Here is a 243,793-nt window from a genome sequence, read left to right as displayed (position 1 = left end):
TTGCTTAACATCCAAAATGAATATATCCAACTGACAGCAGACTTTCCTCAACGTGATGCTTCAGAGACCCATGCTCCTTCCTTCTTGTGCTTTTTTTTTTGAGACGGAGTCTCACTTTGTCCCCCAGACTGGAGTGCAGTGGTGCAATCTCGGCTCACTTCAAGCTCCACCTTCCGGGTTCACACCATTCTCCTCCCTCAGCCTCCCAAGTAGCTGGGACTACAGGCTTCTGCCACCACGCCCGGCTAATTTTTTGTATTTTTAGTAGACAAGGTTTCACCATGTTAGCCAGGATGGTCTCAATCTCCTGACCTGGTGATCCACCACCTCAGCCTCCTAAAGTGCTGGGATTACAGGCGTGAGCCACCGGGCCCGGCTCATATCTGCTTCTTAACCACCTTGTTTTTGGAAGTGACACACACAGCTTCTACTCTTAGGTCTGGCAATAACTAGTCACCTGGTCATTCCTAGATGCAAGGCAGCTGGGAAACAGCTCCTGCTAGCGCAGCTGCCTTCCAGTAACTGTTCTGTGTCTGCACTGTCCAACAGGGTAGCTATTATGTGGCTACTGGGCACTTGGAATTTGGCTCGTCCAAACTGAGGTGCACTGTAAGTGTAAAACGCACACCAGAATTTAGTGACTTAGTATAAAAATAAGACTGTAAACATCTCAATAATTTTTATATTGATTACATATTGAAACAGCAATATTATATATATATATGGGGTTAAATATATTATTAAAATTGATTTCACTTGTTTTAAAAATATTCTTAATGTAGCTATTACAAAATTTTAAATTACACATGTGGCTTGCATTCTATTTCTATTGGATACTGTTATAGAAATTAGGTTTCTCTGTTACACAGATTATCTATCTTATAGAATCAGGATAGAACATACATCTGGGCCACTCACAGAACTACAAGGAGGAACTGGAAAGATCTCTGAAATCAAAATGTGTACTCTCTTTTTCCTTTTTCCTCCCTCTCTCACTGATCTTTGTCTGACTACCTGCTGGCTTTGCCCTTTTTTCCTCTCTCTGCCTCTATGTGTGTCTCCCTCTCTTCCTCTGTCTCTTTCATCTCTGTTCCAATCCACTGTGTCCAGGAGGATGGGGTCATGTGGCTTGCTGCCCATTCACCAAAAGTAATGGGAACAGGTTCTCAGGAAGAAGGCACAGCTAGGTCAGACAAACTGACTGACATGTTTGCTTAGCATATAAAATGTGTAAACACGATGTGGGCTTGGCAGCTGTCAACATTCCCCAGTTTTTACACTTAACAAACTATATTTGCTTTGAGGCCTTTTGTAAGTATTCTGTGTTGAATAGGTGACAAATTTAATCTGAGAGTATATTATTCAATTCGTGTCATCACTAAAGAAAACATGTAACTAATCTTTCTTTGTGGGGCTTGTACCAGTGCCCAGAAATAGTCAGCATCACTGACAAGCCTCAAATTTCCAACAGTGTACCTTGAACTCAATGCCTATTCATATAATAACAGATTTCACGCATAAGACCAGGCTCACCATATGCATCAATTATATGAAGCTATAAAGTTAATAAATGGATGACATACTCCCAAATAGAACTTTCTTATAGGTCTGGAGCTTTTAAATTTAGTTCCTGAGGGTCTTTTGGGCAGTCTCAATAAATGGATGACCTTCCATAAATGAGCTGATGAAGAGCAAAGAGATATAATTCAATCAATTATTATTGAATTATTTTATAACCACATCATCTTCTGTAGTTTAAGAAATGTCTCCAAGTGGTCCCTGTTAGAACATATATATGTGACCTAGAGATATTATTAGATTACCAGATGCTTTTATATCTTCAGCAAGTATTTCTGTGCCAGACACTATCCTAAATCCATTCTCATCATTAACAATTTATCAGGCATAGATTTTTTTTGGATATTATCTTTCCCAAGGAAAAAAATGGGGCCCATAAAAAATGGAATAAAGAGTAGTAACTTTTGCTGAAAGATAGGATTTGGTTCACTTTAGAATATGCCCATGAAAAATGAGCTTTAGTGGGATGCGGCAGAGGAACCCCAAATAGCTCGGATGTGGACTAGGACCCTGGGCATTTGGGAGGGAAGGGAGGTAGGAGATAATGCAGAAAGAGGAGGCAGTGGTGCCCACCAAAACACTTTTTGCCTACTTTGTCATTCTGATGGAACTTGAGCTTTGACAATGATTCTCTTCTTTGCTGCTCCATTTCACAGCCCTGCTTTGGGGCTATGGTCTTCAAAGTCGGCAGGAGTCTTCTAAGTTCCTGAGGGTCTTTTGGGCTGGTCTCAATAAATGGATGACCTTCCATAAATGAGCTGATGAAGAGCAAAGAGATATAATTCAATCAATTATTATTGGATTATTTTATAACCACATATATGCACTAAAAGACTATTTAAAACATTTGAAAACATTAAAACACCTCTTAACATCCATAAATCTGTAGTATGATTTGAACTTATTTTTAAAACTTGGGTTTAGCATTTAGCTGAATTTCACTAATTTCTCCTCCCTGATAGCCTGAATATTCTGCTTAAGATAACAATATTTGGTTCATATTATCTCTAGCAATATATGTTTCTTTCATATATATTAATATATTTTATTAAGCTGGTATTGAGCAGGAAGGAAAATGGCTAGGAAAATTCAAGAAATAAAAATAGCATCACAGTGTATATGGATTAAATTTATAGGAAACTTTATTATACCTTTTACTTAGAAAAAATTTTTAGGTCAATAAGACATCAAAAGTTTTTTAAAAGTTGACTAATAGATTAAAAGAAAGCTTATAGGTTTTTACAGCTCTTTGTGGTTCATAATAAAAATTAAACACCATTTAATAGAGTTTGAATTTAAGATGTTTAAAGTGGAAAAAATACAGTAACTTTTTTTTAGAAAAAAAGCATTTTACTAAAATTTTCATTGCAAAAAATTATGACTAATGCAGAGAATTAATTAATGCAGAAAATTATGACTAATTTTATTTTGGCCTAAACACTGATAAAATATTTATAGAAAAATTATAATTTTCTTAACTTTTAAAATATTCACATATATATTGTGTTAAGATATCCTTAGACAAAAAAATAATACCTATATGAGCAACTGCAAAAATGAAAGAAGGGTTTGGGGAAATTTCTTTAGCCAATTTCCTTAATATAAGGACTTGGATAATATGTAAAAGTGACTGGGATCTTTAAATAAGAGGTCAAGAGTTAAGACAGGGTAAGCTGGCCAGGCATGGTGGCTCACGCCTGTAATCCCAGCACTTTGGGAGGCCAAGGCGGGTAGATCACAAGGTCAGGAGATCGAGACCATCCTGGCTACCACGGTGAAACCCCGTCTCTACTAAAAATACAAAAAATTAGCTGGTCGTGGTGGCACATGCCTGTAATCCCAGCTACTTGGGAGGCTGAGGAAGGAGAATCCCTTGAATCTGGGAGGTGGAGATTGCAGTGAGTAGAGATAGAGCCACTGCACTCCAGCCTGGGCAACAGAGCAAGACTCCATCTCAAAAAAGGAAAGAAAAGACAGAGTAAGCCAAGCGGACTGTTGGCTTACTAAAACAAAAGGGAGACTAAAAAGGAATGTTACTAAGGTAGGAAATAGGCAAATCTATAGACCTCTGAGGAGCTGGTTTCCATAAATATGGGCCTCTTTCCCAGTAAACTGTCATTTCCTATATGCGCTGTTTAGCTTAATAGTAGAATTTTACTGTAATCAAAAGTTAAGTAGGCTTACTAAAATTCTTGAGTGTTTTGTTTTGGCGAATTCCATAGTTACTATGATGCCAATTCGCAGGAGTCTGACATAAATGATACATAATACTAAAAAATTGAGTTTAAAATACACTTCTATTTTATATTCTATTCCCATAATAGAGGAACAGAAAATTGAGTCTAATGCTGCTGTGATACTGACACTTCAAAAAAGATTTAATTAGTTTCTCTGACAAAGCAGTAAATCTTTAAATTAAAGAGTTCAGGAGTGCTGAGCCCCATAAATTCTCTAAGGAAATTTAAATAGGAATAAGTTTTAAACACATCCTTCTGGTGCCTCCCGTGAGGCAGCCAGTGTTGCCCCTTGACAAATGTCAAACATAAATATACCTCGAATTTAGAAGACTCAATCACAGGCATGTAGTATTAATAAAATAAAATTTCATGATGTTAAGGAAATAAAAGTCAATCCCAAAATGCTGGAGAATGAGACAGAAAAAATGTCAATAAATACAAAAGGTCACGTTCTTCTATAACAATAAACAACATTTCATAAGTGCTGATGAAATAGTATGGCTTATTTTAAGTGTTTTACATGGACTGAATTTTTAATCTTCATCAACCCTATGTGGTTGATGCTATTATTCCCATTGTACAGATGAGGAAACGGGGGCATAAACAGATTGAGTAACTTCATAGACTATACTGCTGGAGGGTATCTATAGCAAAAGCTATGGCTGTGCCAACTACATTCCCTTGGGCCTTATTAATGTAAAGCACACCCGAATCTCACATCTACCTGCCAGGGCCTGTGGCAGTCTATTTTGTATTGTGCAAGGCAGACCAAAAAATCCAGAACTAGAATCAGAACCCACCCTCTTCCAGGGTCCCTCAACCAAGGACTTATGTGATTTAGTGTATAATATCCTGCTCCCTCACCCCTCAAGCAGGAAAGTCGGAGGCACATATTCTGTATTGGCTACCAAGAGTTCCCAAATAAGATTAAATTCTAGCAGTCATAACTCACTTGAAAATTCATCATTTATTGTCTGCCTTCCCTCTCCTTTCCGACTTCCTCCGTTCCTATCAGTGATTCCTAAGATCACCTTCCAAATAAACTAGTTTCACTCATATCCGTGTCTCAGGGTCTGTTTCTGGGAACCCAAACTAAAAGGGACCACTATTCAGGATTAGAACCCAAAGAGTCTGGCTGCAGAATCTCTAAGATTAATCATTACAATATACCGCCCACTCTCAAGAAGTTGACACATATTTTGTAAAAATTGTCTCAAGCCATGATAGAAGGAAAAATCATTCCCCATTTTACATCCCAACTTCCTGTCAAGAATTGTGAAGGGCCTGAGATTTTGTTTTTTGCCAGCTAACAAGTTAGCCTGCCACAGAGTATGATAAAGATCGTTAGAAGACACGAGACTCCTGGGGCAGACACAAGAGGCTTTATTACTCATAGCAAGAGAAGTAGACAGAGTATTGAGAGGTGACAACGTGCTGGCAGTCCTCACAGCCCTCACTCACTCTTGGCGCCTCCTCTGCCTGGGCTCCCACTTTGGCGGCACTTGAGGAGCCCTTCAGCCCACCGCTGCACCCTGGGAGCCCCTTTCTGGGCTGGCCAAGGTCGGAGCCGGCTCCCTCAGCTTGCAGGGAGGTGTGGAGGGAGATGCGCGAGCGGGAACTGGGGCTGCGCGCCGCGCTTGCGGGCCAGCTGGAGTTCCGGGTGGGTGTGGGCTTGGCGGTCCCTGTACTCGGAGCAGCCGGCGGGCCCTGCCGGCCCCAGGCAATGAGGGACTTAGCACCCGGGCCAACGGCTGCGGAGGGTGTACTGGGTCCCCCAGCAGTGCCGGCCGACCGGCGCTGCGCTCGATTTCTCACCGGGCCTTACCTGCCTTCCCGCGTGGCAGGGCTCGGGTCCTGCAGCCCGCCATGCCTGAGCCTCCCACCCCCTCCGTGGGCTCCTGTGTGGCCGGAGCCTCCTCGACGAGCGCCACCCCCTGCTCCAGGGCGCCCAGTCCCATGGACCACCCATGGGCTGAGGAGTGCGGGCGCACAGCGCGGGACTGGCAGGCAGCTCCATCTGCAGCCCCGGTGCGGAATTCACTGGGTGAAGCCAGCTGGGCTCCTGAATCTGGTGGGGACGTGGAGAACCTTTATGTCTAGTTCAGGGATTGTAAATACACCAATCAGCACCCTGTTTCTAACTCAGGGTTTGTGAATGCACCAATGGACACTCTGTATCTAGCTACTCTGGTGGGGCCTTGGAGAACGTTTATGTCTAGCTCAGGGATTGTAGATACACCAATCGGCACTCTGTATCTGGCTCAAGGTTTGTAAACACACCAATCAGCACCCTGTGTCTAGCTCAGGCTTTGTGAATGCACCAATCGACACTCTGTATCTAGCTACTCTGGTGGGGCTTTGGAGAACCTTTGTGTGGACACTGTATCTAGCTAATCTGGTGGGGACCTGGAGAACCTTTGTGTATAGCTCAGGGATTATAAATGCACCAATCAGCGCCCTGTCAAAACAGACCACTCTGGCTCTACCAATCAGCAGGATGTGGGTGGGGCCAGATAAGAGAATACAAGTAGGCTGCCCAAGCTGGCAGTGGCAACCCGCTGGGCTCCCCTTCCCCACTGTGGAAGCTTTGTTTTTTCGTTCTTTGCAATAAATCTTGCTACTGCTCACTCTTTGGGTCCACACTGCTTTTATGAGCTATAACACTCACTGCGAAGGTCTGCAGCTTCACTGCTGAAGCCGGCGAGACCACGAGCCCACCAGGAGGAAGGAACAACTCCAGACGCGCTGCCTTAATAGCTGTAATACTCACCGCTAAGGTCTGCAGCTTCACTCCTGAGCCAGCGAGACCACAAACCCACCAGAAGGAAGAAACTCCGAACACATCTGAACATCAGAAGGAACAAACTCTGGACACGCCGCCTTTAAGAACTGTAACACTCACTGCGAGGGTCCGCGGCTTCATTCTTGAAGTCAGTGAGATCAAGAACTCACCAATTCCGGACACAGTATCAGCCTTTTCACCAGTACCCCAAGGCCCAATTCCCACAGGGCAACAGGGACAAGCCCAGATAGACAGCTACACATAAAATTGATTGTGTAATAGTAGAGAAACCCTAAAGTTAGGGAACCCTAATCTTTTATACTGAATAGTAAGCATGCCTGCTGTTTGCTCCACAAAGAGACATTATCTCTTTCAAGGCTGTTCTATAAAAAATCCTTGAAAAAATAGTCTGTAATAAAGGAAATCAGTGCCTCACTTGCAAGATGTGCAGATATGCAAGAGATCAATGGAAAATTGTCTTCCAGCACTTCCATATTCTGAAATCAAGAAAGATGTTTATAGTTTCATCATACACTAAAAACATATAATTATGCCTGATAGAAAATGGCAAAAACAAAGGGTAAATTTTTAAAAATGTTGATCACATTGTTCTTTTCTGTCTTTGCTTTTTTGTTTTCAAAGCATAAATACATTTTGATTTGATACCCATAATAATCCTGTCAGGTTAGTATTTTATAGCTGATGGAAAACTGACTCAGAAGATAAGGTGTTTCACTGACACTCATCTAGTGAGTGATGGGGCTGAAACTTAAACCCAATACTTCTAACTCCAAAGCTGCCAGACACTTGACTAATTGTACTAGAATCAATGGTCAATTGCCTAGAACTTAAAACCTAAGATGAGATTGAGTGGCTCTCTTCGTTTCTTCAATGCTGCCACACATCCACATCAGGATTTCAAAAATAATACTGAAGGCAAATCGGGGGAAAAAGGGATAGGTTGTAAGTGGAGGAAAGGACATAAATGTCTTTTTTATTTTTTAATGTTCAACTCTCCTTTCCTCTGTTCCTGTTTTTTTAAGGTGGTTTGCACCATGGAAATCAGAAAAAAAAAAAAAGCCCAGAAAAGCTGTGGGTTTAGAATTGAGCTGTGAAACTATTTCCAGAATTATCAGAATTACAGCATTTTCACCCAAATGGCTGCAATATATATGTATTAAATATTTCAGAATTTCATGCCTTTTTCCCATCAGGGAAATCTGCACAATTTCAGTTCATTCAAAAGCTCAAGCTAAATGTTACACTTTTGGACATACTGTTTGTAGCATTAGGGTGCCCCTGTTTATGACATATATGATGCCTGAAAAAAAGTATATAGATCAAATTCTACTATATCAAATTAGAATTAAAGTGCATTATGGAAATTTTTTACTTAAAGGAATCCTATAGTGAATCCATTTTGTCAAAAACAGCTGTACTTAGTGTGACACACGGTGACTAGTGGGAAAGCCTTAACCAGAGTCGAAACTCTGAGATTCTAGTGCTGCTGAACATTTGTGTCATTTGTGACAAGGGGTAGGGACATTGAATTAGATAATCTCTAAAGGTTTCCAGTTCAGTTTTCCCTTTCCTGGAGTGCAGTGGCTAATAGCATTGGCTATAGACCCAGACAGATACAGTTTCTGTATCTGCTGCTTATTGGATGTGTACTCTCTGAATGTTATATAACCTTCTTACGCTTGTTTCCTAACTTGTAAAATAAGGAAAATTCCCCATACTTCAAAAGACATTTGTATTAAATTAGATAACATTTATTTATTTATTTTATTTTTTTGAGACGGAGTCTCACTGTGTTGCCCAGGCTGGAGTGCAGTGGCATGATCTTGGCTCACTGTAACCTCCGCCTTCTAGGTTCATGCCATTCTCCTGCCTCAGCCTCCCGAGTAGCTGGGACTACAGGCACCCGCCACCACGCCTGGATAATTTTTTGTATTTTTAGTAGAGATGGGGTTTCACCGTGTTAGCCAGGATGGTCTCCATCTCCTGACCTCGTGATCCGCCCACCTTGGCCTCCTAAAGTGCTGGGATTACAGGCATGAGCCATGGCACCTGGCCTAAATTAGATCACATTTATTAAGTGCTTTGTGCAGTTCTTGGCACTTACTGGGCACTGATAAATTGCAACCAAAGTCATTATTAATTCTATGTTTTCATAATCAAGTTCACTTAATGTGAGATTTTCTATCATACAAGCATTTTCTGGACTCTTTTAAATAATGTCTGACTACTAGTAATTTAATCCATGCATTCATGTTTTTCTCAACATTTTATTGAAAATTTCCAAACATATTGTAAGGTTGAAGGAACTGTGCAGTGGTATTATCATCTATTTTTCTACCCATCCCTATATCCATCCAAAATCCTTATTATTTTGATGCGCTTCAAATCAAGTTGAAAACATCAGTATACATCATTCCCAAACATGTCAGCCTGCATATTGTTAAACAGAGTTTAGAATAAAGAGTTGCCTGTGGTTCTTTTTCTTCCTTTTGAGCTAAAATTTCACATATAATAAAAGTATGTATTTATTTTTATATTTTAAGGTGATTCAGATATTCAGAATTGAATCACCAGTTATGTTTGCTGTAACACAATGCATCAGAATGGCTTTAAAATTTGGTGTTAAAGGAAAACCTCACCTTACAGGCCAGCTGAAACACACCAAGTTTCTCTTTAGTTGGTTGATCTATTTGGGTACATGCAACTTGACGCACAGTATACCCATATCCAAAAAACAATAAACTGCAATAAAAGAAGTTGTACTGCGGTTACTTAAAAAAAATTCTCTTAACCATAGCTGGGACATTTAGATAAATATAAATTTTCTGGTGAACTGAGAAAATTTTTTCGCTTCAAAACTTGTTGAAACTTTAGCTCCTTTCTCTAACATAGAGAGAACACTTAGCAAAACGAAATCTTTTCTCGAAGACGGTGGTCATGAGTAAAGATCATAGTAACAGACAGAAATAGAGAAGTTGCAGATGGCATGGAAATTGACTGACTTTGTGGGACCCCATACCCACCGCAAACCAAGCACGACGGTGTTTGTTTTATTGGCTACTTTATTTGTTGGTTTTGCATATTGTGTTTTTTTGATTTTATGTGTTTATTTTGATGGCATTTATTTCACCAGAGCAGAGACAACAAAGCCTGATTCTTAGGTCCTGGTTACTTAAGGTTTTTCTATATACTGTAGAAAATTCACTCTGAACACACTGGGAGCTTTTTCAAAGCAAGGGGACAATTCAGCAGGGCAGTCAGGAACATGGGTCAGGAATGCAGCCACGCACACTTCCCCCTGGAGTTCTGCCACCTGCTAGCTTTACAACCTCAGGCAAACCTCTTCACCTTGCTAAGGTATGAGTTTTTTGGGTTTTTTTTTTTTTTTGAGACAGAGTCTCGCTCTGTTGCCAGGCTGGAGTACAGTGGCCTGATCTTGGCTCACTGCAACCTCCACCTCCCGGGTTCAACTGATTCTCCTGCCTCAGCCTCCCGAGTAGCTGGGATTACACGCACATCCCACCACACCCAGCTTAGTTTTGTATTTTTAGTAGAGATGGGGTTTCACCATGTTGGCTAAGATGGTCTCGATCTCTTGACCTCGTGATCCACCCACCTCGGCCTCCCAAAGTGCTGGGATTGCCGGCATGAGCCACCGCGCCCTGCCAGTATGAGTTATTATTACATTTTCAGTCTATTACTGAAAACTGCAACATGGTAGTTTATCAAGGTCTTAAGCATAGATTCCCCATTTTTCAGTCATGCAGCAACATCTGCTTAATGCCTCCTAAGTGCAGAACACTCAGGATGACAACAAAAAAATATTTATTTTAACGTTCCAACTTTTAGGAGCTTCATCCCATTATCTTGCATAATTGGAATAAAGTGTTTGAAATAGACTATTCAACAGAAAGATGACATAGTTGTGAAACATCTGACTCTAGAATTGGACAAACCTGAAATTAGACAAAAGGGTTTGAATTCCTCTCTCATGACTAACTTATGTTGTGACCTTAAGCAAGTGACTTAACCTGTCTCTGATATGACAAGTTACTTAATCTCTTGAAGATATGACTTTCTTACCTGTAAAATGAGGAAAACAACAAAACACAAGCAGATATTTACTAAGTGCTTATTATTTGCAAGGTGCTGAGTGAAGCACACTCAACATTCCCTAGCTCATTTAATTCTCACGACCATTTCGTGAGGTAGGTACTGTTACTGTCCCCTCCTTTATGTTTTTAAAAAGGAGCACCCAAGGGCATTTGGCTAGTTAGTTGACCCCAGTGCTCTTTGTCACAATACTATTATAATAATAGTCACACAGGACTGTGTGAGCATGAAACAAGCAATGCAGTCATGACACAGGCACACAGGTGGTGTTTTATCAGTGGTAGCCCTCCATTCCGTTGTGAAAGTATGAACATACCCCCGTGAAAATACCAGAAATTGTACCTTAGATATTTCCTTACTTTAGGAAGTTAGGCCAGGCGTGGTGGTTCATGCGTGTAATCCCAGCACTTTGGGAGGCCTAGGCAGGCAGATCATGAGGTCAGGAGATCGAGACCATCTTGGCTAACACAGTGAAACCCTGTCTCTACTAAAAATACAAAAAATTAGCCAGGTGTGGTGGCACACACCTGTAATCCCAGCTACTTGGGAGGCTGAGGCAGGAGAATCACTTGAACCCGGGAGGCAGAGGTTGCAGTGAGCCGAGAATGTGCCACTGCACTCCAGCCTGGGTGACAGAGTGCAACTCCATCTCAAAAAAAAAAAAAAAGGAGGTTAGTAAATGTTCCCCCCAAAAGAAGCAATAAATTATGAATAGATCTGACGTAAAATACTAACTTCTATTCCCAAAGGAAAGTTTCCTTGTTATGCCAGCTGTTCACATCTTAGGGAGACACATGCACTTTTGCTACCAAATAGTAAAGACAGGGTCAAGCGCTTGAGGGGTTCCACAATGACTGATAAAACATTTTTGCATCAGTCAAGTATAAACATTTCTGCACTAAACATCCCAATACCAAATTCTCACATACCCCCTCACTCTTCTTAGGAGGGTCCAAAATGAACCCAAGATCACACTTTATTCTTTGGCGATGTCTTGATTAATTTGTAATGTAAGGTGCCAGTTTCTTATCAACAAGCAGGAAATGAAGAACCAAATCCCAGCGTCCTTCTCAGGAGCCAGACTACAAGAAGAGGAGCGCCCAGAGGGCCACATGGGCCCCTCTCCTGAGAGTCCTATATTTATGGTTTCTTCCCCATATATTGGCTCAAGTAGGACACATACTTGAATCTCTTTGTCACATTATTTTCTCATGTGTTTTATATAGATGTGTCTGTCTTACTAGAAATTTTGGCAAAATGATAAAGCGGTTTCTTTTTCTTTTCTTGAGATAGGGTCTCACTCTGTCGTCCAGGCTGATGTGCAGTGGTGCTATCATAGCTCACTGCAGCCTTGACCTCCTGGGCTCAGGTGATCCTCCCACCTCAGCTTCCTGAGTAGCTGGGACTATAAGCACACGCCACCACATCTGGCTAACTTGAAAAAAAAATTTTTTTTGTAGGCTGGGTGCAGTGGCTCACACCTGTAATCCAAGCACTTTGGGAGGCCGAGGCCGGAGGATCACCCGAGGTCAGGAGTTCGAGACCAGCCTGGCCAACATGGTGAAACCCCGTCTCTACTAAAAATACCCTGACTCTACTTGGGAGGCTGAGGCGAGAGAATGGCTCGAACCTGGGAGGTGGAGGTTGTAGTGAGCCAAGATGGCACCACTGCACTACAGCCTGAGCAACAGAGCAAGACACCATCTAAAAAAAAAATAACAATTTCTTTTCCTTTGGTAGAGATGAGGCTTCACCATGTAGCCCAGGCTGGTCCCATAGTTATCTATTGAGTCTACCTGAGCATGAAGCTAATTTGGTTTCTGTGATTTTGTGCATTTGGTTTGCTTTATTTTTGGAGGAGAGAGTTTTGGAGGGTAAAGGGCCTCTTACTCCCCAAGTTGCACTGTGTGGGCAACCACCTCGTTCTCATTTGCCTGTGGCTAGTTTATAGATCACATAAAAGCAGGTAACAGTGAATAAGGTTTCTCTAAGAGCTTCTGAAAGAGCAGCCCAGAACCCCTGACAGGAGAGTGCAGGTGTCTGTGAAAATGTGCACGCCCATGGTAACTTTTGCAACAAGCCTCACCTTTCCGTAGGGCCCTGCCTATGATGTACTTTTCTTTGCTCTCATCATCTGAGAACGTTGTGGATGAGAACTATTCTTCAGTGCAGTTTGAGGCCTGAGATCGTGCACCTTCATTAGCCATACACTATTATACACACACACACACTCACACCTCCTGGACATTTCCCTTCAAACTCATTAATCTCCATGTAAATCTCTTCAGAAAGAGATAAACAAACAGGCTCTGTACTAATAAGTGGTAGTGGTTGACTCCCAAGATCTATTCCACCTCTATGACTAGTATTAACTATGCCCATCCCCCTTGGCACTGAATGGATTAAAACAGGAATGTAACCTAGTCTTGGCTAATGAGCCATGAGAGAGAGTCTCCTGCCTCTGGGAACAGTTTCCTACCCATAGTACAGACCCATAAGAAGGAGACAGTCTCTCTTCTTCCTCTGGTCTGGACTTTGTTGTATCTGTGATACCTATAATGACTGTAGCCACTTTGCCACAAGTCAAGTAGGAGGCCAGGGCCAAGAAAACTGTCACAACGTTGGGCTGGAGCCCTGCGATGTAGCATGCCTGGAATCCATCCTGCCTCTGGACTTTGTGCTATATGACATAATATATTTGATTATGCCAATTGGAGTTAGGTTTTCTGTTACTTGCAGTGGAAAGCAATTTAGCTGATTCAGATGCTGTCTGTTTTGTTGCTATAACAGAATACCTGAGAGTGGGCAATTTATAAAGAAACAAGGTTTATTTAGCTCACAGTTCTGCAGGCTGGAAAGTACAAGAAGCATGGTGTTAGCATCTGCTTGGCCATGAGCTAGGTCAAAACATGATGAGGGTCAAACGGGAAGTGAACATGTGTGCAAAGAGATCAAAGAGGAGGAGGAACCTCACTTTATAGCAACCTCCTTTCAGAGGAATTTTTTTTTTTTTTTGAGACAGCGTCTCACTCTGTCACCCAAGCTGGAGTGCAGTGGCAGGATCACGGCTCACTGCAGCTTGACTTCTCAGACTCAGGTGATTCTCCCACCTCAGACTCTCAAGTAGCTGAGACTACAAGCACATATCACCATACCCAGGTAATTGTGTGTGTGCGTGTGTGTGTGTGTATTTTTAGCAAAGGCGGGTATTCGCCATGTTGCCCAGGCTGGTCTCAAACTCCTGAGCTCAAGAGACCCGCCTGCCTTGGTCTCCCAAATTGCTGGGATTACAGGCATGAGCCACTGCACTTAGCCAGGGAATCTATTCCTGGAGCAGTCCAGTCTTGTGAGAGGGAGAACTCACTACAGCAAGAATGGCACCAAGTCATTCGTGGGGATCTGCCCCCATGATTCAAACACCTCCTACGAGGCCCCACCTCCAACACTGCCACATTGGGGATCAAATTTCAACATGAGTTTTGATGGAAACGAAAAAACCATATCCAAACCATAGCAGATGCACTATAATTTCCATGGGCAAACTTAATTGTTAGCAGTCATCTAATGTCATATATTTCTCCAATTACTCATCTACTCTACTGCTTTGAGTAAATAATTATAATTACTAATATTCTGTGGGTTCAAAGGTATTAGTTGTTGATATGGAGGAGAGTCTGCTGACTTGTTTTAAAAAGCAGTATTTCATGCCTGTAATCCCAGCACTTTGGGAGGTCGAGGTGGGCAGATCACCTGAGGTCAGGAGTTCGAGACTAGCCTGGTGAAACCTTGTCTCTACTAAAAATACAAAAATTAGCCAGGCATGGTGGCGGGCGCCTGTAATCCCAGTTTACTTGGGAGGCTGAGGCAGGAGAATCACTTGAACCACAGAGGCAGAGGTTGCAGTGAGCCGAGATCACACCACTGCACTCCAGCCTGGGCAATAGAGTGAGACTGTCTCAAAAAACAAAAAAAAATAAAAAAAATAAAAAGCAATATTGCTTGTATTCAACTAATTTGTAATCCTTCCCTATCCCTCCCACAGTCACTCATTAGCGTGTAGCACTGGTTAGCGTAACATTGGAAGTAGCCATGAAAATTCATCAAAAACCAATGATGAATGAGTTGATCAAACTACAGCCACATGGACCATTCCAATTACCTCTAGAAGCCTGGACATAATTATGGGAAGAACTGCCTTCTTATCAATAGACATAAAAAGTACTTCAGCCTGTAATCCTAGCACTTTGGGAGGCCTAGGTGGGAGGGTAGTTTGAGCCTAGGAGTTCGAGACCAGCCTGGGCAACAAGCAAGACCTCATTTATACAAAAAATTAAAAAAGCCAGGCTTGGTGGCATGTACCTGTGGTCCCAGCTACTCTGGAGGCTGAGGTGGAAGGATTGCTTGAGCCCAGGAGTTCAAAGCTGCAGTGAGCTGTGATTGCACCACTGCATCCAGCCTGGGAGACAGAGTGAGACTCCATTTCAAATAAAAAAAAAAAAGGACTTTGGAAAATATAGTATCATAGTTTTGATCAAATTATTAAGGGTGATTTAATTTGCCATGTAGTTATGATTAACATGAGTCCCTTAACTTTTCTGTTTTTGTAATGAGTGAGGTAAGGTCCAGCATTGTTGCCCTTTTGGACATGATAAATGTGTCATCTCAGTGGGGAAAGGAATGCAGGCGAACAAATGATGATGAATTGGACCACATGTATGTAGTTAACAAATCCAAAGTTTATGATGCTTATGTTTTAGAAAGAACATAGTATAAGAAAGCTCATGAGAAGTGATAGTATACATTACTTTGTGCGTTTATTTTTAGCCCATTGTTACATCTTAAAGTCATTATAATAGATTTAAAGTTTTCATCCTAGATGTGTAGTGAACCAAATCTTAATCTAAATACTGAGAGGGTGTCAATAATTTAAAGCCTGTTGAAGATTTTGAACTGGTTTAAAATTCAAAGCTGAGTTCCCGTCGCTGTTTCTTCTTTTCCATTGTTTCTGGGAACCTTGCTGCTCTTGACTATCCCTGGAAGGACAGATAACCTGGGAATTTCCTTCATAGATAAGAGACAGCTAGTGGAAAGGTCTAGTGAAATGAACATTGCAGGGAAGATGAATGCTGATTGGAAAGTGATATGCTTGAGACAGGATGAAAGCATAGGTACAAGATATAAATGAAAGAGAGGTCACTGTGTAAGAAATAATGGAAGTGGGCATCAGGGAAGAGACAGAGACACAGGATGTGGTAGTAGTTGCATAAATGCAGAAACCAGGCCAGGCACAGTGGCTCATGCCTGTTATCCTAGCACTTTGGGAGGCCAAGCAGGCGGGTAAATTGCCTGAGCTCAGGAGTATGAGACCAGCCTAGGCAACATGGCAAAACCCCATCTTTGGTCGGGGGTGGTGGCTCACGCCTGTAATCCCAGCACTTTGGGAGGCCGAGGCAGGCGGATCACGAGGTCAGGAGAGCTAGACCATCCTGGCTAACACGGTGAAACCCCATCTCTACTAAAAATACAAAAAATTAGCTAGGCGTGGTGGCGGGCGCCTGTAGTCCCAGCTACTTGGGAGGCCAAGGCAGGAGAACGGCATGAACCCGGGAGGCGGAACTTGCAGTGAGCTGAGATCGCGCCACTGCACTCCAGCCTGGGCGACAGAGCGAGACTCCATCTCAAAAACAAACAAACAAAAAACAAACAAAAAAACCATCTTTATTAAAAATACAAAAAATTTGCTGTGCATGGTGGCCTGCGCCTGTAGTCCCAACTATTCAGGAGGCTGAGGCATGAGAATTGCTTGGATCCAGAAGGCGGAGGTTAGAGTGAGCTGAGATCACACCGCTGCACTCCAGCCTGGGAGACAGAGCAAGACTGTGTCCAAAAAAAAAAAGGCAGAAACTAGTAAACACGCTTGTGACGCTTGTGTCATTTACCAAACCTAGACTGAAAAAACAAAGATGAGATTAGAAATTAACCATAAAATAACTTCTAATATTGAGTTCAAAGTATGTGCGGGGTGTTGTGCTGAATACTTTATCTACATTATTTCACTTAATTCTCAAACTAGTCTTAGAGGTTGGTACTATTATTAGCCTAATTTTACTAATGAGAATAATTGGGGCTCATTTAATACACCGCAGAATGCGGATTAGAACCCAGATAGTCTGACTCCAGAACTGGCACTTTTAACTATGATGCTCTATTGTTTTACACTTTAATATATGAGTTAACATGGCAATGCACAGAGCCACTGCTAATCTACGTGGTGGCTTTGTGCAAATCAGAAAAAAACAAAAGGCCCTGCCCACCTCCAGAACAAATGCAGCTCCACAGCTCCAAAGCTTAGAGTGGAGGTGGCATCTCTGACCAAGCAAACAGGTGCTCCGTCCTCCAGGTGATAACGGCCCTTGCAGGGCACAGGCCTTGGATACTAGTCTCCATTTGCCTCCTTAGCTAGACACCTCCCTACAGTGCACAGACTCTATAACTCTATGAGGGGCTTTACCATAATTTATATTAATATATGTTTTTTACCGTTACTGCTCTAAGGGCTTGTTTACAAGCTCTCTACACGAACATCCCTTGTTAGCCTCTCCAGATCTAATGTTCACCTTCCTCCACCCTGGACAGTTGTACCCTTGTGACTTTTATGGACTCCATCAATGGCTCCCATCAATGGCTCCCTTGAGCTCTGGCTTTCAGTTAGGTTCATACAATGGGAGGCACCAGTCAGAAATCCCACGGAAGGAGGAAAGTGAGGCGGGTATTTTGTCTGTTGGCAGCCTTCTCACTGTGCCAGAAAGCATCAGTAGCTTTGGTTTCCCCCTAATGCCTCAGTTTGTCAGGCAGCTCTCTCCCACAGTAATAGCAAGAATCTCTGGTGGCCACTTCTTCCCTTTTGTCCTTCAAGCCTGGAAGCAGTGCAAGGCCCCCTGCTGTTGCTAGTCCTAAGCTGCTTCATCACCCCTTGATCACCCTCTATCTCTACCCATACCATGTGAAAGTCCTGTAGTTAAACTCTTCTCAATTTCCCTGTTGGAGTGAGCCATCTGTTTCCTGCCAGGACGCTGAGTGACACATGGGGGAAACAAACTTTGACTATTTTAAGCAAAAATGGAATCTGGGGAAGGCATGTTTGGAGTCACAGAAAACTAGGGGAGGTAGGAGGACCAGGGTTGGACAACAAGCAGGAACCAGAGGACAGCTGGAAAGTCGAGGAGCAGGAATTGCAACTAAAGTCATTCTGTGGGAAGAGCCCAGGCCACCCACTGCCACTGCTTGAGTACCCAACAACCATCCTGTGTCCTTCAGTCACCTACTCAACAGTCAGAGCTTCTAGGAGAGGGTCTGATTGCCTGTGTCTCCCACTCAAGAGTCAGAGCTTCTAGGAGAGGGTCTGATTGCCTGTGTCTCCCTGTACCTCCACTCCCAGGCCGAACTGGGCAGAGGACAGGGAAGATCAGACCCCTCCGACTACCATGGTAGGAAGTGGAAGCCACTATCCACCAAGACCACACCCAGTGGGTGATTCTGTTAAAACAAGAGACCAGGGTACTAATAGGAAATACCTCCTCCCCTCCCCAAGAAAGGACAAACATCACTATACTAATTAACGGAAGAATATGAAACTGCCTTTACAACAGGCATCTAAAGTAGTTTTTTTCCTCAAAAAAAAAAAACAAAAAAACCCCAAAGGTTCATGTAGAGATAGCCACTTCTCAATGAGAATTTCAGTAACAGAGAAGTTCCATACTATTTTTAACCAATTTCTCATAAATGAAAATTCTTTAAAAGGTTTTTAACTAGGTTTGATGTTAAGTTGCTGGTTTTATCCTAACAAGGTGTCCACTTGTCACACTATTTCAGAATTGCCCATTAAAGGGTTTTTTTTTTGCCCAATATCTAGCCATGCAAAAATTAGAGGACTCAGAGACCAATAACTTAAAAATCAACTTACTCTAGGAATTCATTTGTCAATTTCAGGCTAGAAATAGGCCCCAACAATTTGTTTTTGTTTTTGTTTTTGAGATGGAGTTTTGCTCTTGGCGTCCAGGCTGGAGTGCAGTGGCACGATCTTGGCTCACTGCAACCTCTGCCTCTCGAATTTCAAGTAATTCTCCTGCCTCAGCCTCCAGAGTAGCTGGGATTACAGGTGCCTGCCACCATACCCGTCTAATTTTTTTTGTATTTTTAGTAGAGACAGGGTTTCACCACATTGGCCAGGCTGGTCTTGAACTCCTGACCTCAGGTATCCTCCCACGTTGGCCTCCCAAAGTGCTGGGTCTACAGGCGTGAGCTACCACGCCTGGCCTGGCCCCAAGAATTTTTACATCTTTTAGTCTCTTAAAGGTTCTTTTCTTTACGAGGGCTCCTTCTCTCAGATTCTGATTTCTACCAGTTCTAGATATAAGAGTTAAGAATATAGTTTTATTACGAACTGAAGACAAAGAGCTTATTAAAGAAGTTTAAAGATAATGCCATTGCCGGGTGCGGTGACTCACATCTGTAATCCCAGCATTTTGGGAGGCCGAGGTGGGTGGATCACGAAGTCAGGAGTTCGAGACCAGCCTGGCCAGCATGGTGAAACCACATCTCTACTAAAAATACAAAAAAAGGAGCCAGACATGGTGGTGGGCGCCTGTAATCCCAGCTACTTGGGAGGCTGAGGCAGGAGAATTGTTTGAACCCAGCAGGCAGAGGTTGCAGTGAGCTGAGGTCCCACCACTGCACTCCAGCCTGGGCAAAAGAGCGAGACTCCGTTTCAAAAAACAAAAAAAAGATAATGCCATTTTATTACATTTGTCCACTGTAGTATTTATAATTCATACAATTACTAAATCTAACATAAAATTTAGACCATTATTTTTATAGCTCTTTTGGCACAATGCTTTATCTCAACTCCAAAATTAACTTACTTCACAAAGACAGAGCTGATGAGTTACAAACTTCAACATATATTTTACTTGTCATGCATGAAAGCAATACATACTCATAACTGTCCCCTAGAGGTTTCTTGATACATTTACTGTTACAATGGTATTAATAAGAAGAAATTCTTTTTCTTTGAAATAAAATTACATAGAAGCCATGCCTATATTTTTAAATTGAGAATCTATATTATGTTAAATTGGGTTAGTTGGTTGTATAGATATTTTTATTTACAAAATGTTAATTTATTGGGTACATGTGGAATAAACAGACTGTCCAAGCCAACCAGAACATTTCCAGAGCTGCCAGGGAGATGATTTTCTTTTGTATGACCATATGATGAAATACTGAGATGGATTTTTATGATATAATCAGACATTTAACATTTTTTAGTTTAAGATGTAACGTCTCATATGCTTATGTGTCTCATATGCTTCTTGTCTCAATGATATAAGAAAAATTTTAGGGACACAGTAGAAAAGTTGCATGGAGAAGGCCTACAGTTTTCACATATTTAACCATCTGTGGTTATGTTCTCAATGGGGTATTTGCCGACAATGTCATCTTATAATGCACATACACATGCTACTACCCTAAATATATACAACTCCATATCTAATGGCCTATAATACTTATTAGTTGCCTGGTAGAGACAAGAAAGTAGAAGATCTAGCCCTTCCATTCCAAGAGCTGATAATATCTATACATCTTTGCCTTCCAACTTAAAAACATTTTCTCTCTCTTAACATAGTCTTGGTCTACTCAAAACCATTGAACGGGTCTTTCAAATTGAAATTGTAGGCTTTGAGCTGTTTTAACAACCAATATCTGTACAATAAAATCAGCAGATCTGAAACATTGATTAAAGTGACTTGGTATCCCGAGTACCTAGAAACTGATGGTCAAGAAGAGGCTATTACTTCCTTTTACCAGCTCCTCACATCTTATATTGCTCTTTCACAGACTGGGATGTAGAAAAGGGGCTGGCCCACCCAACTGCCTGATCTCTCTGAATGCACGTGCTCCATATGCATAAATGGAAAGAATAAATGGAAATGAGGCCACTGTTTTCCTGTGTCAGGACACTGTCAGCATGAGTAGGAATACCAATCGCCAGGCATGCAAGATCTAGTGAGTTCCTATTCCAGTGCTGCTTTCTCTGCTAGATCAGGTGGCAGTTTGCAGAAAAGCAACATCCTGAAAGTTTATTTGCTATTTGCAAGTCAGGGAATATGACTGGGCACAGAAAAATAATCTACTGCTGCTTCAGAAAGTATTTCATAGACATTCTGAGGATGTTGCTTCCACAGGAAGGAAAATATCTGATTTCTGGACTGAAGTATATACAAAGTTGGGGCCAAATCCAATATGGGTCTGTGATTTACAAACTGTGAGATGTGAAAAAGGATGTGATGGCAGGTCCCACCTGTCTCATTCACCCTAGTTCCTGACATACAGTAGCCATTCAATAATAAGTATTGAATAAATGAATAACTGAACAAATAAATGAGCAGACTTCTTAATGACAAAATCATTTTGAAGCATTTTTCTGATCCTTGGTGGTTAAAAGCTTAAGGGAAGACACAGTTCACAGTGATGCTTTTAGACGCAGCTAAATTTTGGTTAAGCAACACCAATATACGAAAATCTGGGTTCACAAAACAAATACATTAGAGTTACTATACTCACTATATGCTTTACAATTAAGTAGAAACATACCTTAACGTAGTGGGTTTAGGTTCACAGTGAAATAAGAAAAATTAGTGTGACGTATTGTTCATTACGAGGCTGTTCAATTCAAGGAACTGTCCTTTATTCAAAAATGGATCTTCCCTCATTTCTGAGGTTAAAATACTTTTTAATAAATGATGGGAATAATCTATGCTAGTTGCTCCTTTTTAATACCCTTGCCAATATAAAGTTGCCAAACCTATAATGACTCCCTAGCTTATCAGAAAATATTTTATTAGTCTGAGAGATCCAAATGTCGGGGACTGGCTTAGTTTCAAAATATGACTCATTTTATAAAAGCATACAAGTGTTTTTTGTTGTTGTTGTTTAGAAACCTACCTATTGAATAAAGGAAGTAGTATAACCTTGGCTTTAATGCCCATGTTAATAACAGCCAACAGGTGGTAAGTTGCTGCTCCATGCCCAGTTCTCAGGGCTCTTTAAAACGTATTCATCTGTTTAAATTTCACAGTAGCCCAAGGAGGAAGTATTGTTATTGTCTCCGTTTTACAGATGAGGAATTCTGGGGATTGTCAACTCCATGCCCCAAAAGACGCAAAACACAGCTAGTAAAGTGGCAGAATTGAGATTCAAACAATGGCTCCAAGAACACATATTCTTTTTTAAAATATTTTTTTTATTTCTTTTTTTGGTTCCTCAGAGATCCCTATTCTGAACATATATTCTTACATTACAAAGAAACTGGGCCATATGAGAGTACAACCAAGAGAAAAACATTGTTTGTTATTATATTATAATGTTATGGAAATGGAGGTTCAATTAGCATAGAGATTATAAACTCCTATTCAAGGCTGACATTATCTTACATTGAAGTCAGAGCCTCTCCCAATCTTAGTTTATCAACTCAGTTCTTGATAACCTATTTTTAGCTTCAGTATTTACAGATATTGTCTTAAGCAACATTCTTGTTTCTTAAGCTCCTGCTTTAATTAGCCAATACCAAAAAACTCCCACAAAAAAAAAAAAACAAGAAAATATGGTATTTGCAATGGGGCGTTTTAAGCAAGAAGGGGCTTTAAGCACAACACTCATAAGCTTAGTCATCAGGATTAAGTTAATTTAGGGCAAATTCAACCTTACAGTCAACAAATAAGTGTATTTCACTTTATATTAAGTTTGCTATTTAAAAGTATTAAAATTCCAGCTTCTAAATGTAGATATCCATCCCCCAAACATATGCTTCTTTAAAATAGGAAGAACACAAACTTTAATAAGAACTCACGTATTCCCTTGCAGAGTCAGAAACCCAAACATAACAGCAATTGGGCAAGTAGGTAAATGAGGAAGTACAATTCATAATAAATGGACAGCAAAACCGATAAGTCAAATTAGACATTTTGACTATAAAGCAACCAAACGCCTCTCCTCCAAAACCAAAAGCCAAAACCTATTCAAATATACAGCAACTAAGTCAGACAGTAATTTTGGCTTTAAAAATCTACAATACTCTTGGTAAAGGTAGAAATGATTTATCCGGTAGGTTAAAGATAGGTTTCTATCATTCCACTTAACATTATTTACCAAATGCTGCATTTCATTAATGGAGCTGTCAGTTTATTCTGATGGTAATGAAAAACAGGTTTTAACATGAATAAGCCCTGGGTCCACCAGAAAATATCAGTGAATCAAGAGGTCCCGAAGCTTATGCAGTTTAAAGGAACTTTGTAGATTAAATTTCCACCTTCCAGTCCTGAGAGCTGTGGTGTGCACACCCAGTCCGAATACCTTGTTGAGCATACAGGACACTAATTTCCGACACTGCAGCTAACTCCTGCACAAACTCTTCAAGTTGCTGGCTTCTACTCAAGTACCCATCCCTAGTCCACATGCCCTAGAAAAACACAGGAACCAGTTCGGGACGTAGTTACACATCTAGCACCCCACGCTCCTCCTCAAGACTACCCTCCTGCTGTCCCAGCCCAGTGAGGCCCAGCCCACTACCATCCCGCTCCCGCTCTCCGAACTTCCCCCTCCCACTCCCCACCATGTGACCAGGACCCTCCCAACTGCCGCTCCGAGCTTCACCAATCAGCAACCACCTCCACCCAGAACCCGGGACCTGGCGCTCCACTTTCAAAAAGGCAGCTTAATCCTCCCGCCCTCAGCCACGCCCCCTTTCCGCTTCCCCGCCCCGCCGGCCCCTCCCACTTCCTTCAGTTCCCTGTTCCCCTCCTCCCCTCCGGTGGCGCCCACCCTCTCCCGGGCTTCGCCCCGCCCACCAGGGGGCAGCGCGCTCGCCCTCTTCTCGCGAGATCTGAGCGTCCCCCGCGGCGGCCGCCCGGCTCCCCCTCCCGTCCTCCCACCTCCCTCCCCCGGCATCTCTCACTCTCCGGCTCTCCTCCCTCCCTCCTCCCCCCTCCACCCTTTGGGCCGGATCTCGTCTCGCTCAGGCGGAGGAGGAGAAGGAGGAGGAGGAGGACGACGTTCGGCCTGCGCAGTGAGATGTTTGTCCGTCGCCGCCGCCGCCGCCATCGCGGAGGAGCGCGATAAAGGGAGCCGAGCCGGACGTGAGGGGGACCCCGCGGAGCCGCCGCGCCAGCGCAGCCCTCCAGCCGCATCGGAGTCGCCGGAGTCCAAGCCGCCGCCGCCGCCGCCCCCGCCGCCGCCGCGGCTGCCCAGGGGCCGGCCAGCTCCCCAGCCCTGCCCGGGGGCCGCGCCGCCGCCGCCCGCAGCGTCGCCCCTAGCCTGCCTGCCCGCCTTAAATGTGACACCGGCGTCGCGGAGCGCGACCTGAAGCCGCCGCCGGGGAGGGGACGAGCACCATGTCGAATCTGAGCAAAGGCACGGGCAGCCGGAAGGACACCAAGATGCGGATCCGGGCCTTTCCGGTGAGTCTCTCCACGGCGTCCGGGACCCCGGGGCCGGGGGCCGGCCCGAGAGCCGCACGCGAGGCCCGGGCTGAAGTCCCCCAACAGGCCGCAGGCCCGGCCTCCCCTCCCCCACGCCCGCCGGCCGCGGGACGCGAGCCTTCCCGGCAACCGGGCGGCGCGGGGCCCCGGCGCGGCCGCCCTCCCGGGCCGTTCCCCGCGCCGGGAGCCCGGGCCTGGCGCCGCGCCCCCGTCCGGGAGCTGCTCCTTCAGCCGCTCCGCCGGCGTCGGCTGCGGCCGGGGCCCCTCGGCCGCCCCACGCCTCCCCACGTTGCCGGGGTTGTAGGCCCAGTCTCCGGCGCTGCTAGCAGCCGCGGAGTCCTCCCTGTGTGGGGCGTGTGTGGAACTTTTCACGTGGGGTTTCGTTACACTTTGAAAAATTACCCAGCCTAGCTTTTAGGGTGATGAAGGGGCTGCCCTCTCTCTCTGCCCCCCTCCCCAGGAAGGGCTATGCCATCAACCTGCCCCCGACGCAGTGACAGTGGTTCCACGGAATGCTCCGTGGTCATAAACTAGTAACATTGGGTGTATTTATAGCGTCTTTCATCCTACAAGCTTCCTAAGCACTTTACAAACTCTTGTGCAGGATTGCCTCGCCACTCGGAGGAAGGCCGGGTGGAGGGGAAGCAACAGAGCAAACCGGACAATTGGTTCTCCATTTCTCAGCCTTGGGAGCCCAAAGAATGAGTGTAGTCGCCTTGCGGAGTTGCTTTCTTTCATCGCTTTCAGTGACAGCAAACGTGTTCTGCTCGGAAACTTTTTCTTTTTTGGCATTACGTTGAGTCGTACCCTTGCGATGTTTTGTATATAGGATATAAGTTTGGGTGTCAAATCTGGTTTAGCTACCCCATGGCAAGCAATTAAAATGTACTGTTAACGAACTGGACATACTTGCCTATGTCGCTACAATAAAAGGCATACGTCAAGACAGACGAACTAGCAATCGGACAGAAGATTTTAAAAAGTAAAATTAGAGAAAGATCTTGGTCTTCCCTTCTTAGATTCATAAATATTTCATATGATGTACCAGCGAAAGAGGGGGATTTGTTGTCACTTTTTAAAGCATGCTTTTCCTGAAGCGCAGTTGCAGTGAGGAAGACTTACCTTGATGTTTTTGCCCCAGTTGAGTCAAGTGATTTAGTTTCAGAGAACCTGAGGACCTCTCTGAATTCCTAAAATTTAAAAGGATACACCTCATGCAGAATTCTGAAATTGTAAGAACATAAATACTAAAGTCAGTGTGCGAAAACCTCTGCTTTGTGTAAATAGGTACGATGTATTTAGGAGAATTAAGTGTTTTGGTAACAATTAAAGATTTTTTGAATGTTTCAAACTTTTTTCTAAGTAAACGTGAGAAATGTTGACAAGCGAGTACTAACGAAGCTTACTAGTATGTTTTCCCTTATAATTGGGCAGAGAGCTGGGTTATGCATTTGTGAGTAATATTAATTTTCCTACTAAATTGTGACCACTTTAGAGTTTAGAATTACTTAGAATTTTATGAAGTTAATAGTTTTATACAACAGATTTTCTTTTTTTTTGAGACAGAGTTTCGCTCCTGTTGCCCAGGCTGGAGTACAATGGCGTGATCTCAGCTCACCACAACCTCCGCCTCCTGGGTTAAAAGCCTCCTGAGTAGCTGGGATTACAGGCATGCGCCACCACAGCGGGCTAATTTCGTATTTTTAGTAGAGACGAAGTTTCTCCATGTTGGTCAGGCTGGTCTCGAACTCCCGACCTCAGGTGATCACCCACCTCGGCCTCCCAAAGTGCTGGGATTAGAGGAGTGAGCCACCACGCCAGGCCTATATACAACAGATTTTCTAGCAGTGTGTGCAGCCTTACACTACTCAATTCTTGAAGTCTCACGTTCTAAATAAGATTTTTTGCTAAAATGTGGAGTAACTCAAATTTGACATCAACTCACTCAAGTTAATGGCCTTGTGATTGACCAGTTGTACATTCATGTATGTGTAATTAAACTCTTTGACCTCTTCAGGTTTCCCTGCTCTTACCTGTTTTGCCATCATTTAATTTGTTCAACAAATACTGAATATTACGTGCCAGGCACTGTTCTGGGGGTCTGTCAGTATAGCTAGAAAGACCAAGATCCCTGCCTTTTGGAGCTAATATTGTTGGGGAGAAGAGGTGGGAGAGAATTTCATTATTCCTTTAGCTGACCAGTATAATAATGTTGTGTGATACGTTACCACATAGTACTGGAACTGAATTTTTTTTTTGTTAGCTTCGTTATGATTATGAGCTAATTTGGATCCATTCTGTCTATAACTTTTGCAGGTTTTTCTGAAAACCTTACATGAAGTAAGTGACTAGTTTTGATATTCAGTAGTTAATAGCTGCTGATTTCTAAAAGAATTTTTCATTACTGTTTAATAAGTATTAATAACATTCCTAAGTGATTCCCATTGGAAAGAACTATTACAGTTTATGGCCCTTTGTTACAGATAGATGTATATCTCAGTGTTAGGGTATTTCATAGATTTATCTTACTAACCGTGTGCTTATAGACCTTCAAAGTTCCTGTCTTCCAGATTGGCAGTCTTGTACATAACTACAGACTGCGTGAGTTGCTAGTCAAAAATAGTTAATACCTAGTGTTCCGTAAAGAAAAAATATGGCCGGGCGCAGTGGCTCACGCCTGTGATCCCAGCACTTTGGGAGGCCGAGGCAGGTGGATCACCTGAGGTCAGGAGCTTTGAGACCAGCCGGGCCAACATGGTGAAATCCCATCTCTACTTAAAATACAAAAAATTAGCGGGGAGTGGTGGCGGATGCCTGTAATCCTAGCTACTTGGGAAGCTGAGGCTGGAAAATCGCTTGAACCTGTAAGGCCGAGGTTGCAGTGAGCTGATATCGCGCCATTGCACTCCAGCCTGGGCAACAAAAGCGAAACTCTGTCTCAAAAAAAAAAAAATTGTTTATGGTTATACATATGTACATCCTTAATTGTTTATGGTTCCACATATGTACATATTTAAAAATTATTGTATTTTACATCCGTTGTTTGGATATATACTTACTGTAATTTCAGGGAAACTATAGTTTCACCAAAAGTGTCAAGCACTCGGCCGGGCAAGGTGATTCACACCTTCACACCTGTAATCCTAGCACTTCGGGAGAGGCAAGGCAGGCGGATCACCTGAGGTCCTGAGGTTAAGAGTTGGAGACCAGCCTGGCCAACATGCAAACCCCTGTCTCTACTAAAAATACAAAAATTTGCCAGGTGTGGTGATACACGCCTATAATTCCAGCTGCTCGGGAGGCTAAGGCACGAGAATCACTTGAACCTGGGAGGCAGAGGTTGCAGTGAGCCAAGATCGTGCCACTGCACTCCAGCCTGGGCAACAGAGTGAGACTCTGTCTCAAAAAAAAAAAAAGAAAAGAAAAATTATATATGTTTAAGATGGACAACATGATGTTTTGATATATGTATACATTCTGACATGATTACTACCATCAAGCTAACACATATTCACCTCATCTTTTTTTTTTTTTTTGAGATGGAAACTCGCTCTGTCGCCCAGGCTGAAGTGCAGTGGCACGGTTTCAGCTCACTGCAACCTCCGCCTCCTGGGTTCGAGCGATTCTTCTGCCTCAGCCTCCCAAGTAGCTGGGATTACAGGCGTGTGCCACCACGCCTGGCTAGTTTTTGTCTTTTTAGTAGAGATGGGGTTTCACCATGTTGGTCAGGCTGGTCTTGAACTCCTGACGTCGTGATCCGCCTGCCTTGGCCTCTCAAAGTGCTGGGATTACAGGTGTGAGCCGCCGCGCCTGGCCAATAGTTCTGTTTTTTATGTCTGTGTGATGAGAACAAGTAAGATCTACTGCCATAGCAAATGTAAAATATGTAATATAGTATTATTAACTGTTCTTAACTGTGCTGCACATTTGATCTCCACAATGTATTCATCTTAAAACTTGTATCTTTGACCAAAATCCACGCCCCCATTTCTTTCATTCCCCAGCCTAGGCCTTAGAGCAAGACTCTTGTCTTAAAAAAAAAAAAAAAAATCTCAAGCACTCATCTCAGATTGTTTTACAAAATTAACTTGTAAAAAAATATAGAATTGTGTTTTGAGATTGTTTTCATTGCAAAATAGAGTGGTAATTGAACTTACCGGATATTTTATAGATACTACTCCAGATAAATTCCCATCAGTAATATCAGATTCTTTTTAGTGTTTTGAGTGCATTTTTTTTTCTTTTTTGAGACAGAGTCTTGCTCTGTCGCCCAGGCTAGAGTGCAGTGGCACGATCTTGGCTCGCTGCAGCCTCCACCTCCTGGGTTCAACCGATTCTTGTGTCTCAGTCTCCCAAGTAACTGGGACTACAGGTTTGCGCCACCACGTCTGGCTAATTTGTGTATTTTAAGTAGTGATGGGGTTTCGCCATGTTGGCCAGGCTGGTCTTGAACTACTGATCTTAGGTGATCAGCCCACCGCTGTTACGCAAAGTGCTGGGATTACAGCTGTGAGCCACCGGGTTTCAGCCTTAGTGCATATTTTAAGTATACCTTCATCATTGTCTGTAGAAGTTATAATACACAACAGTTTAATGCACAATTTGCATTTTTAAATAGACCTTTTCCTAGAAGTTCTTTTTAAGATGGAAGACAATAAGGACGTTTCTGTATTTGTAAGCTGTTGACAAAGGAAAAGTTTATTCCAGTTTATAAGCTTTCCCGCCTTGCACAAAATGTCTCATTTCACATCTTTTTGATAATGTTTAAATATTAATTTGTATGCAAAGGAACAAGGACCACAAAACTTTTTAAAGAAAGCAGGCTGTAATTGTGAAACTTCTGGAAATAATGTGGGTCTGGATCAAATAATTCTGCCCCAGGGAGTCTCTTCCTTACTCCTGGGCTTTGTTCCACTATGTAGGATTAGTTGCTTTCAGGTGAACCTTTTATTATCTTTATCTTTGAAAAATCATTTCTTACCATTTTTACTGTCTGGGGTTTTGCCCACATGGGTTTGATGAGCTTGATTAGAATTGGAGAGGATACGTTTGAATGAAAATGCTGTCCTTTCCTGTATCAAACGGTAATGAAGCCTTTCTTGGCCTAGCCTTCAGAGTTTGGGAAACCTGTTATGAAGGTGACTGTCTCCAGAATGTAGTCAGGCTCTTAAGATCTCTACCCTGGGGTCCTGGAAGTAGCTTCAGTTAGTTTATAAAAGCTTGCTAACTCATCATGAGAAAGAGTCTTATGATAAAATGCCCACTCCCTAATGCTAGAGGAACTCCACTTGTGTAGCATGGACAGCAACTGTTTGGAAGTGATTGTTAGCTGGAACATACAGGGCGACTCACATTAGTGAAAGAGTTTTATGTTCATTTGTGATATACTTAAGAACAGGAAGAGTCTTAAGGACAGATGGGTACAGTTAATCTTTTTTTTTTTTTTTTCTTTTCTTCGAGCTACAGAAATGTTTGCCAGATTTGAGGGAACAGCTTTCATCTTCATAGTAGGTTTCTCTTTCTTAGGGAAGGTAGTTGTTGGCATAGTACTACCTGAACTGGTACATAGAGGAAAGCTGGATGGTAGTCTTGCAGATCACACTGAGCAGGGAATTAATTATAAATTTGCTTTTCATTTTTCATGTTATGAAACAAAATGAAACAGATTCATTAAAGTGTTACTTACACTTAAACTAATACTGTTTATAGTTTTGGGACAGCCAGTATTGTCATAGCTGTTAGTACTACTCTGACTTTAGAAGTTAGAAAAATAAAAGCATACGGTTGTTACTAACAAAGTATTTATTTTGTCTTGTCTTTCTAGATAGCAGTTCAGAGGAACCTGGAAAATTATTAGTACCAATATTGAATTAGAAACTATTTAAGTAATATGAAATATAATGTAAAAGTTTGGCTTTTTAAGTAATACATAAATCACAAACTTGATTCAAACAAATTAGAGAATGCTTCATTTGTTTGTACATCATTCGTTAAATGAAGTTAAGGGATGAAAGCATTTGTCCAGTTCAGGAAGATTATGTGATTAAGGCTAGAAAAAGTGGTATGCCTTTTTTTTATATTATACATTGGGGGACTTTAAAGGGAATTTTTTGTTATTTTCATTCCAGAGTACATGGATGGTCTTTAGTAGTCTTGTTAGGTTTATATAAAAGTTACTAGACAATTTGTAGTTTTAAATAATGCAACTTTTTTTTAAAAGTAGTTCTTGTTAGCCCATTGTAAGGTCAACAGAATGTAAAGGTATTACTAGTAAGAACAAATCACTGAGTTAACACATGAATTACAATTAGTTATTAGTCTATCAGTGTCTTGTGAAAACTATTCAACCATAGTCTGTTAAAGCAATGAATTTATTTTAGTAGCTTTTCTAATTATAACAATGATGTATATTCCTGGTAGAAAAATTGATAATTATCTAAATGTACAAGTAGGGAAATAAAAAAAATCACCTGTAATCCTACCACTTGGAAACAAACAACATTAACATTTTCATGTGTTTTTGGAATCTTAATTTCATATTGTTGGCTGAACAGACAGTAAAATTAAGGTAAGATAATCGCTGCTGTTAAAAAATTTCTTACTGTAAATTTTTGAAAACATAGTTTTTAATGACTATCATACTTCAGTTTGCTTAACCATTTCCCTATTGCCAAATATTTTGGTTGATTCCAGGGAGTCCATATTTTTTCTGTTAAAAAAGATTGCAACTATGACTATTTAGACACATAAATATTTGAGTCCATCTATGATTATGGAATTATTGGGCTGCACATAACTGAAATATATTACCTAATTGACCTCCATAAAGGTAATAATAATAGCTAACACTTTCTAAATGCTTATCATGTACTCTGCATATCTAAACTTAATCATTTGAGCAAACTCTATTGAATACTACTATTATCTGTTCTACAAATGAGGCTTTGAGAGGCTAAATAATTTGCTTAAGGTATTCTTCCAAGTGGCAGAACTAGGATTCTGACCCAAGCAATCTGGCTCTAAAGTGAGCACTCTTAAGAATTAATTATATTTCTCAAGGTTGTATCCGTTTAACTTCTGTGTAGCAGTATCTTACCCAGCATAATGTATGTTTAATTTTATAGGTGAAAAAATAGTACTTTAATGCTTTAATTTGCATTTCTTTGACTACTTAGGAGAATAAAACTATGAATAGTCTGTAGAGAATTTTCATTTACTTTTGCACTGGAGTATTCAACATATGAATATAGGGATGTGACTAAAAAGTAAAGAGACTGAAAGCATAGTAGTTAAGAGTGTGGGCTTGAATACCAGCTCCATGTCTTTCTAGCTGCATCACCTTTTTTTTTTTTTTGAGACAGAGTCTCGCTCTGTCACCCAGGCTGGAGTGCAGTGGCATGATCTCAGCTCAGTGCAAGCTCCACCTCCCGGGTTCACGCCATTCTCCTGCCTCAGCCTCCCTGGTAGCTGGGACTACAGGTGCCTGCCACCACGCCTGGCTAATTTTTTTGTATTTTTAGTAGAGACGGGGTTTCACCGTGTTAGCCGGGATGATCTCGATCTCCTGACCTCGTGATCCGTCTGCCTCATCCTCCTACAGTGCTGGGATTACAGGCGTGAGCCACCACGCCCGGCCTCTAGCTGCATAACCTTTAACAAGTTACTTCTTGTAGCCTCAGTTTTCCCCTGTGTAAAATGAGACTGCTAATGAGACCCACCTTACAGGTTTGTTGTGTGATAAATAAAATAAAGCTTTAAAATAGAACTTAGCAGATAGTTAACTATTATTATACCAATATTTAGCTATGATTAGGCCAATATTAAAATTGGATGTTGTTTTTGCAAGCAGTTACATTGAATGCCATACACTTATTTTAGCGATCCTGTCATTTTATTGTACAACTTCTAGAACTTAAGTTTTGAAAAGCCTGCAGAGCCAGTTTGTGAATCGTTCTAAGAAAGCATTCTCAAAGGATATGGGTTTAGTACCACTGGGATACTTAAAGAATCCTGTTGGCTCTTGAGGGGTGGCTTCAAAAACAGAAGTTCATATATGATTCACATGTAATCCTTGGAGTAAGTGTGTAACCTCTTATAACTTTATTGAAGGAATAAACACTCATTTGGTTTGCATGTTCTATAATATGTACGTTAAATGTGCATCTAAAAACACATCTAGTTTTTCTTTTTTCCTTCCCTTCCTCCCTTTCTCCTCCTTCTCCTCCCCCCCCGCCCCCTTTTTTTTCACTCCTGAACTAGCTTAGGTTGTGGTCCCTGTCCAAAGCTTATGCCAGACATCCTTTTGAACCATGCAGCATTTAGCATAGTGTGAGTGGTTAGTGAATGATTGATTACATGAGACACTAGTCCTCTAAGCCAAACCATAGTAATTAATAAATTCAGTAAGTCAGCACAAATGATGCTCTGAAATGTTTGAAGTTTTTGTAACTCTAAGTGAAGTCTTAAGATGTAGTAGAGGGTCGTTAAAGATCATGTGGCACTTCTGTATGTAGCAGGGTAGTCAGCCTAGTCTCCTGGAAAAATGAGTTGAAATTGTCAGTGACCCTGAATTGGGAGTTAGAAGACTTAGTCTGCGGTCCAGTCTTTCTGTTTACTAGCTGTGGTCTACATTTCACTTCCTCCACCATGACTGTTCTTCGCATCTCATCCCTTCCTGTCACACTGTTAAATTGTACACTCTGGTCCCCTATTTCTCAGGCTTATCTTTTTGAATTGAGGTTTCTATTACAGTCCTTGAATTATTGGGCCCAGATGTGGTTTATTGCCACGTCCATCATCATCTTTTTTGGCTTGAGAATTACTCTCCTGCTCTCTCCCTATGACCATCTGACTTCCTGAACTCATGCTCCCTCAGTCATTGAGGAGTTTAATACCTTCCTCACAGATACTATGTTAATACATTCCTCACAGATATTATGTCTAGCCTCTATTTTAATTTTGTTCATTGCATGTGGAAGTCATTCATTTATTCAATTTAAAATACATTTATTGTGTGTTGCTGCTATGGGTCAGGTCCTGGATCTACAGTGGCGATCAGATAGGCTTGTATTGCAGGGATCTTCACGCTTAGAGCTTGTCATCCTACTAGTTTAAAAATCTTCAAACTTCCATTTTGCATTCTATCCTAGCTCCTCTGTTTGTTAGATGTAGGACTTTGAGCAAATCACTTAGTGTCTTGTCTGTTCCCTCTTTTGCAAAAAGGAAAAAATGATGATACCTACCTCATAAAATTGTTTTAAAGATGGAGTTAATACATATAAAGCTTCTTAGAATAGTGCTTGGCACATAATAAGCATTATACATAAATGCAAGGTGTTATTATTTAATTATTCTATCTTGTTGCTTGGTTCCTTCTCACGTCAATGTGCCCTTTGATCTCAGGAAGACCCGTTTATTCTCCCAAGCCATGGTGCTGTCACTTCCACCTATGTTACCAGTTGCCCCTTTCTTACTACCTCCCCAGAACAAGGCCAGAAATAGCAGCAGAAAGCATCTTGGATCGTTCTACCTATTTGCCCCCACTGAACATATTTTCTAGCTACTCCTGGAGAAAATTGCAAGACAGTGGTCTCTAATTTAGCTGGACTCTCAGTGCCTCTGAGCAGTTTCTTTTATGTCCCTGGTCAGCTTCCTCTCCCCTTTCTTGCCTCAGCTATTCCAGACTTTAATCATTGTCCTTAAGCTATCTATTGAGAATTCTCTTATTGCTCTTACTTCAAGAAACCTAACTACTACATCAGTGTGAAAAGGAATGTAATTAGGTGAAAGTTCGAAGTTCATTCAGCATTCTTCCCTTTCAATTATATTATTTAATCTGCATCTTTATTCATTCTCGACTCCTTCCCTCTGGTCTCAGAGAAGGAAAATGTCTTTTTCCTGTCTTCTGCATTATAGTAACTACCTCCTTTCACAGCCAAGATTCTTGAGAGAGGAGTCTCTATTTCCTTTTTTAGAGCATAATTTTCTTGAGGAGGCCTCAGTCTTTTTTATGACTTTGATCAGTACAGCAGTATGCACCCAGCATATAGTACACAATGTTGAATAAAGGAACTAACAGACTCTTTAAGTTTGTTTCCTCCTCTTTAAGATGAGAACTACAGCAGTCTTTCACAAATTGTGAGGATTAAATGAAATCATATCAGAAAATGCTAATAGTGGTATCACTATGACATTTAAAAGAATTTCCCAATCATAAAATCAAAATTTTCAACTATAATTCTGTTTCATGTAGGGCAGTTATTTTCAAACGTTTACAGGGAGCCTGGAGGGTGTCTAGGACCCAGGAGGCCTAGGAAGTGTTAAGTAGAAATCTTTGAAATCTCCCTCTGTGGTCCTTGAGAGCAGCTCCTGTGTTACCATTTGTATATGGGGTTCTGTAAAAGATTTCATTTTAAGAAATTCTGTTAACCATTGCTTTAAAATCACTAGTAATAATTATTAATGAATCTTTTTTAAAGGTGAGGAGAATACTACTTGCTCAACTTCATAACGGTTAATAGGAAATTGAGAACTGATCCTGTAGTTGCCTTAACTCCTAATCCAAATCTGTTGCTACTAGACAGCATTCTTTTTTTTAAATTCAGTTTTAAAGTTGAAAATGTAACTAAGCAAAACTTCCTAATTTGACCTCCATTTAGTACTTGTAATCATTGAGAAAGGAGTGGACCCAAATTTACTCTTTAAATGAGAAATGTTACTGCTGAGCAGATGAATAAAATGACTTCAAAGGGAATTTTTACCTACTTTAAGAAAATATAAGATTCCTTAGAGATACTTTCTTATAAAAGCAAGCCATCATTGCTAAGAGGAATTCCTTCACATATGTGTTTGTAAGTCATTCTTACCTAAAACAGCTCTTAACTGAGCAACACTTAGCCTCTTCTGTTTGCCCTGTCCTCTCCAAAGTAATGGTGAAAAATTCCTTTTTCTTTTTCATCTCCAATTCCTTTCCATTTCCACTAGAGGTTGCCTTATAAGATTAGTAACAACTTGTTGAATGTCTGACTTGTGGTAGGCTGTTTTAGATACTTTGAACTAATTATCTGAAATCCTGAAAACAATTTTAAGTATAATGTGGTTACTCCTGTTTTAAATCTATTTGGGTCTCAGAGAGGACTAGTAAAATATTTATGATATTACATATACGCCTAGAGAAGGGCAGAGTTGGGATTCAGATTCTAGGTATGTCTGACTGAAAAGTTCATGTTGTTTTCATTATACAGAAAATTAATTCTAAGGTTACCTTTTAAATTATTAGCCAGGGGCAGATCTGGGGACGCTGAAGCTTATACAATGCACTACTCTCTTTACAAAAAGAATCTACCTTCAGGTTCCAGGAGTTGGAAGAAGCCTTCGTAAGCTTCCTTCATAAGCTTAAGTTTTACTGGCTTTAAGTAAATGGACCATTTATAAAAGTTATGAAAAACTTGGGAAATGTGTATTGTTCAGTAACATTTGAATATATAACTTGTTTAAGGGGACCTTAGTGTGTATTGCCTTGAATAAAGCAGTCAAAAGCATAACCTGTAAGAAAGGCTTATTATTACTAGTTGACCTATTTATGAGTTAACACTTTGCTGCTTTAAATTATAAGGCCAACGACACACATTAAAAAAATTTGGTTAATAGAAATTTAAGTATATACTTAGCAAAAAGTGATTCCTTGAAGTTAATATGTCTAAAATACTTTGATTTTAAGAATATACTAAAGAGATAGGTTAAACAGTAAAATGTATTAGAAATACAAAGATTAAATTCTCTAGTAATAATTTACTACTTTTGGTGTATGCAAATGCAACATGAAAGAAATAATGCTTTTTTGATGAATGCTATCACTAGCCAAATAATAATTTGTGTGCTCTTATTTGTGTTAGTATTTTAATTTTTGAGGGCTAAAAGTGACTCTTGAAATCTTTTTGTGGTGCTATAACAAAATCCTGCAGACTGAGTAATTTATAAAGAACAGAAATGCATTTTCTCACATTTGTGGAGGCTGGGAAGTTCAAGATCAAGGTGCTGCAGGTTCTGCTGTCTGGAGAGGGCTGCTGTCTGCTTCCAACACGATGTCTTGATGCATTGTCCTCTCGGAATCCTTTGGTGGGGACGAATCCTGTATCTGCACATGGCAGAGACAGAAGGGCAAAAAAATAAACTCTCTGTCAGCCTCCTTTATAAGGCCACCTAATCCCATTCACAAGGGTTCTACCCTTATGAGTTAATCACTTCCTGAAGACCCCACCTTTTTTTTTTTCTCACTCTCACCCAGGCTGGATTGCAGTGGCTTGATCTTGGCTAACTGTAGCCATGCCCTCCAGGGCTTAATGGATTCTTTCACCGCAGCCTCCTGGGTAGCTGGGACGACAGGTGCAGGTCAGCAGCAATTTTTTTTTTTTTTTTTTTTTTTTTTTAAGAGACAGGGTTTCACTGTGTTGCCCAGGCTGGTCTCGAACTACTGGGCTGAAATGATCCACACACTTTGGCTTTCAAAAGTGCAAGGATTACAGGCGTGAGCTACTGCACCTGCATTGCCGTACCTTTTAATACTGTTAAATTGATGATTAAATTTCAATATGAATTTTGGAGGAGACACAGGCATTCAAACCGTGGCAGAGACTTTTGAGAGAATCTGTTCTTTCTCAACAGATGAGGAAACAGAGGTCTAGAGAAAGTGGTTTACCAAGGGATACACTCCTGACTTGAATTTATGGAAGGACCATGACCAGAAGCTTGATTTCTGGTTAAAAGCTCTTTTCTCTTTAGCAGACTGAAACAAACATGTAGCCATAGTAACTCAATGTTAACACTGGCCTATTTAATTATAAAATGATTTCTCAGTATTGAGCACTCTGATTATTTGAGTTGACATGGTACCCTGGAAGGACACTCAGCTTAGGACACTTGGACTCCTTCATTGCTCTGTGTGATCTTGGATAAGCTTCCTTAGCCTTAGTTTCTTCTTTGTGAAATGAAGAGGTTTTAACTTGGGGTTACCTTAGGCTTATTCTAGCTCCAAAATTTTCAGTAAAAGACAATTGTGTTTATACATAAATCTAGGCACCGACTACTAGTGTCTTTTCCTGTGGCCTTTGTCTGAAATATTTTGTGTGATGTTGCAAAAATTACTTACTTTTTTAGTCTTAGATTTTTCTTTATGAATGGTATGGTTCAGTGATGATGGTTAAGTTCTAATGTGAAGCAGTGGGAAAGTTTGCTGTGTTCTTGTGTACATTTTTTTAGTGAGTTGACAGTTGTAGGAAAGTTTTAAACAGACTTATAGCAGATTTTTGTAACAATTTTGTGTCATAGACCTTTTGCTGTCATATCTTATTTGATTACAGTTAGAATCATTCAAAGACAGAGCAAACTATGGCAGTTCGGTATTTTGTATGTTTTTTTCCTTTCCCTTTGGGTTATGTGTAATTGATTTAGGTACAATCAATTTGTCATTGTCTTACAGTTTATAGAGTTTTTATACATTATCATAGATGAATGTGTAAAAAGTAATTTTATATACATGTGACCCATGTATAAATAAATAGTAGTGTTAAATAGTATAAATAGTAGTGTTTTGGATTTCATAGTATATTGGGAAATACAACAAATTTTATTTTAAAGTGTTGATTTTAGATATAATCACTAATTTTCTTAATACAGAGGGTCTGTAAGTACAATGTTTGAATTCTAGTTATGATGACTACTGTGTTTTTTGGATAAAATGTGTTTAAGGGAGTCCTGTAACATCTCTATTTTTATGGGTGGAAATAGCACCAATAGTAGGACAGTGACAAGCTTTTTACCTCAGTGAGAGTACTTACATTATTGTATCTTATTTGTTGTGGTCATTATCACATTTTGAAATGTTATACATACCTTTTTTTTCCATATATGCAAAAGTCATTCACAGAGATATAGTCGAAAGAGTTGTTAGTACTTTTAGCTCAATTGCTCTGTGACTTAAATGGACTTAAATAGGCTAATCTGGAAGCTTGACCTTGTGCCTTTGAAAAAATTGTTTCACATTTCCCACATTCTCAAATTGAGTTTTGGATAGCCTACTCATATTGAGGACTGAAATGCAAATCATAATTGAACCTTCTATTGATGATTTAACTTTCTCATTATGAATGTTACTGTTCTGTAATGTAATGATACTAGAGCCCAATTGAATGTCGATCAGGTTGTGATTTCATGGAATTGTCCCATGCTGCTGTGCTTTTCTAATTGATAATCTTTTTTTTTTTTTTTTCCTTGACATCAGCTCTTTTTTTGGCAGCACTCCCCCACTCCCATCTGTTCTCCACTGTAACCAGAGAAACCAGTTAACCAAACATCAGTAGTTTTTACATTCAGTTTTAAGTCACTAATCAAGGCTATATGTCTCTTCTGCATAGGCAAGGAAGAAACAAACATATTTATTGAGCAAGTGCTGTGTGCCAGATGCTTTCACAGACTTTCTTAATTACTCCACAGTCCACCGTCTCACGTTTCTCTGGCCACAAGCAAATGAGGAAAGTGAGCTTTGAAAGGTTAATTTGTTCAAAATCTGTTTGAATGTGTCCCACTGGGCTGTTTTTCTCAAAGCTTGGATCTTTGGCTACATTTTTGATGGTTGATGTTGCTTAAGGAATAATTGATGGATAAATGGTATTATTGCAGATGTCATAAGTAATTGTATACTGTTTGGTCATCAAATAAGACTCCTTATCATTAACTGCAAATGGACTGTATTCAGATCATTTTTTTTAATATTATCTATACATTGTGCCACGCATTGTAAGGGGTACAATAACATAAAGACCTTATCTACTATGAGGTGCTTATAGTTTGGGAGGGAGCTTCCTTATGTAATTAATAGCTTAGTTGTATCAGATTTAAAAAATACTGCCATTCCTCAGATGCTTGTACCAAAGCTTTTTTTTTTTTTTTTTTTTTTTTTTTTGGAGGCTGGAGCTTGAAATTAAGATCAAGTATTTTCCCTTGTTTATTTTTTTTCTAGCTGTGTCATTCTGAATTGCCTGGAATTTCAAATTCTCACCCTTTCCCCCACCCACCCTGTTCTAAATTTTTTCTTGTAGAAAATTATTCACAGAGGACTAAAGACTTCTTGTCCTTTGTATGTAGTAGATGTTAAGAATTCACTTCTTTTCATTTAGTTTTAATTTGTCTCATGATGTAGTTCTCTCAGTAATCACAGAACCTTCAAGATGTGTAAGTATATAATAGACTGACATCCTTTCAAATTCAGGCATTTTGAAGGTTATATTTTTTATATCATCTGAAGTAATGTAAATGAAAAGATTCTGCTTTAAAGAAAACAAAGACCATTATAGATTTATTTTTGTTATTGATACTTTTCTGATGGGAAAATTGTAATCCTGGATTGGAGGGAGGTAAGGAGGCAAAGATCACTTTCAAAAATTAAATTCTTGACTTGGTTTTTGAAAGTCTCACTAAACTATAAACATTTAACAATCCTTAATTATATTTTTCCTTTAAAAAAGCTTTTGTTTCTTTTTCTGCTGAATGAATTTAATTTGCTTGCTGATCATTTTGTAACTTGGCCTTCTTGGGGAAGGGTCCTGTATACATCTGATAATTAGATAGCAAATATTACATGTTTGTGTATATAGATGATAAATGTGTGTGCAGTTTATTTTATTGTTTTGCTGACGCATTAGTTGCTAGATCCCTTAGTGTATTTGCAGTTATTGCAACTTAATCAGTTTATCAATGGGATTAAAGCCCTGCTCAAGTAATTTAGAATGTTACTTTAAAAGAATGTTACTTCTCTTTTAAAAAATATATTAATACATAAAGTTAGAGCCTTTAAATTTTATTGCTCCTGGAATGAAGTATAGCTTAAGGTTTTTATTGTTAACATATTGATGAGGTGAGAGTTGAACATTTAGGCATTTAAAAAATTTTTCAGTAGCAGTTAATGTTGCTTCTGTGTCAGGGATGGGCAAGTGGAAAGATTAAAGCTCATTAGTAACATCATTATTTTGCCAAGGATGTTGACGTGCATTTGATGCCAAGACCCCATCATGTGTATGTATTAATCTGCACTTGAAGCCCATTTCATTTGATATGTAGTTTTTGGACTTGTTTGATTTAGGGAAAGATTGTAGCTTATTGATCTGCTTCTGAAGGGCCTATTTCGTCTACCCTTTTTTTCCCAGTTAATATTTATTAGTAAAATTAATGATTAAGCAGCCTTCTGGGTGAGGCCTTTAGGTGAATGGGAAAAATCTGAAAATATTGCTTGATGTAAAATTTAAAAGTGTGTTACTTGTACACTACTTCTGTTAGAAAAAGATTTGATTATTTAAAAATTAGATTAATTGCTGAGCGTAAACACATTCAACCGTTTTCCTGTATCATTGTGCCTTATAAGTAAAAAGTTTGTGTTGTCAAAATTACATTGGTATAACATGGATAAAGTAGTATTCATTCAACAGACATTTGTTTACAACCTTCTGTGTGGCATTGAAGAAAAATGCATAATCTCTTAAGCTCATAGTCTAGTGGAGGAAGATGCATGAACAGATAATTCAGCTACATGGGAGTGTAGTGATGGTTACAAACTGTCACTAGTAGTTATAGACTATCACCACATTCCCATATAAACGAAAATACACTACAGTTTATTTAGTGTATAGTTAAGTAAATATAGTTTACACTATAAAATATCATGGAAGAACTGAGAAGGAGTTGTTAACTTTGCTTGAGTAGTTCAGTGAAGGATTCCTAGAGGTTATGACACCTGAGCTGTGTTCAGAAGATACGTGTAAAGAATCAGATAAAGAAAAGGCAAAGCAAAGGAGGACCAAAAGCAGGGGGGAAAAAAGACATGGGAACTGAAATAAGTGGGGAGGGGCTGTGACAGTGATGGAAATAGAGTGAGAAACAGCACGTTGTATATTGAAGAATTCCCATTGGTTTAATGTTGTTAGGAAATACGTGTCAGACAGGTGTGGATAAGTGAGCATAAACTAGGTCTGTGCCTACTATGCTACCATAGAAAGGTTTTGAACAGGGTCATGGTGTGCCTATGTTTATTTTGATTGTGATTTTGAGGGAGGTAGATTCCATGAGGTTGGAGTTCATAGTGTTTGGAAGGCTCTTGCAGTGAACTAGGTGAAAGGTTTTTTTTTTTTTTTTGAGACAGAGTCTCACTCTGTTGCCCAGGCTGGAGTGCAGTGGCGCGATCTCGGCTCACTGCAACCTCCGCCTCCTGGGTTCACGCCATTCTCCTGCCTCAGCCTCCCGAGTAGCTGGGACGACAGGCGCCCACCACCACACCCGGCTAATTTTTTTGTATTTTTAGTAGGGATGGGGTTTCACCGTGTTAGCTAGGATGGTCTGGATCTCCTGACTTGGTGATCCGCCCACCTCGTCCTCCCAAGGTGCTGGGATTACAGGCGTGAGCCACCGTGCCCGGCCGAAGCCTAGGAGTTTTAACACCACCCTGGGCAACAAAGCAAGACCCCCATCTCTACAAAAAAAATTAAAAATATTAGCCACGCATGGTGGCACACACCGGTAGTCCCAGCTGCTCAGGAGGCTGAGACGGAAGGATCCCTTGAACCTGGGAGTTTGAGGCGGCAGTGAGCTATGATTGCACCTCTGCACTCCAGCCTTGGTGACAGAACAAGACCCTGTCTAAAACAAAAACGAAAACAAACAGAAAAACACCTTGTGACTAATCATCTTCGTGTGAGCAGTTTCTCTCTGTAGTGTAGTAAAAGTTTTCTTTTGCGGTTTTCACATGTTTTTCATTATGTTTAGTGGAAAACTGTAAACCTGGAATAACACGATGGAACCCATTCGACGTGCCCCCAGTGAACCTGGAAGTACTCCCAAAAAGCAGAGAAAAGTCATGACGTTACAAGAAATTGTTGAATTGCTTGATATGTACTAGATTAAGTTCTGCAGCTGTGGTTACCTGCCATTTCAAGGTAAATGAAGCCAGGACCATTGTTAAAAGGAAGTTTGTGAAGCCATCACTACACCTGTGCCAGCTGGTGCAAAAACCTTGTGCTTTTTGCAAAATACTTTTTTATCTCATATTGAATATGCAGCTTGTATGTGGGTGCAGGATTGCTGTAAGAAAAGTATACCTACTGATTCTAATATGATTTAAGAAAAGCAAAGTCATTATATGACAAAGTCAAAGGAAGGTGAAGGATCTAAAGCTGGAGAATATAATGCCAGCAAAGGATGGTTTGATACTTGTAGAAAGAAGTTTGGCTTAAAAAATGTCAAGGTAGTAGGAGAAGCAGCTTCTGCCATTGAAGAGGCAGCAGACAAGTTCCCAGACACCATCAAGAAAATCATTGGAGACAAAGGATCTGTCTAAACAGGTTTTTGATGTAGACAAAAGTGCCCTATTCTGGAAAAAAGTGCCACAAAGGATATTGACTAGTAAAGGAGAGAAGCACATACTAGGGTGTACAAGGCAGGAAGGGATAAGCTAACTCTGCTGTTCCGTGCAAGTGCAGTCAGGTTTTTGATCATGGCTGACTTTATCTATAAATCTACTAACCCCTCAGCCTTGAAGAGAAAAGATAAACACTAGCTGCCAGTCTTTTGGTTGTACAAAAAGGCCTGGCCTGGACAGTGAGAACTCTTTTTTCCGGATTGGTTCCATCAGTGCTTTGTCCCTGACGTCAGGAAGTACCTTGTCAGTAAGGGATTGCCTTTTAGCATTTTTTCTACTGGACAATGCACCTAGCCACCCAGAATCTCATGAGTTCTTCAACACTGAAGGTGTTGAAGTGGTATCCTTGACCTTAAAGTGTTTTTAATTCAGCCTGTAGATGGGGAAGGTGGGGGGTTAATAAGGACCTTTAAGGCTCTTTAAACGCAGTAGTAGTAATCTATGGAAAAGATTGTCATTGCTATGGAAGAGAACCTCAATAGAGGGAACATGATGAAAGTCTGGAAGGGTTACACCATTGAAGATGCCATCATTGTTAAAAAGCCATAAAAGCCTTCTAGCCTGAAATGATACATTATTGCTGTAGAAAACTGTGTCCAGATGTTGTACATGACTTCCCAAGATTTACAACAGAGCCAGTCAGAATCACGAAAGACTGTGGTAAAGTGGGGAGTGAAGGGTTTCAGGATATGGATCTTGAAGAAATTCAAGAGCTAATGGACATCACACCGGAAGATGACTTGATGGAGATGAGCGCTTCTGAACCAGTGACAGATGATGAGGAAGATGTAGAAGAAGCAGTGCCAAAAACCAAGTTGACATTAGAGAATCTGGCAGGAGGTTTCTGATACTCAAGAATGCTTTGACTTTTACGACATGGACTGTTTTATGATGTGGGCACTGAAACTTAAAACAAACAGTGGCAAAAGATTTGGGAACAGATAGAAACATTTTTAGAGGAATGAAAAAGCAGAAAAGTCAGGCAAATTACAATGTGTTTTTGTGAAGTTACAGAGTATGGCTCCCTCTCCTGCCTCCCTTTCTACCTCTCCCTCCTCCATCTCTTGTGCCTGTGCCACCCCTAAGACACCAACTACTTCTCTTCCTCCTACACCTCAGCCTACTGAATGTGAAGACCAGAAGGATGGGGACCTTTATGACAATCCACTTCCACTTATTGAATACCAAATACATTTTCTTTTTCTTACAATGTTCTTAATATTTTTTTCTCTTTATTCTAAGAATACGGTGTGTAATACATGTAACATACAAAACAGGTATTAATAGACTGTTTATGTTATTGGTAAAGCTTTGGGTCGACAGTAAGCTATTAGTAGTTGGGGGACTTAAAAGTTATACACAGTATTTTGACTGCTCAGGAGGTCAGTTTTTCCTAACCCTCACATGGTTCAGTGGTCAGCTGTATTCGGGATGAAAAAATGGGAACATATTTGAGAAATACCTTGGGGTTAATGTCAGTAGTACTTGATGATTGGATAAGAAGGAGATGAGAGATAAGAAAAAATATAAGGCTTATGCTTCTAGCTTGTATAATTAGGTAGTTTGTATTGCCACAACTGAATTGGAGATTACAGGAAGAAGGTTTGGGCAGGTTTGGATGGTGAGTTGTCAGGGATTTTTGACATAAGTTTGATCTGTGTCTGGAGCATTTGATTGGAGATGTGTAGCAGGTGGTTGAAACAAGAGTTTTAGACTTTGGGGGGAAGATCTGGGCAGGCAGTATAGATTTGGGAGCCACTAATGTAAATGCCAGTACAGAAGTCCCCACCCCATCCACAGGGAATCTGTTTATTCCAAGACCCCCAGTGGATACTTGAAACCATATAGCCCTGAGCCCTATATGTACTGTTTTTTCCTATGACGTTTAATTTACAATTTAGAAACAATAAGAGATTAGCAACAACAATAATAAAGTAAAACAATTATAACTATATTGTAATAAAAGAACATGAATGTGGTCTCTCAAAATATCTTGTACTGTACTTAACCCTTGTGATGGTATGAGATGATACACTGCCTATGTGATGAGATGAAGTAAGGTGAATGATAGTGGCCATATTTCTGTAGTTTTGAGTTGCAACAGCAAAACTAGTGCAGATTCTTTTTCCTTCTCCACAGTTTCGTGGATAGAAGAAGATGTGTTCTTTTCTTTTCTGAGACAGAGTCTTGCTCTGTTGCCCAGGCTGGAGTACAGTGCCACAATGTCAGCTCTGTGCAGCCTCCACCTGGGTTCAAGTGATTCTTGTGCCCTAACCTCCCAAGTAGCTGAGATTACAGGTGTGTGCCACTGCACTCATCTAATTTTTATATTTTTAGTAGAGATGGAGTTTCATCATGTTGGCCAGGCTGGTCTTGAACTTGTGGCCTCAAGTGAACTGTCCACCTGGGCCTCCCAAAGTGCTGGGATTACAGGTGTGAGCCACCACCCTGGCGAGAAGATTTATTCTTAACATAGATCTTAGCAATCTCAGCATACCTTTTTTTTTCCTTATTAAGTAGAGAACTTTCACCTTTTAACTTAAAGGAAGCACTTTATTGCTTCTCTTTGGCATTTCTGAATTGTCAGCATCACTACTTTTGTGGTTTGGGGACAGTATTAAGTAAGATAAACATTGCCTGGACATAAGCATTGTGATTTTGATCTGATAAACCAGATGGCTGTTAAGTTACCAAGTTTTTAACGGGTGTGGGGTGTGTAACATAGTGTGGAAATGCTGGACAAAGATGTAATTCAGGATTCACATCCTGAGTGGGATGGCATGAGATTTCATCGTACTACATAAAATGGCATGCAATTTAAAGTTTATGAATTGATATTTCTGGAATTTGTCATTTAATATTTTCAGGCAGTGGTTGGTTGCTAGTAACTTAAACCAAGGAAGGTGAAACTGTAGATAGGAGGACTGTTGTAGTTTATCTTCTTTAAGATATGGACAAACTTAGGAAATCTGATAGAAATTAGGGACCTACTCTCCAGAAAAGAAGTGCACACACAGTATACTTGGAAAGTTTTGTTTGTTGTTTTAGGAACCTCTGGAATCCCTCTTAAGTTTTAGAACCCTGCATGTACGGATAATAGATGTAACCATGACAATGAATGAAAATACATAGGGACCCAGTAGAGAGTGACAAGAGCCAAGGACAGAGTTCTCAGGATGAAAATGATTTAAATGGCTCTGGAAAAGTAGTATACAAGAGATGTAGGGGAATAATGTTTTCTAAAAGAAAGCTACGTTATACTGAGGTGCATTTATCATAGTGTTATTCTTAAGGTGCCTTTGTTTTAGCTCATATCTGTATATTTGCTAAGCTTGAAAAAGCTATATTTCTTTCTGACATTTATTTGATGACTGTTGATGAGCGTTCAAGAGATTCTATCATTGGGCACTTTCCTTAGTTGATGCATGAGGAATTATACTGTGCTCTGGGCTGCGTTAAATCTACTGACGTTCTTATTTAATCTTCATGACAGCCCTTTGAGATAGATGCTGTTATTGAACCCAGGACTTAATTTTCTCAAGGTCACATGGCTTGTGAGTAACAAAGCTGTGGCACAAACCTAAGGCTGTCTGACAGCAAAACCTATGTTCTCTACCAGTATACTAACTATGTTTACCAAGATAATCAGTGACTGTGATGTTACTTTACCATATTAGCACAATGGAATGTGACATTAGTCCACTGATTTGGACTAGGTTTTGGGATATATAAGTTCTAATCCCAGCTCTGTGATTTTGGGTAAGTCATTTAATCTCTCTGGGTCTATTTTCATTGTCGTCTTCTTTTTTTTTTTTTTGAGACAAAGTCTTGCTCTGTTGCCTAGGCTGGAGTGGGCTGGCGCGATCTCGGCTTACTTCAGCCTCTACCTCCCGGGTTCAAGCGATTTTCCTGCCTTAGCTTCCCCTGTAGCTGGGATTACAGGCACGCACCACCACATCCGGCTATTTTTTGTATTTTTAGTAGGGATGGGGTTTCACCATGTTGGCTAGGCTGGTCTCGAACTCCCAACCTCAAGTGATCTGTCCACCTTGGCTTCCCAAAGTGGTGGGATTACAGGCGGGAGCCACTGTGCCTGGCTCTTCTTCTCATTTGTTAGAAAAATTTTTAACCTTAGCTATCACCAGAAGGAACATTTTTTCCTGCAGCCCCATCTTTTATCTATCAATAAGGCATGAATTTAAAAAGAAAAAAAAAACACACTACATACAACTTTGTGTCGTAAAACAGCTCTTGATGTATATATGTGAAAATGGTTATGTTATAATAATGTGAGAGTACTTTTACAATGTTTGAAGCCTCTTGGTTTTATAGTTTTAAAATTCTTCAGCTTCTAGTAGAAAAATTTAGTAATTTACTCTGGGTAGAGACATTTTAATACTTTTTCTGGCTTTCAGGGGATCTTAGGTTATAGAGCCTGTAAAGATGATTTGATGTTTTGCTCAGCTATTAGCAGTATAGGTATCTTTGAGGCTTATAGTTGACATTAACTTTTCTCTTTTTTGAAATTGTTCTGAGTATTTTGCTTTATCTATTTGTTACTCAATGTCAAGAGATAGTGTCTTAGTTTATTAGAACCTCAGCATATGCAATCAACAAACTAAAACCACATTGCACGTACATAGCTATGGTATTTGACGCCATCATTATTACATGGCCTTGAATCTTCTGTTTGTGAAAAGTTAGCCGCATCAGTACATTTTATATGGATGACATCCTGTCTATCAGGATATCTGATTAAAAAGAGGTAGCAGTATAGGTGTAGGGGTAAATTCTTTTACAGTCATTTAATAAAAGTCTCTGACAGACTTAGGTCTTGGATAGGATTTCGGTAAAAGAAAAGAAATTGTTCTGTTAAAGTTCCTTCTCAAGCTCTTCAGAAAAGATTAGAATAACAAGATTCAGTTTGAGTCATTTGCTTAAGGATCGTCTTGATTGAGAGTTGAGCTGGTATTTTACTGCCAGGGTGACTAAAATAACTATTTTGCCTACTCCTTCCTCTTTTCACATTCATACACATCAGACATGACTTGGAGAGGATTCCACTAACTCAGTAATTTTTATCCAGTTCAGATCAGAAGTTTGTGTGAAGCTGATCAATGTTGCTTAGGTTGTAAATGCAGAACTTGGAGATTTTATGTGGCATTTACAAAGGGGTCATTAGTCATATATTAGCAGAAAATCAGTCACCGAAGTATGAATCCTTGTTATGTGCCATATACTGTTAGAGGCTGAGGAATTTGGCAGTGAAAAAAAGATCCCTGCCTTCATGAAGCTGACATTTGGTTGTAGAGAGGGAGACCAGGAAAATAATGAAGAATATGGGTTGGAGTTGGGGATCAGTAGTGAGGTGAGGCTGTTACTGTAAATAAGGTGGGCATTTAAAACTTCACTGTAAGATGACAGTTGAGTAGAGGTTTGAGCCATGCAGGAAACTGAGGGAAGAACATTTCAGACAGAAAGAATAGCAAATACGAAGACACTGAAATCAGCTCGTTTGATGTATGCCAGGGAGTGCATGGAGCAGAGCGAACAAAAGGAAAAAATGGATGAAGTTGAGAGATTATCAGATCGAATAAAGCTTATAGAACATTGTAAGGACTTTGACTTCAACTCCAGGGGAAATGAGAAATCATTTGAGAGTTGTGAGCAAATGAGTGACATGATTTGATTTATGCTTTTACATGGTCACCCTGGTTGCCTGATGATAGCAGGCCAGGAGTGGAGATGGAGACCAGTTGGAGGTGGTGGTGGTTTTACCAGGATAGTAGCAGTGGAAGTGGTGAGAAAGAGTTGAATTCTGGGGATACATTTTGAAGTTAGAGACAACAGCATTTTCTGTTGGAGTAGTAGTGGGGTCAGAGAGTAGTTAATTATGATCACAAGCTTTTTGGCCGGAGCAGCTGGAAGGATGGAGTAGACATTTGTTCAGTTGGAAAAGACTTCAGGGGAAACCAACTGAGGGAAAAGATGAGGAGTTCTGTTTCAGGCTTGGTAAGTTTGAGATGCCTACTACGCATTCAAGTGGAAACATTGAGTAGGTAGCTGGATATATGACTCTGCCATGTACAGAGGGGGCCAAACAGAGAATGTATCAATCTTAAGATTGATTTAAAACCATGAGAATAGATCAACTCCACCTAGAAAATGAGTGTGACTAAAAAAAAAACAAAAACAAAAACTGAGTGTGGCTAGATAAGAAATCGAGAACTTGAGCTTTAGGATTGGAGGTTTAGGTGATAATTAAGAGCCAGTAAAACAGATGAATAGGAGACAGAAGTAGAAGAAAAACAAGAGATTGTAGTGCTTGGAAGTTAAGTGAGGAATTTGTTTCTTTTTTTTCTTCTTCTTCTTTTTTGAGACAGGATCTTGCTCTGTCATCCAGGCTGGTGTGTAGTGGCGCAGTCTCCACTCACTGCAGCCTTGACCTCCCGGGCTCAAGCGATCCTCCCGCCTCAGCCCCACTAAGGAGCTGGGACTACAGGTGCATGCCACCATGCCCGACTAATTTTTGTATTTTTAGTAGAGATGGGTTTTTGCCATATTGCCCAACCTGGTCTTGAAACCCTGGACTCAAGTGATCCTCCTGCTTTGACTTTCCAAAGTGCTGGGATTATGGGTGTGAGGCACCATGCCTTGCCAAATTTGTTTCAAGGAGTAGGAGTGATCAGCTCTTTCAAATGCTGCTGGATAGGTAAGTAAGAGGAGAACTGAGACTTTGCCCATTAGATTTTGGCAATATAGAAGTCACTGGTGGCCTTCTCAAGAGTAGTTTCAGTGAAATGGTAGAGATGAAAGCCCTACTGGAGTAGATTCAAGATATAATGGAAAGATGGAACTTGGAGACAGTGTATGTACAATCTCCTCTTCTTGCCTGTGATTTTGCCATAAATGGAAAGAGAGATTAGATGGTGCTGAAGGAATATATGGGTTTGTGAGGATTTGTTTTTGACATAGGAAACTGACATTTTTTTTTTTGAGACACGATCTTGCTCTGTCACCTAGGCTGGAGTGCAGTGTTGTGATCTTGGATCCCTGCAAACTCTGCCTCCGGGCTCAAGTGATTCTCCTCCCTCAGCCTCCCGGGTAGCTGGGACTATAGGCATGCGCCACCACGCTCAGCTAATTCTTAAAAAAATTTTTTGTAGAGACAGGGTCTCACTATATTGCCCAGGCTGGTCTCAAACTCCTAAGCTCCAGTGATCCTTCCGCCTCAGTCTCCCAAAATGCTAGGATTACAGGCATGAGCCAGTCCATGTGGTGAAACTGACAGTTTTCAGTATGAATGGAAATTATCTACCAGAGGAAAAATTTTGATGATGCTTAGATGTGTGATTACTAAGGGGAGGAGTTTTCTTTCTTTTTTTTTTTGAGACAGAGTCTTGCTCTGTTGCCCAGGCTGGAGTGCAGTGGTGGGATCTTGGCTCACTGCAAGCTCCGCCTCCCGGGAGCTCACACCATTCTCCTGCCTCAGCCTCCCAAGTAGCTGGGACTACAGGCGCCCACCACCACGCCTGGCTAATCTTTTTTTTGTATATTTAGTAGAGACGGGGTTTCACCGTATTAGCCAGGATGGTCTCGATCTCCTGACCTCATGATCCGCCCGCCTCGGCCTCCCATAGTGCTGGGATTCCAGACGTGAGCCACTGCGCCCAGCCAAGGGAGGCCTTTTCAATAGGTGGTTTGGCATAGAACTAGAGATTTACTTGTCAAATTTCATTCTGTATAATATTACCTTGGGTTCTTGTTAAAATGTCGATTCTGTTTCTGTAGGTCTGGAGTAGGGCCCGAAATTCTGCACTTCTAACAAGTTCCTAGGTGTTGCTTATGTGTCTGGTCCTTATGCTATACTTCGAGTACAATAACTTGGCACTTTGAGCACAAGAACCTAGCAGGTTTTATTGGCATAAAATCAGGTTGGTTAGTGTGTGAATATGATGGGAATTTGTATAGTGTCTCATCGGGTTGTTTTTATTTTCTCAGTGGAATAGGAAGCAGTCATAATCATTGAGTGAGGATGGAGGAGGTGGTATAAAATCATCTAGAAGAGTAGAGTGAGTAGACTGACTAGTGGAATTGTGGGGTTGCATGAAGGCTGCACTTAACGTTAGTGGTTATGAATTTAAACTCAGATGGACCAAAAATATGGGCATATGTTATTCTTTGTTTTCTTTCAGCTATACGGATATATGTCAGGAGTATGTGGGCTGTTGGGATTTAACTTGGCAAGTATTTTGGTGGGAGAGAGATAAGGGGTAAGTGACTTACGAGTATATAAATCATTATGATTTTATTTAAAGTGAAGAGTTCTGCTTCAGGTAAGATTGGAGGGAGGTCTTAAAAGATTAGAAAGTGCTTCTAACAGATCTAGAACCTATTTTTAAATGTATCCTTTTTTTCCCCCTGTTAAAATAGGTTGTTAATGTTCTTATGTGTCATAGATTTATAATCATATCTATATAATACAATATTTACTATATATGGACAAATATAGAAAGACTTTCAACCACTGGTTTTTTTTTTTTTTTTTTTTTGTCTCTTTTCTCTCTTGGATATTACAGATGACCATGGATGAAAAATATGTAAACAGCATTTGGGACCTTCTGAAAAATGCAATTCAAGAAATCCAGCGTAAGAATAACAGTGGTCTTAGTTTTGAGGAGCTCTATAGAAATGCATATACAATGGTTTTGCATAAACATGGAGAAAAGCTCTACACTGGACTAAGAGAAGTTGTTACCGAACATCTCATAAATAAGGTATCAAACTTTAAAGGACTGTTGCTAATACTATATTGAATGTAGAAAATCCTTTATACCATATTGCAGTTTGACCGGAAGTGTTCTTTTTAAAGGTGCCGGAAGCCTATAGAAATTACTAATTTGTGACTGTTATAAGCACTCATGAAAAATTTATAATCAGCTAAATCGAAAATTTGGATATTTGAGAGATGAAGTTTGTGAGCTATAATAAATGCTTTCTTTAAATCATAATGAAGCAAACTCAGTAATTCACAAATGCTTATTAATATGTTAATTACAAGGAATTTTTTTCCTTAAATGATTTAATCAGCCCATTTTTACTTTCTAATTTTTCTGTATATTTGAAAACAATAAAACTACGTTGTTTAAAATATATTTCTAAGATGGATCACTAACTAAAATTGACTTTATTTTAACTGAGTTCTGTGGTACATTTGAATTTTTTTTAAAGATAAATTATTGTTGGGCTGTTACATTATTAAAAATGGTTCTCTGATTTCAGAAAGATGTATTTTTTTTAGAACAAATGTTTTTATAGAGCGAACTCTTCCAATGCATGTAAAATGTAATTTCATTTAGAAAATAAATTTTATTACAATGCCTTGCTTTAAGATTGTCAAATAAAATGTGAAATACCACACAGACTGATAAAAACTTTTCATAGTCTTTATGTGGTATTGGGGTATTTATTTTTTAAGTTTTATTTTGAAAAAAAAAGTTTCATGAATAGCACGATGTGAACTCTTGTGTACCCTTCACCTAGATTCACCAGTTGTTTACATTTTGCTACATTTTTTTTGCCAGTTTTTCTATTGATATGTGTTATAATTACTGTTACCAATATTATTATTGCTGAACCATTAGAGAGTAAGTTTTAGATTTCATCTACCCTAAAAGACTTTGCAACATTTCTTTTAAGAATAAAGAAATCTTAACCAAAGAACAATGATCAAAATCAGGCAGTTTAACAATATAATACTGTTGCCTAATACATTCCTTATTCAGATTTCACCAACTGTCCTGTTTAGTGGTGATTTCCTTTATAGCAATTTGTTTTCTGATCCAGGATCCAGTCCAGGATCTCATGTTCAGTTCCTCAGCCTTTCTTTGTCTTTCAGCACATTGACATGTTTGAAGAGTATAGGTCAGTTGTTTTGTAGATTATCCCTCAGTTTTTGGTGTGTCTGATTGTTTCCTCATGACTAGTTTCAGGTTATGCATTTTTGGCAGGAATAATACATAAGTGATGTTGTGTCCTCAGTGCATCACATCAGGAGGCACTTGATGTCAGTTTATCCCATTATTGGTGATGTTAACTTTGATCATTGGTGTCCGCCAGATTTCTCCACTGTAAAGGTACCTTTTTTCCCTTTGTAATTCATAAGTAATCTGTTCAGATATATTTTGACACTGTATGAATATCCTGTTCCCTAGAAACTTTCATGTGATGGTTTTAGCATCCATTGATGATTCTTGCATGAATCATTATTACTATGGTGGTTCCAAAACAGTAATTTTCTATTTCTGCTCTTTCTTCTGTAATTTCTTTCTCTTAAAGGGAATTACATGAGCCACGCAGTTAGTATCTTATGAAGCAAGGTGATTGTGTTTTTCACACAATCAGCAGTTTTTTATTAAGTGCCTATTATGCACAGCTTTCAGTCATAATGTAGTGGATGCAAAGAGATAAGATACTATCCTTTCCTGGGGTTTTTATTGTGATGTGAGAGATGGATGATACACACATTTAGATAACCGTGTGAGGCATTATATAATTAAGTGGCAAGTGAGTTGCATAGGCAATAAATGGCTTAAGAATTCAAACGAAGGAAAGGTTGCCTTGGGATGTAAGATTTTATGGGAAAGAATGAAATTGAATTGAGCCTTGAAAAATATTTGGGATATATATGAACAGTGTGGTGGAAGGCATTCCATGATGGCAGATGTTGTGAAATTATATAGAGATGAACTGGTTGGTTAAACTTAGGTGGTAAGTAGAGTTTGACTGAGGCATATAATAATTACAGGGATTAGTGGATTGTAGTGTTACAAAGATGGTTTGGTAACAGATTGTAGAAAAATTTGGGTGCCAGGCTAAGTAATTTGGACTAAACTGTAGACAGTTATTGGAGGTTTTTAAGTGGGTGAAAATGTGACAGAATATTTGAAGATGTGATTTTAAGTGGGTGATTATGTGGCAGCATATTATGAGGATGCTATAAATGTAAAATTGAGAGGAGGTTTATAAAATCAGGAGAAGACCTGGAAAGATCTGGGTAAAGTGATAGGCTAGAAATGAATGGATGATGTCAGAAATTCTAAACTTAAGTCTAGACAAAGATTGCTTACTGGGAGAATTATAGTGCCACCAATTGCAAATACTGTGAAGTAATAGTGGGAAACTGATTTGAAATGGGTAGAGAGTATGATAAGTTTTGTTTAGATTATATTGAAAATGTTTATCCTTGGAAGATACCTTAGAAATCATTTTGCATGTGAGGAAAATTGAGTGTGAGATCATAGTAAGATGCCCAAGTAGAGATATCGTATGTTTGGAGACACATAGATTTAGAGCTTGGGCAGGAACTCAAAATTAGATGTGGAGATTTGGCATTTGGTAACATATACTGAGGAACAAGTGTTGGAGTTCAGAAAATGAAGAGCCCAGAGCCAAGGGATGAATCTTAGGAGCAAACTATAGTAAGTAGGTGTGGGAAATGGAAAAGACCAATTTAAGAAATTTGGCATCAAAAGAAGGACAAGTGGAAGAGTTTTGTTTAAAGCTGCTGAAGGAGAGAAGATTGGAACAGCTGAGTTATTGGATATAGAGAGTATGGGATTAAGAACAATGGAAAAGAAGTAAACTTAGAAGAGGGGCATGTTCTCATTTGCCAGAGGTTCTATAGGGAATGATAATTAACACAATTAACTTTTATTTAGCATTTACTGTGTGCTAGGCCCAGTTCTAGTGCTTTTACATGTTTTAACTTAGCTAACAGTCACAGCCCAATGTTGCAGATACTACTATTATGTCTGTTTTACAAATGAAGAAACCAAGGCACAGATAATTGGTCATTTGTCCAGGTCCATATAGCTGTTAAGTGGCCTAGCCGGAACTGAATTCAGGCAATGTGGCTTTAGTCTGAGCCCTTGAATTCTCTGTAGATCTGCTCCTAAGGTAGAATGATCAAGTTGGAGTCTGCTGAAATTCAGTGTAAGGGGCTTCAAGTTAATGGACTTACTGTCTGTAAACCTCCAGTCCTTTAAATTCTAGGAATCCTTTAAATTTACTTAATAATGGAGTTGGAAATAATATCCCTGAGATTCTTTATTTCTAAAATCATTATGAATCTAATAAACCATCCATCTTCTGGAAACGAGACGAAGAGACTTGGAGTAGCCTTTGTGAGGGATATACTAAGGAATTGGCAAGTGCAGAAGAAGATAGCTTCGTAAGAGTTGGCCTGAATGTGTGCTATGTCAGTTTTTTTAAACCTTGGGCACAGGTGCAGAAAAAAACATCAGTAGTTGTGTGTTAGGGTTGAGAAGTGGCTCATCCAAAGAGTGAGGAGAAGAGAGAAGGCCAGAGTGTGAGATCAGTGTTTCGGTGACCAAGTTTTGGGCTCCAGTATGGTCAATTGGATGTTGAAGATATGGTCCAGTAGATATTGAAGTTATGTGAGCAGTCACTCCATGAGAACTCTGAGTTTCAGTATATTATAAGTTGCTTAAAGTGGTCCCATATTTAAGGTTAACTGTTGTCTTCCTCATCTTAAGCTACTGTAACAAATCCCATAAACCAGGTGGCTTAAACAAATATTTCTCACCATTCTGGCAAGTGAGAAGTCCAAGATCAAGGTGCTTGCAGGTTCATTTTTCTGCTGAGAGTCCCCTTCCTGGTCTATAGACAACCACCTCCTTGCTGTGTCTTCACAGGGCAGGGAGGGAGAGAGGTCATGTCTCTCATGTATCTTATAATGGTTCCATCCTGTTAATGAGGGTACCATTCTCAAGATTTAATTGCCTCCTAAAGGCCCCACCTCTAAATACTATCACATTTGGGATTAGGGTTTCATAATATGAATTTGGATAACACAAACATTCAGTCCATAACAATTATCATTTCAGAATATAGGCAGTTTTTATAATATATTCCCCCAAAACATGCATTCAAGTTGATTGTACTAAATAAATTTTAAAATATACAGTATATGCTAAATTCTTAAATTTACTTTCCTTATACATAGTCATTAATGATCATTGCCAGCATCTGAAAATGTTCTTTTATTTATTCTTTTCTTTCACACTCATTTGACCAGTCAATTTTTGACTAGGAAATGTACCAATTTCAGCATGTCTGTTCATTGATTATTTACAGTGAATTAGGTTTTGAAGCCTCTGCTAGTTTCTGTGCTTTTGTTTTCATGTTTACTCCTATTTTATAAAACAATTTTAATAATCATATAAACACAGTACTACTGTATTGAAGGGGACACTATCGAAAGAACTATTAACTGATAGGTAGGACCATCTGACATGTTTGTTTCCTAAGGTAGGACCTCTGACATGTTTGTTTCCTAAGGTAGTAAGTCTCAGTTTGTTCTACTAAATGAGACTTAGAGATGTTACTGATATAACGTGCAAAAGCATAGTTTGCATGAAAATCAGTACTGCCTGTCTCTGCATTGCATCTTTTGACTAGAAGGTGAGATATTCTTTCAGGGTTCTGTGGTATCAGAATACCTATCTTTAATCTCACAGAATATACCTTTTTTTGTTGTTCTGAAAGCATTACTGTTTGGTCTGCTCATCAGTTTTTAATTCACAGTGCTTTTGGCAGTTAGCTGAACTGCCTGACGAACCATATATTTATTTATTTTAAAGCAAAGTGCTTTTAGTGCTATGGTATACATAGCCAAGACCCATCTTTTCACATTGAAGAATTCCAAGGAAATGCAATTTTTACATGGACTGAGGGCTGGTTTGTTATATAGTTTGTTGGTACTTTGATTTCAAGGTGAGGATAGTGCACAAAGTCAAACATTTTGGTAAAGTAGCGCAACACAGACTACCAGACAGCAGATGACGGGAGGCTTCAGAGAGGACATCTCTTTGGGATTGTGGTAGCTGATTGTTGGCTTTCAAAATAAGTTCACAAAATTGAAGCAGGCATAGAAAATATAAGTACTGTTTCTCTAATAAAAGCACTTCTGGTAGGATATTATTTTTCTTGTCTCTGGAAGAATGTTTCTTTTGAGGAAACTGACACCCATAGGAATTTAGTTCATTTCTCAAGACCACAAGGCAAAATTTAGGGTGTAATGTGGCCTTTGTACCTCACCATAAGAAAAATCTTGATTTAGAAAATGAAAACATTTCAACTTACACAGGAATTTGTTTTTTAACTTTTTTTCTAAATAAAGTAAAAAAGCATAGTAATGGAGGAAAAAAGTTCTGCTTTTCAGATTTAAAGACGTTTAGAATATATATTATTTTGTCAAAGTGTCAAAGGTATCCTGTAAGACTTTTCCCATCACAGAATTCAGCATTCAAAACTGTTTGCCAGGCTCTGTGCTAGGTGTAAGGAATATATTGGTAAATAGAACACATCTGATTCCTGCACTTATGAAACAGATAGTAAACAGGTAAACAAGTATTTAGTTATAAAATATAATCAAGAAAGGACACAGTGATAGAGGAAAAAATGATAAAAACAACCACATAGGTCAAGAAAGGGCTGTTTGAGGAAGTGATAGTGTTTAAACTGGGATTAGAAGAATAAGCGCTCACAAGAAAAGTGGGTCGAAGAGTATTCTAGGCAAAGTGAATGGCTGTACAATATTTTTTTCTGTAAAGGACCAGATAGTCAGTATTTTTGTTTTTCTGAGCCATACATTCTCAGGCACAGCTCCTCAGAGTCTGTTTTTGTAGCACAAAAGCAGCAACAGACCAAATGTAAATGAATGAACATGGCAGTATTCCAATAAAACTTTACTTTAAAAAGGCAGCAGGCTGAGTGCAGTGGCTCACGCCTATAATCCTAGCACTTTGGGAGGCTGAGGTGGGAGGAACACCTGAGGCCAGCAGTTTTGAGACCAGCCTGAGCAACATAGTGAGACCTTGTCTCTACAAAAAAAAAAAAAAAAATTGACCAGGCGTGGTGGCTCACACCTGTAATCCCAGCACTTTGGGAGGCCCAGGTGGGCAGATCACGAGGTCAGGAGATCGAGACCATCCTGGCTAACACGGTGAAACCACGTCTCCTAAAAATACAAAAAATGAGCCGGACGTGGTGGCGGGCACCTGTAGTCCCAGCTGCTCAGGAGGCTGAGGCAGGAGAATGGTGTGAACCCAGGAGGCAGAGCTTGCAGTGAGCCGTGATCGCGCCACTGCACTCCAGCCTGGGCGACAGAGCGAGACTCCGTCTCAAAAAAAAAAAAAAAAATTGCCGGGCTTGGTGGCACACACCTGTAGTCACCGTCGCTCAGGAGGCTGAGGCCCAAGAATTTGAGGCTGCAGTGAGCTGTTACTGAACTACTGCACTGCAGCCTGGGCAACAGAGCGATTAAAAAAAAAAAAAAAAAAAAGCTGGAGGCTATTCTTTGCCACTTCCTAAACACATTGAATAAAATCCCATCATAAGTAGGGAGCTAAGAGTTGGTAATGGAGAGGAATGGGACAAGGTGGGGTTGCAGAGAGAAGCAGAAGCCAGATCATGCCAGACCTTGAAGCCATGGCAGAAGGCTTTGTAATTAATTATATGTACGTTAGGAAGCCATTTAAGGATTTTAAGCAAGATAAATAAGTTAGAGAGCATAAGAGTTGAAATAAGGGGACCAGGAAGGAGTAATCCAGAAATTCAGGTGAATAACAGTGATGATTTACACTAGTGTAGTGACAGTTAAGATTGAGAAAAGTTTTAAAATACAAGATACATTTTGGATGTAGAAAGAACGTTACCTGCTAGCAGATTGATTGTAGGGAATAAGAAACAGGGACAGATCTAAGATCAGTTTTAAGTTTTTGGCTCTTGGCTAGGCTAGGTGATTTAATTTTCTGATACGGTGGGGCAGACAAAGGAGCTCCATTTTGAACAGGTTAGTTTTAAGATACCTGTAAAATTTGATATGCAAATCAAATTATCCGAGAAGTTTGAACTGGAGATGTGTATTTGGGAATTGTGAACATATAGATGGTACAGGTTGAACATCCCTAATCCAAAAATTCAGAATGCTCCAAAATCCACAACTTTTTGAGCGCCAACATGATGCCACAGTGGAAAATTCCACAGCTTATCTCATGTGATGGAGTCACAGTCGCAGCACAGCCAAAACTTTATTTCACAGACAAAATTACTAAAATATAACATTACCCTCAGGCTATGTGTATAAGGTGTATATGAAACAAATAAATTTCATGTTTACACTTGGATTCCATCCCCAAGATCTCTCATTATGTATATGCAAATACTCAAATCTGAAAATTGAAACACTTCGGGTCCCCATGCATTTAGGGTGAGGAGTACCCAACCTGTATTTAAAGCCCTGGAAGTAAATGAAGTCACAGAGACAAGAGAAAAGAGGGCCCAGGATTGCACCCTGAGGAATTTAAACACTTCGTGTTCAGATACATTGAGGATTGCAGTGGAGACTGAAAAGTTGCCAGTTAGTGGTACTTAAGACTTAGCTCTAATCTTACATTATAAGATAATAATATTTGACAGGTATTTAGCAGAGTTACAGTTTTTCGCAGCCATTTTGCGTGTGTGCGTGTGTGTGTGTGTGTGCACGCATATATGTGTATATGTAAGTCAGATACTAAAGCACGGTTTTAAATTTAGAAATAGTAATAATTAGTTTTGCTACTTTTGGGCATGTTAAGGGTAGAGCCATCTTCTTTCATTCTCCTTTCATAAGGTTCCTATTTGGGATTCAAACTTGACAGTCTTTAAGCTTGTTGTAGAGTAACGAAGGACTTGCCTTTTCTTCTTCTAACTCCTGTTGAGCACTTTAATAGTAAGAAATAACCTAGATGCAGCTGCAGTGGGAAAAGTAATAGGTAGAAAATAGAACTGAGCATTGGGACTTAATTCTCTCACTAATAATCTTGAACAAATTACTAAACCTTTCTGGAATTTAAAGTATTAATCTATAAAATGAGTTTGGAGTTGGTCGTTTTAGCCCAAAGAACTTTAAAAATTATGATTATGTGTCTTGATAAGTTTAGGTTATTAAGACTTAGGAAGATAATAGTCTCTAAGACTGTTTATTCCTGTGCCATGTGTTTTTAATAAAAACGTTTCAATTTTTTTTTTTTTTTTTTGAATTTATTTTCCGAGACAAGGTCTTGCTGTCGCCCAGGCTGGAGTGCAGTGGCGCCATCTTGGCTCACTGCAATCTCCACCTTGTAGTTTCAAGCAAATCTTGTGCCTCAGCCTTCAGAGTAGCTGGGATTACAGGCGTGTGCCACCATGCTTGGCCAATCTTTGTATTTTTAGTAAATATGGTGTTTTGCCATGTTGTCCGTGCTGGTTTTGAACTCCTAGTAGCATCAATGATCCACCCGCCTTGGCCTCCCAAAGTGTTGCGATTACAGGCGTGAGCCACAGCGTCCAGCTTTTTTGTTGTTGTTGTTGTTGTTGTTTTTTGGAGACCAGGCCTTATTGTGTTTCCCAGGCTGGAGTACGTTGGCACAATCTCGGTTCACTGCATTCTCCGCCTCCCAGGCTGTGGTGATTCTCTCACTTCAGCCTCCTACATAGCTGGGCTAGCGGCACGTGCCACCATGCCTGGCTAAATTTTTGTATATTTTTTTGTAGAAACAAGGTTTCCACCATGTTGCCCAGGCTGGTCTCGAACTCCAGGGCTCAAGTGATCCATCCGCCTCCCAAAGTGCTGGGACTACAGGCGTGAGCCATTGTGCCTGGCCTCAATTTTTAATTTTCTTGAAGTCAGGGGAGAAACTTTAGTTTTAATATGGGAAGAGCTTTATTATCTCAATTTTGTAATGCTTAGCAGTTTTCTTAGATTTACCTTATGCTTAATTTCTTCATCTGTAATACTCCATAGTAATAATCAAATAACATGGTAACCTCATAAATGAACCTATAAAAATTATTGAACTTTGAAAGTTGGTTTCTTAGAAAAATAGCTGAACAAAAAAAAGTTAACATTTAAAATTAACTTATCTTTTTAGTTATTATTGGAAAGAACATTTATTCTAGTGGTTTTCAAAGTTTTTCTATCCGTATGTCCTATTCTTCAAATAATATCTTACTTCGATTGAATGGGAGGAAGCCAGAATAAGAGGAGCTTCATCTTGCTCACCTTTCCTTTATTCAGAAAACCGCCTGTTGAGCAAGGCACTGGTGTGAGCATTTGTACTATATCAAGGAAAGATTCCTGCCTTTGTGGAAGTTACGTTTTAGACTTACATACTTGGATCTACGCTTTGTAGTCATAATCTGTTCTAAGCACTTTTGTTTTACCAGTAGGGAAACTGCAGCCTTGAAGGGGACATAGTTTCAAGTTTCAAGTGACTTTCTTTTTTGAATTTCTTTGTAAACTGCAATGTCTTTTTGTAGAACAAATAATTCCTCACCATTTATCTTTTGTACCTAGGGTCTTATTTGCTGAAAATGCTGTCTCTGTGTGAACTACTTTTTCAATATATTTTTCTCCCTATTTCTAGATGGGGAAGAAGAACCAGTTTTAAATTTTATATTTGTTTGTAAGTAAGTTAAGATATTTATGTGAACATGAAGTTGGTAACTTTAAGGTAAACTGTGGACTCTTCTTTATGTCAATTACTTAAACAGACTTCCTTTTATAATAAAGCTTTTGGAGTGCTTTTCCCTTTCTAGGCAAATATTAATTAATTTAATGGAAAACATTAAAATTAATGTTTTTAATGGCATATATATATACAATATATAATGACTGCAGTGAGTTAAGAATATTGATAGAAACACTTGGGAATAAGATTTTCCTTAGCAAATTCAGATTCATTTCAGAGGCCCACAGAGATTGAGTTTCTCCTATGTTTCAGCCACCCAAAAATAAATAAGACATGATTCTTGCCAGCAAGAATCCCATAATTTTAGTGAGGTAATCAGATTTGAGGGGGAGTTATTTTGCCTGAGGAATTCAGGGCAAAGTAGAAAGAGGAGGTCACTTTTGATTATACTTAAAGCATTACTCAAGATTCATCATGTGAGCAAAGCCAAAATATTGTCCCGGTAGATAACAAGGAGAGAAAGTTGAATGAGAAAAATGGCAGGTAGGTATGAGCGTAGTGAGATAGATCAGTATAGATGGAAGGTGAACATGTTGTTGTTCATAAGGATGAACAAAAGCATCTTCGAATGTTTTTGTAGGAAATGAGGATAGTAAAGTGGGTTGGGCTAGATTTTGAAAACCATTGTAGGGGATTTGAGTGTTATTCTGTTGGTGGTGGGAGCCATTGCTTTTTAATCCTTAGAAAGGCTGACTGCAGTGGAGAAGATGTAGTCAGGCATTTAGGATGAGTGCCATTTTCAGTTCCTTGTTGCTGCTTGCTCATCTTTAGTTTTCATGCTATCTTGTCTTGATGTTTAACTTAAAAGTTGCTGGAAGGTACTCAGCCCATTATGCTTTTTGGGATGGTGGTGACAGGAGTGAGAAGAGACTGTGACCTAGGTGTGAAAACTGTTAATGGGTATGATATGGGGATAGTGACCTAAATATAAATAGCATAATCCCAAAAGAGACAGAGACTTGTCGGGGATAGTGTGTGGAAAAGGGATTATTAGAGAGTCAGGAAAACAGCAACCGTGGGATATGAAGGACATTGGAAATTGAATGGTTTCTACATTGAAAGGGATGGAAGAGAAATGATGTTGGGGGAGAGGAGGCTTAAAAGTGTTGTTTTAACAAGTTTGCCCATGTTAAGTATCAGCTATTCTGCTTAAGTTGTTAGGTAGACTGTACTTTGAGGGCAAGTACCCCCCCCGTCCTATTTCTGTTGTATTTTTTAGTGATATTCTTCTATTACTAAGTGAATAAATGAAGGAGGACCTGTTCATTTATCTTTGTGTCTCCTCTTTGCATGTGGTTGGCACTCAGTTGTCTGTTGAAATGAATCTTTGAGAATACTACCAGCAGTCAAAATGGAAACCACCTTGGTTCATAGCCACAAATAGCTGAGATCCATTTTTTTTTTCTCTGTGTGGGGTAATACCTCTCCCTACTCGAGTTAATTACTAAATCTAACAACCATTTAAAAACACAGGTGATTATCGGGCTATATGCCTCTGTTTTTTTGAGATTGAAGTCTGTCAGTCGGCTTAGAACCAGATCATGTTATCTTGAGAAACCATGGTTGTTTTTTCCATCGTACTCGAGAACAAAAATACTGGTAGCTATGTTGTCATGCTTTGTGTATGTTTTCCTGATTAATTCTGTCAGTGTGCCTGTTACTAAGTTTAACCATGATACTAATGCTATAATAATAGCTTTTAATGTATATCTTAACCATTGGGAATAGGATACTTTACAAACGATAAGTCATAGTGGTGTTTTTCTGTGGTGTACTGTCATTTTTCTTTCTGCATTCCTTTCCAACCAGTAAGTAAAAAGCTATCATTTTTCATAGTAGTATTTTGTACTGATTGAGAAATCCTGATTTTTCTAAGTCATACTATTTTAAGACCAGTTTAAAAGCATATTTGTACTAAGAATGCCTTTTTTAAAAATGTCAAATTTTATGTGATTGTTAAAATAGTATTTGCTTCAACACGTAGCAAATTATCTTTATGTATGAAATTGTGAAAGTGTATTGTCCTAACACCTGTTCTGTGTTCCTTCTTTGAACTTTTAACTTTTCTGTAGTGCTATTTATTGTATTCTACTTTGTATTGAGGTCATTTGAATGCTAATATTAGGCTCCCCCTTCTCCCCTCTCCCTCAGAGATTATAAAGTGGCTGAAAGTGTCTTGTATCCCCCATAGTGCCAAGCACCCTGTTTTGCCTGCTGGAAGCAAACATAAATACATGAATTGTCAGTCTGGGGAAATACTTTGTATACTTTTGAATGAGTGGTTGATATCTGATAATAGGACCTGATTTCTTTAAGAGCTTCATTTTGGACACTTAAAGCAAAGAGTAAGAATGGGGAGTATGTTCCACTGAGAATGAATTTGATTTTGAAATTGAGAGTAGTGTGCTTTTTGTGAAATGCTGTTAAGTTACATTACTATGTACGTTAGAAAATTACTTAATGAGGAATCTTCTGGCAGCAATGGAGAAAATTTTTTCCCTACAGTGGCTATCTTACTGTTTTTTTAAGGATACTGGTATAATTTTTCTGATCACTATTGCCATCTTAATTATTAAAGTTAATTAAAAATAATGAGAATAACACAGTCTACTGTATGAAAAGGATAGTGAATTTTATATTATTCAGGAATCTCATCATTAGTTAATTCTTGGAAAGTTTAAAATACCTACAAAACTTAAAATTAATTATCTTGGCCTTAGTAGAAGCTTGTTTGAGATACAGAAATCTTAAGATTGCTATATGTATTATAACAGCAACATCTGTTAACCAAATTTATATTAGTTGTACAAATAATTGGAGTTTGACTGCATTAAGAATTCCTCAAAATATGAGGTAAGAGTTCCTTCCAGTCATTCAGAAATTTCTATCCTTTAGAGGAAAGGAAAGCAAGTGTCCTTATTCCTGACCTGCCCCTATTTTTGTATATGACTTCTGTAAAAATAGCAGAACATTGCAGTGTTTCTTTTTAACCTTTTAGATCAGGAATTCTCAGGGTGAGGAAAAGCGCCGTGAAGCTTTTTTCTCAAACAGTTCTGTCAGCTGTCCTCTATACCTTCTGGCTTGTCTCCCATTGGGATTCACTTTATCTAGTAAGCCACTTTTATTGATAGGTTTGTGTCATACCACTGTGGTATGATAAGGTGGAAAAATTTTGAAATCTTTAAGAATTATTTAATGGCATTCCTTGGAAGACTAAAATTCATGTAACTGGCAAAATTTATAAAGTGACAAACCCCTAGACCACATGTGATTAATGCAGGACTGAAAAAAGTATGTTTTAAGTGGAAATTTAAATGCTATTTTTATTTTTATTTTTTAACTTTTTTTGTATGTGTAAGAATGTTTTTGTAACATTACTTATAATGGTAAAAAACTAAAAGCAACTTATCCATCGTTAATAAAGTGATTGAAGAAATTATGGCATTAAGTGCTATTTTTGTAGGTCATAGTAAATGTTGCATGCTTTTGTATTATGCTGTCTTTAACAGATGAAACAGGCAACATGTTTTGGAATTTAGAGCCAGAAAGATAGCAGGCATCCAGTGGCTGTCAATTATTTTAAAATAGAAGCCCCAATTTAAAAAATCATACAAAACTATTATAAATCATATTTAATAAGGGGAAATGAAGTCTTTTCTGCAGTGGTGCTAAGTAAGGCATTTCAGTGGAACATGATGTCATTGATCTAATCAACCATAGTCACATCACAGTTAAAGAGGTGCTACAGACTAGATAGGTTAGGTGACTTGGTCAGAGCCCTTAGTTAGTGACTCCCCTGGGCAGTTGTCTGCAAAGAGGTTGAGTATCCCTAATCCAAAAATCCAAAATCTGAAACTTTTTTTTTTTTTTTTGAGATGGGAGGGGTCTCACTCTGTCACCCTAGCTGGAGTGTAGTGGCATGATCTCGGCTCACTGCAGCTTCCACCTCCTGGGCTTAAGTGATCCTCCCACCTCAGCCTCCTGAATAGCTGGGACTACAGGCACACACCACCCCCCCCAGCTAATTGTTTATATTTTTGGTGGAGACGAGGTTTTGCCATGTTGTCCAGGCTGGTCTTGAATTCCTGAGCTCAAGCCATTGTGCCCACGTCAACCTCACAGAGTGCTGGGATTATAGGCATTGAGCCGCCACACCTGGCCAAAATCCGAAACTTTTTGAGTGCTGAGATGATGCTTTAAGGAAATGCTCATTGGAGCATCTCAGATTTTGGATTTTCGGATTAAGGATGCTTACCTGGTAAGTATTATATTCCAAAATCTGAAAAAACCGAAAATCTGAAAAAATCAAAAATCTGAAACACGAGTGGCCTCCAAGTGTTTTGGATAAGTGATATTCAACCTTAGCAGATTTTTATTATCTTAGCTTCTGGGTGAATGTTAAAATACTATAGATTTATAGAACGACATACCTTTGAGTTATTGTACCTCTGTGATACTTTTTAATGTCCTGGTATAATTAGGATGTGCTCCATGTTATTATGTCTCATTTTATGTTTTTAATACATGATTAGTATTTTTTTGATGGACAGTAATGCCAAGTATAAATTTCTGTACTTTGGGGATTTGTCTATATTTGGACCTAATGTTGTCCTGAATTTGGAGACTTGTTTACCAAGGAAGTCCTCAATTTTCAGTATTCCATATCATCATTGATTATGTGACTCTGTTTTAGTTTCAATGAACTTTAGAATTAAAGTTTTTAATTTGTTTTAGCTGATGATTTCTTTGTTTTACCTAGACATTTAATTAGGATTGGCTGGCTGGGATTTTGCCCCAGGCATTGAAATGTAGAGTGTGAAAACATTTTAATTAATGATTAAAAACAATTATGTGTGTTGTGGGGTATGGGAGAACTGTGCACATTATGTCCTTCAGCTCTCCAGCTAGCCCAAGAGCTGCTGGCCCAGTATTGCTTCCTTGTCAATCCATGGAGATATTTGGGAATGAAAACTCAAGGGCAAAGTTTGGAAGCCTGTAGCTCCTGGTCATTCCTGCTGTTGTCTTCTGTCATCCTCCTTTCCAGCTCCTTGTTTCTCTTTACCAGTAATTTGACTGACTTGAGGATGTGTATATTGCAGCTTGGACATTAATTTATCATTAAGCAGGTTTTATTATACAGTTGAAAAATAGGCCAGACACGGTGACTCATGCGTATAATCCCAACACTTTGGGAGGCCAATGTGGAAGGATCACTTTGAGGCCAGGACTTCGAGACCAGCTTGGGCAAAACAGTAAGACCCCTTACCTACACACACATGCGCGCGCGCACACACGCACACAGCCAGAGGTGCTGGCACACACACACACATACACACACACACAAAAAGCCAGAAGTGCTGGCGCGTGCTGCTGAAGTCCTAGCTACTTGGGAGGCTCAGGTGGGAGCATCACTTGTGCCCAGGAGCTTGAGGCTGCAGTGAGCTATAATTGTGTCACTGTACTCCAGCCTGGGTGAAAGAGTGACACCCTGTTTCCTAAAAAAAGAAAAAGGTTTCCTTTTGACAGTAATTCCACTTTAATCTTTGCTAAGGATTTAACTTTTAAAAATGCAAGAAAAGCTATATCCACAGAAACAAAGAATAGTGGTCAAGTTTGAATTGTTGCAGAGTGGTTCATAAGGTTGATATACTCAAATTGTTTAACAATTCTTTCATTGTTTGGAATTAAAATTGCTTTTATGAATAAAGCTTGTGGCATCATAGCTTATGTTTATGATAAAATAATAAGGAAACAGGGCCCAATTTTCAAATAATAATTCAAATTTTTAAAAATTAGTGTATAATAAAATTGGCCTTTATTTTCGTATATCTCTGAATTTCAGCACACATAAAGATTCATGTAACCACTGTCACACTTGATATAGAACAGTTGCTTGACCCCAGTAAACTCCCTCTGTTATCCCTTTATAGTTCTCTTAACCCCTAGTTCCTGACAACCACTGATCTGCTATCTTTATAGTTTTGGATTTTTTTTTTTCAAGAATGTCATATAATTGGAATTATAGTTTGTAATCTTTTGAGTCTGGTTTCTTTCATTCAGCATAATTATTTTGAGATTGATCCAAACTAATCTATCAATAATTTGTTCCCTTTTATGGCTGATACTCTATTGTATGAATGTACCACAGTTTGCTTATTCATTTACCTGTATACTTGTTGAAAGACATTTTGTGGTTGTGAGTAGAGCTGCTGTGGACATTTGTGTGTGATTTTTGTGTGAATATAAGTTTTCATTTCTCTATTAAATACATAGAAGTAGGGTTGCTGGGTCACGTGATGTTATTTAACTTCCTAAGAACTGCCAAACTGTTTTCTGGTAAGGCTGTACCATTTTGTTTATGGTAGTTCTAGTTGTTGCAAATCTTTGTCAGCAGTCGATACTGTCAGCATCTTTTGTTTTAGCCATTCTGATGGGTGTGTAGGGGTTTCTCATGGTTTTAATTAGCTTTTCCCTAATGACTTACATTGTTGAACATCTGTTCATGTACAAAATTGCCATCTGTATATCCTCTTTGGTGAAGTGTCTGTCCAAGTCTTTTGCCCATTTTAAAATTATTTGCTGTCATTGCTAAGTTCTAAGAGTTTTTTTTTTTTAATATGTTCTGGATACAGTCATTTGGTTTTTCTCCTATTCTGTAGCTTCTCTCTGTTACTGTCTCAGTGGTGTCTACAGAACAAAAGTTTTTAATTTCAGTAGAGTCCAGTTTAGCATTTTTTCTTTTATAAATTATGCTTTTGGTATCATTTGCTTAAAATTATCAGATGACATTTTCTTCTTACACTTTATTGTAATCTAACCTTTTTCTTTGGATTACTATGGTGCATTGGACATGATATGATACAGCTAGGTATTTTTCTCCTAAACCAAAGGTTAATATTAAATGTTAATCAATGGCATTAAAAAAGCAGGGCTCTTCTCACTCATAAGTGGGAGCTGAACATTGTGAGAACACGTGGACACAGAAGAGAACAACACACACCAGGGCCTGTTGGAGGATGGGAGGTGAGGGGAGGGAACTTAGAGGATGAGTCAATAGGTGCAGCAAACCACCATGGCACACATATACCTATGTAACAAACCTGCACGTTCTGCACATGGATCCTGTGTGGTTTTTTTTGTTTGTTTTTTAGAAGAAAAAAGCAGGACTCAGAATTGCATAAATACTATTATTACAATAATATAAAAACATACTCATGTTGAAGAAGTTCTGCAAAGGGAAGAGACAGAAATGGCTAGTGTGGGAGCCAGTGGTTTCCTAGTCCTGGATGTTATATCAGAATCACCTGGGTAGATACTTTAAAATTAGGGTTGTCTTTTGATCTTGGGTGGCCCCCAAATATTTCTTCTTCTTTCTTCTTTCTTTCTTCTTCCTCCTTCCTCTTCCTTCTTCCCTCCCTCCCTTTTTTTTTTTTAAATATAAAGTTTGGTTTTTAGAGCCGTTTTCAGATTAACACCAAAATTCAGTGGAGAGGCTGGACACAGTGTAATCCCAGCACCTTGGGAGGCCAAGGCGGGTGGATCACTTGAGGTCAGGAGTTCAGGACCAGCCTGGCTAACAAGGTGAAACCGTTGTCTCTACTAAAAATACAAAAATTAGCCAGGTGTGGTGGCGCACACCTGTAATCCCATCTACTTGTGAGGCTGAGCCAGAATAATGGCTTGAACCTGGGAGACAGAGGTTGCAGTGAGCCAAGATTGCGCCACTGGACCCCAGCCTGGGCAACAGAGCGATACTCCATCTAAAAAAAAAAAAAAGATGGAGGATGGAAGGTACTAAGATTTCCCATATACACCCCTGCCCCAACATATGCACAGCCTCCCCCCTGTATGCACATCCACACCAGAGTGGTACATTTATTACAATTGATGAACCTACATTGACACGTCATCACTCCAAGTCCATAGTTTACATGAGGGCTCACTTTTGGAATGAACTCAGTCTATGGTTTTGGACATATATTCACTAGTATAGTATTGTACAGAATAGTTTCACTGCCCTGTGAATCCTGTGCTCTGCCTACTTACATACCTATTATTTTTTTGCTCTTTCTTTAGTTTTGCCTTTTCCAGAATGTCATATAGTTGGATCATACAGTATATACCCTTTTCAGATTAGCTTCTTTCACTTTGTAATATGCATTTAAGTTATCTCTATATCTCTTCATGGCTTAATAGCTCATTTCTTTTTAGTGCTGAGTAATATTCCATTTTGTAAATGTAGTACAATTTATTAATCCACTAATCTGCAGAAGAACGTCTTGGTTTCTTCCAAGTTGTGGCAATTATGAATGAAGTTGCTTTAAACACTTGTGTGTGGGGTTTTGTGTGGACGTAAGTTTTCAGCTCATTTAAGAAAAAACTCAGGAGTGTGATTGCCAGATTATATGGTAAGAGTATGTGTGGTTTCGTTAGAAACTGCCAAACTGCCTTCCAAAGTGACTGTACCATGTTGCATTCCCACTGGCAGTGTATGAGATACTCTTTTGCTCTGCGTCCTTGCTAGCATTTGGTATTGTCAATGTTTTGGCCATTCTCAAAGGTATGTAATGGTATCAGATTGGTGTTTTAATCTGCAGTGTCCTAATGACCTATGATCTCCACAAATGCTTACTTGCCATCTGTATATCTTCTTTGGTTAGGTGTCTGTCAAGATCTTTTGCCTTTTTAAAAATTGAGTTACTTTCTAAGTTTTAAGAATTCTTTATATATTTTGGATAATAGTTCTTTATTAGCTTTGTCTTTTGCAAATACTTTCTCCCAATCTGTGGCTTGTTTTCTCATTCTCTTCACTGAAGTCTTATTTATTTTTAGAGATAGGATCTTGCTGTGTTGCCCAGGCTTGCCTCAAACTCCTGGGATCAAACAATCCTACCCCCTCAGCCTCGTGAGTAGCTGAGACCACGGACACACTACTGCATCGTACTTAAAATCTGTTTGTAAAAGCTCTTCGGGTGACTCTAATTTTCTGCCTGATTTGTGATCCACTGTGTTGAGCTTTCTCTTTCTTCCTTTGCAAAGCTAGTGCCAGGCACAGCCATCAGTTCTCCATTACTTACACTTCCATCTTTTTTGTCACAGCTGGTCCCATCCTGCTCTCAATTTCTCTGGTGTTGCTACTTGTTCTTCCATGTCTCTCCCCTCAAATTCCAACTCTTTATCTGTGTAATTTTAGTATAGGTTTTCTTTAATTATCTGTTCATACTTAATCCATAGGCTGTTTTGGTTCTGGTACTACCTGTACAGCAGGGTTCCCTCCCATTTGCCTTGCTGGTGCAGAAAGTAGGTGATTGTGTTAGGCCATGAGATTAACAATGTTATCCCTCCCACCATATTTCCCATGCTTGCTTTTTCAATTTTTTTATAAGATGTTAATAATTTGTAAAATAAAGATCCTTTTTTCACTTAATGTGTAGTTTATGTGCCAACTTAACCATCTTTTTAAAAGCCTATTTTAATCTTCATAATCTTCATCTCATTCCTACCATTTTATTGTGTATGTTTGAATAAATAATCTGTTCACTTTCAACTAATTTTCTACAGAAATGTTGGAGGAAAAATTTTTTGTTCATAGAGTAATCTGAATAAGAAGACATTGCAGCAGTGTATCTAAGGCATTCATTTTACTTCTTTCAGTCATGAGTTTGTGTGTGTGTGTATGCATAATTGAAAAATAAACATAAAATTAGCTCTTAATTGTAGCTATTTTCTGCTAGTAAAATTCACCGTTATTGGTCAGGATAATTTTTTGAGGTATGATGCAAACAAGGCAATTATGACACATTGTACTAGGAGATCACGTTTTATTTTGCTGAAAGGCAGGTATAAATATGATGACAAATATGTAAATACTTGATATATTTTATTATAAAATGTACAAATCAGTGATTTGAAAGAACATGCCTTATTTTATAACATTAACTTTTTATTTAATTGGTCAATTTTTTATTCATTCAACAAATATGCAGGCACATTTATGTGTTCCAAATTCAGGGTGATTTTAATGTAGTTAACATTTAACTTAATTTTATAATATAGCGGTATGTAGAAGTTCATATAAGTCCTTAAGAATAATTAATGGGCTTGATATTCTGATGTTTGAAATACGTATTTTTTTATATGTAGCGTAGATTGCTCTTGCATTGTCATGATTTTAATTTAATTGCTACTCTTCAGTAAAGGAATATGAAGCTTGGTGTAAAATTTTGAAAATAAGCACGTTTTCAGCTTGCTGGGTTTTTGTTGGGATTTGTATCTGACAAGTGCTAGATTTAATGAGTTGAAACAAATAATACATTATTCATTTTGTATTTCTGTTAACTAACTTGATATAGTTAACATTTTTGGAGGAATTTCTGGATGATGTAACTTGAAGTCATGGAGCTTAGTCTTGTGAACAAAAGATTAAATATATGATAAAATTCTAAATTTTGTGGTACAGGCCTAGTGATTTTTATACTATACATTTAGTAGACTAGATATATTGTCTCATCATTAAATCTAATAACCTTGTTTTCCCCAATATGTAGGAAAAGATTCTGTTTTCTTAGTTTGAATTTATTCTTCCACAGTGTGTTGTGTGTATTTTCTTTGGCACTTTTAGCCACTTGTTCATATTAGATCTGATACAGAATGGCATTTTATTTATGTGTATTTATAATTGTTTTAGAGGTGTCTATATATCTCAACATACATTAAATAGTTGATGTTTCTCAGAAAGCACCATGACTTCAGCTTTTTCCCAATCTGAAAAAGCATAACCACTATTAGAAATTCTCTATGGTAAAGGATATTTGGAGATAAAAAAGTTTTGTTTAGTGTAGAGTTATTGAGAGTTTAGCTGGATTATGGAAGGTTGGTTGGATTTGAATAACTGTAGAAGTTGGCAGTATAGTCCCAAAGTGTTACAGGAACTTGGAGACAAACACACGACGACTTTGTGAGAAAACAAGAACCAGAGTCTAGATTCTGTTTCTGAGTGAAATGGTCTTTCTTTTGGGCAGATAGCATAGCAGGAAAGAGTAGTGGTCAATAACATTTTATCAGAGAGGATGGTACTAAGCTTGTGGACTGTGGAAAGGAATTTTTGAAGTCTTGAATAGTCTTTTATTAGGGTTGGATTGGAAAGACATTTCAGGCTCAAGGGAACTTTATGTGCAAAAGCAGGTAATCCTGAAAGTGCTTATGTTGGAGGTGAATCATGGCATTGGAGGGCAGGGATATGAAATAAATGGTGTTATATATACCAAGCACTATTCTAGGTGTGGGATATACACATGGAAAAGACAGAAATCCTGCCACCATGGAGACATTTACATTTTAGTGGAAGAAACAATAAACAAATAAACTAATATAGTAGGTAATGATGAATGCTATGACAAAAAACAAATTGTATGGTGAAGAAGTAGAGCTAGGCTTTCTTTGAAGTAATTGGTTGGGAAAGACCTCTCCAGAGATGAAATTTGAGCAAAATAAAGTGAGTGGGACGAGCCATGTGAATTGAGGCAGAAGGAGTGGCAGAGCACAGTTGCTGTATTTAGTAAAGAGGCCATTGTAGCTGAAGTGTACTGAGTAGTTTATTATAGAGTGTTTACGGAGTACTAAGCACTGTTTTAAGTGTATTACTAGCGTTAATTCAGTTCTTAAAACAATCCTACAAGAAGAATGCTATTTCACATATAAGGAAACTGAGGCACAGAGGTTAAATATTTATCCCAGGTCACCCAGTTTGTTAGGGAGCTGGGATTGGAGCCCAGGTAATTGACTGCAAAATCAGTATTCTCAACCATTATTCAAAGTTGGGGAAGGGAAGGTGTAGTAGGAAATTCAGCAGTAGCATGAAGCCAGTCTTACAGGCCCTTGTAACTTACTATAAGAATATAGGATTTTACTCTGACAATGATGTCAAGTCACTGGAGGGTTGGGAAATACCTAGGAAGTTGATTTATGTTCTGGAGATCAGAAGAGGAGTCTGTACTATACATATACATTTGATACTCTTCTGTGTATAGGTTATAGCTTAAAATATTTCTACTAGCCTATAACATTTCTTTGATTTAAATTAAAGATTCCACTTCATTATTTTATTAAACAGATATGTGCATGCCTGTATATACGAGTGTGTGGATGTGTGTGTGCAAACTAATGAACTCTTCTGTTACTAGGTGCGAGAAGATGTACTAAATTCATTGAATAACAACTTTCTTCAAACGCTAAATCAAGCTTGGAATGATCATCAAACAGCTATGGTGATGATTAGAGACATACTAATGTACATGGTAAGTAGAGCTTTTTAAATGTTTTCTTCCTTTAAGCAGTTAAGCATTTGAAGGCTGGGCACGGTGTCTCATGCCTGTAATCCCAGCACTTTGGGAGGCCAAGGTGGGCATATCATTTAAGGTCAGGAGATTGAGACCAGCCTGGCCAGCGTGGCAAAACCCTGTCTCTACTAAAAATACAAAAATTAGGTGCAGTGGTGGGCACCTGTAATCCCAGCTACTTGGGAGGCTGAGGCAGGAGAATCGCTTGAACCGGGGGGTGAGCCAAGATCGTGCCACTGCACTCTCACTTGGGCAACAGAGTGAAACTCCGTCTCAAAAAGAAATTAAACATTTCAAAACACAATGACTTTCTGTCTAACTTAGTTATAGTACGTCTCAGTGTGGAAGGTGGTTTTTGTTTTTTAAATGAACAGTACTTTCTTTGTAAGGGCCAACCGAAGCCTATGTGAATAAAAATCTTTTTTTATTCATTTATTTATTTATTTATTTTGAGACGGGGTCTCGCTCTGTTCCCCAGGCTGGAGTGCAGTGGCACGATCTCGGCTCACTGCAAGCTGCGCCTCCCGGGTTCACGCCATTCTCCTGCCTCAGCCTCCTGATGAGCTGGGACTACAGGCGCCCGTCCCCACGCCCGGCTATTTTTATTTTTATTTTTATTTTATTTTTCTTTTTAGTAGAGACGGGGTTTCACCACGTTAGCCAGGATGGTCTCTATCTCCTGACCTCATGATCTGCCCGCTTCGGCCTCCCAAAGTGCTGGGATTACAGGCGTGAGCCACTGTGCCCGGCCATGAATAAAAATCTTAATTGTTCACATACTTAGTGAATGCTTAGAATGAGAAACTGAAAGGGAATGACTTAATTTTTTTCTTAGTATTTAGCACTTGTCCTTTAAAATGGAAAATATGGAAAAAACCATATTAACATCTCCTTAAGAGTTGTTAAATGACAATGAGAAACAAAAGCTGAATATTCTCTTACAAGTTTTTAAATCCTTAATTCTTACATCTTCAGTGAGAGAGGATGTCATATTAATACAGTTATTTTTTCTGATAATCATACACTCATAGCTGCCATCTATTTTTCTTAATAGTATATTATTGCAGTGCAATATTGCAGCTAGTCTTGTTTAAGGATATTAGCTTCTTCACATCTATATTCCATTTTTCACCGGCTATTGCTGTATTTTGTTTTCATCAGTCAAGAAAAAAATCCTGTTCAGCAAGATCATTTGGAAAACACTGACTTTGATCTCAGCTGTTTAATAACTTTCAGAGAGATTAAATTCCAGTTAAAAAAAATTTGGTGCTATAGAGTGACGCTAGATTCATTAAGTTTAATTACTGTATCACTCCAAAATTAATAAGTTAATGACTTGTTTTACATCAGTGTTTATGTTTGTGTGTTGGATATAATTATTTTTCCCAAAGTTTTACCTTTTTATATTTTTGTTTCTAGTTTTTTTAGTTTTAATGTAGTGATGAGAGCTTGTCCTAGTTTCTTTTACTTGGTAGAATAAAGCAATGTTTGGAAAGAATTTCCAATGAGAACAAACAGCTGTAAAGTTTTTTGTTCTGCTCTGTGAATTCAGTCAGGCCTATTACCCCTGGTTTTGTAAGGGCTTAGTGGCAAGGGGGTCAGGGAGAGGCCACTTCACTTTTAAGGGATTTGATAAAAGGTATAACAAATTATTTAGCTTTTCTGAGCATTATTTTTCTCATCCGGTTATAAATTAACCTTGTGTTATCATTTTGAAGTTAAATGAGATGGTATGTGACAACATATATTATCTGGCATATAAATTTGAAATAAGTTAGCTTGTTGTTTTCGAAGTTCTAGATATGGTGAGTCTTTAAATCGCATCCTAACTATCTAACATTAAGATAGAAAACCACTTGTAATCTTACGGTTTATTCTTTTGACAAAAGAAGAACTTTAAAATTTTATACACACGCATACTCTGATGTTATTTTTAAAGTGTGTTTTGTTTCAGTCCTCCTCCTCCCTTTTTTTCTTTCTTTTTTCTTTTTTTTTGCAACGAAATCTCAAACCTTGAATTCTGACTCTACACATGGTCAAGAAGTTAATTAGTTCACCCCTCAGGTTCCTCATCTATAAAATGAAAATAATATTGGGTAGAGTAGTCATGAGGCTTCAGTGGAACAATTCATGTAAACCACTTGTAGGGCTTGGCGCCCATAGTAACATGCTCATTAGAGATTAACTGGTATTATTTCTTGTCCCTTCATCTTTTCATCAGACCCATTCGGTAGTACCACAGTGCTGCATGAACTGAAAATTCATACAGGGTAGATTGATGCTACTGTTTCACTGTTTGTCGCATCACAGACCTGTGGTCAACCCTTCACACTGCCCAGCAGTTTCACTCTTTTTCTTTAGTCAGCTTGCTCCAGCAGTTATTTCTCTTCAGACCTCCATCTCTCCCTTGGGTTTCCTCCCTTGTAGTAAATGATCTTACTTTCTATTTCTCAGAGAAAAGAGAAAGCATCAGGTAGGAACTATGCTCATTTTTTGCCGCTAAATCTAGAACTTTACTTGTATTTTCTCCCCTTTTATGTTTTTCTTTTTCCCTTCTCTTTTAGTGGAGGGTGGTGTCCTCTTCTGTCAGGCCACATCTCAACCTGTGCTATGGGTCAATCCCTTTCTACCTTGTCATGAACCTTAAGTATTTTAGGGTTCTACCTTTCATATTGGATCTTACTCAACCAGCATTAAACATGTTCAAGCCACTCACTCAATCCTCAGAATACAATTCTGTTAAATTCTCTGGTGAACCCCTGCGCTGTCTCCCAGGATCTGTCGTGTGTCATTCATAGCTAAATGTGTTGTAAGAAATGTTGACATTTGCCATCTTCCTTTTCTCATCTTTCATACACTTTGAATACATTATAGTTAAGCTTCTACCTCAACTATTAAGTTTTGCCCTTACTAGTATCACCATGGTGTCTTTTCATCTCAGAATAGAGAGACTGCTAATCCCCATTCTCCTTGTTTTTTTTTTTTTTTTAAGCAGCGTTTGCCACAGTTGGTCATTCCTTCGTTCTTCTAACATGTTTCCTTGATTTCTGTAACAAAGAACTCTCTTTGTATGCCTCCTACCTACCTTCTTACTGTTTCTTAGCCTCTCCTCCTCCTTCAATGACTACTAACTGCCCCCACCATCCCCCCTTAAATAGAGGCATTCTTGGGGTTTAGTCCTAGTTGTTCTTCTCATGGTACACTCTCTTCACCTTATGTAGCTTCATGTGCCTCTGTGCAGATGATTCCCAAATTGTGTCTCTAGCTTCATTTCCTGAGATTCAGACTCATATATGCATTTGTCTAGTTAATGGAGCCTTCATTCTCTGAAGTACTTCAAACTTGGCATGTCCAAATGAGCTCATAATCACTATCATTCAGTTGATAATCACTATCATACTGAAACCTGAGAATTATTCTTAAAAGTTCTTTTTTTCTCCCTACATCATCTGTTGCTAGACTCTCCAGTTTTCTCTTTATTGTCTGTTACTCAACATCAAACCACCTTCATTTCTCTCTTGAAGTATTCAGTGTTGCTAGTCTTAACAGTGTTCACTGGGCTCTTCTCTGTTTTCCATATTGCTCCCAGGATTACTATTTTAAATCCAAATCTGATCACGTCACTGCCCTGTTGAAATCCTTATCTCTCATCTTGGAATTCTTTTACATATCTTCTGTCTGGAAATGTTTCTAGAATTTTTTTTTTCTTTAATGTCACTTGCTCTACTTATTCTTTATGTCTTACCTTATATTTCTGGTAAGCTTTCCCTGACCCACGTACTCCCCACTGGCTGCAGTTGCTCTCATTGTACCTAGTACTATTCCTTTGCAACATTTATCACAGTCATTAACCAACTATTCAGTGTGTAGTTTGCCCACTGGAGTGTATGAGGATGGAAACAGTGTTTGTGTACTATTATGTCTTTAATACCTACCACAGCTCCTTGTACAAACTAGGCACTTACATATATCTTTAATGAGTTGGTGCAGAGTTATATAGTATGTTTTTTTTTAAATAAACTACACTTTTTAAAAATGCTTATTAAAAATATGCTATTTTAGGCCAGGCACAGTGGCTCACACCTGTAATTCCAGTACTTGGGGAGGCCTAGGTGGGTGGATTACTTGAGGCCAGGAATTTGAGACCAGCCTGGCCAGTGTGGTGAAACCCCATCTCTACTAAAAACACAAAAAATTTGCTAGGTGTGGTGGTGCGTGCCTATGATGCCAGCTACTCGGAGGCTGAGGCAGGAGAATTGCTTGAACTTGGGAGGCAGAGGTTGCAGGAAGCCAAGATCATGCCACTGCGCTCTAGCCTGGGTGACAGAGTAAGACTCTCATCTCAAAAAAAAAAGGCTATTTTAGGTTCAAAAAGAAAGTGTTGATACCTTCATGTTCTACAAGATAAATTTTTAAAATTTTCATATCCTTCATTTACTTACATTGCCTTTTTATGTGTAGTGTTCTAGGCTTAATTAAAATGTACTTAAAAGTACATTTTTATGGGGTTTTTTTTGTTTGTTTGGTTTTGTTTTTTGAGACAGGGTCTTGCTCTGTCGCCCAGGCTGGAGTCCAGTGGTGCTGTCTTTGCTCACTGCAGCCTCCACCTCCTGGGTTGAAGCGATCCTCCTGCCTCACCCTCCTGAGTAGTTAGGACTACAGGTGCATGCCACCACACCTGGCTAATTTTTGTATTTTTGGTAGAGATGGGGTTTCGCCATGTTGGCCAGGCTGGTCTCGAACTCCTGGGCTCAAGTGATCTACCCGCCTCAGCCTCCCAAAGTGTTGGGCTTACAGGCATGAGCCACTGTGCCCAACCAAAAGTGCATTTTAAAATTAAGGTAAAATTTCATGTATGTTGAAATGAACTAAAGTGTACAAAATGATTTTTGACAAACATATGCACCTCTCTAACCGATACCTCATTTAAGATAAAATATGCTTTTAATTTTTCAGAAATCAAAAAAGTTTTTCTCTGTGGACATCTCCACTTTTTTTTTTTTTGTAAGACTTTTACCCTCAACCTAGGCTCTTAGGTTATATTACCAACTATGCAGGTTTCTTGTGGTTACTGGCTCTAATTATTGGGATTTCAGATCTTAGGCCCAGAGCAGGAGGAGAGAAGAAACTTCACTGTCTGCCCACCTACTACCTAATCAGCTAGCTGACTTTTGTTTTTGTTTTTGTTTTGTTTTGTTTTGTTTTTTTTGAGACGGAGTCTCACTCTGTTGCCCAGGCTGGAGTGCAGTGGCGCGATCTCGGCTCACTGCAAGCTCTGCCTTCCGGGTTCACGCCATTCTCCTGCCTCAGCCTCCTGAGTAGTTGGGACTACAGGCGCCTGCCACCACGCCCGGCTAATTTTTTTGTATTTTTACTGGAGACGGGGTTTCACTGTGTTAGCCATCATGGTCTCGATCTCCTGACCTTGTGATCTGCCCGCCTTGGCCTCCCAAAGTGCTAGAATTACAGGCGTGAGCCACAGGCCCGGCCTAGCTGACTTTTACTCTTAACAAGGAGGTGTCTGTGTCTAAAATGTTATGCATTATACTATGGGACACACTGCCTCTTGAAAATGTAAATAAAGTCACAGGTTACATGGAGGTAACGATTGTTCAAAATTTGTCCCACATAACTTTGTTGTTTGGCAGGTTCGGTGTTGCAAAAATCAACTCTACATCTCTCTTGATGGAACATGTGGCCTCTAGTTTCTGCCACTCCACCCCTTCCTAATGCTTGAGACTTGCATTACCTGTTTGGCTCCTGAAAGCATTAAGAGTTTGTAATCCCTGCTTTACTTACATACGTTAATTTGATTCATTCTTTTTTTTTTCTTTTTGAGAGGGAGTCTCGGGGTGCAGTGGCACGATCTCAGCTCACTGCAAGCTCCGCCTCCCGGGTTCATGCCATTCTCCTGCCTCAGCCTCCCAAGTAGCTGGGACTACAGGCGCCCACCACCACACCCGGCTAATTTTTTTTTTTTTTTTTTTTTTTTTGTATTTTTAGTAGAGATGGGGTTTCACCGTGTTAGCCAGGATGGTCTCAATCTCCTGACCTCGTGATCTGCCCACCTCGGCCTCCCAAAGTACTGGGATTACAGGCGTGAGCCACCACACCCAGCCGATTCATTCTTTTATTAAAGAAATAACTCCATGTTTAGCTTATAAGATAGTTTGGTACTGGTTAATATGTTTCACTTTCAGTTTTAATTATTCAAATGATTAATGATTGGGAAAAGATTTGACATTACAGAAAATTTGTTATATACGTTATATTACAGCCTGAATTATTGATACAATCCATAAGTATTTATTAATATTTGGTTCATTTTTCTCTTTCAAGCTATGAAAATGAATATAATGTTAAGGGAAAATTATAGATAGTATTCCATAGGCTACTCAAGCAATTACAGTTAATGTCAAAGGGAACAAAATGATTTCCTATCTTGATCTTCTGTTAAGAAGGCTAATAGAAGAATTGCTGTGCAAAACTTTATGGAGAATTTCAAAGGTATTTTTGTGTTTCTTCTTGAATTTGTCTGTATTTCCAGTCATTTTCACAAACAGCAAAGGTATTCTGAAAGGTATTCTGCAAATTATTCTGAAAGGAGATTAGAGGGAATAAATTCAAAGGAATGGGGAGAGAGTAACCCAAGAAAGGAGGGTCACTGCTTCTTTGAGCTATTTGGAAAGTCATCAAGGATGGGTAAAGAGATGAAGTGGTGTGTAAAAATAACTTTATGAAGAGGAGAGAAGCTGAGAAACTCTCTTTTGGTATTCTAGTCTCCTTAGTAAGGTAGAAGGTAGGACCATCAGTTTAGGGTGACAGAAGCATGTGAGTTGTTGAGCCCTTAAGGAGTGTGGTAGGCTACTCCCCAGCCCCCAATCCCAAAATATGTCCATGACTAATCATTGAAACCTGGGAATATTGCCTTTATATGGCAAAAGGGACTTTGCAGATGTGATTATGTTATGGATTTTTAGATGAGATTATCCCGGGCTGTTCCCCTGGACCTGATGTAATCATACTGGTTCTTACCACAGAGATGAAAGAGTCAGTCAGAGAAAAAAGGCGATATGATTGTAGAAACAGACTGGAGTGATGGACTTTGAAAATGGAGGAGGGGGCACTAGTCAAAGAAGACAGATGGCCCCTAGAAAAGCAAGGAAATGGGTGCTCCTGAGAGCCTCCATAAGGAGCCAGCCCTGCCAACATCTTTGCTTTAGCCCGCTGAAACTGATTTCAGTTTTCTGAATTCTAGAATATAAGAGAATAGATAAACCACAAATTTGTGGTAATTTTTACAGCAGCAATAAGAAACTAATACAAGGAAAAAAAATGGAATGCTCACTGTGCTGTGATCAACTAGGTGTAAATAAATGAATTATCTATAGTTGTGAGGGGATAATTTAGGTGAGTTGGCACAAATTTTGTATAGTGGAGCCAGTTAGAGTTTGACCTTTTTCCAGGGTACTTAGCCTCAGAGAAGAGTGTTCAAAATAAGGAAAACCCACTGATAGAATTTTCCCTCTTGGGTGTGGGGGAGAATTCTAAGATAGTAGCGTTTTTGAAATGGTTGCTGTGGGTCTGTGCTGTTAAAGGAAGCAAGTGAATCTCATACGGTCCATGAAATAGAAGTATTACGTATTTGGGCTCAGCAGACCTAGAGATCTAGTGAGAATGAGAAACGGGATCGTTCAAGTGTAACAAAGTAGGAGAGGTGGGAAGAAAAGATGATCTTCAATGCCAGAGTTATTTGATGTCTTCTAATGATGAGGTTCAAGGTTTTCTTATATCAATGTGCGGCTGGAGGGAATCTTGATAAAATGCAAGATTAAAATTTAGGCATCTTTAAGGAGCGTGTCAGATTGCTCATTAGTGTGAACGTTGTAGTGCAAATGTTGCTCATGTTGCCAACCAAAGGTAATAGGTGGCAAGGAGCAGAGTTTAGATGAATACTATACGCTATTTGCTAAAGCTACCGTGGAGAATTTGTGTGCCTTTTTGGAGGCCAGAAGATAGGATAAGAACATAGAGATGATGGAGTCTGTGGGTCTGTGTTTTCTCATGTACATTTTGATGATTTTAGCTCTCTAAAAAGTTTGTTCACAATATTCTAGGTTGCACATTTAGAGAATTTTGAAAATAACTATATTCTGGAAAAGCACAGATAGATTAAGAATTTTCCTGGCACCTTCTCTGCTTTCAGAATGATGTACTAGAAGAAACAGGATGCAGTGACTTTTGGGCTATACCTCTTCAACATTTTGACTGACTTTGCTTTTGTAAGAAAGGTCTTTTTAAGACAGGCTTTCCCCATTTGTGCTCTAATTTTTATAGCTATGACTGACCAGTATCCAGTACCCCGGCATCTTTTTATAGTTAGAAGTCACATACTAGGCCTTATGTCAAGGAAACCAGGGCATCATGAAATACTGTAAAGGTTAAGAATGTGCCTGATAATAAGGGTTTCTTCCTTCCTTAAATTCCTGCTGCTTTTTAATTTTATTTTTCTTGCTACTTAAAAATGTTATTTAATATTTTTCAGCCCCTATCTGAAACAGATTAATAGAACAGTAAACTTTTTTTTTTTTTGGAGACTTAGTCTTGCTCTGTCGCCCAGGTTGGAGAATGATAAACTTGATCGCTGTGCCTTGTGAACTGTTTTCTGGGTATATGCAGTGATGATTTTAGTAGTCTATGACATTAAGTTTAGGAAGGCAAGTATTCAGTGTTTACACTGCCTAACATGAAGTAGACCCTGTGGTCAGAAATAGAGCACATTATTTGTTTTTCTTTTCTTTTCTTTTCTTTTCTTTTTTTTTTTTTTTGAAACGGAGTCTCCCTCTGTCGCCCAGGCTGGAGTGCAGTGGCGCAATCTCAGCTCACTGCAGCCTTCGCCTCCCGGGTTCAAGCGATTCTTCTGCCTCAGCCTCCCGAGTAGCTGGGATTACAGGCGCCCACCACCACGTCCAGCTAATTTTTTGTATTTTTCTTAAAGACGGGGTTCACCACGTTGGCCAGACTGGTCTTGAACTTTCGACCTCAGGTGATCCACCTGCCTTGGCCTTCCAAAGTGCTGGAATTACAGGCATGAGCCACAGCGCCCAGCCCGGAAATACATCACATCTTGATAGAGTAAAGGGAATGAACTTGTATACATAAAGTGGACTCTGACAATGTATATGGGAAGTTTGGAGTAGTGAGAAGAATGTTTAATGTGAATTAAGAAACTAGTTCCTGCTTTGTCATTAATTTGCTCAAGTTATTTACCCTCTCAAGACTCTTGTTTTCTTATCTGTAAAATTATTGGACAAGAGATCTGATTCTTATCTTTTGGGAGTCATAGATCCTTTGGGAAATGGTCATATTTCACGAACTCTCTCCTGGAAGAGGCAGGCATGTGTGCATGCACATACCATAGAACACATACTTTGTGCAGTTTCAAGGGGTTTATGGGTGCCTGAAACCTATCTATGGAATCTGTAAGGATATGTTGATTAGATTATTTTAAATGTTAGAGCCCTTTTAGCTCTTAAGTTTTATACCATCTTAAAACTGAAAGTGAACAGCTAGATGTAGTGTCTGAGGAATTATGATAATGAAGGAAGAAAACAGAGTAGATTAAGTTGATCACAGTTTCTTTAGGAACTCTTCAAGTAGGTTAATATAAGCCTTCCTTGGCTGAGTCTCCCCAACACTGCTACTCAAAAGAGCAAATAATACTTTTACCTTTGGTGCGTGCCAGGCACTGTTTAAGCACTTTATGTATGTTTATTTAATCCTAACAATATTATTATCTTATCATTATTTTTGTTATTTTTAAGCAATACTTTAGGAGATCAATAAAACAAAAAAATTTATTGTGTTTCTTTGAAGGTAAATGTTTTTCCAAATACATAACAACAGATATCATTTATTACATACCTGTATCACTGTGCCACATGTTTTAAATACTTGACCTTAAAGTTGAATGTTATCTCCATTTTTGTGAATGAAAAACTGAGGTTAGAAAGATTAAGAATGAGGTTAGAGAGATTAACCTGCCAAAATCATACATTTACTGAATAACTGGAGTAGAACATTGGATTTAAGCCTTTGAATTTGCAGTGTTTGATTTTTGATTCAAATTTGAATTTAGAAGTTGATTCTAAAGCTCATGGTCTTCACCACTGTGCTCTATCAATCACCTCAGTGCAAAAGAATTACATTAATTGACTGTTTAATAGAGCTTATGATAAACCCAGAATTTTAAGGTGTATCACTTGTTCCATATATTGAAGCATTTAGTTTGTTTACATTTAAAATAATTACTGATACATTTGGGTTTAAATTTACTGTCCTATTTTTTTCTGTCTCATCTGTTCTTTATTACTTTCCTCAGCTTTTTTTTTTTTTGCTTTCTTTAGATTAATAAGTGTATTTTATCACTCCCACCCCCCATTAGCTTATTATTTACATGTTATTATTATTTTAGTAGTTACCTTAGAGATTATATGCATTAGATTAGTTTTTTGTTTTGTTTCTTACCACTTTCTGGGTAGGGCAAAGGTCTTAGAACATTTTGACTTCTTGGGGTTTTTCCCCTTTGGTTTTTATACTTTTGATCCTGGGTTGTTTTTGTTTTGTTTTGTGGGGGAAACGGGCAAGCATGGTGTTTTAAAATTTGAATTCCAGTATTGTTTGTGAAAAATTGTGGAGGCCCTGCATGATACCTTCCTCCAAAGTAAATTTAATTTTGTTCCGGCAGGCAGGTAAAGTACAGTCAGATCACCGTGATCTAGTTGAGGCTAGCTTTTAGTTAGTGTTGGTCTGTTAACAGTTTGCCTTTATTTCCAGGACATACCTATTCTCAGAGCATAGTTCCTCTGGGGTCTGAACTGAAAGAAAGCCGGAGGTGTTTGCCAGGTTGCCTTCTGAATTAATGTTCCTAGAATTCTAACAGTTGTCTCTTCAGCACAGATCTTCAGCCTCCCTTTGATACTTTCTGTTTGGATTCTTGGTGTCATCACCCCTTGCTTAGGGTGCTGTATCAGTAAACATCTCAGTGAAAAATTTCTTGCAGAAATTGCGGCTCTTTGTGTTTCTCTCCTCTTCAGAGCCTTGACGTCTTAAGTCCTAGCTGCTTGGTAACCAACTCCACTTTTGTCTTTCTGGTTGGGCTCTTATTTCCAGTCCTCCAAAGACAGCAAGTGACTGAAGGGAACCAGTGAAGGCTGGTATGGGGCTCCTCTCAGTATGTTTGCCTTTTCTCCGGAATCTTGGCCCTACAAGTCTGGGTTGCCTTTGTTACTCTTGATGCTTTTAAACACTGGGGGTTTTTGGTTTGTTTTTTTAATTGTGGTCAAATACATATAAAATTTACCATCTTACCCTTAAGTGTGCAGTTCAGAGCTATTAAGTGTACGTTCACATTGTTGTACAGAGCTGTCACCACCATCCTCTCCAGAATTCTTTTCATCTTGCAAAACTGAAATTCTGTACCCACTAAACAGTAACTTTCCATTTTCCCCTCCACCAAGCCTCTGCCAGCTACCATTCTACCTTCTCTGTTTATGATTTGATCACTCATTACCTCATGTAAGTGGAATCATAAGGTGTTTGTCCCTTTGTCACTGGCATATTTCACTTAGCATGTCCTTAAGGTTCATCGTATTACGGCATATGTGAGAGTTTACTTCCTTTCTAAGGCTGCATAATACCGCATTGTATGTGTAGACCACATTTTGTTTATCTGTTCATCTGTTGATGGACACTTGAGTTGTTTTCACCTTTTGGCTACTGTGAATAATGTTGCTGTGAACACGAATGTACAAATACCTCTTCAAGATGTGCTTTCATTTCTTTTGGGTGTATACCCAGAAGTGGAATTAGTGGATCCTATGTTAATTGTTTTTGTGATTTTTGAGGAACTGCTATATTGCTTTCCACAGCAGCTATACCATCTTAGGTTTCCACCAACAGTGCACGAGAGCTCTCATTTTTCCACATTCTTGTCAAAACTTGTTATTTTGTGTTTTGTGTGTGGTTTTTTTTTATAGTAACTCTTCTAATGGGTATGAGGTGGTAGTTTTTTATTTTCATCCAGCTTTTTTAGTTGTTCTTCCAGGGGAGTTGGTCTTTCAAAAGCTTTTCTTTCAGTACTAAAGGTGGAATAACATTTTGAGGTAGATGTTATTTTACAGATGAGGCAACTGAGACAGATACTAAGGTCACACCTAGTAAATGGCAGACAAGACTGAAACAGAGGCTATTTGGTTCTTGAATCAGTGCTCTTAACCACTGAATTGTATTGCTTCTCTAATACAGGTCTTCTTTCCTGAAAGATAGTCTTATAAATTCATTGCTCTAAGACCTCAAAGTGTGATTAACTGTTTTTTTTTCCTCTGACTTCTAGATTATTAAATTTGAAGTAGAGAACAGTGTTTTTATTTTATGATTTATTGCAGTTTACACAACTTTAGAGAAACATGGGTTTGATTTGTCCAATATCTTGGTAGACAATTCTTAAATGGAAATTATTTTTAAATAAAAATTTTTCACAACTGTGTTTTTCTTGTTAAAATTTTTCAGACCCCTGAGAAGGATTTTTTTTTTTTTTTTTGAGACGGTGTCTCACCCTGTCACCCAGGCTGGAGTGCAGTGGCAGGATCTTGACTCACTGCAAGCTCCGCCTCCCGGGTTCATACCATTCTCCTGCCTCAGCCTCCCAAGTAGCTGGGCTACAGGCTCCCGCCACCACGCCTGGCTAATTTTTTTGTATTTTTTAGTAGAGATGGGGTTTCACTGTGTTAGCCAGGATGGTCTCGATCTCCTGACCTCATGATCCGCCCGCCTCGGCCTCCCAAGAAAGATTTTAAGAAAATTTTTACTGTGGTGGAAACTCTGAGCTTTTTAGTAGTGGCTAAGTCCACCAGGTTTTTTGACACCATATCATATGGTTCTCTACCAAATTTATCAGTAATATTTTTATATCTAGAAATGTTTATCTGTACAATTTACTAATTCATATGTTACTGGTGCTGTTTTAGAAGTGTAGTCAGTTACTGGTATCATGGAAAGTATTGAAAAAGTTCTTTAAACTTCGATCTAATTATAATTAGACTTTTTTTTCCCCCACTATGATTCTGCAGTAGAAACTTTTTACTACTTTTCTGCTCATTTAAAATTTTTCTATTTCTGTCTTCATTGTGTTAAACCTTTTTAAATCTGTATTTATTTCATGATTTGAAAGTGATCTCTGAAAATATTTTATTACTTGTTAATAGAGGATTACCTTAGTGATTAAATTTGGTAAGGCAGGTTCTAACATGTTCTGACAGACTTGCCATAGAGTTATTTGCCTCTTTTTTTTTTTTTTAATTTTAAATGTGAGTTTTAACTTTTCAGGGTTTGTCTCTAGCTTACTAGCAGAATAAGTATTTAATATTTATAAAGATTTTTTTAACCCTGTTTACATTTGTCTTTTCATATTCTCTTTTACAGTAGTAGACAAAAACAGTTACAGATGTTCTTAGTATGAGGATAAGAAACTGAAAGAAGAACTATTTAAGAGTTTGATTAACCAGCTTGACAGTTAGCTTAAAAGACCAACTTTCACAGCAATTCACACGTTGTTAAACCTTTTTTTTCCCCTAAATAAATAGCTACTGCTGGCCATATGTGGGACCAGGCAGAGGATAGATGAATAAGTACTAATAAATAACTATCCTTGGTCTATTAGGAGTAGTAGTAAAAGTACTGAACTACTTTGAGAGGCCGAGGCGGGTCAGGAGTTAGAGACCAGCCTGGCCCAACATGGTGAAACCCCAACTCTACTGAAAATACAAAAATTAGCCGGGCATGGTGGCACATACCTGTAATCCCAGCTACTAGCGGGGCTGAGGCAGGAAGATCACTTGAACCTGGGAGGCGGAAGTTGCAGTGAACCGAGATCGTGCCACTGCACTCCAGCCTGGGCAACAGAGCGAGACTCTGTCTCAAAAAAAAAAAAAAAGAAGTATGAAGCTACTGGACTTTAAAGCAAACATGTTATTAAAAGCTCCCTTAAACTTTGTAATAGAACCAGAGGACTTTTGTATTTATATTTATACTAAGCTTTCAGAGTTGAATGTGACCCAAAGGTTAGTTTTAGAATTTGTTCTCAAACACCTGTTTACTCATAGTTACAAATGAAACATTAGATAGGAATGATAAAATAACAATTTTTAAGTTGTTTCTTTCCTTGGGTGCACCATTGATTTTGCTTAGAACCCATTTATCCTAGCTTGCTTTTCTGTAACATAATGACTATTAAAAATATTTACTAAACTTTTTCTTGCAGGTAAATTAAGTAGTAAGAGTTAAGTTGTTTTTTGGACTTAATTTTCACATTTGTTTCTATTTTAACTTTTTATTTGATTTGTTTGTAATGCCACTCCCTGAGTAATGAAACTATTTAGCGCACTTTAAGAGACACCCCTTGACTTTGCATAGGTTTAGCTTCAATAGGAACTGTATTTTTGCATTGTGTGTCTTGACACCTTTGAGCATACTTTTATGTGCTGAATTTGATTTCTTATACATCATTTAACTATTTAGATATGTTGGTAGGGTGAAGAGGAAAAGGCACATCTTTGCCAAGATGGTGGAAGTAGTAATATCTGTGGTCTTGTAGGGCCAAGCATTTTGTTTGTTGGTGTCCTCGTGTCTTCTGGGCATGCAAAGAGCCCTAGGTCTTGAGTAAGCATTTGCAGGAGTTTTCCATGGAGGTCACCTGGTTGAGCTTTCCTTTTCTTGTGGCTTAGAAAGACTCCATCTCTCTCCAGTCCAACTCCTGGAGACCTGCCTGTCCTAGTTGATGTTTTAAAACTGGTGGTGCTTTTGTATTTTTTTATCCAGCCTTTATAGTTGTTGGCAGGGAAGTTGGTCTTGAAAGCTATTTATTTTCAGGACTAGAAGTGGAAATGAGTGGAATAGCATTGTGAGATAGATGTTATGTTACAAATGAAGTGCTTATGTTACAAATGAAGTTGGCTTATCAAGCTTACTGTATGGATGAAGTCAGATGCAGAACCAGCTGTAAAAAGGGGGCCATGAGATGCTCCTGTCTCTCACCACAGGTCCACCTAGCTTGTGAAAGTTTTTGCTCATTGCAGGCCTGCTTGGCCAAGGAATAGCAACCCTTGAGAGAGAACTGTAAATAGAGATTTAAAATGTGGTTTATCTCTGTGGTGATGAAACTCACATCCCTTTATGTAAATATAATGCTTGACTCACATTAGGCTTTCGAACATGTTTTTCAGAACATTTTATATTTAAAATGCCTGTTTTTGGCTTTAAAAAGGCAAGTAGAAAAAGCCACCAACTTTCTATCTCTGCTAAGCTCTCTTTAGTAGATAAGTGACTAATGTCAAACTCATACTACATTTTGGTCACTACATTTTGGTCAAAGCCTGGGATTAAGACATTTTAAAATCAGTCTTTAATTTTTTTTTTTTCTCTTTTGGAATGATTTTTAAAATCTTGTTCATACTTTGAGTTTGCTAGTTAGAGGTAACCGGAGCTGGGACTTTTAAAAAATCTTAAAAAATAGACACATAAAAATTAAAACCTCACAAGAATTTAAATGATATTAGAATCATATCATGTGCATATCACAAGTTTACTGTGAATATATGTATGCATTTCTGTTTAACATATGCACACAAATACTCAAGGGTTACGCATCTGTACCCTTAATTGTACTTGATGGTAATTAATCATACATGTCAGACATTTAATATAAATGATTATTTAGTATTACTATTAATAGTTTTATAGAGCCACACTTAAGTTTCTGTGTTTCTTCTCCATTTGTTAGCTCTTTTTTATCTATAATGAAATTTTAGTGTTATCAAGTTTTTCTTAATATTATATGTCATTTAATTATAATCACACATCTTGACAGTCTCAAGTTGAAAGACAAAGGCTTAGCTCTTATACCACAGTAACCCATGGCTTTAAACATTCTGTGTTCTGCCTACACCTTCCAGCTTCAGGTTGATTTTGTCTCTTATCCGAAATGCTTGTGACCATAAGTGTTTTCAGATTTTGCATTTTGGGGGGATTTTGGAATATTTGCATATACATAATGAGAGATTGTGGGGATGGAACCCATGTGCTAAACATAAAATTCATTTATGTTTTATATACACCTTATATACATAGCCCAAAGGTAATTTTGTACAATATTTTAAGTAATTTGTACATGAAATAAAGTTTTGGCTGCAACCCGATGCATGAGGTCAGTTGTGGAATTTACTTGTGGCATCATGTTGATGCTCAGAGTTTCAGAGTTTGGAGAATTTTAGATGTCAGATTTTTGGATTGGGGTGCTCCAAACTGTATGTATTCTGATCACATGCCTTGGCTTCCTTTACTGAAGCATCATTTTCCTCTATACACAGCATTCCTGAAGAATTCATCAGTTCTGACTGATGTCTTTCTGCCTTTTTGCCAGAGGGCTTAAGATAGCAGACATTGTAGGCCATAAGGTAATAGATTTACCTCCTTTAGTAGCGATACCATCACTGTGCTTAAAGTTGGGACAGGGGAAATCCAAGCCATGGGAGACCGATAACAAATAGAAGGGGAAGAAGTAGTGAAGTGTACATTTATTTGATCCTGCATGTATATTATTTTTTGGTGAGAGGATTAAGTTTCATAGGAAATGATATTAATGTTTTAGAGATTATCTTTACCAGCCATTTGTTTTACTGAGGGCCACAATGAATAAGTGACTTAAGGTCACATAGCCAGTTAACAGTAGAGCCAGGATCATATAAAGAATTCCTAACTTTACATCAAATATTATTCTTACTATAAGAGGTTTTGTATTAAAAAATTTACCATAAGCGATAGATCCCCCTTAGAAAAGTTTGATAATTTCCATACAGCCCAGTAATTCCTCTCTTAGAATCCACCCAAGAAAAATGAAAGCATATGTCCACAAAAATATTGTACCCAAATGTTTATTAGCCACCTTATTCGTAATAGACAAAAAATGGAAACAACCCAAAGTATCCATCAGCTTATAGATAAGCAGAATGTGGTGTATCCATGCAATGGAGTGCTGTTTAGCCCTAAACAGAAGGAAATACTGTTGTATGTTACGACATTAATAAACCTTACAAACTTTATGCTTAATGAAGGAAATCAGACACCAAAGATTACATATTACAGGATAATTATATGAAATGACCACAAAAGGAAATTTACAGAGACTGAAAGCAGAAGTGAACAAAGGACTTGTCAGAATTGCCAGTACTTTCTATTCTAGCTGCAAATCCCGATAAAAGGTTCTCTCACTACTGTTAGGCTACTTTTCCAGTATAATCTTCCATATTCTTCACTTACCAGTTGAACTTTGTGCTTATTGAAGTTCTGTTGTATTTTTCAAACCTGTGTATTCAAATTGTACTTATTATTAATATATAATTAATATTGTGTAAATTGATAAAATCTTGTGAAAAAAATAAAATTTTTTATTTGGCAAGCTAGATTGGATGCTTTGGAAAGACTTCATAAAAGCAAATGGCTACATACTGGTTTGAATTAAGTGTAGGTAATTTAAGACATTGGAGTGAAAATAGTAAAAAAAATCTAGAAGGATTTTACATTCAGATTACTTCACAAATGCCTCTAGTTCATGCTTCACCTTAATGAAACTGAGCTAGGAATGCTAGACAATTTATTATGTATGAGTGTTTATAAGTACACTATTTGTTTTCTTTTTGAAATGGGGTCTTGCTGTGTCATCCAGGCTGGAGTACAGGGGCTGGCTCATTGCAGCCTCTGTCTACTGGGTTGAACTGATTGTCCTGCCTCAGCCTCCCGAGTAGCTGGGACTACAGGCGCGCACCAACATGCCCGGCCAATTTTTGTATTTTTAGTAGAGACAGGATTTCACCATATTGGCCAGGCTGGTCTCAAACTCCTGACCTCAAGTGATCCGACTGCTTCGGCCTCCCAAAGTGCTGGGATTACAGGCGTGAGCCACCGCACCTGGCCTATATGTATACAATCTTGAGCTTCAGTCACAGGACTCATTTTCAAAGAAAGTCCTGATGTCTGAATGAACGTTTATATTTTTAAATTAAAATGTTTAGGATGCAAATGTGTGTATATGTTTAATAGTTTCCCTGTTTTACTACCTGTCTTTAGCCATTCAGATAGTGTTTTTGATCACATTGGTTAAAAGGTATTCTCCTGTCTCTGGTGCTTTTCTGTACAATATATACTTATATGTAGAACTTAGAAAAATCAAATTTGTAAAATAGTTTAAGCAATAATAGTGATTATTTTTATAATAAAAGGGATTCTTGTTGGTTTTTGAATTACTAAATTTATGCTAGTTTTTATTATGTACATATTTTTCTGTGCTGAGAAGTAAAACACGATTAGTTATGACAGTAGGAAAAGGTTGGGCCTGGAGGTCATGTGAGATGAAAGAGGAGGTTTACAGGCGGTGGCTCACACCTGTAATCCCAGCACTTTGGGAGGCCGAGGTGGGTGGATCACGAGGTTAGGAGATGGAGACCATCCTGGCCCACATGGTGAAACCCCGTCTCTACTAAAAATACAAAAATTAGCCAGGCATGGTGGCGGGTGCCTGTAATCCCAGCTACTTGGGCGGCTGAGGCAGGAGAATCACTTGAACCTGGGAGGTAGAGATTGCAGTGAGCCGAGATCGCACCACTGCACTCCAGCCTGGTGATAGAGCGAGACTTCCTCTCAAAAAAAACAAAAAACAAAAAACAGTGTTAGCCATCAAAAGAAAGGAGGGAGGCTGGGCTCGGAGGCTCGCGCCTGTAATCCCAGCATTTTGGGAGGCCAAGGCGGGCAGATCACAAGGTCAAGAGATCGAGACCATCCTGGCCAACATGGTGAAACCCTGTCTCTACTAAACATACAAAAATTAGCTGGGTGTGGTGGCAGGCGCCTGTAGTCCCAGGTACTCAGGAGGCTGAGGCAGGAGAATCGCTTAAACCCGGGAGGCAGAGTTCCCAGTGAGCCAAGGTCACGCCACTGCACTCCAGCCTGGTGACAGAGCGACACCCCATATCAAAAAAAAAAAAAAGCAAACAAAAAAGGAGGGACGTGGTCAGAGGGAAACTTGGAATTTAAGATCTTGAGGATGGAAGTGTGAAGTCCAAGAAGTTCAAAGTCATCAATAAGCATTTTGAACTCATCAAAATTGATGTTAAGATTTCAAAAATGTGATGTGAGCTTGTGCTGAGATTATATAGAATGTAGAAATGTGAGCACTGAAGAAGATAATATAAAAAATAGCTTTCCTTGTTATTAGGTGTTAAACCATCATACAAGATGAATGAAAGGAGAAGGTTGGAGGAATGATGTCATATGAAGCAAGAACTGCACGTGGAGAATTTAATTAAAATTGTTTGGGGCCGGGCATGGTGGCTCACGCCTGTAATCCCAGCACTTTGGGAGGCCAAGGTGGGCAGATCACTTGAGGTCAGGACTTTCGAGACCAGGCCAACTGATGAAACCCCGTCTCCACAAAAAAATAAAAAGATTAGCCAGGCATGATGGTGTATGCCTGTAATGTCAACTACTCAGAAGGCTGAGGCAGGAGAATTGCTGGAACCCAGGAGGAAGAGGTTGCAGTGAGCCGAGATGGCACCACTGTACTCCAGCCCAGACAACAGAGTGAATGAGACTCCATCTCAAAAAAAAAAAAAAGTTTGGAAAGTTGATTAGTATTATTCTGGTTACATTGTTAATATGGTAGAGCTCTGTTCATGTTCACCTTATCGTTAGCTATAACCTGTAGATTCATGTTCAAGAATCTGGTGAAAGATATGGGCTTTCTTTCCAAAGTACTTAAGCGTGAACAAACATATAACTTAATAATTTTAGAAGGCTCACAGACCCACCAAAGCCCAGAGAGATTCTTGCTGAGACGAGAAAGGAATTACATTACTAATCCTTCTGTGCATTACAAAAAACAGTAGTTTTATTTCAGTGTATTTTGCTATCAATATGGATTTTCAAGGAATGCACAGCACTTCTGGATTATCTGTGCTCTATAAACTGAGATATCTGTAATCATGTTGGTAAGAACTTGAAAGTAATAATCTGTTTGAAGTGACAGTAAGTAGAGGTGTTTTAATTATGTAATACTTAATGCTGCTCTATTTTATGCATTAAAGCCTTTTAAATATTTATCAGTAACAATCAATCTAAGTTGTATAAATCCGTACTTTATTCAACTCTCAGTTTTACTTCAAAGAATATGATCTTCAAGTACAGTATTTAAGAACGAACCATGTTTGAGTATGCTGTATCTTTGGGGAGAAAGTGTGCTACCTTACTATTTACCTTTTTTTACTCTGTTTTTTTCTTCCTGGCTATGATGCTTACTTTTTACCCTTTTTCTTTAGGTAAATGGGCCACCATTTATAGCCATTGTCAATTGTAAAAACTTAACTTTATATAACTTGAGAGGTGCTTGAAAGTTGCACATTGCTTAAGATCGTTTGTTCTCACCTGAAAAATAATTGCTTTTGGAATTTTATTTCCTTTATTTGTTATTGTAGCACACAATAATTATTGTGTTCACAAGAACTGTACTCATATTTATATGACTTTAACTGTAGGACCGTGTGTATGTACAACAAAATAATGTGGAGAATGTCTACAATTTGGGATTAATTATTTTTCGAGATCAAGTTGTACGTTATGGGTGTATTAGGGATCATCTGCGGCAAACTCTATTGGATATGATTGCAAGAGAGCGGAAAGGAGAAGTCGTAGACAGGTAAAATTTCTCTCTTTACTCTTGTGGTTTTGGTTTTAGTGATTATATCTTGAGAACGATTCACTGTCTTAGTTTTATTAAAATAAATAAAAGTTTGAATGTTCAGCACATTGGGAAAATCCTCAGAAACGTAGTATCAGAGTTAACAGTTACCCAGAATTTAATTTGAAAGCACACATCTTTTATATTTTTAGGAGAGACTATCCTAAGCTTTTATTTAATATGCTTTCCAGCTAGCCGTCACTTTTGGCTTTTCATTTATTTTTCATGCCAGCATTTTTTTTCTTTTTTTCTGTGTAATAACATTTGTATTTTTTTTTCTTTAAGGGCTTTTGTCTGTCCTTCATTCCTAACATTTTTGAAGAAAACTATTGAACATAGTCTAAAACGACTAAGAACTCCTGTGCCCCTTTTAAGTCAGATTTCATCCCCCTTCATAACAATGATTGCAGTGTCATTTTGGTGATGCTGCAGCTAAAGTGGCTTGAAATGCAAGATTTTTTTTCTCTCCTTATCTGTTTTCAGAACAGCTGTTGGATGAAAACGTGTAAAGTTCTTTTTATTTCGTCTTTGGTGCTTGATCAGCATTGTCCAAAATCCATGTAGTGCAAAAAGTTATATTGCCCAGGAGTAGCTGTATATTGGACCCATGTCTGGCAGTACAGCTTAATCTGCCTATCTCCCTCTCTCCCTTCTTCCAGATAAACAGCCTCTCTGTGTTTTCAAATACATAGAAATATTTAGACATTTTAGAGTTAGAACACCTTGAGAGAAATAGCTGTGCAGTCAAGATATGCTTTCCAACTTAAAATTAGGCTAAATCCTTTTGTTTTACATGAGTGGCCTATTGGAGATTGGTCACTTCAGTAAGAGTTAAATGTCCTGAAGATATTTTTACCTACTCCTTTTTGTAATTTTTATGTGAATTTTTAAATGTAATTTAATTATCAAGTGATAATAACTTTTTTTGACAGAGGCGCAATAAGAAATGCTTGCCAGATGTTAATGATTTTAGGTCTCGAAGGAAGATCAGTGTATGAAGAAGATTTTGAGGCTCCTTTCTTGGAAATGTCTGCAGAATTTTTTCAGGTAATCCATGAAAATGTAAATAAATAATCTTTTAAGATGTTCTTAATGTTATTTAATATAGTTACTAATTTAACTATTTTGACCTTTTTTAACTGAGACCCATTAAGGGAGGGGAGTATGCGAAAAATGCCCATCAGCACACCTACCTCACATTCTGACCATTCCAGTTAAGCAACTCATCGATAACAAATTGAAGAGCTTGAACTTACACACATGGTTTTTAAAATAACAGAGATGACCCTTGAACAGTGTGGGGCATAGGGACGCTGACGCCCCTGTGTAGTCAAAAGTCCACATAAAACTTTTGACTCCCCAAAAACTTAACTAATAGTGTGCTATTGACTGAAAACCTTACAGATAACATAAACAGTTGATTAGCATATATTTTGTATATGTATTGCATATTGTACTCTTACAATAAAGTAAGCTAGAGAAAAGAAAGTGTTATTAACACCATTACATGGAAGATAAACTGTAATTTACTGTTCACTAAGTGGAAGTGGATCATCAGGGTCTTCATCCTCGCCTTCATATTGAGTAGGCTGAGGAGGAGTAAGAAGAAGGAGGGCTTGATCTTGCTGTCTAAGGTGGTAGGGGAGGAAGAAAATCCACTTCATGGACCTGTGCAGTTCAAACTTGTGTTGTTCAAGGGTCAACTGTATGTTATAAAACTGTAAACTTAGAAATATCCTTAACTTTTTACTATATCTAATATTATAAATTATTTAAGTACTATAAATTCACAGCAGTACATCACCAACGAAGTCTCATCTGCAGGCTTTTAGTCACTTAAATTACTAGTAAAACACACATAAGGATTTGGATGATTCTGTAGTGCATATTTGCCTAAAGGTTGTTGATTAAAATATTACAGGCCAATGGTACTATTGATAGAAATTGGCAACAGTGGTCCAAACCAACTAAATTGCTAAAAGTAAAGCTAAACTGGTACTAATCTGTAATGAAATGATGATAACAATAATTGAGTACTAGTAAACATAAGGTAGTATTTATAAGGTAACTGAAACAAGGCATTTTTCCTGAAAACCGTAACTACCTGAGCAGTTAACAGTAGGAATTTTGTAGTGTTGCCAAAACAGATGTATTAGTAGGAAGCTAAAGTGTTGGCCGGGCACAGTGGCTCACCCCTGTAATCCCAGCACTTTGGGAGGCTGAGACGAGTGGATCACTATATCAGGAGATTGAGACCATCCTGGCTAACACGGTGAAACCCCATTTCTACTAAAAATACAAAAAAATTAGCCGGGCGTGGTGGCGGGCGCCTGTAGTCCCAGCTACTCGGGAGGCTGAGGCAGGAGAATGGCGTGGACCCGGGAGGTGGAGCTTGCAGTGAGCTGAGATCGCGCCACTGCACTCTAGCCTGGGTGACAGAGCGAGACTCTGTCTCAAAAAAAAAAAGAAAAAAAAAGATGAATAGTTATTTAAAAGCTCTTATTCTCAAACTTTAGTGTACATGTTTACTCTTTGAGACTGGGAGTGGGATGGCACTGGAAGACTTAATTAACCAGCAGTATGCCAGCAAAGCTTATGATAAACATGATGAATCTTTCTGGTTATAATTTTACATTAAAACAAATCAAAAAAGAATGTCCCACTGTATCTTGGAGTCAGATGCTTCTAAGCTTTTGACCCTCACTGGCGTGTATATACTTTTTCTGCTATTTTTTGGAGTACATTGGCACAGTTTGAAAAACATTGCTTACAGATAATGTTTTAATTTAGTATTATGTAAATACCAAAGGCTTTAAAGGATATAATTCAGACTATATCAATCTTTCGTGTAATGAGAAATTACACAAAATGCTAATAGTACTTATTTTATTTAGGCTGATTTATTATAAACACTGTAGAAACCCAGCTAAAAGCAAAACACTCTTTTCTTCTATGTTTAAAAAATATATATATTTTTAAATGGCAGATGGAAAGCCAGAAATTTTTAGCAGAAAATAGTGCTTCAGTATATATAAAGAAAGTAGAAGCTAGAATTAATGAAGAAATAGAACGAGTGATGCACTGCCTTGACAAATCAACGGAAGAACCAATTGTAAAGGTGGTTGAAAGGGAACTCATTTCCAAGCACATGAAGACTATAGTAGAAATGGAGAATTCTGGGCTAGTACATATGTTGAAAAATGGAAAGACAGAAGGTAAGTGTTACCGATTGAAAAATAATTAAATCCTTATTCTGCCTTATCGATATTTTAAAAATTTTCCTACAATTAAAGCAGATAATATCAGCTTTCAAGAAGTTTTGGTGTGTATTGTTAATTTGTCTCCATTGTTAACTTTAATGGGATTTCCAAGCTTGATTCTGTCTTACTAAGGAAGATTTTAGATATTTCTAATGAATTGAGCATTTCCTGTCTTTAAGTCTCATTTTACATTTAATCCAGAAGATAAAAGGTGTAATAGTATTGGTGAGCCCAATGAGCTCCTCATTCATTCCTGTACTTCCTGTATACCAAAGGGTGTGGGCTCTCTTTAGTCCTACATACTCTCTTGGGGTTTTGTGATTCTCTTAAAACCTTAAGTTTCCACCTTAAGATTTTTGTAGACTTTCCTTTGGGATTTAGTTGTGACAGGGTGCTGCAAATGCAAAAATATTTGTGTCTTCCATATTGACATACTTAGATAAATTAGATTGGTTTGGGGAACACTGAAGTTACAGAATGGAAAAGGAGGAAGGAGGAGTGCATAAAAGTAAAGAACATTTTTGAGATAACTAACATTTGTTTTTTATAGCTATTTATTTTCCTGGGGTAAAAAAAAAATTGTGACAAGTATCCTAGAAGAAATTACAAGTTAAAAGAACAATAACCATATCCTCTATTCTTAGTTTCTGATGCTTTGTTTTAAAACTTTGCCTTTACCACTTATATGGTATTAGGAAATAAAAAACATGGTACTTTGTTCTCCTGCTTCCTAGACGAAATCTAAGCAATATTTTATCCACTTCTTTTTAGTAAAAGAAATACGTATTGCCTGTTGGGGTCATGAGCTATGTAGGGAATGAAAAAAATTTTTAAAGGAGAATTATAAAGAGAAGGAGGATACAAGAGAAAGGAAAACGAAAGCTGGTGGGAAGTTGAGCCATGTTTATCTCTAGTGGAATCCTTACCTTGTGTTTTAAAATTGTTAAATGTTTGTATATATGAGAAATCCCTGAAAAGTTATATGTAATTTAAAAAAACAAAAAAAACTAGAGAGGCTTCCTTTTTAAAAGACTCTTCAGTTAAACCTTTTTTGTAAAAGCCAAAAAAAAAAAAAAAAACAAAAAAACAGAAGTCATCTAGTATATTTGCTGTGTTTTCTAAAATTGAGGTCCAAGTCAGGGGTTGGCAAGCTTTTTTGTTGTTGAATAAAATGGCTTGTGAGCCACGCAGTCATAGTGAGAAAATAGTCCTAGACAATAACAAATGAATAATTCTGTGTTTCTATAAGACTTTATTTATGGGCCCTGAAACTTGAATTTCATATAATTTTTATGTGTCACTAAATAGCATTCTTTTCGTTTTTCCTCAGCCATTAAAAATGTGAAAACCATCCTTAGTTCATGAGCTGTACATAAATAGATGGCAGGCTGTATTTGCCCCACGGGTTCTAATTCGATGACCCTTCTCTAAATGGTCTCTGGTAGACTGGGACTTTATGCAAAGCATTTGCCCTGCTTAAACAAAATGAGTATTGATAAATTATGTAATGTACTGTTTAGGTATTGAATGAATGCTTTCTTACCTACCTTAGGGGATAGGAAATGTTTGATGGAGAGGTTGTTGGGCATACCTGAATTACAGCATCTCTGTAACCTGTGTGGAGATGTATGTAAAAGGTGTCAGGTATGCCTATCATGGCGAGCACTTATGTGAATGAAGGAATACCATAATAGTACTCACCAGAGTTCTCCTTTATTTAGTACCTTAGGTTTCCAACAACACAGTAGCTATCTGTGATTCTAAATTAAATTTTAAAATCCTGTTTTTGTCCGGGCAGGGTGGCAAACGCCTGTAATCTCAGTACTTTTGGGAGGCTGAAGCAGGTGGATCGCTCGAGCTCAGGAGTTTAAGACCAACCTGGGCAAATTGGTGAAACCCTGTCTCTATGAAAAATACAAAAATTAGCTGGGCATGATGGCACATGCCTAGTCCCAGCCACTTGGGAGGTTGAGGTGAGAGGATCATTTGAATCTGGCTGGGGAGGTCAAGGCTGCAGTGAGCCAAGATGATGCCACTGCACTCCAGCCTGGGCTACAGAGGGAGATCCTGTCTTAAGAAAAAAAAGGTTGGGGGGGTAATTTTTCTGAGCTTCCGCTAGAAACCTAGTGGCAAAATGTCCTAATTGTGGTAGGCCCTGCTCTTGGAAAAAATGTTGCTCTTGTTGAGAATATAGCAGAGCCAACTTCACCATTATGAAGCCAAATTCTCATAAAACAGAAAATGAAAAACAGTTTTCTCACTGTGAATGGAGGATAAATTGGATTGGTTATTAGATGCAGATAGCACTATGAAATGAAGTTCAGAGGTATCTTTTTTTTTTTTTTTGAGATGAAGTCTCGCTCTGTCGCTCAGGCTGGAGTGCAGTGGTGGGATCTCGGCTCACTGCAAGCTCTGCCTCCCAGGTTCATGCCATTCTCCTGCCTCAGCCTCATGAGTAACTGGGACTACAGGCGCCCGCCACCACGCCCAGCTAATTTTTTGTATTTTTAGTAAAGACGGGGTTTCACCGTGTTAGCCAGGGTGGTCTCGATATCCTGACCTTGTGATCCGCCCGTCTCAGCCTCCCAAAGTGTTGGGATTACAGGCGTGAGCCACCGTGTCTTGCCAGTATCTTATTATTTTATTAAGTGTATGTACAAATAATGATATTTAATTTTTGCATGCCAAATTATTTTCATTTACTTTTACATTCCCTTTACCCCAACATTTAAATACAATGAAATTGTAGTAATTTATGTACAACTAAATACACAACATGTAATATCTAAGCAAAACTTACAACAACATAGGATTGAAATAGACAAGTTGTGAACCATTTTGTTAGAAGTATTTGGTGTGCCACATTTACTGTAGTATGTGTCCATAGATTGTTGTTGCATTTGTAATACCTGTTCTAAATATGGGAAACTTGGTTGTAATTTATGCTAAGTATGTGAGAAGCTATAAAATTGCCATGTGTAGGTTACTATGGGCATATATTATTAATGGAAACTAACTAAAATTTGCTGCTGAAAGTCACTGAAATAAAGTTTAGTAAAACTTTGTAAATCTTGCTTTGAAATATTTTAAAAATATATACAACTTTAAGCTCTAAACTACTCTTAGAACTGTAGACCAAGGTAGGCAAATTAGGGCCTGTCTGGTGCACTACCAGTTTTGTTAAAAAAAAAAAAAAAATCAAGCGTATTTACACATGAAAATTTATATAAATTTTCAGTGTCCATGAAGTTTTATTTGAAACATAGTCACACTGAATAATTTATGTATTATCTGTGGCTACTTTCTTGCTACAGCGTCAGAGTAGTTGAGTCAGAGCTCTATGGCTCACATTTTAAAATATTTATTATCTGATACTTTACAGAAAAAACATTGGTCAGCCTCTGATCTAGAAACTCTTAATGCCATTTTAAAAAGTTATTGATTGTAAAACTTTTAAAATTATCATTGTAAAGTTCTGACACTGTGTTCTCCCAGTAAGTTGTTATTGCAAAGAAGCACTAGACATATGGGAAAACTGTATTTTAAAATCTGTATTTTAGTCTTGTGAAAAATGATATTAAAAAATGGATAGGATCCAGAGTTTTCATTCTAAATTTAAAAAGTGTAGTGAGATAGACCAAATTTTGAAGTACAGATATTGGCTTAGGATGCTACCTGGGAAACATTAGGGATTGCTCTCAGGAAAATATTAAAGAAGTGGTATTTATATTATACATTTCATAAAAACTTTACCTGAGGTGTAATGAAGTAAATCCTAGTATAGTTCATTTGATTTGTTTTCATGATTATCAGTTAAACCTTTGGAAATACCCATAAGACTTAAACTGGCTTTAAAATTTCTTCCTCATTACAGGGACTACCAATTACCTCTTAATTAGTGACCCTTTTTGTAGACGTTTTGTAGTGTCATTAGGTCTGTATTAGAGTTATGTAGGATAAAGTATTTATGAACTCAAAACTGCAGTTGCCATGTTTTTGTGACATTACTTGTTTATTATGGTTTTTGACATCTCTTCCATGTAAATTTAAATTTGCTAGGACATTTAATTGATGGTTTCAAAGCATCTCATCTAAAAGTTGTGTTTTATAAATTACAATAATAACCATTAACTAGCCTACTTTTTCGTGTTTTCATATCAATATATGTTTTTTTTTAATAGTCATGTGGTCAGCAAATGGGGGTAATGGAGAAATAAGCTTCTCTAAGTATTATAGCGTGAACAGAGATTTCGTGTTTTTTTCTTTAATCTTTAATGTAGCCAATTTGTGTTTTCTGATTTGTAGACCTTGGTTGCATGTACAAGTTATTTAGTCGTGTGCCAAATGGTTTGAAAACAATGTGTGAGTGTATGAGTTCCTATTTGAGGGAGCAAGGTAAAGCTCTTGTTTCTGAAGAAGGAGAAGGAAAGAATCCTGTTGACTATATCCAGGTAAGTAAACCCAGAAGATTCTCTGCGTTTATGATAAAGGCATTTTGACAAGTGCTAAAAAGGCCACTTTTACCATGCTGTGTATTGTGTACTTTGAACTTAATTGTCCCAGTAGTAAATTAATATTTGTAATTATCCTACATATTTTAGGATTTTGCAAGGTGTGCGTATTTATATCAGGGAGCTAAAATTCAGCTGCTACTTTTCATTTAACTTCCTTGATGAAGACCTTGTTTAGATAGCCTCAGTAGTGAATGTGAGGTTCTTTGGTATGCCTTAATGTTTGTATACTGTAGTATATTGGAAAAAACAACTGGTTTAAGTATTTTTTGTTTGAAAATGTTTTGTTTTCAAGGAGTACTATGAATAAATTATGTGCCATGTTTTGTGTTTTAACATAATCAGCTTTTTTTGGTACATTTTTTAAGCAAATTTTTTTCACTGGCTAACCCATTCCATCAAGACAGGAGAATGAGAAACAGTGAGGAGGTTCTTTGGTTCATTTGCATTGTATTAATACATATATGGAAGTTATAATACTTCTCTCATTGACATTTTTAATAGAGGCTTAGATATAGGCTTGAAAATAATATCAAAACTATAAGTTTAAAAATGAATATACATGTTTATTACCAGCAAAGTTAAGATAAACATACATGGTCATAAGTGTATTATTTATGGAAAAATTATTATAATGTGTCCTAAATTTTGTTTTTATTTCTAAGGGCTTATTGGATCTGAAGAGTAGGTTCGATCGCTTCCTCCTGGAATCATTCAACAATGACCGTCTCTTTAAACAAACTATTGCGGGTGACTTTGAGTATTTTCTCAACCTCAACTCCAGGTCTCCTGAATACCTCTCATTATTTATTGATGATAAGCTGAAAAAGGGAGTCAAAGGGGTAAGTAGTAATGCATTTGAAAATAACATTTAATTTTATTTAAAGATATAAAATTATATGTAAAATTAGGACATTTCACAGATAAAAATTAAGCATGACCCATTGCTGTGCTTGAATGTGTGCCATGGTCTATTAAAAAATATTGTTTGAAATACTTGACATGCCCAAACGTAGTTAGACATTTCACTTAATGTGTAATTGGCTTCAAAAACAAGCAACTGGATGGGCTTGGTGGCTCATGCCTATAATCCCAGCATTTGAGGAGGCCAAGACAGGAGGCTCTCTTGAGGCCAGGAGTTTGAAATTAGCCTTGTTAACTTAGTGAGACTCCATCTCTACAAAAAAAAAGAAAAAAGAAAAAAATTAGTGGCACACAGTGGTATACACCTGTTGTCCCAGAAGCTGAGGCAGAGGATCACTTGAGCTCAGGAGTTCAAGGCTGCAGTGAGCTATGATCGCGTGACTGCACTCTATGCTGGGCGACAGAGCAAGACCTTGTCTCAAAAAAACTGAACAACTGTCCAGGTGTGGTGGCTCATGCCTGTAATCTCAGCACTTTGGGAGGCCGAGGTGGGCAGATCACCTGAGGTTGGGAGTTTGAGACCAGCCTGACCAACTTGGTGAAACCCCATCTCTACTAAAAATACAAAATTAGCTGGGCATGGTGGTGGATGCCTGTAATCCCAGCTACTCAGGAGGCTGAGGCAGGAGAATCACTTGAACCCAGGAGGCGGAGGTTGCAGTGAGCCAAGATGGCGCCACTGCACTCCAGCTGGGGCAACAATAGCGAAACTCCGTCTCAAAAAAAAAAAAAAAACTGAACAACTACACAGCTATAGTTGGTAAACAGTCATTTTTATGACTGAGTTAGGCATGCTGAAGATAAAGAACTAGAAAACTTTCTAGTAGAGAGTGTTGTTTGCTCTCATCTGGTTCTGAAGGTTATATGTCAAACAATAATTGGATGCCAAGAATATTAAGGCATAGATAGAGTAGATCTCAGAAAATGGTTGGTGTAGCTCAATTCCAAGCCTTTGTGATATATGATATCTCTGGAACCTGAGGAGCTCACGACAGCATAGAAAATCAACTGAAGCATAAAACATGCTCACATCTGAATTGGTCTCTTTTGACTTCATTTTGGAATTTGTGACACCAAAGGGAAAAGCAACATGTCGTCACAGGTTTTACAGGCAGTAGCTGCAATAAGGAAACAAAATCACTAAGGATGCACAGAATAGAAAAGTCTATTAATTTATGCATTCATTTGGTCTTCCGTTTTTCAAATATATTAATACAACCTGCCACAGAATCCTTTTGCCCTTATTTAAAAGTAAGGGCAGCTGGGCACGGTGGCTCACGCTTGTAATCCCAGCACTTTGGGAGGCAAAGGCGGCGGATCACCTGAGGTCGGGAGTTCAAGACCAGCCTGACCAATATGGAGAAACCCCATCTCTACTAAAAATACAAAATTAGCCGGGTGTGGTGGTGCATGTCTGTAATCCCAGCTACTCGGGAGGCTGAGGCAGGAGAATTGCTTGAACCCGGGAAGCAGAGGTTGCGGTGAGCTGAGATGGCACCATTGCGCTCCAGCCTGGGCAACGAGTGAAACTCCGTCTCGAAAGAAAAAAAAAAATAGAAATAAAAAAATAAAGTAAGGGCAATGGCCTTTTTACTGTTTGGATTATAACAAATTATTGCCTTTTGTTTGCACAGTTGAGGCTTTCAGTGAGCTTAAATGAAAAATTCCGTCTTTTGGCTGTGTAAGTTTTTGCCTGCATATGCAAAGGCTTCATAAAATAATCTCTGTGACTAAAATTTCATTTCATCTGTTCTCAGTCATCCCTTAACCCAGCGCTATATTACCTTATGCCTCCAATTCAGTGGTAGCCCTCTACGGAATAGAATTCCACTCCAACCCCTCATTCATGATGCAGTAAATGAGAATGTAAGAATGATGCTACTGTGTGAAGTAGGAGACACTTTCTCAAACAGTATCCCTTTTTTTGATGTCTGTCAACCAGATATCTATGTTTTCAAACAGTAGTGTTTTTAAGCTGTAAATGAACCGTAGTACTGCTTTTGTAGAACTAAAATTGTATAATTGTTACATCATCTTAATTTTGCAGCTGACAGAACAAGAAGTAGAAACAATATTGGATAAAGCAATGGTCCTTTTTAGGTTTATGCAAGAAAAAGATGTATTTGAACGTTATTATAAACAACACTTGGCAAGGAGACTTCTCACAAATAAAAGTGTTTCTGATGACTCTGAAAAAAACATGATATCTAAGTTAAAGGTAAGGTGTGTTTTAGATGAAATAGAGTGCACCTAACTGAGGTTTATCATGATTGTGTACTGACAACGTGATTGGAAATTAATTTGGTAGATTATTAAGTGTTTATTTCTAGAAATAAAGGTAGATTGTTTTGGAGAAGAACACAGACTACACTAACATTTGTTCAAGTTCAGGGACATTCAGAGTTTGCTGGAATTTCTGTTGGTGTGTCAGGATACATTCATGGAGGCCTGGAAGGGAGGATTAGTAAAAGGGAAACAATAAAGAGGCTATGCTGTGTAGTTCTTTTTCACAAAGTGTGGTCCATAGAATACTTGCACGTGAATCACCTGAGATGCTAGTTAAAAACAGAGTTCTGGGCCCTGCCTTTCATGGGGGTATATTGGAATCTCTGAAAGAATCTGGGAATTTGCATTTTAAAATCCTAAAGTTTGATAACCACAGGCACAGAGCAACTGTTGGAAAAATTTACAGGAAGATTATCAGGGATAGCAATATCATGAAATAATTTATTTCTTTCTGTACTTTCTCATAGAAACATCTACCATTTATTTGTGTATATTTGTGTTTTTCCTCCACAGACTGAATGTGGATGTCAGTTCACGTCAAAACTGGAAGGAATGTTTAGGGATATGAGCATCTCAAACACAACGATGGATGAATTCAGGCAACATCTACAGGCAACTGGTGTAAGATTCTGCATTAATTTCTACTTAGATATTCATGTAAAGTCTTTTGTAATGGGTATTTTCATCCACTTAGCAGATGACAGTTGTTTCTTTAAATGTCATTAGTGACAACATGTGTTTTATCTGTGAGTACTTAATTTTCCTTCACATTGCCTCTTATTCTGTGTTTATGTTAAAACTTTTTATTCTTTTAAAATTTAGTTGTTTCTTCCCACTTGAAGGAATACACTGACAATTTAATAAAGAGAATTATTCTGTTGTTAATAAAGATAATACAAATCTATTATAAATTGTGGAGAGAGTACTGGGCTTAACACAAGTTTACTGAGTTTCAGTACTCTTCTTTTCACTTTACCCCAAGATTGTGTCATCTTGGGATAGTCACCTGACCTTCCTATACCTCACTACTATTATTCTCCTCTGTAAGTTTAGCTTAAATGGGACTTACATCCTAAGGGTGCGTAGCAGGTGAAGTGAGACTATAAAAACACAGAAATTAATGTATTATAAATGTGTTTGGTATAACTCCCCAAAGGTGGTGAGCTGGAACTTCTTTAGCTTTGGAGTCTGATGGGAGTTTTGTGAGCATTTAATGAAATTCAGAATTTAGTTTCATTTTTTACTCTGATTTTCAACTTAACCTTAAGTTTAGAGAATTGTACAGTTTTTAAATTTTTAAAATCACCGTGTACCACTCTATGGTTAAAATGTGTCACAACCATTTAGCAGATTTGTGAGTCTTTTCCTTTGATATCTAAATATGAGATCATCACTTCTACTGGCCTCATAGTCTCGCAAACCAGATACGTGAAAATACGTAATTCTGTAGAATAACCATTCATTTCTATGAAAACATTCTGACTCTAATGTAAATAGTTGTATGATTTGCTTTATAAATAACAGTGTTTACAGTGGAGAAGAGCTGAGAGGAGGAAAGATGCAAGTCCATGACAGAAATTTCGGGTGGACAGGAAATAGTAGTGTAATTATCCTGGATTTTTATTTTTAGATTGTTTAGGAATTTATAGTTAAATCTAATATATTGATATATTTTCTTGTATTTTTTTGTTTGCTCTAGTAAGTTTTAAAATTTTTTTCTTCCACTAATCTTACACATTGAAAGCTATAGGGAAGATTGGGCTAGATCCCATGCATATTGATATGGGATGGATGGACTGTCCACTTTGTGACCCTCCCTTTCCCTAACCAACTTGCGAATGTATAAACAGTTCTCCACCTCCCCCAGTACACCATCTAAGAGTCTCCTCTATGATCCTCTCTTCTGTGCATCATCCAAGTTTATTTTCAGTTTCCTTAAAGTTAAGTAATCATTTAGTGGATACTTGTGAAGAAATCTGAGTGTAGAATGCTTCTTGATATTCATAAACTGATTCCTCCCCTTAAAAATTTACATTACTAAATCATTGAGGTAAGATAAAAATGGAATGATGGTTTATAACACATCCTGAATATCAATAATAGAAATAATATTTAATCTTTAAGAGTTTTTGTTGTGCCTTATTGTTGTTTACTTAAAAATTTAATTTGTTTAAAGGAAGAAAATAATTGTGACAGTTGATACTAGCATAGAAGTAGTTATTCATTGTACAGATATTTGTAGAGCACCTGCTCTGTAGCACTGGATCTATAGTGTTATAGCACTGGATCTGTATGCAGAGGTTGTTAGAATGTGAGCTACATGCTAAAACGTAAAAGTTTTAATTAACTGTAGTTGAAATAGGTGCTGGAATATTAGAAATATGTGTTAAGATAGTAAAAATATTTTAAAACTGAGACGAAGGATATTATGCTAGAATTTTCTCTAAAATGATATAATTGACCCCCTTGACCTTTTATTTAAAAAGGCCCAAACTTTTCAGTTCTCAGTGATAACAGTAAGACTTGATTTATGTGCCAAAAACTATTCTTTGGTCAGTGTTTTTAAATTAACATAATAAGCAATAATTAAGCTATTTGCCATGTAGTTAAAATTTGGGAAACACTGGGTGGGTCTAACCTTTAAGGAAATCTGTTTTTTTGCCGGGTGCGATGTCTCACGCCTATAGTCCCAGCACTTTGGGAGGCTGAGACGGGCAGATCATCTGAGGTCAGGAGTTCGAGACCAGCCTGACCAACATGGAGAAACCCCGTCTCTACTAAAAATACAAAATCAGCCAGGCGTGGTGGGCATGCCTGTAATCCCAGCTGCTCGGGAAGCTGAGGCAGGAGAATCGTTTGAACCTGGGAGGCGGAGGTTGCAGTGAGCCGAGATCGTGCCATTGCATTCCGGCCTGGGCAACGAGCGAAACTCTGTCTCAAAAAAAAGAAAAGAAAATCTGCTTTTTTTTAAATTAGATATTAGACATGGAGCTAACTGCTTTGGTAAATCTAACACAATGTCTAAACAGAACAGAAAGCAAATCCTAGTTAATTTTGAGGGGAATATCTCTTTCTGTTTTACATAGGTATCTTTAGGTGGTGTTGATCTTACAGTCCGGGTGCTCACGACAGGATATTGGCCCACTCAGTCAGCCACACCAAAGTGCAACATCCCACCAGCACCAAGACATGCTTTTGAGATATTCAGAAGGTAAATCAAAATCAGACTTTGTATCACTGTGTACAAATAAGTGTTCAAAATTAAAAATGAATTTGAACATTAGTGTCCGTAATTGAGGATGAATGTATTCCATTTATTACCTCGTGTTCAAAAGGAGCATTTATCCTGGCATGCAGCAATTTCCCCCTCTATAGGATCTTGATGAGTAAAGTAAAGCAGGCATAATTTATCTCTAGAAAGATTGTTTATATGCTGGCATTTGAAATGCCTTTTATTTAGAGCAGCAGTAAAAATGGAAAAAGAGAAAGTAAATGATGATGGAAAACTAGACCCAGAGAATTCCTTGGACTTTTCTGAACACTTCAGCTAACTCGAATTGTTGGAAATATGTGGATACCTTATTCCCACTAGTACTCAGAGTCTCTGAGATGGCAGTTTTGATGAGGAAGAGGAGCAAGATGACAAAAAAACAAGAGTGATATGCAAGAAAAAAACAGAGAAAGATCCAAGCAAATATCTTTTTTGGGCTGCTGAAAATAATTGGCTTATCCAGTGTGGAGACTGCTTTGTGAAAAGACCACTCGTGTGAACACTAGGGATGAAGATGAGTATATCACCCCCTTCATCGAGCAGCCTAAGGTGGACACTTAGACATTGTCTGTGAGCTGATTGCACAAGGGGCAGATGTTTTTGCAGTGACCGTAGATAGCTGGACACCCCTGCAGGGTGCTTATAAGTGGAATAATACCAGAGTGTCTTCTTTATTTCTTCAGCATGGTGTAGATTAGTTATCAGTGACCAAAAAAAGGTCTCTTGACCCACTTGCATCTTGCTGCTGGGTTCAGAGACAGCAGAGCTACTCTAGAACATCTACTGGTGAACTGTTAACCTCAAACCAGATCTGAAAAAACAACTGGGAAGAAACTGTATTTGATATTGCCAGGAGGAGGACAAGTGTCTGTCACGACCTCTTTGAAATTGTGGAAGGCACTGTACAAATTCTTCACCTTAGTCTTAATGATTCTAGTAATTGTCTTAAGTGTCCAAGTACCAGTGCCTTCTTTGTGTGAGATGTAAAATATTGCCATAATAAAAGGTTGACATCAAACATCTTACTACAAAAAATTCATTGGTACTTGTTAAGATGTTCTTCCAGGTGAATTGCCTGACCTTGATGTCAAAATGTATTTGAAAGTTGTTTGAATATATCTTGAATGATTTCTGTGGAGTTTGTGATTTTTATCAGAAATAATTTCGACTTGCCTACACTTAAAAACTTGACGTGGGTTGTACAGAAACTAAAGATATTTTTGGTGCTGATCCAGGAGATATGTATTTTTAAATAGCCCATATCCTGGATCTTTGTTGAGTATTCAGCATATTGACATGTATCTTTGTAAGGCGAAGTAACTAAGAATTTAACTTAAAAAGCCTCAAACATTCTGGTGCTATTCCTGCTGTCTTCTCTACATTACCATAGCCAGTTGCTTTCATTTTGAACCAGAAGCACTAGCATATTATTGACTTGTAGCTTCATAAATTAAAAAAATAAAAACTAGATTTTGTCTTTTAGAACATAGGCCATTTTCCAGGAAAGCAGCTAGGTGTTTAATCCATTAATCTTGTATTGTATACTGTCTCCACCACCACAATTCACATATCCTGTAGACAGTCCTGCTTCACCCTGGTCAACTGCATGATCCTTATTGTAATAGTGAATCAGTATAACACTTTAGACATGCACACAGATAACATGCTTTTGCAAGAGTTCATGATATGTGTGCTGTCCAACTAGTTTTATTTGCCTGATCCTACTGGTTTAGGCACTGCCTATAGTCTCTTGAGTTCACAGAAATGTTGGGTTTTTTCCCTCCCCAAAGTCCTCATTTTTTATAAACTGTAGAAAGGCAAAATGACAAGGGAAAAGGAATTCTAAGAGTGAAGGGATGATTGTTATATTGGGGCAAGAACCACAGAGTGGCTCAGGCTTTGGAAAAAATATGGTGTGGATAGTGACAAAAAACATAAATATAAAAATTCAAGAAAAACTACCAGCTTTGAACAACAAAAACAAAGGGAGAGTTTATCCTTTATAATTTTAATATGTAAGAAAAAATTACATAAACTTTTCCCAGAGGAATATTTTATAAATGTGCATTGAGTATTTTTCGTACTGTGGTATAGGAGTATATTTTGTACTGTTGATGTCTGCTACTGACTTAGAACAAATTGATTATTGGGTTACTATGGAGAAAGGTGGTCTTAAGAACAGCAAGGGCTGAGCAGCAGTAGGTTGGGGCAGAGTGTACAGTAGAAATTATTTAGTGTGGGGCCTTTGTCATTTAATATCTAGCTGAGTTACTTAGGACTCTCTCAAGGTCTTGTCTATAGAAAGTTGAAACTGAACTTGATTCCTAAAGTTTCCTTTAAGTTTTAAAGTCCATACACACACACACACACACACACACACACACACACACACACACAAATGTTTAAGGGATGTTATCCTGTAGTTTGTCATTTCAAATGTGTAAGTTTGTTTGATTTTCTAAAACCTGGTTTGATTTACTGAAGGTTCTACTTAGCCAAACACAGTGGTCGACAGCTCACACTCCAGCATCATATGGGTTCTGCAGATCTCAATGCCACATTTTATGGACCAGTTAAAAAGGTAAATATTGATAGTTTGAACGTATTAAGTAACTTAAAGTTAGTCTATTAGAGCTGATGTGTGATTTATGTTGACCTGGGTAAATTACTTACCTCTGTTTCTCTGCCTGTCTCACATGTTAGAAAGGTTAAAAATCCTAGCTTTGATTTATTACTTCTGTTCTCTCAGTTGCTAACTGCAACTTTGAAAATATGAAGACTCTACCAGTATAGTCTTCCCTAAGGACTAAACATTAGGATAATTACATATTTTATTCATAAAATTAGGTTTGAGAAAATATTGCATAAAATAGTAAAATGTAAGTTGATTTCAGTGCATACAAAGCCATGAGCCCCTTTTCAAAATTCTGTCACCTATAATCTTTATTTCTAATAAATCAAGATTGGGAAAATTAACATTTGTGATTTGTTAGCTATATAAATGTTATTAAAGTAATTTAAAAAATTAGTATTAGACCAGTGATTTGCCTTCATTTTTAAAAAGCAATCGCATTTTTATATCTAGATTGTGAGGTTTAGAGTAATAATTTATTTTCATTACTTGATATGAATCAGGATTTTTTGCCTTCAGAAAATATTAAGTCTTCTAGAAAAACTGTAGAAATATACCTAAATTGTCATCTAGGAGGCAAATAAGCTTTAGATTTTAATGAGAATTTTACTAGTTTGGTATGATGAATCACTGTTAACATCAGATTAAGTATTGCTGAAAATGCCCATAAAAATATTCTAATTTTGATATTTAATTGAAATGGGAAATAGTGCTTTATAATTTCGTTAAATAATATTCGACACATATTTAAGTGTAAGTGGGAAGGACAAGGAAACTAAAGAACTCAGCTTTTAATTACTGCCTGCTTTTGTTTTAAAAGAGGGTTTTTTTTCCCTAAATAATCATGTTCTTTTGAAGTTTATTAAGCAGATCAGTAGATTTTTAAAACATATGCATATGTTAATTATTGAAGAATTAGAAAGTTCCACTTTGTATCCCTTAAATCGTAAAGCAGGAATAGGCTTTGAGAATGGCAGTTCCCCCCTCCTCCCCCAGCCCCCATGCTATGCTATGCTATTTTTTGATCTCTTACTGTGATCACATCACACAGAAAGAAACCTAATCCTGTTACTTTTGGTGGTAGTATAACAGTAGTGGTGTTTTGTAAGTCTATTATTATTATCATCCCATAGTGTACTGTTAAAATAATTTTAGCATTAAATACAGGGAATTGATTAGTTACTTGTTCAGATAACATTAAAATGTTCACAATGGGGGGACAAGGGACAGTCCTAAATACTGTTTGTGTGTGTGTGCACACATTTTAAAAAATAGATTTCCTTTATATAAATAAGTTATGTAGTTTTGTTGGGGGAGGATGGAGATTATGGGACCTATTTCTGAAACATACCATTAAAGTTACCAGAAAATTGGTCAGGCGTGGTGGCTCACGCCCATAATCTCAGCATTTTGTGAGCCTATGCGGGCAAATCACTGGAGCCCATTAGTTTGAGACCAGCATGGGTAACATGGCAAAACCCCGTTTCTACAAAAAATACAAAAAGTTAGCTGAGCATGATGGTGCACACACATGGTCCTAGTTACTTGGGAGGCTAAGGTAGGAGGATTGCTTGAGCCCAGGAGGTTGAGGCTGCAGTGAGCCGTGTTTGCGCCACTGCACTGTAGCCTGGATGACAAAGTGAGACCCTGTAACATACATATGTACGTACATACATACATTAATGTTACCAGGAAATGATTGTGTCTTTGTTTATATTTTTTTAAAAATGAAACAGGAAGATGGATCTGAAGTTGGTGTTGGAGGTGCACAAGTAACTGGCTCTAATACGCGGAAGCACATATTGCAAGTTTCCACTTTCCAGATGACCATATTAATGCTCTTTAATAATAGAGAAAAATACACGTTTGAGGTATGGATTGTGGTTATATACATTTTAACTGTGTTGTTTCTAACTCTCACTTGTTACTTGAGTCTTTCTTATTTGAGTAACCTTTAGAGAGTCTCTTTGGGTACTTTTAGAGAAAACTGTATAAAATGGATCATGGAACTGTATGAACATCATACATGTATTGAGTTATGTCTTATTATTTTTAAATTAACTTTATAGAAGTACTTTTATATAAAACATACCTTATATAAGTAGACAATTTGATGAGTTTTAAATGAGTGCATCTTTGTAACTACCATCACAAGAATATTGCCCGAAAATACAGAGCATTACCTCCAAAATTGCGTTGTACCCCTTGCCAGTCTATTCCCTCCTACCACCTCCAGCCCCAGGCAGCCAGTGACCTGCTTTATATCACTATAAATTAGTTTTGTTTTTTTTAGACTTTCATGTAAATGGAATCATACATGTTGTCTGTATGCTTTAATCTTTTGTCAGTTCACCTGTTGATGGGCATTTGGGTTGATACCGGATTTAGGCTAAGTAGAGCTATATGTTTAACATTTTAAGAAACTGCCGAACTGTATCCCAAAGCAACTATACCATTTTCCATATTTGTCAGCAGTGCAAGACGGTCCAGTTGCTCTACATCATCTGCAGTCTTTAGATTTTGAGCTGCTTTAGTTGGTGTGTAATAGTGTCTCATTTTGGATTTAATTTTCTTTTTTTTTTGATGATGATGTTGAGCATCTTTTATGTGTTAATATGCCACTGATATATCTTGTTTGGTGAAGTGTTTGTGTCTTTTTTGAGTTGTTTTCTTACTACATTGTAAAAGTTCTTTATAAATTCTGGATACAAGTCCTTCGTCAGATATATGTGCTCTGAGTATTTTTTTCAGTCTGTTGCTTGCCTTTTCATTTTCTTAATGGTGTCTTTTGAAGAGCAGAGTTTTAAAATACTGAAAAAGTCCAGTTAATCACTTTGCTTTTTGTAGTTTGTGCTTTAAGTCCTAAGAAATTATTGCCTACCCTGAACTTGTAACGATTTACTTTTATTTTTTCAATGGTTCATAATTTTAGCTTTTACATGTATGTCTACGATGAATTTTAGGTTAATTTTTTTATATAGTATAAGGTAAGGATTAAGATACATTTCCCCTCACGCTGTCAGTTGTTTGTTCCAGCATCATTTGTTGAAGGCACTATTTTTTCCCCACCGAATTACCTTGTCGTCATTATTTAAAAATCAATTGATCATATATGGGTGGGTCTATTTTTATGCTGTCTGATCTGTTTCATTGATCTCTATGTCTGTCTTTATGCCAGTTTTATGCTGTCTTGATAGTGCAGTCATTTTTCTCTTTGCACCCATCTTTTTTCATTAGAGTAACTAATTTTATAATATGCTTTTTTTTCTTTTCCTTTTCTCCCAATTAAAATATGATGTGATTACATTAAATCCAATTAGTCTTTTCCTGTACATTTAAAGGGTGTTTTGGGGTTAAAATGAAGGTCATGTGATTCATATTAAGTTTAAATTTAAGGTAATGAATGAATATTTTGAAAGACTCTTAAAATTAATTCCATATTTGTACTTAATTGAAAACCAATTTTCATATACAGGTGAGCACAAGAAAAAAAATAGTGTGTTTGAAATTAAGAGCAAGTTCTAGGCCTATTTAATATTCATGTCCATACTCCCATTTATGTATCCCATTTATATGGGAGTATGGAAGTTAGTATAATTAAGAGAGCATCATTTTTATGTGATATATTTAAAGGGAATGCTTGAAATCTAGGTATTTTAGTAGCTCAGTGGCTAAATTGAGAAGTTTTTCTTATGGATTTCCATGTGGGTCTTACCTAGGGAGTAACCTTGAATTTTTTTTACTTTTATTTTTATTTTATTATAACCTTGATTTTCAAGCATGAGTTATATTTGGTTGAGTCCCAAGAATACTGATTAAGCAAGCGTTGACTACCTTACTCAAACCTAGGCTTTTCAAACAGAGGTGGAATTAAATTATCTCTAACAGCTGTTTTTGTGTAGTCATTTTTTAATCTGCGGCTCGTAATGGATAAAATATTTTAAACAAAATCAGCTACTTGGTAAATGCTAGAGTTGGTTTTCAGAGTCCTGGCTTATAAAGACCTGGTAAAAAATAATGGGATAATAAAAAATACGAATTCATTTTTTAAAGCTGTTACTGGAATTGCTGGAAAATTTAGTGGTTCAAGCTTTTCCCTTTCCCATCTGACTTGGAATCATTGGTGCTAATAAGCAGTTATTAGATGGAAGGTTAAAATTAAGTAGAGAATATCTGTAAGTTTTCCAACTTTAGCTAAGTCACAAAGCAGAAACTGATTGTAGTGTATATAGAATGCCATGCCTATGGCTCCAAAGCCTTCTGGCTGCTGACACCTCAAATCTGGGGCATTGTGAGAAGGCACAAGAAATGTATCTTTACTCACACCACGTGTTTCTCTACAGTCTGTTGCTAATGTTTTATTAGCTAGCCTTTTTAAAGAAATCACCTCCACAAATTAGTGGAGATAGTTAAAAGTATTTAATTATAATAATTTAAAGGAAGGTGAACTTTTATTTTTGAATATTCTGTATGAGTTCAGTAAGATGGTGTATTGTTTAATGCCACATGACAAATTTCAAAAGTTAGTGATTTAAAACAACCACTAACAATTTATTATCTCTCGTTTCTGTAGGTTAGGGATTGAGAAGATACTCAGTTGGGTAGTTCTGGCTTGGGATTCATGAGGTTGCATTTAGATGTTGTCTGGGGTTCTGGTCATCTGACGGTTTGACTGGAGCTGGAGAATACACTTCCAGGGTGGTTCACATGGCTGGCAAATTTGTTCTGGATGTTGTTAAGTGGCCTTAGTTTCTCTCCACATGGGCCTTTTCATGTGGCTCTTTGTCCTCAAATCTTGGTGGCTGGTTTTCCCAAGAGCGAACAATCCAGAAGACCCAGGCAGAACCTGCAGTGCCTTTTTGATCTTTCCCTGGAAGACACGTAGTGTCACTTCTCATTTTCTTGGTTGCCCAAGTCAGCCCTGATAGTGAGAGGACCACACAAGATTAACATATACCAGGGTTATTACATGCTGTCATAGAAGCTGGCTACAACAGGTGGCATTAATTTGTAGTGTCATATTTAATCTGTAGTAGTCAGGCTGCTGCTGAGGTTTTTTCTTTTCATGTTTTTTGAATGACTAAAGGTAAGTTTACTGTGATTTAGAACAGCTAAAAATAGGAAATACATACAGTGGTAGTCTGTACCTTGGACTTTAGTAATTAGCAGTGGGTTTTTGAAAGAGGTATGGGTAATAACTATTAATACATATTTTTGTTAATGTTCTTTATTTTTTATAATTTTATGAGAATGAGTCTGAAATTTAAAAACTACAGACAATAGCACTATTAATGTCAATTTAAATAGAAAACTTAACAGTAGTATTTGATATTCATCAATAATTTATAGCAATCATTAGGGACATAACTTCACAATATAGAAAGGAAAATGAAAGTACAAGGGAAAGTAGACAACTTGAGAATCATGGAAATTCCTTACAAATTTATTGACTAACCAGAGTTGAAAAGGGGGATATAGGAAATTTGAATAACACAATTAGCAAGTTAAAATTGAAGGCTGTTTAGCGAACTTTGAACTCAGAAAGCAAAATAGACATACTGCTCTCAGGAAATATCTGAGGCTAGCATAATTTTTTTGCTAAAACTGAGCAAGGAAAATACAAAAGAGAAAGAAAGCTGAAGGTTATTCATCATTCCGCCTTGCTCCTTAGATTCTAATACACTGAAAGCATAAATCTCAATATTAGCAAGTCATATTCAGTAGTGTATTGAAAGAATAATGCACTGTGTTCAAAAAGGATTTATCCCTAGAATACAAAGAAAGGTCAGCATAGGAAAACTTTTTGAAAAGATCGTTATTAAGATATTGTAATAATTGTAAAAATAAGCAGTTGCCTAATTGCCAGGCACCATTTTAAGGAGAAAACCATTTGATCTCTATAGATGAACAAAAAGTATTTGATAAAAGTCAGTCCTCATTCCTTATAAAAGTGGGGGACTCATCGCCACCTTAGAATGGATTGCCCTTAATGCCATAAGGTTGTATCTGATGACAAACTAAATCATTGTAGTAGTTAGTAGGAAAATACTAGACACCTTTCTATTAGACTGAGGAACAAGATGAAGATGCCTATCTTTACTACTACTATTATGCCTTGCTCTGCAGGTCCTAATATACTAAGAAAAAGAAAGGAATGAAATTCATAAGTATCAGGAAGAAATTGAAAAAATTGTCAAAATCTGTAGATAATATGATTATCAATTTGGCCATACATGATAATCAGTGAGAAAACATTTCTTTAGAAGAGTTTTGTTGGAAAGAAAATACCTTTTCAGTAAACCAGCATTAATAATCAGTAAATGACGTGAAGAAAAGAATGTTTTATTAAGAATCATAGCCTTCCCAGGAATCATCTTAACAAGAACTGTGTTGACAGGGTACTTATACCAAGAAGACAGTAAAAGCTAAAGAATATGAAAGGGTAAATGTACCCAAATGGGAGAATTACAAGTTATAAGTGTGCTGTTTTTAAAAGTCACCTATAAATTCAAGGAAATCTGAAATGAAATGTCCAATATATATATATTTTTAAATAAAACTCGACAAGCTGATTCCATAATTCATCTGGACAAGAAAATGCACAAGATTAGGCAAAACTACTTTTGAAAAGGGATGGGTCTTAGGTAGGAAAGCTCAGTGAAAGGGGAAGGAATTTGTCCTAATAACAAAACATACCATATCACGTTTTTTTAATTTATAATTTTTATGGGTACATAGTATATGTATATATTTATGGGATACGTGAGATATCTTGATACAAGCATATAGTGTGTAATAATCACATCAGGGTAAATGGGGTATCCATCTTAGCATTATTTGTGTTATGAAAATTCCAGTTGTATTCTGTTATTAAAAAGTATACAAGTTAACATTATTTAAAATGCATAGACAGACAGCTCATTTGAACAAAAGGGAGTCCAGAAGCAAACTAATATATTTGTAGGTGTCTGGGATGTGATAAATGTCTTTTTTTTTTTTTTTTTTAAAGTTCTGGGATGTATGTGCAGAACGTGTAAGTTTGTTACATAGGTATACATGTGCCATGGTGGTCTGCTGGCACCCATCACCCTGTAGGGTCCAGCCCCACAGGGTCGGTGGTTTTTCTCCCCCTGTGCTGAGACGAGAGATTGTAGAAATAAAGACACAAGACAAAGAGATAAAAGACAGCTGGGCCCGGGGGACCACTACCACCAAGATGCGGAAACCGGTAGGGCCCCGAATGCCTGGCTGCGCTGTTATTGGATACAAGGCAAAAGGGGCAGGGTAAGGAGTGTGAGTCATCTCCAATGATTGATAAGGTCACGTGAGTCACCTGTCCACCAGCCAGGGGGCCCTTCCCTGTTTGGCAGCCGAGGCAGAGAGAGAGGGGGTTAGAGAGAGAGGACAGCTTATGCCGTTATTTCTGCATATCAGAGACTTTTAGTACTTTCACTAAGTTTGCTACTGCTATCTAAAAGGCAGAGCCAGGTGTACAGGATGGAACATGAAAGGGGACTAGGAGCGTGACCACTGAAGCACAGCATCACATGGCATGAGATGGTATCTCATTGTGGTTTTGATTTGCATTTCTGTAATGACCTGGGATGATGAGCTTTTGTTCATGTTTGTTAGCCACACAAATGTCTTCTTTTGAGAAGTGTCTGTTCATATCCTTTGTCCACTTTTTGATGGGGTTCTTTTTTTCTTGTAAATTTGTTTAAGTTCCTTGTAGATTCTGGATATTAGACCTTTGTCAGATGGATAGATCACAAAAATTTTTTCACATTCTGTAGGTTGCCTGTTCACTCTGATGATAGTTTCCTTGCTGTGCAGAAGCTCTTTAGTTTAATTAGATCCCGTTTGTCAATTCTGGCTTTTGTTGCAGTTGCTTTTGGTGTTTTAGTCATGAAGTCTTTGCCCATGCCTATGTCCTGAATGGTATTGCCTACGTTTTCTTCTAGGGTTTTTATGGTTTTAGGTCTTATGAGTAGTTTTTTCTCTTTCTGTGAAGAAAGTCAATGGTAGCTTGATGGGAATAGCATTGAATCTGTAAATTACTTTGGGCAGTATGGCCATTTTCACAATATTGATTCTTCCTATCCATGAGCATAGAATATTTTTCCATTTGTTTGGTTTGTAGTTCTCCTTGAAGAGATCCTTCACGTCCTTTTTAAGTTGTATTCCTAGGTATTTTATTCTCTTTGTAGTAATTGTGAACGGGAGTTCACTCGTGATTTGGCTGTTTGTCTGTTATTGGTGTATAGGAATGCTTGTGATTTCTGCACATTGATTTTGTGTCCTGAGACTTTGCTCAAGTTGCTTATCAGCTTAAAGAGTTTTTGGGCTGAGACGATGGGGTTTTCCAAATACACAATTATGTAATCTGCAAACAGAGACAATTTGACTTCTTCTCTTCCTGTTTGAATACTTTATTTCTTTCTGTTGCCTGATTGCCCTGGCCAGAACTTGCAATCCTATGTTGAATAGCAGTGGTGAGAGAGGGCATCCTTGTCTTGTGCCGGTTTTCAAAGGGAATGCTTCCAGCTTTTGTTCATTCAGTATGATATTGGCTATGGGTTTGTCATAGATAGCTCTTATTATTTTGAGATATGTTCAATACCTAGTTTATTCAGTGTTCTTAGCAGCAAGGGGTGTTGAATTTTACCAAAGGTCTTTTCTGCATCTATTGAGATAATCATGTGGTTTTTCTCATTGGTTTTGTTTATGTGGTGGATTACGTTTATTGATTTGCATATGTTGAACCAGCCTTGCATCCCAGGGATGAAGCCAACTTGATTATGGTGGATAAGCTTTTTGATGTGCTGCTGGATTCGGTTTGCCAGTATTTTATTGAGAATTTTCACATCGATGTTCCTCAGGGATATTGGCCTGAAATTTTCTTTTTTTGTTGTGTCTCTGCCAGGTTTTGGTATCAGGATGATGCTGGCCTCATAAAATGAGTTAAGGTGAAGTCCCTCTTTTTATATTGTTTGGAATAGTTTCAGCAGGAATGGTACCAGCTCCTCTTTGTACTTCTGGTAGAATTCGACTGTGAATCCATCTGATCCTGGGCTTTTTTGGGTTGGTAGGCTATTACTGCCTCAGTTTCAGAACTTGTTATTGGTCCATTCAGGGATTCGACTTCTTCCTGGCTTAGTCTTGGGAGGGTGTATGTGTCCAGGAATTTATGCATTTCTTCCAGATTTTCTAGTTTATTTGCATAAAAGTGTTTATAGTATTCCCTGATGGTAGTTTGTATTTCTGTGGGATCGGTAGTGATATCCGCTTTATCGTTTTTTATTGTGTCTATTTGATTCTTCTCTCTCCTTTATTAGTCTGGTTAGCAGTCTTATCTATTTTCTAATCTTTTCAAAAAACCAGTTCCTGGATTCATTGATTTTTTTTTTTTTTTTGAAGAGTTTTCTGTTTCTCTTATCTCCTTCAGTTCTGTTTTCTCTTATCTCCTTCAGTTCTGTTCTGATGTTAGTTATTTGTCTTCTGCTAGCTTTTGAATTTGTTTGCTCTTGCTTGTCTAGTTCTTTTAATTGTGATGTTAGGGTGTCAATTTTAGATCTTTCCTGCTTTCTCCTGTGGGCAATTAGTGCTATAAATTTCCCTCTACACACTGCTTTAGCCGTGTCCCAGAGATTCTGGTATGCCGTGTCCCAGAGATTCTGGTATGTCGTGTCTTAGTTCTCATTAGTTTCAAATAACGTATTTATTTCTGCCTTCATTGTGTTATTTACCCACTAGTCATTCAGGAACAGGTTGTTCAGTTTCCATGTAGTTGTACAGTTTTGAATGAGTTTCTTAATCCTGAGTTCTAATTTGATTCCACTGTGGTCTGAGAGACTGTTTGTTACGATTTCCATTCTTTTGCATTTGCTGAGGAGTGTTTTACTTCCCATTATGTGGTCAATATTAGAATAAGTGTGATATGGTGCTGAGAAGAATATATATTCTGTTGATGTGGGATGGAGAGTTCTATAGATGTCTGTTGGTCCAGAGCTGAGTTCAGGTCCCTGAATATCCTTGTTAATTTTCTGTCTCATTGATCTGTCTAATATTGACAGTGGGGTATTAAAGTCTCCCCCTATTATTGTGTGGGAGTCTGAGTCTCTTTGTAGAGACTTTATGAATTTGCTTTATGAATCTGGGTGCTCCTGTGTTGGGTGCATATATATTTAGGATAGTTAGCTCTTCTTGTTGCATTGATCCCTTTACCATTATGTAATGCCCTTCTTTGTCTTTTTTTATCAGAGACTAGGATTGCAACCCCTGCTTTTTTTTTTTTTTTTTTTTTTTTTGTGGGGGGCTTGGTAAATATTCCTCCATCCCTTTATTTTGAGCCTGTGTGTGCCTTTGCATGTGAGATGGGTCTCCTGAATACAGCACACTGATAGGCCTTGACTCTTTATCCAGTTTGCCAGTCTGTGTCTTTTAATTGGGGCATTTAGCCCCTTTACGTTTAAGGTAATATTGTTATGTGTGAATTCGATCCTGTCATTATGATGTTAGCTAGTTATTTTGCCCATTAGTTGTTGCAGTTTCTTCATAGTGTCGATAGTCTTTACATTTTGGTATGTTTTTGCAGTGGCTGGTACCGATTTTTCTTTTCCATATTTAGTGCTTCCTTCAGAAGCCCTTGTAAGGCAGACCTGGTGGTGACAGAATCCCTCAGCATTTGCTTGTCTGTAAAGGATTTTATTTCTTCTTTGCTTATGAAGCTTAGTTTGGCTGGATATGATATTCTGGGTTGAACATTCTTCTCTTTAAGATTGTTGAATATTGGCCACCCCCCTACTCTCTTCTGGCTTGTAGGGTTTCTGCAGAGGGATCTGCTGTTAGTCTGATGGGCTTCCCTTTTTGGGTAACCTGACCTTTCTGGCTGCCCTTAACATTTTTTCCTTCATTTCAACCTTGGTGAATCTGATGATTATGTGTCTTGGGGTTGCTCTTCTGGAGGAATATCTTTGTGGTGTTCTCTGTATTCCCTGAATTTGAATGTTGGCCTGTCTTGCTAGGTTGGGGAAGTTCTCCTGGTTAATATCCTGAAGTGTGTTTTCCAAGTTGGTTCCATTCTCCCCATCACTTTCAGGTACACCAGTCAAATGTAGGTTTGGTCTTTTCACATAGTCCCATATTTCTTAGAGGCTTTGTTTGTTCCTTTTCATTCTTTTTTCCCTAATCTTGTCTTCACGCTTTATTTCATTAAGTTGATCTTCTGTCTTTGATATCCTTTCTTCTGCTTGATCGATTTGGCTGTTGATACTTGTGTGTGCTTCACGAAGTTCTTGTGCTGTGTTTTTCAGCTCCATCAGGTCATTTATGGTCTTCTCTAAACTGGTTATTCTAGTTAGCAGTTCCTGTAACCTTTTATCCAGGTTCTTAGCTTCTTTGCATTGGGTTAGAACATGCTCCTTTAGCTCAGAGGAGTTTGTTGTTACCCACCTTCTGAAGCCTACTTCTGTCAGTTTGTCAAACTCATTCTCCATCCAGTTTTGTGCCCTTGCTGGCGAGGAGTTCTGATCCTTTGGAGGAGAAGAGGCATTCTAGTTTTTGGAATTTTCATCTTTTTTGCACTGGGTTTTCCTCATCTTCATGGATTTATCTACCTTTGATCTTTGATGCTGATGACCTCTGGATGGGGTTTTTGCATGGGCATTCTTTTTATTGATGTCGAATGTTATTGCTTTCTGTTTGTTAGTTTTCCTTCTAACAATCAGGCCCCTCTTCTGCAGGTCTGCTGCAGTTTGCTGGAGGTCCACTCCAGACCCTGTTCGCCTATGTATCACCAGTGGAGGCTGCAGAACAGCAAAGATTGCTGCCTGCTCCTTCCTCTGGAAGCTTTGTCCCAGAGGGGCACCTGCCAGATGCCAGCCGGAGCTCTCCTGTATGAGGTGTCTGTTGACCCCTGCTGGGAGGTGTCTCCTGTCAGGGAGGCATGGGGGTCACGGACCCACTTGAGGAGGCAGTCTGTCCCTTCGCAGAGCTGGAGTGCTGTGCTGTGAGATCCACTGCTCTCTTCAGAGCCAGCAGGCAGAAACATTTAATTCTGCTGAAGCTGGGCCCATAGCTGCCTTCTTCCCAGGTGCTCTGTCCCAGGGAGATGGGAGTTTTATTTACAAGCCCGTGACTCAGGCTGCTGCCTTTCTTTCCGAGATGCCCTGCCCAGTCAAGAGGAATCTAGAGAGGCAGTTTGGCCACAGCAGCTTTGCCACCCGCCCAGTTCAAACTTCCTGGAGGCCTTGTTTACACTGTGAGGGGAAAACCGCCTACTCAAGCCTCAGTAATGGTGGACGCCCCTCCCCCGACCAAGCTTGAGTGTCCCAGGTTGACTTCAGACTGCTGTGCTGGCAGCGAGAATTTCAACCCAGTGGATCTTAGCTTGCTTGCTGGGCTCTGTCGGGGTGGGACCCACTGAGTAAGACCACTTGGCTCCCTGGCTTCAGCCCCCTTTCCAGGGGAGTGGACGGTTCTCTCTCGCTGGGGTTCCGGCTGCCACTCGGATATGAAAAAAAACTCCTACAGCTAAGTTGGTATCTGCCCAAACAGCCGACCAGTTTTGTGCTAGAAACCCAGGGTCCTGGTGGTGTAGGCACACAAGGGAATCTCCTGGTCTGCGGGTTGCAAAAACTGTGGGCATAGCGTAGTATTTGGGCCAGATAGCACAGTCCCTCAGGGCTTCCCTTGGCCAGGGGAGGGAGTTCCCTGACCCCTTGTGCTTCCCAGGTGAGGTGACGCCCCACCCTGCTTCTGCTCACCCTCTGTGGGCTGCACCCACTGTCTAACCAGTCCCATTGAGATGAACCAGGTACCTCAGTTGGAAATGCAGAAATCACCCACCTTCTGCATTAGTCTCGCTGGGAGCTGCAGATCGGAGCTGTTCCTATTTGGCCATCTTGCCAGATCTCAAATTTGTCATTTCTAAAAACTGAATTTAATTGTTTTTTATTTGTGGGAGTGAGAAGAGGGTAGTATTAAGACCTCAATTCCATGGATCACATCAAATATAAAATTCCAGATAAATGTGAAAATCTAAAAATCTATATAAATAATGGAAGAAAATTTTGAATATTTTGGTAACCTTAATGTGAGAAATGTCTTTTTAAAAATTTATTACAAAAATAATAAAGGAAAAGGTTAACAGATTTAACCACATAAGTGATAACACATCTATATGATGAGATATATTAAGTTAAAAATGGACTAGGAGAAATTACTTATAACATAAAAATTGAAAACCATAATCTATAAAGAGCATCAGTAAATCAGTATGAAGGCAAACAATTGAGTATAAAAACATGAAGGAATATAGATAGAGAAAGCATAGAAGATTACAGATATCCTGTAAATATAAAAATATTTTTTCCCGTAGTGGTCATGAGAAGTACAAATTAAAATAATGAGATTTCATTTTTAGCCAAACATGAGCAAAAGAAAATCTGGTGTTGAAAAGGGTGTGAGGGAGTGGATATTCATATACTATTTTTGTGGGGGGTTAAATTGTTAAGCAACTTGAAAGCAGTTCATTAGTATTTATCAAATACTAAAAAAAAAAAATTTTGAGACAGGGTCTCATTCTTGCCCAGACTGGAGTGCAGTGGTATTATCATGTCTCACTATAACCTCGACCTCCCAGGTTCAAGCCATCCTCCCACCTTAGCCTCATGAGTAGCTGGGACTACAGGCTATTTTTTAAATGTTTGGTAGAGAGCAGATCTTGCTATGTTGACCAGGCTGATTTTGAATTCTTGGGCTCAAGTGATTTTCCTACCTTGGTCTCCCAAAGTGCTGGGATTACAGGCGTGAGCAACCGTGCTTGGCGCAAATATAAAATATTTATAACTTTGAGGAAGCAAGTGCATTTCTAGAAATTTGCTTCTGAAAAACAGGCTTTCGTGCTCAAAGTCAGAAATGGATGTACCAACAGAACATTGGATCCAGTCTAAATCTCCACTTGTGTCATGATAGAACAGTACTATGGAATTCCTTGTAGCTTTAATCTCTTTTTGCTAGCTGAAAAATCTGAAGAAATTAATAGAAAAATTCATGTTATGGTCTCATTTAACACTAATACTGGTGTATAGGTGGATGTGTTCGTGTACGTTCATGTATATGCATATACTTGTATTCATGTGTATATATAGATGAATAGGAAAACATTGCTTTTAAAAAGTAATGTTAAATATACAATTGATTACCAGAGTGCAGGTAAAATAGTAATAGTAAAGATAGGCATCCTTATCTTGTTCCTAACTCTAATAGAAAGATGTCTAGTATACTAACTACTGTTATGCTTAACTCTCTCATTATATATACAACCTTATGACTTTAGGGGCATTTCATTCTGTTCTTAGGCAGCTAAGAATTCCCCACTATAAGGTTTTAGCACTGACTTTTATAAAATACTTTTGGTAATAGTTACCTCTTGGGATGATCTGTAATCTTAAAATACCACCTAAGGTATTTCTGGTTCATTGAATATGATTAAGCAATAACTAAAGTATGTAAATAAATCACTTTTAGCATGTATGTAATAATAAACATCTTCATTCTAGTAATAGCACCTATTTTCTGGGATTAGCATTTATACTATTTGAAATGTCTAAAGTAGGTAGATATAACCAGAGATTATTTGAAGAAAATGAATATGTGTAATCACTGAAAATCACATTTCTCTGAATCCTTGCCTACCTGACAGTTTTTTAGGGGAACAGAACTGTTGCTCAAAGACTTGTCTAGAGAGAATGACTGACTCTCCAGATAAGTTACTCATATAATCTGAATATCACCATCTTCATGCCCACTCTTCATAAGCTGCTTTTGAGAAAGAGACAGCTGTATACAGTGCATCAAAGCAATAAATCCTAGTGTCAAGACTTTTACTCAATCACATATCACTATAGACATGTAGAGACTAAATCATATAACTGTACAGTTTCCTTGCTGTCCCACTGACAGAATAGTGAATTTAAAATTACACAGCATTCTTTCCTGAGCTGCTTTTTCTCCCCTAGTATTACACTTTATTCATACCATTCACATCATTATTCATAATACGCAGTAAAGATTATTACCTGAACTTCAAAACAGACTGCTTGTTGATATTTATGTTTAATGTAATTCCAGGTTTTTTTTTTTTCTTCATTTGGTCATAGAAGCATACATATGGTCAGTTTGGATGGTAAATTTTGATTGTATGGTAGAAGGCCTGAGCTCAGGCTTACCTTCCTTTTTTCTATGAAAGAAATTACTAAGCAAAAGAGTAGTCTGGATAAACTTGGATGGAAGATTGTAAAATATTTATAAAATTAGCAATTATATGTTGGTTAACACTTTATTTTTACCCAAATGTTGAAGCAGGTTCCTGATAATCTCTGCTGGATAACATTTTTAGATTAGCCATTGTATCTCCTGAAACAAAAAAGTACATGTCTTTTTAATATTTTATAACTTGAATCACCCTTTCCTCTCGTTTGTTCAAATAATGAGATTTTAATGATGTGTCATAGTACTCAAGAGAATTCTTTTTTGTGCATTATTTATTTAATGGAATTACCTCTTTTTAACTACTGCTTGGTCAGTTTACTTGCTAATTAACTAACTTAAATCTTTCAAAAAGTCTAATTATGTTAATCTGATGAAATTTCAGGAAATTCAGCAAGAGACAGATATCCCTGAAAGAGAGCTTGTTAGAGCCCTACAGTCCCTCGCCTGTGGTAAACCAACACAGCGGGTTCTTACAAAAGAACCCAAATCAAAGGAAATAGAAAATGGTCATATATTTACAGTTAATGATCAATTCACATCCAAACTACACAGAGTCAAGATTCAAACAGGTATCTGGAATTATATTTTTCCTCTCAAAAAATTATATATTTTTCTCTTCAGAAAAAAAATCTTATCTATTGGATTTCTTTTAAAAATACTCCTTTTCTGGTGCTGCATGATACTTAGGCTTAAGAAAGAAAGCAGCTTTTATTGATAAGTATTTGTATCAAAATGCATTTGAATCCAAGTATAGTAAGCATTTTAAAAAGTAATTTATAGTGTGAACAAAGTATTTCTTTCCATGTTTTTCAATAAATAGAATACAGTTTATGAACATATTATTAGTACTTAAAATTGTTTTTAAGTTGTTAACTAATAGTCAGTGGAAGTCTAATTTTAAAGCTGCTTTAGAGGTTTTTCAGAATTGGGAGACCTATATAAAAGTTTGATGTTTGGATGTTGCTATTTATATTTTGATAAATATTTTTTGTTTCAAAATCTTAAAACCCATATCCTCTTTAATTTAAAAACATAGAAATGATACTGATGTGAATGATTTTTAATAGAGCCATATAAGTCGATAATGAAAATTCTATTCATTAAACATTTAACATAATGTAAGATGCTTGTTTTCTGTGTATTTAAAGGGGAAAAAAGACACTCCACCCTTGCTGATTGATGTTTAAAACTAATTGTTTGCTACTTGGCTTAAAAACTAGTATTAGATAGGCTTCCTAGTACTAATATATTCATTACAGCCAAATATGTGTGCAATAAAACAGTGTCCTAAGATAAATAAGATCTTTTAAATGACTGTCATTTGTTGATTTTAAAAAAATGTTATTTATATTGTATATTATGATAGTCTTTTTAAAAGTAATGTTAAATATACAGTTGATTACCAGAGTACATGGATTCTAGAGCTTTATATGCACACTTAAATTTTTGTTTTTCATTTTGATCTTTTTGTTTCGTATGTATACTTTGTAGAACAGAGTAGTGTCTCTGGCAAGGCTTTGCCCCCTTTGTCTTGTAGTTGTAAACTGTATCATAGTAATCTGCATTAGCCAAGATTGGCCCATGTCTTGACATAAATATGTATTAAGAATAAAACAAAACTGTGCTAGCCAGTGTCATGGAATAAAATTTATTTTTCTTCCAATGCAAGACATAACTACTTTATACATTTGGGCAGATGCAGGTTTTGGATTTTAGGGCTCATTTGTATCCTAGAATTAGAGGAAAATATGTGGGAATATTTATCTGGATTGCCTTACCCTCACCCTACTGTACCCTAAATAAGTAACAGTCTTTGTTATCCCAGATTGTATCATGTCCAGCAATAATAATATCAGATATTAGTATTATGTTTAAAAAAGTCTTCATAGATTTTTAGATTTTCGTGTTAAGTGTGCACACTTACGTGTGTATCTGGAGTATGTGTATGTAGTGTTTTAGGTATGTTCAAAACAGAAATATATATATGATGAATTTCACTAGAGCTTAAAAGTTCTTTTCAGCAATAAAATTCTACAAAGCAATGTTTTTTTCTTGGGAATGGTTTTTAAATGATCTTGGCTCTTACTCATAGTTTAAGTCAAAATTTTCTCTTTGGTGGTAAATATTGTGACCACATTGGTTTTACTGTCAAAGGCTCAGTAACATAATCAAATATTCGAAGACTCAGACCCTACCTATTTATGCTGCTTTAACTGTAGCCAGTAGTAAAAGTTCATGCAAAGCAGTTAAAGGAATTACTAAAATAACACAGCCTTTGAAAAGAATTAGATTAATTGTAATCTGGGGGGGCAGTTTCCAGAGTTGACAGTCTTCACCACCACCACCACCACCACCTGCCTTTCTCAAATTCCATCCCCCAGCGTGCATATAGGTCATATATAGGCACTTGCACAACAACCCCTTCTGCTGCACTCAAGTGAGGAGTATTGTGTTAGGCTCCAGAGTGAGCCCCTCCCCTCACATTTAAAAAGAATACTCATTTTGACTCATCAGCACGATCTGCACATCTATGTTTTTCTGCAGGTATTTAAGAAGACATTTAGGTGACCACATCCAGATGAGCCAAAGGGATTGTTTAAACAACTACTTTTTTCCCTGCAACTTTGTATTTTTTGTTTTCAAATCCACAAAGAAAGTGAAAAGCACTATAATGAATATCAATATGGGTGTGACCTACGTTTACCAGTCATTAGAATTTTGTCTTCCTCCCTGCCTTCCTCTGTGTGTGTGTATGTGTTTGCTACAGCATTTGAAGTTAATTTACAAATATCTCAGCAGTTTCCCCCTAAAAAACTTTAGCACACGTCTCCTATATCATATCCAAGAAAATTAATTTCATGTCATCTGTTTACCACCCATATTGCCTCAGTTGTCTCAAAAATTTCTTTTATATCTCACTTTTTGGATCCATGATTCCATCAAGATTTCCACATTACATTTAATTTTTATGTCTTTTTAGTTTCATTTAAACCAGTACCTCTATCTTTTTATTTTTTCATGACATCAACTTCTGAGGAAAAGCATCATAAGCATCATTCTTAGTAGATTATTTTCATCGAATTTTTTTTTTTTACTAAGATATTGATTATCTTACACTTGGGAAATGACACCGAAAGCAGTATTTTTATCCAAAAGATTCTAATTAGAAACAGTTGAATGGATACGCACACCAGAATGATCTTCTAAATTGTACAATCTGCTGTCTCGTGGCTATCTATGCCCGTGCCTCAGTCAGCAATGCCCCATGTGCTGCTTTGCAATTTTACAGTTTCTACCTCCAGAAACTTCACATCTATCTCCTTTTGGTGAACGAATAAAACACCAGTTTTCTTTTTCTGCTATTTCATTCAGAGCAGAGTTGCAGGAGAAGACGACTTCTGTATTTCCCTTAACAGTTGCTTTGAAGACTATAGGGAAGACTAGAGTAAGACTCCTAAAGATTGGAATCTGGTATGAATTTGTGATGAGGTTGTGACATAAAAAGCATAATAAAATATATGACAAGAAATGGTTAGATAACAGAACTCTAGGGAGATTTTTGGCAAGGAGATTTTAGGAACTGACATCCTAGCGGTACTTTTAAATTATTTATTTCACTGAATAAATCTTGGCAGTACATACTCTTGTCTCCTCGTAAAGCGTTAGAGATTACAGCTACATTTTGAGTTAGTAAGACAACAGATACCTATCTGAGATACTTTTGGTGAGTTTTAACTTGGAGCCATGGTAATAAAATAATCAATTGACCTCTGATAGTCATAAGCAATGAAAATTATTTACTGGTAATTTTACTACTGAATATTTTCAGCTACTGTTTTTCTTCCAGGTAAGAAATTATATTCTGCATAAAAACAAAATCAACTTTATTATCTCAAAGTTAAATTCCTCATTTTTGAAAAGGATAATTTAGTATTCAAGTAAACATTAAATAAGACAGTTTTTGAATGCGTACTTGAATTAATAAGTGTGTATATTCAGAGGCTGAAATTGGTTTTTATCTGTGGATTACATTGAATTATAATAAGCTTGCTTATAAACCAAATTTTAAAATTAGATTTATGATAAATGTCTTTATTTCTATTTTAGTTGCTGCCAAACAAGGTGAATCCGACCCAGAGAGGAAAGAAACAAGGCAGAAAGTAGACGACGACAGAAAACATGAGATAGAAGCTGCTATAGTGCGGATAATGAAATCTAGAAAGAAGATGCAGCACAATGTTCTAGTAGCGGAGGTGAGGACTCTTCACTACTGGGCTAATATAGAAAAAACAGTAACATTATTAACAAAATTATTGTATTCAACTAATTTTAAAAACAATTTTACAATTAAGAAATCCTAGTGATGTAACACTTATGAAATGTATGGCACTCACGTGGTAACTAAACATGGTGATACATCCAAATATGTGCACACTCTCGGAACCAATGTGTTTATAACTAAAATGATAGTAGAATATTGTCACATGAAGTATTACGAAAAGATTTTCACTGCTATTAATACCTTTGTGTAAACAAACTCCCTTTACTTCTAAAAATTAATAATGGTTACCATTCATTAAATGCTTTCATTTTACAAATTGGGAAACTAAGGAGGGGAAGACCCCTTAGGAAGCCATTAAGATAGGTGGGAGAGGATTAGGACCTGGGTAAAGTATTGGTAGAGGGTAGAAAACTGAATCAAGATAATTGGGAAGTAGAATTGACAGACTTTACTGATGGATAATGGGAAGTGAGAGGGAGAAGTTGAAGACGCCGTTTAGGTTTCTGGCTTGAATGAGTAGATAGAGGTTTGTTTCTTTAACCGAAAAGAGAAGGGTAATGTAATGTGCCGCTGTGGTCCAGATGTCACTTAATATTGTTTTGTACAAGTTGACTTTATTGTGTATTGGCACATCCAGGGGCAGGTAGAAGACAATAGACATGAGGGCTAGAAGTTGCATTGGGAATTAGCTATATGAGAATGCAGTTAAAACTACAGGTGTTGATTAAATTGCTCAGTGTTAGCATGGAGAGCAAGAAAGAACTATGGGATAGACCCCTCCCTTATTTTAGGAACGGTGAGTGTAACAACAGAAACTCTTTAGAGCACTGGTTTTCACAGTGTGGTTCTTGGAACAGCTACCTTAGCATCACCTGGGAACTCATGAGAAACACAGATCCTTAGGTTCCACCAGAGCCTGAGAATTGAATCAGAAACTCTGAGGATAGGGCCCAAGAGTCTGGTTTTTTAACACGAGCTGTAGGTGATTCTGATGTTTTTTCAAATTTGAGAACACTGCTTTAGAAGGAAAAGAAAACAAAATGACAGTGTCCTATGACAAGGGAAGAGAATTACAAGGAGTGAGTGGTCAGTAATATAAAAAATCATGGAAAAACCAAGTTGAATAAACACTTACTTTGGCAATTACGTGACAGGTTAACTTTCTCAGACATTTTCATTGGACTCGTGAAAGTGGATATCCAATGGTAGTGCCTTGAGAAGGAAATGGAGGTGGAAACCACCAAGAGTGGCTTATTCTTTGAGGTATTGGGTCAAGGGAAAGGGTAGAGAGAGCAGTATTAGAGGATTCAGTGTAGAGTTGAAGGGTTTGGGCTTTTTTCCCCCCAAAATGGGAGGATACTGAGCATGTTTATATCCTACGAATAAAGAATGGATCCTTAAATTGAAAAAAATGAGACGAAGGGATAAATACCACATTCTAGAAAAGGAAAGGTGAGGATTGTATAGAGAGTATGATGATGGTAGTGTACTGACACAGATGTTACTGATCATGCCTCTTCCTGAGAACCTAGGGCAGGGTGCAGGGGTATGTGCTAAGCAAGATTTGGTGTAAGTATGGATAAATGTACATGTGTAGGGTGGGAATTTAAAGAACTTCAAATTGAAATGGCTTCTTTTCTCTATGTGAAACCCGATATGAGCTTGGTGCAGGACTGGGTTGAGGAGTTTAAGGGGATTGTCAGAAATTTGAAATAATACTTGTCGAAGAATGGTGCTCAGGAACTTGCTGAACTTTTGAATACTATAAATTTGTGTTAGTCTACACCAGAGATTGGCAGATGTTTTTGTAAATGGCCAATTGTAGCATGAAAGCAGCTATAGATAATACATAAATGCATGTGACTCACAGTGGCTCAACGCCTGTAATCCCAGCACCTTGGGAGGCCGAGGTGGGTGGATCACCTGTGGTCAGGAATTCAAGACCAGCCTGACAAACACAGCGAAACCCCGTCCTACTAAAAATACAAAAATTAGCAGGTGGTGGGTGCCTGTAATCCCAACTACTCGGGAGGCTGAGGCAGGAGAATTGCTTTAAGCCGGGAGGCGAAGGTTGCAGTGAGCCGAGATCATGCCATTGTACTCTACCCTGGGCGACAGAGCGAGACTCCATCTCAAAAAAAACTAATAAAAAATAAATAAATACATGTGACTGTGTTTCAGTAAAATTTTACAGAAACAGGTAGTGGGGTGTATTTGGCCTGTGAATGCAGTTTGCTGACTCCTGGTGTACACATACGGTGTTAACAACTACATCTTTACTCAGCAAAGACCTCTGTGGTAGGTTGATAATGATGTAGTACATATAGAATATAGGTTTAATCAAATAGTGTTTATGGGATAGGACCAAAAGAATCAGGAGTAGAAGGTCCTGTTGAGAGTGCAGCTTTCAAGAGAAGTGATCTTGAATGCAGTTCAGGCTCCGTTAAACAGGGGAGAGAGCAAGTCGATAGGAGCTGTTAATAGGCTGGAAGAAAAGGGCAAAGGGTGGGAGATCTCAGGTGATGGGTTGAGAGCAAGTTTGTCGATACAGGAGTGGTAATCCTGGAAGGGCGATAAATTGTAGTTGCAGAATGAAGTGCTGAATTTTCAGATTCCAAAGAATTATCAATCCATTGTGGCTTTGGGAAATGAACTGATCAACAAGAGTAAAAGCAAAGCTGGCTCATGGATGCATTAGAGCAAAGAACATGGACTTTGAGGTCAGAAAGGTTTAGATTCATCTCTGTTGGCTCTGTTATTTACTACTTGTTGATGTCAGTTTTCTTCTCTGGCTTTATTTTCCTCGTTTGTAAAATGAGACAACTTATTTTGCAGGGTTAAGAACATTAAATAGGCCGGGCACGGTGGCTCACGCCTGTAATCCCAGCACTTTGGGAGGCCGAGGCAGGCAGATCACAAGGTCAGGAGATCGAGACCATCCTGGCTAACACGATGAAACCCCGTCTCTACTAAAAGTACAAAAAATTAGCCGGGTGTGGTGGTGGGTGCCTGTAGTCCCAGCTACTCAGGAGGCTGAGGCAGGAGAATGGTGGGAACCCGGGAGGCGGAGCTTGCAGTGAGTGGAGATTGCGCCGCTGCACTCCAGCCTGGGCAACAGAGCAAGACTCGATCTCAAAAAAGAAAAAATAAATAAACTCATACATGCAAAATGACGGATGAATAGTGCATAGACAGACTATGACTGCTGCTTTAGTTATTATTTTATTATTATGTATAGGACAGTACTTAGAATCCTGATAGTACTTGGAAAAAACCAACAGAAGCACTTACTGTGATTGGGCAGCATTATTCTTTATTCTAAGGCATTACATCTGTTAACACATTTAGTGTACACACCAGTGGGCCAAGGTCCCAGAGCGAGTAGTGGTAGAGCTGAGTTTATCCAGGTACTCTGAGTCCAGAGTTTGTGTTCTTTAATACATAGGCTACCCAAGTTCTGTGAGTTTTGAGTATAACTCAGAATTCAGTAGATAACGGCATCAAAACGGTTAAACTATAGGTGGCATATGCTCACACTACTGTAATTCCAACTAATTCAACTATTCAACTGCTATCCACTTTAGCATTCACATTCTGATTTGTGGAAGTGTGTTGTAACCATAATATTACATTTTCAAACAGAACCTTTTTAAAGTTTCTGTGCTTTTATCTTTGGTAATCCAGTTAGTAAAGTTCAGTCTCTGAGTGTTAAAATGACATATCAGTTCTGTTCAAAGATATGAATTTTTATGTGTTTATATAAAAATACTATCTACTTTCTTTTTTAGGTAACTCAGCAGTTGAAGGCGCGATTCTTACCAAGTCCAGTTGTTATTAAGAAACGTATTGAAGGACTTATTGAGAGAGAATATTTGGCACGAACACCTGAGGATCGCAAAGTATACACATATGTAGCATAAAATGCGTTCAGAAATTTGATTTATTCTTGGACTGTACTCTTCGCATGGACTGGGAAGTTCTTTTAAATCATTAAATATTAAGACGACCATCTCTTCTATTAAATTACAGTACATGTTCTAGACCATTGAGATCAAGCCTTTACTCCCTTTGAGAGTTTTCAACATCAGTTGATTGAGCTTCAGGCTTTACAACGTTTATCCCTGTAGAGATCATCTTTACAGTTCCTCGGGAAAATGTGAATGTGCTGCGTTTTGTTTTCTTTACTGTATGAAAACAGGAAAATAAAAGAGAAATTTAGAAAATACAGCTCATTACAATAAAATTGTTGGATTTCATTTCCCCAGGTCTTCAGTGTTGATGTAAATGTGTTTTGTAGTGTTGCTTAGCACTTTGCGCATTGTGTAAGTTGGGTAACAAAAATGGCAAAAGAAATGCAGATTTCCCAGTTATCTTGCTCTGAAGACATTTCTTTAGCTAGTCTTATTTAATTTTAAAGGTTTGATAAATATACAAAGACCCAAGCATACAATTTGAGCATGCTGTATTCTACCACTTGCACTTACTCATCTTCTAGCCTTATGACCAGGAACCTTTGTTTTGGGCTCAAGTACACATCCTGATTTGGTTTCTCCCTGTTGTAATTTGAGATTTCCCAAATTAAGTCTTATAATGATTAGGTTTTGTTCTGAGTTATTTCTAGAGAAAGAAAATATTTTAGTATGTGTAAATTGTACAATAATTTTTTTGCTGTTGTACTCACTGCTAATAGTGGATTGTATAGGGTGGTGTTTTTATTTCATTTATTGTAGACAAAAATAATGAATTTAGTATACACATACCCACTAATTCAAGTATGTCAGAGCACAAAGTTGGCAGCTGGTTATATTTAATTCAGCCCCTCTGAAAAGCACATACAGTCTATACTTTGTTTATAAATATCCTAGGTCCTCCCTGCCCCTAAATATATATTTTGGTGAAGCTGTGGTGCACTATTAATTTTCTGTTTCAAAATGCAATCTAAAGATGCAATAAATATGATGACCTTGATAGTTTTAATGAAATCTTCAATTCTTGCAGCTGTGTTTTGGAAAGTGATTAAGCAATATTTCTCAAACCTGATGATTCTTGGATATTTAGCTGTTGTCCTCCAAAGAGTCATCGTTTCACGTTTTCAAACATGTGCTTTGTGCTGAAGATTCTTGTCAGATATCCTGTGCTTCCAGAGTATTTTTATCTTCAATTTTATTTAATTTTGTTTCATTTTGTTTTCATAAGACAATGTTTCAGATATGTAATGGGGCAAACCACTATAGATTTCTGTTGGATAGAAAAATGAAATGTTACTAATAAGTTTAAATTGACCCTTCGTTGACTATCAGTACTGTTGATACATTTATTAGAATGTATGTCTCAGAAGATGGTTTCTGTTTAAATTTATGGTCAAGTTACAACAACTGAATTCTAATATGGATTAAAAACTCCACATAAATATTTTTCCCCATGCGTCTTGGGTTATAATTTTCCTTTTAGACTTGCAAATATGCTTTTATTGCAATTTTGTCTCCATCTGTACTGTAGAATTACAAGCCTTGTGCTCTTTATCTCTACATTTTCCACTTCTACGTGATGCAATTAAGATGCCAATGAAAAGTATTGTGAACATTATTCTCCGGACACTTTTACCATACTTGAGTAGTACTAAGTCAGGTGTAACATGGAAAGCTAAGGGTTTCACCTTCTGATTTTGACATAATTGGGAATTTTCTATAATGGTAAGATGTTTATAGGAAAGTAATGGTAGTTCATGTTTGAGAATTTTTTTATTGCTTTCATTTCCCAGTTAAATGATATTTAACACCTGGGAAAACAGGACAGCTCAGATTGTCGAGTTAGTAAACATGAGCGATGTAAAAACTTTATTTGAAATCTCTTAAGTGAGACGTTAAACATTTTAGTACTAGTTTAAGCCATTAAAAGTAAAGTTTAAGTTTACGTCATTGTCTCAAGTGTGGCTGTAAAAATCAGATCTAGAGTTTAGAGGCATACTTGTTAATTTTGGAGCACAGGTTTGATATTTATGCTTCTAAATACATTAAAACATTTCTGAATTGCAGTTGAGTTGAATGGTTGGAGATTGCTGGCGATGTGATGCTGCACCGAAAAAACTGGTCACACAAAATGTTTACATGTTTGACCGCATAAGTATTATTTTAGGTCATAAAGTTTATAACAAAATACATTTAACATTGCTTTCTTTTTAGCAAGAGGTCACAAATGCTATTTTTTCTCAGTTTTTAATGCTTTAATTTGAAAGAAAAATGCATCCTAACCATTCCATCCTGTTGGTACAGAGAAATTTTGGTGATTTATTAGAAGACTTTTAAGGAGGGTGGATACATAGTTTTTCAACTGCAAAAATGATGTCATCTGTTCAGTAACTGTTAAAGTATAATTCTCTGCCTTCATTATCAAGTCCAGGACAGTGTTTATTTTGAATCGTTAACATTAAAGACTGAAAATTCATTGCAATTAGGGAACGCACAGCCTCACAAAAAGTGGTTGTGATTGCAAGGATTCTTTATGTCAGTGAACTTAAAAAGGGAATGGGGGAAGAGATGCATGCCTTTCTAAAGGTATGCTAGAGTCACCTGTGTAGCACTGTAATTATGTACTATCAAACCCCCAAGATGCTGATGATAGGCCTTCTCGGTAAGAATCCTTCTCATAGTGAAGCACTGTTGATGTTTTGTTCACCGGATGTGTTGGGTAGCAGAAAAGGCCTAGAACCAGTTTTAAGATTATGCCTACATCTCTAGAAGACTAGTACACTGGCATCATCTTAGGTTTCTAAATATTATTTAATTCCTTAATTTGGAAAGCAGTTTTAATGTTTACAGTTTAAGATACTCATTTTCAGTAACTAGTGTTAAAGATTTTTATCTTTGCCTGTCTACTGTAACTTAAGACTTTTGTAGAATAATTTTTTATAGAGTATATGGTATATTGTGTCAATCTTGGAAAGCTGTTGCATATCAGTTGTAGGTCATGTATTTTACTATATGTTGCATAGTATTTTGCATTCTGTAAATACGAATGTTAAAACATTTCAGGTCAGCAAAATTAGAAGTCATTTCTAGTCCTCAAAGCAGAAATAATTAGAAATGTTAACATTTAAGTGCTTATCATATGCCAGATACTATTCTGAATATTTTATGTATATTCATTCATTTAGTTGTCATATTGGCTTTATGTGACATAACTGTCATTATACCAGTGTTGTCCAAGGTTGCTAGCAGGAAATGGCAGAGCCAGGAGTTGGACCTAGGTTTAATCCTATCCATATTCCATGTTACAAATTGACACGATTTTCCATATTAAAAAATTTTCGTTTATTTTGTACCTCATTCACATGAATAGTAATGTGACAAACTAAAGTTAATACATGAAGCATTGCAATATGGAATTTTGCACATTTTTGTTAGCTTTACATTATTTGCTGATACCAACTTTTGGTAGGAAGGAAAACAGGGAAGGTGATTGCTGCTATTCTGGAATGTGTCCATTGAAAAGAAAATAGGCGCTTTGTCTCCTACAATCTTAGAGAAAGTTTTACATACTTAAGTGGGTACCACAGATAGGTATGTACCTTAAATTCAAATCTACAGTTTTACAAAATGTTTTCCTTTGTGTGCCTTTCCTATGTCAAATTAGCCAGAAGGAAGAAGAGACGTAAGAATGGCAGATAAATTTAACAGGTAATGATACAGAGATTGGCCATTACGCTAGCTCTCAGGAGAAAAACAAGTAGGATGTCTTGAAACCCGTGCATTTAATTTTAGAAATGGCAAATTTGTAAGCGTGTCATTTAAGTAATTTGATGCTCAGTTTTAGGGTCTAAGTTGACCTCGAGTGAGCCATGCAAAAATAGCTTTAAAATTATACATGAGCAGCTCAAAGTAAACGTGTATTTTTTAGTAACAATGAAATTGTCAAATTTCAAGATTTTAATAACAGGACAGTTCAACTAATAAACTTTATTGCATACAAGATTTATTGCAATGTGGGAAAATTAAAATTCTCAGTCTCAGAATTCTTTCTGCAGTTGTGATTCTTGAATAAATGCCTCAGCACGATGTCTGGTATGTAGTGGGTGTAGGCACTCAGTAAATCTTCAGATGAATGTGCTAAATGATCACTCAGTGTCTTGAAAGAAAATCTTTAAAAGAATTGAACTTCACAAATTAAAATTTGTACTGCACTATTGGGGCTATGACATAGTATAAGGATATTTTTATAAGTAGAAGTTACTGATACTTTAAGTAAAAAGTGGAAAATACAGACCAGCTCTTATGTGGTTGCAGATGGGTGTGTGTGTGTGTGTGTGTGTGTGTGTGTGTGTGTGTGTGTATGTGTGTGTACAGCATCTTGCTCTGTCATCCAGGCTGGAGTACACTGGCATAATTGCGGCTCACTACACCCTCAACCTCAATCTCCTGGCCTCAAGCGATCCTCCCACTTCAGCCTCTCAAGTAGCTGGGAGCACAAGTGCACGCCACCATGCAAGCTTTTTTTTTTTTTTTTTTTTTTTTTTTTGCTTTAAGTAGAGACAGGGTCTTGCTGTGTTGCCTAGGCTGTCATCAAACCGCTAGGCTCAAGCAATCCTCCTGCCTCGCCCTGCCAAAGCGCTAGGATAACCGGCATGAGCTACTGTTCCCAGCCGGCATGTTGTGTTAAATGCTGACTTCTAAGCCCTCTTGCATAGCATCTCTGTGATAAGAACTTGACCGGTATTAGATCATTTGGTCCTATGGAGATCCTGTGAAAAAACTCAGGCTTAGTGACATAAAAATTTTTACGAAATCCCACTAATAGTTAATGGGGTGCAGGAATTTGGACCCAAGTCTCTTAATTCCAAAACCTGTGCTTTGAAAAGCGTGTGTCCCCAATTACTGGCTGTTTTGGCAGACTGCACAGAACCTTGAAAATTGAATTTGAATCTGAAGGTAGATTTTCTTGGCACATATTTTGGTGAAAGTTTGCATTGTTTTATTAGAAAATGTTTTTGGAGAACTTGATCTTGTAAAACTTTATAGATCCTTCACAAAAAATTGGCAATATCAGCTATGCATGTTGATATATGGTATAAAGTATTTTCTTTCTCATAAGTTTATACAACTGATGTCAGATATTAATACCTACAGAATGAACCTTTTTATTTTCTATGTAATACTATCTTCTGTATTAAAAAAAGATTTTTCTAATGGAATGGAATTGTAGACTGAAAGAGACTGAGGAAACTTACCTCAAGTGTGAAATCAAGTGAGGAAAAGGACAGAATTTGCATTTGTTCCAGTGCAACTCTAGCAATAGGCAACCAGTGTATGTGTGTGACTATAAAATAGACGGTCACAAACCTATTTCAACATCTACATCTGATGGGGGAGAGGGTGCTGAGGAGGGTACCCCTCAGGGCAAGAAAGTCTGTATGCATACTGTGTTCATCGCATTTTAAAGATTCTCCTCTTAAGCTTGCCTACAGACTCATGCAAGACTCCTTAGAGTCCTTTTTTTTTTTTTTTTTTTTTACCAAAATTAGTATTATCCAAGTTTGTAATAAGGCATCCATATTCTCCAGTCTTCCCTTGAGCTAATTAAAAATTAATGCAAGCCACCAGGCCCGGTGGCTCACACCTGTAATCCCAGCACTTTGGGAGGCCGAGGTGGGCGGATCACCTGAGGTCGGGAGTTTGAGACCAGCCTGACCAACATGGAGAAACTCCGTCTGTACTAAAAATACAAAATTAGTCGGGCGTAGTGGCGCATGCCTGTAATCTCAGCTACTCAGGAGGCTGAGGCAGGAGAATCACTTGAACCCGGGAGGCGGGGGTTGTGGTGAGCCGAGACCGCTCCATTGCACTCCAGCCTGGGCAACAAGAGTGAAACTCAAAAAAAAAAAAAAAAGCCATTTTCATAGAAATGAAAGTTTGTAATCATTAAGGCTATACAAGAGTGCTATAGATTTTTAAAAGCAATTCCAAAAGAAGTGTGGCAAGTGCTTTGGTGTTTTTCAATCTAGCTTCACACCAGATTTTCCTAGAAAAGCTTTACAAAGAAACAAAAAAGTAATGTCCCTTGTGGAGATTATTATTTAATAAGCCTGAGGTGATTCTTGTGGGCAGCTAAGTTTGAGAACCATTGCTTTTGATTGTACATGGTACAATAAAACATAAACTTCCAATTTCACTGATCAGATGAGAATGTTGATGTGATTTGCAAGTTGTGGGGTTTTCTTTAACATAATTTATCTGCAGTTACAATGCCTCATCTGGTTAAGACAACATGTTGATCAAATGAGGTTTGATTACAAAGTGGACCAGTTAATTTCAAGCTACTCCTGGTCACAGATGACAGTATTAATCACAGCTAACCAACTCTCCGTGGATCCTAATGGGTAGGGGGAGGAAGAGGGAGAATTGGTAATAGTGTCTTCCTAGGCAAAGGGCAACCTGTGATCTTACCATTTTAATTAGGTATTCCCACTGGGAGAAGTTGAATTTAGAAACCAAGTGTTCAAAGCTCAGTGACCTCTATCCCATTTCTAAGAGTTTAGATAGCAACACTAAAAGAGTGATTCTAAGTCTAAGAAAAAAGCGAGTGCCTACTGAACAGATTTGGATTTTTTTTTCCCCATAGCAACCATTGGTTGTGAAGCAATTTAGTGAGATCTGGGTGACAAAAATTGAGATGTTTGTACCACCAACTTTGTAAGATCATAAACATAAGTATAAAGCGTAATCTTGGCTATTTTTATTGCAACCTAGATGGTGCAGTGTTTCTACTGAGATTTAGTCTTTGATGATTGTCAATTTAATCTGACAGGAGGTGACTCCCTTAAGAACCATGGTACTCCCAACTCCCTAATACTCAAATGTAACTTTTGGGTTTTTTTTTTTTTTTTTCGAGACAAAGTCTTGCTCTGTTGCTCAGGCTGGAGTGCAGTGGCATGATCTTGTCTCACTGTAACCTCTGCCTCCCAGGTTCAAGTGATTCTCCTGCCTCAGACTCCCAAGTAGCTATGATTACAGGCGTGCAGCCACCACACCCAGCCAATTTTTGTATTTTTAGTAGAGACAAGGTTTCACCATGTTGGCCAGGCTGGTCTGGAACTCCTGACCTCAGGTGATCAACCCGCCTCAGCTTCCCAGAGTGCTGGGATTAGAGGTGTGAGCCACCATGCTCGGCCCCAAACATAACTTTTGGATTATTTCTCACTAGTGAGCTTTCATAGAATGATCCATATTCTCTTGAGCCACAAATTAAGAAAAATACATGTTTGTAAAACTTTTATGTCTTGTAAACAAAATGAGACTCATAAAACTAATTTCATCAAATTAGTACACAGATTAAGGTCTTAAATATGTAAGAAAACCTATGAACTCTTTGGCAAAATCAAACTCCAATTCTCGAGATTGGTTAAGCAGGAAGGGCCCCTTTCCAGCCTGTACTTTGGCCCCTAAAGATGCACCTTCCCTTTGGAGACTCACTAATTATTGCTGTTCTCATGACCCTGGCCACAGTAATTGCTCCTTCGGCCTGCATGTGGATACACAGCCTATTAATGTTTACTTCTCCATATAAATTTCCTTTTCCATAGGACTTAACAATACATCCAGTGGCAGTACTGAGTGATGCATGGCTTTGTCACTACTGTGGGAGACTTTCCCTTCTACAACCTCTCTTAGAAGATTGAAGCTTAAATTCCCAAAGGAGCAGCTGGTGGCATGCTGTCACTGTAACAGCTCTTAGCAGGGTATCTGTCACTTAGTGAGTTCTCAATAAATGCTAACTTCATTCTGACCCATTAATGACAACAGCATTCATTTATGAGACAATGGGAAGGGTACCCCTACTTTTGTAGAGTTAATGGTCTTGCATATGAACCCGAGCTGTCTCATTAGCTTGATTACATCATGCTGTAATCAACTGAGCTTATTGTGTAGAAACTGATTTATAAACAAAGCCAGATCATAGTATTCTCCCCTCTCTTTTGCTAATGTAACTTCCTGAAATATACAAATTATCTACTAAGAACTTCCTGTAGTCCTTAAAAATTCCATTTTCCTCACTTTTTGCAATCAATATGACCCAAAAAGAACTAAAACAGCTGTGAAAAGTCACACTACTGAAATCTATTTTTGCGTACATGTTTTTTGCACTTGTATGCATGTATGCATATATGTGTACATTAGTGTGCACATTTGTATATGCATGATGAGTGACATCAAATCTTAAAAGTAGACAGCCAAAGGGCAGATTGGTAATTTTTTCTTTTTTTTATATTGATAATATCTGTTATAAAGGACTAGATACACAGTTCACCAAATGGCAAACCACATAGTAATAAAATGAGGCTAAACCCTGATTTTATTTCACTACCTTTTACCTTTGTTAAGAAACAGCATATTATTAAATAAAATTCTATATTAGACAAGAAAAGTATATACATGAACAAGGTCATATAGATGGAACTTTTTAGGAAATGTGTTTACTAAGAAATAGAATGTTTTTAAGTTAATTTCCCATTGCTAAGTGCATCATTATCAGGTGACATGCTGTGAATACCTCCCTTCCTTGGTAAAAATACTAGAAATATATAAAATATATAAAGAAGTCTACATATATACAAAAGTGTTGTTTATCTAGCACAGCCAAAGATTTATATGATTTATGCAATGGCTGTGAGTTGCCCCCCTTTTCACTGTGCTAGACTCTCAAAGCCTCCTTGCTTCTCTCGTGCTAGAGACTGGGAAGCAAAATCACTAACGTGGCAAAATGGCTACGCAGGAGTCAATGAGGATGAAACAGAAGGAAGGGAGCAAGGAAGGGCTTGGTGTTGTGAGAGTTTGTTTAGATGTGGCAAGACAATTTGGGTTTAGATTCTGAAGTGCAGAGAAAATCTAACCTCCAGAATTATGATGTGTAACTGTATAATTTAAAATTGCTGGCCGGGCGAGGTGGCTCATGTCTGTAATCCCAGCACTCTGGGAGGCCGAGGTGGGCAGATCACTTGAGGTCAGGAATTTGAGGCCAGCCTGGCCAACATGGTAAAACCCCATCTCTACTAAAAATTCAAAAAGTAGCTGGGTGTGGTGGTGCGCACCTGTAATCTCAGCTACTTAGGAGGCTGAGGCAGAAGAATCGCTTGAATCTGGGAGGTGGAGGTTGCAGTGAGCCAAGATTATGCCACTGCACTCCAGCCTGGGTGACCAAGTGAGACTCCAGGTTTGTGGTATTTGTGTTAGAGCAGCCTGAACAGACTAAGACACATTCTCACCATAGAGAAAAGAGCTTGGGACTTGACCACAGTCTAAATGGTACAACTGCCAGATGTAGTCTTCTGGTTGCCAGTCGAGGACACTTGACTCCTTAATTGCATTGAATTCATCCACTATGTAGCATTTTCTTTTGAAAATTCTGATCTACCAATAGTGACAAACATTTGTATTTTTCTTGAATTTAATGGAAGTCCAACCATGGTAAGTCAGACACTTCCTGTGGTTAGGTATGAGTTGTTTCCTGATGTAGAACCCAAATGATATAGTTTAGATTTGTGTCCCCACCCAAATCTACTGGCAAATTATGATTGGATCATGGGGGCAGATTCCCCTCTTGCTGTTCTCATGGTAGTGAGTGATTTCTCATGAGATTTAGTTGTTTAAAAGCATGTAGCAACTCCCCCTTCTCTCTCTTTCTCCTGCTCCTGCCACGTAAGATGTGCCAGCTTCCCCTTCACCTTCTGCCATGATTGTAAGTTTCCTGAGGCCTCCCCAGCCATGCTTCCTATACAGGCTGTGGAACTGTGAACCAATTAAACAGTTTTTCTTTATATATTTCCCAGTTTCAGGTAGTTCTTTATAGCAATGCAAGAATGGACTAATACACCAAGACACGTATATATCTACTAGTCCTTCCCAAACAGGCTTTCAATTTCCCAGAGTCCCTGGAGTGATTGGATGTATTTTCATACACCCCTACCCCCCAAAACTTTTTTTTGTTATTGTTTATTATTTCCTTAATTTTGAATCCGTGTCAGAATGAAAGCTACTATGAAATGGGTTATTTTTGCGTGAGTATATACATTTCCTGTTGTTGCTATAACAAATTATCACAGACATAGTGGGTTAAATTTATTCTTTTACAATTTGGAAAGTTAGATGTTCAAGATAAGTCTCACTAGTCTAAAGTCAAGGTGTCATTTGGGTTGGTGCCTCTTGGAGGCACAAGGGGAGAATCCATTTCTTTGCCTCCAACTGCTTCCAGGGGCTGCCTACATTCCTTGCTTATGGGCTCTTCCTCCATCTTCTAAGCTAGCAGTGTAGCATCTTTAAATCTGTGTCCTCTTGCACTTTTTTTTTTTTTGAGATGGAGTCTCGCTCTGTTGCCCAGGCTGGTGTGCAGTGGTGCCATCTTGGCTGACCTCAACCTCCGCCTCCTGGGTTCAAGCCGTTCTCCTGCCTCAGCCTCCCAAGTAGCTGGGACTACAGGTGCCACCACACCCAGCTAATTTTTGTATTTTTAGTACAGATGGGGTTTCACTATATTGGCCAAGCTGGTCTCAAATTCCTGACCTCGTGATATGCCCGCCTTGGCCTCCCAAAGTGCTGGGATTACAGGTGTAAGCCACTGCGCCTGGCCTCCTCTTGTACTTTTTTCTGCTGTCACATCACTTTCTCTTTGACTCTCTCTCCTCCTAAGAACCCTGTGATTACATTAGGCCCACAGCTAACCCAGGCTAATCATGCCTCTCGAGATTTTTAACATCATTATATCTGCTAAGTCCCATTTGTCATATAAAATAACATACAGGTTCTGGGGATTAAGATATAGACATCTTGGGGGGCCATTAAATAGCCTACCACACCAAGTAAACAAATTATTTTATCTTTTCTGCAATGTCACATTTATAATTAGTTTAATGAACCATATGTCAAGGTTTATTTTCTTTATAGATAGAAGCCTGAAAAGTTTAATAACTTCCACACAGTAATGTGATCAGAGTTTATTAAAGTAAGATCAAGACATATCAATGTGAGATCAGCATGTAAATTCTATTTTGTTTTTCTCGTATTGACATTTCTTCTGTTACTCTACAACATAAAATATTATTTCTGAATTTTTTAAAGGCCACCCTTTTACATGATTGTACAATTCATTTGAGGAAGGCCATGTAAAGGTGTTTTTGCCAGTAAAAACTCATGTAAAATTAAGTCCAACAGTATAATTTTATATCTTAATTCTTTTCATGCTGATGGCAATATATTTGATAATTTATCATCCTTGGGTTTGGAATATTAAAAGTAACTTGAAGAATTGATGTAGAATTGGCTGGTTGATTTAGCTGGTAGCTATCAATAATCCACAACATGCAAAGCACCCAACCGTCATAATCTGTTTTGTGTTGCTATAAAAGAATACCCAACACTGGGTAATTTATAAAGAAAATAGGTTTATTTAGCTCATGGTTCTGCAGGCTGGGAAGTTCAAGATTGGGCAGCTGCCTCTCGTGACTTCTGGTGAGGGCCTCATGCTGTGTAAAAACATGGCAGAGAAATGGAAGGGGAACCAGGCAAGTGCAAAAGGGGAAAAATATGAGGAGCAACCTTGCTTTATAACGAGACTTTCTCAGGAACTGATCTATTCCCACAAGAACGAATCTATCCCATTAGAATTAACTCAGTCTCAAGAGAAAGACATTAATTCATCTTAATGACCCAATGACTACTTACAGGCACCACTTCCCAACACTGCCACATTAGGGATGAAGCCTCAATATGAGTTTTGGTGGGGACAAACCATATTCAAACCATAGCATTAACCAACCACTTTAGAGAATGTACCATTGAATGGGAGAAGTGAGACAAATGACATGAATTTATAGCAATATGGGAAGTTCAAGCACTACTTAGGAAAGAGGCAATAAATCCAGAAAGACTTTGTATTGTTCCTTGCTCCTTCAATATTTCATTTTCACATACCTACAATTGGGAAAAATTAAAAAATAAAGAGTGGTTAGGAAGATACTGTTTTTTAAAAAAAATTAATAGACTTTGTTTTTTAAGAGCAATTTTAGATTTACAGGAAATCTAGCAGAAAGTACAGAGTTCCCAAGTTCCCATATACCCCTTCTCTCTCCTGCTATGGGTTTTGACAAGTGCATAATTATTATGTATCTCCCATTACAGTATCATACAGAGTAGTCTTGCTGCACTAAAAATGCCCCATGCTCATCTTTTCATTCCTTTTCTCCTCCTCTCAAACATCTACTAATTTTTTTTAGTCTCTATAGTTTTGCCTTTTTCAAGACATCATATAGTTGGAATCATACAGCATGTAGCCTTTCAGACTGGCTTTGTTCACTTAGCAATACACATTTAAAGTTCCTCCATGTCTTTTTATGGCTTGATAGCACATTTCTTTTTTATCATGGAATAGTGTTCCATTGTATGGATGTACCATAGTTTCTTTACCCATTCACTTATTAAAAGACATCTTGGTTGCTTCCAGATTTTTTTGTAATTATGGATAAATCTGCTATAAATGTCAGTGTGCAGGTTTTGTGTGGGTGTAAGTTTTCAACTCACTTGGGTAAATACCAAGGAGCAGGATTCCTGGATGATAGCTTTATAAGCTATCTTTAGCTTTATAAGGAACTGCCAAACTGTCTTCCAAACTGGCTGTACAATTTTGCATTCCCCATCAGCAATGAATGAGAGTTCTTGTTGCTTCGTATACTTACTGGCATTTGTTATCATCAGTTTGGGGATTTTATCCATTATAATAGGCATGTCATGATATCTCATCGTTATTTTTAATTTTCAGTTCCCTAATGACATATGATGTTGAGCATCTTTTCATATATTTTTTGCCATCAGTAGATCTTCTTGATGAGTTATCTGTTCAGATATTTTGCCCACTTTAAAATTGGGTTGTTTTCTTACTGTAGAGTTTTAAGAATTCTTTGTACATTTTGTATGTAAGTCCTTTATAAGATACATGTTTTGCAAATATTTCCTCCCAATTTGTGGCTTGTCTTCCATTCTTTTAACAGTGTGGTTTACAGGGAAGTCTGACATTTTAGTAAAGTCCAGCTTTCATTTGTTTCTCTTATAGATCATGCTTTTGATGTTGAATCTAAAAACTCATTGTCAAACCCCAGCTCACATAAATTTTCTTCCAAGTAATTTTCTGAAAGTTTTAGAGTTTTGCATTTCATATTAAATATACTGTTGACCCTTGCACAACATGGGTTTGAATTTTGAGGCTCCACTTATACGTAGATTTTTTTTCAACCAAATGTGGATGGAAAATCTAAAATGCAGTATTTGTGAGATGTGAAACCCATGTGTATGGAGGTGTGACTTTTTGTATACACAGGTTCCACAGGGCCAAAGGCAGATGAGCATGCATGGATTTGGGTATACATGGGGTGGGGGTGGGGAGATCCTGGACCCAATCTCCAGTGTTTACTGAGGGACAATTGTATAATTCATCTGAGTTAATTTTTGTGAAATGTGCAAGGTCTGTGTCTAGGTTCTTTTTTTTTTTTTTTTTGCATGTGGATGTCCAGTACCATTTATTGCAGGAATTCTCTTTTTCCATTGAATTACCCTTGTTCCTTTGTCAAAAATCAGTTGAGTATGTATTTCTGTGTTCTCTATTTTGTTCCATTGATCTATTGGTCGATTTATTGGCCCATACCATGCTGTCTTAATTATTATAGCTCTATAATAATTATTGAAGTCAGGTAGTGTCAGGCCTCTAACTAGAATGTTTAGTTTTTGATATGGCTCTTACATGTTTCCATGAAAAATGACTGTTTAGAAGTTCTTTCTTGAAAAATTTATTTTTTTTCTATATAGTGAACACTACCATGTTACATTTTATTACACCTCCAAATTCTAGAAAATTTTCTTTCTAACCTCATTTACCTGCAGAACAATTTGACTGGTATCAATCCTTTCTGAATGGGAAAGGACTATTACCTAGTAAGGGAAAAAAGGTAGTCCTCTTTCTAAACTCTGATTGTTTGCATAAAATGGATTGTTACATTGAATGTAGTATGCCTAAGCGGCTGTCACTCCACAATTCTTATTATCAGGGAAATGTGAGCATAGTGCAGACTAAGAACATGCCATCTTGATCTCTATCCTTCTCCAAGTTCTTCACCCACGTGTCTCACTGATGTGGAAAGAAAATGCTCTCTCACCACTGAAAACTAGAGATGGGTACCATCTTCAACCCTGGTGCCACAGATGTCAACTGAGATGATACAAATGAGACTGACATATTTGCCATCAGTTATCTTGCAGGGGAAAGCTCACTTACCAAGCAGTTTCCTCAGGCCAATGTAAGAAAATAATAACTCCCATGAGCTTCCAAATCTCAGGGCAGATCACCTCTAAATTACAGGAGATAAAATTGCCCCGACATACTCATCGGCCCAAGGTAAAAACTAAGCTGGGGCCTCCTGCAGTCAGACCACCGTGGAGACTGACAGCCCATGTCCCCAGTAATACGATACAATTAGGCTCTACGATCGCAGGTGAGGATGGGGCCAGCAGCAACCATGCATGGGTCCTGAATAGCATCAGCCACTGGAAGACAGGATGCCAAACTGAAGAGTTGATAAATGGCCCCAGTAAGACAGAATTAATGCAGAAAGCAAAAGATAATTTAACAATATTTAAATGTATGTCTTCAAGGATATTGCAACAATAAATCTTTATGGTCAGGAAAAAGCACCAACCAAAAAATAAAAATAAAAAATAAGAAAGACTTCTTAGAAATTAAAAAAAACATAATTGTCAAAAAATTCCTTAACACATTAGAAGCACTGAATGGGATGAACATTCCCAACAATGAAAATATTTTGAAGGGTAAAGAACTCTTCCAGAGTGCAGAGCTAAACAATCAAGAAAGAGAATTTAGAAAAGAAAAGGTGAGACATAAAGAATAGACCAAAGAGGCCCCATATTTGTGAAATAGGAGTGTCAGGAAACAAGCAAATGGATGATAAGCCATAAATAAACACAAAGACCAGCCTGAGCAACATAGGGAGACCCTGTCTCTTTAAAAAATTTTAAAATTAGCTGGGCACAGTGGCATGCATCTGTGGTCCCAGCTACTAGGGAGGCTGAGATGGGAGGATTGCTTGAGGCCAGGAATTTGAGGCTGCAGTGAGCCATGATTGCACCACTGCACTCCAGCCTGGGTGACCAAGTGAGACTCTGTCTCAAATAAACCAAACAAAAAAAGCAACAACAACAAACCCTCCAAAACAAACAGAAAGAAAATTTCCTGGCTGGGCACAGTGGCTCATGTCTGTAATCCCAGTGCTTTGGGAGGCCAAGGAAGGAGAATGGCTTGAACCCAGGAGTTTAAGACCAGCCTGGGCAAAACAGCCAGAACCCATCTCTAAAACAATGAAATAAAAACACTAACCAGGCATGGTGGTGTGCGCCTGTAGGGCTATGTACTGGGAGTCTGAGGTGGGAAGATCATTTGAGCCCAGGAGTTAAAGGCTGCAGTGATCTAAGATCAATGTCACTGCAGTCCAATGTGGGTGACAAAGCATGACTCTGTCTCAAAACAAAAAAAAAAACAAAAAAAAAACAAACTCCCCAAGTTTAAGAATGGCATGAACTCTAACTCAAAATGCCTCACAAATGTTCAGCACGAATATTTTAAAAGTTGAAACAAATTGAAAAACATACATTTGATTTCTCAGGATAAAATGTGTTTTCCAAACTGACAAACACAATAAACCATTTGCCTACAAGGGAAAAAGAAGCGGACTGACATCGGAATTCTTGTCTCCAATACCAAATTCCAAATGCAGTGTGGAGCAAAGTTGGCAATTTCTGAGGAAAACACATTTGCTGAGAGTTCTATACCAGACAAACAATGGGGCATCTCTGAGGGCAAAAGAAAGCTGCTTATGAACCAGTCACAAAACTTTCTAAACAGAGTATTTTTGGAATTCTCCAGCCAAAAGTAAATTTGTATCCAAATTCAAATTTGCAAAACTGTGAGCCAGTGAACATGTAACAAACAATGATGAGCAAAAAAACTCACTCTCCGACCTAGACCTACTGTATCAAAACCTTCCATTTAATCAGATTCCCAGGAGAGAAGCTCTGCTTAAAGCAATTCTGAATTCCCTTCCAACTGCCATCTGCTGAATGGTAGGACAAATTTTAAATTTTAGTCCAATTTAGTTTTATGCCAATTTGGCTTAAAACAACAATTGATGTACTCTCTAAGCTTAACTTGGTTTACGGGGGCATGACTGTGCAGATTTTGGTTTCATTGCACCTTCCCTGATCTTTTCTAGCTTGATATCTGGAACATGGAGTGGAGCTGAGAGAGTCTTGTGTTGTTTTCGGGTGAAAAAAGGCTTCTGATCTTGAGTTGGTCCTTGGGTGTTGATATGGTTTGGCTGTGTCCCCACCCATATGGGGACCCAGTGGGAGATAATTGAATTAGGGGGGCAGTTTCCCCCATACTGCTCTCATAGTAGTGAATAAGTCTCACGAGATCTGATGGTTTTATCACGAGTTTTGGCTTTTGCTTCTTCTTCTCTCTCTTTGCCTGCTGCCATCCATGTAAGACATGACTTGCTCCTCCTTGCCTTCTGCCATGATTGTGAGGCCCCTCCCCGGCCACGTGGAACTGTGAGTCCATTAAACCTCTTCCTTTTGTAAATTGCCCAGTCTCGGGTATGTCTTTATCAGCAGCGTGAAAACGGACTAATACAGGTCTGCACTGGCTGGAATCTGCCAAGAGGTGGATGGTCCCATCCAACTCCCAGTATCCCCTACCTGCATCTGGCTTCTGGAAGGGGTGAACTCATGGTTTATTCATTCTAGGCTCCAGGAGGTTCACTTGCCCCTCCCTACTGCCTCATAGGCCTCCTCTCAATTCTCAGTGAAGTTGCAGCCCCTCACCCACATTCTCCATCCCCACTTTAGCCCATGCGCCCCCACCACAGACTTTGCCCTACCTGCTGCTTGTTAATTCAGTGTCCCCATCTCTGAAGATGTGAACAAGGGTGGGGGCCTCACACTTAGGTCCCCACTCCTGGCTGCATAACTACACCGCCTATCTTCTTATGTTTCCTGGGGCTTCCCTTGTTTGAACTGGGCCGTCCTGGCCTTCAGGTTCCTTCCACATCCCAGCTGGGAATAGAGGCCTCATAGTCATTTTAACACAGGTTTTCCTCACCAAGCCAAGGCTCCAAGAAGAGGACTTTGGGACACACGTGTGACTTCCTCCCCCTGTGCCTCAGTCTCCTTTTGCCTCTTTGTCTTGCCCTTCCAACTACCTTCTCAGCACCAGAAGGGACAAACCCCCCATTTATTTCTTCTGTTAGTTATCCTCCACCTGTCTGATTGTAGCCTCCTGGTTAAACCCCCATGGCAGACAAGATGATTTTCTATGAACTCTGGGAAAAATTCCACATCTTTCTGATCTACGCCTAGCATTTGATATATTAAGTGATAGCAAAGGAGTTTAGGCATTTCTTTGTTTTCCACTGACTTTCAAGCTTATTCGCCTATTGTCTTACTGCAAAATGCCATTTAAATGTCAGAAACTGAGCACTCTTTGTTCATCATTACATTTCTTCTCTATGGAAGAATCTTAATAATTTTCACTTTAAAACATCTCTTGATGGTGAGTGAACACCTTAGATTCAAATATGTGGCAAATAGAAAAGCATATAAAAGTTTTAAAAAACATTGCCTGCACTATGCTACTTAAACTATGATTAAGTCTAAATTATTTTCATAGGGGAATTATGAAGTTTTACAGGCTGTAAAAAAGAATTTTAAAAATAACAGTGGCATAATATAAAAAAGTAAAAAAGAATTCAGTAAAATTCTTACAGACCTACTTTCTCTCGATGGGCAATGAAGCAAGGTTAGACATTAATACATAAAAAGATGACAAAATTATCCCATTTGGAAACTTAAGACTACTCTTCTAAAACACTCCTAACAGGTTGAGTGTGGTGGCTCATGTCTGTAATCCCAGCACGCTGGGAGGCCAAAGTGGAAGGGTCACTTTAGCCCAGGAACTTGAGGCTGCAGTGAGCTATGATCGCACTACTGCACTCCAGCCTAGGTGACAGAGTGAGAACCTATCTCTAAAAAATAAAAATAAAATAAAATAATAATAATAAAATTAAATTAAAATTAAAACACTCCTGTCAGAAAGGAAATAAAAATTGAAATTATGATCTCTTTACAACTGAATGACAATGAGAATATTAGATGTCAATAACTACAGAATTTGGCCATAGCCATACACTGAAGAAAATTCAGGGTAAAATGCTTTTATTATTTTATTATTATTATTTTTGAAATGGAGTGTCACTCTGTCACCCAGGCTGGAGTGCAATGATGAGATCTCAGGTCACTGCAATCTCCACCTCCTGGGTTCAAGCGATTCTCCTGCCTCAGCCTCCCGGGTAGCTGGGACTACAGGCATGTGCCACCATGCCCAGCTAATTTTTGCATTTTTTGTAGAGACGGGGATTCGCTATGTTGGCCAGGTTGGTCTCAAACTCCTGACCTCAGATGATCTGCCCGCCTCAGCCTCCCAAAGTGCTGGGATTGCAGGCATGAGCCACAGTGCCCGGCCAATGCTTTTATTATTAAATAAGAAAGAGACTAAGCATTCAATTCAAGCATGTAATGAAACAACCACAAAACAAGTCAGAAGAAAAGAAAATGATATAATAAAATTAAAACTAGAAACAAATGGGTGAGCAAACGAAAATAGAAGTGATGGATAAAACCAAGAGTTTTGCCTTAGGTGGGAGTGAGTAGGTCGGTGACAGAAACAAATTGGTTCTCAAGTTCGTCTGAAAGTAAATGGAGACTGTTGGTTAAAGAGGTCAGATTGGACACATGCATTTAATCTCCACTCCCTATTGACATTCTACAAAAATGAGGGTAAAGGAGTCTTTAGTTGTTTATTTGTTTGCTTTTTGCATAATCCTCAAGGACAAAGAGGGCAAGAGAAAGCAGTAAGGAAAGTTAGGATCTGCAGAGACGTTCCTAGAAAGCTGACTCATCAATGGACAGTGGAGAAAATCAAGCAGCAATTGATTGACTCTACAGAGCCTTCCAAACTCTCAGGATTGGACCTATCAAGAAGCCATGAAAGTGGATGAAAAGACCAGAGAGGATTATTTGCTAGTCTGTTTAAGAAGTTAGACCTTCAGTATCTTTTCTAGCTCTCCACAGAGCCTTTAACTGGCTCTCTTCCACTTTCAAATTTGGACTGAAGTTGTTGCTTTTCCTGGAGAGAATAAAACAGAGGGCACCAGAACAAGTTGAGGGTGAAGATATCTTTCTGAAAATGGAGAGGTAAATGAAAGCTGATGTATTAAACCTGAGACTTGAAGCCCACTTCCCCAGCAGAGCTCTCAGAATGCTGGTAGCCAGGCAGATGAATCCTCTAGGCAGATGGACTGGGTTTCCCCCAAGACAAGAGACACAGAGCTGTTTACATCAGGGGTGCCCTAAAGAAATGGCCCAGCCAGAGCTTTGCAAAGTGAAGATGGTGGTCGACAAACCTCACACTCAGAGCTTCCAATCTGCCTTTGGATGCCTATTCTAACAGCTAATGACAAAAGCATAAAATATGAGTGACCAAGACAGAGAAACTTACTTAGAAGCACAGAGAGACTCTTCACGGAGAAGGAAAATGTGCAAGAACTATCTTCAGAGGGCTAACAGAAGATATGGTATCAGTGAAGCAAGAACAGGATGCTCTAAAAATAAAAGATATTTAGAGAGTTAAGAGCTCTTAGAAATTAAAAATATCATCATAGAAATGAAAGACTCAATAGAAGAATTGGGAAATCAAGTTGAGGAAATTTACTGGAAAGCAGGGAGGAAATGCGAGAAAAAAGATTGAGAACTGGCTCAGGATGTTAGATATCTAAATGGAATTCCAGAAAGAGAGAATAGAAAAAAAAAAAAAAAAAAAAGAAGAAGAAGAAAGGCAAAGAAACAGTTTTGTCCTAAGGCTAAATGAGTTTTTCCCATGGAACGGGCCTACCAAGTGCTCAAAGTAGACACAATCCAAAGTCTATCATTATGACACAAAATTTCATAACACTAGGAACAGAGAAAAGAGCTTACAAATTTTCTGACAGAGAGTGAAAGGCTTCGTACAAATATCAAGTATCAGAATGAATGATATTCTTGACAGTAACATTGGAAGGTAAAACACAATAAGGAAGTGCATTCCAAATTCACAGGAGAATGACAGTTTCCCAACAAACATGAAAAAAGCTGCTCGATATCAGTAATAAAGAGGACAATTGGCCGGGCACGGTGGCTCACGCCTGTAATCCCAGCACTTTGGGAGGCTGAGGTGGGTGGATTACTTGAGGTCAGGAGCTCAAGACCAGCCTGGCCAACATGGTGAAACCCCGTCTCTACCAAAAATACAAAAAAAATTAGCCAGGCATGGTGGCACACCCCTGTAATCCCAGCTACTCGGGAGGCTGAGGCAGGAGAATTGCTTGAGCCCAGAAGGCAGAGGTTGCAGTGAGCCAAGATCGTGCCACTGCACTCCAGCCTGGCCGACAGAGTGAGACTCTGTCTCAAAAAATAAATAAACAAATAAATAAATAATTAAATAAATATAAAAAATATTAATGCTGCTCAGTGTTGGCAAAGATACAGGAAAACAGACACAGCTTTCAGTTGTTTGAAACAACTAAAATATACCAGGGTCCACATTACCTGCAGGAGATACCAAAGGTCATTCTGGTGTCAAATTGTTTTGTTCTGGGTTTGACATTGGACTTGAGAGTTAGAAAATCCAGGAGCTATTTCAATTCATTCACAATTAATCCAAGAAACCTGATTTATCAATTTAATGCTTATTATGTTCTGGAAGTCATGCATAGGCTTGTAATGATAATTAAGATTCAATCTCACTCTCAATGAGATCTTGGGATTCCTGCAAGTTTGGGCTTCACTTATGCAATCTGTAAAATGAAGGCATTGGGCTTAGATGACTTAGATGGTTTATTCAGTGTCTTACAGGCTTACATGTTATATTTTTGAATTGCTATAAAGCATGTTTTGCAAATTCTGACACCAAACAATGTTTTGCATTCCTATAGCACAGATAAACCATGTTTATAGTAGCCTTACTCATTCTCCATTGGGCCTTAGGTGGTACAGTGATGTCCAAGTGACTCGTGACCTCTCACTTCTTCCACTTTTCCAGGTAGAAGATCAGCCTTGCTCAGCCTCCTGGATTAGGAGATGTTTTAAGGAAAGGAGAATTTGCATCAAAGTTCTGACATTAATTGTTTGAGGAAAAGAGGTAGATTTCCTAAAAATTCCCCTGAAGCCCATAGGATATATTCTCTTCAAAATAATGAGTGGGCCGGGTGCAGTGGCTCACACCTGTTATCCCAGCACATTGGAAGGCCATGGTGGGCAGATCACTTGAGGTCAGGAGTTTGAGACCAGCCTGGCCAGCATGGTGAAACCCTGTCTCTACTAAAAATACAAAAATTAGCCGGATGTGGTGGTGCATGCCTGAGGTTGCAGACAGCCGAGATGGTGCCACTGCACTCCAGCCTGGGCAACAGAGCGAGACCCTGTCTCAGAAAAAAAAAAAAAAGTTATATCCAGTCAAAATCCTACAATCAGGTCAATGACTGTTTTTGATTACCTATTCTAACTCTAATGGAGATATGCCAAGGAAAGTGAATAACGTAGTAAACTTTAAAAAGTAAGTTCAGACATGTTCCTTACTGGCATATTTTAAAAAGGGATTCTAACATGCAGCCTCAAATATTTCTGAGAATTAAGTAAACATGTTAAATGAAGGAAAAAAATCTCTTATTCTCATAAATGACAAAACTTTACCATAAATGAAAACCAATTTAAGAGAATTAAAATTGACTTTTAAAATAAACTAAAACTTCAAACATTATGTTAAAAAAATTTTAAAAAGGTGAGACTGAAGATTTTGAAATTAACATGTTCTATTTCACAATTTTACTTACAGAATAATCTCATCATTCATAAATATAGAAACAGAAAAGGGGCTGCTTTATTTGGGGAAAAAATATTTCTCATGGTAGTGTTTCTCGAAGTGTCATTCATGAGCTACTTTTCTCAAAATTATCTGTGATGCTTGCTAAAAACACCCTGATGTCTGGACTTCTTCCCACACCACTGAATCAGAATCTCTGAATGGTGGGCCTGGGAATATTTAAATTTAACAATATCCACAAAGTATTCTATTGCACACTAAAATTTGAAAACACTGCCTTAGACAGCTATTAAAATTTGTATGTAAATGTCACGGATGGGCAGCATTTATACACGTTAGAGTTTGTATGTATATGTGATTTTTTAAAATGGTGTTATTTTTTAGTTATTGTCCCATATAATTATTTAGTTAGTTAGTTAGTTAGTTAGTTATGTTTTTTGAGATGGAGTCTCTCTCTGTCGCCCAGGCTGGAGTGCAGTGGCGCGATCTTGGCTCACTGCAACCTCTGCCTTCCGGGTTCAAGTGATTCTCCTGCCTCAGCCTCCCAAGTAGCTGGGACTACAGGCACGTGCCACCACCCCTGGCTAATTTTTGTATTTTTGGTAGAGAGGAGGTTTCACCATGTTGGCCAGGCTCGTCTCCAACTCCTGACCTCAAGTGATCTGCCTGCCTTGGCCTCCTAAAGTGCTGGGATTACAGGCGTGACCCACTGTGCTCAGCCAAGGATTTGTGTATTAATATTTTATTTTAAATTTTATGATTGCTTTTAGACAATTATTTCAAGTCATTAAATATATATGCAAATATGTATATATATTTGTATTTGTGTGTATACGTATGTGTATATATATATGCACACACACACACACACACACACACACACATATTCCTCAAGTTTCTTATGCTATCATAAAGTTTTGTCAGGAGCTTGAGTGGCTGTAAGAGGAACCAGGTAAGAGAGAACAATAGTGTATTAAGGGAAGAGAGTGTGAAGGAGAGATGAGAACCAAGAAATCCATCTATGATGACTTTGAAAATGGAATTGGAGATCTGCCTGGGGATGCCACACTCCACTTCTTCACATTCATGTGAGACGTGGGGAAGGCCAAGGGTTGAGAACAGGACGCCCTTCCCATGAGAAGAGCAGTCTGATTGTCTTGAGTGGCACAGTTAAGACCCAAAAATACAGTGGTTAAAAGAAATGGGCTGGGCGTGGTGGCTCACACCTGTAATCCCAGCACTTTGGGAGGCCGAGACGGGTGGATCATGAGGTCAAGAGATTGAGGCAATCCTGGTCAACATGGTGAAACCCCGTCTCTACTAAAAATACAAAAATTAGCTGGATATGGTGGTACGCACCTGTAGTCCCAGCTACTCGTGAGGCTGAGGAAGGAGAATCGTTTGAACCCAGGAGGCAGAGGTTGCAGTGAGCTGAGATCCTGCCACTGCACCCCAGCCTGGTGACAGAGTGAGACTCCGTCTCAAAAAAAAAAAAAAAAAAAAAAGAAAAAAGAAAGAAAGAAAGAAATGGAATGTTGGAGGGGACTGGCAGGTGGAAAATTTCAGACTTAACATGATAAGTAATAGGAAGCCACTGTAGCTTCCAAGTGAGGTATCTATCAGACAGGTCCTGGAAAAACAACTAGATAAGTAAGTTTAAATCAACCGGGGGAAAAAAGATTAAATGCCTTTTAACAATCATAATTAAAATTAATTAAAATATCCAAAGTAGAAATATAATTTGGATTTTTCCCAACCTCAACAAAATAAAATATTTGATTGTGGATAACCACTGGTACTTGCTACTTTCAGATAATTCATTCTCCCCAGTTAAAAATATAGCATATCAGGATTTGAATCTGATTTTAAGTTCTTAAACTTTAAGTTGACTGTATAAAAGCTAGAGAAAAAATATTTAATTAGTATAACATTTAATGTTTTATAGGAGAAAATTTTGCTCTACAAGTTCCCAAATAATACATACCACCAAAGTTTTTATTCAAAACACAGACAATAATACATGAATTCACTTGAAGAATAATATTCTCTCCCATTGGGTCTTGTCAGCAAATGTCTAATAGTAGTTTATAAAAAGAGCCCACTGTAGCATTGATTAGTTTTTACTATTTTTTTGGAAATTAAGAGTGGATCATGGAAAGAACATTAGTTATTAATTTACAAACTGAGCTTGGGGTGAGACCTCAGGGCAGGGGCACAACCTTTCTGTGTGTAACTTAAGGTAGTTTGGGCCAAACTGATTGGTCCAATCAAGCTCTCCAATCAAATGTTCATATGTGTGTGTGTTTTGCCAACATTTTTTTTACCATTGGTTTTATGTGACTTGGCACATAAAACACTTGGTGCCATGTGTATGGTCATATACAGGGCATATTTGTCACTACACTGGCACCATGATCTATGGTCATATGGGGTCACCTGACACATTTATATAACCTGCCTAGCCTCTTACGGCATTTGAATCAGGCTACTGGAATAAGACCTACTTCACCTTCAAAAATTGTCATAAACTGGCACTCACTGAATCCACCAGGGGTCAGCACACCAAGCATTATCACCCCAATATTGATAGGAATTGAACAAAGAACAAAAATTTAGAAAGCTTAGAAAAGCCAAATATCCTTTGAAATGTGCATTTGCCCATAATTTTTTTTTTCCATTCAGGTCAGGCAAGTTGCCATATTTATGTTTGTTTTCAGCTGCTTCTGTCCTTCCCTCTGAGGACCAGGAACTCAGCAGTCATTAACCCTGATTTCAACTGAAGATGACTCCACAGGTTAACCTTTCAACTCATTTCCCTTGCACAAAACCCGTGGCAAATAAAGATATCCCATAAAAAGGGAAAACTGTTATGAGAGAGTCTGGATGAAGAACAAAATAAATTATTTCATGGACCAGAAATTGATCGGAAATGCAATGCTATACAACAGCCAAAGCCACACGAAAACCCTCACTAAAATAATTATTGCAGAATATACTTCAGTAGGAAGGAAAATAAAAAACGTAGAGGAAAGATATGGAACGCAAAATAAGGAGGGGAATCACAGAAATTGATAAAGTATAAATGAATGTTTATAAACCATTGACTATAAAAATATTCTCAATTTTTATTTGTTGTGCTCTAAGAAGTACAAAACTAAAACTCTCTAGATAATAATAAATTGAAGAGGAAATGTAAATGTGAAGTTAATATGTGCTAAGGACTTTTTGCTGTTGTTCAGGACAAAAAAGTAAAATTACTAAGCATTTTGTATTATTTAGAAAAATATATGGTGAATATGTATGTTGACAACTAAAGGTAGTCAAAAAATGAAAACACTATAAGTAACTTCCAAAACAAAAGGGGGTAATATAGCAAGCTTCACTAATTCAATAAACTATTAAAAAAAGGAAAGAAAAGAAAGACAAATGAAAGTGAACAGAAAATCAAAACTAGGAGGGTAGAAATCATTTTAAATCAATCAATAATACAAAATTAGAAAATGGAGTAAGCTTGCTATAAAAAAGTAAGAGACTGTATGATTAAGTTTTTAAAAACTCTAGGCATAGTGCCTTGGTCTGTTCCAGCTGCTGTAACAAAGTACCATCAACTCTGTGTAAACAGCAGAAATTTATTTCTCATAGTTCTGGAAGCTGGGAAGTCCATCATCAAGGCAACAGCAGACAGGTTTTCTAGTGACGGCTCACTTTGTGGTTCATAGATGGAGCCTTCTAGACATGTTCTCACATGGTAGGACAAGGCAGATCCCTGGAGCCTCTTTTATAAAGACATTGATTTCACTCTCATGACCTAATCACTGCTGAAAGGGCCTACCTCCTAATACCATCACATTGGTAATTAAATTTCAATATACAAATTGTGGGGGTATAACATTCAGACTATAGCATATAGTATTCTTTTTTTTTTTAATTTTTTTTTTTTGAGACAGAGTCTTGCTCTGTTGCTCAGGCTGGAGTGCAGTGGGAAGATCTCAGCTCACTGCAACCTCCGCCTCCTGGGTTCAAGCAGTTCTCCTGCCTCAGCTTCCCGAGTTGCTGGGATTACAGGCATGTGTCACCACCAGCTAATTTTTGTATTTTTAGTAGAGACGGGGTTTTACCACGTTGGCCAGGCTGGTCTCGAACTCCTGACCTCAGGTGATCTGCTCGCCTCGGCCTCCCAAAGTGCTGGGATTACAGGCGTGAGCCGCTGCGCCTGGCCAGCATATAGCATTCTTATAGAAAATACACACAAAATGAAATCAATGAGATAAATTGAAACTAAAGGGATGGAGAAACTTGTCTCATGCAAACAGTAATCAGATAATAAACCTAAAAAGCTGGAATAGCAATATCGATTTTAGACAAAATATAATTTATATTATACTATGTATAAATACATTAATTTTTACATAAAATATTATATAAATAAAAAAGGAAAGAACTTAAAAGTAAGAGAAACATATAGTACCCTTGAACTTATAGGCACCTGAAAGATGGACCATACTCATTTTCTGGTCACACTGAAACTAAATAATAAAAAAAGAAGGCCGGGCGCGGTGGCTTACACCTATAATCCCAGTACTTTGGGAGGCCAAGGCGAGCGGATCACCTGAGGTCAGGAGTTCGAGACCAGCCTGCCCAACATGGCGAAACCCCGTCTCTACTAAAAATACAAAAAAAAAAAATTAGCCAGGCGTGGTGGTGGGTGCCTGTAATCCCAGCTCCTTGGGAGGCTGAGGCAGGAGAACTGCTTGAACCCAGGAGGCGGAGGTTGCAGTGAGCTGAGATCTTCCCACTGCACTCCAGCCTGGGTGACAAGAGCAAAACTCCTCCTCAAAAAAAGAAAAAAGAAAAAAAAAGAAACTAAATAAGAATTCAACAATAAAAAATACCAAAATGAGTAAATAAAAGTACTAATAAAATAAGTAATATACACACACATTTGGAAACTCTAAAATGTAATCCTGAATAATTTGTGGATTAATTTTAAAAAGATGGCACCATGGAAATGACAGCATATGTAAGACGAGAATACTAATAAATGTGTTACATACCAACATTTGTGGAATTCAGAATTAGAATCAAAATGAATTAGAATTTCATTTTGTGGGAATAAATCCCAGTACTTTGGGAGGCCAAGGCAGGAGGATCACTTGAGGTCAAGAGTTCGAAACCAGCATGGCCAACATGGTGAAACCCTGTCTCTACTAAAAATACAAAAATTAGCCTGGTGTGGTGGCGCGTGCCTATAGTCCCAGTTATTTGGGAGTCTGAGGCAGGAGAATTGCCTGAACCCAGATGCAGAGGTTGGAGTGAGCCGAGGTGATTTCACTGCACTCTAGTCTGGGCAACAGAGAGAGATTCCATCTCAGAAAAAAAAAAAAAAAAAAAGAACAGGAGCAGAAAGTAACAAAGTATTAAAAAAAAGGAATGAGAATCAACAAAATCAAAAGCCATTTTTTTATCTATAATAAGAAATAAGAAGAGGCAATATCTATTGATTTAGTAAGCATTTTTTAAACTACACATGAACATTTAAAACTTTGATAAAATATTTACTTTTCTTAAAAAATATATGAACTGCCGAAACTAATCCAAAACGACAAAGAAATTCTGAATAAACCCATAGCCATGACAGAAATTAAAGTAGCCCTCAAAAGGTTCTCCTAGCATTCTCTCTACCCCTTGAAAAAAGATTGTGTCTTCTAGACATGTTTAGAAACCAGGCCAGATGATTTTTACAGGGAAGGTCTTACCAAACTTTCGAGGATCATTTGTCCTATCGTTTTTTTCTTTTACTTTTTTTTTTAACTTTTTTTTTTTTTTTTTGAGATGGAGTCTTGCTCTGTCACCCAGGCTGAAATGCAGAGGCGCGATCTCGCCTTACTGCAATCTCCCCCTCCTGGGTTCAAGAGATTCTCCTGCCTCAGCCTCCTGAGTAGCTGGGACTACAGGTGCGTACCACCACGCCCGGCTAATGTTTTGTATTCTTAATAGAGACGGGGTTTCACTATATTAGCCAGGATGGTCTCGATCTCTTGACCTCGTGATCCACCCGCCTTGGCCTCCCAAAGTGCTGGGATTACAGACATGAGCCACCGCGCCCAGGCCATTTGTCTTATCTTAAACCGTTTCAGAGAAAAAAAGAGAGGGGAAGTTATCGAGCTAATTTTATGAAACTTATATAACCTTGATACCCAGATAGGACAAGGACAGCAGAAGACAAAGTCACAGGCAAATGCAAATAGAATTCAGCTTTATATATATCTAAGAGGCCAAAGCGGAACTTTTAAGGGATATTTTGACCTAGCCTCAGAACACCCCGATGTCTTCTCTTGGTCATGCACACCAGCTCTGACTCAGTACAGCAGTTGCCCACACCAGCATAACCGGGGGGCACATAGAGACTGGTACCCTTTTAAAAATTAAAAATCAGGCTGGGCGCGGTGGTTCATGCCTGTAATCCTAACACTTGGGGAGGCCAAGGCGGTGGATCACTTGAGCTCAGGAATTCGAGACCAGCCTGGCCAACATGGTGAAACCCCGTCTCGACTAAAAATACAAAAGTTAGCTGGGCATGGTGGTATGCACCTGTAATCCCAGCTTCTTGGGAGGCTGAGGCACGAGAATTGCTTGCAGCAGGGAGGTGGAGGCTGCAGTGAGTCAAGATTGTGCCCCTGCACTCCAGTCTGGGTGACAGAGCGAGACTCCGTCTCAAAAAAAAAAAAATTAAAAATCTACATAGGTTATTAACTTCTCTAAGAAGTGCTACTGTAAACTGTTTGATTTTTTAAGTTAAACTTTCTATTTTGTGATAATTATAGATTCATATAAAAAACATAGTATGTATATAAACGTATAGGTATAATAAGGTAAACAATATAAGATATAATCATGTGCTGGGTGCCATGGCTTTGGCCCGTAAACCCATCGCTTTGAGAGGCTGAGGCAGGAGGATCACCTAAGAACAAGAGTTCAAGAGTAACCTGGGGATCCCCGTCTCTACAAAGTAAAGATAAAATGTTAGCCAGGCATGGTGGCACACACCTGTAGTTCTAGCTACTCGGAAGGCTGAGATGGGAGGATTGCTTGAGCCCAGGAGTTTTAGGCTTCACTGAGATGTGATTGCGCCTCTGCACTCCAGCCTGGGCAACAGAGTGAGATCCTATCTCAAAAATAAATAAATAAATAAATAAAAGAGAGATCCTGTTTACCCTTCATCCAGTTCCTCCAATGGTAACATCATGCAAGACTATAGTGGATTATCAAAACCAGATATTAACCTTGATACAGCCAAGATACACAATCGCTCTTAACACTGCAAGCAACCCTCATGTTACCTTGTTTACTTTTTTTTAAGTCCCATATTTGTTTAATCCGCATGTGTTTGACCATGGAATCCTTTTATTCACCCAAAACCTACTGAATCCTACAGAGCGCACTTGGGAAAATGCTGTTTTCAGTCTTTAGTTGATGGGACTATTAAGCCACCCAGTGTTCGTGGCATGTTAGGATCAGGCAACCCTTTGTAAAAACATCTTTTGAACTTTTTGAGTGTTCCATCTGTAAGGGAACATCTGATTTGTTTCTTGAGGTGCAACAGAGGAAGCCCGATCACAACTGGTCTGGCTTCCCTCTCTTCAGGTGTGGGTGGCTCATCTCTTTTGCAGGCAAGGTTGGACAGTACCCTCCAGCCCCCAGGTCTAGGCACAGGTCTTAAGGGAGCGCTGGGGGAAGCCTTACTAGGGGCTTCTGGAACTGGGTGGGAGGGAGTCAGAAATTCTTAGTCCCTTTCGACTCCTAAGATTCCATGATTCTGGCTTTGGTTCGTGCCTTGGGGTTCTCTCACTTCCCACATCTTGCATCTTTCAACATATCACAGCACTTTGAAAGCCAGGCTGGGTGGTCCTGTCTTTACCACATGATGTCACTCTAAGAAAATTAGTAACCCCCACTGAGCATGGCTGTGGCTTTTATATGCTGAAGATATCTGAGACTTGGCCTATAAAACAAGCAACTTATCAAGTTAACTGTCTTCAATTCGGTGCACATTTAACTTAAGACCATCTCATAGGCATGACAGCTACCAGGCTCTGGCTGAGATCCCACCCCTCCTGGGGAAAGACTTTTGGGACGGGGAGGAGAACAACCCAAGGACTAGAGGGCATCTCTGGATCAAACCTTCAGGAGAGCAAATGGAAGGAAGGAAGGGCTAGAAACTGGAACTTCCACGATTGACTTTTTACAGCAAGTTTTATTACTTTTTCTTAAATACTTTTCAGGAGTAATGTTCCTTTTGGAAAACCCTGGCTGGCCTCAACTGCTAAGGGAAAACTGACATCTGTTCTCCCATCTCCTGGGTGGGTGGGAAAAGTGGCAGGAGTCTGGCATGGTGGTATCTGCTGAACAGATCCCAGAGGGAGGAGGATGGGGGTAGGAAACAGAAGAGACCTGCCTGTCAGGAACACGTGACAGCTCGTGGAGTGCAGAGCTGTGGCCGAGAGGCGAATCTCTCACTTGGGGCTGGAGTGTGAGCCGTGTGCATTTATGTGAGGGTGCAAGCAGCAAAACCGTTGCAACTTCCTGATGCTCAGGGAGGAAGGGAAGAATGAAAAAATTAAAAAATGAAGCCTGGAGGGGCCGGGCGCGGTGGCTCACGTCTGTAATCCCAGCACTCTGGGAGGCCGAGGCAGGCGGATCACAAGGTCAGGAGATCGAGACCATCCTGGCTAACACGGTGAAACCCCGTCTCTACTAAAAATACAAAAAATTAGCCGGCAGCGGTGGCGGGCACCTGTAGTCCCAGCTACTCGGGAGGCTGCGGCAGGAGAATGGCGTGAACCCGGGAGGCAGAGCTTGCAGTGAGCCGAGATCGCGCCACTGCACTCCAGCCTGGGCGACAGAGCCAGACTCCGTCTCAAAAAAAAAAAAAAAAAAAAAAAAAAAATGAAGCCTGGAGCTCTTCAGTGTTCATTTGTTTTTAATTTTTAGAGGCGGGAGAGAGGCTGTGAACTGCAAAACAGTTCAGGGAAGTGGGTTTGCGGCGAGAGGGGTAACGGGCGCCAGGTAGGCCGGCCACTTCTCTGAGGGTCTCTTCATGGCACTTGCTAGTTGCTGAACCCACCTGGGCGCAGTTCTCCAAGCAGGTGGAAGGAGTGCGAAAGACAAGCCTCAAAGGCAGGAACCCGTGCGGGAGCCGACAGCTTTGGACGTCATTGTGCCGGCTATGAGGAGCCACAGTTGTTAGAGGAGGGGAGAGTCAGCCACAGCCGGGTCGCTTAATGAGATGGTGGAGGGCGTGAGAGAATAATCACTATGAAAAGGAGAAAGGCCGGCCAACTTTAAACACTAAGCTCCGCCTAGAGGGAGGCCCAGTTTCGTCTTTCGCGCTCCCCTCCTCCAGGAAGCTTTCCGGGATAGTGCCTTTTCCCTGCGGACCCCATCAGAACCGGATGGACAAGGTCCCCAGGCAGCCTCGGCTCGGCGCGTCCTCGGTCTTGGCCCTCGGGGCCCCGCGAAGGCCCGGGGGACGTGGTGCCCGCAGCCGGGCGGGGATCCTGGCAGTGTCAGGGGGTGACTCCGGCGGGGCGCGAGAGCTAGGGCGCGGCAGAGGTGTCGTGGGTTCGAGTCCTGCGGGGACCGGGCAGGAGCAGCTCGTGGAGCGCAGAGCTGTGGCCGAGAGGCGAATCCAGCCAGCCCTGTTTTTCCCTGGGATTCCCCCGCGGTGTCACACGTGGCACCGGCCGGCGGGGAGGTGGAGGGGCGCCGTGGGGCGGGGGTTCGGGTCCCGGGACGAGTGGGGAAGCAGCCGGACTCGGCCGCGCCGCCGGCCCGGGGTCCGGGCGATGGGACGCGCGGTTCCCCTCCTGCAGGCGCCCGGAGAGGTGGGGCTGGACACCGGCTCTGGGGGGGTCTGCGACCTCCCGGGTTGGCGGGGGGCGGCGCGGGACGCTACGCTTCGGCGTCCTTCCTCTCCCTCGCTGGCTCTGGGCCTGAGTTCTCCGGTTTTGTTTCATTGCCCTCTGTTAGTCTGGTTCCTGAATCCTGAGTTAGGCTTCACATTTTGAATTCCTCCCAAATCCATGTCCCTTGAGCTCAAAGACGTTTGTCCCATCTTTCACAGCACACAGCAGTCACTTTGCATCCTACACAAACAAAAAGTCATGGAAACTATATTTTTTCTTTTTCTTTTCTTTTTTTTTTTTTTTCTCTCTCTCTCTTTCTTTCCTTTTTACGAGTATCGCCCTGTCGCCCAGGCTGGGGTGCAGTGGTGCGATCTCGGCTCACTGCAACCTCAGCCTCCTGGGCTTAAGCGATTCTCCTGCCTCAGCCTCCCGAGTATCTGGGATCACAGGCACGCACCACTAGGCCTGGCTAATTTTTTGTACTTTTTTTAGTAGGGACGGGGGTTTCACCATGTTGGTCAGGCTGGTCTTGAACTCCTGACCTCAGTTGATCCACCCGCCCAAGCCTCCCAAAGTGCTGGGATTATAGGCGTGAGCCACCGCACCTGACCGAAACTGTCTTCTTTTACTCCCTAGTACCCCAGTCCTTACCCCTCCCCTATGTCCATCATGAAAAGATCCAGTGATGGGTGAGACAGCGGGTTCTCTAAGTGGGTTCTCAAACTGCAACAGTCGGTCCCACAGTCTCCTGAGGCCCCCTGACCCATCTCCTTTGGATGAGGTTTATGGCAATCCACTCTTCTTCATTCCTACTTTTCCCCTTGTGGTTATGACTGTGTGCTGTCCTGGATACTGAAAAGCTTGTTCCTTCTTTCCTCTTTGCACTAAAATGTGCCAGCACTATTGTTAGAGGAAGAGTCAAAGAGGCGAGGGTGTGTAGCTGGGATGAAGCCACGGATATCTGAATGGCAAGCCCGCAAGCCTGCAGAGGCAGGGAGCACTGACTACCTGGGCCAGAATAGAACCTGGAAGTTCCGGTAATGCGTTATCAAGGATGAAGCTTCTCTCTTCCCCCATCTCACTTGGGTGAATCAGGTTTTGCTTCATAAAGGCCACATTGTCACAGGTTGCTTATGTAATGCTCACCCAATGAAAAGAAACATTCAAAGGGTGACTTTACCATTTGCTTGCCAAATTAATGCCTTAGAGAAAAATGGGTAGAGTTAGAAGGGACCTACCCCCAATAACTCAATAACTGGGGAGTAGAAAGTAAACTGTAGGAATGAGAAATAGCTTGCCCCTTTGAATCTTCACACTGATCAACAGGGATTCCAGTTCAAGTGAGTGGGTTAAGTAGCTAGAAAACAAATAGAGCAGGTCCCCAGCAATGCAGAACAGCCATTACTTCACAGCTTTCAGCTGGAGAGTGTTGGGCGAAAAAAAAAAAAAAAAAAAAGAAAAGAAAGAAAGAGAAAGAAAAAGAAAAATAGGGAGAAATACTTTAAAGCATCGCATTGAGCTAAGAGGTAAAGGAAGGCAATTATGAGTAAACTCAATTCAAGAAATGTAATTTTAATGGATTAGATGGTTGCTTGCAAGCTGAAGATGGGAAATGTGGCTTTAATGATGAACCGTACAAAGTATTTTGTAGACTGAGGATATTTCATTCCATTACTCTCTTCTTTGGATTATGACTTTGTAGGAGAATATGGAAGTTGTGATCAAAAGAAATCAATTCAAATCTGAATTTGGGCCTTTCTAAGATGCATGATCCAGCGGGGTGTAGGGGTGGAGGATAGGATGTAGGGAGGGAAAGTTACTGACTTCTCAGAGACTCTGCTTCTTCATCTGCTAAGTAGGATTTTTGTGAGAATTAAGTGATATTAAGTACCTGTGTACTCCTGGTAGCTGCTATTAACAAATATAATTGTCATTACTAACATTGGTATTCATAATACTAAACTATTTTTGTAGAAGTCATGCCACAGCTTTAATAGGCACTCAATAGATATTTTAAAAAAATAAATGACCCGAATTCATTAGTTATACTGTCTATGTCTTATACATAGTCACATACTTCCTGTTTTATCTGAAAAGCAGCACAGTTGTCCCCGAGTATCCGTGGGAGATTGGTTCCAGGATATAAAAACCAAGGATACTCAAGTCCCTTATATAAAATGGTGTAGTATTTGCATATAACCTATGCACATCCTCTTTAAATTATCTCTCTAGATTACTTATAATACCTAATACAATGTAGTGCTGTGTAAATAGTTATTTTGTTTAAGTGATAATAAGGAAAAAAGTCTGTACATGTTTAATACAGATGCAAGCATTCATTCTTTTTTTCAGAATATTTTTGATCCAAAGTTTGTTGAATCTATGGATGCAGAACCCACGGATAAGGAGCGCTGACTATATTACACAAACTAATCTAAATGTTGGCATTTTCTTAGTTATAATCGGTTCTATTTAAGAATAATAGATAAGTTTACATACTGTGGCACAAAGGAGCTGGTAACAGCTCTGTAATCAAATTTACGCTCAATTAAAACAAAAAATGGGAAAGGAGACCATAGTCAGGACTACATAGAGGGACAATTTGTCTTTCAAAATCCATTTTGACTTCAGGAAATACCCAGTTTTTCTTGTCATTCCCAAGGCTAGCCTTCCCAGGGTGCAAAGGAGCTTTGGATGTCAGAAAAAGCGGAAGCTATTCTTCCTGCCTCTGGAATTTTTACATTCCAGCGGTGATAGAGAAAAGGGAGAATAATTAAATAGTAAGTAAATTAATAATGCTCTCATTCTGCTTTCAGGGCCATACTATGGGATTTACATGGCAAAGTTTGAGTTTATATTATAAATAAATCCTTTAGGCATTTTATGACTAAATCTCTTAAGCAAAGGCCTGTGAAGACTTGCCTTGCCTCACTGAAATGTTATTTATAAAGTATCCCAATTCTATGTGATGAATTATGTTTGGAGTAAATAAAGGATTTGGTAGGTGGGAGGGTGTGGTGGTGGTGGGGAAAAGGCACAGCTGGGTGGGATGTATAAACAAAACCTTGACATAGGGGCTGTGAAAGTGGAGAGGAGAGTTATGTGGTCAAGAGTAGAGTGACTTCTATATTGACATGACCATCCTCATGATGGTGTAAGGTTGGGAGGTGGAAGAACTTGCACTGGGAATAGGAATTAGCTCACAAATCCAGAGGCCAGAGCATTTAGCCATGCTGGACAGGGCAGGAGGGTAAAGGAATGGTGGCTATGAATAAGCTTAAAGCCCTGGACAGGAATTTTTGTGTGATGCCAGGGGCAAATGTGAAAAAAATGACAAGGTTCAAAAGAAAGGCAGAATGTCTTCTGTGGCCATGCTAGAATTTCCAGTGTAGCAAGTAATTTGGGGCAGCCACCTCCTTAGGAATGCCTAAGATTATTTCTCTGGAACTCATCTGCAAAGCAAACATACTGATTTTACTTAGATTGCATATTTATTTGGAGTGGGTGGCTGTAGATTAAGGAGATAGCAGTGGCTAATACACTGCTTTCCCCAACTGCCTCTTGTGTTATTTAGATCTTTTAAATTGTAAGAAGAAGTGGGAGGAGGAACAGGAGGAAGGGGAAAAGGAGGAGGAGGAGAAGAAAAGGTAACTGCATTAGTCAGGATTCTCCAGAAAATCAGAACCAACAGTATATATAAATAATAAATAGAATGATATTTATTATAAGGAAATGGCTCATGTGATTATGGAGACTGCGAAGTCCCATGACCTTCCATCTGTGAGCTGGAAACCCAAGAAAGCTAATGGTATAAATTCCAGTCCAAGTGTGAAGGCCTGAAATCCAGGAGCACCAATGGTATAAATCTCAATTCAAGGGCAGGACCAATGTCTCAGCTCAAGCAGTCAGGCACAGAGAGACAGAGAGAGGGGTCAACATTTGTCCACCTTTTTGTTGTATTCAGGTTAGGTGATATCGACTCACATTGAGGAGGGCCATCTGCTTTATTCAGTCCATAGATTCAAATGCTAATCTCTTCTGGAAACATCCTCACAGACACCCCCAGAATAATGTTTCACCAGATATCTGGGCATCTCATGGCTCAGTCAAGTTGACAGATAAATTAACCATACAGTAACTGCAAAAAGTGGAGTTTTATTATAAAGATATTAGGGCAATTATGTCTCTAGTTACTTCCCATAGAGACCCAGCAGCCCTCACACACACTGTAAAAGAATCATGGTTGGTGGTGCAGAATGCAGGAACCAGGAACCAGGTTACTACAGGCATCCTTAATTATCCTCTTTCGTGATTCACAGTCTTTGTCATCATTGTTGCTGCTCCCCAAGGCACCAAGTCCTCTGACATTCATCTTCCTTCTGGGATCTCTTTGATATCAACTGCCTGTGTCTGTGTTGCCCATTAACATCGCTCTATAAAGAATACCCAACTGGTCCAATTTAGTCACCATGATGCCAGGATAGGTGTCCTACCCTTCATAGGTAGCAGGAGAGGGAGGTCACTCCCGAAGTCTGTGATTTCAGAACTGTCTTGCCTCAGCAGGAGCCTGTAGGAGAGACCTCCGTAGAAGGGGCTGAGGCTTCCCCAGGAAATGTACTGTTTTCTACTCTGAAAGTGAGCTCAGATCAGGAGCATAAAGGACTGGGAAACATGCTCAAGTTCCCCTGCCTCAGCACCTAGTGAATATGTGGAGAGGAAGAGGGACTTCAGTGGGTATGAGAAACATTCTCCATCTGAAACAACAACCCCCTGTCTTAGTCTGTTTTCTCTTGCTTATAACAGAATCCCTGAAACTGGGTAGTTTATAAAGGGAAGGGATTTATTTCTTGCAGTTATAGAGGCTGGGAGATCCAAGGTTGAAGAGTTGCATCTGGTGAGAGCCTTCTTGCTGGTGGGGATTCTCTGCAGCATCCGGAGTTGGCACAGGGCATCGCATGGCAATGGGGCTGAGTTTGCTATCATGCTAACTCTGGTCTCTCTTCCTCTTCTTATAAAGCTATCGGTACCACTTCCACGATAACCCATTAATCCATTAACCCATCAATGGATCAATCCATTTGAGGGCAGAGGCTTCATGATATAGTCACTGCTTTTTAAAGCCCCACTTCTCAATAACTGCCACATTGAGGATTAAGTTTCAATGTGAGTTTTGGAGAAGACATTTAAACCATAGCACTCCTTTTACAACATTACTGGCAGGTTACTCAGGCTCTCTTTGAAAATGACAATAGTAAATAATAACTCACTTTTATGGAGTGTTCATTGCCTGGCAGGTATAGGCACAGTGCTAAGCCTATACCTGCCTATGTGATTCTCTGCTCACAGAATCACACATATTCACTGCTTCTTATCAATGTGATGAAGTAAGCACTCTTGATATAACTGGCCACATTTTGGATGAATCATCTATTCCTGTGTAACAAACCACCCCATAACTTAGTGGATTTCAAAGGCCTCCTCTTTTATTTGTTCAGATCCTGTGAGTCAGGGCTTCAGGTAGGGCTCAGCAGGTCATTAATGATGGTAGGTCCTCAGCTGAGCTGGCTGGGATGGCTGGGTCGCTCTGCCATGATATTGGCTGGAGTGGGGCTGGAGGGTGCAAGATGGCCCCACTTACAGGTCTGGGCCTTGGTGCCGGCTGTGGGCCGAGGGGCTTGGGTTCTCCTGGGTGGTCTCTCTTTGTCTCCCTGGTCTCTCATCCTTCAGTAGTTTAGCCTAATCTTCTTGACATGGTGGCTGTCTTCTAAGAGGGCAGATGTGGAAGCTGCAGGGTCTCTTAAGAAGGAGCCCTGCAAGTCACATGTTGCTGCTCTGAAACATCCTACTGGGTCAACCAAGTCACGGGGACAGCCCAGATCCAAGGGGAGTGGAGACAGACGCCCCCTCTGGATGGGAGGAACAGTTGGTGGCCATCTCTGCAGACCACCCACCCCAAGGATGCACACTCACCGAAGATGGCAGGTCTACCTCTTTCCTCGAGCCTGACCCTCAAGTCCTTGCTTGAAATTGCCTCAAATTTCCAGTAACAGCCAAGTCAAAATTGGACATTTGTATTTGTTAGAATTTTTTTCCGTTTAGTTGAAATCTAATTCCCGTTCCAGGGTGGTGATATGAATTTAGGCAGGCTCTTTAAACCTTCCTATAGTTATGACATGAACTATTTTCCTTGTCAAGGATTAGCTCATGATGGTTGTGGCAGAAGACCCCAGTGTTAAAGAAGATATAAATACACACACACACCCTTTTCTGCTGTAAAGTGGTTCTGCCCTGGGGGTGTGGGGGCGGGGGGGGGGTGTCACAGAACAAGAAAATGTCGCAAAGAAAGCCCTTAGAATACTTTGTCTTTATAGCCTTATCTCACATAAAATGGCGATGCTCATAGCTCCGAACGCTTATTTTCCTCTTATCTCCTACCCTTTTGAATATGCCTCTTTTCAACTATTTTCTTTTTTCTTTTTGGCCTGGATTCAGCTGATGAACTGTCAGAGAAAGAAACTGGATAGCATTCCACGTTTCTCATTTTTGCAGAGCATAGTACACTGAGAAACACTCTAGGAAAGCCGGAGCCATCAGAATGTTCAGCAATGGCCTCCCAGAGCTTAGATTTTTATGGTAAACTGAATATTTAGCTCTTAGCATTTCAGCTCCTGTTGGAAAAATTTTAGAAAATGTACTTATTTCTTGCCTTTGTAACCATAGTATATGAACATATTTGAATTTTTATTCACAAGCAAATGTCTCTCAGTCCAGTGTAAGTGTGGTGGCTCACGTCTATTATCCCAGCACTTTAGGAGGCCAAGGCAGGTGGATCACTTGAGGTCAGGAGTTCGAGACCAGCCTGGCCAACATGGTGAAACCCCATCTCTACTAAAAATACAAAAATTAGCTGAGCATGGTGCCACATCCCTGTAGTCCCAGCTACTTAGGAGGCTGAGGCAGGAGAATCGCTTGAACCTGGGAAGTGGAGATTGCAGTGAGCAGAGATCACGCCACTGCACTCCAGCCTGGGCAACAGAGTGAGACTCCGTCAAAAAAACAAAACAAAACAAAACACCGCATCATTTTCTGAGGGAGTTGTACTGGGACTGTTACGGGTGGAGGGTGTCCAGGACAAAATGAACAAACAAAACAAGCAAAGAATGAAGCAACAAAAGCAGAGATGTATTGAAAATGAAAGTGCATTTCACAGGGTGGGAGCAGCCCGAGCATAGGGGCTCAAGAGCCTGGTTACAGAATTTTCTGGGGTTTAAATACTCTTTAGAGGTTTCCATTGGTTACTTGGTGTACAACCTATATAAATGAAGAGGATGAAGTAAAGTTACAAAGTCATTGACTTGGTGTACGCTCTATGTAAATAGAGAGGATATTTCCTGTCATAGCTGGAGTGTTTCCATTTGAGTTAATTCTAGGAAATCAGCGGAATTGGCCTTATGTTCCCTGCCTCCAGACCCTATTCTCCTGCCTCAGGACCCAGTGCCTGGCCTGAAGATGAAGCCCTCAGGAAGTGGCTTTGTTGACAAAGCTGAATAGTTTAGTATAACTTTCCTTGTTCTGATAAAAATTAAAGGCAGACACTCTTTTCTGAAAATGCTATCTACCTGGAGATTTTACTGTAAACTTAAATTCTTTCTACCAAATGAAGGGAAACGATTTTACATCATCATTATAATCTTGGAGAATTTTACTCTTGTTGTATCTGACTCTTAAAGAGGAAAGAAGTGATTAATATGGGATTGGGCTATATCAACACGGAATCCCAGTTCTCCCTAAAAGGAAGGCTCTGAGCAATAGGGGATGTGAAGTTTTATTGGGCTATTATAGTAAATTGGCATGTCTGTCTAAACACATTCTTTTATAACTTCCATTTCAGTTGAAACTTTTATCTCTCACACGTTTCCCCACTAGACTTTTGATACCCTCTGAAAGATAAGATTTGTATACATAACTATGCTTTAGGGCTGGGCGCTGTTTGTATTTGACTGGATAAAGTTAACTTTGAACAAGAGTTATTTGGTGATTTTTATTTTAAAAAGGAAACCCTCCCAATATAGTTACATTATTTGTCTAATCAAGTATGGTTTACGGAATAAAAATACACATGCATGTTCCAACCTACATGTATAACCAAGAAATGTGATAACTAAAGAGGTTCTGGAGTTACAAAAGTTAGAATCATTTCTGTAGTTAATAAAACCCAATTAATATGGGTATTATACATCAAATCAGTCTCCACAGCTGTCCCCTTGTGTTTGCCCTTCATGAGTTCCTTTATTTGTTTCTTCATTTATTTATTCATCAAGCTTTCAAAAACCTAGTATGTGTCAGGCACTGGGAATCTAAAGACAAATAGAACTGCAGCCCTTCCCCTTTGGAGAAAGATATTCAAGGGTAGTGTTGCAGTGTGCTAAGTTCCGTAACATGGATATGAATGTGGTGAGGCCTACAGGCGTCAGAGAAGGCTTTTGGAGGGAGCAATGCTTATGCCGAATTTCTAAGAAGGAGCAGGAATTCACCAGGTGCCAAGCGGCGATGAGGTTTAGGCACAGACATTTAAGAGGCAATTTACATGTGAAAAGGCAGAAGAATACAGCTTGTTGGGGAAGCTGCAAGCAATTGGATGCAGCTGGAGATCTGTTCTCTTTGGGAGGTATGCCTGCCTGCCAGCCATGGAAGGCCTGTCGGGCGTGGGGCTCTCGAAGCCGTTGGTGTCAGGCCCAGGAGCTGCGCTTTATTCTGCAGGGCAGACAGTGGGAATCCTGAACGGTTTTAAGGCTCTGTAAGTAAAAGTGGTGGTGGTTGTGACAGGTGGAGAAGAGGAAGGTCAAGGTGGGAGAGGGGTGAAGAAGAAACACAGAGGTAAATAACGCTATGGGCGGAGGCTATCCATTGGCTCACCTTAACAAATAGGGATGATAGGCCAGGCGGAGTGGCTCACGGCTGTAATCCCAGGGCTTTGGGAGGCCGAGGCGGGCGGATCACGAGGTCGGGAAATCGAGACCAACCTGGCTAACACGGTGAAACCCCATCTCTACTAAAAATTAGCCGGGTGTGGTGGCGGGCGCCTGTAGTCCCAGCTACTTGGGAGGCTGAGGTAGGAGAATGGCGTGAACCCGGGAGGCGGAGCTTGCAGTAAGCAGAGATCGCGCCACTGCACTCCAGCCTGGGCGACAGAGCAAGACTCCATCTCAAAAAAAAAAAAAAAAAAAAAAAGTAGAGATGATAGGTCGGGCGGAGTGGTTCACGGCTGTAATCCCAGGGCTTTGGGAGGCTGAGGCGGGCAGATCATTTGAGGTCAGGAGTTTGAGACCAGCCTGGCCGACGTGGTAAAACCCGTCTCTACTAAAAATACAAAAAAATTAGCTGGGCATGGTGGTGCATGCCTGTAATCTAAGCTACTCGGGAGGCTGGGGCAGGAGCATTGGTTGAATCTGGGAGGCAGAGGTTGCAGTGAGCCAAGATTTTGCCACTGCATTCCAGCTTGGGCAACAGAAGGAGATTCCATCTCAAAAAAAAAAAAAAAAAAAAAAAGGACGATAAGAATATGGCCTGTCTTATAAAATTGTTGAGATGTTTCAATGATTTAATACATGCAAGGCATGATAAAACAGCATCTAGCCCATCACTGTAAACAGTAGCTGTTGTTAATAGAAGCCTGCAATGCGATAGAGTATGAACTCAGAAAGCTTGCTCTGGTGGTCCAGCAGAGAAAGGTTTAGGGGAAAAGGGCCAAGGAGAAGGTGTTTGAAGTTCACCAGAAGAGAAACCATTGAACCAGAAAATTGATTCAAAAGATATTTAAAAGATAACTTCTTCAGGATTTGGCAGCTGACAGGATGTGAAGAGTGAGAGTGATGAATCATGGGTGACACCCCAAGTTGCTGGCTTGGCAGTCTGGGGGAGTGAGGTGTTAATAACAAGGAAAGGAAAAGAGGAGGAAGGGAGGGTTTGGAGCAGGCTGGGGAGGAATGAGCTCAGTTTTTGACATGTTGTATTTGAGGTGTCTGTGGGACACCAAAGTGGAGATGCTGGCCTGGATCTGTGGATCAGGCGTAGGAATTTGGATTTGAGACTCATCACGACATGGGTGGTAGGGAAGCCATGGGCGTGGTTGAGCTGGTACAATGCAGATGGGGCACAAAGCATGAGCGGCATCTCCATGGAGGTCTGGATCAGGAGAACACTGGACCCTTTCCTTCTGGGGTGATGATGATGTTAGAATGAGTCCAAAGTTGTTCTACTTGTGTGGGAATGATCCATCAGGAAGCCAGCCCATCCACGGGGGAATGGCTGCTGGAGACAAGAGAGGAAGAAAGAAAGAATCTCCAAGTGACTGGAAATGGTGACTGGGGATTATAAGGGAGGAAAATATCTTTTCATCCTAATTTCATGGCCTAAGGCTCCTAAAACAAATGACTGATTAACAAGAGAAAAGCATGCAAATGTATTTAATATAAGTTTTACATAAGGAAGTGAAGACCTGAAGAAACAGTTAAGCCAGTGTTTGTTTGTTTGTTTGAGACAGGGTCTCACTGTGTTGCTCAGGCTGGAGTACAGTTGCACAGTCATGACAAAATCATGGCTCTCTGCAGCCTCCATCTCCCCTGGCTCAGGGCTCAGGTGATCCACCTCAGCCTCCCAAGTAGCTGGGACTACAAGCATGCATCACCATACCCGGCTAATTTTTCTATTTTTTGTGGAGACGGGGATTTGCCATGTTGCTCAGGCTGGTCTCAAAATCTTGGGCTCAAGCGATCTTGACCTTGACCTCAAGTGATCTGCCTTGACCTCCCAAAGTGCCAGAGTGTTTTCTATAGTAGGTTTCATAAGGAGTGGATAGTCATGGAGAAATAAGACAAGGCAAAGAGTGTGATCTAATGGTAATTAACTGGGGGAAACTAAGTAAGGCCCACCTGTCCAGATGCTTCTCTGTGCCCCTTCATCTTCTGAGATAAGGATGTTCCTTTCCTCTGGTATAGGAAAGGCACCCCTCACATGAGGTTTGTATGACTTGCTTCAGGGGTGAAGGGCAGGGGAAGATCAGAAGACCTTCCTTCTTCTGCATTTTCTCATATTCCTTCATTTAAAATATTCTGGAGTAGTGTGTCCTGAATCTCATCACTTGAGGAGCTAGCAGAGTCCCTGTAGAAGTGTTCCCAGGCAAGAGAGGACAATGGTGCAGTGTGAACTAACTGCTTGTTAGTGTTGGGCAGATGGTGATGAAGAGCAGTGGGTGATGGGGAAGGTGGGAACTAGACGCTGGCTGGAGGGCAGCTGCTCCCCCAAATAACTGCTGTTTATTGAGCATTACTGTGTGCCCCTCATGGTGCTGAGCCTCTCAGATGAATGTGTTAGTCCTCATAGCAACCTTCTGAGTGGCTACTATTAGCATCTGTGTTGTATCAATTAAAAAACAGTCTGGCTGGGCATGCAGGCCTAGCTGGGAAGATCGCTTGAGGCCAAGAGAACAAGACCAGCCTGGGCAATGTACCGAGACCTCACCTCTACTAAAAATAAAAATAGCCGGTGTAGTGATGCGTTCCTATAGTCCCAGGTACTCCAGAGGCCGAGGCAGGAGGATCCCAGGAGGTCAAGGCAGCAGTGAGCTATTGATGCGGGATTTTTCTCAGCCCTTTTGCTGGACTCACAGCAGGGGCACCCTGTCTACCCGGCCCGCCATGCTCAGCCCCTTGCAGGAAGGAGCACATGAGCAAGTGAGTGCAGGACCCTGCTGGACAATCTGCTGAAACAGGAGCAAGCTCCATGCAGGGCCCAAGGCCAGACCAGGTGTGTCTCCTCAAGCAGAATGCAGGCAAGGGTGCTCAAGCCCCAGAGAGGGTGTTAGTGTGCTAATTAGTTATTTTAGTTCTGCCGTCCATAGCTCAGTGGATGGCAGTGTGTTAGCAGCTCAGTTGGCCCCTGCCCCGTTGCATGGAGTGGCTGCCCTCTGCCAGTGAGGGCAAAGGACCAGTGTAACAGCCTTTCTGGGTACCTGTACTCAGTGGGTCCCGAGCTCTTGTCCAGTGTCCAAGAAGAATGAGGTCATGCTTGACAATTGAAGAATGGTGAGGGCAGAGAATTTTATTGAGGGATGAAAACAGCTCTCAGCAGAGAGGGGAGCTGGACGGGGGACGAGAAGGGCAGGTCATCTTCTCCCGAAGTCAGGAGGTCTCCTCCCCAAAGTCAGGCCATCTCCCCTCTACCAACTGAGTATGGGGTCTTTATAGGCACAGGATGGGGGTGGGACAGGCCATAGGTAGTACTGGAAAAGGCAATTTTTAATTGGCTAAAAGGCATTATTCAGAAATAATCAATTGGGAGAGAGAGCGAGTAAACAGGAATAGAAGTTCTCACTCTGATCCATGGGTTTCAGGCTGTTTTTGGCTTGAAGGTGGGGTTTCACCAGGGACCTGCTCCTATAAGTCTAGGATTTCTCTGCCTCCTGCCTCTATCACTATGATTGTGCCACTGGATTCCAGCCTGGGCAACAAACTGAGACTGTTGAGAGCGAGAGAGAGAAAGTCTTGAAAGGATGACTTGCCCAAGGTCCCATGTTAGTGAATGGCAGTTTCAGGCTGTGAAGAATCCACGTGTGTCCACCTCCTGAGGCTGTGTATGATCTCTTGTGGGCCAAGGTTTCATCAGGAAACAGATGGCACTTTCAAATTGGGTGGTTTGAGGTGAGTTAAGTGACAAGTTTTAATGGTGTGAGCAGGGTGTAGGAAAACCACAAGGAATAATGCAAGACATCAGGGGAGGAACCAGGAGGTGCTATGGCGGCACTTAGTTCTGGAGGGGTGAGGGGAGAGGCAGCCATGGAATCCTGGAAGGGGGACAAAAGGAGCTGGGACCTGCGGAGTTGGTCAGCCTGAGATGACCCTGCAGGGAGGGAGGGAGCCAGAGAAATAATTTCCTGCCCTTGTAGTCCTGCAGTGTCCAGAGCTCCTCATTGGCCAAACTCAAGCAGAAGCCAAAGGGCAAGAGGCCAGTCTCAGGGCACAGACCAGGGAGGAGAAGGGTGCAGAGTGATCGGGAAGAACAGGTGGAAGCCTCCAGCACAGTCAGGGCAAGGGAGTGGGGCTGAGAGAAGTGGGGCAACAAGGCCATGCTGGGGCCAGGGTCAGGAAAACTTAGCTGCACCTCTGGCTCTGAACTGGAATGAGACACTAGGAGCCCCCCCAGGAGATCCAGCCCAGGGCATCACTGTGGCACTACAAAGCCCTTTAGGCATCTTTGCCCAGTTCCAGAGCCCAGAGGACTGACAGTGACTAATGCCACACTTGGCACATCAAGAGCTTCCTCTCCCAGAACCTCAACCTGCCCTACACAGTATTTCATGACACTTTTTAAAGAAATTCTGTCAGATTTTTCCAGGGCATTCCCAGCAGTCAGGTACATGTCAACAGTGTGAAACTGGTCTTTGACCTGGAGACCACTTAGAAGGGCTCTGTCTGCTTTCTCCAGGGTAAAAGGGAAGTGTGTATGTGCCTGTGTGTGTTGTGTGTGTGTGTGTGAGTGTGTGTGGGTTTGTGTACGTGCCTGTTTGTGCTGTGTATGTGTGTGTGAGTGTGTGTGTGGGCGTGACTATGTATAGGCATTGTGTATAAAGAGAGAGAATGGGGCCGGGCGCGGTGGCTTATGCCTGCAATCCCAGCACTTTGGGAGGGGATCACGAGGTCAGGAGATCGAGACTATCCTGGCTATCATGGTGAAACCCCGTCTCTACTAAAAAAAATACAAAATTTAGCCAGGCGCAGTGGCTGGTGTCTGTCCCAGCTACTCGGGAGGCTGAGGCAGGAGAATGGCGTGAACCTGGGAGGCAGGGCTTGCAGTGAGCTGAGATCGTGCCACTGCACTCCAGCCTGGGCGACAGAGCGAGACTCCGTCTCAAAAAAAAAAACAAAAAAAAGACAGAGAGAGAGAATGAATGAATGAATACACGAATGAATGTGCTGGAAGTGAGATAGGATAAAACAGCCATCAGAGCCGGACTGCCCTCCTAAGCAAAGTGCCCACACAGCACGCTTCTTATCAGCACCTAATTCCTCCCCAGATCCTTACATTATGACTGGTCCTAGGTAGCTGGCTGACAGCAGGACAGTTTGATGAACTCGCTACAGAATTAGAGCAAAATTAGAGTGTGGAGATAGGTGGCTAGGTTCCCAAATTCACCATAGATCCTGAAGATAGTGACCAGTGGTGATCTTTGTGTAACCTTTTATATGGTGCCTTCGGGTGGTTTTAGTATGCTTCCTGCCTCCTAAGAACACCCAAAAGAGTATTGTTTTCAAATTCTGATTTGGGTAGCTCTGAAATCCCATTCATTCATTTGTAAAAATTAATATGAGGAAAAAGCATTTATTCAGATCTTACAATGAACAGGAAGCTAAGTTAGATGGAAGTGGAAAATTACCATGCAGACATTCTCTGGGGGGATGGGATCTGTGGGGAATAGTTTTCATTTGCTGACCACCAGCTGTGGCTTTGCTGGCCCTGCACAGATCACACATGACACATGGCACCTAAGTCCCCAGATTGGTTCTAGGATGGTCAATCTCGTTCTCATTTCCTTAAGTTTTGCTTGGCCATCAAGAGGCTCAACACAAATGACTGTGTTAGTTCTTCCTCCTTGAACATGTTTCCACATTTTCCTGCTTTTGGTTTCTCCTTTTATTCCATGTCATCATTATTTCAATTTATGACTTTTATAGTAAGGATGTTGCAAATCTTTTTGGAAGGAGGTAGAGGATAAATTATTATAAAAGAATAGAATGGAGAATGTAAGATGTAAATAACACATCGGTTTTTTTTTCTCCCCAAATCAGACTTAGTTGCTCTGATATTACCTGTCAAATAACCATAAAAGTAAAACACTAGAAAGTAGTTATTAAAGACCATTGCAGTAAGTGATCATCCAGGCCTTATCTGGCTTACTAATTGTATTAGTCTCTCCAGGCTGCCATAACAAATTACGACAGAGTGGGTGGCTTAAACAACAGAAATGTATTTTCTCACACACAGTTCTGAAGGCTGGAAGTCCAAGGTCAGGTCAGCATGGTGGGACTCAGGTGAGGCTCTCTTCTTGGCTTGCAGAGGTCTGCCTTCTTGCTGTATCCTCACATGATAAACAGTGACAGAGAGCTCTCTGTTGTTTCTTTTTATAAGGACATGAATCCTACTAGATCAGGGGCTCATCCTTATGACCTTTATATTGATCTGTTCTCACACTGCTATAAAGAACTACCTGAGACTGGATAAATTATGAAGAAAAGAGATTTAGTTGACTCACGGTTCTGCAGGCTGTACAGGAGGCTTGGCTGGGAGGCCTCAGGAAACTTACAGTCATGGCGTAAGGCAAAGGGGAAGCAAGCATGTGTTACCACGGCAGAGCAGGAAAGAGAGAAAGAGAAGGGGGAAGTACCACACACTTTTAAACCATGAGATCGTGTGAGAACTCACTATCACGAGAACAGCAAGGGGGAGATCCACCCCTGTGATCCAATTGCCTCCCACCAGGCCCCTCCTTCAACACGTAGGGATTACCATTTGAGGTGAGATTTGGGTGGGGACACAAAACCAAACCATATCAACCTCATTTAACCATCTTCCTTAGAGGCCCCATCTCCAAATACAACCACATTGAGGATCAGGGCTTCAACATATGAATTTTGATGGGGAGGGGAGGCATGGTCAGTCCACAGGGCTAACCAAAATGATTTGAATGCTAGATCCCATAAAGCATGGGTTATGCTTTGGCTCTGGTCTTTAGCACCATCACAGCTGTATGTCTCTGTTCTGCATTCAGATTTTATTCCTGAATTCCTTCATGAGATGCATTTTGTTTATTTTCTGAGTACCCCACTAGAATGGGAGAAAACAAGGATTTTTGTTTTTGTGTCTCTAGAACCATGCCTGGCACATAATAGGACCCAATAACTAGTCACTGAATGAATACATAAAATTATGGTATTAATTTGTAAGTTAGAAAAAAGAATTAAATGCAATTACAGATATTTTGAAAAGGGACAAAAATTCTGAATTCTCTGAAGAGTGAGAAGTTTCTCTAGGCCATCCATCCAACAAAAGGTTTTTCAGGTTCATAGCAAGGAGCCACTCACACCACCCTCATGCCTTCTCACTGTGTATTCAGTTTCAAGCTAAAACACCCATCACAAAGCCCATGCTATCAGACAGAAGAGTCAAAGGGCACTCTATGAAATAGAAAATATATTTTTCCTGTTTTTGATATATTAGATAATTTCTCACAATGGTGATATTCGAAACCAATGTATTAGTCTGTTTTCATGCTGCTGATAAAGACACACCCAAGACTGGGCAATTTACAAAAGAGATTTAATGGACTTACAGTTCCCTGTGGCTGCGGAGGCCTCACAATCACGGTTGAAGACAAGGAGGAGCAAGTCATATTGTACATGGATGGGAGCAGGCAAAGAGAAAGAGAGAGAGCTTGTGCAGGGAAACTCCTGTTTTTAAAACCATCAGTTCTCATGAGACTTACTCACTATCACAAGAACAGCATGGGAAAGACCTGCCCCCCTGCCGATTCAGTTACCTCCCACGGGGTCCCTCCCACAACACGTGGGAATTCAAGATGAGATTTGGGTGGGGACAAAGCCAAACCATATCACTCAACATACTAGCAATTGTTTCCATAGCAACTGAAATATTGGATTAATCAATAAGCTGTTTTGCCATTATCATTTAGAAATTGTAGTATACCCACCACAGCCTGCATTTAATAGTTTCCAAAAACTTTCAAAAGTATTTAATAAACAACTGTTATTTTGGCATATGATAATTCTAGGAAATTTGTACTTTCTTCCCCTAAACATCAAAATTTCCATTTGTTCAGCAATGTCATTAAATATGAAAAAATAAAAAGAGGAATATCACTCTTAAAATTATGAATTCTTTTTCATAAAAATACATATTTTTATGAAGAAAATGTGATTTAATTAAATTAATTTATTTATTTTTGAGATGGAGTCTCACTCTGTCACCCAGGCTGGAGTGCAGTGGTGCAGTCTTGGCTCACTGAAACCTCCGCCTCCTGGGTTCAAGTGATTCTCCTGCTTCAGCCTCATGAGTAGCTGGAACTACAGGTGGGTGCCACCATGCCCGGGTAATTTTTTTTGCGTTTTTAGTAAAGACGGGGTTTTGCCATACTGGCCAGGCTGGTCTCGAACTCCTGATCTCAGGTGATCCGCCTGCCTTGGCCTCCCACGGTGCTGGGATTTCAGACATGAGCCACCATACCTGGCCAAAAATGTGATTTTAATAATTGTGTGCTTTTTTCCTTTTATTTTTAGTTGGCACATAATAATTGTACATATTTATGTGATGGAGTGATATTTCAGTACATATATACAATGTGTAATGATCAAATAAAGATAATTAGCATATGTGTCACCTCTAACATTTATCATTTGTGTTGTCGGCATTCAAATTCTTGTCTTTTAGCTTTTTGAAAATATATAGTAAATTATTGTTAATCATATTCACCCTACAGTGCTACAGAACACTAGAACATATTTTTCCCATCAGGCTGTAACTTTGTATCCATTAACCAACCTCTTTCTATCCTCCCCTTCCTCCATCCTTCTCAGTCTCAAATAACCACAATTCTACTCTTTACTTTTATAAGTTCAATTTTTTTCAGCTCCCACATGAACGAGAACATGTGGTATTTATCTTTCTGTGCCTGACTTATTTCACTTAACATAATAATATCCTCCAGGTTTCTTGATATTGCTGAAGATGACAGGATTTTATTCTTTTTTATTGCTGACTAGTATTCTGTTGTGTATATATACCACATTCTCTTTACCTATTCATCTGTTGATGGACATTTAGGTTGATTCCATCTCTTGACAATAGTGAATAGAGCTGCAATAAACATGGGGGTGTGGATTTATCTTTTATATACTGATTTCCTTTCCTTTGGATAAATACCCAGTAGTGGGATTGCTGGATAGTACGGTAGTTCTATTTTTAGTTTTTTTTTTTTTTTGGAGAAATCTCCGTACTGTTTTCCATAGTGGCTGTACTAATTTACATTCCCACCAACAGTGTATGAGAGTTCTCTTTTCTCCATATCCTTGCCAGGATTTGTTATTTTTTGTCTTTTTGATGATAGCCAGCCTAACTGGGGTAAGATGATATCTCATTGTGGTTTTGATTTGCATTTCCCTGATGATTAGTGATGTTGAGCATTGTTTTATATACCTGTTGGCCATTGGTCTTCCTTCTTTTGAGAAACGTCTGTTCAGATCCTTTGCCCATTTAAAAATAGGATTATTTGTGTTTTTTGCTATTGAGTTGAGTTCCTTGTATATTCTGAATGTTGGTTCCTTGTTGGATGAATAGTTTGCACAACTTTTCTCCCATCCAGCAGGTTGTCTCTTTACTCTGTTGATTCTCGTCTTTGTTGTGCAGAATATTTTTAGTTTGATATAGTCCTATTTGTTTTTGTTTTTGTTGCCTGTGCTTTTGAAGTCTGACCCATAAAATCTTTGCCTAAGCCAATGTCCTAAAGTGTTTTCTTCTAGTAGTTTTACAGTTTTGGGTTTTACACTTAAGTCTTTAATCCGTGTTGAGTCCATTTTTAAATATGGTGGGAGATAGGGATCTAATTTCATTCTTCTGCCTATGAATATCCAGTTTCCTAGCACCTTTTATTGAAGAGACTGCCCTTTCCCCAGTGTTTGTTCTTGGCACTTTTGTTGAAAATCATTTGGCTGTAAATATGTGGACTTATTCTTGAGTTCTCTATTCTGTTCCATTGGTCTCTGTATCTGTTTTTATACTAATACCATGCCGCATTGCTTACTATAGCTTTGTATTATTAATATATTTTGAAGTCAGATAGTGTGATGTCTTCAGCTTTGTTTTTTTGCTCAGTATTGTTTTGACTCTTCATGGTCTTTTCTAGTTTCATAGAAATTTTAGGGTTGTTTTTTCTATTTCTGTGAAGAATGTCATTGGAATTTTGATGGGAATTGTATTGAATGTTTAGATTGCTTTAGTTATTATGGTAATTTTAATAATATTAATTCTTCTGACTTATGGATCAGAAGAATTAATGCCAGAATTAACGCATGGAATGTCTCTCCATTTTTTGTGTGTCCTCTTCAATAAGATATTAAAACTTTAGAAAGCATTGTTAGAGGTGGCTGGTGTCAGTATTGAGAAGAAAATATGAAACATTTTAAATTAACATCTTTTGTTTTGAGATAGAGACTTGCTCTGTCACTCAGCTGGAGTGTAGTGGCGTGATCATGGCTCACTGCAGCCTCGACCTCCTGGGCTCAAGTGATCCTTTCACCACAGCCTCCCAAGTAGCTGGGACCACATATGTGTGGCACCATGCCCAGCTAATTTTTTTGGGGTTGGGGGGGATGGAGTCTTGCTCTGTCACCCAGGCTGGAGTACAGTGGCATGATCTTGGCTCACTGCAACCTCCGTCTCCCAGGTTCAAGCGATTCTCATGCCTCAGCCTCTTGAGTAGCTGGGATTACAGGCATGCATCACCATGCCTGACTAATTTTTGTATTTTTAGTAGAGACGGGTTTTCACCATGGTGGCAAGGCTGGTCTCAAACTCCTGGCCTCAAGTGATCCATCCACCTCGGCCTCCTGAAGTGCTGGGATTATAGGTGTGAGCCACTGTGCCCAGCCCCAGCTAATTTTAAAAAATATTTTTTGTAGAGATGGAGTCTCGTTGTACTGCCCAGGCAGGTCTCAAACTCCTAAGCTCAAGGAATCCTCCCACTTCGGCCTCCCGAATGCCTCCACAGGCATTAGCTACTGTGCCTGGCCTGATATCTTTTTTGTACAGTCAAATCAATATCAGAAGAGAGGAAAATGTCCAATCTGACTCCATTCACTTCATTATTTTAATACAGGTGGAAGTTGGGAGTAACTGTTGAACCAATTAACCAGGGGTCTTCTTTGTCTCCCTAGTGCAATTGGTCGTGATTAGCAAATATTTACTGAATGGAAGTGAATTCATTGAGCATTCCTCATGTGCACAGAACCATGCCAGGCATTGTCAAGAATAGAGCAGGATTATAAGGCAGGATCTCTGCAGCTTGAGGTTTATAGTCTCTCTAAGGAGATTATTGATGCAATGACCAGCAAATGATAGGCCAGAAGAGCATGTACTCTTTACGGTATTGAGTTGCTCAGCACTTTGCTCTGGCTCGTCTTCTCTCTTTATACTTACCCCATTGGTGACCTCGCACAAAGCCTTTTATTGTCTTTGAATAGTGTCTTTATGCTGTTGACTCTCAAATGTGTATCTTCCACCCAATGTTCTTTCATCTGCATCTCAAATTTATACGTTCAAGACACCCTCCACCAAACCTTCTCCTTGACCAAGTAGCATCCTCCCAGTAAACATCACCACCCACCTGGCTGTTTAAGCTGTGCAAGCCAGAAACCTGTGAGTATTTTCATTTCTTCCCTTCTCTCATCTCTCACATCAAGTTTACCCCAAGCCTTATGGACCCCACCACTTCTACCTCCCAAATAATTCCATTTATTTTCACCATCTATGCTGCCTCAATGGTAGATTGAACAACTATTGGCCCTCGCTGCATTAAAGTAGCAGCCTCTTAACTGGTCTTCTGACACAACCCATTCTCCTCTTAGCAGTTGATGTCAAAAACATAAATCGGATTATATCACTCATTTAGATCCTTTGCTAGAATCCATACAAGGGATAAAATTGCATAAACCTATATACATGTATACAAATGAATGAATGCATGTAAACGTTGGTAAAAGCTGAATAAGACCTGTATCTAGTTAATAGTATTGCACCAATGCCAATCTCCTGATTTTGATATTGTATTTTATATATATACACACACACATATATATACATACATACATATATATACATATATATACACATACACACATATACATATATACATATATGTGTACACATACACACATATACATATATACATATATGTGTACACATACACACATATACATATATACACATATGTGTACACATACACACACACGTGTACACATACACACACACGTGTACACATACACACACGTGTACACATACACACACGTGTACACATACACACACGTGTACACATACACACATATGTGTACACATACACACATATGTGTACACATACACATATATACACACATACATACACAGGTAAGATGACACCACTGGGGGAAGCTGGATGAAGGGTACACAGAAATCTGTGTACTAACTTGGCAACTTCCTGTGAATCTATATTTAGTTAAAAACAAAATGTTTTTTAAACACTTGCAATCATCCATTGGCTTCTGCTGCAGCAAATCCAACCTTTTACCACAGCCTGCAGAAGCCATTCCCTGCTGTGACTCCTGCCAACCTCCTTTGTAACCCCACCCACCCATATCATTCTCCTACCAGTTACCCTGCCTCAGCTACACTGTATTCCTAGCAGTTCCCAAAACACATCAAATGCCTTTCTGTCCCAGGACATTTGTGTATGCTGCCCCAGCTGCCTAGAATGCTATTCCTATAGCTGGTTCTTCCTCATCTTTCAGAGAAGTCTTTACTGACATCTCATGTATACTGGAGCCCCACTAGGTTCTTTTCCTTAACAGAGCTGTTGTGAGTTGTAATGAGTACTAGCTTAGTAGTATTCATTGATGCTTATATTCTAGTGAGAGCAAGAGAAAACGCAGAGATCATATCTGCTTCATTTGTTAATGTATCCCTGTTCACTAGTATAGTGCTTGGCCTATAATCAGTGTTCAATACATAATTATTGATAAAAAGAAAGAAAGAAAAATAAATATGCTTTAGGGTCCCAGAAAATGGGGATATCAGTTTTGAAGGGAGCTTTCAAAAAGTTGCATGCAAGAGCTTGCTAAAATCCAAATTAACACAGGGTATTGTGTTTGGTAAAATGTTGCTGGTGTATGTGTGTGTGTGTGTACACATGTACAGTTAAGATTCTGCCTTTGAAATGTAAATGTATATCATGGATATGTACAGTTCTATTTTATGTTTTATTTGCTTTGAAATTTTGCAATCTCTTATAAAATAAATGCACGAACTACTGCAAAATCTAAACACTTTATTTTCACCAATGAACTTTGAATTCATTTGGACTCATTTTACCTGACATTTTTATGCAGGATAAAGGAGGGAGGTACTGCACTTAGGCTACTTTAATTTTTTATTTTTAAATTTTTTGTAGAGATGGGGTCTTACTTTTTGCTCAGGCTGGATTTGAACTCCTAGGCTCAAGCGATCCTCCTGCCTCAGCTGCCTGAGTAGTTGGAACTACAGGTGCATACTACCATGCCCAGCTTAGACAACTTTATTTTTTTAAAAATTTATTGTTTTATTTTTATAAAAGTTCTAAATGTACATTTCATGGTAATATGGAAAATACAAAAAGATAAAAATGAAAAACATCATAGTTATTCCGTAATTCAGAGATTCACGTTTTTTTCCTAACTGTTCTTCCTATAAAGATTTCTTTACCAAAATTAGAAATATGCTATGCATGAAATATTATATCCTTACTTTTATTTTTTTTCTTTTTGAGACAGAGTCTAGCTCTGTCGCCCAGGCTGGAGTGCAAGTGGTGCGATCTCGGCTCACTGCAAGCTCCACCTCCCGGGTTCATGCCATTCTCCTGCCTCAGCCTCCCGTAGCTGGGATTACAAGTGCCTGCCCCCGCGCCAGGCTAATTTTTTGTACTTTTAGTAGAGACGGGGTTTCACCATGTTAGCCAACATGGTTTCGATCTCCTGACCTCGTGATCCACCTGCCTCAGCCTCCCAAAGTGCTGGGATTATAGGCGTGAGCCACCGCACCTGGCCTATATCCTTACTTTTAAAATTTAACATTAACATAAGCAGTTTTACATCAGTCGGTAGTATTAGAAAGCAGCTTCTAAAATGATAATGTTGGCTGGGAGAGGTGGCTCACATCTGTAATCCCAGCACTTTGGAAAACTGAGTGGGGCAGATCACTTGAGGTCAGGAGTTTGAGACCAGCCTGGCCAACATGGCAAAATCTTGTCTCTACTAAAAATAAAAAATTAGCTGGGTGTGGTGGCGCACTCCTGTAATCCCAGCTACTTGGGAGGCTGAGGCAGGAGAATCCCTTGAACCCAGGAGGGGGAGGTTACAGTGAGCAGAGATTGCGCCACTGTACTCCAACCTGGGCGACAGAGTGAGAATCTCTTTCCTGCACCCTCCCTACACACAAAAAAAGATAATGCCACAATTTATTTCACTTTTCTCCTAGTGTATGGCTACATTCTAACTTATTATTATCCTATATGAAATTTAGGCATTTTTTTCCTACTTTTACAGATTCTCAATGTGACAATATTATCCTAAGCTTCCTGCACATTTATTTCCTTATTTTTTCTGGAGAGAAATGTTAGTATTTGGTTCTGGTTTCCTGAGCTTCAAGTTGGAGAGAAAAGTGGAGGCAGTGGGTTAACTTAAATTTCCAGAGCATTCCTTTGCATCAGTGCAAAGTTAAAATTTTTGAATAGATACCTGTATTTTGGCTGGTCCCATGGTGCTGGAGGAATTTAGGGCATGATTAAAAGAGATGAAAGGAAACAGTGTCAAGACCTAGAAAATCTAGTGTGTTGAGCCTGAAAACAGGATTTCAAGCTTAGTGAATTCCACATTCATGGCTGCACATCTGGTCAGATTTAGGCCACTGGGTAAGCATCTATGGAAGATATCATTGACATTTAAGATATATATATGTGTATATATATATATATATATTTTTTTTTTTTGAGACGGAATTTTGCTCTTGTTGCCCAGGCTGGAGTGCAATGGCACAATCTTGGTTCATTGTGACCTCCGCCTCCCGGGTTCAAGTGATTCTCCTGCCTCAGCCTCCCAAGTAGCTGGGATTACAGGCATGTGCCACCACACCCGGCTAATTTTGCATTTTTAGTAGAGATGGGGTTTCTCCATGTTGGCCAGGCTGGTCTCAAACTCCTGACCTCAGGTGATCCGCCTGCCTCGGCCTCCCAAAGTGCTGGGATTATAGGGATGAGCCACCGCACTCGGCATAAGATATATATTTTTCAACCTGAAAGCAAATGAACAACTGAAATTACAATAGGCTGATAGGTTTTCTGGAAAAGTAGTCATTTTTATTTTTAATGAGGTAGATGATAACTACTATGAGTCAAATAAGTATTTTTGGCTCTTTCATCTGTGTCTTAAAGTATTTAATTTCAAAATTATGTTGACTGAACACAGGAAGGAATTTTTCACAGGTTTGATTGTGGTGAAATACAGTGCCTTAATAACAAGGTAAACAATGTCAGAGCCAAGCGTGGTGGCTCATGCCTCTAATCTTAGCACTTTGGGAAGCCGAGGTGGGAAGAGCACTTGAGCCCAGGAGTTCCAGACCAGCCTGGGTAACACAGTGGGACCCCGTCTCTACAAAAGATTTTTTAAAAATTTAGCCGGTGTGGTGGTGGACTTGAGGTCCCATTTCTCGGGAGGCTGAGATGGGAGGATCACTTGAGCCTGAGAGGTCAAGGCTGCAGTAAGCCATGATTGCGCCGCTGTACTCCAGCCTGGATGACAGAGTGAGACCCTATCTCAAAAAAAACAAGCAAGCAAGCAAACAAACAGACAAACACCAATGTCATGTGTGTGTTTGTGTGTGTGTGTGTGTGTGTGTGTGTGTTTATAGACAGAAAGCTTTAGTGTAGAATTATATATTCTGCAGATCATGGAATCCAATATATCCCTGTAGGTTGGAAGTTTCTTCTTAGACCTCTTAAGAGCCTGTGTGGTGACTGGGGACAAATCAGTAACTTCAGAACAATAAAGCCTGGCATAAATATTCCTATCTTCAAAGCTGCAGTTCCAGTAGAGTTAAATTCCTTTAACACTGTATTTCCTGTTGTTCAGGAGCCTGCATTGATCACAGAGATAGGAATCTCACAGTGCTTGTGTCATGCTTTCCTTTGAAGGCATGCTTGGGTGTTAACTAATTACTAGGCAAATGGACTATTGTTTCTAAGATTTTTTTAAAAGCATGTTTGTTGATATTATGATTAGGCTATTTATAGAAATCTTTTAAAGACGTTTTCTGAGTATCTCTCTGTAAAATCAGAGATAAAATTAATATAGGTGGTAGAGTGGAGAGCAGCGGTGTTAGTTAGCTCTTTTGACAAGAATGTGGTGCTAATGAGGGCACCATTCCCTGAAGCCAAGAAAAACAATTCCATCCATGCCAAGTGGATAATTCTCCCAACCTTCACCAGCTTTCTCAAAACTTGAGGCTGTTTGTCATGAGAGGAGCAGGGTCAAGGGAGAAAATGGTGCAGCCCAAACTTACCTTCCCCATGGCTCTCCTCCTGGCGATGAGTTGTCATCATGACCATTTTTGAATATGATGACTTTCTTTTTAGTTAACAGAGAGTTGAAAATATGCCTCATTAATTAATACTGGCTTTACCTTGCAAATGCCAGGTATCAGCTGTCAAAGCTAGTACTTCAGGTTAACACAAAGAGGACATAGTCTGTGCTCACAGAGGGAGGACCTGCAAGGTGTTGAGTGCCTGCGGGAAGCCCTGGGGGTGGCAGTTGCAAAGCCACCTCTTGTCCAATAGTCGGTGGTTTGCTTTGGCCATGGCTCTCACTGTATCATTGCAAGCAGTCAGAAAATGTTCATTGATGAGATCAGGAACAATGATGCCTGCCCTTTCAAAACCACATCTGACTGTCTCTCCACCTTCCAGCCCACCCAGAGGAGACTCCATAGCTGGCGTAACCTATGTGTGGAGAAAAGGAAGCTAAGAAAGGATTTGCTGGTCATGTCTTTAACGCTTTGAAAAGTATATTGTCTAATTTATTGGGAGAACCTAACTGTGGCTTTTTTTCCTCCATGCTTTCTCCCATCATGTTTACTATTACTGCTTTATTGCTTGAAACCATCACACACACACACAGCCAAAACCAAGTGTCATTGGAGACATTTTTTTCGTTTTCATGTTCTTTTTCTTTCTTTCTTTCTTTTTTTTTTTTTTTTTGAGACGGAGTCACGCTCTGTCACCCAGGATGGAGTGCAGTGGTGCAATCTCGTCTCATGGCAACATTCACCTCCCAGGTTCAAGTGATTCTCCTGCCTCAGCCTCCCAAGTAGCTGGGACTACAGGTGTGGACCACCACACATGGCTAATTTTTGTATTTTTAGTAGAGACGGACTTTCACCATATTGGCCAGGCTGGTCTTGAACTCCTGACCTTGTGATCCATCTGCCTCGGCCTCCCAAATTGCTGGGATTACAGGTGTGAGCCACCGTGCCCATCTGGAGACACTTTAAAAATAAAAACAATGCTATAAAAATATACATTTATGAAATTTCAAATGATCTCTACTTTCAAATGATCCTAATACTCAAATGTAAAGTGTTTCATTTCTTTTAAGAAATATAGCTTCCATGGTACTGGAGAGTTTTACCATTTACTATAAGAGTAAATGGACATGGTAAACCAATTCAAGGGATGTCAAATAATGGCTGCTCTTTTCCTTAATGAAATCTCAAGGTCTGTTTGCTTTGGATGGCCAATGAGCATAGCAGACTTTAATTAGCTAATTTATTTAATCTACTATTTTTCTTAAAGTTATCGTAGATATCATGGTATTTCTCCCCTAAGTACTGACTATGCATCACTAAAATATAAGAACATTTTCCTACCCACCTACAATACCATTATCACATCTAACAAAATTAGTAGTAATTCCTCAGTAGAATTTAATACTCATTTTTTTTTCAGGTTTCTCCAGTTATTCCTAAATGTCATTTACAGTTGGCTTATTTGAACAAGATCCAGTCAAGGTCCACATATTGTGTTTGGTTATTATAACTCTTAAGTCTCTTTTAACCTAGACTAGGCCCTTCCCTCTGTCTCCACATCATTGACTTAACAAGGAAATCTGGCTAGCTATTCTGTAACACTTAGCCTTATTTTATTAATTGTTAGGCATGAAGGCAACAATGGGCACACTAGTCTTGCCATCTCAATAAAAGTTGGTATCTTTATTACATAATTGATCACTTAAACCTAGGGTTTACTGAAACCCAAACTCAAGAGCAGAGAAAACGTAAAACAAAATAAAAACCCTGGCCAGGCACGGTGGTTCATGCCTGTAATCCCAGCAGTTTGGGAGGCCGAAGCAGGCAGATCACCTGAGGTCAGGAGTTCGAGACCAGCATGACTAACATGGCGAAAACCCATTTCTACTAAAAATACAAAAATTAGCCAGGTGTGGTGGCACGTGCCTGTAGTGTTGGATACTTGGGAGGCTGAGGTAGGAGAATTGCTTGAACCTGGGAGGCGGAGGTTGCAGTGAGCTGAGATCACACCACCGCACTCCAGCCTGGGTGACAGAGGGAGACTCTGTCTCAAAATAAAATAAATAAATAAAGCCCTGACCTTGACGTGAGTACAGTTCTACATGTAGTTGTTCTATAGCAAACTCCCTTTGATTATTCCATGAATCTGAGTCAATGGGCACTTTTCACTGATTCGGTGCCCAGTTCCTTTGAATGCCCACTGTGATTTCCTTCTACCTGTTCTTCATTCTCAGTTCACTTTTCAGACAGCCAGCAAGCTTTACACCCTGGTTGCTTTTAGGTATGCAATTCCCTCCCAGCTCTATAAGTTATCTACCTGGTAAGAAGAGTGTATTAAGTGGGAAGATGTTTCCTGAATTTACCTTTCAGTGGGTTATATCTGGTCTGCTTCTCTACCCTATTCTCATATGGAAAAGAAAGTCCCCGTGACAGAATGGCAACTTAGTACTAGTATTCTCTCCAATAACTTTAAATTTTCCAGGGGGCATGCACTGGGGAGGTGGGGCAAGTGTTCTTCATTCATAATGAAAGAAAATTGCTGTTTAAAAAATGTGGCCAGGTGTGGTGGCTCATGCCTGTAATCCCAGCAATTTGGGAGGCTGAGGTGGGCGGATAGCCAGAGTTCAGCAGTTTGAGACCCGTCTGGGCAAAAAAGCAAGACCCTATTTCTACAAAAACTAAAAAAAAAAAAAAAAAAAAAAAAAAAAATTAGCTGAGCATGATAGCACCTGCCTGTAGTCCTAGCTACTTGGGAGGCAGAGGTGGAAGGATTGCTTGAGTCCAAGAAATCAAAGCTGCAGTGAGTTATGATTGCACAAATGCACTCAGCCTGGGCAACAGAGCGGGACCCTGTCTTTCTCACTATATATATGACTCCTACATGAAATATTTAGAAAATGATACCCACTGGTTAACTAGTATGGGTTAAGTATTATTATTATATTTTTACATCTGTAGACTAAAGTGCTTCCATTAGACTGCTTTCTAGTTGCAGTTAAAACCATATTAAACTTGGGTGAGCTGAGGCAATCTATTTTCTTTAGTCTTATACTCTCAATCTAAAAGGTCAGGAAATTGGACTAGACTTGTTTGTTTGTTTGTTTGTTGTGTTATTTTTGCGGGAGGTGGTGGGTTTTTTTTTGTTTTTTTGTTTTTTTGAGACAGGGTCTTACTCTCTCGCCCAGGCTGGAGTGCAGTGGCACCATCTCAGCTCACTGCAACCTCCGCCTCTTGGGTTCAAGTGATCCCCCCACCTCAGCCTCCTGAGTAGCTGGGATTACAGTTGCATGCCACCATGCATGGCTAATTTTTGTAGTTTTTAGAGACAGGGTTTCACCATGTTGCCCAGGATGTTCTCCAACTCCTGAGCTTAAGTGATCTGCCTACCTTGACCTCCCAAAGTGCTAGGATTACAGGTATGTGCCGCTGCGCCTGGCCCTGGACTAGACTTCTAAGGTCCCATATAGCTGTTGAGCTTGATGACTTAAGACATTAATAGCAACTACAATTTTTTCATTTTGTCTCTTCCCTCCTCCCATTAGTAGCCTCTTCTGACAGGCTCTTGCCTTTCCGTGTGTAGGGAGCCTCTGTAATGGTTAAGGAGCCAGGAGTCAAGAAGTCCCTGCCTGTTCTTGGCCAGGTGAGGTGGGTCACACCTGTATTCCCAGCACTTTGGGAGGCTGAGGTGGGTGAATCACCTGAGGTCAGGAGTTTGAGACCAGCCTAACCAACACAGTGAAACCCCATCTCTACCAAAAATACAAACATTAGCCGGGCATGGTGGTGTACACCAGTAATCCCAGCTGCTGGGGAGGCTGAGGCAGGAGAATCACTTGAACCCAGGAGGCAGAGGTTGTAGTGAGCTGAGATCATGCCACTGAACTCCAGCCTGGGTGACAGAGGGAGACTCCATCCCTCCTACCTCCCCGCAAAAAAGTCCCTGTTCTTAATCTTCAAGTAAGACTTTGCTGAACAGATAATTTCTATCCTATAGGCTTTAGATTTCCCTTATATAGAAACTACTCAGCTTTCTACTTAAGAACAGTAAATCCAAATGCATTTATGTTAAAATGTGTGTTCTCATAAAGTCGCTTAGAACTGGTTGGATTAAAAATATGGAGCAAGCACATACAGTAGTACCGAATGAAATCACTGAAATTCAGTACACACATTGCCTACGCTAAAGAAAGGAAAGCATTGTCGGGCACAGTTCCTGTGCCAGGGACATGCAAGCTCATTATCTCACTAATCGCCACGAGCTGGCTGGCCTGTTTTGGGAATGAGCAAAGCCACTTGGCCTTGTGCATAACACAGCGAGGATTCCAGCTCGGGTCCTCTTCCCACCCAGACCAGTTCTCTTCCCACTGTTCAAGCTCAGCTTTTAAAGTTGTGTATTTGAGCAATATTATTGTTTATATTTAGACTGTGTGTAATTCAAGAGCTGCCCCCATTTCTCTCATGTATTATCCCACAAAATAGATACCACAGATAACTTTAGAAAGCTTTTCAAAATGATTCATATTTGGAGGAAAACTCAGCCACAAGATATTTGTACCAGGCAGCCATAGAAACCACAGTCTCAGTTTGTGTCTTATAAAAATTCTGTAATGAAGCTGAATAGACCAAAATTCCTGTTTCAGGCTTTAAAAATGGATTGGTTATTAATGTGAATGGTTATTTCCTCCTCTTCTATTTTCGCTCTCTGGTCGGCACAGACGTGGCCTTTTCAAGCAGCTGGGATATAAATATAAAGTGGGAATGGAGGCCCATTAGGAGTAGAAGAAGAACAGCTGACGGAGCACAGCAAAGCCCCGGGCTCTGCAGGGCCAAGCGACCCGTCCAGGCACGCTAGTTTCGGTTGGATTGACTAGTCAGCTTTATGTGGAACAGGCTTTAATGATTTACAGGTTGGCATAAGAAGCCTTGTTTCTTTCCATGAGACGGTCCATATCTATTTGTAATCTACGTGGTAATTAAAGCCAGACTTTTTGACGGAGCATCATCTTTGGCAAATAGTGAGGTGTGGTATTAGCCCCTTTCTAGCTTATTTTTAAAGGTGCACCTTAAGTGTTTAAAAATTGTCTATGGTTTGAAGTCAGTTGGCATCATCCTTACCAATTTATAGATGTGTCACTTCATAAATGCAAGTCCTTAATTTGGAAAGGCACTTGTCTAAAAGCAAAGTGAACATTTATAACAACATTTGTAATTTCTCTTGCAAACCCTTGGAAGGATTTTTGTTTTTATTATTTTGTTTTGTTTGTTTCAGGAGGGATCCTTTCTTAAACTTCTCATGAGGGAGGATTGCTGTTGCTGATTAATGATGGTTGACTTACGACTCAAACTGTGGACAAAGAGCTAATATTTTTCTATCAGGGGACTAGAGGTCATGTAATGCATCAAGTAGAAAATTCACCATATATATTCAGCTCCCACCTTATGGCTGCACACATTTGTGAAGTGCCCACTAGGTGCCAGGCATTGTGCCAGTGGTTGGTTGTATAGATATGATCTTAGCCCTCCAGGAGCACACAGCTATTTTTCCTGGTTCAGTGAATCCCATTTTTTTGGGTAAAATTTAAAAAAAGGATATATTTTTTAATATATATTCATTCTTTTTTTCTACTACAATAATTAGAGATTCTTTTGCCATTACATAGCTAGATGCCATATGATGAAAACTTCTATTCTCCCGTTTTCCACTTGTTTCTCAGTTTTCTCATCTGTAAAATGGGCATAATGATAGTACTTACCTCATAAAGTTGTGGTGAGGATTAAATTAGTATGTATCAGTGTTTAAAACAGTACCTGGTACAAAGTTAAGTGTTCAATAAGTACTAGCAACTATTCTCATTGTCTGTCCAGTAATTATCTGGATTTGCTGCTTCTCTGGGTTACTGGGAGCATTCTGAATCACATGGCATTTTTCCAGAGGCTCCTCCAACAAAAGCCTTCTTGCCAATACCTTAGCCAAACTTGTTCTTGAAGAAATTCCTATCTTAGCACATGGTACCGTCAGTTACATAAACGAGCCCTTCATTCCACCAGGCTCCCACCTGCCACGGGGCCTTTGCATAGGCCGATTTTGGCCCACTTCTCCCAGTTAACTCCTGCTCCTCTTCAAAGATCACAGCTTAAGCTTCTTCTGCTAAGATGGTCTCTGACCTCCATGAATAGGTCAAATCCTGTGTAACTTGTCTATCATTTGCTACAGGTGCCATGTTACTTTAAGGATTGTCGAAGTATTTGATTAATATCTGACTTTCCCACCAGAATATAAGCACCATGAGAACCAGGGCTGTATCAATTTTTGTTAATCATGATATCTGCTGCATCTAGCCCAGTTCCTGAACTACACAGCAGTTGTTAAGAAACATTAGAACTGGGATTTGAAGGCTATAGTTCATGTGTTATTCAAATTGGTTCATGCATTATTTATTATTTAATTACACATCTAATACATGGTGTTTATTAGATGTGTAATTTATCTGTGATAATAATGCAGAAATACAGGAAGTAAGAAATGAACCTGCTCTTGGACCCTGTGATTTTATCTCCCAGAGGAATTTACTATTGATATACTATGAATACAAGTTTGGCTGATATTCTTCCAGACTTTTTTTCTATGTTTACCAATCATACACACATATACATATGCACATATATAGTTCTTATAGGAAAAAGAATCATATCCTATACGTGCTTTTGTTTCAACACTGTGATGAAGCCATCTTTTGAGGTGTGTGCATAACAAAGAAGTCTAAAAGATCATACAATGAGTACTTCTGTACTTACTACCCAGCTTAATAAAGAAGTATTATCAATGCACTTATCTTATTCCCCTACACACACCTGAGGCAACCCTCAACTTGAATTTGCTGTTTCTCATCCCCAGGATTTTCTCTATTCTTTGATTACTGAGGTTTATATCTATAATCATTGGAGAGTTTTTTCATATTTCCAAATTTTATATCAATGGTATAATTCTGTATGCACTTTCTGCAACTTGCTTATTTCACTCAACATTATGTTTGCAAGTTTCATTCGAACTAAAATGGGGAGCATTTATTTTCCTTAACATAAATACATTACTGTAAGAATATAATATAATTGATGATCTATTCTTCTACTGGGGTACATTAATTTTTTAATTTTTTAATTTTAATTTTTTTTTTGAGACAGAATCTCGCTCTGTGGCCCAGGCTTGAGTGCAGTGGCATGATCATAACTCAATGTAGCCTTGACCTCCTGGGCCTGGGCTCAGGTGATTCTCCCACCTCAGTCTCCCGGGTAGCTGGGACTACAGGCACGCACCACCATACCCGGCTAATTTTTTGTATTTTTTTTTTTGTAGAGGCAGGGTTTTGCCTTGTTGTCCAGGCTGGTCTCAAACTCCTGGGCTCAAGTGAGCCACTTGCCCTGACCTGCCAAAGTGCTGGGATTACAGATGTGAGCCACTGTGCCTTGTCTAGTATGCCTTTAGAGAGTCCTCTCTCCTCACCCCTGCCTCTTTGTTTTTTTTTTTTTGGTATTTCAATAAATGCAGCTACAAACAGTCTTGAATCTGTCTTCCTTTGTGCATTTGCAGAGGATTTCTTCAGAGATTATACCTGGGAGGGCAAGCGCTGAGGTACAGGTTATGTAAATCTTCAACCTTATTAGCTGTTGCCAGATCTAGTTCTGTTGAGGCTGAGAACACATCACTCCAAAATATGACTTAGGAGACCAGAATATGCCACCCCAAAATATACTTCTTTGGCATATTTTGAGCTGGTTATTCTGAGAAACTGCAGACACAGGAGTAGCTCAGAAAAGCTGTCCTATGGAAGAAATTTACATCTATTAAGGAAGTCTCTCTAGGTAAAAGTATCTGTATCAGGAAGAGGGCTGCTCGGAGACAGCTTTTATCACTTGGGAGACTTTTAATTAATTTATTTATTTGAAAAATGGATACATAATAATTGTATGTATTTATGGGGTACACATGATATTTTGATACATGCATAAAATGTGTAATGATCAAATCAGGGTAATTGGGATAGCCATCACCTCAAACATTTATCATTTCTTTGTATTGAGAACATTCCAAATATTCTCTTCTAGCTATTTTGAAATATACAATAAGTTATTGTTAACCGTAGGGCATAGCAAGACAACCTTTATTCACCAGACATTTCCTCCTCTCACCCTCCCATAGCTTGTGTCTTCACCACTACCCAGATGCACCAAGCTTCTGTTCCTTTCTGTAGCTCACAATGCTATAGAAGCTTTAATTATCTGAAAGTCTCACACCCTTCTTTGAGCCTCATATTTTGTGGGACTTCCATGTACACGTACATAATTAAATATGGTTTTTCTTCTGTTAATCTGTCTTATGTCAATTTAACTTATAGCCTAGCCAAAGAACCTATAAGGGTAGAGGGAAGTCATTTTTCATTTTCCTACATCTCCAAAGTTTGTTCTTTCTTTTCTTTTTTTTTTTTTTTTTAGAGATGGGGTCTAATTCTGTTGCCCAGATTGAAGTGCAGTGGTGCAATCATGGCTCCCTGCAGTGTCAACCTCCTGGGCTCAAGTGATCCTCATACCTCAGTCTCCCAGGTAGCTAGGACCACAGGTGTGTTCCACCATATCTGGCTAATTTAAAATTAAAAAAAATTTTTTTTGAAGAGACAGGGGTCTCATCATGTTGCCCAGGCTGTTCTCGAGTTCTTAGGCTCAAGCAGTCCTCCCGCTTTGGCCTCTCAACTTGCTGGGATCATAGGCAGGAGCCACCGTGCCCAGCCTCTTTCAGTGGTTTTGTTGTTATTTTTTTGAGATGGAGTCTTGCTCTGTCGCCCAGGCTGGAGTGCAGTGGTGTGATCTCGACTCACTACAACCTCTGCCTTCTGGGTTCAAGCAATTCTCCTTTCTCAGCCTCCCGAGTAGCTGGGATTACAGGCGCCCACCACCTTGCCCAGCTAATTTTTGCATTTTTAGTGGAGATGGGGTTTCACCATGTTGGCCAGGCTGGTCTCGAACTCCTGACCTCAGGTGATCCGCCCGCCTTGGCCTCCCAAAGTGCTGGGATTACAGGCGTGAGTCACTGCACCTTGCCGCTTTTGTTGTTGTTGTTTTCACAGCTGCATAGTATTTCATTAAAATGATGTACACTACTTTATTCCCTATGGCACTTACCGGATTTTATTTGAGGAGTTAAAACAATGTGAAATGTAAAATCTTTCATGTTGCCATGTCTACAGTAGTAGAGCACTTGGGAGCTTGGGGTATTTAGCTCCTTTGGTCCTCTCTGTTGAGAAAGTCAGGTTACTTATCACCATTGCTACTTGTTGTCTTCAACAAATGGTGAAACCAAACCTGAGAATTTAGGAATCTCAGGTCCTCGCTGGGTGAGCAGCAGAACCAGGGGGAACAGCCAGCCCTCTGACTCACGGCATGTTCCACGTGACTTCTCTGCCTTAGCTGAGAACTATAACTGACCAGGGCATGGGAAACAAAGTCACAGCAGAAGACCACAACAAAGAGTGAGGAGGAAACATGCCTTCTTTGTGTGCACCTGTGAAAACACAGGGTATCAGCTCACAGGCTGAGACTGGGCTGCATTGTCCTGGAAAAGGGGGAAACAGATGGCAATTTAAGAGGAACCTGATAGCATTGTTTGGGGCTGGGCAGGAGGCGTCCTCTGGGAAACTAGGAGAGAAGCTTTCAGCTAAGAGCCACAGCAGCATGAAAAAGGCGCTTACTGTGGCCACTTCCTCCTCCCCCACCTCTGCCCTAGAAGGAGCCCTTGGGAATGCACAGCCCTCCATTGTTTGTCTGGTGCTGTTTCTGCCAAAACTCCCAGGAGAAGCCCGGAGCCCTGACCCAAGGGCCTTTGGGGTGTGTGTGTGTGTGTGTGTGTGTGTGTGTGTGGTGGGAGAAGGGCTGAGCACAAAGATGGCACTGGCTTAGGAGTGTCCATCATAGGGAAGCACACATTAACCAGAAGTGATATGATTTAGCCATGTCCCCACCCAAATCTCATCTTGAATTGTAACTCCCGTAGTCCCCTCGTGTCATGGAAGACACCCAGTGGGAGGTAATTGAATCACAGGGGTTGGTTTTTCCCATGCTGTTCTCTTGATAGTGAATAAGTCTCACGAGATCTGATGGTTTCATAAAGGGCAGTTCCCCTGCACACGCTTTATTGCCTGCCACCATGTAAGACATGCCTTTGCTCCTCCTTTGCCTTCTGCCATGATTGTGAGGCCTCCCCAGCCATGTGGAACTGGGAGTCAATTAAACCTCTTTGTCTTTATAAATTACCTGTCTTAGGTATGTCTTCATAGCAGTATAAAAATGTACACTAATACAAGAGGCATCTAGAGCATGGGACAGGAATAATGTTAGGGCTCTGAGAATAATCCCTACTCCATGGATCTTGGTTTTCCTTTTTATGTGTCCTGAGCCTAAATGACTCTTACCTGAATAGCTACATGGTATTGTCCCCTTAGGAGTGGTGAGGGAGCATGGTTTAAAACCCAGAAATCCAGGCTCTGCCAATAACCAATTGTGTGGTGTTGGGAAAGTATCTCAGCCTCCCTGGGATTCTGATCCCTTAAGAGATGCCAAGATTCCTTCATTCATGACAGATCCATTTAGTCCTGTGCTGTAGGTTCAGGGTTAGAGGCTTCAGTCAGGAGTTAAAAAAATAAGCACCATGTGGTCCCTTCTCCACACCTTTTCTCCAAGTAGTGCCCCAGGTTCTAGAATGCCTCGCCCCTGGTTAGCAAGTGAGTATCACACAAAGAACCAGAGTTAAGGTTGTTTGGGAACGAGGAAAACAGAGGCTTGAATGGCTCTGAGGTTCGCTTGGTGACAGCTGCTTCTTTGAGTTTGCCTAATTGAGAAGGGGAAATGAGTCACAAATGTTAGCCTGAAACACTAAATGGTGCTGTCTGCCCAGCCAAAGCCATGTTCTGAAGTCCTCATAACACACTCCACTCTCCATTTTGCCCTGGGTGCCACTTAAACATTGCTTGTCTCTTAAACTGGGTACTCCTGGAATCCTATCCTCTTCCTTCTTCTGTCCTTGTTGTGTCTTCTCTTTCTGGGTAGTCACATCCTTTCCCATGGCTGCCTGAAGACCAGCAGTTCCCCAATTCCTATTCTCTGGTTTACTGCTCCCTTCAAAGCTGTAGTGAACAGGCCACTGGACATCTCAACTCTGGCCATCCCACGGGCATCCACGCACAACACAACCACCCTGCCCTCCTCATCCTCACTCCTAACTGCCCTCCTTTCCAGTATTCCTTATCTGGTAACTGACAGCTTCACCCAAACATCTGCAAGTACCACCCTGGAATGCCTCCTGGACTAGCCACCACGGTTTTCTGCCTGCATCCAACCAGCCAACAAACCTGTCCTTTGACTGCATATCTTGCTGGGTCCGTGGCTTCCTCAAAGCATCACTTCCCTTTTCATACTGACTTTTAGGTGGTTCTGGTCAGATTCAAATAAAGTGGCCTGCAAGGCCCTTCCTGATCAGGCCCCTGGCTTCCTTCCACCCTCCTCTTCATTGAACCTCCACTCCAGCCACCTTGAACTGCTTGCAGTTGCACCAGTGGGTGACAGTCCTGGCCCCCTCGTCTAACTCAGTGTCTCCCCATGGGGTCTCCATACATCCTGCAGCACCCTTTATCATGGCACTGACTGCATCATTTAGGGTGCCCCTCCAAAGTGGGGGATGGTGACGATTCTATCTTCTGCTCCTGGTGAAACGCCTGGCTCTTGACATGTGAGATAAACATATTTTATAAATTAAAGATGGAAAGAAACTTTTTCTCAGAGTTTTCCTGGGTTGGGGGTGGGTGGGAATCTCGAGGTTATAATGCATCCCATTGTATTTTGTAGAAAGGACAAATCCCCGAGGATTTTCATGGGTTCCAATGGAGCCTCGGATTTTCTAGGTTTGCTTGAGCGACTCATCACCAGCCTCTCCATTTGCTGTGAGGAGTGGACCAACCATCTGCCATCCAGGAGCTGATGACTGCAGAAACCTGGGCATCATTGCCTGCCAAGTTTAAGAAAAATAAGATAGAGAATTGGAGTGACAGCTGTCCGGGTGCTGAGAGTCAAAGCTGATGATTTCCCTTAGTATTTTTGTCTGTGCCTTCAACAGAAGCACCATGCTAAAACACTGTTGTGCTGCACAGCTGAGAATCTGGCATTTGTTGTGGGTGGAAGGCAGTGACCAAAGGTGGAGGCGGTTTGGGGAAGGTCAGTCAGTATTTCACGTTGTTCCTGGGGAAATAATCACAGAGACAGCCAGTCAGAAATGAGGCTGGTCCCCCTCTTCCCTGGCCTCCTGCCCCTTGGATTTGTTGGCACTTTGGGTGCCAACAGATTAATGAAATCTTTTCAATCCTGAAAGAAATGACAACCTCATGAGGAAAAAAGTGTATTTTCAGCATTAGATGGAAGATAATATCAAGAAACAAAATCTTTTCCTATGTAAGAGCTTTAATACTTACCTTGTACAAAATGTTGTGAGTTAATATCGTGGTTTCAGGGGAACAATTTTTCTCCTCAAATCTTTAGAGTTATTTCCAGAATTTCAAAGCCTATTTCAAAAACTATAGTTTTGTCTAAAGTACAATCAGCTCTGTGAATGGAAGGGTTGTGGAACGGAGAGTGTTCACACTGAGAGATGAGAAAGTTATCTGCTTCCAATGCCAATGCATAACATGAATGCTGTTGAGTTTTTTTTAAAAAGCTTGAGATTTGTAATGCCAAAAAAAAAAAAAAACTCTAATGATTTTTTTAAAAGTTGAAACAAGATGAATTTAATTACTGAGCTGCTCACAATAACTAGGAAACAATTCCTCTGTTATAAATTGTGTTTATGTATTTTTCCCATGCAAAAAGTACAGGAATTATGAAACACAAATGATTAGAATTGTACGTTAGATTTACATAGTGAATCTGAATAGAAATAACTCCTTTTCTTGGATAATAATATTTTACTTTAAATTAGGTTGTTATACTATTAAAGGAATCCAGATATATAAAGTAAAAGTTGTTATATTTTTCATCACAGAAGTATTTTTTAATGTAAAAAATTGTCACACTGTGTTTCATTATAAGGATTCATAAATTGCCTCTTTTATTTTAATTTTTTACAGCTCTTTTTGAAGTACATTTTTTTTCTTTGAGACAGGGTCTTGCTCTGTTGTCCAGGCTGGAGTGCAGTGGCATGAACTTAGGTCAGCACAGCCTGGAACTCCTGGGCTCAAGCGATTGTCCTGCTTTGGCCTCCCAAAGTGTTGAAATTACAGTTGTGAGCCACTTCGCCTGGTCCAATTGCCTCTTTTAAAAAGAATTGTGTTTAGAAAAAGTGCTTGTTCATACCTGTTGAGGAGCACAGCTATCAGGAGAGCAAATGATTTTTAAAAAATATTTATTTATTTGTTTATTTATTTTTATTATTTTTTATTTTCTGAGACGGAGTCTTGCTCTATCACCCAGGCTGGAGTGCAGTAGTGCGATCTGCAACCTCCACTTCCTGGATTCAAGTGATTCTTGTGCCTCAGCCTCCTGAGTAGCTGGGATTACAGGCATGCTCCACTTTGCCTGGCTAATTTTTGTATTTTTAGTACAGACGGGGTTTTGCCATGTTGCCTAGGCTGGTCTCGAACTCCTGACGTCAGGTGATCTGCCCGCCTCGGCCTCCCAAAGTGCTAGGATCAAGGCGTGAGCCACTATGCGTGGCCACAAATAATTTTTAAATCAATATTTAGAACACATTTAGGGTGAGTGTTTAGAGCTTGACAACTTTCTCATTGAAGATTATTCCGTTTAAGATTCAACAGCTCAAGAGTCTGCAAATCTAGATCCTTAACCAGAACTTGCTTTTATATCTTTTCCTTACAAGAAGAATACCCAGGCTGGGACTTCAAGGCCCCAGAGAGGCAGTGCAGCAAGTTCCTGGGTTCAAATCATCCCTCAGCTACTTCTTAGCTGTGAGACCTTGGGCAAGTTACCTAGCCTTTCTATGCCCCAGTTTCTTCATCCGTAATTTGGGGCTAGTAATCTCTTCTTCATAGGTTTGTTGCAAGATTAAATTAATTTACATTAAGGGCCAGGTGTGGTGACTCATGCCTGTAATCCCAGCACTTTGGGAGGCCAATGCGGGCAGATCACCTGAGGTCAGGAGTTCGAGACCAGTCTGGCCAACATGGCAAAACCCAGTCTCTACTAAAAATACAAAAAAATTAGCTGGGCGTGTTGGCGCACTTATAATCCCAGGTACTGGGGAGGCTGAGGCAGGGGAATCTCTTGAACCTGGGAGGTGGAAGTTGCAGTGAGCCAAGATCATGCCACTGCACTCCAGCCTGGGCGACAGAGCAAGACTCCATCTCCAAAACAAAATAAAACTAATTACTTTAAGAATTAGAACAGTTTATGACTGGTACATAGTAGATCCTCATTAGACACTAAAAATTATAATTACAATTGTTAATTATAATTATTTATTATTACAATTATATGAGCAATTATTGGAAAGCTCTCACTCTTTCTAAAGAATTTGCGTGAATAAAGGAAGACTAATTTTCTCAATGTCTTTTTAGTACACTCAGAATTTTCGGTACAGCAAATAATTTTCAGTGAAGTCAAAATTATTTAGATAAAGTCTTCTCTTCGTGCCCTAGCAGAAAATGTTCAGAAACAAAATGAAATAAAGAGACAAAGGAAAAAAAAAACTGGCAAAGGGTCAAGTTTTGAGAATTGTTTTCAAGAAGTCATTGTATTCAGATTGGTGGAGCAGGCTACTGTAAACCGTAAGTAGGAAATGAGAACCCGTTGTAAGTTGATAAAATGGATGTCTTTTCAACTAAACAGATTGCTATCAGCCTAACAGAGCCAACTCGTGTTCCTTTTCGCCCGGTCATTTCCTGTACTAAGTGTCTGTAAGAGCCGCCCATTTGGGTGTTTCTCAGGATTATAGGTTTTTAGGTCACGCAGAAACCCTGGGGAACGCCTGAAAAGGCTAAACACAAGCAGTTACATTATGCACAAGCTGGATGACGTGACCCCACTGCTGCTGTGTGGAGAGGGAGGCTGCTGAACCCGAGCTGGTGTGAGCTTCTCTTGCCGCAAGTCCACGGGTGGCCAGGAGCACGTGTTAGTCTGGTTAAGAGCTCTGCTCAGAAGTAGCCGCTGCAGCTGAAGGTTTTCAGGCGGGCTGAAGGCTGGGCCGCTTCTTCATTCATTTCAGAAACTTGAACAGTGGGCCTTCTACACACGCTGTCTTTGTCAGCCTCAGGCAGTTCCTCCATGGATGAGACACAGGGGCCTCTGGCCATGACTGTCCATCTTCTTGCCAACTCTGGGCACGGCTCGCTTCTGCAGAGGACTCTGGACCAGCTCCTGGATTGCATTTGCCCAGAGGTCCGGCTCTTTCAGGTGTCTGAACGGGCCAGTCCTGTGAAATACTGTGAAAAGTCCCATTCCAAGCGGTCCCGGTTTCCAGGGATGTCCGTGTTGCTCTTCCTGCACGAAAGCCCGGGAGAGGATAGGCTATTTCGCGTCCTGGACTCTCTCCAGCATTCGCCATGGCAGTGCTACCCCACCCAGGACACTCGGGGAAGGCTGTGTCCCTACTTTTTTGCCAATCAGGAGTTCTACAGCCTGGACAGTCAGATGCCCATCTGGGGGGTGAGGCAGGTGCACTGTGGCTCCGAGATCCTGAGGGTGACGCTGTACTGCAGTTTTGATAACTATGAAGACGCCGTCAGACTCTACGAGATGATCCTGCAGAGAGAAGCGACCTTGCAAAAGAGTAATTTTTGTTTCTTCGTGCTCTATGCCTCCAAGAGCTTTGCTCTGCAGCTCTCCCTGAAGCAGCTGCCCCCGGGAATGTCAGTGGACCCCAAAGAGTCTTCGGTGCTGCAGTTTAAGGTTCAAGAGATCGGCCAGTTAGTGCCTCTGCTACCCAATCCATGCATTCCTATCAGCAGCACCAGGTGGCAGACTCAGGACTACGATGGCAACAAGATTCTGCTTCAGGTATTTCTGTTTTGTCTCAGATCTTGTAGAGGCTCATGGAGCTGTGTAATTTTACATCGGAATGGGCCTAAGCTAGTGGTTCTCAGACTTGGTTGCATATTAGACGTCCCTTAGGGTCTTTCATAAATTCCCACCCCAGGGCAGTTTGATCCGAATCTCTGGGAACATCCAGGCCTAGGTAACTTTTTTACAGCTTCTTGGATGACTGTAATCTGTAACAGGGTTGAGAATCACTGATCTCAGAAAATCTCATCTGACAGATAAGAAAGTTCAGATTCCATGAATTTGCAGCTGACACAAGTACTTTATAGTAGAATCAGACAGGATTCTACTATAAAGATCAGAATCTTATTAAAGAATCGGCCTCCTTTCTCAGGCTTGCCGTTTAAATGCCCATCAACTATACCCCTATCCTTTGTTTACTCTTTGGGCTCAGGAATGTCACAAGCTCTTCGAATATGACTTAAGGAAGTTGAAGTCATACTTATGTTTAGATATGGTTTTTTTAATTTTTAATTTTTTTATTTTTTAGAGATGGGAGTCTTCCTCTGTTGCCCAGACTCGAGTGCGGTGGTGCCATCATAGCTCCCTGAGGTCTTCACCTTCTGGGTTCAAGTGATCCTCCTGCCTTAGCCTCCTGATTAGCTGGGACTACAGGCACGTGCCGCCATGTCTGGCTATTTTATTTTATTTCTAGAGACGGGGTCTTACTATGTTGGCCGAGCTTGTTTAGGGATGTTAAGTTTGCAGTACTATTGACTTAATTTTTATTTTTTATTATTATACTTTAAGTTCTGGGGTACATGTGCACAAAGTGCAGGTTTGTTACACAGGTATACATGTGCCATATTGGTTTGTTGCACCCATCAACTCGTATTGACTTAATTTTTAAGCATCTTGCATCACTGTCAAATTTTACCACATACCAAGTTAGATAGAATGCTTTCTTAAAAAAACTTGAAATTAAAGCCTTCCTTTGTAACCATCCTCGAAAACCTAACATAGCATGTGTGTATTTAGTCATGATAGCTGCCGTGCATTGCCTTTCCATGGTATGTGAGCCTGGGCACTTAGTAGCTGTATGACTGTGGGCCTCAGTTTCTTCATTAGCACAATAAAGGCACCCGAGAATTAGCATCTTCCTCTCTCATACTTATTTACAGGAAATGACCTGACACTTATAAAGTGCATAATTAAGATAGTGCCAAGAACTCAATTTTAGCTATTATTGTTCATATTATGCCCTATACTAAGGATTCTCTTAAATTGATAATTTTATTTAATACTTATAACAACCTATGAAGTTACTATTTTTCCCATTTTGGAGATAAGAAAACTGAGCTTTCCAGGGGGTCAGTTATTTGCCCAGGATAGGAAGTATCTATCTACCCTCAAAGTTCATGTGGTCAGCCGCTGCAGTCCAGTGTATGTGTGTAAATGTGCAAGCAGGGGGATGAATGTCATGTTCACAGCAAAATATCCTGTGGCTTCTGTCCTTAAGAAATGGTCAGAAGCTCCTTAAGGCCTATTGAATAAAGTAATAAGAGACTACAAGATGAGATGTCTTTCCGTTTGGTTAATTTTGTTGTCATCACTTTGACTTGTTAATAAAACATGAATCATATTCTATATTAAATGATTTCTAAATTATTCACCTTCTTGCTCACATAAGGTAGACAGGCACTGTTTCTGTTAGTTGCCTATTATAAAACCCCATAATTTCCAAGGCATCTAAAATTTCTTTCAGTTTTAGCGACTCTCTAGTACTTAAAATCAACCTTATGGTCAAACAAAAATGTAATGTGTGTGTGCAGCAAGGGACATGATTTTAATCATTCCTGTCTTTAAGGCTGACTGACATTTTTGCTATGGAACCACAGTTTAAACAACTTAGTTACTTTGGAAAGTTGAGTCACATTTGGGGAGTGTAGAAGAGTTTTTTGGATAAAGAGAAACTCCATGAGTTGTATGAAAAGAGCCCTCTTCCTCTCTGGATTGTCCCAGGAGCCTGGCCACTTCTCAGGTGTGAATGGGGCATCAGCCCCTCACTCTTTTGTTTTTGAGACAGAGTCTCTCTCTGTTGCTAAGGCTGGAGTGCAATGGTGTGATCTCAGCTCACTGCAACCTCTGCCTCCCGGGTTCAAGCAATTCTTGTGCCTCAGCTTTCCCAAGTGGCTGAGACTACAGGTGCCTGCCAACATGCCCAGCTAGTTTTTGTATTTTTAGTAGAGATGGGGTTTCACTATGTTGCCCAGGCTGGTCTCAAACATCTGGCCTCAAGTGACCACCTGCCTCAGCCTCCCAAAGTGCTGGGATTATAGGCATGAGCTACCACGCCCAGCTGCCTCTCACTCTTGATAGCCCCCTTGGACATCACCTTTGTCCTGACCTCCAAACCTCAGGGACTTCTGCTTCCTCACTCCAAAACACGCTTTGATCTCCTCTTGTTAAGTCAATGAGTCTAAGCTTTTGCAAACAGAGTGGGAGATTGCCTTCTGGAAAATTCTGTTTCTGGTGTCATACAATAAAAGTGCCTGAGGAAAGTGTGTAAAGGCTCAGCCATAATCCAAAGACAACACATTGTAGCTCCCAGATAGCTTTTCATTCTTTGAATGGAGTGAATTTTTCAGGATAGAAAATTCTTGGGCGTGGTGGCTCAGACCTGTAATACTAGCACTTTGGGAGGCTGAGGCGGGTGGATCACTTGAGGCCAGGAGCTTGAGACCAGCCTGGCCAACATGGCATATCCCCTCGTCTACTGAAAATACAAAAACTAGCTGGGCATGATGGTGCGCACCCGTAGTCCCAGCTACTCGGGAGGCTGAAGCAGGAGAATCGCTTGAACCAGGGAGGCAGAGGTTGCAGTGAGCCGAGATTGTGCCAGTGAACTCCAGCCTAGATGACAGAGCAAGACTCTGTGTATTAGTTTGTTTCACACTGCTGATAAAGACATGCTGGAGACTGGGAAATTTACAAAAGAAAGAGGTTTAATTGGACTCACAGTTCCATATGGCTTGGGAAGCCTCACAATCATGCAGAAGGCAAGGAGGAGCAGTCGCATCTTACATGGATGGTGGCAGACAAAGAGAGCTTGTGCAGAAAACTCTTGTTTTTAAAACCATCAGATATTGGGAGACTCATTTACTATGAGTGAATTCATTCACTATTCACTTATGCCTTAAATAGCACCCCAGTCACCTCTTGAATGCTTTGCTGCTTAAAAATTTCTTCTGCCAGATACCCTAAATCATCTCCCTCAAGTTCAAAGTTCCACAAATCTCTAGGGCAGGGGCAAAATGCCGCCAGTTTCTTTGCTAAAACATAATGAGAGTCACCTTTGTTCCAGTTCCCAATAAGCTCCTCATCTCCATCTAAGACCACCTCAGCCTAGACCTTATTGTTCATATCACTATCAGCATTTTTGTCAAAGTCATTCAACAAATCTCTAGGAAGTTCCAAACTTTCCCACATTTTCCTGTCTTCTGAGCCCTCCAAACTGTTCCAACCTCTGCCTGTTAACCAGTTCCAAAGTCGCTTCCACATTTTCAGGTATCTGTTCAGCAATGCCCCACTCTACTGATACCAATTTACTGTATTAGTTTGTTTTCACGCTGCTGATAAAGACATACCCGAGACTGGGCAATTTACAAAAGAAGAGGTTTAATGAACTCATAGTTCCATGTGGCTGGGGAGGCCTCAAAATCATGGCGGAAGGCAAGGAGGAGCAAGTCACATGGATAGCGGTAGGTGGCAAAGAGAGGGCTTGTGCAGAGAACTCTCATCTTTAAAACCATCAGATCTCATGAGACTCATTCACTATCATGAGAACAGCACAGGAAAGACCCGCTCCCATAATTCAATCACCTCCCACTGGGTTCCTCCCACGACACATGGGAATTGTGGCAGTTATAATTCAATATGAAATTTGGGTGAGGACACAGCCAAACCATATCACTCTGTTTCGAAAAGAAGAAAAGAGGAGAGAAGAGAAGAAAAGAAAAGAAAATCCAGCCTGAACTTCCTTGGGTCCTGGGGAGAGGGGCTGGGTAGCGAGTCTGGCTTCTGTAAGTGAGTAGTCCAGGTCTTACACTGTGTGCTCAGGATCCAGATCCCAGCTCTGTTATCACTGTCTTGGCCCTATCCTCAGCCAGGCATCCGCCAGGGTCGCCAGCTGGCTGCCAGCAGCTCTGAGGGTTACATCCTTCATGTGGATTCCAAGTGCCTTGCCCCACCATGGCCCAACAAAATGTCTGGACTTCAGTTAGACCAACTGGGATCAGATTCTCTTCTCTAAATCAATTATTACATGCAGGAAAGTGAGATTATATGGATCAGTTTAGCCCCGAGGCAAAGGCTCTGCCTTCTACCCCTAGATGCTGTGTGGTGTTCTGTGGGACTCTTAGGGAAGGTTGTGGGTCTCCAGAGAAGATCAGGGCAGAGGAGACAAATATAGAGTGGTCCCAAATGGCTGATGTTCAGCAAAAGTAAGAAAATTATACCTATTAAAGGAAGAACCATAACCACAAACTAACCTCTCTGCAGACCATCCCTCCACATGGCCAGGATGGAGGCGTGTGTGCAGAAGACCTGAGTGTGAGGGGAGCTAGGCTGAGGAGGGGCAGTGAGGAAGCTTTCCTGAGTAGCAATGCCCAGATCTGCGTGAGCTGGGTGGCCCAGGAGGAATTAGCCAGTTGGAGAAGGGAGCAAGGGTGTCTCAAACAGGTGACCGTGGGTGACGATGTTGGTGTGGTGCTGCTTAGCAGGCCATGCTCAGCAAACTTCCTGAGGTTTCATGTGGCTGGAGTGAAGGGAGGGGGAGTCAGGGGAAGAGGATGGGCAGGTGGCCTGAGGCTAGATCAGTGGGAATGTGGTCAGCCACTGGAATGTAAGTACCGAGAGCAGGGGGACATTTTGGGCTCACTCCTGTGAACCTAGAACCTAAGGTCAGTGTCTGGCACATGGTAGGCAAAAACATCCTTCTACGAATGAACCCTGGCTAAGTAGCTTCTATTCTATTCTTGGTGTAATGAGCAGTCACTGATGAGTCCTATGAATGGAACTGACGTGGATTATTTGTGTTATGAGGGTCAAATGAGAGAATGTACATGGTGGTGCTTGGTAAAGTAGAAGCTCCTGGAGACCATGTAACTGTGGTGCAATTGTGATCTGTGCATGTGAGAGGCTGTCAGCTGTCTCTGCCAGTGCACCCAGTGAGCAATGCGTTTTTCACATGACCTCTTGCCATTGCAGACTGTCTGATGCCTCTCAAAGTCTAGAATGGGTGGTTTTGATGACAGCGATATGAGCATATCAAATAGATGCTCAGTAAATGAATGTATGAGTACATGAGAAGGCAAGTCCATGTTTATTCATTCCTCAGAACTTTGTTGAGTTCTTGCTCTGGGCCAGACATTGTTTTTCCTTTGGCAGTTTTAATTCTGCTCTCTCAATTCTTAGTGGGTGCAAAATGATAGTGGGTTCAACCTTCCCTTTATTCGTTCAAACAGTCCCTCTGCTTTTCTCCCTGTGCTTTTGCCTCTGGTGGTAGTGACAGTGTCAGTGTGTTCTGGGGGAAGGTAGCATGGGTGATGATGTCCGCCTCTTTTTTTAAACCTCCTGCAACTTAAACTGTGCCCTCAGTCAAATTAACTATTTTGTCAAATCAACCACATGCAGTATCTCTAGTCAACTACTGCTGGCTTTCAGCTTTCCACAGCTGAGACCCGTGTCCAAAGTTGTATTTTTTGTACTTTTTATAGATTTTTTTTCAATTTTTTGCATTATGGCTCTTCTCCCCTGATTCACCTGCTGATGCATTCATCTCCTGCCCTCCTCCTGGCAGGGGCAATCCAAGGGTAGAGTCCATGACTTTGGTGTCAGGCTCTGGCAGACTCTAAATTCCAGGTCACTGAGTTAGCATTGGTGATCTTCTCATTCTGTTTGATGTACAGTAGGCAAACTTTATAAATTAAATGATAAACCTCCCTCAAAGCCACTTGAAACGCTCAGCAAGGTCTATATTTCATGGCCCTGTGGGAGATGTGACAGCCATGACCTTGTTAGCCTTTGGGTGCGTGCTCTGTGTGGGATCACACTGCCCTGGTGGTCTAATGAGGAGCTGGACCCTCCTGCAAGCACCTGCAGTACCAGGCAGCCTGCAGGAAATGCACTGTAGAGCTGTAGCCACCCACCTTGTGTGTAGGGAAGGAGAAGGTGAAATTGACTGAGGATGTCAAGTAACATGGAGGAAGTGTGACTTGGGGGATTGACTGAATGGGCTGTAGCAAAGTATAGGGCTGGAGAGTTCAAAGGAGTTTAGAGAATTTTTGGTCCACTGAAAATGGGTGCAGGAGGACACAAAATGGGATTTGAAGAAATCCATTTATTATGGTGTTTAGAGAAGGGGCAGACATGCTCATACCTGTAATATATAATTTAGGACCATAATCCTGTTAGCATCAAATAGGACAGGTTGGAAGGGGGCTTGACTGACCACTTCAGAGGGGACTTCAGTTTTCCAGTCAAAGCCGGTGCAGTTTTGAAATAGGGAACTCATAATGGAAATAGGAGGTTAAATTGCATGGGTAGACTTGACTGAATTTGGCAGTAATTGGACATGGAGGGTGAAGAAGAGGAAGGTGATGATGAGTCTGGACACATTGGGCTTGAAGTGCTTGCAGGTCTTTCAAATGAAGAGATTCCACGGTCAGGTGGTCTCTGAGGACTGGAACTCAGGAGGGGGCATGGGCTAGGGGCATAGGTGGAGTTGGTGGCTGAAGCCCTGGGAAGGATCAACATTACCAAGGAAGAGAGTGTAGAGAGAGAAGAGGTAAAGAGAGTGCCTGGAAAATGTGTGCACTTCCGGAGGAGAGGGAAGAAGAACCAGTGAGAGACGCTGAGAAGAAGCAACCACAAAGCCAGGAGGACGAGGAGATTGTGGTGTCATGGAAGTCAATGTCGCTTGGTGGCTTTCAGTCCCTAAGATGTGGCTTCTCAGGTGTGCTACAGCAGGTCCTTCAGGTTCTGTTCTGGTCTCCTCACTGGGCCCCCAGTTGCTTGTGTGTTGCCATTGCCCCTGGAGAGATCAGCACCTGCTGCAGGCCCTGTGTCCTCCACCAGTAACTGCTGCTACCACCACTCCGGGCTTATGGAACCGTCCCCAAACACTGCTGAGACCAAGCTGTAATTTCAACAAGATCTTTCTGAAGAGTTGAGGACAAAGAGGTGGGGAAAAACCCCCCAAAGAATTCTAGGCCAGAAGAATAACTTACAAGCACTTCTAGATGTCGCTATTCTCAGAGCTCCCAGGCAAGCTATGGCCTTGAGGTCCCTCCCAGGTCTCCTCCAAGTCTTCTTTACCCGCTTCTCCTGGAGGTGCTCCAGGCCAAACTCACACAGTGAAGGAGGATGGTTTTCTCCCTTCTCTCTGAGGTCCACCTTCCAGGTCTTCTTTCCTTGATAAGGGTGACTGCTTCCCAAGTTGACTAAATGGGAAAGGTCACACACACCTCACCTCCCACCACCATTGTTTGATGTTCAGTAGGAAAACTTTATAAATTACAAGATAAAACCTCCCTGGAAGCTAGAGAGGTTTTAGAATAGGGTGGTGTCCTATTCTTGCAACCTGGGCAGGACAGATAAGTAACAGAACAAGAGTACAACATCAGTACAGTCTGGGGTGTACCATCTCAACAACACATGTTGGTTGCCGGCCATCCATTCTGGAGGCTTTTCCTGACTTAATCATAGGGATGAGCTGAAACTCATGCCTGTGTATCCTTCTTGCAGTCCTGGGGCCTCACCTCTGGACCTCCTGCAATCAGCACTTGAGCTAGAATCCACATAACTCTCCAAGACAGCCATGTGGGAGAAAGTCATGTGATTTTGAAAGATTTGGTTTCACACATATGCTCTCAATGGAGACCCATTTCTCAACTGAGACCCATTTCTCTAGACGAATGCACTGTCCTCTAGGACTTTCTGTGATGATGAAAATATTCTATATCTGTGCTATTCAATACGGTGGCCATTCGCCACATGTGGCTACTGAGCATTAGAAATATGGCTGGTGAGACTGATGAACAGAATTATTAATTTTATTATATTTTAACAATTTAAATGGCCTTATGTGGTTGGTGACTGCTGTATTGGACTGCCCTGGCCTAGGTTATTTCTAAGGTCTCCTGCATCTTGAAGCTTCTGTAACTATACTGTGTATAGCCTCGTTGGTGACAAAACTTTATCTCTTATCTCATCTGTTGTTTTTTTTTTTTGAGACAGAGTCTTGGTCTGTTGCCCAGACTGAAGTGCAGTAGTGTGATCTCAGCTCATTGCAACCTCCCTCTCCCAGGCTCAAGCTATCCTCCTGCCTCAGTCTCTGGAGTAGCTGGGACTACAGATGTGCACCATCATGCCCGGCTAATTTTTGTATTTTTTGTAGAGACCGGGTTTTGCCATGTTGCCCAGGCTGGTCTCAAACTCCTGAGCTTAAGTGATCAGCCAGCCTCAGCATCCTAAAGTGCTGGGATTACAGGCATGAGCCACCATGCCTGGCCTATCTCATCTTTTTTCTTTGCTTTTTTAGAGAGAGGGTCTGATCCTGTCACCCAGGTTGGAGCATCAGTGGCATGATCATAGCTCACTGCAGCTTTAAACTCTTGGGTTCTAGTGATCTTCTCATTTCAGCCTCCTGAGTAGCTGAAACTCTAGGCGTGCATTACCATGCCTGGATAAGTTTTTAATGTTTTGTAGAGATGGGAGTCTTGCTATGTTGCCCAGTCTGAACTTGAACTCCTGGTCTCAAGGAATCTTCCTGCCTTGGCCTCAAAGTACTGTGATAACAGGCATGTGAGCCACCGTGCCAGGGCCAAATCCTCATCTCTTAAGGGTAGAATTCAGTTCAATTTTTGGAAACAATCAAAAGATATTTAGCATTAATTGTATTGAGTATGGTACATAGTTGAAGAGATTTTAATATTATATTTTAAGATTACAACGTATGTTACCTCCCTGTACTGAGACTATACTGACTCTCAAAGTCAGATTGCTAAAAAAAGTTCCAAAAATATTTGACACAATTATCAATCTTTTAAGTGCCTGTATAGCTTTTCGTAATCTACCTAAGGACAACAGATAATCTAATAATATGATATTATGTGTAACATTTAATGAACATTTATATGCCAGCCACTGTGTTGTGTTGTTTTGTTATAAATATCTCCACTTTAAAGATAGGAAATTGAGGTTTAGAAAGTTTAAACAACTTGCCTATAGTCACCCGGGAAGCAAGGATAAAGTCAAGTTTCAAACTCAGGTCTCTCTGTCTCCAAAGTTCAAGCTTTTAACTCTTAAACAATTTTTGTTTTCTTTTAAAAAGAATATTTGTTAATATATAGTGTTTTGATTTCCATTACAGTTTTAAAGAATATAGCACATAGAATTGATTGTTTAAAACAAGATAATTCAGCCTGTTTTAGATAATATACTTCTTTTATTTCTAACACTGTAGCGAAACTTGATACTTTTTCCTCTTACCAAGTTTAATGACAGTTTCTCTGATGGCACTTTCCGTTTCATATCTTAGCAAGATTTTAATAAGAGTAACCTACTGGATAAGATTGCAAACAGAGTTTTTTAAAATTGCAAGATTACCAATGAACGTTTCTTTCTTTCTTTTTTTTTTTTTTTTGAGACAAGAGTCTTGCTCTGTCACCTGGACTGGAGTGCAGTGGTGTGATCTCAGCTCATTGCAACCTCCGCCTCCCGGGTTCAAGCTATTCTCCTGCCCCAGCCTCCCCAGTAGCTGGGACTATAGGTGTGCGGCACCAAGCCCAGCTAATTTTCGTATTTTTAGTAGAGATGGAGTTTCACCATCTTGGCCAGGCTCGTCTCAAACTCCTGACCTCGTGATCCACCCACTTTGGCCTCCCAAAGTGCTAGGATTACAGGCATGAGCCACCGCACCCTGCCAAGTGTTTCTTTTTCATTAGAGACTCTTTTCCAGCTTCCAATTAAAAATAAGTTTGTTGGCCGGGCGCGGTGGCTCATGCCTGTAATCCCAGCACTTTGGGAGGCCGAGGTGGGTGGATCACGAGGTCAGGAGATCGCGACCATCCTGGCTAACACGGTGAAACCCCGTCTCTACTACAAAAATACAAAAAAATTAGCCGGACGTGGTGGCGGGTGCCTGTAGTCCCAGCTACTCGGGAGGCTGAGGCAGGAGAATGGCGTGAACCCAGGGGACAGAGCTTGCAGTGAGCCGAGATCGCGCCACTGCACTCCAGCCTGGGCGACTGAGAGAGACTCTGTCTTAAAAAAAAAAAAAGTTTGTTGACAAGTATTGGGGGAATCTTTCCTCCAACTGATTTAATTGGTAAATGTCTGAGCGGTGTATGTTCACGCCCGCTGGTGGGATTCCTTCCTATGAGGTTTCCCTTCTCTGTGGGCCTTGCTGTCCCATTTGTTTGCTCACTCGATGAGCTCACGGCATTTTCAGTCTCTTTTCTGTTACCAGAGGCCCTCGTCATCTCCTTCAAACTCAACCAAGCAGATTTTCCTTGGCTCGATGGCTCTGGTATCTTGCCGTGTTTCTATGCCTGGCTTCTCAGTTGAGCTGTCTGTTTTTGCCGCCTTTAGCCACAAACTGATGGTGCTTCTCCCCCTGCCATTCTGCACCCTGAGTCTTCCCCTAGGAGTTGATTAATCCACTCTCTGGAGGGCCAGCACTGCTTGAGGATAAGACATCAGCAGCATTGGTACATGTGGGCCACTCCTGCCTTCTTGAAATCCTCTCCTCTGTGGGCCATCATAAGCCAGTTCTTTTAATTAAGGGGTTCATTCTCTCTGACTATTCCTTTTCTGTGTGTGTGTTTGTGTGTGTGTGTGTGTGTGTGTGTGTGTGTGTGTGTGTATTTCAAAGACTCAACTGTTTTTTCCTCTCTCTAAATCATGTTTTCTCAACCTTGGCACTGTTGACATATTTTGGATGAGATAATTCTTTGTTGTGGGGGGTGTCCTGTACATCGCAGAATGTTTCGTGGCAGCCCTGATCTCTATCAGTTGGATGTCAGTAACACTGGCCCACTCACCCCCGAGTTGTGACAACCAAAAATACTTCTAGACTTTGCCAAATGTCCCTTGGGAGACAAAAATCACCCCAAATGAGGACCACTGCCCTGCACCGAAGATTTCCCCACTGAGGTTATGAAATAAAAATCACCTTGTGGGGTTGGTTATCACTTTTGTTCAACTTAATCCTGTACTTGAATTTCCTCTATCTCTTGAGGTTTTAGCTTCTTTCCTACTCCCTATAAGACCATTTAAACATAATGTCTCATCCCCATCCCAGACTCAATCCAGGCAAAACCAAGTCATCATCTGCAGCCCTCCTCTCCCCGCCCCCGACTTCTCCAGCTCTGTTCATTCTTCTCCCAGTTGCCCAGGTTTTGAAATACCAGTTGTTTTTAAAGCCTCCTTTTTTCTCAGAACCCCCACATCCAATCAGTCCCCAGCTGTTCTAATTTTCCTTGGGAGTCATTTCTGCTTCCTGCCTTCCTGCTTTAAGCCCACATTGCTTCAAACGCACATTATTATTACAGCATTATAATGCCTTCACCCTGGCTCCAGGCATTCTGTTTCATCCTGCACAGTGCTATCAAAATACATTTTTAAATGACTGCCAAATTTATGTTCCGTCTCAGTTCAATAACAAAAGGTGAGAAAATCAAATTAAAATGCCTCTGCCTGGTTTTAAAGACCTTCACATCAGACCCCTACTAGAATCTCCCTTTGCAGGCCAGTTGTGGTGGCTCATGCCTGTAATCCCAGCACTTTGGGAGGCCGAGGCAGGCGGATCACTTGAGGCCAGCAGTTTGAGACCAGCCTGGCCAACATGGTAAAACCCCATCTCTACTAAAAATATAAACATTAGCTGGGTGTGGTGGCACCTGCCTGTAATCCCAGCTACACGGGAGGCTGAGGCAGAGAATTGGTTGAGCCTGGGAGGTGGAGGCTGCAGTAAGCTGAGATCGTGCCACAGCACTCCAGCCCGGGCAACAGAGTGAGACTCCGTCTCAAAAAATAATAAAAAAAAGAATCTCCCTTTGCCGCCTCACTTCTTCACCGTCCCAGCCTTCTTACCCTCCTCTTCCCTCCAGAGCTCTGGGCTCACTCCCACACCTTTGCTTTCTATATTTTATGTATTGTGGTAAAATATGTGAGACAAAAACTTACCATTTTCACCTTTTAAAAAAATTTAGGAAGCCTTCTTTCTTTTAAAAAAATTGTGGTAAAATACACATAACAATACATTTACCATCTTAACTATTTTTCGAGGGTACGATTCAGTGGCATTAAGCACATTCACAGTATTGTGCGACCATCACCACTATCCATTTCCAGAACTTTCTTGTCATCCCAAACAGAAACTCTGTACCCATTAAATCAAACTCACCGTTGTCCCCTGCCCTTGGTAACCTTGATTCTACTTTCTGTCTCTATGAGTTTGCCTATTCTTGGTACCTCATATAAATGAAATCATACAATATTTGTCTCTTTGTGTTTGACTTCACTTACCATGATGTTTTCAAGGTTAATCAGTGCTGTAGCATTTATTACAATTTCATTTACTTTTATGGCTGATTACTATTCCACGGTATGTTTATCTGTATCCATGCATTGCCTGAGCTACTCCTTATCCAAGGATGCCTTTCATTTAATCTTCAATTATCCAATTTTAAGGCTCTGATCAAATTCCACTTCCTCTTTGAAACCTCCCATGAAGCTCAAGGGCACATTAATTCCCATTCCTAACTAGAACATTTCATACCTAAATCTTTGTAACACGTAACTGATTATATATTTTCCCGTTCTTGTATTTTATAATGTGGGACTTTATGACTCTCCTTCTCTTTTCAGTATTTTATTACACATGTTTATTTCCAGTCGAGTACTTGGCAGATAGCTGCTTCTGAAATACTTGTTGATTGACTGACTACTTGTTTTCAGGAAATAAGATTATCTCTTAAAGAAGGTATATACAGAAACTGGTTTGGCATAAGCAAGCATGTGTTTCATTTTGTTTTATCAACAGATATTTAGCTATGTTTGTTTCTTTTTCTTTATTAGCCATTTACAATAAAAGAACATAGTGGCTCTGCAAGTAAGTAATTTATTTTCTTCTTCTCTAGCATTTCTTGAGGGCTCCATGTTCTCATTTCTGAGTCTCTCAGCTGTACACTCTCAGGATCTATGAACTCCCTCTTAGTTTCTCTCATTCCCCTCCCATTCTCCAGCTCCACCCCCATCATACCCCACCCCCAACACACACACACTCCCACTTCTACACCCTCGCTCAATACTTTATGTTGCTGTGAAAGAGGCATTGCTCAGAGGGTCCTGCTGTTATAGGAGAGCATGTTGCCATTGGTGGTTTTGGCCAATTGATGAAAATAAGTACCTTTCAAAGGATCAGTTAATTGCAAAAGTCTGGTTTCAGCTCTTAAGTGAGCCTGGCACTGTTTAGAGGTTTCTTATTATTTACCTAAATTGTTTCCATGCAGTCATTTTTTTTTCCCCAGTGTTGAAGAAATTCTCTCTTGCTATCTTCTTGGAATCACTTACAGAGAGAAACATTATTTTCCCTTCATGATACTAGTCTGCCCCTTAACAACTTAATCATTTTTCAATGATGTATATTTTCACTTGATTTTCAAGAGTTTAGAGTTATAAATGAGTGACCATCTTCCTGTTAATCACGTAATGCTGATGTTCCTTGAACTTGAAAAACCTAGCTCTCAATCTGTAACATTTTACAAATATTTCTTAGAAAGATGATCTCAAAATGATCAGAATTCCTACAAATGCATTTCAATTTGTTTTTCGGCAAGAGCTTAATTCTCCCTGAAGGGATTCATCTCAATCACTCAGCATTATGTTTCTCCTGGAAATTCTTCATTCCAATGCCAAACATCTGCATTTCTATGTTAATAACCTTACACTCACTTTTGCCCTCTGCTTTAAGGATCTTAGACTTCTCTTTAAAAAAAGTGGACATTCCCCTCTCTTAAGAAGATTGCACAAATGTCTAGCCATAGTAATAAAAATCATTATGAATTTTCTTAAGACTTTATGTCCACCTAATGTAAAATAATTTGGGGCCTAGTTTATAGGTGCTACATTCTCATTCATTTCTATGTGCAAAAATTCATATTTTGTTAAGCATTAAGCTTTATTTAAAAATTCATATTTTGTTAAGCATTAAGCTTTATTTATTTATTTATATAGCAGATATTTAGTGATTACTTATTGAATGTTAGGCACTGTGCTAGGCACTGGACATACAATAACAAAGAAAGTGTATATAACCCTGCTATTCCAGATTGCGAACTCTGTGGGAAGATACAGTGGTGTAAATAGCCAAGTACAAAATGGTGTGGTGAGTACTCAGATACGAGAAGTTCAGACTGCGCTGTGAGAGCTAGTAATAATACTAATGACGATGATAATAACAAACACATGCATGGCACGACTATCATTTAATCTTCACAGCAACTCTATGATGTTAGCACTTATTTATCTTCCTTTCCATATAAGGAAACTGAGGGACAGAAATATTAAGTAAGTGGTCTAAAATCCTACTGCTAATAAGTGGCAGAGTTGATATTTAGTGACACCTAAATCAGATTAGTGACATTGAGAAGGCTTCCTTCTCAATGCTGTGTAAGCTTGGAGCTAACAATGAGAGGAAGTTTGAGGAAAAAGGGCTAGAGGATGCACATCCCACATAGAAGAAATAATATATATGAACCCTGGCATAGGAAAGGGAAAATCATGTTCAATTTCAGCATGTGGAGGCTGAAAGGGAGAAAGTGGTGAATTACCAGCGTGGTATAAGAAGAGGCAGACAGTAAAGGGTGAGGCAGGCCATATCCAAGGGCTTAGATTTTATCTTAAGAAGAGTAGGGCGTCACTGAAGCAGGACGATGGTGTGGTGTGATCCAATCCTCTGGCAGGGGAGTGGAGAATGGATTTGTGGGAGGTGACAGCATCTGTGGGGACTTCCATTGGATGGCTATTGCTGTAATTCAGACAAGAGGTGATGATGGCCTGCTCCAGGGTGAATGACAGTGGGAGCAGAGAGAGTGGAATGTCAGCGATCTATAAGAGGAAGTGTCCATGGGGATGGGTGGATGGTTGTACCCGGGGTATGGAGAAGGGTGACTGATGCTCTTCCTGGGGTCATGTGGGAGCTAATGGTGCCATCTTCTAAGATAGGGAAAACAGAAAGCAGAACAGACTTGGTGTGAGGAGGGAGATGAGTTCATGGTGCAGATGATTTGGGGCATGTTGTTTTTGAGGGATTGGTGGCTAGAAGGCAGTTGGATAGGTAGATGTGAAGCTTAAGAGACAGATGAAGCTTAAGGGACAGATCTGAGGTGTAGTTACACTTTTGGGAGCCTTCATCATTTAGACGATAACTGAAGGCCTAGATGCCCATGAGATTGCCCTAGGGCAGGTAGAGTGAGAAGAAAAGAGGACCCAGGCCAGCTCTGAAGAACGACAACATTAAATAAACCAACAAGGGAGAGGCTCCCTCAATGGAAACAGAGAAGGGGTGGAAGGAAAGGTAGGAGAAAATCCAGTGGAATTTATTGGCCAAGAAGCTGAAGAAAAAGACTTCAGGATAAAGAGTACAGACTTCAAGGTCAAATTCTACCAAGAGCTCAAGAAATAATGAATGACAGGAGGGCTGATTGTAGATGACCTTGGCGAGAGCAATTTCACTGGAGTGGTAGGAGGGAATTACCAGCGTGGTGTAAGAAGAGGCAGACAGTAAAGGGTGAGGCAGGCCACATCCAAGGACTTAGATTTTATCTTGTCAGTGGCATGGGTAGAGAAAATAAGGGGAGGTTTGTAGAAAAACATAACTGTACACAAATTTTATATACAGGTTTGACAGTGAAGGGGAGGAGAGAGAAACCTGGAGGGAAAGAGAGGGTGGAAAGAATGTGTTTTTCAAGACACAAGACTTGAACAAGTTTAATTGCTGTTGGAAAGGAATAGGCAGAGAGAGAGAAAGAGAAGGAGAGGGAGAGAGATTAAACATCCAAGATAAGAAAGTGGGAAAAATGAATAATTGATAGGTCAGGGTCACCAAGAAGGCGGGAGGTGATGGGAGTCTTGGCCCAGGGACCGGTCACTTTCACCTAGAGAGAATGGTGAAGCTGCAGGTAAGTTTCGCGGCAGCAGTGAGAGTGTTGCTAACTGGTGACAGCATCTGCTTCCTTGATAACCTAGATGGTGAGACCACCTGATGAGAGAGAGCGGGGGCGATGGTGCTGCTGAAGATTTCAGGACGGTTTTGAAGGTTTGCACAGCTGCTGGGTGAATGGAGAGAGGTGACTAAGGAAGCAGGCAGACTGGCAGGTAGCCTGGGAGAGGCTGGAAACCACGCCATCATGGGGCACCCATTTTGCAGACCGATGTGTTTCTGTGGCATCCTGAACACATGTTCAGAAAATGTGGGCAGGTAGATGGATGAAAGGTGGGGAGATTTTGTGGGAGTCTGTGACAGAATGGGAATAGTGAGGGGAGTTGGAGGTATTGGCGAAGAAATGGTTGAAGTGATAGTCTTTGGACTCAAATTGACTCTGAAAGGCAGTGTGGATGGGAGGGGCTGACAGGGAGAAGCTGGGGATTGGGAGTGTTGATGTTGAAGAGCAGATGTGATGGGGAATTGAGTGCCGGAGCCCGTGGCCTCAGAATGCCTGGCTTAAATAGAATCTTTCAAAGATGGGACATCTGCAGGTGGAGAAGGCCCAGTGGAGGGGCTGTGGGACTGGGTGACAGAGGGGAGTGGAGGGGTGAGCTGGGCTGGCCCAGGAGGGCGCTTCCTGGCTGCCCTGAGATGTCTCGGCACTGGTTGGGGCTTCAGGACCAATTTCATTATGATCTGACATTGATTTAGGTGGCAAGGGGCGATTACTCAGGCTTCTCTCTGTGTTCACAGTTGCTAGAGAATGAAATACAAGCCCCAGAGTCAAAGTTATTGATTTCTTTCTCCAGATTGGATAATCTAATATCAACCCTGAACCATTTCTGAGTATGGAAATATCCATGCCAGTTTCCATTTCTAGAAGAAAAAGATGTCATTGGGTCAATTAAAAAGGTACATTATGATACAAGGGTACAGTGTCAAATGATTCTCCAAGAGGCAATGATGGCAGTTGGCCCTTTGAAGGACTAAGGGAGTTTGTTCTCCAGGGGAAGGGAAACCCCAGCTGACATTTCGGAGATAGTATTTTTTCCTCCTGATTTTGAAAGGATAAGCAAATAGTCTTCATTGGAAAGTGAGAATTTGGGGGTGATTTGAGGTTGGGATAGGGAGAAGGCTTTACTTTTTATTTTATACATTTGTACAATGAAATTATTTTTATGATGATAAATTACTACTTTTATAGTAAGACTTTTTTAAAAAAACAAACAGATGAAAAGGAAAGAAAGGAAAGGAAGGGCAGGAGGAAGAAAGGAGAGAAGGAAGAAAGGAGGGGAGGGAGGGCGGAGCTGTGGAATTAGAGCAAAGGGAAATGTAGAGAGAGATAGCAAAATGAAATTAGGCAAAGAATTTTTCAGAAATATGGAGGAGGAGGTCGGGTGTATGTGATAAGAAACAGACTCACAGCGACTGCAAGTTAACTGACTACTCGAAGCCTAGCTTTTCTGGGTCCATGGCAGTAGTTCCGAAACTTTGCTGCACATTAGAATTACCGGGGGAGATTTATCAGCTCTGACAGCCAGGTGTACTCTGACCTGATGAAATCAGGAGGTCATGGGCTGGGAGCAGGCATCATTGTTTTTTAATGATCCCAGGACGTTCCCTTGTGCAGCAAAGTTTGGGAACAGAAATTTCTCCTATGGGTTTGCATAAGGACAGGTCCTTCGGTGCAGTGGGCATCCCTTCAACAGTGTTGCCCCTAGAGAGAGTATCTGATGCTGGTGGAAGCTCTCTTCAACACACTCTGGGGCACTGCACTCAGCTGTGGTTCAGTGCAAGCACATCTGCGATAGGGGTTTCAGGTGTGTGTGGCTCTAATGAACTGGCTTGGCTCAGGGGTAGAATTTAGATATTCTAGAATAGTGGTTTTCAAGCTGGTTCTGTGAAGCCCTGGGGAACTAGAGAGGGGGTCCTGTAGGCAGAGGCTACCCTCTGTACGTCAACCAGGGCTGCTCTAATTAGATTGCTTCATATTTTGGGCTTCCAGGTAAGAAATTGTTTGGAAAAAAACTTCTTAAGATAGAGAGATGGCTCACTCCTGTCATCCAGCATTTTGGGAGGCCAAGGTGGATGGATCACCTTAGGTTGGGAGTTTGAGACCAGCCTGACCAATATGGAGAAACCTCATCTCTACTAAAAATACAAAATTAGCTGGGCGTGGTGGTGCATGCCTGTAATCCTAGCTACTAGGGAGGCTGAGGCAGGAGAATCACTTGAACCTGGCAGGTGGAGGTTGCAGTGAGCTGAGATTGCGCCATTGTACTCCAGATTGGGCAACAAGAGCAAAACTCCATCTCAAAAAAAAAAAAAAAAAAAAGAAAGAAAAAAAAAGACAGGGAATCATTGATCTAGAATAGGGCTTGGTCAACTGTGGCCCGAGAACTAAAAATAGTTTTCTGTTTTTATATGGTTGGAAAAAAATTCATGACACATAAAAAATATGAGATTCAAATTTCAGTGTTCATACATAGAGTTTTACTGAACACAGCCATTCATTCATATATTGTCTATGGCTGCTCTGCAGCAGAGTTGGATAGTTGGGATAAAGACCATATGGCCGGCAAACCCTCAGATATTTACTGTCTGGCTCCTTGCCGAAAATATTTGCCAACTTCTATTCTAAAAGAATCAGTGGTAGTCCTTGTTTTTTTGTGTGTTTGTTTTTGCAGCTTGGTAATATGCACCTCACCATTTCTATCAGAAAATTGAGATGTACTCTGCGTCATCTATACAAACAAATATGCTCTGTGTAAGTGTGTGTGTGTGTGAGAGAGAGAGAATTTACTGATTTCTAGACCTGTTTTCTCACTGCCCTCATTTCTGCCTTCTTGCCTTGTAAGATAAATATGTATCATTATTTTTTCTCCCTTGAAATAGACCTTATTTTTTACAGCAGTGGTAGGTTCACAGCAGAATTAAGCAGAAAGAACAGAGAGTTCCCATATACAACCTTCCCCCCGAAAAGAGCCTCCTTTCCTGTCAACATCCTTTATCAGAGTGGTACATGGGTTACAACTGATCAACCTACAACGACACATCACCATCACCCAAAGCCCATAGGGTACATTAGGGTTCATTCTCGGTGTCGTACATTCTGTGGGTTTGGACAAATGTATAAGGATGTGCATCCACCATTACAGTATCATGCAGAGTAGTTTCACTGCCCTAAAGTCCTCCGTGCTCCACTTAGTCATCCCTCCCTCCCCCCAACCCCTGGCAACCACTGATTTTTTTACTGTCTTCATAGTTTTGGTTTTTCCAAAGTGTCATATAGTTGGCATCATATAGTCTCTCTCTGTCACCCAGGCTGGAGTGCAGTGGTGCAGTCATAACTCAATTTAACCTCGAACTCCTGGGCTCGAGGGATCCTCCCTCTTCTGCCTTCTGAATAGCTGGGACTATACGTATGGACCACACGTCTGGCTAATGTTTTTATTTTTTGTAAAGATGGGGTCTTGCTAGTTGCCCAAGCTGGTCTTGAATTCCTGGCCTCAAGTAGTCCTCCCACCTCGGCTTCCCAAAGGGCTAGGATTACAGGCATGAGCCCAGATAGGCTTCTTTCAGTTAGTAGTATTTATTGCAAGTTCTTCCGTATCATTCTTCTTGATATTTGATTAAGGGCTGGGCCAGGTAGGGATGGATCCTGGATACCAATTTCCAAGGGCTGTTATCAAAATGGAAAAAATTGCCTTTTTCCAGAAATCTTCTTGGGAAGAGTGTTGTGCATGGAATAGGATGCAAGGCTCCCAAGGGTCGAAGTCTTAAAGGGGGGTCAGTGAACTCCATCCTGTGGAGGGAGAGTGCAGTCAACTGCAGGGTGAGGGTTTTGCTGAGTGGTGTCTGTAAGTTTGTAACCAGAGTGGAATTGCTAAGGATTAAAACACCTAAACTTCCATATAAGCCACGCCCCCTTTTTGTTTTCGCACGCAATACCAGGCCTCTAATCTAAATAAATGGTGCCCCAAGAATTTAAAGAATATTGCTGCCAAATTATTAGCCGCCTGGAGTGGTCACATGTCTTAGAATGGCCCAAGATATGTATTTTTATTAGCATGATCTAAAAGAAGGATCACCAGCTTTGGAAGATTGAATTCTTACCTCAATCCTTATCTTAACTTTAACCACATGGTTTGGTGGCTTTCTAAATTTCTTTTTTTACATGGTTGCTAATAAATATATCATTTACAACATCCAGTGAGGTCACTGAATGACATCTGTGAATGTCTGCATTGTTTGAACAACTTGCTCTACCAGAAGTGTGGTGTTGTCAATTGGCCATTTGATTCCCAAAGTCTTACCCTTGTCAAAACTTAATTTAGGGAGTCCCAAAGAGAGGTATTTGGGGCTGGGTCTGATTAGATATCTCATAATTATATTGTACTTATCACTTCTATTCAATTCAACCAAATTTACTGAAAGTCTGCTATGGGCATGGCACGGCAGAGGGTGAATAAGGCATAGTCAGCTCTTGGCACTTAGTTAATGGAAATTATGTTTCATATGTTCCTCCTTTCCTTTCCTGTAGGTCCAGCTGAATCCAGAACTTGGTGTTAAGAATGGCACCTTGGGAGCTGGCATGCTTCCCCTGGGCTCCAGGCTGACTTCTGTCTCTGCAAAGAGGACCTCAGAACCCAGGAGCCAGAGGAACCAGGGCAAGAGGTCCCAGGGGCATTCTCTGGAGCTTCCTGAGCCCAGTGGGAGCCCCACATCAGACAGGTGTGCTGGCACTTCGTGGAAAAGCCCTGGCCGGTCATTCCAGGTCAGCAGCCCAGCTGTGGGTGCCCACCTGCACCTGTCTTCTCATCACCTTGAATCCGGGGCCAGAATGAAGGTCCTCAACCGGGAAAACAGCTTTCAGAAGCTTGAGGCCGAGACGAATGTTGACACTGGGTTGACCATCATAAATTCTGAACCCAGGCAGACTTATTTTGGCGGATTTCCAAGGGATTTACAGACCAGCCAGCCACCATTCTGCTTGCCAGCCTCTTCCTTGGGGGTGGCTACCTCCAAAAACAACAATGTCCTTAAGGAAAGAGTCTCTCCTTTGCCACTTGCTGGCCAAAGGGACCTTGGTACCAGGAAGACAATTTCAGAATGTCTCCTTCATCTGCAAGTTCAGGGTGAAGAAAAAGAAGAAGATGAAGAAGAATTCTTTATATAGCATAAAATAAATGTGGTTTTCTAAAACACAAGATCAGATAAAATGTTCTAGAAAGGGAGTACTGACCCAGAATCAGCCTGTTAGTTGTTCATCTGAGGGGGGCTGAATGCTCCCCATGCACAATCTGTATTGATTTTATTTCAAATGTTCAAAGTCTAAGGTGCTGGGAATGATTGTTTATTTGCCATCACAGTCATAAGAGAACACAGCCAACACACAGGGAAAAAAACCAAATGCTTTTGTTCCCTGGAGATGCACTAACCCAGCTGGATGTGTTGAATCCAGCACCTATCAGGATAATTGCATTGTATGCAAATGAATCGGTATGTTATACAACACTAATTAGTGTCTGTAATTTGGTTTTAATTTTTCCTTAGGTTGCATAGCTCATCCCCCTGGACAATATGGACTGCTATTTATTCTTGAATGCTTTTTAATTTTCATGTGACCTCTTTTGGTAACTAGGCCTTGTTCACATACCCTCCTTGTGATTTTGTCTTTAAAGTTGTTTGTATCTGGAGTGAGTGAAAATGCAAAGTGTTTTGAAAATTATAAACAGTTAATTTTGTTTTCCTGTTTAATGAGCCAAAATACTGGAAGCCAGAAAATCAGGTTAAACATGAATGCTAGGCTCTAGGGCTTTCCTGCTCATCTGCTTGTCATTTGTTTCTGCACTATGTCAAAGAGGACAGTGGTTCTTGTTACAAACCAAAGAGGAACATTGAGCACAGTGGGAAAATTGGACTGGTTGATCTGGTCACTGCAGCAGGACTTGGGTTCTTCTGGCCAGATTTTGACTCCCAGATTCCTTTACAAAATGCACTCATTCATTCATTTATATATGTTCATTCAATAAACATTTTTTGAATACCTACATTTGAATAAGACATTGTGTATATGGTACATATTCATTCTGGGGCCATGGAACCCAAAAAGTGTTTATGGTTTCACCACTCTGATAAATTCATTCTACCAACTTTTAAAAAGATACTGAATTCCAAATATATTCCTCCAAAAACTTTTTCCACAGTTGAGGCCCACACTGGCCACATAATGGTGTAATAAGCATTTGCAACCTGCAGATGGAGACTGGGCATATTATGAATTGCAATTATAATTGCAATGGACAAATTCTCGTTGCCCATATGCTGAATTTTTTGGTTATGTCTGTACACACATTTTTAAAAAACCCGAGGCCTGTGTTTCAGTTCATTTATAAGGTTATTCAATTCCACGAACTTCACTCTCAGAACAGATGTTACATAAGAGTGTAAATGTTGATTTAGCTGGATCTTTTGGAGACTTGGAGACTTACTACACCTAACTGGAGACAGAGATGAGTTCAGTCCTAAAGTCAAATCTTGCAAAAGTGAGTCTAGGCTGATTTTGGGTGCTCTTCTCGGCAAAAGGGATAGAAACGGAGGAGAGTTGTAAATGGACAAAGACAAGACTCCTCAATTGATATTTTTTGTCCTTAAAACATCAACATATTTTCATTCCCATTTTGTCTCTCTCTCCCCTAGACTACAATTTGATTTTAGAAAATGGGATGAAGAGCTTAACTTTGGTATAGCTTTCTATAATAAGAGTTAAAAAAGGAAGTTGAACTACTGAACTTTGAATAAGCACAGCAGGAAGAAGTTTTGAAATTTCCTTCCCACTTTTTTTTTGATGTTATCTAAATTTTCTTAATATAATACATGGGTAAGAATAAAAGTACCTGAAAATTATAAAGAATATTGAGAAATGTGAATCAGGCACCTTACAAAATTGACTTGTAAAATAATATACCCTTAAAATGTCATCTATTCTATCATACTTGTATTATTCAGGGTTCCCTAGAGGAACAGAACTAATAGGATAGATAGATGTATATATGAAAGGGAGTTTATTAAGGAGTATTGACTCACACAATCACAAGGTGAAGTCCCACAATAGGCTGTCTGCAAGCTGAAGAGCAAGGAAGCCAGTCCAAGTCCCAAAACCTCAAAAGTAAGGAAGCTGATTGATAGAGCAGCCTTCGGTCTATGGCCGAAGGCCCTAGAACCCCTGGCGAATCACTGGTGTAAGTCCAAGAGTCCAAAGCTGAAGAACTTGGAGTCTGATGTTCAAGGGCAGGAAGCATCCAGCACAGGAGAATGATGAAGACCAGAAGACTCAGCCAGTCTAGTCCTTCCACATTCTTCTGCCTGCTCTATTTTAGCCACACTGGCAGCTGATTAGATGGTGCCCAGCCAGATAGGGGGTGGGTCAGCCTCTCCCAGTCCACTGACTCAAATGTTAATTTCCTTTGGTAACAGCTTCACAGACACACCCAGGAAAAACACTTTGCATCCTTCAATCCAATCAAGTTGACCCTTGATATTAACCATCACACTACTCAACACAGGAATTCAATTTACAACATGATGGGATGGAAATACCAGTGAACTGGGTGGGGGAGGGCCAGATTTTGGTTTCACTTTTTAAATTTACTATTGATGTGACCTTGAGCATATCAGGCTCCTTTGTCCTCTGTTGCTTTATCAACTGTAACAAAAGATTGTTAGGGGAATCAAGATGATGTATATGAAAGCATCTGGATTTCATGAAGCATTATAAATGTGTGAGTTTTTTATGATTATTGTATTATATTGTATATTATATAATATAGTGTATTATTAATACCATTGGTCCTTCAGACCCACAGTTTAAAAATATCATGAGAACAAAGGACTTCTTTTGAAACAAGTTTTAGTTAAATCAATGAGGCAACAAAAAATAAATCCACCTTTCTAAGATTTGTACTACATGTGCCATTTACTTTATGTTTCTATAGCTAAGAGGAAAATTATAACAAATAATCAAATGCATCCCAAAGTTCAATAGAGATTATATACAACAGGGATAAACTATGAACTAGCTCAATCCAATTTATCAAATTAATTAGACTTAATTAAATTATACGGTATTCCCTAAAATGTATAATGTGTCACTTTTTAAATCTGAAAGTCTTCTGATGATCAGAATACTTTATTTTTCTATAAATAAAATCCACATCTATTGTGGGTTCAGTCCTAGACTGCTGCAATAAAGCAGATATTGTAATAAAGCAAGTCCCATGAATTTTTTGGTTTCCCAGTGCATATAAAATTTATGTTTACAATATACAGTAGCCTATTAAGTGTGCAATAGCATTATGTCTGAAAAAAACCAATGTACATACTTTAATTAAAAAATATTTTATTTCTAAATGCTAATGATCATCTGAGCCTTCAACGAGTCATAATCTTTTTGCTGGTGGAGGGTCTTGCCTTGATGTTGATGGCTTCTGACTGATCAGGGTGGTGGTTGCTGAAGACTGGGGTGGCTGTGGCAATTTCTTAAAATAAGACAACAATGCAGTTTGCTACATCAATCAGGATTCTTCCTTTCTTGAAAGATTTATCTGCAGCATGTGATGCTGTTTGGTAGCCTTTTGCCCACAGTAGAACTTCTCTCAAAATTGAAGTCAATCCTCTTAAACCCTGCTGTTGCTTCATCGACTAAGTTTATGGAATATTCTAAGTCCTTTGTTGTCATTTCAACAATGTTCACAGCATCTTCATCAAGAGTAATTTCCATCTAAAGAAACCACCTTCTTTGCTCATCCACAAAAAGCAACTCCTTATCTGTTCAAGTCTTATTATGAGACTGAAGCAATTCAGTCACATCTTCAGGCTCCACTTCTAATTCTAGTTCTCTTGCTATTCTTCTGCTAATTGACAATGCTCTTAGTCACCCAAGAGCTCTGATGGAGATGTACAAGGAGATGACTGTTGTTTTCATGCTGCTAACATAACCTCCATTCTAGCCCATGGTTCAAAGAGTCAGTTCTACTTTCAAGTCTGCAGTTACTTCCTTCACTGAAGTCTTGAACCCCTCTAAGTCAATCATGAGGGCTGGAATCAGTTTCTTCCAAACTCCTGTTCGAGTTGCTATTTTGACTTCCTCTCATGAATCACAAATGTCCTTAATGGCATCTGGCATAGTGAATCCCTTCCAGAAGGTTTTCAATTTACTTTGCTCAAATCTATCAGAGAAATCACTATCTATGGCAGCTATAGCCTTACAAATTAGATTTTTAAAATCCTAAGACTTGAAAGTAGAAATGACTCCTTGATCCATGGGCTAGAATGGATGTTGTGTTAACAAGCATGAAAACAACATTTATCTCTTTGTACATCTCCATCAGAGCTCTTGAGTGACCAAGTGCATTGTCAATTAACAGTAATATTTTGAAAGGAACTTTTTTTTTTCTGAGCAATAGTTCTCAACAGTGGGCTTAAAATATTCAGTAAACAGTAGATATTGCAGTAAAACTGCAAACAGATGTGCTGTCATCCAGGCTTTCTTGTTCCATTTATAGAGCACAGACTATGTAGATTTAGTATACTTCTTCAGGATCTTAGGATTTGCAGAATGGTATATGGGCATTGGTTTCAACTTTAAGTCACCAGCTGCATTGGCTCCTAACAAGACAGTCAATCTGTCCTTTGAAGCTTTGAAGCCAAGCATTGACTTTTCCTCTGTGTAAGTCCTAGATGGCATCTTCTTCCAATGAAAGGCTGTTTCATGTACATTGAAAATATTTTGTTTAGTGTGGCCCCGTTATTAATGATCTTAGTGGATCTCACAGACAACTTGCTGCAGGTTGTACATCAGCTCTTGCTGCTTCACCTTGTACTTTTATGTTATGGAGATGGCTTCCTTCTTTCAAACTCACAAGCCAACCACTGTTAGCTTCAAAGTTGCCTTCTGCAGCTTCCTTACCTCTCTCAGCCTCCACAGAATTGAAGAGAGTTAGGGCCTTGTTCTGGATTAGGCTTTGTCTTAAGGCGATGTTGTGGCTGGTTTGATCTTTTACTCAGACCATTCAAACTTTCTCCATATAGCAATACGGCTGTCTTGCTTTCTTATCATTCATGTGTTCACAGGAGTCACACTTTTTATTTTCTTTAAGAACTTTTTTTTTTTTTTTGCATTCACAACTTGGCTAACTTGTGTGGTACAAGAAACCTCACTTATTTCAGCTTTTGACATGCCATCTTCACTAAGCTGCACCATTTCTAGCTTTTGATTTATTTATTTATTTATTTATTTATTTATTTATTTGTTTTTGAGACAGAGTCTCTTGCTCTGTCACTCAGGCTGGAGTGCTCACTGCAGCCTCCGCCTCCCCGGTTCAAGCGATTCTCCTGCCTCAGCCTTCTGAGTAGCTGGGATTACAGGTGCTTACCACCATGCCTGGCTAATTTTTGTATTTTTTTTTTTTAGTAGAACAGGGTTTTGCCATGTTGGCTAGGCTGGTCTCAAACTCCTGACCTCAGGTAATCCGCCCAGCTCAGCCTCCCAAAGTGCTGGGATTACAGGCATGAGCCACTGCGCGCCCAGCCTCTAGCTTTTAATTTAAGTGAGAGAGGTGCAACACTTTCTTTCATTTGAATACTTAGGAGCCACTGTAGGGTTATTAACTGGCCTAATTTCAACATTGTTGTGTCTCAAGGAGTAGGAAGGGCTGAGGAGAGGGAGAGAGATGGGAATGGCCATTCAGTGGAGCAGTTACAACACGTATGACATTGATGGATATGGGTGCTATTTGTGGTGCCCCCAGATAATTACAATAGTAACATCAAAGATCACGGATCACAGATCACCATAACAGATATAATACTAATGAAAAAGTTTGAACTATTGTGTGTGAAATGTGACCCAGAGACATGAAGTGAGCCCATGCTGTTGGAAAAATGGTGCCAATAGACTCACTTGGCACAGGGGTTGCCACAAACCTTCAATTTGTAAAATAAAAAAAAAAAAACCAAAATCTGCAAAAAAAACAATGAAGCAAACACAATAAAACAAGGTATGCCTGTATAGGCATATTAAAAACCAGTTGCATTGCAGTTATTTGGCTATTTTTAACCTTATTAACAATATTTCACACTTTTTGCAGGTACTATTTGTTCATTGCTAAACGTTAACAGAGATGGTAACATTTGGAAGCTTGCAAACATATTAGTTTGTTAGTGGAAGTAGAGCAAGGGATGTGAGATTTGAGGGTGGAGCAGGAGACGATAGGAAGAGATGACACACCTTGGCTTACAAAGGCAGGTGAAGCTAGAGCCTCAGCAGCAGCTGCCATGTGCCTTCTGCTTGATGGGAACTTTGTAAGGCAGCCTTGGTCTTTCCATTGCTCTTCAACAACCTGCTCGGTCACTCCAGTTGTGCATGGAAGGGTTGCTGGTGGAAAGGCTCCTTCCTTCCCTCCCAGAGAAAGAAGGAGAAAGGGGAAGGGAAACATAAAACAGAAGAATGGAGCCACAAGCACACACTGCATTTTCTGTTGATTAAAAGCTCCTCAATTACATTTCCATGTTACAAAATGTATTCAGAAGTTCCTGAAAAGCTCACTACCGTGTGACTTCCTAGCATCTTCTCTAAGCCATCATGGATTGGTCTTTCCCTTTCGCTCTGTTCCTTTCTCTTCCCTTTCCTTACCTTTTTATTTCTTTTCCCTTCCCTCCCTCTGTTTCTCCCTTCTTTTTGTGCTTCAGTTTGATCCTCTTTATTCTTTGCTCTGTTTTAAAATACTTTTTCTTTTCTGCATCTCCCAGGATTCCCTCAAGGGGCTGAGACGCAGCTGCAACTTCTAAATGGGCCTCCTCGCCTAAGCTCAGAGAAGGAGAAATAAGAGATCTCTGGGGAAATTCTCCCTAGTTTCTAGTTCATTTCAGGATTCTGCTCTGGGTCAACTAAACCCACGTCACTTAGAAACAAACTGATCTCTGCATCCACAGCTCCCTCGTTTTGCACCTACTAAATCCTTACCCGAGGTTTGAGATGTTTCTTAAACTTTTCTCACAATTCGCAATGTTTAAAATTCGCTGTAGCAAGTAAGAGGAAAAGGTGCTTATGGCCCCCAGGTGCTTATGGCCCCTAGGCCACATAATTAGGATGTATGTTATTAAAAACTTGGTTTCATCAAAATTTATTTTCTAATATAATTATTTAAAATGTCTTGTTATTCCAGAGAACCTAGCTGAGTTATTGGAGACACAAAGTCTCTCTTATTGGAAGAAGAAATGTATTGTTTTCACAAATCCCAGGTCTGCCAGAGATGTTTCTGAGGTGAGTCTTTTGAGAACAATAATTCTTTTTTTCTTTTGTACTTTATTACTTATTTTTTTACCTTTAATTGGTATGATTCCATATTCAAAATTTAATAAAAGAAATATTCATTGTCTATTTCTTTTTTGGACACTATTTTTTTATTTGTTCTTAGACATTCACTTCTGAATATTATCATAATTAGTTTCATTGATTGTAGCTCAAAATAATTTTGTCATATATAAAATTCCTTCCATATGTCAAAAATGCAATTTAGGCCTTTCTTACATAAACATCTATATTGTCAAGCAAAAAGCTGCTCTTAACTGAGTTTATTTCTTTTTTTTAACTTTTAAGTTCAGGGGTACACGTGCAGGTTTGTTTTATAGGTAAACTTGTGTCTTGGGGGTTGGTTGTCTGATTATTTTGTCACACCAGGTATTAAGCCTGGTACCCATTAGTTATTTTTCCTGATCCTCTCCCTCCTCCCACACTTCACTCTCTGATATGCCTCAGTGTCTGTTGTTCCCCTCTGTGTCCATGTGTTCTCATCATTTAGCTCTCATTTATAAATGAGAACATGCAGTATTTGGTTTTCTCTTCCTGCGTTAGTTTGCTAAGGATAATGATCTTCAGCTGCATGCATGTCACTACAAAGGAAAAGATTTCATTCTTTATATGGCTGCATAGTATTCCATAGTGTATATGTATCACATTTTCTTTATTCAGTCTATCACTGATGGGCGTTTAGGATGAGTCCATGTCTTTGCTATTGAAAATAGTGCTGCAATGAACCTACGTGTGTGTGTCTTTGTAATAGAACGATTTATATTCTTTTGAGTATATACCCAGTAATGGGATTGCTGGGTCAAATGGTATTTCTTTCTTTAGGTCTTTGAGGACTTTCCACACCATCTTCCACAGTGATTGAACTAATTTACACTCCCATTAACGGTGTATAAACGTTCTTTTTTCTCCACAACCTCGCCAGCATCTGTTATTTTTTAACTTTTTAATGATAGCCATTCTGACCTGTGTGAGATGGTATCTCATCGCAGTTGTGATTTGCATTTCTCTAATGATCAGTGATGTCGAACTTTTTTTCATATGATTGTTGGCTGCATGTATGTTTTCTTTTGAAAAGTGTCTGTTTATATTGAGGACAATAATTCTAAGGAGAGACAATAATACTGAATTAGAGTTGATACTGATGACAGAGCTGTCTGGCACTTCCCACATGCGAGGCACTCTCTTGAACATTTTGGTCTTCACAAAAGTCCTGTGGGGTAGGTGCTGTGATGATCCGAACTTTACAGTTGAGAAAATTGAGGCACAGAGAGGTCTAGAGCCTAATCCTGGACTGTACAATGAGTCATGGGCACAGTTAGGATTGGAAGCCAGGCTGTCAGGCTAGTGTCTGTGTCTCTGACCACTAGCCTAACAGCCTGGCTTCAATCTATTAGGAAGAAGGGGGTAAGAAGAGTGACCTGAGCTTCACACGGTCCATGCTGCCTCCACACCGTGCACACACAAAACTGGCGTCACCCTGGTTTCCTTTCTGCTCCTCAAGCATGCCCCACTTGTTCCATCTGCCTGGAGCTTTCTGCCCAGACCTGCCTGGTGGACTCCTTGTTGTCATGGAGTTTCAGGTTAAAATCCCTGCTGCAGGGGCTTGACCAGCTGACACTGTATTAAAGCAACCCTGGCACCCAAGCCCTAGCGCAATGTCAGGACCAGAGTAGCTGCTTTTACAAATAATTTGTTCAACAAATGCACAGCAAGGAATAGGAATGTGGAAGAGGCTTCCATTCTCTGGAAGCCAGAAAGTAAGATATAGTCTTAGTGAGTTTGGGTTGGGTATTAGTCTGTTTTGACGCTGCTAGTAAAGACATAGCTGAGACTGGGTAATTTATAGAGAAAATAAGTTTAATGGACTTACAGTTCCACATGGCTGGGAAGGTCTCATAATCATAATGGAAGGTGAATGAGGAGCAAAATCACGTCTTACATGGTGGCAGGCAAGAGAGCTTGTGTAAGGGAACTCCCCTTTATAAAATCATCAGATCTCGTGACACTTATTAAATATTCGCAAACAGCAGGGGAAAGACTCACCCCCATTATTCAATCACCTCCCACCAGGACCCTCCCACATGTGAATTATAGGACCCCAAATTCAAGGTGAGATTTGCATAGGGATACAGCCAAACTATATCAGGCTGCTATCACAGAAAACCGTAGACTGGGCAGCAATTTATTTCTTATGGTTCTGGAGGCTGGACATCTGCATTTAGGCTGCCAGTATGGTCCAGTTCTGATGGGGACTTTCTTCTTGGCCTGCAAATGGCCACATTCTCACTGTGTCTTCATGTGGTGGAGGGAGACAGAGAGAGCTAGTTCCCTGGTGCCTCTTCTATTAAAGGCACTACTTCCATTATGAGGACTCCACACTCATGACCCAATCACCTCCCAAAGGTCCCACCTCAAAATATCATAGTATTGGGGGCTAGGCTTCAACATATGAATTCTGGATGGTGGGGGGGGGGGAACATTCAGACCATAGCAGACATGAACTATATCATTCATGTTTGTATCCCAAGTTCTGGGCCCACTCCAGAGAGCCCTCTCTGCTTTTCTCAGGTATGTACTTTTCCTAGTTTGCCTGTTGGCTGCAGAGCTATTACAGCAGCAGTGGCTTCTTCCTCATCTCGTCCTTATTAGTGTACAAGCATCACTGCACATGTCTTTCATGGTTTGTGCTGTTGTGCTCTATCTGAAGCTCACCCTCAAGGTTTGGGCCTCCTCTGTTGGTCCCACAGTCATGTCCTGTGAGCCAGATCCCAGAGCTTGTTCAGGCTTCACAGGGCTCCACCAGCCAGAATCACTGCAGGAGCCCTGAGTGCAGCCCAAATGAGGGGATCTGGGGATGTGGGGGCTTCTAAGGAGCAGCTTTTCTCTTCGGTCAAGCGATGCTCAAGGGTCACAGCAGAAATGATGCTGTCATTCTCATTGTATAGGGCTGTTTGAGTTCCTGCGGGCACTGACGGTGGTAATTCAAGCTAACACCCATTAAAAGTCATGGTTCCTTTATGTCCTCTCACGAGATTGCAGTTGCATTTGGGAATCTTCTCTTGCTTTGTGCAATGATCTAATTCACAGAATTAAGCAGGACTGAATTTCAGCAGGATTTTTTATGGGATGTGTATCTTATTTACCTTGCTTTTCACCCTATCAAAAGTCTGTCACTAGAGGGCACTGTTGTAACACTATGTAAATTACTGTGGCCGAATCGCCAAACCCTTTTTTCCCCTTCTGCTTCACCCCAAGAGAAGACATGGTAGATATTTAAAAGTTAATTAATACTTAGAAAGTTCCCCCATAGGAGTCTTGGTGGGAGGCAGAGCTCACCTGAAAGATGTCCCATCCCCATCTCCCCTGACTTGGGCTCATGACTTACACTTGGACAGTCAGCTAGTCTCACCTGGAGTTTTGATGTTCACACTCAAGAATGTGGCGGATTTCTTTTGGGTGGGAAGAGGACGTGGTCAGCATTGCTCTGGTCAAAGGAAGAAGCGATGTCTAGTCTTTGACCGTGGGGGCGGCGGAGCCTTTGGACCCACCTGGTTCTGTGGCCTGATTTTGGTTGTGATTCTGCCACAGTTCTCGTGTGTTTTCTGAGCCCAGTTCTCCAGCCTTCTGATAAATTCATTGTCAGCCTGAATCAGCCAGAATCAGTTCTGCTCTTACAGCAAATAATGGAGGCTGATACAGGTGCAACACTGATTGGGTTGAGGCCAGGTACAAAATTGGGGCACAATGTTAAGAAATTGATGGTCTGGATGTTCTGTTGGCTTTGATTCTTTTACTCTTTTCCTTTCGGTTTGCTCCTTTCTCCTCTTCCATGGCTTTGACAGTAAGGTGCCCAGCTCCTACTCCTTTAGCAGGCTAAGAAGGAAGCAAGAGGGGACACAAAGATGGAGGCAGGGTCCCTTTGGAGAAGTAGGTCCTCCTGTTAACTTTTGTCCAGGCTACACAAAACAAATCCTGCAGGCCACGTGTGGTCTGGCCTAGGTTACCAGGACAGAGCCTCAAATTAGTGTAGGGCCCTTTGATTTATAAGCAAGAGTGACTGAGAATGGATTACTTAAACAAAAAGGGAGAGAAGGAAAGTTATTGGTCATGTAGCTAAAAAGACTGTTGTCAGGGGATCACAGCCCCAGAGCCACATCCCATCAGCTCGGCCCTGGAGTGGGAAGACTTTGTCTTTTCAGAGAGCTCCAGGAGAAAATCCACAGGGAGAACGCTGATTGGCCTGGCCCGAGTCACACACCCATTCCTGGGCCAATTGGGTGGTCTGTGTGGCAGGGCTCTCTGATTGGTGGGGCCGTGGCTCTGGGTCCATTTGTTGGAATGAGGGATGAGGGAACCGGAGGGAGGAAGCCAGCCCCACAGAGCGACAGGGAAGGACCCTGTGCAGGAAAGGGACAGAAGTGAGAGGAGACAGCAAAAGCAGGCGTCCATTTCTGGCCAAAACTGTACCTGGCAATAAGAGAGGAAGGCCCTTTTCATGTCCCCGTGAGGGGGTCTGTATTAGTCCATTTCACACTACAATAAAGAAATACTTGAGACTGGGTAATTTATAAACAAAGGAAGTTTAATTGACAAACAGTTCCACATGGCTGGGGAAGCCTCAGGAAACTTACAATCATGGCGGAAGGCGAAGGGGAAGCAAGGACCTTCTTTACATGGTGGCAGGAGAGAGAAGTGCAAACGGGAAATGCTAGACCCTTATGAAACCATCAGCTTTTGTGAGAACTCACTATCAGGAGAACAGCCTGGGGGAACTCACCCCCATGATCCAATCACCTCCCACTGGGTCCCTCCTTCCACACATGGGGATTATAGGGATTACAATTTGAGATGAGATTTGGGTGGGGACACAGCCAAGCCACATCAGGGTCCTTGGATGTGGGCTTTGCTTATGTTTCAATGTCTTTTGACCTTGTGAGATCCCCCAGCATACAGTGACCCTCAGTCTGTTTTGTTTCCTTTAGAACCTGTATTAGTTTTCTAGGGCTGTTGTAACAAATGACCATAAACTTCATGGCTTAAAACAGCAGAAAGTTAAAGTTATTCTGTCATAGTTCTGGAGGCCAGAAGTCCAAAATTAAGGTGCTGTCAGGCCCACTTGCCTTCATGGAACCCAAAGAGAGACTTCCCTGTCTCTTCCAACTTTTGGAGGCTTCAGGCATTTCCTAGCTTCAATCTCTGCCCCTGTCTTCACATCGCCTTCTTTTCTTTGTGTCTTCTCTGTGTCTCTTATAAGGACACTTATCATTTGGTTTAGGGCTCACTCAGATAATCCAGGATGAACTCATCTCAAGATCCTTAATTTAATAACATCTGCAAAAACTCCTTTTCCAAATAAGATCACATTCACAGGTTCTGGGGTTTAGGGTGTGGACATAACCTTTTGGGGGGCTACCATCAACTTACAACAGAGCACTTATATAATCTTTTCTGGTTCAGTCATTTATTTGTATTACGTGTCACCCTCCCTTTGCCCACTCCACTGCTTGCTCTCTTTGTCTCTCTCCCCACCCAACTCTCCTCTGTCTTTCACTCCATCAGAGCTAGGATCTGTCTGTCATCTCCATAACTGTATCCATAGGACATAAAACAGTGCCTGAACCAGGGAAAGAAAGAATGAAAGATTGGGTTTCCTTGGACTGTGGCCCCTTAGCACTTTATCCATAAGTTTGGTGCTGCTCTTAACCTATTGTGTCAGTGTTGGGTATGTATGTACATATGTATAGATCCCTGGTTTTAATATGCGCTCCCTGAGGCCTGTTTTTCATAATTCCAGGCAATCATTTCTGCCCCATAATTCAGAGCAATAAAATTATGTGCCAAGTATTATGCTACACGCTGACTTGGTTATTAATAATAGATAAAGACAAGTATAAATACAGCCCACACATTGCATAGGTTTGATTTTATTTGGATTCCAGCTGTAAATAATTTTGGCTTTCTCCCATTCCTCCCAATATTTTTCTCATATCAAATTACAGGGTAAGCTACCAAGCCTTGAGCCACGTGTGGCCACAGCCTTTAAGTATGTTTTTACTCTAACCCTTCTTTTTCAAGTCAATCCCTTTGCCAAATTTTTAATTTTCTTAAATTGGCCCAGAACAATTGAGGCGTGAAAAGAAGCCTTTATATGGACAGTAAAGTGGTTCTAACAGACTGAAAAGTAAGAGACTAAAATTTGTTTTTGACTGCCTCCCATCTAGTCGTTTAAAAAATCATAATTACCATGTTCTACCACCTAAGCCGCTGCCTCATCAGTCTGAAACACCTACTGGGAAGAAGTATTAATGGAATAATTTCTAGTGAGACACGTCACAGCCACAGAGATAATTAAATGACAGCACCGATGTCCCACTGCTTTGAAGGTTTGTGTGTGTCCACCCTGTGTACATGGAGGGTTTCCAGCCAGCCTCCCACGAAGTCTGTCTTGATTGCCTGCTACCAAGCAACCACACAGTGCTGGGCACTGAGGAAATATTGGCCTGCTTTGCAACCACGGGATTTAAATGGATTCTTGGAGCTTTCTGCAAAAGAACAGTTCTCCCATGTTTGAAGAAAGAAGTAGGTGTACTCCAGAGAAACAGGTTTCAATTACATCGCGCATTGCTATGCTAAATGAGCAAGCTTTAAAAGGGCCCTGCAGACGCCACAAAAATGTTTCCCAAGTGCAAAAGTGTAAAAACATAAGCATCTTTTTGTAAATGTTGCCCTAAAAAAGCCTGCCATAGGAATGAAAACCTAAGGAACGAAAGCCAGATTGGGATCAGATCCACGAGATACATAATTAGTGAGCATATCACCTCCTTCGATGGTTACTCATCTGTTTTGACCACACCG

At 39.9% G+C, this 243,793-nt stretch overlaps 2 protein-coding genes and 1 pseudogene across 5 annotated transcripts; all 3 read left to right on the top strand.

Annotated features, from left to right (window-relative positions):
• Nucleotides 1-23,652: 23,652 nt before the first annotated feature.
• CUL3 (cullin 3) lies at nucleotides 23,653-135,180 on the top strand. Of its 3 annotated transcripts, none has more exons than XM_034955274.3 (16): nucleotides 23,653-24,245; nucleotides 51,306-51,503; nucleotides 73,484-73,597; nucleotides 94,279-94,439; nucleotides 95,414-95,528; nucleotides 97,468-97,696; nucleotides 102,047-102,192; nucleotides 102,918-103,094; nucleotides 105,224-105,394; nucleotides 105,976-106,083; nucleotides 108,549-108,673; nucleotides 111,218-111,314; nucleotides 113,102-113,236; nucleotides 127,021-127,207; nucleotides 130,746-130,891; nucleotides 134,709-135,180. In XM_034955274.3, the coding sequence occupies exons 1-16, from the start codon at nucleotides 24,180-24,182 to the stop codon at nucleotides 134,838-134,840; spliced, it is 2,307 nt and encodes a 768-aa protein (XP_034811165.1). In that variant the 5' UTR covers nucleotides 23,653-24,179; the 3' UTR covers nucleotides 134,841-135,180. The 3 variants fall into 3 exon arrangements, with proteins under 3 accessions (XP_034811165.1, XP_034811166.1, XP_054965119.1); XM_055109144.2 differs by lacking the exon at nucleotides 23,653-24,245 and adding an exon at nucleotides 45,807-45,991; XM_034955275.3 differs by lacking the exon at nucleotides 51,306-51,503 and having other exon boundaries at nucleotides 23,700-24,245.
• Nucleotides 108,685-111,207, top strand: LOC100982760 (ankyrin repeat domain-containing protein 49-like; annotated as a pseudogene).
• A 72,027-nt stretch (nucleotides 135,181-207,207) lies between the features above and the next one.
• Nucleotides 207,208-230,688, top strand: FAM124B (family with sequence similarity 124 member B). 2 transcript variants are annotated; one of them, XM_003818687.5, is made up of 2 exons: nucleotides 207,208-208,310; nucleotides 229,109-230,688. In XM_003818687.5, the coding sequence occupies exons 1-2, from the start codon at nucleotides 207,579-207,581 to the stop codon at nucleotides 229,742-229,744; spliced, it is 1,368 nt and encodes a 455-aa protein (XP_003818735.1). In that variant the 5' UTR covers nucleotides 207,208-207,578; the 3' UTR covers nucleotides 229,745-230,688. The 2 variants fall into 2 exon arrangements, with proteins under 2 accessions (XP_003818735.1, XP_034811164.1); XM_034955273.3 differs by lacking the exon at nucleotides 229,109-230,688 and adding an exon at nucleotides 208,843-209,777 and having other exon boundaries at nucleotides 207,210-208,310.
• The last annotated feature ends 13,105 nt before the right edge of the window (nucleotides 230,689-243,793 follow it).

The sequence above is a fragment of the Pan paniscus genome, chromosome 13, assembly GCF_029289425.2.
Source record: "Pan paniscus chromosome 13, NHGRI_mPanPan1-v2.0_pri, whole genome shotgun sequence".
Classification (NCBI taxonomy): Eukaryota; Metazoa; Chordata; class Mammalia; order Primates; family Hominidae; genus Pan; species Pan paniscus.
The sequence above is the reverse complement of the archived record's forward strand: the minus strand, read 5'-3'. Positions and strand labels throughout refer to the sequence as shown.

Excerpts from the sequence above, each read along its gene's own strand:
- CUL3 (XM_055109144.2), top strand. The coding sequence starts at position 45,845 with ATGAAAATACATAGGGACCCAGTAGAGAGTGACAAGAGCCAAGGACAG. Across the intron at positions 95,529-97,467 it reads TGTCTGCAGAATTTTTTCAG|ATGGAAAGCCAGAAATTTTT; the intron begins GTAATCCATGAA and ends TTTAAATGGCAG. Across the intron at positions 127,208-130,745 it reads CAGAGTCAAGATTCAAACAG|TTGCTGCCAAACAAGGTGAA; the intron begins GTATCTGGAATT and ends TTTCTATTTTAG.
- FAM124B (XM_003818687.5), top strand. The coding sequence starts at position 207,579 with ATGGATGAGACACAGGGGCCTCTGGCCATGACTGTCCATCTTCTTGCC. Across the intron at positions 208,311-229,108 it reads GCAACAAGATTCTGCTTCAG|GTCCAGCTGAATCCAGAACT; the intron begins GTATTTCTGTTT and ends CCTTTCCTGTAG.